Source organism: Oncorhynchus clarkii, chromosome 1 (assembly GCF_045791955.1).
Source record: "Oncorhynchus clarkii lewisi isolate Uvic-CL-2024 chromosome 1, UVic_Ocla_1.0, whole genome shotgun sequence".
In the NCBI taxonomy this organism is placed as follows: Eukaryota; Metazoa; Chordata; class Actinopteri; order Salmoniformes; family Salmonidae; genus Oncorhynchus; species Oncorhynchus clarkii.
Window position 1 is genome coordinate 35,128,904 of NC_092147.1, and position 288,358 is coordinate 35,417,261.

A 288,358-nucleotide genomic window follows, 5' to 3' on the forward strand; every position below is an offset into this window, starting at 1 on the left:
TCGAGGTGGATCCAGTTGAGAATGTGTGTTAACAGTTGCTAACGTTACTCACTACACCAGCCACTCATTCATGAAATATTTTCTGGCGAAGAACCATTTATTTTGTGTCGACAACAACTGTAAAGTTTTGTCATGGTGTGGTGCTCAGTCAGTGGCGACCTGTCATTCAGGGCAGAGCCCCACCTGTTTTGAAACCCACATTTTTTTGCATGTTATTTTGGCATTAATACGTGTCACATATCAATTTGCAATCAATGTAAAAAAAAATGTATCATTGAGTTAATAAAGCCGCATAGAGCAGTCTTGTTTTTTGCTTTCTTGAGTAAGGCAGCTCCAAAAGGCGGGTGTTTCAGCCTAGCTCAGTGCTTTCTGTGGTGGTGGGGCAAGCCAAGTTTAAGGGCAGACTTAGAAAATTCTAGCTCCTCTGGTGCTGGCATAGTTACATTAGAAGTGCCCATCCAAGAAGGCTCAAGGTCATTGGCCACAGATAAAATTACGTCAAATCACATATATACAGTAACTTTGATTGGACTGATCATGTCAACATCATACTTTCAAAATCTTAGCTAGCAGTCATCATCATGAACAAGTCGACAATCTACTGGCAAATCCTTTTTAATATTTTTCATATGAAGTGAAATGAAGAAGTGAAATTATAGATAAAACGTATGGATGCTCATTGGCCATTGGACATAAACAACACACAATGAGTTGGAAATCGCAAATTCACAATGAGTGGCTTGGAAGGAATCAGTGACAGTAGCTGTGTGGTCCCAAATCTGGGATTAAGGGGCTCATGTCCAAGTTTAAAATGATAAACATTCAACATTGGTCATGCTGTCAATGAAGCATGATTTGTGCTGCCCTGAAAACAATTGTTAACTCGAAACTGCGAAAACTTGACTTCAGTGAGTTTACAACTGGGAATTCCGAAAAAAACGAGCTCTGACTGGGGAATATGTTTTGAGATGTCATCCAACTCCGAATTGTAAATCGGGAAGTGAGGCATCTTTCTAGAGCTACGATCTGAAGAACAGAGAAATGTAATCATAAAATGTTGTAAGAGCTTTCATTGTCTGCTTATGTGCCCCCTTTATTTATCCTACGGTTCTGACTTGGTGTACAGGGAGAACTCTGTAAGAACAGACCACGTACTGAATTCTGTTGCTGTACATTTCAAAAGTGCTAAACAAATAGTTATTAACTGTGTCCGTCCTAGCTCGCTCGTTAATGTCTTCATCCAAATTACGGATTGCCTCTTATCCACTTGTCATCGCCTTCTACCATAGATTGTACATCTCAATTGTCATTAGAAACACATTTGTTTAAGCAAGTAAGCCATATCAGCTATGTTTTTTTAAGTCAGTAAATGAGGCTGAATGAACTGTTTCGCTGCCAGACAAGGCTCTGCTGATAGCCAGGTGTAGCAGTGTTAGGATGTTGGGACAGATTTATGTAGGCCCTAACAGTTTGGGGGCACAGTTTGTCACCGTTATAGTGCAATTAATGACTGTAGTGACTTTGCTGGCATGCATCCCACTTTTTTGTTTTGCCCCATCAAGATTTACATGCTAAAATCGCCACTGTGCTCAGTATCTGCATGTGCAAACTACAAGCAAGCACAGGCTGCTGGGGTGACAGTTCATCGGTTACCTTACTATAAAGTCGAGCAGAGATAACTAGCTGGCAAACTACATTTATTTATCTAAACCAAACTCTGTCTAGCTAGCTTTCATAATAAGCTGGCTAGACATTCCAACGCAAATCAATGTAATTAGCTAGCTGCTAAATGGCAGTGTGATTTGTAGCTTTGCAAGCTAAAGTTAGCTTCATTACAATAGCAACAGCCTACCAAATGTGATCAATATAATGCCAAATGTATTCACAAATGTAAATCACCTTTCCAAAAATGTAAATCACTTTCCACAAATGTAAATCAGCAATCCACAAATGTAAATCACTTTCCACAAATGTAAATCACTTTCCACTAATGTAAAACGCTATCCACAAATGCAATTCACTATCCACAAACAAACACCTTTTGATTTGTATTTGTAAATCAATATATTGCATTAGAATTTTGTTATAACTGCAGATATGCAGGGGGCCTTAAAATGACTCCTATAAAGACAAAGTTCTCCAGCGTAGAAAAAAAGTTCCCATAAACATTGATCCCATTGATGCTTTTGACCCGGATCAGGACGCAGTGAAAGCGGGTGAGTGCAACCGGTATGAAATGGCTAGCTAGTTAGCTGTGTGCGCTAATAGTGTTTCAATCGGTAGTTGTTTCCCTTGCTCTGCAAGGGCCATGGCTTTTGTGATTGTTGTGTGCAGAGGGTTCCTGGTTCAAGCCCAGGATGAGGCGAGGAGAAGGACGGAAGCAATACTGTTACAAAGTCCCTGTGGGGGAATTATTTCTTCCAAACAATCAAACTTTATTAGTTAATTAGTGCAGTAATGGAGCTGGTCGGTAATCACCCCTGGAGGTGATCACTGAGAACTCAACCAGCTGGTTTGAGCCACAGCATTTTATAGCAAAGTCCATCCTCCTTCATTCTACATGACACACAACAGATGTATGGAATGGGTCACAAGGTTAAGATTTGTACGAAAGATACTTATAATTCACAGCAGACAGTATCTGCTGTAAAAACGTGAGAACTCATTGTGTAAAGACCAGTGTCTGGCCCCGCAACTCCATACTGGAGCCATCTCTCCCTGGTACCTTATAGAACAGAAACATTAACTCATGCTCTGGAATGCGGAATCCCCAAAGACATCGTAAATCTTCCAGAAGCCCATCCTCAGTAGAACACACACAGATGAGCATTCTAACAACCCCTTATTCTGTTGCATAAAATAACAATTTGATGCAGTAACAGCATTATAAAATAATCTTGTAATTTCCACCATATCCCATATCCTACACCTCCCCTCTCTCTTTTGCATGCATCTCCTGGGAAAATGGTTAGAGGCCTCATGAATATTTATGTCTCGTCTGTGCATCATGAGGCAGCGGATGGATTATAATAATTTACAATGTATGACATATCCTTCAGATTGAGTGATGCTGTCACACTGGCCAGCTAATTCAACTATTTGGGTGATGAACGGGGTGTACACCACAATAGTGTTGCAAATATAGAGTAATCTAGGGCTAGGGTTTTGATGTACTTACGTTGGACATACTATGGTTACACACATGGTTAACATATTATGGTTACTATTCTATAATTTCTGCAGCCTTGAAAGGCAGGCATCAACAGGGCTGAACGAGAGGCTTCCAGCGATTTATAGAAATCCCTTTCTATGGGTACAAACCTTTTTTTCTATTAATATAAATCACTTTATACATTTTTTATACTTTTTTTCTACTCATGAGAACTTAATATTTTTTCTTGTCGTCAAATCCCTGCCAAAGTCAGGTGACCTAAGCGCAGGTTTGCCGTATGCCATGTGTGCAAATCTTTATGGCAGTCATTTTTCTTAAGGCCCTTGGAAATTACCTGCATATCTGCAGTTTTAAAACAATTCTAATTCAATATATATCGATTTACAAATCTAAATCAAAAGGTGTTTGTTTGTGTATAGTGAATTGCATTTGTAGATAGTGATTTACATTTGGGGAAAGCAATTGGTGATTTACATTTGTGAACACATTTTGCATGATATTGATCCCATACTACCGGTCTGTATTTAACCGTTAGCTAGTAAAGTCTAACATGACTGGCCTAAGTGTTCTATTGATAGAGTCCGATTCTATTAACATCTGCAGCGGCATCTACATCAAGCTCAGCACCAGGAACTAGTGTCAACTTTGTTAAATCTTCTGTTAAATCTTCCCATGACAAGTAAATAAACGTACTAGAGCTAGGCATAAACACGATCTGTGTCTTGAGGTCATAGTTGGTGTAAGTAGGTCACAACTTTTACTGCAGTTTCCTTTGTATTATGGAGGCTTGAAGTCTAAATTGGAGAAAAGCAGAGTTAGTAAGGAGGGGATGGTGTGGGTGACCGACTGCTGTCTATTGGGGGTAGGTACTGTGTGTATGAAGGTTATTATGCATGATCAATTTACACAAAAGGGAGGGGTGGATATAGTGCCTTGTTTGAGTGTGTATTGATCTGGACAAAGTAGTAATATGTTGGCTAATCCCTGACTAGTGTATGTCCTACAGACTAATTCTGCTGCTGCTGCTGATGATGATTCGTCACACCTTTAGTAGTACAGATCCTGTAGACTAATTGGAGGAAAACTTTCAGCCAGGAACAAGCTCAAGCACAACATCATCTGACTCGGAAGAGGAAAAGACTGCACAGGGCCGGCAAGAGCCAAAGTATAAAGTCTATTAGCCCAAGGTCATGGAGCTCATGAAGTTCTGACAGACCAGCTGACATTTTCCAACGCAAGATGAAGTTCACCAGCTGAAGAACATTCAGCATTCAGCCAACATATCATCCATATTTATACTGATGTTGTAATATAGAGTGCCTAGTATGCTCACAACTGCATTGTGGTATAAACACAACTGTGTTGGTGTGTGTGGACCATGATCATTCTTTAGTGATGTATGGATGGGGGCATGCTCGGCCCTCTGTTTCCTGTAGTCTACGATCATCTCCTTTGTCTTGCTGACGTTGTTGTCCTGGCACCACACTGCCAGGTCTCTGACACCATGGTGTCATCTGCAATCTTAATGATGATATTTGAAGTTGAGCGTGGCCACAAAGTCGTGGGTGAACAGGGAGTACAGGAGGGAACTAAGCACGCACCCCTGAGGGGAACTGTGTTGAGGGTCAGCGTGTTGGATGTGTTGTTGCCTACCCTAATCACCTGGGGACGGACTGTCCGGAAGTCCAGGATCCAGTTACAGAGGGAGGTTTTTAATCACAGGGTCATTAGCTTAGTGATGAGCTTGGTGGGCACTATTGGTGTTGAACGTAGAGCAGCGCTTTATTATAGACAGACTTATCCCCATCCTAGCTACTGTTGTATCAATATGTTTTGACCATGACAGTTTACGATCCAGGGTTACTCCAAGCAGTTTAGTCTCCTCAACTTGCTACATTTCCAGATTATTCATTACAAGATTTAGTTGAGGTTTAGTGAGTGATTTGACCCAAATACAATGCTTTAAGTTTTTTAAATATTTAGGACTAACTTATTCCTTGCCACCCATTCTGAAACTAAATTCAGCTCTTTGTTAAGTGTCATTTCAGTTGCCGTAAGTAGCAAACGTGTATAGTGTTGAGTCTTCTGCTTACATAGACACACTGCCGTTACTCAAAGCCAGTGGCATGTCGTTAGTAATGCTTGAAAAAGTAAGGGGCCTAGACAGCTGCCCTGGGGAATTCTTGATTCTACCTGGATTTTGTTGGAGAGACTTCCATTAAATAACAGCTTCTGTGTTCTATTAGACAGGTAACTCTTTATCCATAATATAGCAGGGGGTGTAAAGCCAAAACACATACATTTTTCCAGCAACAGACTACGATTGATACTGTCAAAAGACACAATGAAGTCTAACAAAACAGCCGCCACAATCTTTTTATCATCAATTACTCTCAGCCAATCATCAGTCATTTGTGTAAGTACTGTGCTTGTTGAATGTCCTTCCCTATAAGCGTGTTGAAAATCTGTTGTCAATTTGTTTACTGTAAAATAGCATTTTATCTGGTCAAACATAATTTTTTCTCAATGTTTGAAACAAGTTGATTGGTCAGCTATTTGAGCCAGTTGAGCGGGCTTTACTATTCTTAGATAGTGGAATGACTTTTGCTTCCCTCCAGGCCTGAGAGCACACAATTTCTAGTAGGTTTAATTGAAGATGTGGTAAATAGGAGTGGCAATATTGTCCACTATTATCCTCAGTAATTTTCCTTCCATGTTGTCAGACCCCGGTGGATTGTCATTGTTGATCGACAATAATAATTTTTTCACCTCTTCCACACATACTTTCTGGAATTCAAAATCACAATGCTTGTCTTTCATAATTTGGTCAGATATACTTGGATGTGTAATGTCAGCGTTTGTTGCTGGCATGTAATGCCTAAATTTGCTAATCTTGCCAATTAAAAAATTATTAAAGTAGTTGGCAATGTCAGTTGGTTTTGTGATGAATGAGCCATCTGATTCAATGAATGATGGAGCAGAGTTGTCTTATTTGCCCAAAATTTCATTTAATGTGATCCAAAGACAATAACATTTTTCAATTCCTCACGGACCAACAAATATTCTTCACATCAACAACATATGAATCACTACAAAACTTATTGTATGACCTCTTATACACTATATTAGGCCCAGCATTTGGAACTTTGGTTTTCCTAGATATGGCTACTATATTGTGATCACTACATCCGATAGATTTGGATACTGCTTTCAAACAAATTTCTGCAGAATTAATAATGATATGAACAATACTTGTTGATGATTTCATTCCTGTACTGTTTGTAACTACCCTGGTAGGTTGATTGATAACCTGAACCAGGTTGCAGGCACTGGCTACAGTTTTGAAGCTTTCTCTTGAGTGGGCAGCCTGATGAAATCCAGTCAATATTTAAATCACCCAGAAATAATCACTCTGTTGATATGATATACATTATCAAGCATGTTATCCAGATACTGACTGTTAGCACTTGGTGGTCTATAGCAGCTTCACACCAGAATGGGCTTTAGGTGAGGCAGGTGAACCTGTAGCCATATTACTTCAACAGTATTTAACATCAGATCCTCTCTAAGCTTTATAGGAATGTGGTTCTGAATATAGACCGCAACACCTCCACCACTGGCATTTCTGTCTTTTCTGTAAATGTTATAACCTTGTATCTACCACTGTATCATCAAAGGTTTTATCTAAGTGAGTTTGAGATAGTTAAAATATGAATGTCATCTGTTACTAGCAAATGATTGATTTCATGAACCTTGTTTCTTAAGCTAAATATGTTAATGTAGGCTATTTTTAAAACTTTTCTGGGATGCTTGATTATTTTTCTTGCTTTACTGATAAGCTAAGCAGAGGTAGACTTACTCAGGTTATTTTTATTTGTGCAGGGTGAGCTGCATAAAGTAGACTTCCTACTAGGGCACACCACCTCAGTGCTAACAGTATTACTCTGGTTCATAGTCATGTGATTACTGCATACAATAGCTGTAGGACCAGCAGAGGCATTCCGGGCAGTAAGAGGGACATAAAATTTGGTTATTTACATTGAAGACACTTGCCAGGTTGTCAGCGCATGCACTGAGTACACATCAAATCAAATTGTATTAGTCACATGCTCCGAATACAACAGTTACAGTGAAATGCTTACTTACAAGTTCCTAATCAACAATGCAGTTTAAAAAATACGAATAAGAATAAGAAACTCTCTACTCTCTGTAGTGCCTTGAGGTCGAGCAGTTTCCATACCAGGCAGTGATGCAACCAGTGAGACCATGCTCTCTATTTGTGCAGCTGTAGAACCTTTTGAGGATCTGAGGACCCATGCCAAATCTTTTCAGTCTCCTGAGGGGGAATATATTTTGTTGTGCCATCTTCACAACTGTCTTGGTGTGCTTGGACCATGTTAGTTTGTTGGTGATGTGAACACCAAGGAACTTGAAGCTCTCAACCTGCTCCACTACAGCTCTGTTGATGAGAATGGGGGCATGCTCGGTCCCCCTTTTCCTGTAGTCCATAATCATCTCCTTTGTCTTGATCACGTTGAGGAAGTGATTGTTGTCCTGGCACCACACTGCCAGGTCTCTGACCTCCTCTCTATAGGCTGCTTCATCGTTTTCTGTGATCAGGCTTATCCCTGTTGTGTCAACGGCAAACTTAATGATAGTGTTGGAGTCGTACCTGACCGTGCAGTCATAAGTGAACAGGGGACTGTGTTGTGGATCAGCGTGGTGGATGGGTTGTTACCTACCCTTACCACGTGGGGGACAGCCCATCAGGAAGTCCAGGATCCAGTTGCAGAGGGAGGTGTTTAGTCCCAGGGTCCATAGCTTAGTGATGAGCTTTCGGGGCGGAGTGTGGAGTGCAATAGAGATTGCATCATCTGTGGATATGTTAGGGTGGTATGCAAATTGGAGTGGGATAATGGTGTTGATATGAGCCAGGACCAGCATTTCAAAGCACTTAATGGCTACAGATGTGAGTGCTACGGGTCGGTAGTCATTTAGGCAGGTTACCTTAGTGTTCTTGGGCACAGGGACTATGGTGGTCTTCTTAAAACATGTTGTTATTACAGACTCGGACAGGGAGAGGTTGAAAATGTCAATGAAGACATTTGCCAGTTGGTCAGCGCATGCTCGCAGTACACATCCTGATAATCCGTCTGACCCTGCAGTCTTGTGAATGTTGACCTGTTAATTAAAGGTCTTACTCACATCGGCTGCAGAGAGTGTGATCACACAGTCATCCGGAACAGCTGGTGCTCTCATGCATGTTCAGTGTTATTTGCCTCGAAGCAAGCGTAGAAGTAGGTTAGCTCATCTGGTAGGCTCGTGTCACTGGGCAGCTCTCGGCTGTGCTTCCCTTTGTAGCCTAATGATTTGCAAGCCCTGCCACATTTTACGAGCGTCGGAGCCGGTGTTGTACGATTCAATCTTAGTCCTGTATTGACACTTTGCATGTTTAATGGTTCGAAGGGCATAGCTGGATTTCTTATATGCTTCCGGGTTAGAGTCCCACTCCTTGAAAGCAGCAGCTCTAGCCTTTAGCTCAGTGCGGATGTTGCCTGTAATGGCTTTCTGGTTGGGGTATGTACGTACAGTCACTGTGGGGACAACATCATCGATGCACTTATTGATGAAGCCAATGATTGATGTGGTGTACTCAATGTCATAGGAAGAATCCCGGAACATATTCAAGTTTGTGCTAGCAAAAGAGTCCTGTAGCTTAGCATCTGCTTCATCTGACCACTTTTTTATTGACCGAGTCACTGGTGCTACCATACCTGAAGGGAACATTTTGACATTTGCCATATGGTCGGTGAGAAAGTCCATATTGCAAATGTACGGTCCCTTACTAGACGTACGGTCCCTTACGTTTCTAAAATTCGCGTACGGCGGCGGGCCGTGCACGGGGGCCGGATCTTCCGGGAAGTCATCGAACAAAGTCTCTCGGACATTCGGTTTCTGTTTGATAAAATTAACAAATTTTGGTCATTTTTCCGCTGTCCCTGTAAATCCCACCAGAGGGCGAATGGAATCATATTCCAAATGTACAAAACATCACCAATCACGACGTGGCCTTTTCTCCTAAACGGAAAAGACTTTGAAGACAAAACTTGGTGAGCATAGGTTTGGCATAATGGGCAAATGGCCCCGAACAAGATGGTGTCGAGGCCTCAACGCTTTTTGAGTTATGGACATTTTTCTGGGATTAAAGGTCAAAAATGAAAATAGAGCACTAATTTGACCGCTTCACGTCAAAGTAAATTAACCTACGGCGTCAGGAAAAAAAGAACCAGCCATTTATCTATCGTAATTTAAGAGAAATCGTACAATGTACAATTGGTGATGTTCAAAAAAAGGTGTTTTTTCCCCAAAAAAGTTACAGATCCAGACAAATATTTTTTAAGTGGGTTTTGGAGCTCTGCGAGATTTATGTGATTTTCTGAAATAACACACACTCATTCAACCCTCCGTAAATAGTCAGTTCTTAACATAAAGATTTAAAAACTAAAAATTCTATAAGTGCCTACACCAAGGAGGATATGTGTTCACGTTCAGCTTCCTGTGTCAACCGGAAGTGCCTTAAAATGATGTCATAGGTGCCGTTTCGAAGGGTTAAAAAGGTCTGATCTCAAAACTTCAAAACTTCATATGTGTGATTAGGCAACCCTCGAACTGTAAATCAGTCATTTCTCCCAACAGATGTCAAAGAAAAGCTCTCTCTCACACACACACACACACACACACACACCCCCACACACACACACGCAAGGATGGAGTGACAAAGTGCGGTGCTTAAAGACACTCAGAGCCTGCAATGGCATTATCATATCATCATCATCTCTAGGCTGTTCCGAGTTCAACGAGATGCCCCGCTAGACCGTAGCTTGCTTGGTCTGAGCTCAGCGACCATGAAAAAAGTAGGCCCATAATGAAGCCTGCCCTAAATTGCAGGTGCTTTGGGTGACCTCGGGAGAACAGTTAGGCTTAGAAGCACAATTCGACCTCAGGAACATTCCTGAGGTCCCCCCGATCTGTGCAAGCCTAACCTTGACCATGTGGCATTAACCCTTTAACAGTTAAAAGAAGGTGTTTACACCCTAAAAGTGTTTTTCCATTCCCAACAAGCAGTTTATGATAAATAGTGCATTCAACCCTGTGTAAAATCGGTCAGTTCTTAACATAAAGACTTAAAACTCAGGATTTTGTAAAAGCATACCCCAATCAGGATATGTGTTTACTTATAGCTTCCTGTGCAAACCGGAAGTGCCTAAAAAGGGTGTCATAGGGGCTGTTTCGAAGGGTTAAAAACTTCATATGTGTGATTAGGCAACCCCCACAACTGTAAATCAGTCATGTCTCCCATAAAATTTCCAAGAAAAACTCACACACACACAGCTAGGACGGAGGGACACAGTGTGGTGCGTAGAGACAGACAGAGCATGCGATAGTTACCTTTGTTTGAACTAAAAAAGAACCGTCAGACCTAGAGTTCTGAAACTTTAGATGCCTGTTCTAGAGCTCAGGTCGATAGCGTGTGGTGAGTTATGTGGCTCTAGAAGGTTCTCGGACCGAGAAACAGCCTCGTACATTTGCAATAACTTCAATTCATTTTGACCATTATGAAAATGACGACATTTAGAAAAGTCCCAGAGTCGCAAGACTAGGTGCATTGAAACCGTCTCGGCCCATAGAGACGGACCCCAATGTTTCTGTCCGATAGCTCATTCAAGGACCCCATAGCAAGGCATGGAAAAAGTGGATTTTCAGCACCAATTAAGGTCATTGCTCGGGCACCAAATGACCTATCGAGCTGAAACTCGGGATTCGGGGTCGCCTCACATAGGTCGACACATAATGTCAGAACTGGACCCGCAGCTAGAACGTAACTATGTGTTTTATGTTTTTATTATGCTTTAAACTGAAGGCACTGTGAATTATGGGCCTGCTCTGAAATATGTGATAGTTGGCTTCTAAACGAGTTGAAAAAAGTGGGTTTGGTGTCAGATGGTATCAGTTTGGTGTCAGAATGACATCTAATTGACTGATGGACACTGACTTGCTAGTTGACTTTTGTACATTTGCAATATGTTTAAACAGTGAGGGACCATCACCAAAATGACATTCTGAAATCAACACTAAAAATGGCTTCACCATAGTCTCCAGACCGTGCCAAGTAGCTCGCTCTGAGTGCAGCAACCGCGAAAAAAAGCAGGCCCAAAATGAAGCCTGGCCATAAATTTCAGGTGCTTTTGGGGGACAGCGGCAGAACCGTTAGGTTCAGAAGGAAAATTCAACCACGGGAATGTTCCTAAGGTCCTCCCGATCTGTGCAAGCCTAACCTTGACCGTGTAGCATTAACCCTTAACAGTTAAAAGAAGGTGTTTACATCAACCAGGTTTCACTGACTTCTCTCCCCATATGAATACATTGCCTGCAACCCTAAATTCAACCTGAAGCCTATCTGGGTTATGAATGCCTTATGAACCTGTCTTTGATAACAATCCATCAGGGCACTATGAGGTCTACCTGTTTTGATTCTAAGCTTCCTAGAGCAACCGGAATTGTTTAAATTCACCCAAAAGGTGTTTTGATGTACATAACCTGCAATTGTGAAAATCACTGCATTCAACCCTGTGTAGATCAGTCAATTCTTAACATAAAAACTTAAAACTCAGGATTCTGTAAGAGCCTACCCCAAGGAGGATATGTGTTCACGTTCAGCTTCCTGTGCCAACCGGAAGTGCCTTAAAATGGTGTCATAGGTGCTGTTTCGGAGGGTTAAAAAGGTCATATCTTTTCAGAACTTCATACGTATGGTTAGGCAATCCTCATGAACTGTAAATCAGTCATTTATCCCAACAGACGTCAAAGAAAAGCTCTCACACACACATACATACACACAGCAAGGATGGAGTGACAAAGTGCAGTGCTTAAAGACACACAGAGCCTGCAATGGCATTACCATAATCTCTAGGCTGTGCCGAGTTCAACGAGATGCCCCGCTTGACCGTAGCTCGCTCGGTCTGAGTGCAGCGACCGTTAAAAAAAGAAGGCCCAAAATTAAGCCTGGACCTAAATTTCAAGTGCTTTTGGGAGACAGAGAGTGAACCGTTAAGGTTAGAAGCACAATTTGACCTCAGGAACATTCCTGAGGTCCTCCCGATCTGTGCAAGCCCAACCTTGACCGTGTGGCATTAACCTGTTGCGACGACCAAACCCGGATCCGGGATTCTATTTATAGACCTAAGCTCATTACCATAACGCAACGTTAACTATTCATGAAAATCGCAAATGAAATGAAATAAATATGCTATCTCTCAAGCTTAGCCTTTTGTTAACAACAATGTCATCTCAGATTTTCAAAATGTGCTTTTCAACCATAGGAAAACAATCATTTGTGTAACAGTAGCTAGCTAGCGTAGCATTTAGCGTTAGCATTAGCGTTAGCATTTAGCAGGCAACTATCACAAAAACAAGTAAAGCCTTCAAATAAAATAACTTACCTTTGAAGAACTTCTGATGTTTTCAATGAGGAGACTCTCAGTTAGATAGCAGATGCTCAGTTTTTCCAAAAAGATTATTTGTGTATTAGAAATAGCTCCGTTTTGTACATCACATTTGGCTACCAAAAAAAAAAAAAAAAAAAAAAAAAAAAACGAAAATTCAGCCCTCAAAACGCGAACTTTTTTCCAAATTAACTCCATAATATCGACTGAAACATGGCAAACGTGGTTTAGAATCAATCCTCAAGGTGTTTTTCCACATATCTCTTCAATGATATATCCTTCGTGGAAGCCTGGTTTCTCCTTGCTCTCAAATGGAAAAATAATTGCACCTGGCTTTACGCTCCAATTTCGACGCAGGGACACCAGGCGGACACTTGGAAAATGTAGTCTCTTATGGTCAATCTTCCAATGATATGCCTACAAATACGTCACAATGCTGCTAACGCCTTGGGGGAACGACAGAAAGTGTAGGCTCATTCCTTGCGCAATCACAGCCATATAAGGAGACAATGGAAAACAGAGCTTCAGAAATTCTGCTCATTTCCTGGTTGACGGATCATCTTGGTTTCGCCTGTAGAATGAATTCTGGGGCACTTACAGACAATATCTTTGCAGATTCTGAAACTTCAGAGTGTTTTCTTTCAAAAACTGTCAATATGCATAGTCGAGCATCTTTTCGTGACAAAATATCGCGCTTAAAACGGGAACGTTTTTTATCCAAAAATGAAATAGCGCCCCTAGAGATCAAAGAGGTTAAGGGGGTGATAAGTTTTTGAAAAAAATTTCAACATTTTACTCTTGGGTCTTGACTTGTGTTACATTTGCAATATGAAAAATTACGGTGGAGCGCACTCGCATTCTAGCGCACTCGCCATCTATTGGATTTTTGCAGTGTTACACTTGGCATTTGCCATATGGCATTTGCAATCAACTTTGAATGAAACGACATCCAATTGAGAGGTATTGTACATCGTGTATATGTTTCGTACGGTGCCAATATGTTCCCATTCATTGTTTTCCATTTCAGGGGGGTGTTCCCTTACTGCTTTAATATTTGCTTGTAAGCAGGAATCAGGAGGATAGAATTATGGTCAGATTTGCAAAATGGAGGGCGAGGGAGAGCTTTGTACGCATCTTTGTGTGTGGAGTAAAGGTGGTCCAGAGTTTCCCTGCATTTAAGTCCATGGCTTTAATGCAGGAGCGCCACGTCTGGATGAGCGTTTTCCTGTTTGCTTCTGGCAGAAGACAGCTCATTGAGTGCGGTCTTAGTGCCAACCACATTGGTTTGTGGTGGTAAATAGACAGCTACCAAAATTATAGATGAAAACTCTCTTGGTAAATGCTGTGGTCTACAGCTTATCATGAGGTATTCTAACTCAGGTGAGCAGAACCTTGAGACTTCCTTCATATTAGAGATCACACGCCAGCTGTTGAGCCACCCTGATTCCGCTGTTCTGTCCTGCTGATTGTATAGAAAACCAGCTTGATTTAAATTTACCATGTCTTTGTTCAGCAATGACTTGGAGAAACAGGATATTACAGTTCTTTAGATCACGTTGATCGGATAGTTTCGAACGGAACTCATACAGTTTATTCTCCAGTGATTGCACATTCACCAATAGAATGGAGGGTAGAGGCAATTTATCCACTCTGACATAGTCTCGCCAGACATCCTTCACGCTGTCTCCTCCTTCTTCGATTGTGAAGTGACTATGACCACAAATATCCTATTTAATTTGTAGTCAATTTTGATACTATAATAAATGTTTCCGACTGATATCAATACCACATTGGCCACTTTCTAGCATTTTAAGAGCAGTCACTCTTTAAAACCGTACTGGATTTAGTGTCAAATAGCGGCAACGTGACCAAACAGCCATCATAAACAAGGCCAAAGAGAACTCAGTCTAACTTGCATTTGATTTTCTTCTCTAAACTCAACCATGCATTACAAAACCCTCTCACACACACACACACACACACACACACACACACACACACACACACACACACACACACACACACACACACACACACACACACACACACACACACACACCATCCAACTCCTCTCCCAATGCAGGCTCCCTAGCAACCGGTTGCTATTAGATACTGCTGGGCCTGTAACCATGGCAGCAGATTCTCCCTCATTCTCTCTGCAGTGTTACAACACACACACCACACCATTTAGCTGTGTTGTGCTGTGGAGGGTGTGTCATAAGTCCTTGAGGACTTCCCCAGTCCAGCACACCTGTTGTGGACAGAATTCCAATGCAGAGAGAGAGCGAGAGGAACAGGGAGGTAAAGAGGGAGAAAGAGCCATAAGGATTCAAAAGTATCACATGGTATCATACTGTATTGTATCATATTCATTCACATGAGATGCACTTTCTTGAGGCTGCTGCTGATGTACAGTTTGCTTACACTGAAATTAATTACTAGAGAGGCAGAAGTGTTTGTCTGTCTGTGTGTGTTTGCTTTAGTGCTTTACTCTGATATATGAATCATTCCCTGGATCTGACACTGCAACATGCTTCACCTCAGCCCTAACTAAGGGTCATCGTAATGGAGCATATGATTTACAACCATGACTCAGTGCGAGTAGACCACACACACACAGGGAGAGGAAATGAGAAGAGAATAAAGGAAAGATGGAGGAGAGGAGAGGTGAATAGAGGAAAGACACAGGAGAAAAATTCAAGAGAGAACAGAGGAAGCAGTGCTTGTTTTCTCTCAAATAAAAGCAATGCTCTCTGATTGTTGCTATGACGACCTCTCCTCTTGATTCCTTTTCATGCTGCTCCCTCTCATCCCTCATCCCCACTGCTTTTCAGCCTGCAGGGTGAATATGTGTGTGTGTGTGTGTGTGTCTCGGTGACATACTTTTCTGAATCTCTGTCACTCAGCTCCCATAATCCCCTTCTCTCTGCACAACAGGAATCCTTCCATCCCTCCATTCTTCCATCCGTCATCCATCCATCCATCCATATATACTCTCTCGCTGATGTTCATATTCTGTGTTGTTATGTGATTAGGAAAGGTAAAAAAAGGTCAACACTAAACATGACATTCCATCCTGACTTCCATTACGGTTAGATGGGTTAGGTTAATAATTAAGATATATTTATATATCTTTATTTATAGATTTGCTGATCGATCACACAATAAACACACACACATTCAAGCCTGAGATTGAGCAGAAAAGCCTTGTGTTGAGCTGTGTAGGTTAGGTGACTTGTCAGTGTTTGTTGGGAGAGAACGGAAACTTTTGTGCAATCCTTTTGTTTCTTCCCCTCAATTGTCACTAATGGCACAGGAATGTCTGAGGGCATAAACACACAAACACAAAGATACAAACATAAAGACACAAAGATATAGTCATTCTCTTTTACACACAGAGAGAAGGAAGAGGAGGGGGGAGAGGTGCAACTGCTGGAGAGAGAGAAAGAGAAGATAGAATCTTCTGCTTTACTGCACACACACACGCGGGAAAACTCAGTGCACTGAAGCTCATATAGTTCATTCTCTATGTGGCCAGCAGCTACGCTCTAATACACCACTTTTTAAAAGCAAACCAGTGCGCTATTCCAAAAGCTAGGAGTACCTCTTAAAAGAATATCACCCCCCCCCCCCCCCCCCCCCCACACAACTGTATCTATTTATTTAGGCTGATAGCTACTTTATTGAGGAAAAATGTACTTACTTTGACATGTGGTTGTCCCGCTTAGCAATTTTAAGATTAACGCACTAACTGTAATTTGCTCTGGATAAGAGCATCTACTAAATTACTCAAATGTAAAGCTCACTGAGCCTGCAATTATGAGGCATTGGAGAGTAGAGAGGGACAGAATCTCCTGTTAATTCATATTTGTCTTGAGAGAGAGAGAGAGAGAGAGAGAGAGAGAGAGAGAGAGAGAGAGAGAGAGAGAGAGAGAGAGAGAGAGAGAGAGAAAGAGAAAAACCACATACACACTGTTAAAGATACAGAGGGGTTGGGGAGAGCAGAGGTAGTAGGCAGATTCATCCTGTAGAGATCTCTCCACAGCCTCAGAGAGAAAAGCAGGGATATTTTAAAAAGAGAGAAATACAGAGAAGGAGATACAGATGTTTTAAGGAGAGAGAGAGATCTAAAGAATGACTATTTATGGTAGAGCTTGCCCTGAACACATAGAAAAGAAGCTGACAGAACATTCCCAGATAAAAACAACACAGTAAAAAGATCGAGGAGAGGTAAAGAGGCACAGAAGGAGAGAGAGGAAAGATCGAGAGATGCATGCAGTCAATGATACTCCTCTGATGGTAAGGACTATTTCTCAGTGAGCTGCAAATGTTTGGACATAATTGCTTGAGTTTGTTTGCTAGGACATGTCTGGGTTAGACACAGACAGACACACAGAGCAGTAGAGTGAGAAGAGTGGCATCTGTGGTGTGTCACAGTGTTGTCAGCTCATACGTGTGCTGAGACTCTGGCGTGTGTGTGTGTGTTTGCTTGTGTGTTTTTATGTTTGTGGTGTGTGTGCGTGTGTTTGCTTGTGTGTTTTTATGTTTGTGTGTGTGTGTGCATGTGTGTGTGTGTGCGTGCATGCGTGTTTGCTTGGCAGCAGGGGGATACATCTCTATTTGTATTGATCAGCACCCTCGCTTTTCCTCACTGCCTTCCTTTCCCTCACTGCCTTCCTCTCCCTCACTGCCTTCCTTTCCCAGACTCCCTTCCTTTCCCTCACTGCCTTCCTTTCCCTCACTGCCTTCCTTTCCCTCACTGCCTTCCTTTCCCTCACTGCCTTCCTCTCCCTCACTGCCTTCCTCTCCCTCACTGCCTTCCTTTCCCAGACTCCCTTCCTTTCCCAGACTCCCTTCCTTTCCCTCACTGCCTTCCTTTCCCTCACTGCCTTCCTCTCCCTCACTGCCTTCCTTTTCCAGACTCCCTTCATTTCCCAGACTCCCTTCCTTTCCCTCACTGCCTTCCTTTCCCAGACTCCCTTCCTTTCCCAGACTCCCTTCCTTTCCCTCACTGCCTTCCTTTCCCAGACTCCCTTCCTTTCCCTCACTGCCTTCCTTTCCCTCTTCCTCTCCTCTATCCCCCGTCATTCCCTTTTCTTCGCTCTCACTCTCTTTTCTCTCCCATTCCTCCATGTCTCTCAATCTCTGTCAGTACGTATAGCTAGTTCAGCTACATCCCTCCTACTGCAGTCTCAGCTACAGCAAGACAACCTCCTCTCCTTTCTATTCCCTTTTCCCCTTCTGATATTCCCCCCTCCTTTCCTCTTCTCCCCTTTTCTCTCCAGTGTGTGCGTGTGTTATTTCAAACTTCCTCTGTTGTCATTACTGGTGACCACTGCCACTAGGTGATACTGGTGGTCATCAGTACACACACAAACACACACACACACACACACACACACACACACACACACACACACACACACACACACACACACACACACACACACACACACACACACACACACACACACACTTTAATTAATTGAATACACGATGAGAGTAAAGAAGAGGGAGATCAAAACTACATCAAATTAAATTGAATCCATTACTTAGCAGGGATGCAGATGAAAAGAGGAAGTAAATTGTTGACGGAGAGTTCAAAACACAGGAGGTATTCTCCTTTTAAATCCCTCCCTCTCACACTGGCTTTCTAAATGTGTTATAAACCTGACCTTGACCCATTATCTCCCCTGTCTCTCTCTCTCACAGGTAATATCCTGAGTGTGTACAGAGCCATGCCCAATACACATGTCGCCACAATGTGACAGCAACTGTCTGACCACAGAGACCGCCACCTAGACAATCCACAACACTATACATTCCTACAGCACTGTAACCTGACAACAGTAGATTCCTACAGCGCTGTAACAACACTGAGTCAATCACCATTGAATTGCCGCCGCTGAATCAACGTCTCTGAATCAACTCCTATAGATCGACTCCTCTGAATCAACTCCTCTCTGCTGTGAGGATGCTGAGGGTGTCAATGGTCCTACTGAAGAGGCAGCTGATCCTGTGGGTGTGGGTGTCCAGTGCTCTAGTAGTCTATTCCCTGCCATGGCGGGTCTCCTGTCCGACAGGGTGTGTGTGTCAGATGAAGCCCTGGTTCTCCCCCCAGTCAGTGTCCTGCGAGGCTTCTACTGTGGACTGTAACAACCTGTTCCTAACCCAACTCCCCTCTCCTCTGCCCCCAGACACACACACCCTCCGTCTGCAGAGTAACCTGCTGTCTGCCCTGGAGATACCACTCTTACACACACTCCCCAACCTCACCGAGTTGGACCTGTCTCAGAACCGCTTCAGCTGTGTTAGAACCCTAACCTTAACCCAGCCCCAGGCTGCCTCCCTGCCCTCCCTACTCTCCTTGCACCTGGAGGAGAACCAGCTCTGGTTCCTGCCCCCTGCCTCCTTTTCCTCCCTGCCCGCCCTACAGGAGCTTTTCCTCAGCCACAACCGGCTGTTCTACCTGGCTCCTGGAGCATTCTCCGGCCTGGGCTTACTGCTGCGCCTGCACCTCAACAACAACCACCTGACCTCAATTGAGCCCCGCTGGTTCACTGCCCTGCCCCGCCTCCAGGTGCTGATGCTGGGGGGAAACCCAGTGGAGGTCCTCCCTGACCGGGGCTTCCAGGACCTGGGGTCTCTACACAGCCTGGTGCTGGGGGGCATGGGGCTGAAGGGGCTGACTGAGAGGGCCCTGGAGGGGCTGGACAGTCTGGAGAGCCTGTCCTTCTATGACAACCTCCTCACCACCGTCCCCACACAGGCTCTGAGGAGGATCCCGGGCCTCAAGTTCCTGGACCTGAACAAGAACCATCTGAGTGTGGTTCAGACAGGGGACTTCAGGGACCTGGTCCACCTGACAGAGCTGGGTCTGAACAACATGGAGGAGCTGGTGGCCATCGAGAGGGCAGCCATGGAGAACCTGCCTGAGCTCACCAAGCTGGAGATCACCAACAACCCCCGGCTGTCCTACATCCACCCCCAGGCCTTCCTTCGGCTGGGCCGGCTAGAAAGTCTGATGCTCAACTCCAACGCTCTGAGCGCTCTGCACCAACACACTGTCCTGTCTCTGCCCAGCCTTAGGGAGGTCAGCCTGTACTCCAACCCCCTCCGCTGTGACTGCCTGTTCCGTTGGGTGGCTAAGGAGCAACCTCATACAGATACACAGATGCCGCAGGCTGTGAGGTTTATCCAGCCTCAGGCCACGTTGTGTTCTGAGCCTCCAGAGCTGAGGGCTCGTAGTGTGAGGGAGGTGTCAATCACCGAGATGTCAGCCTCCTGCCTACCCCTCATCCCCCCTGGTATCCTTCCTCACTACATGGGGGTGAGAGAGGGGGAGAGGCTGACTCTGCACTGTCGCGCACTGGCAGAGCCTCAGCCCACAATCTATTGGGTCACTCCTTCTGGAATGAGACTAGGACCATCCGACCACACCCACAGCACCAAGCTTGCATCCAGCCAGACATCCTCTTACCATTCCCCCTCACCCAGCCGAGCATCTGGAAATGCCTCAGTCCTCACCCCTTCCTCTCCCTCCTCCACTGCCTACCGCTTACTGCCAGAGGGGACATTGGAGATTGTCATGGTGACGGCCCGGGAGGCGGGTCTGTACACCTGTGTGGCTGAGAATACACTGGGGGCCGACACTCACAGTGTGACTGTTGGGGTGCAGGGGCAAGGGAAGGGGGGTTTGAGGCGCCGGATGTTGGAGGGGAGAGGATAGGAGTTGAAGGAGAGGGTTTTGAGGGAGGTCAGGGCAAGGGTTAAGACAGCAAGCATGATCAGAAGTACACACACAAATAAAGCCTAGCTATATAAATAATTGATGATATAACAACACACACACACTTACTTGCAGTCCAACGTTTCCAAAGATAACGGCTACCGCTCTTGGCGGCGGTACCATTGTAGGTGGTTGTGAAGCCCGATCCGGGAACCACATGTCCTGCCGCAGTTGGGACATGTTGGTTCTGAATCTGGAGCTGCTTGCGGGAATGGTTTGGGAGCAATGGGGCCTGTAAATAGAACATATGACAGGGCAGTGGTGTACAATCAGATATGTATTTATATTACAGTATATATGCATACACATTGACATTGTTTGTGTTTGTATAAAGAGGACAATCAAACTGCAGTACTGCTTTCTATCCCCAGAACCTATCCGCCTAACCCTAACCCAGCGATTGAACTTCAGGAGAGGACTCTCACCCTCTTTACTTACACTAGGGCGCAGGCATTTTCTAAACAGTGTCATTTTATGGTAGCCTATCCTTGCTTTCTTTTAGGTTTTGTAAATCAAAGTGCTTAATGTGAGTAGCCCTTTCTCACTCGGTCCTTTCCCTTGGCTTTCTATCACATTACTTTATTCTTCTATCCAACTGCCTGCACATACCTGCCTGTACATACCATGAACTAGTTTTCCTACCCAGTATACCACTTCTCTTTCAAAGATGATTTAGATGTATTAAATTCTATTTTGAGCTATTATTAAAACATTTTGGACTGATATGCTGATGGTTTGTTTTCCTGACTATTAGCCAATCCCCTTATCGCTGGAGGCATGTGCGGAGGCAGACGAGTGCAATACATGATTCACTCTCCAAAACGGTAAGTGCACTACATTGAATTGACAACAATCTTTCTATCCATCTTCCTACGACAACTTAAATTCATATTCAATTACATGTATAACCTATACATTTCTACTGGCCATGGTTTGTATTAGCAATATGTCCGGGGTAATTAAATACAATCTCAGATCATAACACCCTACATAATTAGTATGCTGTGCAGAAGAGCCATAGTGTATTTGCTGAAAAAGAGCACAAATACAACTGAAAGGCTCAGAAGTGTATTACTTCTCATTGAACACAGACACAACTTAACAGAGTCGATTGAAGGAAGTCAGGTGTTAGCATCTCAACTGGTCTTCATAGACGAGTCTCAGGAACAGCTTGCATTTATCTCTTTATTCCTCACAAACAGAGCGCCTTTTACAGAAACAAGGAACTTTGCTCTTACTCAAGGCATTGATTAATTATTTTCTGAACAGTCTCGGCCCTCTGGCGGAGTAGCGGTGAGCTTGCTGGGAAAAACTACAAAGTAAATGCTATGGCTGTGACGGCTAGTGGGTCAAGCCACACGCGGGTTGAAGTTCTGTCGGGAGATATCCTCGACGGCTCTGAGGTTCCATGGAACAGGTGTCTCTGCAGGACTGTGCCAGGGTCCACCTGCATGTGTTGCTTCTGCCAAGGGAACACACACAACACACTGTCAAAGATTTACTCACACACAGAAAATATGTGCATTTTGAATGTATTTGAAGTGCTCAATGTTAGTGGGGGAAAGTCTTAAGAGACCACCGAGATGGCATAGCAGTCAGACGTCTTTTGTCCTCGTCTTGTCGTGTCCCGTATATACAGTGCCTTGCGAAAGTATTCGGCCCCTTGAACTTTGCGACCTTTTGCCACATTTCAGGCTTCAAACATAAAGATATAAAACTGTATTTTTTTGTGAAGAATCAACAACAAGTGGGACACAATCATGAAGTGGAACGACATTTATTGGATATTTCAAACTTTTTTAACAAATCAAAAACTGAAAAATTGGGCGTGCAAAATTATTCAGCCCCCTTAAGTTAATACTTTGTAGCGCCACCTTTTGCTGCGATTACAGCTGTAAGTCGCTTGGGGTATGTCTCTATCAGTTTTGCACATCGAGAGACTGAAATTTTTTCCCATTCCTCCTTGCAAAACAGCTCGAGCTCAGTGAGGTTGGATGGAGAGCATTTGTGAACAGCAGTTTTCAGTTCTTTCCACAGATTCTCGATTGGATTCAGGTCTGGACTTTGACTTGGCCATTCTAACACCTGGATATGTTTATTTTTGAACCATTCCATTGTAGATTTTGCTTTATGTTTTGGATCATTGTCTTGTTGGAAGACAAATCTCCGTCCCAGTCTCAGGTCTTTTGCAGACTCCATCAGGTTTTCTTCCAGAATGGTCCTGTATTTGGCTCCATCCATCTTCCCATCAATTTTAACCATCTTCCCTGTCCCTGCTGAAGAAAAGCAGGCCCAAACCATGATGCTGCCACCACCATGTTTGACAGTGGGGATGGTGTGTTCAGGGTGATGAGCTGTGTTGCTTTTACGCCAAACATAACGTTTTGCATTGTTGCCAAAAAGTTCAATTTTGGTTTCATCTGACCAGAGCACCTTCTTCCACATGTTTGGTGTGTCTCCCAGGTGGCTTGTGGCAAACTTTAAACAACACTTTTTATGGATATCTTTAAGAAATGGCTTTCTTCTTGCCACTCTTCCATAAAGGCCAGATTTGTGCAATATACGACTGATTGTTGTCCTATGGACAGAGTCTCCCACCTCAGCTGTAGATCTCTGCAGTTCATCCAGAGTGATCATGGGCCTCTTGGCTGCATCTCTGATCAGTCTTCTCCTTGTATGAGCTGAACGTTTAGAGGGACGGCCAGGTCTTGGTAGATTTGCAGTGGTCTGATACTCCTTCCATTTCAATATTATCGCTTGCACAGTGCTCCTTGGGATGTTTAAAGCTTGGGAAATCTTTTTGTATCCAAATCCGGCTTTAAACTTCTTCACAACAGTATCTCGGACCTGCCTGGTGTGTTCCTTGTTCTTCATGATGCTCTCTGCGCTTTTAACGGACTTCTGAGACTATCACAGTGCAGGTGCATTTATACGGAGACTTGATTACACACAGGTGGATTGTATTTATCATCATTAGTCATTTAGGTCAACATTGGGTCATTCAGAGATCCTCACTGAACTTCTGGAGAGAGTTTGCTGCACTGAAAGTAAAGGGGCTGAATAATTTTGCACGCCCAATTTTTCAGTTTTTGATTTGTTAAAAAAGTTTGAAATATCCAATAAATGTCGTTCCACTTCATGATTGTGTCCCACTTGTTGTTGATTCTTCCCCCAAAAAATACAGTTTTATATCTTTATGTTTGAAGCCTGAAATGTGGCAAAAGGTCGCAAAGTTCAAGGGGGCCGAATACTTTCGCAAGGCACTGTATATTCTGCACATCTACCATTCCAGTGTTTAATTGCTATATTGTAATTACAGAGCCACCATGGCCTATTTATTGCCTTACCTCCCTTATCCTACCTCATTTGCACATACCGTATATAGACTTTTTCTACTGTATTGACTGTATGTTTGTTAATTCCAAGTGTAACTCTGTGTTGTTGTATGTGTCAAACTGCTTTGCTATATCTTGGCCAGGTCGCAGTTGCAAATGAGAACTTGTTCTCAACTAGCCTACCTGGTTAAATAAAGGTGATTTTTTTTTTGCAGCCTCACTCAGATTATCATGGCATTTGTAATTCTTTATGATAACCACATTAGCAGCAATTAGCATTTCATTTTTGGGAGGGTAAATACAGGCAAATATATTCATATAAGTCCCCTTGCCCTGGAGAGATTAACACGGTTATCAAAACATCACGCCAGACCAAGTCTAAACAAAACACCCCTTTTTTAAAAGTATTTCTAAAATCCCCTATGCAAATAATGTATGCTGGAAGAACGATTGGAAGCATTTCCCTGTTTGACTGTTAGGTTTTATGGGTATTAGGACTCATACTGTGGTACTCTATAACTCTGATAAAGAGGCCTAAATCATGGGCAAGAAACATATTGTTTTTAATGAAATCTATTCTAGTAGTAGACAGCTATCAAAGTTCACCACCGTCCTCCTCATCTTCGCACTCTCTTCTAAAAACGGAACATAGGCTATAGGCTAGTCCGGCGTAAGATAGGCATAGTAAAAAAAATGCAGTAATAAAAACGTTTTCTTTGAAGAAGCCTTTGACTCTCGCCTATACAGCACAGCTATTGTTTAGGCAGCACAAAATAATGTTTTTGATTGGCAAGAGCAGTGCAGGCCAGGGCGCAGGGTTGGAATATCCATTGCAGTGTGTAATGCAGCCTTTTATTTCCACCATCTCAGCAGCTATCTTAGAAATATAACTTTGCTCTGTGTTTCTCCGAGCATGCACTTAGTAGCCTATAGGTTATGGATAATTTGATTGAGACCACACTAAATAGCCTATAGGTTCACTTGATATTATGCGCCCAGTGGAGAATCAGAAATGAAGGGAGGCATTGGGCACACATCAATATATAGCCTTATAAGCAACTAATTATAAAACACTGAGAAATATTGACATTTCATCAATTACATTACCCTCCACTGGACTAGATTTAGAAAATACTAAACCCTCCAGATCACAACACTCTGCAGTGTCCATGTCAAGCTGCGAGGGGCCTTGGAGCGGGGCACGGTGGCAGGGACAGGGGTTGTGAGATTTGGGTAGGGGTGGTGAAGGGTGTGGGGTTGGGGATAAGCGTGGTGCTTAGAGGTGGGGTAACTGGGGTTACGAATATCTGTGGTGTCGTGGTGGGCTGTTCTAGACTCAGAAGCTGTGATAGAGCTTATGGTAGAGAGGTGTGGTGTGAGGGAGGTGGGTTCAGGACTCCAGGGAAGGTGTTTAGGCAGGGCAGCGGGTGTTGCAGTTTGCCTGGTGTGTTTAGGCCCAGCTGGATGGGGCAGCTTGGAGCGGAGGAGGGTTGAAGGAGCAGGAGGGTGTGGAGAGGTGCAGCAGATTCAAGCAGGGGCTTTAGAGGATCTTTGGGTTGAGAATCGTGCACTGGTGGAATGGGGCACTGGGTCCGGTGCTGGATCCTTGTGTATGAGGGCTGGGCACTGGGTTTGAACACTGGGCCTCAATCCAAAGCCTTTTCCTGGACAGATCACGACTGGTGGTTTTCTATCTGAGATCAACTTAATGAGAAACAGACAGTCAGTCAAGTCACTGGTCATGAAGAACCACTTTGCTTTGAGAGTTTGATGCAATTGCAAGTCTTGATTTCTGAAGTGATAATGAATAGCAATTGTATGCGCAACTGTGCTTGGCTGCTGATATGATTTAAGATTTTATTTTGAGGATGTCGTGGTTTCAGATCATTCACAAATAAATAACATTCAGAACTTTCAGATAGAATCTTGTATGCTTCTACAATATTTATGTCAAGTGAAATTTTTTCTATCAGCAAATAGCCTATTTCTATTCTAAATATTTAAACCTGCTGAATAAGCCCCTCTATCCACGTAATACTGCTTGTGGTTTAGTAGCCATAAACGCTAGCTCGGGATAGTTCTTACCTGGGAGACCAACAGTTGTCTTCAATTTGGTCCAAAAAAAAATAACAATTAGATTATGAAAAAAAATAATAATCCAGTCTCAGGCTGCCCATAATGCTGCACCTGCCAGCCTTAGTTTCCCGCCTTTTGCAGAAAGAAAAAGGAAATCGTAATGGCGGGGAAAATAGACAGCATGCGACGACAGATCGTGGAGGTCAATGAAAGTATGTTGAGCATGGCAGGAAAACAGAAAATTAAAAGATGGAAGAAGGCAACATATACCACTACACCTGAGGAGAGTGAGGATGGGTGGGAAGAAGACGACGACGAAGGAAGGGAATCCAGCATGGCAGGAAAACAGAAAAAGGTGGAAGAAGGCAATATCTACTATTACACCTGGTGGTAGGTGCGGTGAAGCCCCCCAAGATTGAGCCTCGTCCTGATGATGATAAAGATAATTCTGGCACATTGGGTGTGAGTTTTTTTTGGGAGAGAATGGTGGTTCCATATGTGGTGTTAGGTTGGGTGGAGAAGAGGTTGGGTACTGTTGAGTTGCTGAAAGTAACTTGAAGTTGACTCATGATGATTTTTAGTTTTTCTACCATCCAGAGGGAGCGGGCGCTTCATACTAAATGCCTAGGGACAAGTACTGTGACTTGCTTTGTTCTCTGGAGCAGGGTGCCATTGAAAATAGTGATAGTAAGTTGGGGAGGAGCAATTGAAATGGAAGATTCCCGGTGTCTGTGACGTCCGCCATTTGGTGTGACGCAGACCTGGTGGAGAGTGTGTTGAAACAGAGAAAACATTGTCTGTTCTGCTAAGTTTTGATGCGGAGTCTTTCCCTGAAAAAGTTAAGTTAGAATGTGTCAGTTACACCGTGAGAACTTTTGTCCTGAACCCATTACAGTGTTTTAGGTGCCAAGCTTATGGTCAAGTTGCATCAGTGTGTAGGAGGGAGATTCCTAGATGTGAGAAGTGTGCAGGAGGGCATGAGACAAATCATTGTGTAGTACTGGTGGAAGAGGTTGTGTGTGTTAAATGTAGGGGTACCCATGTTGCTGGAGATCAGAAGTGTCCGGTGAGAGAAAAGCAGGTTAAGGTTGCTACAGAAGGTATTGTATGCTGAGGCAGTGAAGACAGTAATAGTGGCAGATGGGTCCAGGGTGAGGGATCCTAAGAGGATCCCTGTGAGTAGGCCGAGGCCAATAGAGAGTGATAGGAATAACACGTAGTTCAGTAAGATTGAATTCTAAGTGTTCATAGCCATGGTTATGAACTGTGCTGCAGAAATGGTACTTAAATCACAGAAAATAGATGTTGTGGTGGCAGCAGAGAAGTACTTGGGTGTATGAGATTTAACTGCAGAAGAGTTACAAGCTTTGTTGAGCAGGAGTGTGCCATCCTCCCAGGCTGCCGGCCCGGTGTTGGAGCAGATAGGGCCAAGTAGTGGAATAGTGGTGAAGTTTTTTAATGGGTGTAGGGTTAGTTGGCAGGGCAAGTTTAATGCATGCACATTCCAGAACAGTAGGTAGAAACACAGAGCTAGATGAGAGGAATAGATTAATAGGGAGGCTGTGGATGGCCTCACACTCCGATACAGTAGGTGGCAGTGTAGGCACCACACGGTCGCAATCTGCAAATAAAAATGTAAGAAGAAGCTAGCGCCCTCCCAGAAGACAGACATGTGATGTTGATTGACAGATGTTGGGTGAAGGTTGTTGTGTAATAGGCTACTTCTTTAGCCTGCACTATATCACTCAAAGTTATGTAAACAAGAATTTCCCAGTCAGTAGCTAGAATTAGGTGGAATAATTAATACACTTGGATGCTCTGTTGCGGTTGTAGCCTACTACTCTTGCAACAAGTCAATTTGATGGAAACATCTCTGGTGGGAAAATGTGCATATTGGTTTTATGCAGATTTTTGAATATTCACATGAAAATCTGTCGACAATTGGATGGAAACCTAGCTAGTGAAAAGGAAGCAAGCCTGTACAAAATACACATATTCCAAAACATACATCCTGTTTGCAATCAACGCACTAAACTAATACTGCAAAAAATGTGGCAAAGCAATTCACTTTGCGTAATGAATAGAAAATGTTTTGATTGGGGAAAATCCAATACATCGCATTACTGTGTACCACTCTCCATATCTTCAAGCATAGTGGTGGCTGCATCATGTTTTGGGTATGCTTGTAATCGTTATGGACTGGAGAGCTTTTCAGGATGAAAAAGAAACAGAATGGAGCTAAGCACAGGCAAAATCCTAGAGGAAACCCTGGTTCAACCTGCTATCAACCAGACACTGGGAATTAACTTTTCAGCAGGACAATAACCTAAAACATAAGGCCAAATGGAGTTACACTGGAGTTGCTTGCCAAGAACACAGTGAATGTTCCTGAGTGGCCGAGTTACAGTTTTGACTTAAATCTACGGCAAGACTTGAAAATGGTTGTCTAGCAATGATAAACCACAAATTTGACAGAACTTGAAGAATTTTTAAAAGAATAATGGGCAAATTTTGCACAATCCAGGTGTGGAAAGCTCTTAGTGACTTACCCAGAAAGACTCATAGCTGTAATCGCTGCCAAAGGTGCTTCTACAAATAATTGACTTGGTGTGAATACTTATGTAAATTAGATATTTCTGTATTTCATTTTTCAATACATTTTCAAACATATCTAAAATCATGTTTTCACTTTGTCATTATGGGGTTTTGTGTGTAGATGGATAAGAATGTGTGTAGATGGAGAAAAATGACATTTCATCCATTTTGAATTCAGGCTGTAACAACAAAGTGGAATAAGTCAAGGGATATTAATATTTTCTTAAAGACACTGTATTTGAGATGGAGCACTGTTAACTTCAATTGCTTACCTTTCACTCAAAATTGGAGAACCAGTTATTTGCAAAACTGGAATATACTATAATAATGTTCAATAAAACATGGTGGCACATTTCACTTTTAGGTCAAGAGTTCAAGACTATCTTGTGGAATTATGTTTACTTTGTTGTCTTTTAATTTTGGTCAGCATGAACATTTAATAAAGTCTTTATTTGTAAAACTATGCTGAACAAAATAGAAATATACATTTTATTTGTGAGTCTTGGTAAAAAGGCCCTCTGTGTGTGAGGAAGAAAGAGAAAGTGAAACTGTTTATGAGCTTTGTCGATAAAGACCAGTTGAGATGCGAACAGCTCAGTTCCTGCCATCAACTCGTGTCTGTGCTCCTAATATAAGTAATAAACTTTGCCTGAGTTTACACAGGCAGCCCAATTTAAATCTTTTGCCAATTATTTGCATATCCGATACCCATCTGCTCTTTTACCTAATGGGTAAACAGAAAAAAACACATGGAACCTGATCTTTGACTTCCGATTTATAAACACCTCCATATGTGGATCTGAATCCGGTAGCAAACCTGATCCTCCATTTGACCTTAACGTGGATGCTCAGATCAGATATATTTGCTCTGAAGTGTTTTTTTTCCTTCTTTTTCACATGAGCATTACATATGTGTACTACTTTAAATCAAATCTTATTGGTCACATACACATGGTTAGCAGACGTAAATGTGAGTAGCGAAATGCGTGTGCTTCTAGTTCCGACAGTGCACTAACATTTAACAATTCCCCACAACTACTTAATACACATAGATCTAAAGGGGTGAATGAGAATATGCACATATAAATATATGGATGAGCGACAGCCGAGCGGCATAGGCAAGGTGAGATGGTATAAAATACAGTATATACAGTTGAAGTCGGAAGTTTACATACACCTTAGCCAAATAACTCAGTTTTTCACAATTCCTGACATTTAATCCAAGTACAAATTCCCTGTCTTAGGTCAGTTAGGATCACCACTTTATTTTAAGAATGTGAAATATCAGAATAATATTAGAGAGAATGATTTATTTCAGCTTTTATTTCTTTCATCACATTCTCAGTGGGTCAGAAGTTGACACACACTCAATTAGTATTTGATAGTATTGCCTTTAAATTGTTTAACTTGGGTAAAACGTTTCGGGTAGCTTTCCACAAGCTTCCCACAATAAGTTGGGTGAATTTTGGTCCATTCCTCCTGACAGAGCTGGTGTAACTGAGTCAGGTTTGTAGACCTCCTTGCTCGCACACGCTTTATATACCTTGCTCGCACACGCCCACATATCTTCTGTAGGATTGAGGTCAGGGCTTTGTGATGGCCACTCCAATACCTTGACTTTGTTGTCCTTAAGCCATTTTGCCACAACTTTGGAAGTATGCTTGGGGTCATTGTCCATTTGGAAGACCCATTTGCGACCAAGCTTTAACTTCCTGACTGATGTCTTGAGATGTTGCTTCAATATATCCACATAGTTGTTCTGCCTCATGATGCCATCTATTTTGTGAAATGCACCAGTCCCTCCTGTAGCAAAGCACTACCACAACATGATGCTGCCATCCCCGTACTTCACGGTTGGGATGGTGTTCTTCGGCTTGCAAGCGTCCCCCTTTTTCCTCCAAACCTAACAATGGTCATTATGGTAAACGGTTCTATTTTTGTTTCATCATTCCAGAGGACATTTCTCTAAAAAGTACAATCTTTGTCCCCATGTACAGTTGAAAACCGTAGTCTGGCTTCTTTATGGGGATTTGGAGCAGTGGCATCTTCCTTGCTGAGCGGCCTTTCAGGTTATGTCGATATAGGACTCATTTTACTGTGGATATAGATATGTTTGTACCCGTTTCCTCCAGCATCTTAACAAGGTCCTTTGCTGATGTTCTGGGATTGATTTGCACTTTTCACACCAAAGTACGTTCATCTCTAGGAGACAAAAATCGTCTCCTTCCTGAGCGGTATGACAGCTGCGTGGTCCCGTGGTGTTTATACTTGCGTACTATTGTTTGTACAGATGAACGTGGTACCTTCAGGCATTTGAAAATTGCTCCCAAGGATGAACCAGACTTGTGGAGGTAGTACAAATAGTACAATTTAAGTCTTGGCTGATTTCTTTTGATTTTCCCATGATGTCAAGTGAAGAGGCACTGAGTTTGAAGGTAGGCCATGAAAAACATCCACAGGTACACCTCCAATTGACTCAAATGATGTCAATTAGCCTATCAGAAGCTTCTAAAGCCATGACATCATTTTCTCACATTTTCCAAGCTGTTTAAAGGCACAGTCAACTTAGTGTATGTAAACTTCTGACCCACTGGAATTGTGATACAGTGAAGTATAATTTAAATAATATGTCTGTGAACAATTGCTGGAAACATTACACAAAGTAGATTCTTAACCGACTTGCCAAAACTATAGTTAACAAGAAATTTGTGGAGTGGTTGAAAAACTAGTTATAATGACTCCAACCGAAGTGTATGTAAACTTCCGACTTCAACTGTACATGTGATATAAGTAAGTGGCCAGGGATTTAGGTCTCAATGTAGGCAGCAGCCTCTCCGAGTTAGTGATTTCTGTTTAGCAGTCTGATGGACTTGAGATAGCTGGGACTGAGAGACTGAAAAACAGCTTTGATGTACCTGCACTGACCTCACCTTCTGGATGGTAGCGGTGTGAACAGGCAGTGGCTCAGATGGTTGTTGTCCTTGATGATCTTTCTGGCTTTCCTGTGACATCGGGTGCTGCAGGTGTCATGGAGGGCAGGTAGTTTGCCCCAGGTGATGCATTGTGCAGACAGTACCACCCTCTGGAGAGCCTTGCAGTTGAGGGCAGTTGGGAGCCTTGCAGTAGCCATACCAGGCTGTGATACAGTCCAACAGAATGCTCTCGATTATGCATCTGTAAAAGTTTCAGGGTTTTGGGTGACAAGCAACATTTCTACAGCCTCCTGAGGTTGAAGAGGGGCTGTTGCGCCTTCTTCACCACACCGTCTGTGGATGGACCATTTCAGTTTGTCTGTGATGTGTATGCCGAGGAACTTAAAACTTTCCACCTTCTCCACTGCTGTCCCTTTGATAGGGGGGTGCTCCCTCTGCTGTTTCCTGAAGTCCACAATCATCTCCTTCGTTTTGTTGACTTGAGTGAGAGGTTGTTTTCCTGACACCACACTCCGAGTGCACTCACCTCCTCTCTGTAGGCTGTCTTGTCATTGTTGGTTATCACGCACACTACTGAGCACACACCCTTGTTGGGCCCCCGTGTTGAGGGTCAACGAAGTGGAGATGTTGTTTCCTTCCTTACCCACCTGGGGGCAGCCCGTCAGAAAGTCCAGGACCCAATTGCACAGGGAAGGGTTGAGACCCAGGGCCTCCAGCTTGATGATGAGCTTGGAGGGTACTATGGTGTGGAATGCTGAGCTGTAGTCAATGAACAGCATTCTTACATAGGTAATCCTCTTGTCCAGATGGGATAGGGCAGTGTGCAGTGTGATGGTTATTGCATCGTCTGTGGACCTGTTGGGGCGGTATGCAAACTGAAGTGGCTCTAGGGTGGCCGGTAAGGTGGAGGTGATATGGTTCTTGACTAGTCTCTCAAAGCAATTCATGATGACAGAAGTGAGTGCTATGGGGCGATAGTCATTTAGTTCAGTTATCTTTGTCTTCTTGGGTACAGGAACAATGGCGGCCATCTTGAAGCATGTGAGGACAGCAGAATGAGATAGGGAGGGATTGAATATGTTCGTAAACACACCAGCCAGCTGGTATGCGCATTCTCTGAGGACGCAGAAGGCGTTTAAATGTTTTACTCACGTCGGCCATGGAGGAGGAGAGGGAGGGGCGCAGTTCTTGTTAGTGGGCCGTGACGGTGGCACTGTATTATCCTCAAAGCAGGCAAAGAAGGTGTTTAGTTTGTCTGGAAGTGTGACGTTGGTGTGCGTGACGTGCCTGGTTTTCTTTTTGTAGTCCGTGATTTCCTGTGGACCCTACCATATACGTCTCATGTCTAAGCCATTGAATTGACTTCACTTTGTCCCTGTACCGGGATTTCACTTGTTTGATTGCCTTGCGGAGGGAATAACTACACTGTTTATATTCAGCCACATTCCCAGACGTCTTTCCATGGTTAAATGCGGTAGTTCAAGCTTTTAGTTTTGTGTGACCGGAACATATCGGACCGGATCATATCCCAGTCCACGTGATCAAAAGCGTGGATTCTGATTGGTCAGACCAGCGTTGAATGGTTCTAGTCACTGGTACATCCTGTTTAAGTTTCTGCCTATAAGACGGTAGGAGCAAGATGGTGTCGTGGTTGGATTTGCCGAAGGGAGGTTGGGGGAAGGCTTTGTATGCATCGCGGAAGTTAGAGTTGCAGTGATTGAGTGTATTACCAACGCAAGTACTGCAATCAATAAGCTGATAGAATTTAGGTAGCCTTATTCTCATATTTGCTTTGTTAAAATTCAATAAATTCAATAAATTCAGCCTCAGGATATATGGTTTCCAGTTTACATAGAAATTTGTTGAGGGCCGTCGTGGTGTCTGCGTGAGGGGGAATGTACACAGCTGTAGCGATAACTGACGAGAATTCTCCTGGGAGGTAATAAGACAGGCATTTGTTTGTAAGGCATTCTAAGTCGGGTGAGCAGAAGGACTTGAGTTCCTGTATGCTGTTATGATTACACCTTGAGTCATTAATCACGAAGCATACACCCCACCCTTCCTCTTCCCAGAGAGGTGTTTATCTCTGTTGACGTGATGCATGGAGAAGCCTGATGGCTGAACCGATTCAGACAACATATCCCGAGAAAGCCATGTTTCCATGAAACAGAGAACATTACAATCTCTGATGTCTCTCTGAAAGGCAACCCTTTCTCGAATTTCGTCTACCTTGTTGTCAAGACTGGACATTGGCGAGTAGTATACTCGGGAGCGGTGGGAGATGTGCACGTCTACGGAGCCTGACCAGGAGGCCGCTCCGTCTGCCCCTTCTGCGGCGCCGTTGTTTTGGGTCGGCTTCTGGGATAAGATCCATTGTCCTGGGTGGTGGTCCAACAGAGGATCCACTTCTGGAAAGTCGTATTCCTGGTCGTAATGTTGGTAAGTTGACTTTGCTCTTATATCCAATAGCTCTTCCCGGCTGTAAGTAATGAGACAAGATTTCCTGGGGGTAACAATGTAAGAAATAATACATAAAATACTGCATAGTTTCCTAAGGACTCAGAGGCCGCATCAGTGTGGTCGTGTTCCCCTGCTCATCGACTGTGTCATCGACTGACAGATTTCTAGCACATATTTATTTATCCTTTATTTATTAGGCAAGTCAGTTAAGAACAAATTCTTATTTACAATGACGGCCTACCCCGGCCAAACCCTAACCCGGACAACGCTGGGCCAATTGTGCGCCGTCTTATGGGACTCCCAATCACAGCCGGTTGTGATACAGCCTGGTTTCAAACCAGGGTCTGTAGTGACACCTCTAGCACTGAGGTGCAGTGCATTAGACCGCTGTGCAACTCCGGAGCCCTATATAGTTAGCTAATACATAAAATGCCTATCCAGGCGTTGTAAGATCTGTCAGGAGTCAGCAATGCCTGGAACACGCCCTGTGACTGACTAAAATATACATTTAAATATGGGTCACATGAAAAATTGTGTGGACAACCAGAGGGGGGAAAAAATCTGATTTGGGTCCTTAGGGTAGCAGTGTAAACACAGCCTTGGTTATTATTTTAACTGAAAAACACAATTATGATCATCACATTCCATCTGAAAGAGCTTTTGTGCCCTCTTGTGGAGAAATAAAAACCACCATTTCACTCACTGGAAAGGGTGTAGGCTAGACTAGAATTTGGGTCACCGGGGATAAATTACATCACATTTATCCAGATTAAGAGAGATTTTTTGACAGTGTATTGCATTTGACTTATTCTTAACTCTGTAACCTGTGCTATCAATTCAGTTTGTTACTGTGATTTGCACACTTAAATCACGTGGATAAATAGTTCCTTGTTTTTGCACTAAAAACAAATGTGGTGTTCATAGTATTTACATGAATATTTTATCCTGGAGAGAGGGAAGGACTGAGGGGGAGATGAGAGATGGTAGCTAAAATAACTACGGTCAGTCAGGTGAATGAGTTTATCTTGACATCTTTATTCCTGCCCTGCTGTACATTTGCTATTTTATTAGAGTAAATACATCTTAAATAGTTCAAACAGTTGATATTTTCACAATCAAACTTCCAAACCCACGTCCTCTCTCGCTTGTTCAAACTACAGTTTTACAGGGAGAAGCAAGCCCTTTATGTGATTTCAGTACTTGGGCAAACCCCCCCAATGTCCATGTTTTTGTCCCCAAAACTCTCCCCTCCTTTCAGACATGATTACCAGTGGCCTGCTGGTCTTGTATTCCTCTTGACGACAACTGATGTCCAGTTTGTAAGAATTTACCTTTAGATGTGTGTCCATCACTGCCTGTCAGTCAGTGTACAATATAGTACAGACAGACAAGGGAAGGGAAATGGTAGAAAATAATTAACTGGCATATTACTGGCAACTATAGTTCAGACAACTGTACAGTACATGTCTTCTAACACCAGAGGTCCACCTCATACACAAGTTACATAGCATGTCTGATTTGTTTAACGTTACCCAGTAGATCACTATGTGGACAAAGATTTAAGATTGGTTATTTCTTTTTCAAAGTACAGAACATATTTACTTTATACGGTTATGGAGTGCCATATATTAATAGAACAATATTTTCTGTTAAAAATGCATCTTTTTTTCACAGTTTGATCAGTTTGACCCCCCCACCTCACACATTTTTGGGGGGGAGAATCAACCTATACAAGGTCAACATCGTCCCCGTCTTGGAATCCCTCAGAGCTCCAGAATATAATCTGTGGTCCACACAATGCAGTGGAGAGGTTATATCCAGACAGAGCCAGAATAAGTGTAGTGGCTGTCGTCTGAGGTTACGGTACCAAGCCTGTGCGCAGTGTCTTCATCCTTCGACCACAGCCCACCTCCATGACAGTTTGTCCATTCCCTGGATCCAAGGGGTCATATGAAGGGTAGCAAACCAGGAAAGGTGACAGGATCTGGGGGAGTCTTGCCTGACTGCAGGGCCCTTTCATGGTAGAGGGTGCAAGTTAAAAAGCCCTTATATGCCAACAGGTGTTATTGTGTTCAAGCAAGATAGGGGGTAACTCAGCAGAGTGTTTGTTGGAGGGGGGGAGCTCCTGGAAAACCACATACAAGAGCACTTACTGTACGTATACTAAGGAACACCACTCACATGTATGATAGCAGCAAAAAGTCAGAGTGAAATTAAGCATTTCTAGAAACAAAATAAAATGATTATTTTCCAACATTTAGGTCTGTCTTCTATACAAGAGGTCAAGGGGTGTTGACTTGGCTTTGACAGAAGTCTAATGAGGCATCACAATGTTCTACTGGGTCACTGTGGCTGAACTGTGGGGATAAGTACCTTCAAAAACAAGAGGAGGAAATCGAAATAAAGTGGCCCTTTTACAGTAAAAAACCCCCAGAACACTTAATGAATTAAGATTGGAGTCATTTAACATACTTAGTTTGGACTAAAACACAAACAATCTAACTATTCAGACAGGGCATGCAGTACAAAACCACATCTGGTTGGAGTGTTTCAGAGTTTGTTTGTGCTCCTTCTTTCCCTCCAGACATGAGGAAAACATTCTCTAATCGCCAGAAGTCATTCACAACAACAGTTATCCACAGAGGAAAGCAGACACAGACCACCACAGAAACACTCGCTTCTGACAAACTTACTGCTCTAACATGTACAAGGCATGAAGTACTAGCTAACAAATAAGGCAAGTTAAAGAGGACCAAGCAGTGTTCATTTGTATTGTCAGCCCTATGCTGATGTTAGTGTTGTAGAGAGCACAAAAGCTAGTAGTCCTACCTACGCCTTTCAATATTGAGAAATATTACGAGAACCCCTGAAATGAAGAATGTTTTCCGCTGACTTTTCTTTCAATAGAAGTTGGCTCAGACATGACTATCTTAAATCAAATGATCTTCTCGGGGAACCAAATATCTTTCTGAGGCGGTAATAGTGAGTAGAATGAGAGAGAAGGTTACTGTGGCCAAGCAACCAGTTTTATCCCGCATATTAGCAGTAATTTAAGGCAGGTCTTGTGCATTACAATCTGTGAAATTGAAATTCTGTCATTCTATCTTATGTTCCAGAATCAAAAGGTGAGTAATTCCTATTTCCTGAGCCTTAATAAAAACACAGGGAAGACTGATACCTGCTATCTACAACTGGCAAACTATACTAAACACCATGAAGTAATTTAAGCAAAGGAACTTGAAAGAAATTAATGCCACCGGTAATCAAGCTCAAAGCATATTTTGTTCAACTTCCTTGAAAAGCTGTGCAAGAATCTCCCACTGCATAACCATTCCATGATAAATAAATGGCACTGCATGGACCAAGCATTGACTTTAGTCTCCCCAGCCTCCAACCACAATTCAGCCCAACCTTGAAGGCAACAGAAAGTAAAACATCACTCATGTATCACTCACTTCTCCACCCAAGACGGGTCTTAAAATGGCAACCTCCCATCACACAAAATAAACATCCTGACTTACTTTACAGCGCTGAGCATGACCACCTTCAATCACAACAAAAATCACATAGCAAAAACAATGTGTTTAAGAAGAAAAGAAAGCTAGGTTCGACGGACTAACCGTAAAAAAAGGCACCATTCCTATGTGGTGTGTCTTGTATCATGCTCTGTCCCCTACTTGTATCCATAATAATAAGGTTTCTGCAGAGCCCCTCTAGAGTGGAACAGGGAGGCTGGGGGAGGTTAATTAGGCATGGGGATATAGGCAACTACTGTCCACTCTTTTCACGGGGTCAAATGTAAAATCTGTGTTTTGAGGTGTGAGGAGGTGGTGGGGGGACTCACCAGGGGTTGATGACCCCCCCCCCCCCCTTTAAGACCAGTGTTGAGACTGTTAAACAATAACTTTGCAGGAACTCATTGGAGATGCTCGGCATGATCACACTGGAGAAAAACAGTCATTAGTGGTGTTGCTCTGGCAGACATGGACTCAAAAAGAGGGGACAGAAAGCCTAGTCTAGACGAGACTAGCATGGCACAGTCTGGCAGGGGCAAGGTACTCCTCTCCCAAACGTCTATGGTACACAGATAGCTTGGTGATACATCTGCTTGCTCTGCCTTTCTTTGACCGTCCTCTTTAGTTTCAAAGTTTGTTGTTGTTGTTTCAGCTTCCACCGTCAGTCTTCAAGTCCATGCTGCCACTATGCGCCATAGGTCCACTCCTCACCGCGAATTGGTGAGCTGTGGGAGAGAAGGATAAATTATTAAGACATTGTGTAAGGACTCAGTGTCTCTGCTGTGAATAAATGAATAAAATGTATTTTAAGTCATTTTAACAAATTGGCAGTTGTCACAAAGTACCATAGAGATACCCAGCCTAAAACCCCAATGAGCAAGCAATGCAGAAGCATAGTGGTTGTGAAAAACCTAGAAAGGCAGGAACCTAGAAAGAAACCTAGAGCGGAACCAGGCTCCGAGGGGGGCCAGTCCTCTTCTGGCTGTGCCAGATAAACTATGTTGTTGATTATTCTTGAGATCAGATATGGGCAGTATTTAAATTACTTTTGAGTATTTTGTATTACACTGGGCTGAACTACACTACAATGATTTTGTAACCAGATGCATTCGAGAGCTATTTATATATATATATTTTATTATTACAGTGGTTCACAATTTTGTGTGCCCCCATTCACCCTTCATTTGTATAATAAGTCTGATTGCACTATGGTGTGATCAAAGTGTCTGCTAAATTAATTAAATATACATGTAAAAACAAACTGAAAAGCATGCTGAGTATTATTCTAATGAGCTCCGCCCCAAAACAAGGCAAAATAATAATACAGTGTGCTTTGCAGTTCATTTTGGTATGTTCATTTTCACATACACATTTAGGTTATTTACCAGAAATTCTTAACCACAGTGACTTAGTGAAGTGTGTTCAACTAAGGTAGATAAACAATAACAACTGACCTAGAATATGTGGACAGCTACAAATACCTAGGTGTCTGGTTAGACTGTAAACTCTCCTTCCAGACTCACATCTCCAATCCTAAATTAAATCTAGAATCGGCTTCCTATTTCGCAACTAAGCCTCCTTCACTCATGCCGCCAAACATACCCTCGTAAAACTGACTATCCTACCAATCCTTGACTTTGGAGATGTCATTTACAAAATAGACCCCAACACTCTACTCAGCAAATTGGATGCAGTCTATCATAGTGCCATCCGTTTTGTCACCAAAACCCCATATATACTATCCACCACTGCGACCTGTATGTTCTCATTGGCTGGCCCTCACTACATATCCATCGCCAAACCCACTGGCTCCAGGTCATCTATAAATCTTTGCTAGGTAAAGCTCAGCCACATCTCAGCTCACTGGTCACCATAGCAACATCCGCCCGTAGCACGCACTCCAGCAGGTACATTGCACTGGTCATCCCCAAAGCCAACACTTCCTTTGGCCGCCTTTCCTTCCAGTTCTCTAATGCTAATGACTGAAACAAATTGCAAAAATCTCTGAAGCTGGAGTCTTATATCTCCCTCTCTAACTTTAAGCATCAGCTGTCTGAGCAGCTTACAGATCACTGGGCTTGTACACAGCCAATCTGTAAATAGCAGACCCAACTACCTCATCGCCATATTATTACTTACCCTCTTGCTCCTTTGCACCCCAGTATCACTACTTGCACACCATCATCTACACATCTATCACTCTAGTATTAATGCTAAATTGTAATTATTTTTTTGCCTCTATGGCCTATTTATTGCCTTACCTCCCTACTCTTCTACATTTGCACACACAGTACATAGATCTTCTCTGTTATTGACTGTACGTTTGTTTATGTGTAACTCTGTTGTTTTTGTCGCACTGCTTTACTTTTATCTTGGCCAGGTCGCAGTTGTAAATGAGAACTTGTTCTCAACTGGCCTACCTGGTTAAATAAAGGTGAAATAAAAATAAATATCAGTCATAGCAAGTAAAACATTTCTGTAACCGTTACTGAGAATGGTGTTGCTGTACGGGCCGGCTACTTGCAAATGTATGCAAATGCATGCATTTTAAATCAGATACAAAATCAAATCATAATACTTGTATTTTGTCATTTGTGCCCATCCCTGCTTGCGATAAAGTTGGTAATGGGCTGAGTCTATGACCGACCTCCATCAAGACACCACACAGCGGCAGCTCATGCAGTCCTGCCCGCTCTCGTCAGGAGGGTTGAGCTTCCTCAGCTTGTGTTGCCTGATCTCTCTGACTAGTGTGTAGAAGGCATCCTCTACCCCCTGCAAACACACATACACCTTCAGAACTACAATCTGCAAAGTGGGCATTACACATTACCAATCTCGTAAACATGGCCATCTACAACATTACTTTTCTCTATATTTGTTTGAGCAGTTATTTAACACTGAAAACAAATGAATGAAAACAAATTAAATCTCAAAAACTTGAGCTTTTCAAAGTCGGATCGGTATCACCTTGGAAACAGCAATCACATCGGATGCAACCAATAGAACATTTGCAATGGTCGAAATGAGACAATGTGTGTGGAAGTGTACCTGTCGTGTCTTGGCCGAGGTCTCAATGTAGGGAATTCCATAGCTGCGGGCCAGTTCCTGGGCTTGCCGCGTGTCCACGGTACACGCCGGGAGGTCACATTTATTACCCACCAACACCATCGGTACGTCGTCAGAGTCCTTCACACGCTTGATCTGTTCCCTACAGGAGGACAGAAAGACACTGGTCAGTTCCTTACTAATTGGTTTCTCTTTTAACCTTCGTTTACAGGAATTAGGACAGTACTCCACATTACATAAACCATATACCAGAAGAACTACCAGTAGAATTACTGGTGTAATGTCAATCCCTTGTAGTAGAGTGGTATGCACTTGCAGCCATGGAGAACCTCGTCACGGTGACTGTAAACATTTTACGTACATGTTTTTTGTCATTTAGCAGACGCTCTTATACAGAGCGACTTATAGGAGGAATTAGGCTGCCTTTCTCAAGGGCACGTTGATAGATATTTCACCTAGGATTCGAACGAGCGACCAGTCGGTTACTAACTTAACGCTCAATCGCTAGGCTACCTGCCGCCCTCTAGGCAAACACTATGCGACTGGCAAAGTATTTCCACAACTAATGCATGATGTAAAGTTGCCATAATCAATTCCCAATGAAGGAGCTCAGTGTTCGTGGGCCATTTCACCCTTCTGTATAGGATCCTACCTCCCTCTCCTTCCCTCCATAAACATCACCAGTCAGACAAACAAGGGGCTCTATGACCCAGAGGAGCAGGCCTTGCTGTGCAGCACTGGAGGGAGGTGGACAGCAGGCAGGTGGGCAGCAAACAGCATGACCTCATCTCTCCAGCAGCCATCTAGCTAGCAGGCCAGGGGAGTGTGAGCGTGTGAGGGGAGTGGGTCTGATCTATCCACCTCTCTGTGTCCGTAACTCAGCACAGTCACAGGCAGGACAGCTAACACCAGGTGGCGGAGTTGTGGTGGCATTCCAGGCTGTCTTTATCCACGGTCGTGCTGTGAAAATAAAGACAACCTGGGATGCGCATGCACAATGTCTATGGAGATGGACGGGAAAGGCAGGGAACATGAGCTCACCACTAAAACAGCCAGTCAGATGATTGTGTGACCGTGTGAGGAGACCGAGGGTAATGGTTCAGATCTATATAATTACCCCCTTGATTTACCTTCATCACCTAGCAGTACACACAATAGCCAATGCAAACCTACCAACACCGATCTATGGTCAGTTTGTTGTGATTTGTAGATCAGTGACTGCATAGCGCTTTGGCCTTGTCGATTCCCAATATAGTGCAGGCCAAATGGTGGGCAACAGGCACGCTTTACCAATCCCATAGCTGGCAGCCTGGCATTAGAGCTGGAGTTAACACAGAGACACTGAACGAACTGCACCCTCCCTCTGTCTATCACATGAACAATACATTTTTAAATAACTTGACCAGTGTAACTCCGTAGTCATCCTCCATTCTGGCCCAGGATCTAGGATGGGGAGTATTATTACAGCATTGAGTGTCCGTCCATCTTTAGACAGTGATGTGGTGTTAACTGACAGCTTTGGCACCTGGCACACCAGGTTGTCAGGAGTAAAACAGGGGGGAGACAAATGTGCTGTTAGCAGCGGCGACCCGTCATTCAGGGCAGGTGGGGTTTTGGGTTGCCTGTTTTGCATGTTATTTTGGCGTTAATACATGTCACATATCAGATTACAAATAATGTGTGTAAAAAAAAAAGTTAATAAAGCCACATACACAAGAAAGCAAAAAATAAACCATGTTTGTACTGTTACGTCACTGCCAAATCTAAGGGTAGAGCTCAAATTCAAGCCCCATGTGTGCTGCCATAGAGTTACATTAGAAGTTCCCATCCAGGCCTCCCGGGTGGCGCAGTGGTTAAGGGCGCTGTACTGCAGCGCCAGCTGTGCCATCAGAGTCCCTGGGTTCGCGCCCAGGCTCTGTCGTAACCGGCTGCGACCGAGAGGTCCGTGGGGCGACGCACAATTGGCCTAGCGTCGTCCGGGATAGGGAGGGCTTGGTCGGTAGGGCCTTGTCTCATCGCGCACCAGCGACTCCTGCGGCGGGCCGGGCGCAGTGCGCGCTAACCAAGGTTGCCAGGTGCACGGTGTAGCCTCCGACACATTGGTGCGGCTGGCTTCCGGGTTGGACGCGCGCTGTGTTAAGAAGCAGTGCGGCTGGTTGGGCTGTGTATCGGAGGACGCATGACATTCAACCTTCGTCTCTCCCGAGCCCGTACGGGAGTTGTAGCGATGAGACAGGATAGTAGCTACTACAACAATTGGATACCACGAAATTGGGGAGAAAAAAAAAAAAAAAAAAAAAAAGTTCCCATCCAAGAAGGTTCGAGGTCACTGGCCGCAGATAAAATGACGTCAAATCATTTTATTTGAACAGTAGCTTTGATTGGATTTCAAAATCTTAGCTAGTGGTCATCGTCATGAATCAAGTCGACAATGAATTTTTTGGAAGTCATCAGTAGCTAACTGCAAGCATTGCAAAGCAATCACTAGCCTGCTATTCAGTGGAGTGGGTGTGTGGTCCCAATTCTGGGTTTGAGGGTCTCTTTTCCAAGCTTAAAATTATAAACAGTCAATCCAGCATGATTTCTCCCGCGCTCAAAACAACTGGAAAATTCGGAACTGAGAAATCTGACTGAAATGAGTTCAAGACAACTGAGAACTTGGGAAAAAACGAGCTCCGACTAGGAAACTAAGTTTTGAATGGTCATCCAACACTAAATTGTAAGTTGGGAACTGGGGTCTCTTTCTAGATCACCGACTTCAACATTATTCAACCGATGAATATCGAATGTACATACATGTATTGGTTTGAATTAATCTTAGATACCCTTTAAGTTTCCAGATTGTATATGAGGTATCAGTGTGTATTATTTAGTCATTAAGGGTGGATTGTTAACGAGATTTATATGTTCATATGAATGATTAGAATATTCCACCCTGAAACTCATATGGCAGGCGAACCCTGAGAACAATCCAACCAGGAAGTGGGAAATCTGAGGTTTGTAGTTTTTCAAAGCTTGGCCTACCGAATACAGTGTCTATGGGGTCAAGTTGCACATCCTAAGGCTTCCACTAGATGTCAACCGTCTTTAGAAACTTGTTTCAGGCTTCTGCTATAAAGGAGGGGGGAATGGGAGCTGAATGAGTCAGGTGTCTGGCAGAGTGTCTCGGGCCCGTGACGTGCGGTCCCGACAGAGTTAGCTCTTGCTCCAGTGCTTTTCTACAGACAATGGAATTCTCCGGTTGGAGCATTATTGAAGTTGTTAAAAACATCCTGAAGATTGATTCTATACATCGTGACATATTTCTACAACCTGTAACTGAACTTTGACTTTTGTCTGGACAAAGTGCTCGCGCCTCATGAAGATGGATTACTGGGCTGAACACGCTAACAACAAGTGGCTAATTGGACAAATGATGGACTTTATGGAACAAATCAGTCATTTATTGTTGAACTGGGATTCCTGGGAGTGCATTCTGATGAAGATCATCAAAGGTTAGTGATTAATTTTATCTATATTTCTGCTTTTTGTGACTCCTATCTTTGGCTGGAAAAATGGCTGTGTGTTTTTGTGACTTGGCTCTGACCTAACAATCATATGTTGTGCTTTCACTGTAAAGCCATTTTGAAATCGGACACGATGGGTAGATTAACAAGAATTCTATCTTTCATTTGCTGTATTGGACTTGTTAATGTGTGAAAGTTACATATTTAAAAAAAATATTTTTGAATGTCGACCTTGTGAAGATGCTGGAGGAAAGAGGTACAAACGTATCTATATCCACAGTAAAACGAGTCCTATATCGACATAACTTGAAAGGCCACTCAGCAAGAAGCCACTGTTCCAAAACCGCCATAAAAAAAGCCAGACTACGGTTTGCAACTGCACATGGGGACAAAGATCGTCATTTTTGGAGAAATGTCATCTGGTCTGATGAAACAAAAATAGAACCGTTTGGCCATAATGACCATTGTTATGTTTGGAGGGAAAAGGGGGAGGCTTGCAAGCCGAAGAACACAATCCCAACCGTGAATTACGGGGGTGGCAGCATCATGTTGTGGGGGTGCTTTGCTGCAGTAGGGACTGGCACTTCACAAAATAGATGGCAACATGAGGCAGGAAAATTATGTGGATATATTGAAGCAACATCTAAAGACATCAGTCAGGAAATTAAAGCTTGGTCGCAAATAGGTCTTCCAAATGGTCAATGACCCCAAGCATACTTCCAAAGTTGTGGCAAAATGGCTTAAGGACCAAAGAGTATTGGAGTGGCCATCACAAAGCCCTGACCTCAATCCTACAGAAGATATGTGGGCAGAACTGAAAAAGCATGTGTGAGCAAGGAGGCCTACAAACCTGAATACGTTTTACCAGCTCTGTCAGGAGGAATGGGCCAAAATTCACCCAACTTATTGTGGGAAGCTTGTGGAAGGCTACCCAAAACTTTTGACCCAAGTTAAATATTTCAAAGGCAATGCTACCAAATTCTAATTGAATGTATGTAAACTTCTGACCCACTGGGAATGTGATGAAAGAAATACAAGCTGAAATAAATCATTCTCTGTACTATTATTCTGACATTTCACATTCTTAAAATAAAGTGGTGATCCTAACTGACCTAAGACAGGGAATTTTTATTAGGATTAAAATGGCAGGATTTATGAAAAACTGAGTTTAAATGTATTTGGCTAAGGTGTATGTCAACTTCCGACTTCAACTGTATGTATAGATGGATAGATTGGATGTGTGTATATATCTATCTGTGTGAGTGTGTGCATGTGTGCTAAGGTGCAAAGAATCAGAACAGGTGGTCAGTCCAGTTCAATTGTTCAGCAGTCTGTTGGCTTGTAGATAGAAAATGTCTGAGCCTGTTGGTATCAGACCTCATGCTCCGATATCGTCTGCCCCACGGTAAGATAACAGCTCGTGGCTGGGGTATGTGGGGTCCTTGATGATGCTGCATGCCTTCCTCGGGCACCGTTTCAAGTAGATGTCCTGGATGGGTGGGAGCCCAGTCCCAGTGATGTACTGACCCGTCTTCATCACCTGCTGGATGGTCGTGGACGGAGCAATTCCCGTACCAGGCTATGATGCAACCAGTGGTTGGTGCAGTGATAGTATTAGGGGAGGACCTGGTATTACTGTACTCCTAATATAAAAAAAAATAGCATGAGTGATGAAAAAAAGCTACCGCAACTCGCATTTGCTGCAACACTTAAGATTGGAAAAAACCATGAAAAGGAGCTTCATGTGAAATCGAGTCTCAAGTGGAATTGTCACATTTGTCAATTAAAATTGTCATAGTTCGCATTTTTCAAGGGCATCTCATCTCGCTATCGTCATAGTTTTAGTCAGGAAAAAGGTTGTTGAGGAAATTAACACTGCTCTCTCTGGTCCAATTGAGTCAGGATCGATTTAATTGACAGCGTGCTGTAATCCCCTCAGTCACAGGCTAAGCTTTTTTTTATAGCTTTGTATAACCCTTTGTCCTGACACACAGACACACACCTGTACTGGTGGATGTCCTCAAAGGACTTGGTGTTGTTGATGGCGAAGACACAGAGGAAGCCCTCCCCTGTCCTCATGTACTGGTCCCTCATGGCGCTGTACTCCTCCTGACCTGCAGTGTCCAGGATGTCCAGCAGACACGTCTCCCCGTCAATCACCACCTGCTTCCTGTATGAGTCCTAAAACAAGGAGAGGGACATCCTCCAGTTACACTGCTACAGACAGGCTGCCTACGTATTCTTTAACCAAGTGTGCACAGGAGCAATTAGGGTTAAGTGCCTTGCTCAAGGGCACAGACAGATTTTTTATCTAGTTGGCTCGGTGATTTGAACCAGCGACCGTTCGGTTACTGGCCCAACGCTCTTATTAACTGCTAGGCTACCTGCCACCTTGTTAGGTTTCAGATGGCTGTAATCTGGAGAGCCGCACACTCTAGGAGCTCAGATGCAATAATTTAATAACCAACGTTGACACACAACCTGTTTTCATCATGGTACAAAGACTAACACTGCAGGTCACACGTTTATATAGTGTCACAGGACACACACACAGGTATCTGTAATCATGGCCGGTTGTGGACTGATATCATTGGTTAATTCTCAGATATAAAAATAACATAAAAAAACACATGAATGGATACCATACAATCATAGATACAATTTGGCTACATAGGAAACACAAACAATAGCAAAATTCCAATAATCACAACATGGGCTTCAGATCACACTTCAAGTCTACGTTGAGACCGAGAGGAGCAAGGGTCTTTAAATTAAAGATCCAGGCAGCCTCTCGTTTTAAAAATAAATTGTTGAGATCACACCCTCTCCTAGGGAGGGTGACATGTTCGATCCCGATATAACGTAGGGACAAAATCGAGTGGTTCACTTCTAAAAAAAAAAAAAGTGGGCCGCAACTTGGTAAGTCGAGTTCCTGCACCTAATTGATCTCTGAGCCCCGCGAGAATACCGATACTGTCATCAGATCTTAGAATGTTTGAACGATTCCTTTAATTTGTTCAAAGCACTTTGAATAGTGGGTAGTTAGAATGCAAGAATACTTATTTTTGCGAGACCGTCATTGAAAGAGATCATGTCTCATTTTGTTTTAAATTTTCTCAATTGCGGTGTTAATCTGACCATTTTTGTACCCCCTCTCCTTAGATTTTCTTTGCGTCTCAGCCATATTTCTGTCGAAATCTGATTGGGTTTTGCAAATTCTTTGCAAATAAATTCCATTGACTAAATTAACATACTAGAAAATATGCGTGTTCAATATAATAACTAACAATTTACACACGTATCTCGAATATGCCTGAAGCATGAGCCTGGAACCTAGTTTTTCTCACACACACAAGTGTACTGGTTGATATATACACTAAACCCCTATGCTGTGTGACTGGCCAGGGAAGAGGTAGTGGTATCAAAAGGGCAGAGTAGCAGGGCAGATGCTTAGCGTCCCAACAGACAGACACAAACATGTGGTGCAGGGCCTTTGTGTGCTAGTGCATAGGGGACAGGAATGCACACACACACAAAAAAGACATTGTCTGGCAGAGGCAGGCGTGGTGAGAACGAGAGAGAGAGAAAGGGGGAGAGAGAGAGGGTAGTGGAGAAATCAGACAGACTCTCTCTCTCTCCAAATCTCTCTCCCTCTCTTATAGTGAACAGAGGGGAATGACATTAGGAGTAGCGGTGTAGTGTAAAAAATATAAATAAATAAATTGAGAATTGAATTGATAGTGAGTGGCATATTTGTTCATGAGTTTTTTTTGTAGTGAACAGCAGGGACGGGACAATACCAGTAATGCAATACCCGTTAGTGTCATGGCAAGGAAACAAAACAAAGTGGTTTTAGGAAAACATCCCTAATGTTGGAAACAACATGTTGTCCAGAGTCACGTTTATTTATTTTCCAAGCTATCACACACTATTTTACATACAGCAGGTTTTAAAAATACCAAAGAGTAGTCTGCTTTGTGTTTTAAAAAAAAATATGTTTTTTTTAATACTGCGATACTGGTATCGTCGCAGCCATAGTGAACAGTGGTCTCTCCAACGAGCCAGTGGAGTCACACTAGGTTACTCTATCCGTTCACTGTAGACCAGGGGAGGGGAGGGGCCACATCCGCATGACATCACCCACAGTGATCAGCTGCAGATGTGGACAGAAGCTTTGGACACATACCTCTATGGTGGGGTCGTATTCATCCACAAAGTGGTTCTGGATAAGCTGGATGGTGAGTGCACTCTTCCCCACACCTCCTGCCCCCACCACCACCAACTTGTACTCCGTCATCCTCACTGCTCCCCACACACACACACTTCTGCGAGAGAGAGGGAGAGCGTGAGAGGAGAGAAAGAAATAGCAGAGCAGCAGAAAAACAGGGAGTGAAGAGAAAGGTTAATTCATTTTATGATGTGTTATTCTTCAAATGTACAGTATACATTTGGGGTACTGTATATTCATTGGCAGTATTCTGAGTCTGACATTCGCTTCACTGAACCCCTATCGTGCTACTGAGTTTACCACCAGGTGAGATGTGTGTGTGTGTGTGTGTGTGTGTGTGTGTGTGTGTGTGTGTAGGGGGGCTGAGACCCCCATAGGGGAATGTGAAAAATGTGCTGAAGGTACTCAATGTTTCCATCCACTCCCGCTCAACATGAGGGGGAGGGAGAGAGCGGAGGGGGTTTGACACTGGCAGAGTGCTCCTCATTGATGCCTAGTATTGCCTACCTCACAATCTGAAGCCTTTTGTTGTTGTTTTTTTATACAGCGTAAAGGTGCTGTTTCTCTGAAAGCCTGTGTGTAGCCCATGCAGCTGTTGAATATACAGTACATGGTGGCACTGCAGCATTGATGGGCAGTGGAAAGGAGAGGACAGGAAAGGGGAAGCCCTGCAGTCAGAAGGTTTTAGGACTACCATGTGGGTCCAGTTAACAGGCACAGCCATTACAAACGGCTGCCCTGCCCATAAATCATTGGCTCTCACTAAACAACTTGAGTTGTATTCCTTAGTGCAAAACGTTTTGCAAACGAAAGCAAGCGCTTCTTATTGGGCAGGAATGTCCTTTTTTTGTCCGGTCTGCTTCCATATGGCTAATCGTAAATACGACCAGGCCGTATTCTCTTCCAGAACACATCCTTTCCTATTGCCATCTCACTTTATCTCTAGCCTGACGACTCACACTAAATTCTTCCGCTGCTCTGTCGTTCACTAGATACTTTAGTGAAGTCGTGTGTGGTGAGGAGGGGCATTGTACAAAACGTCAGCGATTGAATCGTCTCTAACCAATCAGATTATCAAAGCTAATGACACATTTTGAAACCGGCACTTTACGCACGTGTTCTGGCTCTACCAATCGGTTTCTGGACCAATCAGACGGCCCGTGTTCACATTCGGTGAAAGATTGGGGAGGTACGTCCATGGGCGTGGCGTAGCGTTTGGCTGAAGCAAGGAGTCTGGGTAGCCAGGCAACTTCATCTCATCACTGATCTGACATGACTGGCGAGAGAGACTCAAAACAACAGGCGGTGGCAGGTAGGCGAGCGGTTAGGAGCGTTCGGCCGGTAGTCAACTTAACCCTAATGGCTCCTTCCTGTGTGTCGCTGTGGATAAAAGCGTCTGCAAAATGTAAAAATGTCTGTCTTTAGAAATGCATCCTTTTGACAGGTGAGAGCTATAAAAAAGGTGGAAATCGACCATATCCAATCCATTCACCCATCAGTGATCATGAAGGAGAGGCGGCAAGGAAAGGGAGCCATAAGAGTATTGTCCAATACACAGTGAACTGTCAGGTAGAAGGGTAAACTGTCTGTACATATCCAGTCTCTCACTGCAACAGATGGCGGAATGGAGTGTGTGAGAGGGATTCAGAGATTACCCACAGCATCAAAAGATATGAATGTAGCCTAGATGACACTGATGATGGTTTTGATCCATGTGTCACTACACACTGGCCCCACTAGCTCCAATCAGTGTGTCACATGTAACTATATAACACAATGTCAGACTAGTGGCTTACTTATAGGACATCAGTGCCGTAAAACAAAAACCGCTAACAGAAAGCTATCAACTTGTAATTGTCCCATAAGATCTCAGCACATGCATCCCATGCCAGCCGTAGTAGACCGAGCCAACCAGTAAAGCTCTGATCTGACAGGGTCAAACCCAATAGGCCAGTGAACTGGGTGGCAGTGTAGCGTGGCTAAAACAGCCACACTGTTAAATTGTTGCCCCCTCCCAAAAAAAAGAAACGTCCCTTTTTCAGGACCCTGTCTTTCAAAGAGAATTCGTAAAAATTCAAGTAACTTCACAGATCTTAATTGTGAAGGGGTTAAACAGTGTTTCCCATGCTTGTTCAATGAACCATAAACAATTAATGAACATGCACCTGTGGAACGGTCATTAAGACACTAACAGCTTACAGGCGGTAGGCAACTAAGGTCACAGTTATGAAAACTTAGGACACTGAAGAGGCCTTTCTTCTGACTCCAAAAAACACCAAAAGGAAGTTGCCCAGGGTCCCTGCGCTAACGTGCCTTAGGCATGCTGCAAGGAGGCATGAGGACTGCAGATGTGGCCAGGGCAATAAATTGCAATGTCCGTACTGTGAGACAGCACTACAGGGAGACAGGACGGATGATCATCCTCGCAGTGGCAGACCACGTGTAACAGCTGCACAGGATCGATACATCCGAATATCACACCTGCAGGACAGGTACAGGATGGCAACAACAACTGCCCGAGTTACACCAGGAACACACAAACCCTCCATCAGTGCTCAGTCTGTTCTCAATAGGCTGAGAGAGGCTGGACTGAGGGCTTGTAGGCCTGTTGTAAGGCAGGTCCTCACCAGACATCACCGGCAACGTCACCTACGGGTCTGGGGCGGTGTGTCACAACAACATCGGACTGAGCATGTTGTCTTTGCAGGCAATCTCAACGTTGTGCGTTACAGGGAAGACATCCTCCTCTCTCATGTGGTACTCTTCCTGCAGGCTCATCCTGACATGACCCTCCAGCATGACAATGCCACCAGCCATACTGCTCGTTCTGTGCGTGATTTCCTGCAAGACAGGAATGTCAGTGTTCTGACATGGCTAGCGAAGAGCCCGGATCTCAATCCCATTGAGCACCTCTGGGACCTGTTGGATCGGAGGGTGAGGGCTAGGGCCATCCCCACCCAGAAATGTCCGGGAACTTGCAGGTGCCTTGGTGGAAGAGTGGGGTAACATCTCACAGCAAGAACTGGCAAATCTGGTGCAGTCCATGAGGAGGAGACGCACTATAGTACTTAATGCAGCTGGTGACCACACCAGATACCGACTGTTACTTTTGATTTTGACCCCTTCTTTGTTCAGGGACACATTATTCAATTTCTGTTTGTCACATGTCTGGAACTTGTTCAGTTTATGTCTCAGTTGTTGAATCTTATGTTTATACAAATATTAACACGTTAAGTTTGCTGAAAATAAACGCAGTTGACAGTGAAAGGATGTTTATTTTTTTGTTTATATAATAATAATAATAATAATAATAATAATACAAAAAAAACATTGGGATGTAAAAAGTTCAGTGTAAACTTAAATGACTAAAATCAGATAAAGTGTTTAAGATAATGGGGCTATATATATATATTTAAAAAAAAAAAAAAATAAGATCATTGAGAACTAACAATCACCAAAATAAAAAACTAGACAGTTAGGGAGAATCGAAAATTCAAAACATGTCATGGCATAAGGCCCACATTGAATTTTTTACTCACTTGGCATAACATGGCATAAGCCATAGCAAAATGTGTAGAATCATGTTTTGCAACATTTTCTGGATGTAACCAGGACCTCAGCTAACCACAAGATAATTTCACTGATGCTTCTTGGCAACCGCAGAACCCCTCCCTTGGTTACACAAAATCAGAGTAATGTAAGAGAGGGCGTAGATCAGTGATATAGCATCATCAGAGCTGTTGTCAGATCTGTGAAGAGACTGGGGAAAACGTATAAACATTTCACTGCAAGTCAGGTGTGTGTGTGTGATATATACATATCTCTCAAAAGGGCAATGAGCACAGACAAGACCGAACACACTGGTGGAATCAGTTCCAGTACGACACCCAATCCTCTGGCCAGCCAGCCAACCATCTAGAGGCGAAAGAAACGTACACCTATTTAGGAGAGGTGCTGGCTAGCGGAATAGAATACTTATAAAAATAAAGGAGAGCTGCCCACTCTAGGAGCTCAGATGCAAAAATATTTATGTCCAACAGTTTCAACAGACAAGCTGTCTTCATCAGGGTATAATGAGCCAGCCAACCCCTCCTACCTCCCACCACTGCGACCTAGTGTATGGATCTGCCCCACCTTTATCTTCTACTGTACCCACACAGACCACGTACAAACAAACAAACCCTGGATCTTCTACCCCACATATGCATACTCCTGTAGTAAGTACACTACACTCACCACAACCTTCTTGACCAACCAGCCACTGTACATCCTCACTGCACTCAGAAATATCTTTATTACACAACAGCCCCATCCTACACTAACCTCCTGTCCTGACCTGTGTGTGCGTGGGCACGTGTGTGTGTGTGTGTGTGTCTGCCCCACCCTACCTCTACAGTTTGAGCTCCATGAAGCCCTGTTACTCCTAATGTGCTCATAAAACTGTACACACACACAGCAGCTGCAGTGTTCCTAGAGGAGAGGAGTAACGAGTGACATCAACCTGGACTCTGGACAGTTTGTTGAGAGCAGGATACACGACAAAATCCCCCAAAACAACCCATTTACAAGGTTAATGCAGTGGCGGGGAGTCAAAGGCAAAAGACACACACCAAGTAACTCCTATATTTGTCTCTGGGTGTATTAATAGATCATGTAACTCCGCTTCTCTGAGCCCCTATGTGTTTGTGTGTGTGTGTGTTGCTCTGCTCTGCTTCAAAACAGCTTCTCCTGCACGGCAGCGCCAGCAGGCTCTATATCAGACTGCCACAGGGTTTCATGGAAACAGGTAGCTCTCCAGATCGGCTAGACCATCACCAATGTCAACACTCACAGGCTTGTGAAAACAACTTGATGGCTATAATTCTCTCTCACACACACACACAGCTATAATTCGCTAACGCAACAGGAAGGGAATTACCACGACCTCAATCGTGTGGGCAAACATTTAACTTCCTTCTTTCCATACTGTAAATAAAGTCAGTAAAAAACACACGGAACATCCACGTAAGTGCATACATGCATGCACACACAACGCACTAACATAGCCAGATACTGGGCATTTAACTGGTTATTACAGCAGAGGTGGAGGACATGTTTTGAGGTGTCTCTTGGCTGAGCCTGGCCTGGGCGACCGTAGTGTTATCTCCTGAAGCAGGAGGCTGTAACAGAATACAAATCAGTGATTCATTCTATTGTGATAGAGGTCTGGTCCAGAGAGAGAAGCTGCTGCTTTCATCCATCCCTCTGAATCAATAGGGAAGATGGCTTCTTGCATACAGGCCATTGTTGCCTTTTCAACATGGAGATTTATAGCGGCAGATCTATCTTACTGGGCTGTCAATCCTGACAGGCAGGTGGACACAACTACAGGAATGACAGGATAGGATGACATCACAGGAGAGGAGAGGCACAACCAATCAACAGGATGGACTGGGCAGGTAGGTCAAATCAGGGAGACGGTGGAAAATGAGTGACAATTATTCTCCTCACCTTCCCTCACCCGACTCCTAACCATCCCACTCCCTTGGTGCTCCCCCCCTCACCTGTTCCCCTTCCGTTGTAATAAAATAAAAAAAATTATTGAAGTAAATGTGAATAAATTATGGTTAATAAGTGATAAGCAGTAATGGGCAGTCGCTACCATCATGGGAATTGTTTATTCTGTGTTACAGCATTCAACCCACATAATGCATTTCATGTCTAAAACAATTAATTGAAACAGAAATCGAAAAGTGATTATCTTTTACCGAAACAGACCTCAATAAGCACGAATTGCTCAGCACTAATAGTACCTTGTTTCTACACCGTATAAGGGATTGATCATGGATCGTTAAATTCTCATTATAATGGGAATAACAGTTTAACTCTGTAATGTGACATATGTAGTCATATCATGACATCACTTTGAGGCGTGCCCACATTGGGAAGAGCCAATAGCGGCAGTCTAGGCAGATTTGAATGGTATTGTGGATGTTGGTAAGAGGAGCTGTCTATTACACACTTCTATGGGTGAGGGGAGACAAAGCCGTGCCATTCAATGACAATCTAGGCCACAGGTGTCAGTCATTCCATGTAGGGCCGAGTGTCTGCGGGTTTTTCCTCCTCCCTTGTACTTAATTGATGAATTAAGGTCACTAATTAGTAAGGAACTCCACACCTGGTTGTCTAAGGCTTGAAAGGGGGGAAAAAAAATGAAAAACCTGCAGGCACTAGGCCCTCCATGGAATAATTGTGACATACCTGATCTAGGCCATGTCAGAGATTAATAATCCAAATATAAATAGGGAGATGATTTTTTATTTTTTTTGCAGCCCCGTCTGCAGACTCCAGTACCACGTGTTGTCTGTAGGGATCTGTGCTCTTCTGTGGTGTTTGTCTAGAAACTACTGAGGGAGGACACTACCACGAGGGAGGACACTACCACACGGGATGCCCCCCCCACCCCCACACACAGTTCCCTGTGCCAACACTACCCTCGCTCTCTCGCTCCTCTGACTATATGGTAATTAGTGCCACAACACATTGGGTCTCTCTACCAGTCTTAATTAGCCCCTAAAGTAGACACATACTCCCAACACTACAGTACCCCAATGCTACAGTTCACAGACCGCAAATATAGTCACACACACACACACACACAGTCCAACCCGATCACTACAGTAAACACATACAGTCTGGTATGGGCACAGTGCTGGTGATCTATATACAGTGTGGAGAACAAGTATTTGTTACACTGCCAATTTTGCAGGTTTTCCTACTTACAAAGCATGTAGAGGTCTGTAATTTTTTATCATAGGTACACTTCAACTGTGAGAGATGGAATCTAAAACAAAATTCATTGTATGATTTTTAAGTAATTCATTTGCATTTTATTGCATGACATAAGTATTTGATACATCAGAAAAGCAGAACTTAATATTTGGTACAGAAACCTTTGTTTGCAATTACAGAGATCATAAGTTTCCTGTAGTTCTTGACCAGGTTTGCACACACAGCAGCAGGGATTTTGGCCCACTCCTCCATACAGACCTTCTCCAGATCCTTCAGGTTTCGGGGCTGTTGCTGGGCAATACAGACTTTCAGCTCCCTCCAAAGATTTTCTATTGGGTTCAGGTCTGGAGACTGGCTAGGCCACTCCAGGACCTTGAGATGCTTCTTACGGAGCCACTCCTTAGTTGCCCTGGCTGTGTGTTTCGGGTCGTTGTCATGCTGGAAGACCCAGCCACGACCCACCTTCAATGCTCTTACTGAGGGAAGGAGGTTGTTGGCCAAGATCTTGCGATACATGGCCCCATCCATCCTCCCCTCAATATGGTGCAGTCGTCCTGTCCCCTTTGCAGAAAAGCATCCCCAAAGAATGATGTTTCCACCTCCATGCTTCACGGTTGGGATGGTGTTCTCGGGGCTGTACTAATCCTTCTTCCTACAAACAGGGCGAGTGGAGTTCAGACCAAAAAGCTCTATTTTCTGTCTCATCAGACCACATGACCGTCTCCCATTCCTCCTCTGGATCATCCAGATGGTCATTGGCAAACTTCAGATGGGCCTGGACATGCACTGGCACCATGACTGACCCACCGCCAAACCGATCATGCTGGAGGATGTTGCAGGCAGCAGAACATTCTCCACTGCGTCTACAGACTCTGTCACATGTGCTCAGTGTGAACCTGCTTTCATCTGTGAAGAGCACATGGCGCCAGTGGTGAATTTGCCAATCTTGGTGTTCTCTGGCAAATGCCAAACGTCCTGCACGGTGTTGGGCTGTAAGCACAACCCCCACCTGTGGACGTCGGGCCCTCAGAGTCTGTTTCTGACCGTTTTAGCAGACACATGCACATTTGTGGCCCGCTGGAGGTCATTTTGCAGGGCTCTGGCAGTGCTCCTCCTTGCACAAAGGCGGAGGTAGCGGTCCTGCTGCTGGTTTGTTGCCCTCCTACGGCCTCCTCCACGTCTCCTGATGTACTGGCCTGTCTCCTGGTAGCACCTCCATGCTCTGGACACTACGCTGACAGACACAGCAAACCTTCTTGCCACAGCTCGCATTGATGTACAATCCTGGATGAGCTGCACTACCTGAGCCACTTGTGTGGGTTGTAGACTCCGTCTCATGCTACCACTAGAGTGAACGCACCGCCAGCATTCAAATGTGACCAAAACATCAGCCAGGAAGCATAGGAACTGAGAAGTGGTCTGTGGTCACCACCTGCAGAACCACTCCTTTATTGGGGGTGTCTTGCTAATTGCCTATAATTTCCTCCTGTTGTCTATTCCATTTGCACAACAGCATGTGAAATTTATGATCAATCAGTGTTGCTTCCTAAGTGTACAGTTTGATTTCACAGAAGTGTGATTGACTTGGAGTTACATTGTGTTGTTTAAGTGTTCCCTTTATTTTTTTGAGCAGTGTATATAAAGATCACCAGCATATATATATATATATATATATTTAGAAGCTTCCAAAAGCATTTGCGTTGGACCTTGCATCAGCACCTACATTAAATTCCACACAGCTCCAGAGGTCAAAAATGGAGGAGCAAACATCATGTACGCACTTTCCAGTGGGGACAGATAATATAGTCTACATACTCTGTCTTCGGCCACATCCCTGTCTGATGGCCTACTCCACTAAATCTCTGCATGGCTGTGCCCTTTTGCTCAAGGAGAGGTACATGTGTAGGGTTATATATAGCCCACGGCCATCTTGAGCTGGGGGACATTAACAGTTTGTTTTGAAACCCTAGAGCTTTGCCTAGACCATGAGGGTAATCTTACATGACTGTTTATTGAGGGCGCAGGCTGAGAGCTGGGAGTCATCGACCTGAAACAGTCAGAGACATCCAACTTACCTTACTGATATGCACTGCACCCCACGTGTTGGGCCTACATGTTGGACCTAGGAGGTAGCACTGCCTTAGCAACACATTGGGTTTATATACAGTGAAATGCTGTATTTCATACTGAAATGATTGATACCGTCAATAAAGATTATTGCTAATTTCTGTATAAAACAAATAAAAATACTGAGCTATATTGTATGCTCCAAAAATTTTTGGGGGAAATTATTTTAAGGTAGGTCAAAATTGACACTTAAAGAATGTTATATAGTATTCAAAAACGTAGTATTTGTCTCAATGTTCCTTGCAAGTCATGTGACTCTGTAGAGTCACATCGAGCTCGTCTCTCTACAAACTTGTTGGATGCATTTGCAGTTTTGGTTGTGTTTCAGATTGTGTGCCCAATAGGAATGAATGGTAAATAAGAATAGAATACTGTAGGTTTCTAAACACTTCTACATTAATGTGGACGCTACCATAATTATGGATAATCCTGAATGAATTGAGAATAATGAAAGTTAGAGGGTCAAAGATCATATCCCCAAGAAATGCTAACCTCTCCTGTTATTGGTAATGGTGAGGTTAGGGAGGGCGTTTACTTGTTAAACAAAATCTCTTTCTCTGAGCAATTGTATTAGTATAAATTAAATAATGTAATTTCCCTTTTTAGCATACAATATAGCTCAGTATTTTAATTAGTTATTTTTATACAGTTATTATTGCTCATCTTCATCAAGGGTGTCGATAATTTCAGACCCCACCGCATAGTAGAGGTCGACCGATTAATCGGAATGGCCGATTAATTAGGGCCGATTTCAAGTTTTCATAGAAATCGGAAATCAGTATTTTTGGACACCGATTTGGCAGATTTTTTTTTTTTTTTTTTACACCTGTATTTAATCTTTATTTAACTAGGCAAGTCAGTTAAGAACACATTCTTATTTTCAATGACGGCCTAGGAACAGTGGATTAACTGCCTTGTTCAGGGGCAGAACAACAGATTTTTACCTTGTCAGCTCAGGGATTCAATCTTGCAACCTTACAGTTAACTAATCCAACGCTCTAACCACCTGCCTCATTGCACTCCACAAGGAGACTGCCTGTTACGTGAATGCAATAAGCCAAGGTAAGTTGCTAGCTAGCATTAAACTTATCTTATAAAAAACAAAAATCAATCAATCAATCATAATCACTAGTTAACTACACATGGTTGATGATATTACTAGTTTATCTAGCGTGTCCTGCATTGCATATAATCGATGCGGTACGTATCGTTGCTCCAATGTGTACCTAACCATAAACATCAATGCCTTTCTTAAAAACAATACACAGAAGTATATATTTTTAACCTGCATATTTAGCTAAAAGAAATCCAGGTTAGCAGGCAATATTAACCAGGTGAAATTATGTCACTTCTCTTGCATTCATTGCACGCAGAGTCAGTGTATATGCAACAGTTTGGGTCGCCTAATTTGCCAGAATTGTACATAATTATGACATAACATTGAAGGTTGTGCAAAGTAACAGCAATATTTAGACTTATGGATGCCACCCGTTAGATAAAATATGGAATGGTTCAGTATTTCACTGAAAGAATAAACGTCTTGTTTGCGAGATGATAGTTTCCGGATTCGACAATATTAATGACCTAAGGCTCCTATTTTTGTGTGTTATCATGTTATAACTAAGTCTATGATTTGATAGAGCAGTCTGACTGAGCGATGGTAGGCACCAATAAAGTGCCTATAAGAGCATCCAATAGTCAAAGGTATATGAAATACAAATGGTAAAGAGAGAAATAGTCCTATAATTCCTATAACTACAACCTAAAACTTCTTACCTGGGAATATTGAAAACGCATGTTAAAAGGAACCATGTTCTCATGTTCTGAGCAAGGAACTTAAACGCTAGCTTTTTTTACATGGCACATATTGCACTTTTACTTTCTTCTGCAACATTGTGTTTTTGCATTATTTAAATCAAATTGAACATGTTTCATTATTTATTTGAGGCTAAATTGATTTTATTGATGTATTATATTAAGTTAAAATAAGTGTTCATTCAGTATTGTTGTAATTGTCATTATTACAAATAAATCAAAATTAAAACTTTATTTTTTATTTTTAAACGGATGATTAATTGGTATCGGCTTTTTTTGGTCCTCCAATAATCCTTTGAAAAATCATAATCGGTCGACCTCTACTGCATAGACACAGTACGGGTGGGCAGAAAATAAATTGTATTCAGCATTGATTTGATACTAGAAGGCTACTCTTTGCCACTCAATCGAGTTTCTGATGAGAGGGAGACTACCTTTCATCCTGAAAACAAAGAATTGTCCTGCTGTCGGTCCCACCCATCCTATGTCGAGGATAAAGAACTTAAGAGCGGACTTCTGCGTCTACACATGCAGCCCCCTCTCTCAACTAAAGCACTTAAATTGGTTAAAGGATCCATATTGGCAGAGCCAAAAGCCCACTGCAGGGATAATAGATTTTTAATGGAGAGATGATGGTAAGGGGAACCTCTCTAGGGACGGATCACAATCGAACACAGCGACCACCATGGAGCCAACCCCCCCCCCACCACACACACACACACACACAAATGACTTCATCTCTGTAAATGGCATCTTTAGTGGGGCACTGGAGGAGACTTGGCTGCAATGCTACAACACAATGTAACCAAGCCTTGACACAATTTAGCTTAAGAAAATCCATCCATTTACAAAGGGAGATATAACTAGCCAGGCCTTTCAGGGTTCTACACTAACTTTTTCCACTGGTGATTGTCGCACAATTTAAAAACAAATACATAATGACCTGGCCTGTGTGCCATAAATGTGCATGCATTCCATATATAACCAGTGTCCTTACATTGATTTACTGTAACAGCAAAGTAAAGACTTTAAAATCTGCAATAAATAAATATTGCACTTTATTTTAAGTGCTTTGTGTTTTTTTTCTGCAAAATCGATACCACAGCAAAAAAAGAAAAAGTGGCAAGGTCTGATGTTTCAGGTTTTGACTCTCAAAATCACACTTATTATTATAGAAAAGTCCACAACAATGCTTAAACCACACCAGGGCACCATTTGAGGTCTAGGAAAAATGACATTAAGATTTTTTTTGTGTAGTTAACCTTTAATTCAGGTGTGCACCGGCCGGACAGCTGTGTTTGGCTAGTGGCGTGTCTTTAGCCACATGTGGAGTTTTCAAAGCAAATGGCCACTGGATTGATGCAAATAACCATGATTATGCAAGGTTAGCATAGGCTACTTTGTAGTTACCTTTTAATTGACTGCAAAAAAACAAAAATGGTTATGCTTTCACTAGCGATGCTAACGGCCACACAAGTGGTAGACATGGTGGTAAACATTGAGCAGGGCTTGATATTCCGGTAAATTTGCCAGTAGCACACCAGGCCAAAGCTACTGGCCCCATATTAAAAGAAAATTCCGTCCCAGGTCAAGATCTGACAGGAAAGCGAATGATGCGCACATAACTTAATCTGCTAAATCTGCTATCTTCCATTTGCAAACTGAGCAACTATTGGGTTCATACAGACATCGGCAAGTCAAATTCAAGGACTGTCAAGGACTTTTCCCAAGCACTTAAATTGTAATTTTCGAGGACTTACCATGATATATTTTATTGTTGTAGTAACGCCATTTTGTGGGGAAAATCTCATAATGATTGGCTGCACCCCTAGCCAGTGATGTGAAATCAATAGATTAAGGCCTAATACATTTCAATTGAGTGATTTATTGCTATAAACTAACTCAGTAAAAATATTTTACATTGTTGCATGTTATGTTTATATTTTTGTTCAGTACAGGCTCCCGACACAAACACAATAATGAAGCCTGTTCACATGTGGTATCTAGTCAGTCTCGCCATTTGGGATGTTAAAGAGTTATTGAGGGGTTACTGTGTCATGTTTTAAAATGAGAAAGCGACCAATTATAATTTTTTTAACACTATGGAAACCAAGTTCAAGCCAACATTCAATGATTTTACAGCAACATGCGCAGCAGACTAGCACAACGCCATTCAATTGAAATGGTGGTTAACAAACAAAAGCGCCTACCTCATAAAAACTGACCAGAAATTAAATCAAGAAATAATTCTATTGGAGTAGTAGAACTTCTAAATCGGCTACCATAACATCCATGAATTTTCAAGGACTAAAGAGCCTAGAGGAAATGTCTGATTTTCAAGTTAGGCTTCCATGATGGTTGAATATTTACAATGGGCAATTCAGTCAAGACTTTTATTTTTTAAACCTGGTTTGCATACCCATTCTTGCCATAGCATTTACTGGTAGATATAACTTGGATCATATTCCCTACCCCTACCACTGTCTGTCTTCACGCCACACAACAACCAGCTGTTTGAGAGCTGCACGCACTCTCTGCCCGACAGATTATCTATAGGCTGTGTGCAGTGTGATAAAAAAAATCATAATAATAAAAATCGACAAAAACGAACAGCGTCGGAAATCCATCCGTTTTTAAAAATAAATGAGTTATTTTGCCTAGATTACTGAGCCCTGACAAACAGGGAGGGGCATACCAGTGCAGTTGTTGCCTTTTCAGAATGTTGGTTAATTGTGAAACAAAAACTAACGTGACCAGGCACATTTTCACTGGCAGGGCTGGGAGATATGGCCTAAAAATGTTCTCAATTTTTAAAAACGTATTAGGTGATTCACAGTGCATTCCAAAAGGTATTCTGACCCCTTGACCTTTTCCACATTTTGTTATGTTACAGCCTTGTTCTAAAATGGATTAATACACACAATACCCTATAATGACAAAGCAAAAACAGGTTTTTAAACAAATGTACACAATGAAATGTGGGGAAAAAATAAAACTGAAATGTCACAATCACATAAGTATTAAGAACCTTTACTCAGTACATGGTTGAAGAAGCTTTTGCAGCGATTACACCCTCGAGTCTTGAGAATGAAGCTCTAAGCTTCGCACACCTGTATTTGCAGACTTTATCACATTATTCTCTGCAGATCCTCTCAAGCTCTGTCAGATTGAATGGGGAGCATATCTGCATAGCTCTTTTCTGGTCTCTCCAGAGATGTTCGATCGGGTTCAAGTCCGGGCCACTCAAGGACATTCAGAGACTTGTCAGAGACTTTGTGTCGTTGTCCTTTTGGAAGGTGAACCTTCACCCCAGTCTGAGGTCCTAAGAGCTCTGGACCCAGTTTTCATCAAGGATATCTGCACTTTGCTCTGTTCATCTTTCCCTCGATCCTGACTAGTCTCTCAGTCCCTGCCGCTGAAAAACATGCCTACAGCCTGATGCTGCCACCACCATGTTTCACCATAGGGATGGTGCCAGATTTCCTCCAGATGTGATACGTGGAATTCAGGCCAAGTAGTTAAATCTTGATTTCATCCTTTACGTGCCTTTTGGCAAACTACAAGTGGGCTGTCATGTGCCTTAAATAGAGGTTGACCGATTAATCGTAATGGCCGATTAATTAGGGTCGATTTCAAGTTTTCATAACAATCGGAAATCTGCATTTTTGGACACCGATTGTGGCAGATTTTTTTTATATATATATTTATTTAACTAGGCAAGTCAGTTTAAGAACAAATTTTTATTCTCAATGACTGCCTAGGAACGGTGGGTTAACTGCCTTGTTCAGGGGCAGAACGACAGATTTTTACCTTGTCAGCTCGGGTTTTCAATCTTGCAATCTTCCAGGTTACTAATCACCTGCCTTACATTGCAGTCCACGAGGAGCCTGCGTGGCGGGTACGTTGCTAGTTAGCATTAAACGTATCCTATAAAAAACAAGTTCCTCTAGCGTGTCCTGTGTTGCATATAATCGCTGCGGTGCGCAGTCACGAAAAAGCCCTTTGTTGCTCCAATGTGTACCTAACCATAAACATCTGTGCCTTTCTTTAAAATCAATACAAAAGTATATATTTTTAAACCTGCATATTTAGTTAATATTGCCTGCTAAAATGAATTTCTTTAAAATAGGGAAATTGTGTTACTTTTCTTGCGTTCCGTTCAAGCAGTCAGGGTATATGCAGCAGTTTGTGCCGCCTGGCTCGTTGCAAACTGTGTGAAGACCATTTCTTCCTAACAAAGACAGTATTTATTTGCCAGAACTGTACATAATTATGACATAACATTGAAGGTTGTACAATGTAACAGCAATATATAGACTTGGCGATGCCATCCGTTAGATAAGATACGGAACGGTTCCGTATTTCACTGAAGAATAAACGTTTTGTTTTCGAAATAACAGTTTCCGGATTTGACTATATTAATGACCTAAGGCTCGTATTTCTGTGTTATGTTATAATTAAGTCTATGATTTGATAGAGCAGTCTGACTGAGCGGCGGTAGGGAGCAGCAGGCTCGTAAGCATTCATTCAAACAGCACTTTCCTCCGTTTGCCAGCAGCACTTCGCAATGCTTCAAGCATTGCGCTGTTTATGACTTCAAGTCCATCAACTCCCGAGATTAGGCTGGTGTAACCGATGTGAAATGGCTCACTAGATAGCGGGGTGCGCGCTAATAGCGTTTCAATCGGTGACGTCCCTCGCTCTGAGACCTTGAAGTAGCTGTTCCCCTTGCTCTGCAAGAGCCGCGGCTTTTGTTTCGAGGAGAGGGACGGAAGCTATACGGTTACACTGGCATTACTAAAGTGCCTATAAGAACATCCAATAGTCAAAAGGTATATGAAATACAAATGGTATAGAGAGAAATAATCCTATAATTCCTATAATAACTACAACCCAAAACTTCTTACCTGGGAATATTGAAGACTCATGTTAAAAGGAACCACCAGCTTTCATATATTCTCATGTTCTGAGCAAGGAACTTAAACGTTAGCTTTTTTACATGGCACATATTGCACTTTTACTTTCTTCTGCAACACTGTGTTTTTGCACTATTTAACTAAATTGAACATGTTTCATTATTTATTTGAGGCTAGATTGATTTTATTGATGTATTATATTAAGTTAAAATAAGTGTTCATTCAGTATTATTGTAATCATTATTACAAATAAAACATTTTAAAAAATAAATAATTTAAATCGGCCGATTAAATCGGTATCGGCTTTTTTGGTCCTCCAATAATCGGTATCGGCGTTGAAAAATCATTATCGGTCAACCTCTAGCCTTAAACTGAATAGTGGCTTCCATCTGTCCACATAAAAGGCTTGATTGGTGGAGTGCTGCAGAGATGGTCGTCCTTCTGGAAGGTTCTCCCATCTCCACAGAGGAACTGGAGCACTGTCAGAGTGACCATCAGGTTCTTGGTCACCTCCCTGACCAAGGCCCTTCTCCCCCAATTGCTCAGTTTGGCCGGGCAGCCAGCTCTAGGAAGAGCCTTGTCGGTTCCAAACTTCTTCCTTTTAAGAATGATGGAAGCCACTGTTATTAGTGACCTTCAATGCTGCAGATTTTGCTCTGACATGCACTGTCAACTGTGGGACCTTACATAGACAGGTGTGTGCCAGCCAAATCGTGTCCAATGAATTGACCAATCAAGTGGTAGAAACATCAAGGCTGATCAATGGAAACAGGATGCACCTGAGCTCAATTTCAAGTCTCATAGCAAAGGGTCTGAATACTTATGTAAATAAGGTGGCTGTTTTTTTTATTTGTAATAAATTAGCAAACATTTCTAAAAACCTGTTTTTGTTTTGTCATTGTGGGGTATTGTGTGTAGATTTATTAAATAAAACATTTTCCTCATCAATTTTAGAGCACGGAACCCAAACCAGTTGCGCGCGTGCAACATCGTGCATAAATGTATTCTGTCCCCCCCACACCAAATGCGATCACAACACCCAGGTTAAAATATCAAAACAAACCCCGAACCAATTATATTAATTTGGAGACAGGTCGAAAAGCATTAAATATTTATGGCAATTTAGCTAGCTAGCTTGCACTTGCTAGCTAATTTGTCCTATTTAGCTAGCTTGCTGTTCCTAGCTAATTTGTCCTGGGATATAAACATTGAGTTGTTATTTCACCTGAAATGCACAAGGTCCTCTACTCAGACAATTAATCCACACATAAAACGGTCAACCGGATCGTTTATAGTCATCTCTTCTCCTTCCAGTCCTTTTCTTCTCTGGACTTTATATTGTGATTGGTAACTTTAATAAATTAGGTGCATTAACGCCACTGACCTCATTAGTCTTTCAGTCACCCACGTGGGTATAACCAATGAGGAGATACCCATGTGCTATCAGCTTCTATAAACCAATGAGGAGATGGTAGAGGCAGAACTTGCAGCGCGATCTGCATCGCAAGTAGAACTGACTTATATTTTAGCCCTTGGCAACGCAGATGCTCATTGGCGCGCACGAGCAGTGTGGGTGCAATAATTGAATAATATAGATTTCTACATTTATTTTGCAATGCTCATGCATGGTGTAGTCGGGGTATAAGGTTGTAACGTAACAAAATGTGGAAATAGTCAAGGGATCTGAATACTTTAAGAATGCACTGTATACCTTGATTTTTACAAATGTATTCCAAAATAAGAGTTGTACAATTGAAAAGGTCAAATACACCAGATGTTAAACAGTCAGCAACAATCTAATGAATTCAGGGCTTGTGAACGTATACCTAGGCTGAATATAAGCCTTCCACAAACTTAAGACCCACTAATAATTTATTTTGCAATTATCACTTATCTGGCTTTCAAGTCTATGAGAATATGATTTTAAAAAACTAACAAATCTAACTAGAACCACGCATAATGCACATTCACTAATAATGACAAACTTTTTGTAGCGAGTATTGGCTTACAGAAAATTAACACGTCTCATCAACAATCAAGCTTACTTGCTAGTGATTAGCCAGCTAATCTTTAGCCAACTTGGATCTTTTTGCTAGCTAACAGTATCGAACCCTATCTTTAGGGATGGATAATGGATCAGTCAGTCAACTAATCAAGATCCTTGGAGTCAAGAAAGCTCTGGGGGGGGGCGGTTAATGAGTGAGAGTGCAGTGCCCTCTCCCCAATAAAACGCTGTGTGTAGAAGAGAATAGAAGTGAGGGCCCTAGCCTCAAAATAGACAGCCTCTTAGCAAAATATGACCTTTTTCCTCACTGGGTCCTCCTTTCAGGTTGTTAACCAGGGATCATCTCACACACAAACACGAGACAGGACCATCAGTGGACAGAGTCGCTCTCTATTCAGCTCTATGACAATAGAAAGCAGCTGGAAGACCAACCATTCAATCCATTAGTCAACAATCCCTAACACAAAGCAACATGCCCAAGCATTAGAGGGGCCTTGTCCCTCAGGTAGCTTCGGCTACCCCTCATCAAGTGCAACAAACCACCTCAATGCCCGTTATGTGAATGGAACCTTTTCTAAATCTGACCGTGTCCATATCAATGGTTTATCTAGCTTGAGTGTAAATGAGCAGAGAACTTCCATTGGCATCATTGCTTTTTGTATTAACCTGTTACTCATGGGGTATTGACGTCATGCTTCTTGAATCATTCTTTATCAGACCACTGATTTGTCATCCACTCATTTTAGTGTACTGTACTACTAAGCACCGTATTACTAAGCACCGCTAGGCTAATGTATTACTAAGCACCGCTAGGCTACTGTATTACTAAGCACCTAGGCTACTGTATTACTAAGCACCGCTAGGCTACTGTATTACTAATAAGCATCGACATCATAAACAAAAATAGGAAGTTATCATCAAAACACCCGATGACTGACAATGTGTGAATCTGACCTGCAATGAATGGCATGTATGATTATACAGTGTGAAGATATATAATCCATAATGGTCTCTACAGACATCACTCCAGCGATCAATGTGCCTGCACGTGCATTTTGGAGCAGCGTGCACTTCTGCATTCCACCCAGAGAGGAAGTCTGCCTTGTGTAGTGTATATCTACTAGGGGGCTTGGGATGTCTGAGTAGCTCACCAAGCAAGAGGGTCCAAGGCACTCTGACAGTAGCTAGTGATGACATTTGAACTTCCGGATCCGGTGTTGTGCCTTTTGTTTACAAATACTAGCTAGTATGGTGTTCTATTTTGTGCTTTTTACCTATTCCCCCCCCCCCCCCCCCCCCATTTCATGATATCCAATTGGTAGTTACAGTCTTGTCCCATAGCTGCAACTCCTGTACGGACTCAGAGAGGTGAAGGTAGAGAGCCATGCATCCACCGAAACACGACCCGCCAAGCTGCACTAGTTCTTGACACACTTCTCGCAAAACCCAGGAGCCAGCCGCATCAATATGTCAGAGGAAAAACCATACAGCTGGCACCCTGAAGTCAGCGTGCATGCGCTTAGCGGCCACAAGGAGTCGTCGCTAGAGCGCGATGGGACAAGGACAAACTAGCCAAACCCTCCCCTAACCCGGACGACGCTGGGCCAATTGTGCGCTGCCTCATGGGTCTTCTGGTCGCGGCCGGCTGCGACACAGCTTAGGATCGAACCCGGATGCAGTGCCTTAGACCACTCCGCCAGTCAGGAGGCCCAGACACTTAAGGATTTAACAAGTTACAGAGGCAAACATGTCTCTCTACGAATTGGAAGACCTTGAACGGCTCTTAATACTCAGGAGGAGAAATAAAGAAAATGGCATGTTCGTCCAGTGAACACTACAAGAAGGGATGAGCTTGTCCATAGCTAAGTGCTGCAGAATGGCTGGCTCTGACCCTTCGGTTTTTAGCGAGTGGCAGCACACAAAGTATCGCAGCAAGTTATAAACTAAAATATCAACATTTTGTGACAATCACAGAAGTGTGCCTGGCTATCTGGTATATCCTGAAGGAGGATTTTGTTGCTCATCCCTCCATGGAAAAATGGGGCGAAATCGGCTGAGTTTTGGGATCGTTGGAATTATTAGTTGTGTGCAGGAGCTGTCGACGGAAAACTCAGGCAACGAGTACCACAACTACAAGGGCTTTATCTCAATGGTACCGATTGCAGTTTACGATGAAAGTACTGCTTCATCGTGATCGACATGGGTGTATATGGTTAGGAGGGAGACGTGGGAATCTTCACGCGAAGCAAGGTCGGCTCCCAACTCATTGCAGCTACCAAGGCCGGTGTGCATACCGGGGACCAAAACACAGAGTACATATGTCTAAGTGTGGGAAGAGGCATTCCCACAGAGTAAACCTGATGTGACCATATCCATGTAGGTATGCTAAATGCATATGACTAATTATATATGGTGTGAAAATGATACCAATATAGAACTTGTGCCTCATAAAAGTGATCTGGCATCCCAATAAGAGGATTGGGGCCTATGTCCAAAGCATAGGCCACACAGTTGTTACAGTACACAATAGTATTGAACGGGAACATGAAGGCTAACGGAAACGCTTATTTTATTCAAAAAGGTTCCGCTGGCCTTGATGTGCGCAATAACCTAAAGGACTACTTCCTCATACCAGCTGGTTGAGTGTATTTCCAAGATGCTGCCATCACATGTGGCACACTACAATAAATGTTCAAAATGTTGGTGTGGGACGGAAAAACATGGGAGCACATATGTTCTCTTCCTCTGGGTGATGTCTGTTTCTAGGTCATGTTGTGAGCGACACACTTAGCTTCGCCATTCGGATTTTGGCCTTTATCTTATTCACACATTACTAGTCACAATAAAGAGTACAATAATGAAAGTCACTTCATCCTTGTGTCATTTAAGTTTGTCATATTCTTTTAAGGCTCGACCCACAAGACATTTACATGGCCATGTACAACCTTGTGTTATGTGTAGTGACCTTTCAACATTTTAATGAGAACTTTCCTACTATGGTAAATAGGTGAGAATGACTGTCCAGGAGTATACAATAAGGACAGACCCACAAGACATTAACCTCATCTACTTCACATAGCTCATGTGCAAAGCAGTACAAGTTTACTGAGTGACTAATTAAGAAAACAGAATTGTTTTCTGTCACAAGTGCCAATAACCAGACAAAGAAAGACATTATAGAGCAAAAGGTCTGACATTTATTTTATTTTTTTCCCCAGGTGACGATCACAAGAGGACATAATGTCAGTGTCCTAAGGATCCTCCGCTGTCATCCACATCCAGCCACTGGAGTTGGATGGAGTTTGATGGAGTGCCAGGGAAGAGAGCAAGGGTGCACCTGGGCGGAGCATTAGGCGTTAGTGAGAGGGTCCGGGGACGTGATGAACTAGGCCGGGGAGATGATGAATCAATGGGCGATGAATCACCTGTAGATGGGCCCTAGTCCTGTCTACAATGCAATCCCTCTCACAACGCCTATAAGCAGCAATCTCCATTGGCCCATTTTGAGTTAAAATGCTCACACAACATAAGTGATTTCATAAACATCTCAATCTAACTAGCACAAACAGTGTCTGTTTTCAGATGTTTGAACTGGCCCTGCTAATCATTATGATAACAAAAACAGGCACAGGATATTTCCAACTTACACTTTCTCCCATCCAGAAACGAGATGATTTCACATGTTCTAACTAGGTCTGCTAAACATAAGATCAAAACATACACTGTTCAAAAGTACTCAGCTGCATGACAAGAGTACATACCATATCTGGCATATGTCTGACGATGTTTCACGCAAACACGAAGCCACACTCCTTGTCTCCTTCACCTTTTTCTAATTGCGTACATACCGGTCCCGAATCATACTCCATTTTTCTTTGATATCAGTATCCTTGTTCCAATTTGTGATATCTCCCTCCAGTGGTTATCTTTTACGTTCTTGTCCAAAAACAACTGCACTGAAGGATTGTAGAGGTTATCGTATCATCTCACCTCCTTGCAGATGCTCCTTAAAACTGGACAGGCATAATTGCATGTAGCAAATGTTGAAATAAAAGCACAAAAAAAGGATGCTTGCAAGTAGAACAATAAGTAGAATAGCAGTTGCAGCGAAGTAGCAGCACTTCCATCTCTTCTGTGTTTATATCTGATGGGATGTGATTTAGATACAGGGCGGGACTTCCATTGCAAACCTCACTCAATACTGCCCCTCAAGTCGTTGCAAGGAATGATATGGCGCTTCTCAATTTCCAGTTAGCAAAAAACTGTGTCAAATGCCGTAGCGTATTACAAGGAGCTGCCGCTTTTGTGACAAAAAACGACATTACAGGACTGCGCTACGCTCCGTAGCTTCCATCTCTGTAGTGTGGATTTACCTTAAATCTCTTGGTCAACCCAACATGGATGATGTCATACCCCACTGAGTGGCAGTGAGAGGGTCGTCATTAGTTACTACTGCCAAAGTCATAAACCCAGCCCACTTGGGTTGACTTAAAACATAACCTCAACCACACAGCTTACTTTATGCCTTACCTTAAATTAAGACCAAGCTGTTTTTAGGAATTTCTACTATACAGCCAATTAATGACTTTGTGGCTGTGCTATCTAGTGGAAACCCGGTGAGAGTTGCTACACTTTGGCAGGCATAAATAGGGAGTAGCAATGTTGTTGAATGAGTGTTATATTTAGCCTTGTGTGGGCTATATATAGACTACACACAATACCATGCTTCTCTTTTGTTTCAACGTCAGGCTACTCAAAAATATTGTTCCGCATGTACTCAATGCCTAAACTTTTAATATAAGCTAGGCAACATAGACGAACTTATGACATTTTTGTCTGGTAGGACTGATAGTAAAAAATAAAAAAGGGCCAATCATGATATCATTGATCTTCAGGTTAAAAAAATAAATAAATAAATAATCAGAGCTCTAGAAAGAAGCCAGAGTTCCTGATTTGGAATTCCGGGTTGGTTGCAGGCCCCCCAGTGTCCGGTCTGGTGTGTGGAGTCACAAGCGCTGCTGGTCGGCTACTGCATAGCAACCAATGCCAAAAGCCCTGGTCTGCCCAAGAAAGTCTTAGTAAATTATGATCACCAGAAAGCCCCCCAAAAATGTTGGATGTCTGTTTTCGGATCTAAAATTTGTTTGTGATGAAGTTCGATTCCCACAGTGAATTATTTTAAAGTTTGTTACAAATCAATATATTTAATTAAATAGTGATCCATTCTGACTACTACATTTGTCATCATACTGGACCACATGTTGACAGACAACCCACAGGCTGGCATGCTATGAGGAGACGCCATTTAACTCTCAGGAAGGATGAAAACGACTACATCGACCATGATCCTTTGCAAGTGACGGCCACTTTCACCATAACCCTTAGCAATTTTTGGGTGCCATTCAGCAATATGGCTCACTTCAAATTCAAATACTTCCGTATTCATGCCCGCCTGGAGATTTCCATAGGAATACGTGGATGATGTCAGCGTTATCCCTATCTACTGGTTTTACGGTGCTTTCAAGACAATTGGGAACTCTAAAAAAAACAAGGTTAAATCATGAGATCTGATATTTTCAAGCCGGAATGTCGGAGCTCTAGAAAGATGCCCTAGTTTCCGACTTGGAATTTCGAGATGGATGACTGCATAAAATGATTTTTCAGTCGTAGATCGTTATATATATATATATTTTTTTTTAAAGAGTTCCCAGTTGTCTTATATACTCACAGAAGTCTAAGATTTCCGAGTTCCCAGTTGTTTTGAACGCTGCAATAATGTCTATAGTTTTTCCCAGTCGGAGCTATTTTTTTTCCCGAGTTCCCAGTTGTCTTGAACGCGGCATAACCTACTGTCTCTAGCCTAGAAATCAGTTATTCCTGGACCATGACCAAGCACGTCGGAATGGAATCGCGTTCTTAATCAAACGCCTAGTAATGGAATGCAACTTCCGCAGTGCTCCAATTCGGTTTTCACTGTGACTGGGCGTCACCCGCGTCCGTGTGGTCTACAAACTACAGACGCAGGGCGGCTGTGGAGCCCTCATTGACTGGCCATAACATTTAAAAAAAATGTCAACAGTTTAACACTTTAATTTCTTGACAATGAAAATGTGCTTCCATGGTTTAGTTTACATATCGGCATTAAATGATCCTCCCCTGTCCGTGAAGTTTAGGCGGCGAGCCGGGATTTAGCCAACGAACTAAATATAGCCTATATTTGAGAAAATAGTAGTAAACAAATTATATAGCAATATGTTGAGTCAATGATCACGGAAACATCAGCTTGTTTGGTAAAACGTTAGGCTACACTTCCCAATGTTGTGCTTGCCAACGAGACAGCCTGATGCAGGCGTGAATGATGTCGTAAAAACACAAAATGTAAAGGTGCGCCGCAGTGTTTGGCGGTGTGAACGAGCTCGAACAGTTGTAGCACATTTTGGTCCCCTGTATGGGTTCCCCGGTCAATGCACAAACAACGTTGAGCGACACATTTCAAGAATCATACATTTGTGTAAGAGGTGAAAAATGTGCACGGAATACTTACAATAAGCAGAGCTCTACCCTAATTATCAAGAGGGCGAGGTGGTCTACTGGAAACAATGTATTATTACTCAGTAGCTTCTGAGCGTTCCAAGCGTTGAAGTCCAGATGGTGTTTCCTCAACGAATGTCTCAATAGTTTCGACAACAGAAATGTATGTTATTCCAGACACTGCAATTTTAATTGAAATTTATCAAAGCATTCGTTCAGTGTTGTATGCGAGGTTAGCTCACGGCGAACAATGTGCTTCGAATAGGGAGAGAAGACTGTTAGAGTCCACGCCCAGCCCCTGTATGAACCGCCCCGGCGAGAACAGTTCAGTTGCCTGTTTTGACCATCGTTAGTTAGCACATTGGGCGGTTTCCGTATAACTGCAAAATATAAAGGGGCAGTGTGGGCATACAGAATTACAACTACAAATTCCGTAGTAGCCAATCTTAACGTGATTTATGCATTTCACATTTTCGAACCATAGCCCAGTCAGATAAAGTAAACCTGGGAGCTTTAGTATTACATGTTTAATATTAATATGTGGCTGAACATGTAGACTAGAATGTGCGGTAGCTTATCATCGTAGTGTTGTTATCGATCATGCAATAAAAAAAATACACTTTAGACTACATATCCCAAGGGGCAAAGCCCCCTTTTATAACCGTATCCAGGAAGTAATTTGCCGTTGTCAAGCAAACTTGTGCGTGTATTTGCAAATGCTCTCTGAAGAATGTGCACTTCACACGTTTACGAATGTAGCTAGCTATCTAAGGTAAGATAAAATACGACATTGGGTATTGGTGGATAACCAAAATGAAAAGTTATTTGTGATTCCATTTAGACTTTTAAATTAATTTGTTATCTGCAGCCAATCAACACGTCAACACATTTGTATGATATCGAGATGTTAGCCAGCTTCTTTTCATACTCAAGCCAGCAGAGCCAACCCCTAAGTGTGAGGTATCAGCTAGCTGACTAACAAGGCTAACTAACCAAATAGCCAGATAAGCGACTTCTTCTGACAATATACCTCAGATAGAATGTCTTGTTTATGAATTTATGAAACAAGTATGTAGAAGTGGCGCTAGCTAGCAATGTCAACTTTTATATGCTTTGTTTTTAGTATCTTAGATATATTCTTAAATGGTTTCAAGTGCAGTTACAGTAGTCACATCACACTCATTTACACATACCAGCCATCTCACACACACATAAATATGTTGACGCTTACACTAACATATTATTATTATTATTCACCTTTATTTAATTGCTTCCAGGTGTCCGTGAGTGATGATTTGTTCCCAGGACTCTGTACCTTTGGCGCGGCCAGGCACAGAGAAGGTACTGGTGACTTAGCTGAGTGGGTCTGGTCAGATGAACCCAACCCCTGCTGCTTACAAGGACTCTGACATGCTGGTGGAGCTCTTACCTCTACAGAAAAGCTGGTGAGGCTCTTATTGGGAAGGGATGTGTGGCCCTTTATGGGATATGGAAGCATGCTTCTTGACTACATTTAGGGCATTAAAACAATTAATAATTGTAGTTTGCACAAAACCTATACATTCCTATATTCGTATGTTTTTAAAGGACAAGCATGTGACTCCACAAATTAGCTAATGTTCTTAAACCATCAACATGCTCCATGACCTTGATTGCTGAGTGGACATATGGGGGGGATATTCATAAAAGTGTCACAAGCATCAGAGGTTGATGAATGGCACACTGGACGCTCAGGATGTAGGCCTAAGCACAGCATTAGAGAACATAAATGACACACACCCTCTGTCTATGTACGTAGAAGTCTTCATATTTAATACCCTGATATCAACATTAAGGCTAACATCAATAAGATACTTTTTTTTTTGTAATCTCTCCTTGCAGTGTCTGTTTTTTTAAATGTTTTTTTTAATCAAAATTATAAAACAAACTCATTGCCCTTTCTGTCAGTGTCACTGTTGAAATTATTTGGTGGGCTAGTTTATAAATGAGGCTGTGGTGTGGTTGCCTGGTGCGAAACGCTATTAGCCTCTTCAGTGAAATTGGTCTCTGGAAAGGAGGAGACAGCTGGGTGCAACTAGTGAAATCTGGCCATTAAGCGTTTGGGGAGATTTGGATTTATCTCTGATGTCTGTGCTTCCTTGTGAGTATGCTAAGCCAAAAGGCATGTAGTGCAAACACTCCCATCTATAATCATCTGTGGTGTGCAGTCAAAAATGAGATTTTCTTTTATATGTATTTGGTCATTCCTTGGTCACATCACCATGCGGCAAATTAGTTAATAGAACAATAAGAAATAGTTCCAAACCTCTCTGCCTATACAAGCTAGTTTTCTGTTTTTCCCTCCCCACTCAGACACTCTTAGCAAAATTCTTGCTTGAGAAAATTTAAAACAATCACGGTAAGGTACTTAGTTATTATTTGATATTGAGATATAACCATCTGCATTGGACCTTTAACCTAGAACCTGACTGCCTCCTCCAGTAACAGACAGACAGACAATAGTCACAGTCACTTGGATCTCTTTATTACTTTTTCATGAGTCAAATTTTGAACGTTTTCATTGCCTGTTTGACGCCAAAAGCAAGAGTAATTACCGTAAAGTGCTTTTTTAATGAAGCAGCCAGTTGAGGACTTGTGAGGCATCTGTTTCTCAAACTAGACACTCCAATGTACTTGTCCTCTTGCTCAGTTGTGCACCAGGGCCTCCCACTCCTTTTTCTATTCTGGTTAGAGCCAGTTTGTGCTGTTCCGTGAAGGGAGTAGTGCACAGCGTTGTACGAGATCTTCAGTTTCTTGGAAATTTCTCGCATGGAATAGCCTTAATTTCTCAGAACAAAAATAGACTGAGGAGTTTCAGAAGAAAGTGCTTTGTTTCTAGCCATTTTGAACCTGTAATCGAACCCACAAATGCTGATGCTCCAGATACTCAACTAGTCTAAAGAAGGGCAGTTTTATTGATCCTTTAATCAGAACAACAGTTTTCAGCTGTGCTAACATAATTGCAAAAGGGTCTTCTAATGATCAATTAGCCTTTTAAAATGATAAACTTGGAATAGCTAACACAATGTGCCATTGGAACACAGGAGTGATGGTTGCTGATAATGGGCCTCTGTACGCCTATGTAGATATTCCCTTCAAAATCAGCCATTTCCAGTTACAATAGTCATTTACAACATTAACAATGTCTACACAGTATTTCTGATCAATTTGATGTTATTTTAATGGACAAAAAATGTGCTTTTCTTTAAAAAACAAGGACATTTCTAAGTGACCCAAAACTTTTGAATGGTAGTGTGTGTGTGTGTGTGTGTGTGTATACAGTGGGGAGAACAAGTATTTGATAACCTGCAAAATCGGCAGTGTGTCCTACTTACAAAGCATGTAGAGGTCTGTCATTTTTATCATAGGTACACTTCAACTGTGAGAGACGGAATCTAAAACAAAAATCCAGAAAATCACATTGTATGATTTTTAAGTAATTCATTTGCATTTTATTGCATGACATAAGTATTTGATCACCTACCAACCAGTAAGAATGCCGGCTCTCACAGACCTGTTAGTTTTTCTTTAAGAAGCCCTCCTGTTCTCCACTCATTACCTGTATTATCTGCACCTGCTTGAACTCGTTACCTGTATAAAAGACACCTGTCCACACACTCAATCAAACAGACTCCAACCTCTCCACAATGGCCAAGACCAGAGATTTGTGTAAGGACATCAGGGATACAATTGTAGACCTACACAAGGCTGGGATGGGCTTCAGGACAATAGGCAGGCAGCTTGGTGAGAAGGCAACAACTGTTGGCGCAATTATTAGAAAATGGAAGAAGTTCAAGATGACGGTCTGGGGCTCCATGCAAGATCTCACCTCGTGGGGCATCAATGATCATGAGGAAGGTGAGGGATCAGCCCAGAACTACATGGCAGGACCTGGTCAATGACCTGAAGAGGGCTGGGACCACAGTCTCAAAGAAAACCATTAGTAACACACTACGCCGTCATGGATTAAAATCCTGCAGCGCACGCAATGTCCCCCTGCTCAAGCCAGCGCATGTCCAGGCCCATCTGAAGTTTGCCAATGACCATCTGGATGATCCAGAGGAGGAATGAGAGAAGATCATGTGGTCTGATGAGACAAAAATAGAGCTTTTTGGTCTAAACTCCACTCGCCGTGTTTGGAGGAAGAAGAAGGATGAGTACAACCCCAAGAACACCATCCCAACCGTGAAGCATGGAGGTGGAAACATCATTCTTTGGGGATGCTTTTCTGCAAAGGGGACAGGACGACTGCACCGTATTGAGGGGAGGATGGATGGGGCCATGTATCGCGAGATCTTGGCCAACAACCTCCTTCCCTCAGTAAGAGCATTGAAGATGGGTCGTAGCTGGGTCTTCCAGCATGACAACGACCCGAAACACACAGCCAGGGCAACTAAGGAGTGGCTCCGTAAGAAGCATCTCAAGGTCCAGGAGTGGCCTAGCCAGTCTCCAGACCTGAACCCAATAGAAAATCTTTGGAGGGAGCTGAAAGTCCGTATTGCCCAGCAACAGCCCCGAAACCTGAAGGATCTGGAGAAGGTCTGTATGGAGGAGTGGGCCAAAATCCCTGCTGCTGTGTGTGCAAACCTGGTCAAGAACTACAGGAAACGTATGATCTCTGTAATTGCAAACAAAGGTTTCTGTACCAAATATTAAGTTCTGCTTTTCTGATGTATCAAATACTTATGTCATGCAATAAAATGCAAATGAATTACTTAAAAATCATACAATGTGATTTTCTGGATTTTTGTTTTAGATTCTGTCTCTCACAGTTGAAGTGTACCTATGATAAAAAATTACAGACCTCTACATGCTTTGTAAGTAGGAAAACCTGCAAAATTGGCAGTGTAACAAATACTTGTTCTCCCCACTGTGTGTGTGTGTGTGTGTGTGTGTGTATATATATATATATATATATATAACTATAAAAATAAACGTGCTCTCACTGTCAACTGCGTTTATTTTCAGCAAACTTAACATGTGTAAATATTTCTATGAACATAACAACTGAAACAAAAACTGAACAAGTTCCAGACATGTGACTAATATAAATGGAATAATGTGTCCCTGAACAAAGGAGGGGTCAAAATCAAAAGTAACAGTCAGTATCTGGTGTGGCCACCAGCTGCATTAAGTACTGCAGTGCATCTCCTCCTCATGGACTGCACCAGATTTTCCAGTTCTTGCTGTGAGATGTTATCCCACTCTTCCACCAAGGCACCTGCAAGTTCCCTGACATTTCTGGGGGGAATGGCTCTAGCCCTTACCCTCCGAGCCAACAGGTCCCAGAGGTGCTCATTGGGATTGAGATCCAGGCTCTTCGCTGGCGATGGCAGAACACTGACATTCCTGTCTTGCAGGAAATCACGCACAGAACGAGCAGTATGTCTGGTGGCATTGTCATGTGGAGGGTCATGTCAGGATGAGCCTGCAGGAAGGGTACCACATGAGGGAGGAGGATTTCTTCCCTGTAACTCACAACGTTGAGATTGCCTGCAATGACAAAAAACTCAGTCCGATGATGCTGTGACACAGCGCCCCAGACCATGACGGACCCTGCACCTCCAAACCGCTCCCGCTCCAGAGTACAGGCCTCGGTGTAACGCTCATTCCTTCGACGATAAACGCGAATCCAACCATCACCCCTGGTGGGACAAAACCGCTACTCGTCAGTGAAGAGCACTTTTTGCCAGTCCTGTATGGTCCAGCGATGGTGGGTTTGTGCCCATAGGCGACGTTGTTGCCGGTGAGGACCTGCCTTACAACAGGCCTACAAGCCCTCAGTCCAGCCTCTCTCAGCCTATTGCGGACAGTCTGAGCACTGATGGAGGGATTGTGCATTCTTGGTGTAACTCGGGCAGCTGTTGCCATCCTGTACCTGTCCCACAGGTGTGATGTTGGGATGTACCGATCCTGTGCAGCTGTTGTTACACGTGGTCTGCCACTGCGAAGACGATCAGCTGTCCTCCCTGTCCCCCTGTAGCGTTGCAATTCATTGCCATGGCCACATCTGCAGTCCTCGTGCCGCCTTGCAGCATGCCTAAGGCACGTTCACGGAGATGAGCATGGACCCTGGTCATCTTTCTTTTGGTGTTTTTCAGAGTCAGTAGAAAGGCCTGTATGACAGCTTTATAGGGATGATTAATCCTACGCAGCGGGCTTGTCTATCATGTACAGAAGTAGCCTCAGAGCCCAGGTATACAGTAGCTTATTGTTGCGTCTCCCTTATGACCTACACTAACTACAGCTGAATGAGAGGGAAACAGAAAGTACAACACTCTGACACACACACAGTACAGAGACGGAGGAGATTTAGGTATCAGCACTGGGGAGGACCAACACATCTGATTCAGCAGCCAAACCATATTCAGACCACTTCTATTCCTCCTATCGAGATACTTGACTGAACAAACCACTTCAGCATCTCTGACCGGACCTAATACACTCAGCAAAAAAAGAAAGTACGCATGGAATTGATATACAGTGTATTCACAACCCTTGAAGTTTTCCACATTTTGTTACGTTACAGCCTTATTCTAAAATTGATTCAATCGTTTTTTTTCTCTCATCAATCCCTTTATAATAAAGATCTGTGGCTATATATTTGGCTATATATAAAACCTGCTCCAGAGTGGTCAGGACCTCAGAATTTGGCGAATGTTCACATTCCAACCGGACAACAACCCTAAGCACACAGCCAAGACAATGCATGAGTGGCTTCGGGACAAGTCTCTGAATGTCTTTGAGTGGCCCAGCCATAGCCCGGACTTGAACCCGTTCGAACATCTCTGGAGAGACCTGAAAATAGCTTTGCAGTGACGCTCCCCATCCAACCTGACAGAGCTTGAGAGGATCTGCAGAGTAGAATGGGAGAAACTCCCCAAATACAGGTGTGCCAAGCATCATACCCAACAAGACTCAAGGCTGTAATCGCCGCGAAAGGTGCTTCAAGAAAGTCCTGACTAAAGGGTCTTAATAATTATGTAAATGTGATATTTCTGTTTTTTATTTTTATGGTACAATAACATATTTAAAATAATCCATCTACCTTGAGGATCTGTTTGGACAATTTGCACATTCGGGTCAAAATTATTGATATCAACAATGTAAAAAAGACCATTACATATTTATATCTGACTGAGGGATGCAAAGTACATTGAAAGGAGGTGATTCCACACAGGTGTGGTTCCAGAAGGTGAAGGAAGCATGGAGAGGTCAAGAGTTTAAAAAAAAAATATATATATATATATATATTATTTTTTAAATTTATATTATTATTATTTTTTAAGAGAGGTCAGAGTTAGCCTGACTTGTAAAATAGGCTAAGTAACAGAAGTTCGGTTTTGGAGAAACGTCATCAGTGCGTGCTCTGCAAGCAATGCAGTGGATGAAGGCGCGGCAAGAGCATGGTGAACGGATAGATGTGATAATGGACAGCGAGGAAGAAGGAGAAGAGCCAGGTGTAGTGGGAAGAAGCGTGTTGAGGAAGAATGGCGTCAGACATGATAAGGAGGAATCTGGGCCAATAGGAGTGACATTTTGGGAGAAAGTGAGCCCCTGCCAATTGGCAGATCCATTTGTGGTTTCAGGGTGGGTGAGAAAGGAGTTGTGGGCAGTTGAATCAGTGAAGTAACCTGTAGCGGACTTGTGATACTGTATGTTTTTGTGTTTTTTCTGATCAGAGGGAGCAGGCGCTACCACTTTGTTTCTGGTGCAATGGTCATGTTTCAGCAGTGTGTAGAAGGGAGATTCCAAGATGTGGGATGTGTGCAGTAGTGCATGGGACAGAGTATTGTGTAATTTCGGTGGATAAAGTTGTATGTGTCAACTGTAGGGGTGCCCTTGTTGCTGGGGATCTGAAGTGTCCTGGGCGACAGAGGCAGGTTGAAGTGTCAGAGTAGTGCAGAGGGTGTCGTATGCTGAGGCAGTGAAGGAAGTGGAGGGGGATGAGTCAAGGGTGAGGGATCCTGAGAGGATCCCAGTGAGTAGTAGATTTGTGCCAGCACGGAGGGATAGGGTAACAAGTGAGTTATGCTTCAGTAAGGTTGGCTTCTTAGTGTTCATACTGTAGCAAGGGTTATCAACTGTACCGCAGAAATGGAATGTAACTCACAGCAAATAGATGTTGTGGTGGCAGCTGCAGAGAAGGGTATACGAGATTTGACTTCAGAAGAGTTACAGGGTGTGTTGAGGGGTGGTGGCCCGTCCTCCCAGGCCATCAAAGTAGTGGAATAGTGTAGGTGGCATCTGCAGAGAGGTACCTGGGTGTATGAGTTAATGGGGTGCTGATTTTTATTTATATGAAATAGTGGTATATAGGTATAGGGTTAGTTGGTGGTGCAAGTGTTTCCTTTTAGGAACAGGAATAATGAAGATAATTTAATGTTGGTAGGTCGTGACTGGGTTTACATTTTAGTACAGTAGGGGGCGGTGTATGCACCTTTAAGTTGGATTCGATCCGCCAACCCAATCCCAAAGAAGAAGGTGTGGTTCCGGAGTTAATTAAGCAATTCATATCTATCATGCTAGGGTTATGTATGAAAATGCTGGGCAGGCCATTATGTTGGCTACCATGGCTTGACAATGCACCCAGGATGACAATGCACCCATCCACAGGGCTCAAGTGGTTTTTAATGGTTTGATGAGCATGAAAACGATGTAAACCATATGCCATGTCCTTTTCAGTCACCAGATTTCAACCCAATTGAACACTTATGGGAGTTTCTGCAGGGGTGCCTGAGACAGTGTTTTTCCGCCACCATCAACAAAACACCAAATTATGGAATTTCTCATGGAAGAATGGTGTCGCATCCCTCCAATAGAGTTCCAGACACCTGTAGAATCTATGCCAAGGTACATTGAAGCTCTTCTGGCTTGTAGTGGCCCAACACCCTGTTAAGACACTTTATGTTGCCATTTCCTTTATTTTGGCAGTTACTTGTAACATACAGTGAGCTCCAAAAGTATTGGGACAGTGACATATTTTGTTGGATGCATTTGCTGTTTGTTTTGGATGTGGTTCAGATTATTTTGTTCCCAATAGAAATTAATGGTAAAAAATGTATTGTGTCATTTTGGAGTCACTTTTATTGTAAATAAGAATATAATATGTTTCTAAACACTTCTATATTAATGTGGATGCAACCACGATTTCAGTGCTGGAGTACATAGCCAAAACAACAAAAACAATATTTTTGCAGTATTTGCAATTATAGGGGACTGTGTACTGTATATTCTACTGTATATGACGTGTATGTGAACAGTACTGTATGTGAATCCTTGTTTTAATCAAACATGAAGTGGGCATTATGCAATACCAACTGTATGTGTGAAATGTACAGTGTTGACAGACTCACAAATGATGTGTTCATATTATGTGTATTGACTCATAGTATAGATAAATTAAGACAATCACAATCTACACAGACATGGTTTACTGTTAGACAGATAAAGGCCAGACAAAAAAAACATACCGTGGCTGTGTGATGCATACAGCCAGGGGTTGGAACCGGTTCAGGGAACTGCACAGAAAATTTGAGGAAAAAATATGTTTTTAAAGGAACAGAATCAGAACTGGGAACGAAAGTGATCTATTCCGGAACAGAAACATTATTTTAAAATAATGGGAATCGGTTAATGGGAATCGGTTAATAACGATATTTTACGTTCCGAGAATTTTTTCCTATCCCACTAAAAATTGCAACATAAGCCCTATGCAAAGCCCTCACTGTCACTCAGAAACGTATTCCAGTGTCTGCCTGCCAGCTGAAAATCTTTGCGTGTGTGTGTAGGCTACCTTCCCGTCCCCTCCGAAACATAGGCTACTGTAGCCTATTGACGTTACAACCGTGATTCAGAAATTAGGGAGAGAGATTTAATTAGAGAAGAATGGATTAACTTTTTAAGGATACTGTAGTTATCACATTTGATATTGTATTTATTAACTACAAAAAGACGCTAAGACGTGTTTTTATTTTAATTCTGGTGCCGCTCTGCACACACAAGCTTGTTAGCTAGCTACAGTGCCTTGCGAAAGTATTTGGCCACCTTGAACTTTGCGACCTTTTGCCACATTTCAGGCTTCAAACATAAAGATATAAAACTGTATTTTTTTGTGAAGAATCAACAACAAGTGGGACACAATCATGAAGTGGAACGACATTTATTGGATATTTCACACTTTTTTAACAAATCAAAAACTTAAAAATTGGGCGTGCAAAATTATTCAGCCCCTTTACTTTCAATGCAACAAACTCTCTCCAGAAGTTCAGTGAGGATCTCTGAATGATCCAATGTTGACCTAAATGACTAATGATGATAAATACAATCCACCTGTGTGTAATCAAGTCTCCGTATAAATGCACCTGCACTGTGATAGTCTCAGAGGTCCGTTAAAAGCGCAGAGAGCATCATGAAGAACAAGGAACACACCAGGCAGGTCCGAGATACTGTTGTGAAGAAGTTTAAAGCCGGATTTGGATACAAAAAGATTTCCCAAGCTTTAAACATCCCAAGGAGCACTGTGCAAGCGATAATATTGAAATGGAAGGAGTATCAGACCACTGCAAATCTACCAAGACCTGGCCGTCCCTCTAAACTTTCAGCTCATACAAGGAGAAGACTGATCAGAGATGCAGCCAAGAGGCCCATGATCACTCTGGATGAACTGCAGAGATCTACAGCTGAGGTGGGAGACTCTGTCCATAGGACAACAATCAGTCGTATATTGCACAAATCTGGCCTTTATGGAAGAGTGGCAAGAAGAAAGCCATTTCTTAAAGATATCCATAAAAAGTGTTGTTTAAAGTTTGCCACAAGCCACCTGGGAGACACACCAAACATGTGGAAGAAGGTGCTCTGGTCAGATGAAACCAAAATTGAACTTTTTGGCAACAATGCAAAACGTTATGTTTGGCGTAAAAGCAACACAGCTGAACACACCATGCCCACTGTCAAACATGGTGGTGGCAGCATCATGGTTTGGGCCTGCTTTTCTTCAGCAGGGACAGGGAAGATGGTTAAAATTGATGGGAAGATGGATGGAGCCAAATACAGGACCATTCTGGAAGAAAACCTGATGGAGTCTGCAAAAGACCTGAGACTGGGACGGAGATTTGTCTTCCAACAAGACAATGATCCAAAACATAAAGCAAAATCTACAATGGAATGGTTAAAAAATAAACATATCCAGGTGTTAGAATGGCCAAGTCAAAGTCCAGACCTGAATCCAATCGAGAATCTGTGGAAAGAACTGAAAACTGCTGTTCACAAATGCTCTCCATCCAACCTCACTGAGCTCGAGCTGTTTTGCAAGGAGGAATGGGAAAACATTTCAGTCTCTCGATGTGCAAAACTGATAGAGACATACCCCAAGCTACTTACAGCTGTAATCGCAGCAAAAGGTGGCGCTACAAAGTATTAACTTAAGGGGGCCGAATACTTCCGCAAGGCACTGTATCTAGCTAGTTTCTTTGGTCTAACATTAAGCCAACTCACTGAAGTTCAAAGTCATTCAAAGTTCCTTCATAGAAGCTGCTCCTCCATAGGTATAATTCTGTGAGCCTAATTCAGATAATGCATAACAGCAAGAATTTCCAGCGCTTCAAGTCAAGCCTCCTCCTCCTCCTCCTCCTCCTACTCCACCTCCACCCTCGCTTTCCCGCTCCATAGCAAGCTGCTCTATCCGATTAGCTATGTAATTTAATGTCGAGCAAAAACAATGTTGATTTCAGAAGTTTATAAAGGAACCATTACTTTTTGGGGGGTTCGAACTGGTTCAGAACTTTATTTTGCTGGTCGGAACAGTAGAAACGAAAAAAGAATGGTTCTGTTCAGAATGAAACGATGGCAATAATTTAGGTTCCAACCCCATGCACAAAACAGAACATGCCAAATTCACACTTAGGTTTGTACTGTACCATACATAGCTCTCTCTGTGAGCACAACTCCCTCCTGCTCTTCTCACTGCTTTAACAGATAAGGACAGAAAGAACCACACCATCATGCTCACCTATGTCCTTAAGAAAAGCTCAATTGCTCAACTTGTGCGGGCATGACGGAAGTTTGTCTGCGCAGGGGTGAATCACTAGCAGCAGACTCTGTCTCTCTCTCTCCGCTAATGAATGGAGATTATAGGTCTGTTAAGGCGTGGCTGGGAGGGAGCCAGCCAGTTGTTTAAGACCCAATCGAATCAAGTCATCGGCCCTCTGTGACGTGTGAGGAACGTCTCTCTCTCTTTATCTTATCATCTTGCAGGTGCCTACTTGCCCAAGCTGGTGCAGCTGAAAATTAACAACAGTATGATAACGTCAGTAGGGTAAGCGGAAAGTCCCACTCTATAGTGCTCTGTCTCTGTCTCTCTGTCTATTGTAGTTATGTGTTGGAATTGTCTGTTAAATAAAATAAAGCATTTTCTGCTCTGAGTATTACAAACACTACCACTAGCAGCAGCTAACAGTATAAAGGCAGGTAGCCCTAGATGCTCCATTCCTATGATAGGGGACAAAGCAGGAGACCCACTGTGTGTGGGTTTCCCATCCTCCCACAAAGAGAGCTGTAATTGGAACCAGAGCTAGTGTTGTCCCATGGGGATCTCTGTGACGCTTCACCCTGGCCTGGCTGTCTGCATCAGGAAAGGCCCAGAAGCAGAAGGCTCTGGAGGCCCGCAATGTGGTTAAGAGCTAGGCTTTGAAGACCGAGACCACTGGGTCCTGCTGGTAGGCTATGGGATAGGAACATACACAGTACAGGTGCAGTGGCTTTATTTCCACTAAGGCAGGCCGTAGGGAGCTGTAACACTAGGGCGAGGGGGAACAGCAAATCTGACTGAGGGCCTTTGTCTGTGGAGAAAGAGGATGCACCCGGCCTGTAAATCGCACAGCAGACAGACAGACAGACTGTGGCCTGTTTGCCATATCAATTTTTGCTTTAGCCAGAACCTCTGTCATTCGCATGTATAACAGCACAAAGCACACAGATTTGGCAACCAGGCAAGGCTGACAAGGTGCTGCTGGAAAAAGCCTGTCGTTGGAGGATGAAGATGAAGCCATTGTGCATCTGTGTAAGTGTTATACAGGAAGCAGAGGATGCGAGAGGAGCAGAGGAGAGAAATATCTGTGTTACATGGCCTGGATGTTCTGTAGAGGGAGCGAGGGATAAGAGAGGAGAGGGAAGGTAGAGTGATACAGGATCAAGGTATATAAGAGAGGAAAGGAGCAGAGGGGAGATAGAGAACTGTGTGACCCACCCTGTGAGGAACAGCCAAGGGCCGGCCGGACGTGAACAGCCTCGATAGCATTTCCTGCTCTGGGCTGCAGAGGCTGATGAGGAGAGAGTGTTTGTAAGGGAGGGTGGTGGTCAGGGACAATTGAATACTGTGCCTGCTGTCAGGAGAGAAAGTAGGGAGTGTAGAGAAAGTAGGGAGTGTGCTGTTGGGGCTAAGGTTGAGCTTGGACCAGCTTTTAAAAATATACTAAAGTTGGGGACAGACCAGAAGTCATAGATAAACAAGGCTTCCAAAGGGTTTCCCATGGACCTGGGATTGGATGCGGGGGCTGGGTAAGTGTGCAGAGAGTAGGGATAGAAAGTCCAGCGGGGTTGTGGAGAATGCAGTATGCTGACTGTGTCCTGGAGGCCTGTCGGGAGACTGTAAGGAGTGTGCTAAGGTCCAGGGGTACTCATAACAGAGGCTGGTGAGAGAGGAGTGTGCAAGGGAGGGAGGCTGTGATGGGGCTACATTCACCGACAGGATTTCTTGCACCGCCTCGGCTGTGAAATCACGAAGTTCCCAAAAATGTTCAGCAGCATTCAAAATGATTCCAATTTTCGTATACTTTTTCTCCGCTTGTGCTGTACAGTTTATGACCATTACAATAAATAATACAAAGTCCACCTTTTTACCATGTAGCATTTCACTGTCCATTGGATAATGAGAAACCTTCACCGGTCTTGGTGGCTCTACTACAATTGCTTCTTCCCCGCTACTCGTTCCTTCTAATTTTCTCACCGCCTCCAGATAAGAGACATGCCGGACACTCCTTACCCTTGCCACCTCATTCTCCTCCACCCTAACAGGGCACTCCAAGAATTCAAGCGCATGTTCACCTCCACAGTTGTAGCATTCCCCTTCATATGGCATACAATACTCTTCCCTTCTGCACACACTTGACACATTACCAAATATTTTAGATTTATGACACTGAAGGGGCTTGTGCACAAAAGCTCTTACAGGGTATCTCATGAATCCTAACTTTATATGAGAAGGGAGAGACTATTCTTCAAAGAACAGTAGCATGGATGAAGTGAACTTCTTTTCTCCGTCCATCGTACAGGTCAATCAACGTGCACCAACCACTCCTTCGATGTCTTCAGTAATATCCTCTACCTTTATTTCTTGCGTCACCCCAGAAATAACCCCCTTGATAGGCTCCCTGCTACGAAAACCCACGCAGGAAACATTCCACTCCGATATCTTTTTTGAGTCTTAACACTCGTGTCTTCTGCTCCGCAGACACACAACAAATCTAAATAAGACCACTTCTTGTGTCTCTCACCGACTCCACACTTTCTTCCAACACATTCCAGATTTTCCTGGATATGTTAAACGGATTTCTCAAGTAGCATTGATCCAAAACCCTGACACTGACCAAAAACAAGTCTATTGGTTCCCTATTTTCCAACATAGCTTTACTTCTCGTTTCCCGTCTTCTTCGCCACTGTCACCCACTCATTCTCACTCCGTACTATTAGCTTCACTCGACTCTTTAGCAGTTTCAAACAAAACCTCAGTTTCTGCAATCATCCTTCCGTAATCCTAGCTACCTGAACTATTTCCCTGTTTGTCCGCTAGGTTTTATGGGTGTTATGACTCATGCAGTGGTACTCTATTCGTCCTCATGGCTGCGCTTTACTACCACAGGTAAAATCTTGAAGATTGCCCAATATTTCGTTGTAGTAAGGACCCGAATAAACAAAGTGAGTGGGAGAACCTATTAAAGTAAGTAAATGTTGAAAAAACTTTTTACATTTTTTTTTTACAGTCCTAGTAGTAGGCCACTTTGTAGGCTAACTCAACTGAGCTGCTAGCTAATGTTACACATTGTTTAGCTATGTGAATTAAATGCCATCAGCTAGCTAACTTTCTATTAGCTAGCGATCTTGATGTAATTATTGTAAATGAAAACAGTCTCCAAATGCTTTTGTAGAAAGCAGTCATGAAATGAAGAGGGTGAAATTGCAGCTCCAACTATCAGAAAAAGGAGAGTGTAGGCTACTGGATAGCGCAGGTAACTTTGTGGGAGAACATTATGAAAACATTCTCCAGTTCCAGACCCGAGAGAGAAAAACCTTGAGGACAGAGAGATAATAGCGACATAATATTCAGTGCGGTCTAATTTGAGTATAAATTAAGCCTGTTTCTTTGTGATGTTTTCTGTCCTCAGATAAAGAAAGCCTGTGTTTGCAAATGAAGAGAGGGGTCCCAATGAATGTTCAAAAAAACTAATGGTGCATTTCCATACATGATTTACACCAGTGTTTTACCCATAAGGCTCAGACTTTTCGGTTTCCATCTACGCAGGCCAGCACCCTTGTGCCACTGGGCCATGTCTCTGGTGGACCTGCTCTCACTTGGGGCCAAAGCCAAGCCACTGGTACTTTGCAGTTTAATTTACATAACAAAGGCTAATTGTGAACTAACACCTTCTCACAAACCAACTGTGTATACCAGCTGTATTTTTGTATACAAAATGTTGATAACATAGGTAGGCCTACCTATATGCCATGGGTTATATGTGTAGGCCTACTTATGTTAGCACAGGTTGTATACAAATATACAGTTAAACATCACACACAATGTATAAACCTATTACAATTGGGGCAGGCGAATCCCTCCCTGTCTGCTGGGTGTGCCAAGATTCTGTTTCAGCCCAGCAATAACACACCTGATTCAACTTATCAAACCCAAGGAGTTGACAATCAAGTGTGCTATTTCTGGGCTGTAACAGAAGTTTGGTCACCCAGTAGAACAGGGATCAGTGGAGCAAGGTTGTGCTATCGCTGGTATGGTGTTTTTTCTTTTGTCCACCTGAAATGATGCTTTAGTAATAATAGTCTACTCCTCAATGATCTATTGTTGTTTTCACTAAGATGTCTAATCTTAACATACGAGTTATCTTATGTATACATTTTATAGTGATGAAGGGTTGATTCTTTCAAGGGAAGTGTTTTAACTTGTTTTAATTGTTAAACTATTTTATTCAAATGAACTAGTGTCAATGTTGATTAATCGCATATCACAATCCTGCAATGAAGAGGGGAAGGGCTTCTGTCTCTGTGTCTGTTTCCGTGTTGTATTCTCAAATGAACATTTCCTTTTTGTCTAGTAGTTGAACAAATTATTTTCAGATGGTCATACCAAGAATCATTTAGCTATTTGATTTTGAATTGTAAGACCCCTTGAAGTATCAAAAAATGTATTTAAAAAATATTTGTTGAAAACAATGTTTGGACCTTACTGCTGTTAGCCCATACAAATGCATTGAATAACAGATTCACTACATGGAACAACAAAAGGAAGTTTGTTATGAAGTGTCTGTCCTATATCTGAGAGATATAAGAAATATCAGGAAATATATACATATATATTTTTTTACATGTATTTAGCCACTTATTTTTGGCACTAAACAGTCTAAGCCTCGTCGAAGCTGGGGAGGGGGTTCTACTAAGCTATTTAGAATAGCAAGATAATTTGATTTTGAATTTTAAGACCCCTTGAAGTATCAAAAATAATTATATACAGGACCAGTCAGAAGTTTGGACACACCTACTCATTCCAGGTTTTTTATTTTTTTATTTTTACTATTTTCTACATTGTAGAATAATAGTGAAGACATCAAAACTAAAAAATAACACATGGAATCATGTAGTAACCAAAAAAGTGTTAAACAAATCAAAATATATTTTATATTTGCGATTCTTCAAAGTAGCCACTCTTTGCCTTGATGACAGCTTTGCACACTCTTGGCAATTCTTGTAACATAACAAAATGTGTAGCAAGGGAAGGGGTCTGAATACTTTCCAAATGCACTGTAGGTAGATGCCGTGGATTGAGACGCATCCAATGCAAAAAACAACAACATATCTCTAGCTTAAACTGATACATTTTTATGGGGATATTTTTATTATGCTAATTATATTTCTGTGGGTGAGTGGACATCGACCTTAGGGGGTTTTAAGTGTCGACATATAACATTGGTTAGTGCAAATCCAACCTTTAAAATGTAGGTACAGTATGAAAATAATATTAGTCAATAATTTCCTTTTTTTATTAACATTTTGTTGGCTTTATAATCATGATAAATTGAACTATACTGAACAAAAATATGAACGCAATATGCAACAATTTCAAAGGTTTTACTGAGTTACAGTTCATATAAGGAAATCAGTAAATTCAAATAAATTCATTAGGCCCTAATTTATGGATTTCACATGAATGGGAATATAGATATGCATCTATTGGCCACAGATACCTTTAAAAAAAAGGTAGGCGCGTGGATCAGAAAACCAGTCAATATCTGGTGTGACCAACATTTGCCTCATGCAGCTTAACACATCTCCTTCGCATAGAGTTGATCAGGCTGTTGATTGTGGCCTGTGGAATGTTGTTCCACTCCTCTTCAATGGCTGTGTGAGGCTGTGTGAAGTTTCTGGATATTGGTGGGAACTGGAACATGCCGTCATACATGTCGATCCAGAGCATCCCAAACATGCTCAATGGGTGACATGTCTGGTGAGTATGCAGGCCATGGAACAACTGGGACATTTTCAGCCTCCATGAATTGTGTACAGATCCTTGTATTATCATGCTGAAACATGAGGTGCTGGCGGCGGATAAATGGCACGACAATGCGCCTCAGGATGTCGTCACGGTATTTCTGAGTTCAAATTGGCATCGATAAAATGCAATTGTGTTTGTTGTCCGTAGCTTATGCCTGCCCATACCATAACCCCACCACCACCATGGGGCACTCTGTTCACACCGTTGACATCAGCAAATCGCTCGCCCCAAAAGACACCATACACATGGTCTGCGGTTGTAAGGTCGGTTGGACGTACTGCCAAATTCCCTAAAACGATGTTGAAGATGGTTTATGGTAGAGAAATTAACATAAAATTCTCTGGCAACAGCTCTGGTGGACATTCCTGCAGTCAGCATGCCAATTACATGCTCCATCACAACTTGAGAAATCTGGCATTGTGTTGTGTGACAAAACTGCACATTTTAGAGTGGCCTTTTATTGTCCCCATTACAAAGGTGCACTTGTGTAATGATCACACTGTTTAGTCAGCTTCTTGATATGCCACACTTGTCAGGTGGATGGTTTTTCTTGGCAAATGAGAAATGCTTGGGATGTAAACAAATGTGTGCACACAGGTTCCTTGACTAACCACACATTTACTCGGTACCAGACCCCCTGTATTCTACTGTGTTACTTGTTATCTTTACTTTATTTCATTTTGGAAATATTTTCTTAACTCTATTTCTTGAACTGCGCTGTTGGTTAGGGGCTTGTAAGTAAGCATTTCAAGTATTTGGCACATGTGACAAATAACAATTGGTTTGATTTGAATTTGAGATAAATAAACTTTTTGTGCGTATGGAACATTTCTGGGATCTTTTATTTGAAACATGGGACCAACATTTTACATGTGGCATTTATATTTTTGTTCAGTGTAGCTAGTTATACCTAGGTAACTTACAACGTTAGCTGACTTTTCTCAAAACGTACTTCATTGTGGCTAGCTTCTTCTTGGCCTGCACAGCCAAATATCACTCCAGAAATAAAAAAAATTAAAAATATTGATATGGCCAGCGTTGTAGACCATTTCTCTCTTCTTGCCGCAGCTTTAACTAATCTCGAAATATCAGAAATGCAGCGAAAACCAGTGTGCTGCAAGCGTTCTAAAAATGTGCTTGTTGACTAAAAGTGCTTGTTTTTAGTCCCCCCAAAAACTCCTGTCACTAATCTGGTGAGGACCTTTGGCAAGGCATTTGATTGGTTTAACGTGTTACGAGTCGTCACTGATTAACACCCCTCTTTAGTAGATTTCCGCAGTGACTCTTCCCCAGGTTTCCCATTTTACAGATGGCAAAATTAAGGAGGCTTTTAAAAAAATGGCCTCCTATTGGTTCAGGCCAGGGACCAATCACAATGTGAACACCACAAAACATAATTTGATTGGTCAGATTGTGGCAACTTATTTACCAATGAGGGGATTCAATTATCTGGCTCGGGTTACCCTGGTGAGAGGAGTTTGCAGCGGTTGAAAAGTGATTGCATTAGTTTTGGAGGCGGTGTTATGATACTAATAGTTTGTCAAGCCTGGTGGTTAGTAGGGTTGTGGCTACCAGTACAGCTCCATCTAGTTGTCACGTTGGGGATAACAGTTGTGGACAACTAGCATTTTAGCTAAGCCTAACCCAAAACCTTTTCCTAACCTTAACTTCATTCTCCTAACCAGCTACGTAATGTCACTTCTGTTCGTAGCTGGGTTAGGCTTAGCTAAAATGCTACAGTTGTCAACAAACCATCAATCTCGACAAACCATCAGTATCATCACAGGGGCTCCAGGGGATGAGCTTCAAAACATGATTCATATAGGCTATCTAAATACCTTTAAATCAATCTATTACCCTGGTGCTCATTTTAAAAGTTGGGTACACCAGTGCTACTAGTACCAATGAACAAAGCCCTGCCGGTAGCCTTTTGCCCTCCTGATGTTCTGTTGTGACAATTCCACCCTTGCCTCTGGATCATGGCTGTGTAGGGACCTGGGAACCACGCTGTCTCACCTTCAGGTGCTGTGGATATCTCACTGCAGCCTGGCAGACCTGGATGGTGTCCCCTCCTCCTCTCTCAAGGTAGAGTTTGTAGTGGAAAACCTTTGCAGTGTACCATCATGAACTACAGTCTACAAGACCTGTTACTCCACCTGGCTTCTATCCAACTCATTCACCTGTGAAAACCTCACAGTTCAACAAAGGTTGATGTTTTATGTATTTGACTACGTAAATGTTGAGTTCCACTAAACCTGAGCCTGTGTTGGTATGTCCTCTCCCTACGCTAGGAGCTGTATGTGGCCTACAACAGAGTGTCGGACATGAGTCAGTTGAGCATGCTGGAGAATCTACAGCTGTTGGACCTGGAAGGGAATGATGTGAATGACCTGGTGCAGGTGCAGTACCTGGGCCGGCGCTCCCAACTCTGCACGCTCACCCTAGAGGGAAACCCTGTCTGTATGCACCCCCACCCTAATGCCACACAGGTATTTGCGCACACTCCAACACTCCTAACCCTCACCACAACCACAATCATGTGTATTATTGTATATATTACTGAATCTGGATTTTAGATACTCCAAGATGCGTGCATATGTGTGTGTGTGTGTGTGTGTGTGTGTGTGTGTGTGTGTGTGTGTGTGTGTGTGTGTGCGTCCAGGCATGGGGGTTGTGAGTGTTTGAGTCTGGTAATGAAATTATCCAGAATGACTGTGCTACCATGGCTCTGCATGCTGGGCTCAGGCTGTGAGTCATACTCTCCACAATGTCCCCCATATGGGCCCAGATGATAATGTCCGCATCAGGCAGAACAGGGTGGGACTGGAGAGCAGGGGACAGGGAATTGGTGTTCAGAGCAAAACAGGCTTTGCTTGTGTAAGTAGGGATGGTACAAGCTGTGGTGATAGTTAGTATAAACATTGCTCAACTAGGCAGGGTGGAAAATATACTCTCTTTAGCACAGGTGTTGATATGGGAATGAGCCCATATTAAAGTGGTATATTAAGGTTTCGCTATAACGACATAATGCAGTGTTGAAGTGGTATGAATGGATGAGTGAATATGTTTATTTTTGACCCACCCAACCAGCAGCAGGAATTAGGAAACTGGGGCAGTGAGGGAGGGAACGCTGTCCTGAATATGCATTAGGCTTGGTCCAAGCTCTGAGAGAGGGGTCCTTGGGTTTGCTTTTTTTTCTACTTTTCTAGACTCTATACCCTTGGTGGAGCACAGAAAGTGCAGCTCTCTCTCTTTCTTCTCTCTCCTCCCCCTCGGTCTCGCCTCTCTCTTGTCTCTTTCCCTCTCTCTCCCCTCTCTCTCTGTTGGTTGGTGAAGGGTGAGAGTACTCCGCTCTAATTTAATCTCTTAGCAGCAACATAGTGCTTTTACTGGTCTCTCTCCCTCCTCGCTCTCCGCAGTGCTGTCTCCCAGTGCTGATAAAGGACCAGAACACTGTACAAAGTGCAGATTATTGCCATTATTAGCACTCAGAACCATTTTCTTTGTCTCCTCCTTTGAACAGAAGTTACACTCATTGTGGCTTAAAGCTCTTCTAACAGGGCTATGTTCTTTTACAGTATGTTATTCTGGTGTTAAGTGGTGTGTTTGGCGTTGAAAGGATAACTTTGATAGGTTGGACATTCCTTGACCTTAATCGACCATTAAAATCACAACCAAAGCACAACATTGGACCCTTTATGAAGTCACCTATCATATTTGTATCACCTAACATACTGAATCGACTGTGTAGTTCAGAGGTAGGCAACTCTGCTTCTCCAGGGCTGCACTGGATGCATTTATTCAAGCCCTGTTTTAACACACCTAGCCTAATTCAACCTGCCATCTGCTTATATGGACCTCGATTAGTTGAATGAGGTATAAGTGCTGGGCTGGAATAAAAGCCTGCACATACTGCAGCCCTCAAGGACTAGATTTTCCCCACCCTCCATGTAGTACCCTTTGACTGAGCTGGTCTTCTGCAACTGAAAGTAGTTGGAGTGGATCTGTTAGCGTTTCTTTTTTTATGTGCGGGATCTCTTCCTTCAAGGTACCCTCTCGTGTTTCTTCATCCTGCCTTCTCCTTTCCCTAGTTCGAGGAGGAAAAGGGTTACTGCTACCGGTTGGCGGTAAGGGAGCTGGTCCCACAGCTGCATTACCTAGACTACATGTGTGCAGAGGAGAAGGCAGGGCCTGGCTGCACCAACTCCATGGGGGAAGACTGGGCCCTGCTCAGAGAGTCCATCAAAGACGGCAGCTGCGTAGCGATGGCACAGGGTGTGTGTGTGTGTGTGTGTGTGTGTGTCTTTTTGCTTCCATAAGGCCATTAATACTACTCTGTATTGTATTCTATATGTTCCCTCTTCCCTGTCTGGCCATAGAGGAGAGAGCAGCCAGTGTGAGTGCCTACTCCAGACCCAGCTCTGGCCAGCGCCTAGCTAACAGCCTCTTCAGTTCCCATCCCTCCAGTCGACCGGTCAGTGCCAGGCCCCTCTCAGCAGTTGACTCCAGACCCCTTTCTAGGTCGTGACCCTTATCAGGGGCTGGATCCAGAGCCTTCTCTCCTTCCGGGTCCAGATCCGGTTCTGCTGATGCAGGTCCAGCCTCTGTGGACCCAGACGCTAGCGTTCTGACGCACGGTGAGATACTGTATTGGTGTCCTTAGCACTGAAAGCCCTACCATCTCCACATACAAGGCCCCACTTTTAGTAACTGAATATGGCCCATATAGTGAACCAGGCTTATTGTTTTGTATCCTTCTTGTGTGTTATTCAACAGTTTCTAATGTATTTGACTTTATTTTCCAAACGTAGCATCCAAATGTATAATTAGTCAACTCTGCCACCATGAGGACATGTTGTAACAGTGTCTGAAGATTCATCATCATGTCGTTTTAAATCAGCGATCATTGATTTTCTGACCACAGAAATCAGGCATACTATGCCTTTATCCAGTTTCATAATTTCCCATGTTGTGACAATCCCATCCCTGATTAGCTATCCTCCACAGTAATTCATTGTTTTTTGTTTCTCTCCAGGTGCAGGGAAGATCTTGTTCTGTGGGAACCCTGTCCAGGCCCTCAGAGCCAGGCGACAGAAGATGAGGGTATGTTGACCCATCAGTGGGGAGAAACTGTAGATACTGAGTTCTTACTCATCTCTGGCACATTGACCACCACAGCAGAGATTTGACAGTTTCCCAGTGCCAATGGAAGGTGGCCCAGAGTGAAGGTGGAATAGTTATGTGTTGTGACAGACCATTATGGCTGGGTGACGTTGCCCCCCCCCCCCGTCTCTCTAATGTGATGTCAGGATGAACAGAAGGAGATAATTATCTGAGAGAGGAGGGGAGGGTGATGGAGCGATGCAGGTGTGGCCCAGGTGACATGACAGATGGAGCTCCCTGCCAACGTCCGACGATCTGTCATCTCTACACACTCTGTCACTTTCTCTCTCTGTTCTTCACTGTATTTCTTCCTCTGCCTCCATCCATATTCTATATATTCATCCCTCTCAACATTCCTGTCCCTCTATCCCTCCCTCTGATTCCCTCTCTCTATTCCCCTTACCCTCCTATCTCCAACCTCATCCATCTCTCTCTCTCTCCCTATGCAGGTGCCACCCCCACCTCTGTGTAAAGCTCTGCCTTTAACTTCATAATGTCTCCCTGCCTCTCTCTCTCCCTACCTTTGTATGCAGACTGTGTCCACTCCAAGCACCCCACCCCTCCATGTTTTGGAGCACACATATGACCTTTCGGAGCAGGACGGACACCAGCGCAGCGACGTGTTCTCTGAGCTCAGGGCCTGGAGGGAACAGCATAACATGTACTGACCACTTAGTCATGTGTCAATCAGCCAGCACTGGCTTGCCAGACTTACCTTTCCAGTCCCCCTCTTCAGGTGAGTCTCTCTCACCTCTGGTTTACAAGGCAATCAAACATGTCAAACCTATTCAGTATATAAAATATAAAACCAAGAAACCTAAATATAAATCCAAGGAATTGTAACACAGAATAACTTGAAATCACACTACCACAATGCAACATCAAATGTTCTCTAGTAAACTATGCTTCATTTACAGATGTGTTTCAGATAAAAGCCAAATCCCTTGAGGTGGCCTGTATCTCCCTGTCCTCTGAATCCACTTTGACGCCCTCTCCCCCTCAAAACGCCACATCAGACCCTGGTGGCCGGAGGGTGTCAGAGCTGCGAGCGCGCAGACTGAGGCTTAGTGGTGGGGTGGCTGAGGCCAGGACTGGGACTGCTGTAAAGCCTACTGACGACCACACAGAGCTTGGGCCAATTAGAGGAGACCCAGGCTTGAGGATCAAGGGCTCCAGGAGTCTGTGAGGCCCAAAGTCCCTCTGCTTCCCCAGGATACTCACCACCTGCCACACAGGCCAGCCTCCATCCCCCTAGTCCAAGGGCTCAGGTCACCGACAGGTCACCGACAGGACTTCTGTGCAGTCCAGCAACGGGCATCAACCAATCACCTCATGCAGACCACCAGAGAGGATGGCCATCACATGTTTAGGGAAGAGGACCTTGGGGGCTGGATTACATCCAACAATCACCTGAAGAGTGGAACATGGGATCCAAGTGTGAACTTCCTATCTCAATGTTTTGACTCCCTCTGCTGGACAGTTAGAGAATAATTTGCATCCCTCTTTTCTTTCCCAGCTCAGAATTGTACAGTACTGACACTGATCTCACAGTGCCTTTACTGAGGACAACAGCCCTTGTAGGGGGAGGCACAGTCCCAAAATTCCATTTTTGTTTTATCAAGGCAACGGTGTGCTTAAGGACCATGTGGACGCCTCCGAGCAGTCGGATAGGCTGTTTGGAGTGTTCATCCGACTGGATTAAAAAAAGTAATAATAATGTCCCCCCAACTTCTAAAACCAAAGTTGTGCCCCTGATCATAGCAAAAGTAATGAAGACATCACATGGAGGTTTCTAAATGAAATAGTGTATGTGCATATAATCAGACTGTGTCAGAGTGCTTTAGGCTAGTACTAACACTACTGGAGCTTTTTCAGAATATTTGGAAAAAGTTAGTTGGCCAGTGTTCCTGCTTAGAGAAATACCCCTGAGCTGCTGGATCAGGACCAGTGCTATTGTGAAGCTTACAATGGAAAGGTCAGGACCAGAGAGGATCCTAAATCAGTTTCTAAGGGTTCAATGTAATTTAATTGCTGTTGGTTTTGACTAGAGAAACTCTGTGACACCTTCCTCTTCATGTGGTGTCCCATGTCGACAACAGGTGAACAATTTTAACCAAGCTGACATATTTGAGCAAGCCCAATCCTGTTCCGGGAGACCGGGAATCCACACACATACACACTCACACCGCAAACTGAGGGCCTGATTCCAGTCCACATGTCTGTCAGTTCTGCTTCACTGCTGTCTCAGGCAACAAGACACAAATAAAGGAGCAATAGAATAACAAAACATTGTCTGTCATCACAACCACAGACTACTGTTAGATTACTTACTACCATTGAAGACTTGTGGGATTAATGGATACACAGAAACACAGAAAATACCATACGAAGGTGCATGTTTCAACCATGAGACTGTCCTTACATAACAAGAAGAAGCTGTTGGTTTGACTTGCCTGAATAACCTGATGCATTTTGCTGCCTCCTGTCTGAGCCCATCTGTGCAGCCGTTTCCCAACATGCACCGGTGCTTTCACCAGCCATGTCTCACATGATCTGTATAGCTGGCACCCTGTTGGGCCTTCTCAACTGCAATGCCTACTTACTGCTCATTTCATTTAATTCTCTGAGGTTAACACTCTTGGCAAAGGGCAATCATCCACACTGCCTGCTAGTGATGAGAGAGAAAGAGTGAGGGAGAGAGAGAGAAAGCGTGAGAGAGAGAGAGTGAGTGAGAGAGAAAGAGCGAGAGAGAGAGAGAGATCTATGCAGCAGACAGCTGGAGAGGGAGGCTCAGTCAGCGGTCCAGGTAGTAGGCTCATTTAACATATAATTTGACTGTGGAAAGACAGACTCCCAGCTGGTGGTGACTGACTGGAATCTGGACTGTAGAGAGCTTGGCCCTGCTCACCAGTCATTAGTCTGTAACCAACCAGGTGCACTGTAAATGTAGCCTGCAGGTTGTATATCTACTCTCCCACCATTACGCCACACACTGAAGTCTACCAGCGTTATCATTAAACGAGAAAATACCTTCACCACTATACAAGGCTGCTATTTGTAACCAGCTCACCACTACATGAAGATGACAGACCACATAGTAAAGGGCCTGGTAACATACTGTCAGGGTGTGGGTACATTGGTTGGACCCTTCTGCCCCTGGGTTGCTGTGAATGGAACACTATCAACCTTGTTGTTGGGAGATGATTGACACTTGGTATGACAGCAGGTGGAAGGAAGATGCTTTTTCTCTGATATCAAATTAAAAAGACAATTATACCACCACACCACTTCTCCCCAAATCTGCCTCTTGATTCCCAAGAGATATCTTTCAACAGAACATTGATGCTCTTTAGAGGGTGGAGGAAGAGTGTTTAGGCTCAAGTCAAATTTAAAAAAATAAACAGTACTAATTATAATGTCACCCCGTTTACCAGAAATCTGAAACGCAAACAAGATGCCAAGTGGATGGATGTTTATCGTATCATATTTTTTTTTTAGATTCTTTCTTAGAAGTAAACGATCTTATAGGAGTCTCTGAGAGGAGATGGGGACACCTCATTCCTAGCTTCAGTGGACATGTGACATGCAAATATAAACCGGCGTTCTTACACTGAAAACAACATACCTATAGTGACGGCCCACACATAGAATAACTGAACACAGAATTCTGAATAACAGAATATCTATGGGCCCATACAAGTTTGGTACTAGGGGGTAACTAGCCCCCCTTAAGAACAATGTCTAATTGCTGACACAAAAAAGCAACGTTTGGACAAAAAAATGTTATGTGGATGAAGGTCATGTTTAGGCAAATAAACTATAAAGGGAAATAAATGACTATAGTTTACACTTTTTTAGTTATTTTATGAAATGTTGTTCTTAGAAAAAAAATAAGTACCGGGGTAACTGCCCCCCCACCAACACACTCATCCAACATATTACATTTTTCTTTCTGAACAAGTGGATTATTTATCTTAAGGCTTTCCTACTTGTACTGTATATTTAAAAAATATATATAGTGGGGCAAAAAAGTATTTAGTCAGCTACCAATTGTGCAAGTTCTCCCGCTTAAAAGATGAGAGAGGCCTGTAATTTTCATCATAGGTACACTTCAACTATGACAGACAAAATTATTTTTTTAAAATCCAGAAAATCACATTGTAGGATTTTTAATGAATTTATTTGCAAATTATGGTGGAAAATAAGTATTTGGTCAATAACAAAAGTTTATCTCAATACTTTGTTGGCAATTACAGAGGTCAAACGTTTTCTGTAAGTCTTCACAAGGTTTTCAGACACTTTTGCTGGTATTTTGGCCCATTCCTCCATGCAGATCTCCTCTAGAGCAGTGATGTTTTGGGGCTGTTGCTGGGCAACACAGACTTTCAACTCGCTCCAAAGATTTTCTATGGGGATGAGATCTGGAGACTGGCTAGGCCACTCCAGGACCTTGAAATGATTCTTACGAAGCCACTCCTTCGTTGCCTGGACGGTGTGTTTGGGATCATTGTCATGCTGAAAGACCCAGCCACGTTTCATCTTCAATGCCCTTGCTGATGGAAGGAGGTTTTCACTAAAAATCTCACGATACATGGCCCCATTCATTCTTTCCTTTACACGGATCAGTCGTCCTGGTCCCTTTGCAGAAAAACAGCCCCAAAGCATGATGTTTCCACCCCCATGCTTCACAGTAGGTATGGTGTTCTTTGGATGCAACTCAGCATTCTTTGTCCTCCAAACACGAAGAGTTGAGTTTTTACCAAAAAGTTATATTTTGGTTTCATCTGACCATATGACATTCTCCCAATTTTCTTCTGGATCATCCAAATGCTCTCTAGCAAACTTCAGAAGGGCGTGGACATGTACTGGCTTAAGCAGGGGGACACGTCTGGCACTGCAGGATTTGAGTCCCTGGCGGCGTAGTGTGTTACTGATGGTAGGCTTTGTTACTTTGGTCCCAGCTCTCTGCAGGTCATTCACTAGGTCCCCCCGTGTGGTTCTGGGATTTTTGCTCGCCATTCTTGTGATCGAGGGAGATTATCAGTGGTCTTGTACATCTTCCATTTCCTAATAATTGCTACCACAGTTGATTTCTTCAAACCAAGCTGCTTACCTATTGCAGATTCAGTCTTCCCAGCCTGGTGCAGGTCTACAATTTTGTTTCTGGTGTCCTTTGACAGCTCTTTGGTCTTGGCCATAGTGGAGTTTGGAGTGGGACTGTTTGAGGTTGTGGATGGGTGTCTTTTATACTGATAACAAGTTCAAACAGGTGCCATTAATACAGGTAACGAGTGGAGGAGAGAGGAGCCTCTTAAAGAAGAAGTTACAGGTCTGTGAGAGCCAGAAATCTTGCTTGTTTGTGGGTGACCAAATACTTATTTTCCACCATAATTTGCAAATAAATTCATTAAAAATCCTACAATGTGATTTTCTGGATTTTTTTTCTCATTTTGTCTGTCATAGTTGAAGTGTACCTATGATGAAAATTACAGGCCTCTCTCATCTTTTTAAGTAGGAGAACTTGCACAATTGTTGGCTGACTAAATACTTTTTTGCCCCACTGTATATATCTAACTTTTTTGGAACATATCTACAACTTACCGGAAAATCACTTTGTCTCAAAGTTGTGATGACACAGACAGCATATTTTGTTGAGCAAGAGCAGTGGCAGCCAGGGAAAGTGTTGAGAAAATAATTTGGTGATATCTTGGTCTTAATGTGACTACACAGTTAACCCAGGGGGCTAGTTACACCCTAGTACCCTGCTTTGACTAATGTAAACAGTGTCAGCACAACATACATACTAGCTATAAAAATAAGGACTCAGAAATAATTGGGTTTGGATGTGATTTACGATCTTGTCAAGTAGGTTTCAGTTAAAATCACAATCCGACAACCTCAATCATAAGAGGCAGAAGAAGAAGTGATATAACTACAGTAGATGAGTTACAATATAAGTTAACAAGGCACAAAATCGCAGTCTGAGCCTGATGCCAAGCAAGAAACGTGTAATTATATAACAGACATGCATTCTCTGACAAAGGCACCTTGACAAGTGTGAGCAATTAATAAGAAACCTATTCGAGGAAACTGCCTGCCTTGTTCTGTTACTTTAGGTGGAGGCATGTCAGTTTTCCACTCTCGAAATGATAACACAGCTCAACTGGGTCCCAGTGTTGGAACAGCTTATGGGTTCAGACATGTATAGTATGGAACAGAATCCTGCCCACAGCAGTGTTCATTTTGGCACTATTTTTTTGTCATTTAAATAATGATTATGTCTAGTTATTGTCAAAATGACAAAAACAATGGGCCATTTTAGTCAACTAAATGCCCTTAGATTTTAGTCACATTACAAATGTTGTATTGCCTCATGAAACATCCTACTCTCTTCCCAACAGCAGACAAACATACATACATGTACAGTTGAAGTCGGAAGTTTACATACACTTAGGTTGGTGTCATTAAAACTAGTTTTTCAACCACTCCACAAATTTATTCTTAACAAACTATAGTTTTGGCAAGTCGGTTAGGACATCTACTTTGTGCATGACACAAGTCATTTTTACAACAATTGTTTACAGACAGATTATGTCACTTATTCACAATTCTAGTGAGTCAGAAATTGTGCATTTAAACAGCTTGGACAATTCCAGAAAATGTCATGGCTTTAGAAGCTTCTGAAAGGCTAATTGACATCATTTGAGTCAATTGGAGGTGTACCTGTGGATGTATTTCAAGGCCTACCTTCCAACTCAGTGCCTCTTTGCTTGACATATTGGGAAAATCAAAATAAATCAGCAAGGACCTCAGAAAAAAAAATTGTAGACCTCCACAAGTCTGGTTCACCCTTGGGAGAAATTTCCAAACACCTGAAGGTACCACGTTCATCTGTACAAACAATAGTACGCAAGTATAAACACCATGGGACCACGCAGCCGTCATACCGCTCAGGAAGTAGACGTGTTCTGTCTCCTAGAGATGAATGTACTTTGGTGCGAAAAGTGGAAATCAATCACAGAACAACAGCAAAGGACCTTGTGAAGATGCTGGAGGAAACAGGTACAAAAGTATCTGTATCCACAGTCCTATATCGACAAAACCTGAAATGCCACTCAGCAATGAAGATGCCACTGCTCCAAAACCGCAATAAAAAAGCCAGACTAAGGTTTGCAACTGCACATGGGGGCAAATATCATACTTTTTGGAGAAATGTCCTCTGGTCTGATGAAACAAAAATGGATCTGTTTGGCTATAATGACCATCATGTTTGGATGAAAAAGGGGTGGCAGCATCATGTTGTGGGGGTGCTTTGCTGCAGGTGGGACTGGTGCACTTTACGAAATATATGGCATCATGAGGCAGGAAAATGATGTGGATATATTGAAGCAACATCAAGACATCAGTTAGGAAGTGAAAGCTTGATCGCAAATGGGTCTTCCAAATGGACAATGAGCCCAAGCATACTTCCAATGTTGTGGCAAAATAGCTTAAGGACAACAAAGTCAAGATATTGGAGTGGCCATCACAAAGCCCTGACCTCAATCCTATAGAAAATGTGTGGGCAGAACTAAAAAGGCATGTGCGAGCAAGGAGGCCTACAAACCTGACTCAGTTACACCAGCTCTGTCAAGAGGAATGGGCCAAAATTCACCCAACTTATTGTGGGAAGTCTGTGGAAGGCTACCTGAAAAGTTTGACCCAAGTTAAACAATTTAAAGGCAATACTACCAAATACTAATGAAGTGTATGTAAACTTCTGACCCACTGGGAATGTGATGAAAGAAATAAAAGCTGAAATAAATCACTCTACTATTATTCTGACATTTCACATTCTTAAAATAAAGTGGTGATCCTAACTGACCTAAGACTGGGAATTCTTACTAGGATTAAATGTCAGGAATTGTGAAAAACTGAGTTTAAATGTCTTTGGCTAAGGTGTATGTAAACTTCCGACTTCAACTGTATATGAGAATATACACCATGTACTAAACATTAAGAAGATGTTCCTAATATTGCGTTGCACCCCCGCCCAAACTTTTGCCCTCAGAACAGCCTCTTTCCATCGGGGCATGGACTCCACAAGCTGTCAAAAGAGTTCCACAGGGATGCTGGCACATGTTGACTCCAATGCTTCCCACAGTGTGAAGTTGGCTGGATGTCCTTTGGGTGGTGCACCATTCTTGATACACATGGGAAACTGCTGAGGATGAAAAATACAGCAGGGTTGCAGTTCTTGACACACGAAAACTGGTGCGCCAAGCACCTACTACCATAACCTGTTAAAAGGCACTTAAATCCTTTGTCTTGCACATTCACCCTCTGAATGGCACATGCACAATCCATGTCTCAATTGTCTCAAGACTTAAAAATCCTAGTTTAACCAGTCTCCTCCCCTTCATCTACACTGATTGAAGTGGATTTAACAAGTGACATCAATAAGGGATCATAGCTTTCACCTGGTCAGTTTATGCCATGGAAAGAGCAAGTGTTTAGCAATGGCTTTTTTTCTGGCCACTTTACCGTAAAGCCCAGCTCTGTGGAGTGTACAGCTTAAAGTGATCAATGGACATAAACTCCAATCTCCCCTGTGGTGCTTTGCAGCTCCTTTAGGGTTATCTTTGGCCTCTTTGTTGCCTCTGGTCTGTGCGTTTTGGTGGGCTGCCCTTTCTTGGCAGGTTTGTTGTAGTGCCATATTCTTTCTATTTTTTAATTATGGATTGAAATGGTGTTCTGTGGGATGTTCAAAGTTTCAGATTTGTTTTTTATAACCCAACCCTGATCTGTACTTCTCCACAACTTTGTCCCTGCCCTGTTTGGAGAGCTCCTTGGTCTTCATGGTGCCACATGCTTAGTGGTGTTGTAAACTCTGGGGCCTTTCAAAACAGGTGCTGGGATCATGTGACACTTAGATTGCACACAGGTGGACTTTATTTAACTAATTATGTGACTTCTGAAGGTAATTAGTTGAACCATGATCTTATTTAGGGGCTTCATAGCAAATGCATATGCACGCACCACTTTTCCATTTTTTCGAATTTCTTTAAACAAGTAATTTTTTTTCATTTCACTTCACCAATTTGGACTATTTTGTGTATGTTCATTACATGAAGTCCAAATAAAATAAATTTAAATTACAGGTTGTAATGCAACAAAATAGGAAAACTCCAATGGGGATGAATAATTTTGCACGGCACTTTATAACAATTATCCGGCCATGTAAATTCCTAATTCAATCTACATAGATATTGCACATTACATAGATATTGCACATTACATACAAAACAAAAAGACACACACAAGCACAGAGCAAGAGAGAGCGAAAGTAGCATGCTCGACTCCTGGTCTAAATCTGTAAATCTATATCCCTGGGTCAGGATTAACCCAAAATAAAATTATTTACCCAGTCAGATATAGTGTAGTGGCAAGAGGGATCTGGTCAACTGTTGCCATCCATTTTCCTTTCTGTGCCACCAAATGCTTGCATATAGGCTACTGGTATTGCTACCAAAACGTTTTCGAACGTTGCAGATAGAAATTGCGTGAATAGAGCCGACGCTATTCCTTATTCAGCATGTCAGAGAGGCATGCTTGTTCTACATTGCATATTTCTATATTAACGTTCCAAAACGTTGCGTCCTCCTGAACGCGCCCCAGGTTGTTTGCTATAGCTAGCTAATAAGGTAACATGATTGAACAAAGTGTATGCTAAACAAATGGTTAACGGTCCGGTCCGCAAGTAGCGTAGTTTTAGGAAGGTCGTTTTAGAAAGGTATGCGTTATGCTTTCTGAATGTAAAATGCAGCCCACCAAAGCAGGATAGAAAGAAAAAAAAGTAGTGTCGGTGTCATGGGTCTTATTTTTTGAACAGTAATAGCTAGAATCAAGCTGTTTTTTTCTGAGGAAAAGTGGGAGACTTGGTTATTATGTTGGCTACAGAACCTGGCTATGAAATGCAGTGGGGAAAGTGCGAGGGTTGAGCGAGACTATAAATTCCAAAACGTTTCTATACTCAAGGGAGGTAAAAACTGCTATTATTTTTGTGAAGCAGCTTGTGTTTTTCTTCACCAGGCAAATGGTAGGCTAACTAACTAGACTGCTGGTTGTGACTGGTTAGCTACCGGGAAGCAAGAGAGGCACCTGCTTGATGTGTAAAATCGGAGGCAGAGCGGAGTCTGTCTGGCCACCCGCATGAATGCGCCCTCTCAGCTCACCAGCTGATGTAGGCTAGGCTGTGTACTGCTGAACAGGTCTGTTACTTTTCTAACTGAATATAAACATTTTAACAATGTAATTTAACCAATTGAAGTTCGGAAATATGGGGAAATGCAGACTGGTTTAAGCTTGGGAAGGACAATTATTTCACAGACGTAATCATGTAGCCCAATATTGGGACTACTGTTTATCTCTCACTTGCCAGCTACTCCTTGACATCCCGCTAAGGTGCAACCTTTGGTATGCTGATGGAAGGCTACTCAGAGTCAGAGTCTGCGCTACAGCAAAGCCTAATCTAAGCAGACATGCCTGTGCTCATGATGATTCTTACAGGCAAAGTGACTTTATAAAAGGAATTTGCTCATGGTGCACGCCGCTTAAATGACATGTAATTTGGACCAATACCGTCGGACATGAAACAACGATTCAAATGTAATGACAGCACATAGGATTTTGCACCCTTTGCAGGAGCCTTTTCAATTTCAACACCAGTGGTGCAACTAGTGCTTTTTAACAGCACTGAATCAAAACAGTGGAGAGCGGGAGTGAAGCAAGTGGTCCAAACCACTCCTTTTCCGAGGATGGGGCGAGGTGGTGCAACACTTAACTATTTTAATACAGACAAGCTCAAGACATAAAACATGTGAAAATTACAAATTAGCCAATAGATCCCGATAATTTTCTGGTAAAAAGTGGTGTTTCAAAAACATTACATCCATATTTTGTTATGCGGAGTGGAACCCAAGAGAGACTGGGATGAAGTAACCAAGGTATTTATTGACACGGGAGAGATGGAGTGCAGGTCAGGGGAAGCTTGGGCGGGTTCCTGGAAACCAGGTGCGGAGGCTGAGGCTGGAGCGAGAGGGGTTGAGACAGGGTAAGCAGGTCTAGAGGGGAATTCAAGGGAGTAGTAGAGTGGGGAATCCAGGACAGAGTAGCAGGATGACGAGATGTGGGACTGGAGACAGGGGCCAGAGTCAGAGCGGGCAAAACTGTAATGGAGAGGAAAACCGCATCAGGCAAGGAAAACAGGCACGACAGGATCTGAATAGCAAAAAACGTCTAGAAACGTAGACTGACTGAGCAGAGATTGTGGCAGAGCTGAGTATTTGTAGAGGTCTTGATTATGGAACAGGTTGCAGCTGGTGGGATCTGCTCTGTCTCCAGTACACCCGTCTCTGCCCACACAATCACACAGAGAGAGAGGGAGAGAATACTGGGGAAGTGGCGGCAGGTCAAGGAGACACAGGATGAGCAGTAGAGGGCGTTGTAGTAGCAGATGTGACATATTTTGAAAGTGTCGGTACAGCTGCTCCGTTTGAGCCATTGCTCAGGTGCCTATGCAAGCGAGGAAGGTGTTTTAAATTGCATTCTCTGAGCCACCATCACTGGTCCATGTAATCACTGGTCCATGTATCTCATCTGTTCCTCTGCCCTAATCTTTGCTGTAACAATCTAAGTGTTTGCTTTCCCTTATTAAAAACTGAGATCAAGAACATGTTCATTGATGTAGCCATCAAGCCAATGCACGTGTAGCTTAGCTTAGTGCTGCTAGAGCTGCTGGCTAGGGTTTAATATTTGCAAATGGAATTTGCAATAGATGCCTGCCAGATACCATTTAGCTTTGAACATTTATATGACAAAAAGTTTAGGCTATTACAAGTTGCTACAATTTGATTTTATAGAAGCATTATACAACTTTCAGTTTCTCATTGTGAAATAACTAAAGTAAGGTAACCTACATAGAACTGATTTGTTGTCACCAAATTGTGTCACGTTAGTTGTTGTTAGCACCATAGCCAATATTAAGTGATAATGCCTGAGTGTTTGGAATATATGTTGGCACTGTTGTTAGGCCCGATACGAAGTTGAGGTATCTATGTAGGTATCATACAGGTATCATATAGTATATATGGTTAGCTCAACCTCTGTAAGTGTGGGCCTACATGGAATCTGATTATGTTGGGGATGTGAAGTGTTTTTCCAAGGCCGTTGTTTACTGTTGCTATGAGCGATGAGACCATTGGTTTCTTGGCATAGACAGGAAAATAGAAATCAAAATGGACAGAAGAAGGAGTGAACCTGTTGCTCGGAGAAGTTAGTGGAATGCTGTTAAAGGAAGGGGAGCGGATATGAGAACTATCTGTTGTTTTTTAGTTCAATATAAATATGCCAACTTTATGATATTAAAATGCACTTAAAGTAAAAACTTCCAAATCTAGCATCTATTTCTTACTTTGAAGAAAAGGAAATAAACGGCATACGCCAGCCTGGACACGAGTCGTCATCATCATCAACAACTTTTTTCATTCTCCGGACACTACCCCTTTAAGATGTCAATCAGACTGTTGTTCACACACTGGCCTGGGGTGTCACCTCTTCCGCCGAAGTTGGTCCCTCTCCTTGTTCGGGCGGAGTTCGGCGATCGACGTGACCGGTCTTCTAGCCATCGCTGATCCACTTTTCAATTTCCATTTGTTTTGACTTACACACCTGGTTTCAATCCCCCAATTACTTGTTAATTTTTTAACCCTCTGTTCCCCCATGTTTGTTTGTTTGAGTGACTGTTTCTTGTATTGCGGTCCGTTATTGTGGCCTTGGACTTATTTGACGTGTATTGTGATTATTGTTGAGTAAAATTGCGTACATTACTCATATCTGCTGTCCTGCGCCTGACTCATCTACACCAGCTACACACAGACGCATTACATGGGGACTGATGTCCAGTAGAAAGTAGCTGACAGGGACCGTCGGGAGTTGATTCAACGGGACCATGCACTCCATGGCAAAACAACTTGTAAAAAATAACCCTGAAATAAGACATGAAGTAGTTTGACCCCCAAATTGCTATAATCCGCTAAGAGACAAAATTGGTAAAAAACCTGCACAAAAAAACACCTGTTAGCCAGCCACAGTAATGTTATCTAAGTAAGCCATGCTAGACAGCTTCATTTTGTGCACCATGCTAGACAGCTTAATTGTGTGTGTGTGTGTATTTGTTTTCAGTTTCTGATTGCCTCCTCCAATAACCATAATGTATCAATTTTTCTCCCATTGAAATATTTGCACAAGTATGTAAATATCAGGTTGATATTTTGATGTGTCAATGGGATCAATTCCTTCACTCTGGTTAAACAGTTGTACAAGATCTGACCAATAGTGTGCAACTGCAACCCGCCATTCAGGGAGTTCCTGCATGATCGCCCGCCTACTGTGTACCCAAGAAACCGTGCCGACAGGCGGTAGCGAAGGACACTGTCTAGTTGCAGGCCTGGGCAATTCCGGTCCTCGGGGGCCTGATTGGTGTCACACTTTTTCCCCATCCCTAGCAAACACAGCTGATTTTCACAAATTGCATTTTTAACTGAAGATCATGATTAGTTGATTATTGGAGTTAGGTGTGTTAGCTGGGGCAGGGGAAAAAGTGTGACACCAATCAGGCCCCCGAGGACTGGAGTTGCCCAGGCCTGTTTGTCCCCGCCTCCCACTGGCACAGCAGGCAGGAGGCTGGGGCGATACAGTGTGCAGAGCAAGGCTTCACTAGATTCCACGCCTACTTTACTTCTCTTATTTCCCTTTTTGTTAGCCACGGCAATCCATTCCTTCTCTCATCTCCACTTGACGAGCCATCAGTTTCAAACAAAACATCCGCCTCCGCCATCTTCTCCATCCTTCTGGCTGCTCCTAGCTGTACTGGTACCTGCCGCTCCTCCTCTCTGACGAGGTTAAAAGGTAAGGGTGATATATTTATGTCAGCCTGTGAGACCAGCTTTAAACTGTGAAGAATGTTACCTTCATTTAGTGCAATAAAATTATGATTTAGTGTGACATCCATTACATATACGGGTTTGTGCTTGTCTGAAAGATAGACTTAGATGAATGTAAACTATTTATCAGTGCATCATAGCTGTGGGAAGTAGGGGTGCTGAAGATGCTGCAGCTCCCCCTGAAAAATCTGAATTGCAAAAAAATATTAATAGCAAATTTTACACAGTACAAGTCAAAAGTTTAAACACAGCTACTCATTCCAAGGTTTTTCTTGATTTTTACTATTTTCTACATTGTGGAATAATAGTGAAGAGATCAACACTATGAAATAACACATGGAATCATGTAGTAACCAAAAAAACTGTTAAACAAATCAAAATATATTTGAGATTCTTCAAAGTAGCCACTCTTTGCCTTGATATCTTTGCACACGCTTGGCATTCTCTCAACCAGCTTCATGAGGTAGTCACCTGGAATGCATTTCAATTACCAGGTGTGCCTTGTTAAAAGTTAATTTTTTGAATTTCTTTCCTTAATGCGTTTGAGCCAATCAGCTGTGTTGTGACAAGTTAGGGTTGGTATACAGAAAATAGCCCTATTTGGTAAAAGACCATGTCTATATTATGGCAACAACAGTTCAAATAAGTGAAGAGAAACGACAGTCCATCATTACTTTAAGACATCAAGATCTGGAAAATGTCAAGAACTTGAAAGTTTCTTCAAGTGTTGTCGCAAAAAGCAACAAGCACTATGATGAAACTGGCTCTCATGAGGACCGCAACATGAAAGGAAGACCCAGAGTTACCTTTAGAGAATAAGTTAATTAGAGTTGCCAGCCTCAGAAATCGGTAATTAACTGCAGTGGCATCCCGTCATTCAGGGCAGGTGGGGCAGAGCCTGTTTTGAGCCCCACATTATTTCCCCCCAAAATAAACAAATAAAAATGTGTATATATATATATATATATATGATTTTATTTTGGGGGTGGCCTGTTTCGCATGTTATTGTGGCATTAATATGTGTCACATATCAGTTTGCAAACAATGTAAAATATATATATATTATTGCATTAATAAAGCCGCGTACAAACAGTCCACTCCAAAATGCAGGTGTTTCAGCCTAGCTCAGTGCTTTCTGTGGTGGTGGGGCGGGCCAGCAGAAAATAGGAGCATTGCACTGTGATTGGCTCAGCATTGCACCGTGATTGACTCCGTGTTCTGTCACTCATGGGGACACTGTCACTGCCTTTAGTAAGTTTAGGCGTCAACAATGTGAGGTTTTTGGGCGCTGCCATAGCGTTACATTGGAAGTGCTCTTCCAAGAAGGCTCTATGTCATTGGCCACAGAAATGACGTCAAATCACGTTATATGTACAGTAGCTTTGATTGGACTGATCATGTCAACATCATACTTTCACAATCTTAGCTAGCAGTCATCATCATGAATCAAGTCTACTGGCAGATCATTCTTAATCCTTGTCATATCAAGAGAAATAAAGAAGAAAAAGTATAGATAAAAATGTATCGGTGCTCATCGGCCGTTGGACATAAACATTACACAACAAGTTGGAAATCGCAAATTCAACAATGAGTTGTTTGGAAGGAATCGTTGACAGTGGCTAACTGCAAGCATTGCAACTGGGAAGTCGGGAATAATACGTCTTTGAACGGTCATTCAACTCGGAACTGTAAATCCAGAATCTTTCTCTTTGATGACAAAATTTGCCCATGGAGGACCGCCGCGCCACTTTCCTGTTCAAGCACATCACAACAAGTCCAGAAATGTCTTATGCTGCTTCATAAATGATATAGGATGCCAGAGAGATATTTATACTGTAGCTAAGAAAGTCATTCAAATCAAATCAAATCAAATTTTATTTGTCACATACACATGGTTAGCAGATGTTAATGCGAGTGTAGCGAAATGCTTGTGCTTCTAGTTCCGACAATGCAGTAATAACAAGTAATCTAACTAACAATTCCAAAACTACTGTCTTGTACACAGTGTAAGGGGATAAAGAATATGTACATAAGGATATATGAATGAGTGATGGTACAGAGCAGCATAGGCAAGATACAGTAGATGGTATCGGGTACAGTATGTACAAATGAGATGAGTATGTAAACAAAGTGGCATAGTATAGTATAAAGTGGCTAGTGATACATGTATTACATAAGGATACCGTCGATGATATAGAGTACAGTATATACGTATGCATATGAGATGAATAATGTAGGGTAAGTAACATTTATATAAGGTAGCATTGTTTAAAGTGGCTAGTGATATATTTACATCATTTCCCATCAATTCCCATTATTAAAGTGGCTGGAGTTGAGTCAGTGTCAGTGTGTTGGCAGCAGCCACTCAGTGTTAGTGGTGGCTGTTTAACAGTCTGATGGCCTTGAGATAGAAGCTGTTTTTCAGTCTCTCGGTCCCAGCTTTGATGCACCTGTACTGACCTCGCCTTCTGGATGATAGCGGGGTGAACAGGCAGTGGCTCGGGTGGTTGATGTCCTTGATGATCTTTATGGCCTTCCTGTGACATCGGGTGGTGTAGGTGTCCTGGAGGGCAGGTAGTTTGCCCCCGGTGATGCGTTGTGCAGACCTCACTACCCTCTGGAGAGCCTTACGGTTGAGGGCGGTGCAGTTGCCATACCAGGCGGTGATACAGCCCGCCAGGATGCTCTCGATTGTGCATCTGTAGAAGTTTGTGAGTGCTTTTGGTGACAAGCCGAATTTCTTCAGCCTCCTGAGGTTGAAGAGGCGCTGCTGCGCCTTCTTCACGATGCTGTCTGTGTGAGTGGACCAATTCAGTTTGTCTGTGATGTGTATGCCGAGGAACTTAAAACTTGCTACCCTCTCCACTACTGTTCCATCGATGTGGATAGGGGGGTGTTCCCTCTGCTGTTTCCTGAAGTCCACAATCATCTCCTTAGTTTTGTTGACGTTGAGTGTGAGGTTGTTTTCCTGACACCACACTCCGAGGGCCCTCACCTCCTCCCTGTAGGCCGTCTCATCGTTGTTGGTAATCAAGCCTACCACTGTTGTGTCGTCCGCAAACTTGATGATTGAGTTGGAGGCGTGCGTGGCCACGCAGTCGTGGGTGAACAGGGAGTACAGGAGAGGGCTCAGAACGCAACCTTGTGGGGCCCCAGTGTTGAGGATCAGCGGGGAGGAGATGTTGTTGCCTACCCTCACCACCTGGGGGCGGCCCGTCAGGAAGTCCAGTACCCAGTTGCACAGGGCGGGGTCGAGACCCAGGGTCTCGAGCTTGATGACGAGCTTGGAGGGTACTATGGTGTTGAATGCCGAGCTGTAGTCGATGAACAGCATTCTCACATAGGTATTCCTCTTGTCCAGATGGGTTAGGGCAGTGTGCAGTGTGGTTGAGATTGCATCGTCTGTGGACCTATTTTGGCGGTAAGCAAATTGGAGTGGGTCTAGGGTGTCAGGTAGGGTGGAGGTGATATGGTCCTTGACTAGTCTCTCAAAGCACTTCATGATGACGGATGTGAGTGCTACGGGGCGGTAGTCATTTAGCTCAGTTACCTTAGCTTTCTTGGGAACAGGAACAATGGTGGCCCTCTTGAAGCATGTGGGAACAGCAGACTGGTATAGGGATTGATTGAATATGTCCGTAAACACACCGGCCAGCTGGTCTGCGCATGCTCTGAGGGCGCGGCTGGGGATGCCATCTGGGCCTGCAGCCTTGCGAGGGTTAACACGTTTAAATGTCTTACTCACCTCGGCTGCAGTGAAGGAGAGACCGCATGTTTTCGTTGCAGGCCGTGTCAGTGGCACTGTATTGTCCTCAAAGCGGGCAAAAAAGTTATTTAGTCTGCCTGGGAGCAAGACATCCTGGTCCGTGACTGGGCTGGGTTTCTTCCTGTAGTCCGTGATTGACTGTAGACCCTGCCACATGCCTCTTGTGTCTGAGCCGTTGAATTGAGATTCTACTTTGTCTCTGTACTGGCGCTTAGCTTGTTTGATAGCCTTGCGGAGGGAATAGCTGCACTGTTTGTATTCGGTCATGTTACCAGACACCTTGCCCTGATTAAAAGCAGTGGTTCGCGCTTTCAGTTTCACACGAATGCTGCCATCAATCCACGGTTTCTGGTTAGGGAATGTTTTAATCGTTGCTATGGGAACGACATCTTCAACGCACGTTCTAATGAACTCGCACACCGAATCAGCGTATTCGTCAATGTTGTTATCTGACGCAATACGAAACATCTCCCAGTCCACGTGATGGAAGCAGTCTTGGAGTGTGGAGTCAGCTTGGTCGGACCAGCGTTGGACAGACCTCAGCGTGGGAGCCTCTTGTTTTAGTTTCTGTCTGTAGGCAGGGATCAACAAAATGGAGTCGTGGTCAGCTTTTCCGAAAGGGGGGCGGGGCAGGGCCTTATATGCGTCGCGGAAGTTAGAGTAACAATGGTCCAAGGTCTTTCCTCCCCTGGTTGCGCAATCGATATGCTGATAAAATTTGGGGAGTCTTGTTTTCAGATTAGCCTTGTTAAAATCCCCAGCTACAATGAATGCAGCCTCCGGATAAATTGTTTCCAGTTTGCAGAGAGTTAAATAAAGTTCGTTCAGAGCCATCGATGTGTCTGCTTGGGGGGGGATATATACGGCTGTGATTATAATCGAAGAGAATTCTCTTGGTAGATAATGCGGTCTACATTTGATTGTGAGGAATTCTAAATCAGGTGAACAGAAGGATTTGAGTTCCTGTATGTTTCTTTCATCGCACCATGTCACGTTAGTCATAAGGCATACGCCCCCGCCCCTCTTTTTACCAGAAAGATGTTTTTTCCTGTCTGCGCGATGCGTGGAGAAACCTGTTGGCTGCACCGCTTCGGATAGCGTCTCTCCAGTAAGCCACGTTTCCGTGAAGCAAAGAACGTTACAGTCTCTGATGTCCCTCTGGAATGCTACCCTTGCTCGGATTTCATCAACCTTGTTGTCAAGAGACTGGACATTGGCAAGAAGAATGCTAGGGAGTGGTGTGCGCTGTGCCCGTCTCCGGAGTCTGACCAGAAGACCGCCTCGTTTCCCTCTCTTTCGGAGTCGTTTTTTTGGGTCGCTGCATAGGGTCCACTCCGTTGTCCTGTTTGTAAGGCAGAACACAGGATCCGCGTCGCGAAAAACATATTCTTGGTCGTACTGATGGTGAGTTGATGCTGATCTTATATTCAGTAGTTCTTCTCGACTGTATGTAATGAAACCTAAGATGACCTGGGGTACTAATGTAAGAAATAACACGTAAAAAAACAAAAAACTGCATAGTTTCCTAGGAACGCGAAGCGAGGCGGCCATCTCTGTCGGCGCCGGAAGTAATCTAAGTGTATGTTGTGTAGTAGGCTTTTAGTAGCCCATGTGCCTCACCCTAATCATTTGGTCTATTTCATTTAATTTTGCTTAACATTATTGTTCTGACTCGGTGGTGCTGCAGCCTGTAACCTGTTTTTGAGAAATGTCATCATTTAATATTGTAAGAGGTTTCATTGTCTGCTTATATGCCCCCTTTATCCTATGGTAAAATACTGTAAGAGCATCCCATGTTGTGCATTCTGTCGCTGTACATTTCAAAAGTACTGAACAAATAGTTATATTAACTACGTCCATCTTACCGTAGCTCACTCATTAATCTCTTAATCGAAATTACAGAATGCCTCTTATCCGCTCATCGTTCCCTTATGCCATAGTTTGTACATTTCAATTGTCAGTAGAAACCACATTTGTTTAAGCAAGTCAGCCATATCAGCTATGGTTTTTAAAAAGAGAGTAAATGAGTCTGAATTAATTGTTTCGCTGCCAGACAAGGCTCCGCTGATAGCCAGGTGTAGCTGTAGTAAGATGTAGGCCCTAACAGTTTGTGGGCACCACTTGTCGCTGCTATAGTGCAATTAATGTATTGTTTAGTGTTGTGTAGTGTCTTTGCTGGCATGCATCTTACTTTTTTTTGTTGAGTTTGCCCCACTAAGATTTACATGCTAATATTGACACTAATTGACATTAATTGCACCTCAGATTGCAGCCCAAATAAATGCTTCACAGAGTTCAAGTAACAGACACATCTCAACATCAACTGTTCAGAGGAGACTGCGTGAATCAGGATTTCATGGTCGAATTTCTGCAAAGAAACCCCTACTAAAGGACACCAATAATAAGAAGAGACCTGCTTGGGCCAAGAAACACGAGCAATGGACATTAGACCGGTGGAAATCTGTCCGTCCCAAATTTGAGACTTTTGGTTCCAACCGCCGTGTCTTTGAGACGCAGAGTAGGTGAACGGATGTATTCTCCATGTGTGGTTCCCACCGTGAAGCATGGAGGTGGAGGTGTGTTGTTGTGGGGGTGCTTTGCTGTTGGTGATTTATTTAGAATTGTGTTAGCCATGCTTAACCAGGTTTGTGCTTAGTGGGATTTTCATTTGTTTTTCAAGAGGACAATGACCCAGCACACACCTCCAAGCTGTGTTAGGTGTTATTTGATCTAGAAGGAGAGTGATGGAGTGCTGCATCAGATGACCTGGCCTCCACAATCATCCGACCTCAACCCAATTGAGATGGTTTGGGATGAGTTGGACCGCAGAGTGAAGGAAAAGCATCCAACAAGTGCTCAGCATTTGTGGGAACTCCTTCAAGACGGTTGGAAAAGCAATCCAGGTGACTACCTCATGAAGCTGGTTGAGAGAATGCTAAGAGTGTGCAAAGCTGTCATCAAGGCAAAGTGTGGCTACTTTGAAGAATCTCAAATATAAAATATATTTGTATTTGTTTTACACTTTCTTGGTTACTACATGATTCCATATGTGTAATTTAATACTTTTGATGTCTTCACAATTATTCTACAATACAGAAAATGGGAAAAATAAGTAAAAACTGTTGAATGAGAAGGTGTGTCCAAACTTTTGACTGGTACTCTACATAATCACAAGAGGAGTGCACTTAGCCTTTACTAGTATTAGCGGGCCGATTATAGACATCTGTAGAGTCTGTAGAGGGGTAACATTTTTTGCAGCGTCTCTGCTTTGGAAAAAAAAAGGTTGTTGTATAATTAAGCAATAAGGCCCGAGGAGAGGTTGTATACGCAACGCGGAGTGCCTGGACAAAGCTCTAAGCCGTGGCGTGTTGACCATATATCACAAACCCCCGAAGTGCCTTGTTGCTATTATAAACTGGTTACCAACGTAATAAGAGCAGTACAAATAAATGTTTTGTAATACCCATGGTATATGGTCTGAAATACCATGGCTGTCAGCCAATCAGCATTCGTGGCTCGAACCACCCAGTTTATAATGAAGAACAGTATCTTGCAGGATTCAATAGATGGATTTGTAAGAGTTGTTGCCCTGTCCCTTTCTCTGATATTGCCATTCTAATGGATGTTGCAAAGTTATGGGCAAAGACACAAAAGATCATATCAAATTAACACATTTCTTGATCAAATAATATGGAAAACAACCACTTTTTGTGCAGTATTAATTTGCCATACTTACAAACCACTTAATGTAAATGTATATTAATGTATTGTACTTAGGCTAGTCATCTAGGTTTGTACCTGTAGACTTTCCATCACCATCAAGAAAAACAATGTACAATACAGCAATTGAGTACGTTGAGACATCAATTGGTTTGTGATGATGTGGTGATGTGGCTCAGTTTGTATCATGGCACTTGCAATGTTAGGGTTGTGGCTTCAATTCCCACGGGGGACCAATATGAAAAAGTATGAAAATGTGTGCACTCTCTACTGTAAGTTGCTCTGGATAAGAGTGTCTACTAAAATGGAAAAGGAATTAATAGACCATTTCAGCTTTCACATAGAAATAAGTTGCATTTGCAAAGTATTTCAAGAAAGAGGAAAAAATACAGTATGTCAAACAACTATTTCTATATTCCACAAGTATTATCAGATTAACTGTTTTGTACAGATAGTTATCAGACTCAAGTTACAAATTCTGGTAAACACATATACATTTAGTTATTTTTTTTCCACAAAACTAGTGCACTGGGCCTTTACGAATCCTGTATTAGCAGACTGATATAGACCCGCAGCTGTGTAGTGCTTGATGTTGCTGCTTTTTCCTATGAAATAAATAATCTGCCATAGCAGTGTGAGAGTGCCAGCTGTTATAGTGTTCTGTGGGAAAACAGCAGTCCTTATAGTTGTGTGTCTACGGCCACATACGGTCGACGGTGTGGTACGGCCAAGAGCAGTCAAATCAAATCATCAAAGTTGATTTGTCACGTGCGCTGAATACAACAGGTACACAACAACACCGTACAGTGAAATGCTTACTTACAGGCTCTTACCAATAGTACAATAAAGGTATTAGGTGAACAATAGGTAAGTAAAGAAATAAAACAACAGTAAAAAGACAGGCTATATACAGTAGCGAGGCTATAAAAGTGAGGCTACATACAGACACCGGTTAGTCAGGCTGATTGAGGTATTATGTACATGTAGATATGATTAAAGTGACTATGCATATAGGATGAACAGAGAGTAGTGTAAAAGAGGGGTTGGCGGGTGGTGGGTGACGGGACACAATGCAGACAGCCCGGTTAACCAATGTGCGGGAGCACTGGTTGGTTGGCCCAATTGAGGTAGTATGTACATGAATGTATAGTTAAAGTGACTATGCATATATGATAAACAGAGAGTAGCTGCAGCGTAAAAGTGGTGTGAAAATTATTTAATGTACTAATTAAGTCCTACTTGGTAAGTCCAACTTGGGCTCCCAAGTGGCGCGGTGGTCTAAGGCACTGCATCTCAGTGCAGGAGGCGTCACTGCAGTCCCTGGTTTGAATCCATGGTGCATCACATTAGGCCGTGATTGAGAGTCCCATAGGGCGTCCGGGTTTGGCCGGGGTATAAATAAGAACTCTTTTTTTTGGGGGGGTATCTGTACTTTATTTTACAATTTATATATTTTTAACTTACCTCACAGGAAGGCCAAAAATATCATCAAGGACATCAACCACCCCATTCACGACCTGTTCACCCCTCTATCATCCAGAAGGCGAGGTCAGTACAAGTGCATCAAATTTGTGTCTTTTTAGACATTTTCATGTAGATGTGATTGTGTGTTTTGGATCATTGTATTGCTGCATGACCCAACTGCGCTCCAGCTTCAGCTCACAGACGGATGGCCTGACATTCTCTTGTAGTATTCTCTGATACAGAGCAGAATTCATGGTTCCTTCTATTAAGGCAAGTCGTCCAGGTCCTGAGGCAGCGCTGTTAGTCAACTCTTTGGACTAATGATTCAACCCCAGATCAGCTAGATGCAGGCAAGAATGTGCAAGGTGGTATTGAATGTGTCACTGTCTGTCACCTTGATTACTCAAATTTGTCTATAGACCTGTGCACCTACATTATAAACTATCATTTGTAGGTTGTAGCAACCTGATGATGGGTATAGGGCAACTTCGAGTATCATGTAGTAGCCTAAACCTATCGATAGGTGAATGGAATATGAATGACAGTCATCCAATATGGTGTAATAGACATAAATAAGGCCACCAAAAACCGTCCTCCCTAATCTTAAACGGCAAAGACCGCCGTTGTTGCTGTGATGCCATTAAAGTATTTCAGCATGAACTTAGTTAGCGCTATGTTTGTATCTTAGTCTTTTTGTAAGTAAATATCCCATCCCTCTGTTTGTATCTTAGTCTTTTTGTTAGTAAATATCCCATCCCTCTATGTTTGTATCTTAGTCTTTTTGTTAGTAAATATCCCATCCCCCTATGTTTGTATCTTAGTGTTTTGTTAGTAAATATCCCATCCCCCTATGTTTATATCTTATTATTTTTGTTAGTAAATATCCCATCCCCTTGATCTGTAGACTAGTCCTTTCATTATGCTCCTCCTCATCTCCTAATGGTGGAAGTAACAGTTTACTTCTGCAATCTAAAAACTGCAGTGCAAAATAAGCCACATTTGCATCTTTCAATTTCTTTGGGAGCTGCACTTCAGTGAAACGCAAAAATATAATTTGGTATGTTCATGGTGTATTTTCCCATGATATGAATACATTCCCTCCCCCAGTGTCTATTGGGTCTTATCATATTGCTGTAATGAAACAAAAGACGTGTATCTAATTGTAGGTCTGCCCCCTCCTTGCCCTCCTCCCCCTCCTCCTCCCTGAAATCCCCCCACACTGAATCATCTGTCCAGCTGCTTTTCCATTGAAAAACAAAAAGGCTTGTGTACCAGCTGGAGATAGCACTTTACACACATCACCCACACACACACATCACTCATCCTTACACACTGTTAGCTGTGGGGTAGACAGAGTGCATTCCGTTCATGGGCATGACCCCAAGTAAACTACGTACTCCCACAGCAGTCCACTCTGTGGAAAGATCCATAGAGGTACTCCCTGTTCCCGTCACCCCAATTAGGCTACTCACTGGGTGAATCTCAATATACACTCTTCCTCTGTCCCAGTCAGAGCAGTTTGAAGTGTTAGTGTACTTAATCCTGCCTGTACTCCTGCAACAGCCTAATCAGAGCTGTGACTCACATGTTCTCCTCTGATTGAAAGGCCCATAAAAACGTAACTTAGGCTACTTCTGGTTCCTCCTGTCAGCTCCAGGTTATCTCTACAGTCAGTCAGTCATTATTATACTGGAACACAGTATTTACAGAACATGCTGCTCAAACACAATGTCTCATTGTTCAGTCTCTGATTATGGGGATCTATGATTTTGAAATGACTGTCATACTAGGATGTTATAAAGCTACTTTTATTAAGCTTATAATAGGCTATATCCATTCGAAGAGCATGCCAGATCCATAGCTATTAGGCTACCCTCTATTACTATTAGGCTACTGTGCAATAGGTCATTCATTGTTCATTTTGGGGATACATCTCATTTTCAAATATGCTAGATGATGTCTACCTGCTGCTGTATGTAGCCTAAATATCCGTGCTAAACTGAGATCTATGGTACAGCTGTTACTAAAAGCCTAATTCAGCAGCCATTACAGGGCTATCACAGATCAGTTCACTTCCAGTCAAAACTCTCCATTACCCACTTCAAATAAATCAATCCTAGCCATTTAGACCTGTCTGTTCTCCCTGTGGTGTGTACCCCTCTTTTGGAGAGAGCATTTTACTGCTGAAGTAGATCATTTAGTGAAACAGATCACGTGCTCAAATATTGCTGAAAATGTGAGGGACGTGTGAGTGCAAATATACAGCTATCTTTTCTGTTTAGCCTGTGTACATGTATTTCACTCTCCCTTGTCCCTACACGTTAGCTGTTGTTGGGAAATCAGGGCTATTCTGCACTGCTCTTTTACAGCACTTCAGAAGCCAGTCACATTCTTATCAAACCACACGGTACACCAGCCACCTGTGACAGTGTTATCATCAGCAGACCAGTTGACAACACCAGAATGGTGTCAACAACAGATAATAAAGTGGAATATCAGCTGTTTCCGAACGTAGGACCAACTGAAGCTGTAGCACTTCTCGTCAGGCTCACACAGTGGTGTTGAGTGGTGGAGAGCGCATTGATCCTCTCAGCCATGGGAAATACAGGGAGGATATGGGACTATCCTTAACCACTGATACAGGGTCAGATATTTTCCCATCCTCCTAATAGGTAGGCCTAAGGTTTGGATTGGGAGAATGGGGTATGCTGGCCTGTGGTTAATGGCAATTTCTGCCTCAAGCACAGTGAGGCTGTGGGGGTGTTAGCAGGTTAAAGGGCGTAATGGCGGGCAGGGAGTTAAAGTTTGAGCTGGACTAGAATCTGCCCCCCCCCCCCCTTGAGCAGGGAGGGGGAGGAAAATGGGGACAGGCCTTGGTCTGGTGGCCTCTTCAGTGTCTGGCCCCCTTTTGACTTCCATTCAATCCCCCTTTCTTTCTCTCTGTTTCTCTCTGTCTGTTTTTCGATTATTCTCTCTCTTTGTCTCTCTCTCTTCCTCTCTTTTTCATAAAATCTTCCCTGTCTCTTTTCTTATTTTCTCTCTCTCTCTCGCACTCTCTATCTCTGTGTTTTTTGTGTTAAGGGAACTGCAGTCATGTGACTTTTTTGTCTCAACACAATCACCAGTGTTTGTCATTGGTCGATTTCTTTGAAAGAGCATTGGTCTCCAGGGCGACAGAGAATGGCGGCACCACTTTACTTTTCTCTCCTGCTCCCACCCCTCCCCTCCACATCACGCTGAGTGTGTGTGGGGGGCTCTTATTCACTCCACTGGATCAGGTAGCAGTGTAACACTCTCTCACAGTGACAGGGCTGTTTCTCTCTCTTGCTCCTCTTTCACACCACCACAGAGACCCAGACAAACGGTTGGAGTCTACTAAACAAAGTGAGTAGTTGTTGGCTTTTTGTCCCCTGTTTTGCAAGTTTGCTCTGTGTCTTTTTCTGTTGGCTGTCTTTGTCAAACTGTTGCTTTCACGAGTGTTTTAATTCATGTGAAGTAATAGACGTTGATGTCGTTCTAAGGCAGATTGGAACAAAAAAACCAAATGATAAAATCAGTCTGCAATTGAACTTTTTGTTTGCTTATGTGGCATTCACATTGTCTTCTGGCAACTGATGAAAAATGCTCTTACCAGTAGCTTATCTATTAAAGACATTACCATGGTAACCGCAAGAGCAGAGCAATCACTTGAGTGTCTAAAGGTGAATGCAGGTCTAACATTGGCACAAATGTCTTGTCTTCATACCAGGTGAGGGTACATTTTTCAAAGCTCTCATGTAGGCTATTTACATTCTGAACATCTTTAAGGAGTCATAGAGTCATGTTGTTATTATTGCATGCTGACTAATAATCAATGAGTATGATTCATTTTCTGGCTAGATTGATGGTGGATTTCCTTTCCATGGGAAATTGACAGGTAATTTTGGTGTAAAGCTGCATTAGCCCTAAACATGGACCTTACAGTTAGTTGTCTTAATTTCAGTGAAAGTCTATGGATTTTTTATTTATTTAACCTGATGGCGTGACATCTGTGGTCTCAAGATTTGTGTTCTTAAAATCATTGGGTCGTATTGGTCGTGCAGTAGAGAAAGCTGCGATCTTGAGACTGCAGCTGCGAGCTGTCTGTGTTCCTTTGGCCTTGTCCCGACACAATCTTTGGGCTGTGTCTGTGAATTAGGCCACTTTCTCACATTTTTGCATGGCAACCGCCTTCAAGTGTTGTCCTCTTTTGGCTGTGTTTGGTATCCGTGACAACGCCAGAAGCAGAGCTCTCGGCCACTCCCACAGGTGCACTCTTGTCTTGTCTGTCTAATGGCCAGAGGATCTACTGTTACACACACACACACACTGCTCGATTGACCTGGCTGTCCTGTGATACTTGACCTGTGCAGATCAGTCAGTTATCAGTTCCTACACAATAGAGCGGACATACCAGGTTAATTTCAGCATCTTTTTAGTCAGGGGAGACCAGTCGGGGGAGAGGTTATACTCAGAGCTGGGTTGCTGATATTAGAGACTGTATTGCTTGTCTGTGTCTTGCATGGGAAGGCTAATGTACGGGAGGCAGACTGGCTGGATCTAGATAGGGAGGCTAATGTACAGGAAGCAGACTGGCTGGATCTAGACAGGGAGGCTAATGTACGGGAGGCAGACTGGCTGGATCTAGACAGGGAGGCTAATATACGGGAGGCAGACTGGCTGGATCTAGACAGGGAGGCTAATGTACCGGAGGCAGACTGGCTGGATCTAGTCAGGGAGGCTAATGTACGGGAGGCAGACTGGCTGGATCTAGACAGGGAGGCTAATGTACCGGAGGCAGACTGGCTGGATCTAGACAGGGAGGCTAATGTACCGGAGGCAGACTGGCTGGATCTAGACAGGGAGGCTAATGTACCGGAGGCAGACTGGCTGGATCTAGACAGGGAGGCTAATGTACCGGAGGCAGACTGGCTGGATCTAGACAGGGAGGCTAATGTACGGGATGCAGACTGGCTGGACAGTTTGGGAAACAGCTGTTCTGTGACGAGTGAATAATTGTTTATCTACTCAAGATTTTAAGTATGTTTGTGTGTGTGTGTGTGCGCCCCTATGAGTGTGAGTGTGTGTGGGCTCACAGGAAGCTGTGGTGGAGTGTTTCATGGCTTTATCTATCTGTAGACATTAATACTTGACTAAGAAGAAACGGGGACTTGGGCCGCGTTGTTGCTCCCTACTGCATGGTGCTTTGTATAATGTCACCCCTGGTGGTGTTAGGCAAAGCAGTGTTTCTGTAGATTCTTTAGGCTACTAGATTATGTTTATGCCAGGTTCTGATGAGCCCTTTTACACTACCACTCTCTAGAATATGAGACGTACGGCATATTGTGAGGATGATATCTATAAAATAAATGTGCAGTAGAACAATACAAGTCCATTATGTGAGTGGAGACAGTGTCATGTTCCCCAGGCTGGCGGTTGTGTGCAGGGGGAAGGGTAGGGTGAGGGTGGGACGTACACTGACTCAACCAGCCACCCCACTGCACACACAGCAAGATGAATCATTTGATCCACAGAAGAGAAAGGGAAGTGGAGTGAAAGCCATTGAGACTTATTGTTCTAACCAATAGATAGCCCTCCCCAAACATCAGAGAGAGAGAGAATGGCACAGACAGACAGACAGACAGATGGACGGACAGACAGGGAGACGGACGGACAGGGAGACGGACGGACAGGGAGACGGACGGACAGGGAGACGGACGGACGGACAGACGGACAGGGAGACAGACGGACGGGGAGACGGGGAGAGGGGGAGACAGACGGACAGGGGGAGAGGGGGAGACAGACGGACAGGGGGAGAGGGGGAGACAGACGGACAGGGGGAGAGGGGGAGACAGACGGACAGGGGGAGAGGGGGAGACAGACAGACGGGGGAGAGGGGGAGACAGACAGACAGGGGGAGAGGGAGACAGGGGGAGACAGGGAAAACAGGGGGAGACAGGGAGACAGGGGGAGAGGGAGAACCAGACAGAGACAGGGCGTCAGTGCCTGCATTAGGGGACCTCACACACTCTCTGTTAGGCTTACTCTGTGTTTTTGTTCACCCCTAACCTCTGACCTCTAATCACCTGACTGGTCCATTTGCCCTAACCGGGAGTTCATGCCCTTCCACTACCAAAGCACATGTACCCCCACATGAGGATCTGTCTTTTTCAGTCATCTATTTCCTGTGTTTGAGGGTTACAAAATCCACTTGTCACTTAAATCTGGCTGGATTGATTGCTTTCATTTTACTCCTGCGACCCTTTCATACTCTTGCTTGTGTTGTTTTTTCTGCTGAAATGTTTGTAATGACCTGTCAAACACACCCCGTTAGTGGCTGAAATGGGCTGAATGGAATACATTATCTTTCCGTTGCATCTATAAGAATGCTAAAGCTTGGTCAAGGATTTAATGCATTGTCTTGACACTTAGATGAAAAGAAAGGTTCCCTTTATTTTGAAAAAGTAATAATTCAATACAGTTGAAATGTTTACAAATTAGAAAAATGAAAACTTGGATTATAGTGATATTATGTCTGGTCTCGCAAACAATGTAAAGTATGTATATATAGGTGTAATCTAGAGCCAAGCCTGTTGATTTTTAATCTGAGGGCATCCTGCTATTGACACACGTTGAATTTTGCAACAACAACCGCAATTAATGAAGCAGTCTAGACAGCTAGGTCTAGACAGCTCAGGTGAGTGCAGTAGGTCTAGACAGAGCAGGTGAGTGCAGTAGGTCTAGACAGAGCAGGTGAGTGCAGTAGGTCTAGACAGCTCAGGTGAGTGCAGTAGGTCTAGACAGAGCAGGTGAGTGCAGTAGGTCTAGACAGAGCAGGTGAGTGCAGTAGGTCTAGACAGAGCAGGTGAGTGCAGTAGGTCTAGACAGAGCAGGTGAGTGCAGTAGGTCTAGACAGAGCAGGTGAGTGCAGTAGGTCTAGACAGAGCAGGTGAGTGCAGTAGGTCTAGACAGAGCAGGTGAGTGCAGTAGGTCTAGACCGAGCAGGTGTGTGCAGTAGGTCTAGACGGCGCAGGTGAGTGCAATTTACGTCTAGACGGAGCAGGTGAGTGCAATTTACGTCTAGACAGAGCAGGTGAGTGCAGTTACGTCTAGACAGAGCAGGTGAGTGCAGTAGGTCTAGACAGAGCAGGTGAGTGCAGTAGGTCTAGACAGAGCAGGTGAGTGCAGTAGGTCTAGACAGAGCAGGTGAGTGCAGTAGGTCTAGACAGAGCAGGTGAGTGCAGTAGGTCTAGACAGAGCAGGTGAGTGCAGTAGGTCTAGACAGAGCAGGTGAGTGCAGTAGGTCTAGACAGAGCAGGTGAGTGCAGTAGGTCTAGACAGAGCAGGTGAGTGCAGTAGGTCTAGACAGAGCAGGTGAGTGCAGTACGTCTAGACAGAGCAGGTGAGTGCAGTACGTCTAGACAGAGCAGGTGAGTGCAGTACGTCTAGACAGAGCAGGTGAGTGCAGTAGGTCTAGACAGAGCAGGTGAGTGCAGTAGGTACAGCCCTGTTCCACCCCTTTATATTAATTAAGGAATATATGCAAATATACCCAGTATATTTATGCAAATGAGGCATATATAATTTTCTTTATTTTAACACAAAATATAAAACAATTGTGTGTGTGTGTGTGTGTGTTTATTTGATCATCTGTCTGTCCATCTCTGTCTGTTTATCCATCTTTCTCTTTCTGTCTCTCCCTCACTTGCTTGTCACTTGCTTGTCCCTCACTTGCTTGTCTTTCTGTTTCTCCCTCTGTCTGGCCTGGCGGTTTGTTATCCCACTCACCCCCACCACCAGAACTCCCACAATGCAGAGGAGCTGAGGGTTGGGGCTTGGGGTCAGTGTGTGATTTGAGCGTACTGTTGACTTAAACCCTGACTGGCTTTTGTGTTCCACACTGAGGTGCTCCATGCATGACTGAGCGAGAGAGCCCTTCCCTGCACTGGCTGTGGGATGACACCAAACTGGTCTAGACTGGATGACAGCAGAGGAAGAGATACAGGCTACCAGGTTCGCTTCTCTCTTTCCTATTGTTAACCTGATATATGAACCGTTTTAATGCAAAGACAAGACAATGGCCTGTTGTAGTAGTACAGATGAAATGAGGTGGGATTATTATTAGGGATGCACGATATCGGTGAACATATCGGAATCGTACGATATTATCTAAAAATGCCAACATCGGTATCGACCCGATGTCTAGTTTAACGGCGACGTTAAAAACCGATGTCAAAGCTAACGTGCATACCTATATAACATAATAACGGCACGTAAAATTTTTCGCTACACGTGCAACACAGCATTCCTAACCTAGCCCACACAATGTCCGCTGTGTGGATTGAGCAGTCAACAAGTCGAGCAGTCATTTAAAGAGTAAGAACATTTCAGCGAGACAACTCAAAGGCGAGATCATGGAATTCATTGCCCTTGAAAATCAACCATTCTCTGTCGTGGGTGATGTTGGCTTTCGCCAACTAGTCGAGCACCAGTACACACTACCAAGTGCGCTGTTTTTCAGATGTTGCACTACCGGAGTTACACAGTAATAGCGTCACTGCTATTAGCTTCACGACATACTTACTATGGAACGCCGTATGGGTCATTGCATGTCAAAAAAGATACAGTAGCACTGTCTAAGCTGTACAAAAAAGTCTGCAAACAAGCAAACACCGGCCACAAACGATGTGTTTACAATACCGCGTTGGTAATAAAGCATTATTTGTTCGACCGCAACTTCTGGGGTAGCTGGCTTTAGCTTGGTACCTAGCTAGCACCAATACAACCAGCCTGAAAACAATGACCAGTAGAAACTGCAGTTATTTTCATTATACTTAGCAATGATTTAGGAATCCTTGTGAGTAAGTATTAGCTAGGTTGCCACTTGATGTTCGCCTATTGAAATTGAACTTCAGTTCATGAAAATAAATAACTAGCCAGCTACTTAACCCTGTTGCCCAAAGCGAACGTTATACGCAGCCAGCTAGCTATATCTGGCTAGTGAGACTCAACCGAATCGGGTTATGTGTTGTGAAGCTAGCCACAATAAGGATTAGGCACAATAGTGGAATTTGCGGTTTGCCTTCAAAGTAAAAGTACGTCATTGACAGTGATGCAAATGAATACAAATATTATAATTATTTTATTTTGAAGGCTAACCACAAGGTCCACTATTGTGGCTAATCCTTATTGTGGCTAGCTTCACAAAGATGGGTCCGACCACCATTAATCAAATAAGAACTGTCTTATAAATGAGGGTTATTTTAGATGATGACACCTAGCTATATAGTTAGCTAGCTAACTATAGCTACTGAAACAGATGGTCATGTTAATTGACCCAAATGGAGTTCCATAGAAATCCTGGTTGAGAATGAAATGACTGAACAAATGAACAACAAAACAGCACAGCAAGCATGTGAAATAAATATGTTTAGATGATGTTTTACTGGTAATGGGGACATACACTTGAAGTTGGTAGTTTACATACACTTAGGTTGGAGTCATTAAAACTAGTTTTTCAACCACACAAACTGTAGTTTTGGCAAGTCTGTTAGGACACCTACTTTTTAAATTACAATTTTTAAAATTTGAATTTTACCCCTTTTTCTCCCCAATGTCGTGGTATCCAATTGTTAGTAGCTACTATATTGTCTCATCGCTACAACTCCCGTACGGGCTCGGGAGAGACGAAGTTTGAAAGTCATGCGTCCTCCGATACACAACTCAACCAAGCCGCACTGCTTCTTAACACAGCGCGCATCCAACTCGGAAGCCAGCCGCACCAATGCGTCGGAGGAAACACCGTGCTCCTGGCAACCTTGGTTAGCGTGCACTGCGCCCGGCTCGCCACAGGAGTCGCTGCTGCGCGATGAGACAAGGATATCCCTACCGGCCAAACCCTCCCTAACCCGGACGACACTAGGCCAATTGTGCGTCGCCCCACGGACTAGGACACCTACTTTGTGCATGACACAAGTAATGTTTCCAACAATTATTTACAGACACATTATTTCACTTATAATTCACTGTATCACAATTCCAGTGGGTCAGAAGTTTACAAACACTAAGTGGACTGTGCCTTTAAACAGCTTGGAAAATTCTAGAAAATTATGTCATGGCTTTAGAAGCTTCTGATAGGCTAACTGACAGCATTTGAGTCAACTGGATGTGTACCTGTAAATGTATTTCAAGGCCTACCTTCAAACTCAGTGCCTCTTTGCTTGACATCATGGGAAAATCAAATGCCCCCAGAAAAAATTTGTAGACCTCCACAAGTCTGGTTCATCCTTGGGAGCAAAACGGCTGAAGGAACCACGTTCATCTGTACAAACAATAGTACGCAAGTATAAACACCATGGGACCACACAGCCGTCATACCGCTTAGGAAGGAGACGCGTTCTGTCTCCTAGAGATGAACGTACTTTGCTGCAAAAAGTGCAAATCAATCCCAGAACAACAGCAGAGGACCCTGTCAAGATGCTGGAGGAAACAGGTACAAAAGTATCTATATCCACAGTAAAACGAGTCCTATATTGACATAACCTGAAAGGCCGCTCAGCAAGGAAGAAGCTACTGCTCCAAAACCGCCATAATAAAGCCAGACTAAGGTTTGCAACTGGACATGGGGACAAAGATTGTACTTTTTGGAGAAATGTCCTCTGGTCTGTTGAAACAAAAATAGAGCAGTTTGGCCATAATGACCATCGTTATGTTTGGAGGAAAAAGTGGGAGGCTTGCAAGCCAAAGAACACCATCCCAACCGTGAAGCACTGGGGTGGCAGCATCATGTTGTGGGGGTGCTTTGCTGCAGGAGGGACTGGTGCACTTCACAAAATAGATGGCATCATGAGGCAGGAAAATTATGTGGATATATTGAAGCAACATCTCAAGACATCAGTCAGGAAGTTAAAGCTTGGTCGCAAATGGGTCTTCAAATGGACATTGACCCCAAGCATACTTCCAAAGTTTTGGCAAAATGGCTTAAGGACAACAAAGTCAAGGTATTGGAGTGGCCATCACAAAGCCCTGACCTCTGTCAGGAGGAATGGGCCAAAATTCACCCATTGTGGGAAGCTTGTGGGAAGCTGTGGGAAGCTTGTGGAAAGCTACCCTAAACGTTTGACCCAAGTTAAACAATTTAAAGGCAATGCTACCAAATACTAATTGAGTGTATGTGAACTTCTGACCCACTGGGAATGTGATGAAAGAAATAAAAACTGAAATAAATCATTCTCTCTACTATTATTCTGACATTTCACATTCTTAAAATAAAGTGGTGATCCTAACTGACCTAAGACTGGGAATTTTTACTAGGATTAAATGTCAGGAATTGTGAAGAACTGAGTTTAAATGTACTTGGCTAAGGTGCATATAAACTTCCGACTTCAACTGTACGTTTTGCCAACAAAATAACAGTTTGGTTAGTGTGGTGTGTGTGTGTAACCTTTTTTAACTAGGCAAGTCAGTTAAGAACAAATTCTTATTTACAATGATGGCCCGGACAACGCTGGGCCAATTGTGCGCCGCCCTAGAGGACTCCCAATCATGGCCATATGTGATACAGCCGGAATTCGAACCAACAACTGTTGTGACACCTTTTGCACTGAGATGCAGTGCCTTAGGCCACTGCGTCCATGTGTGTGTGTTAACTGTTTAACTGTACTAGAATGCTTTAAACAAAAATATATATATACAGTGCCTTGCGAAAGTATTCGGCCCCCTTGAACTTTTGCCACATTTCAGGCTTCAAACATAAATATATAAAACTGTATTTTTTTGTGAAGAATCAACAACAAGTGGGACACAATCATGAAGTGGAACGACATTTATTGGATATTTCAAACTTTTTTAACAAATCAAAAACTGAAGAATTGGGCGTGCAAAATTATTCAGCCCCTTTACTTTCAGTGCAGCAAACTCTCTCCAGAAGTTCAGTGAGGATCTCTGAATGATCCAATGTTGACCTAAATGACTAATGATGATAAATACAATCCACCTGTGTGTAATCAAGTCTCCGTATAAATGCACCTGCACTGTGATAGTCTCAGAGGTCCGTTAAAAGCGCAGAGAGCATCATGAAGAACAAGGAACACACCAGGCAGATCCGAGATACTGTTGTGAAGAAGTTTAAAGCCGGATTTGGATACAAAAATATTTCCCAAGCTTTAAACATCCCAAGGAGCACTGTGCAAGCGATAATATTGAAATGGAAGGAGTATCAGACCACTGCAAATCTACCAAGACCTGGCCGTCCCTCTAAACTTTCAGCTCATACGAGGAGAAGACTGATCAGAGATGCAGCCAAGAGGCCCATGATCACTCTGGATGAACTGCAGAGATCTACAGCTGAGGTGGGAGACTCTGTCCATAGGACAACAATCAGTCTTATATTGCACAAATCTGGCCTTTATGGAAGAGTGGCAAGAAGAAAGCCATTTCTTAAAGATATCCATAAAAAGTGTCGTTTAAAGTTTCCCACAAGCCACCTGGGAGACACACCAAACATGTGGAAGAAGGTGCTCTGGTCAGATGAAACCAAAATTGAACTTTTTGGCAACAATGCAAAACGTTATGTTTGGCGTAAAAGCAACACAGCTCATCACCCTGAACACACCATCCCCACTGTCAAACATGGTGGTGGCAGCATCATGGTTTGGGCCTGCTTTTCTTCAGCAGGGACAGGGAAGATGGTTAAAATTGATGGGAAGATGGATGGAGCCAAATACAGGACCATTCTGGAAGAAAACCTGATGGAGTCTGCAAAAGACCTGAGACTGGGACAGAGATTTGTCTTCCAACAAGACAATGATCCAAAACATAAAGCACAATCTACAATGGAATGGTTCAAAAATAAACATATCCAGGTGTTAGAATGGCCAAGTCAAAGTCCAGACCTGAATCCAATCGAGAATCTGTGGAAAGAATTGAAAACTGCTGTTCACAAATGCTCTCCATCCAACCTCACTGAGCTCGAGCTGTTTTGCAAGGAGGAATGGGAAAAAATTTCAGTCTCTCGATGTGCAAAACTGATAGACATACCCCAAGCGACTTACAGCTGTAATCGCAGCAAAAGGTGGCGCTACAAAGTATTAAATTAAGGGGGCTGAATAATTTTGCACGCCCAATTTTTCAGTTTTTGATTTGTTAAAAAAGTTTGAAATATCCAATAAATGTCGTTCCACTTCATGATTGTGTCCCACTTGTTGTTGATTTTTCACAAAAAAATACAGTTTTATATCTTTATGTTTGAAGCCTGAAATGTGGCAAAAGGTCGCAAAGTTCAAGGGGGCCGAATACTTTCGCAAGGCACTGTATTTAACCTTTATTTAACCAGGTAGGCAAGTTGAGAAGTTCTCATTTACAATTGCGACCTGGCCAAGATAAAGCAAAGCAGTTCGACACATACGACACAGAGTTACACATGGAGTAAAACAAACATACAGTCAATAATACAGTATAAACAAGTCTATATACGATGTGAGCAAATGAGGTGAGATAAGGGAGGTAAAAGCAAAAAAAAGGCCATGGTGGCAAAGTAAATACAATATAGCAAGTAAAACACTGGAATGGTAGATTTGCAATGGAAGAATGTGCAAAGTAGAAATAAAAATAATGGGGTGCAAAGGAGCAAAATAAATTAATTAAATACAGTAGGGAAAGAGGTCGTTGTTTGGGTTAAATTATAGGTGGGCTATGTACAGGTGCAGTAATCTGTGAGCTGCTCTGACAGTTGGTGCTTAAAGCTAGTGAGGGAGATAAGTGTTTCCAGTTTCAGAGATTTTTGTAGTTCGTTCCAGTCATTGGCAGCAGAGAACTGGAAGGAGAGGCGGCCAAAGAAAGAATTGGTTTGGGGGTGACTAGAGAGATATACCTGCTGGAGCGTGTGCTACAGGTGGGAGATGCTATGGTGACCAGCGAGCTGAGATAAGTGGGGACTTTAATGCTTAAAAGGCCACAAACATTTTTAATTTCTGTTATCAGTATCGGTATCGGTTTTTTTTACAAGGAAAATATTGGATATCGGTATCAACCAAAAATGTCATATCGATGCATCACTAATTATTACGATTTCCTAATGAGATCATAAAGATAGACTTACATTATTCCCTTATTGAGCCAGGTTTCAGGGCATTGAGCCAGGTTTCAGGACATTGAGCCAGGTTTCAAGGCATTGAGCCAGGTTTCAGGGCATTGAGCCAGGTTTCAGGGCATTGAGCCAGGTTTTCTGCCTATATTTAAGAGTAACCCATGCAAAGACTTAAGAGAAAGCCATCCAGCCCATCTTAATGATACACTGAGCAGAGCTACAATGTAGGAGCTATAGTTTGACCCTGACCATAATGATAGCTCTGCTAGGAAGGAAAAACAAAACATTACTATTACCTTGGTCTTACTTACCCTGAACATGTCTATGTAAACAAAAGTTCAAAACTCAGTGTGTCATTGCAATCCTGGGATGGCTTCAATTGGACAAACAATGAAGCAAACATTGGAAAAAAGGAAAAACAATATCAATGTTCTTATTGGGCTGTTGTCCCTTTTTAGGTAAACATTTTTTCTCATGTTTGCTCCTATTGAACACGACCCTGTCTGATTCTACTTCTTGTTTGTTTTAAAGACCTGTCCCACTGGGCACAGACGTCCAGTTTTGATTTACATTTGGTTGAGTTGTCAACTAACGTGAATTCACAGTGAAATCAACAAACATTGTCACCATGTTATTGGATTTTGGTTAAAAAGTGGGTGAAAAAAGACGACATGCCCTGACGTTGATGACTTTTTGCAAATCCAATTCATTTTCCACCGTTGATTATTGGGGGTTGGAATGACGTGGAAACAAGGATGATTTAACCAGTTTTTGCCCAGTGCAGTGTCTATCTGTCCTGTTCCCACTTGCTGAATGAGGTTTTCTGGGAAACGGGGGAACAAGAGAGGGATGTCTAATCTCTGAAGAGGGGGAGGGGAGACAGTTGAGCCTTAGACAATGCTATTCAAGACTGATGCAGAACAGCCAACAAAAAAACCTCAGCCCACTACCCTCCGCACAACCTAATTGAGAGAGTCGCAGGAAAGACCGGTCTATTTATCATTCTCAAATCAAACAAATGTTATTGGTTGCGTACACATATTTAGCAGATGTTATCGAGGGTATAGCTAAATGCTTGTGTTCCTAGCTCCAACAGTGCAGTAATACCTAACAATACAGAACAATGCACGCAATCCAGACGATACAAATAAAGGAATTAAGAAATATTAGAACGAGCAATGTACAATGTATGATTAGAAAATGTGTGCACAGCAGTACTTATATAGAATGAGCCGTGTCTAGAATACAGTATATACAATACATATGAAGTGGGTAAAACAGTATGTAAACATTAAAGTGTCCAGTGTTCAATGACTATGTACATAGGGCAGCATTGTCTAAGGTGCAGGGTCGAGTACCGAGTAGTTGCCGGCTAGTAACAGTGGCTAAAGTTTAGGGCAGGGTACTGGGCAGAGGCCGGCTAAAATACTTGAAAGTACTACTTAAGTCGTTTTTGGGGGTATCTGTACTTTACTTTTACTTTACTACATTCCTAAAGAAAATTATGTAATTTTTACTCCATACATTTTTCATGACTTGCAAAAGTACATTTTTAATGTTTGTCAGGTCAGTAAAATGGTCTAATTCACACACTTATCAAGAAAACATCCCTGGTCATCCCTACCGCCTCTGATCTGGTGGACTCACTAAACACATGCTTTGTTTGTAAATTATGTCTAAGTGTTGGACTGTGCCCCTTGTTATCCGTCAATAAAATATAAAAACGGTGCTGTCTGGTTTTAGAATTGTTTTACTATTTTACTTTTGATACTTAAGTATATTTTAGGAATTCCATTTACTTTTTATACTTAATTATATTTAAAACCAAATACTTTTCGACTTTTACTAAAGTAGGATTTTACTGGGTGACTCACTTTTATTCGAGTCATTTTCTATTACGGTATCTTCACTTTTACTCAAGTATGACAATTGGGTACTTTTTCTACCACTGGCTAGTGGTGACTATTTAAGAGTCTGATGGCCTGGAGATAGAAGCTGTTTTTCAGTCTCGGTCCCAGCTTTGATGCACCTGTACTGTCTCTGCCTTCTTGATGGTTGCTGGGTGAACAGGCAGTGGCTCGGGTGGCTGAAGTCCTTGATTTTCTTGGTGTTCCTGTGACACTGGGTACTGTATATGTCTTGGAGGGCAGGCAGTGTGGTCCTGGTGATGAGTTGTGCTGACCACACCATCCTCTGGACGGTGAAGTTGCCGTACCAGGCGGTGATACAGCCCGACAGGATGCTCTCAATGGTGCATCTGTAGAAGTTTGTGAGGGTTTTAGAGGCCAAGCCAAATTTCTTCAGACTCCTGACTTTGAAGAAGCACTGTTGTGCCTTCTTTACGACACTTTGTCTGTGTGGATAGACCATTTCAAGTTATCAGTGATGTGCAAGCCGAGGAACGTGAAGTTTTTCACCCTCTCCGCTGCAGCCCCGTCGATGTGGATGGGGCGTGCTCTCTCTGCTGTCTCCTGAAGTCCACAATCAGCTCCTTCACAGAACCCAGTTGCACAGGGCTGGGTTCAGACCCAGGGCCCCAAGCTTATTGATGAGCTTGGAGGGCAATAAGGTGTTGACGGCTGAGCTGTAGTCGATGAACAGCATTCTTACATAGGTTATCCTCTTGTCCAGATGGGATTGGGCAGTGTGCAGTGGGATGGCAACTCCGTCATCCTTGGATCTGTTGGGATGGTATAGAAATTGTAGTGGGTCTAGGATGTCGGGTAAGGTGGAGGTGATATGATCCTTAAAACTTCTTTCGGATCATTGGGACGCTAGTGACAACATCCGGTGAAATTGCAGAGCGTGAAATTTATATATTTTTAAAGTAGTAATATTAAACATTCATGAATATACAAGTGTTGTAAACCATTATTTAGCTTAGAATCTTGGTAATCGAACCGCTTTGTCCGATTTACAATGGGCTTTATGGCGAAAGCATAGCATTTGATCGTCTGAGGACAGTGCCTCTGCCACTTCCTGCATTAACATGAATTCATAACCTGCACAGGTGTCACAAAAATCAAAAATAGTGATAAAATAAATCACTTACCTCTGAAGATCTTCATCTTTTTGCAATCCAAAGGGTCCCAGTTACACAATGAATGGTTGTTTTGTTCGATAAAGTATTTTATATCCCCAAAAAGTCAGTTTAGTTGACGCGCTTCATTCAATAATCCGCTGGTTTCTCCTCATTCAAAATGCATACAAAATTAATCCCAAATGTTACAAATATACTTCGTCCAAACAAGTCAAACAACGTTCCTAATCAATCCTCAGGCATCCTAATATGCAAATAAACAATAAAATTGTAGACGTATGTCCATTCCCGGAGATAAATAACCAAGTGCGCGCCCTCACCGGAGCGCGCCACAAACATTTTCCAACCAAGCAGAGGCATAACGAAAGTCAGAAATAGCGATGAAATAAATCGCTTACCTTTTTGAAGATCTTCATCTTTTTGCAATCCAAAGGGTCCCAGTTATACAATGAATGGTAGTTTTGTTCAATAAAGTCCTTCTTTATATCCCAAAAATGTCAGTTTATTTGGCGCATTTGATTCAGAAATACACCTGTTCCAACTCGCCCAACATGCCTACAAAGGAATCTAAAAAGTTGTAGACTTCGTCCAAACAATTCAAACAACATTTCTAATCCAACCTCAGGTACCCTAATATGTAAATAATCTATACAATTTAAGACAGAATAAACTGTGTTCAATACCGGAGAAAAGGATAGAGGAGTGCGCACTCATTCACACGCTCCAATAGACTAGAGTCCTTCTGAGGGATACTTCGAAAGAATACGAATACTTCTTCATTTTTCAAAAAACAAGCATGAAACAATTTCTAAAGACTGTTGACATCTAGTGGAAGCCATGGGAACTGCAATCTGGGTCCTAATTATTAGCCCTTTCCATAGAAAAGCATTGAAAAGTCCTCCCCCTAGCCTTATAAAGTTAACTAGCCTCTCAATGCACTTCATGATGACAGAAGTAGTCATTTAGTTCAGTTACTTTTGCTTTTTTGGGTACAGGAGCAATGATGACATATTGAAGCAAGTGGGGACGACAGACTGGGATAGGGAGAGATTGAATAAGTCCGTAAACACCTCAGCCAGCTGGTCTGTACATGCTCTGAGGACGTGGCTAGGGATGCGTCTGGCGATCCGGGTTGTGGATTTAGGAATGCTCTTTAAGTCTTTTGTGTGCTGGGACTGAACAGTGAGAGGGAAATGTATCTGTATTGGGTTTGAATGTGAAGATTAAGCTTTTTTAGACATCTGTTCTTGCTTTCTTTTTGCTGGATGCAAACTGGAGGGATGGAGAAGGGGGGTGGGGTGTTGAATGTCATAGAAAAGTAGGGGTGTTTGAGGGGGAGGAATGGGGTGATGGAAAAGGGAGGTATAGAGGGAGAAGGCACCCTCAGGAATGCCTGGAAGGTGACAGTGAACTCTCCAAGCCTTCAGACGGTTCATTACATCACAGGGCCCACAACTAACCCAACTTGCCCTGTCCAGTTGGCTCTGTTTGACTTTTGGGATTTCCCAACTAAGTTTGCCCTAATCGTTAGGAAAAAGACTGACTTCTTGAAATTGTCCCTTTAAAAAGTTAATTCCCTCTGACACCTTCTGCTTTTCTCACCCTGGCCACTATCAGCTGAACCTCTAGGGTACTCTCCCTTTACTGTAGAAGTGACCTACTGTGTGTTTGTGTGAGAGAGAATTACAGGCAGGATCTGTTGTGCATCTCAGCTCTTAAATGTGTCAAAAGCTTGTGTCTCAGATGTGAGCAAACTCTGATAGTTCTGGCTGAAGTAAAAAGCTGGGCCTAGCCTCGTCTAAATGGTATTACGTTTGAGACACGGGCTATTGCAAGAAAAACATAGACCAATCCTTTTGCATTTTAGTGTCAATGTGTCTGTGTTTGTGAATGTGTTTAGCTAAAGATGGTTATGAATCATATCAGGTTAGTCTGTAAATTAATCTAATGCTCAGTCTGTCTGTTGATTTCAACACAACAAAATCTAATTGGTCTGGCATGGTTCCAAACCCAGCCTAAGTAGCTTAGCAGAACAAGACACGCACACACACACGGTCTCTAAGGTGCAGGGTTGAGTACTGGGTGGTAGCCGGCTAGTAACAGTGACTAAAGTTCAGGGCAGGGTACTGGCCGAAGACCAGCTACTGGTGACTATTTGACAGTCTAATGGCCTGGAGATAGAAGTTGTTTTTCAGTCTCCCGGTTTACCTCTATTTTTTTCTGCCTACGAGATGGTAGAGGGGTGAACAGGCCATGGCTCAGGTGTCTGAGGTCCTTGATGATCTTCTTGGCCTTCCTGTAACACCGGGTGCTGTACAATAGATGTCCTGGAGGGCAGGACGTATGTGTGTGTTCCCAACCCAAATGGTCAGGTTTGCCCTGCACTCCCTGGGAGAGGCTCCCTCACTGTTTAAACACACACACACACACACACACACACACACACACACACACACACACACCTGGACATGGGACTGTGACCTCATTCCAGGAAGAGAACATCACCTGAGAGACTCATTTACATAGTCAGCTGTTCATGTGACCAGAGGCCAGAGGGAGGAAGTCTACTTCCTCAGGTGGTATGTACACAAACACACACAAATAAATACACACACATACACTATGCAGTGTACGGTGTGAATATTAAGACAGTTCAATACAGCAAATTAAATTCTGAGTGTGTTATTAAGAGTGAAAGAGAAAGGCAGAGAGAGAGAGAGACTCCTCTACTAACCACTACCTGGAGAGGGAGAGGGGCCTGCCCTGTCAGCAGAGTGTCGGGAGAGAGAGAGCTAGAGAGAGAGAGAGAGAGAGAGAGCTAGAGAGAGCTAGAGAGAGAGCTAGAGAGAGCTAGAGAGAGAGAGAGAGAGCTAGAGAGCGAGAGAGAGAGCGAGAGAGAGAGAGCGAGAGAGAGAGAGCGAGAGAGAGAGAGCGAGAGAGAGAGAGCGAGAGAGGCTTAGCAGTCTCAGATCTTTGCTGTGGTGAGAACATCCAGGAGAGCTGCATTCCTGAAGCAGCCAGCGAACGAGTGAGGGAGACAGATAGATAGAAACTGGAAAGGGAGAGGAAAGATAGAAACAGAGGAGTACCGACAGACAGATCGGTTTAATCTCCAGCCACCTCATCTGGACTTTACCTCCCCTGAAACACTCACTCACTCACTCCCTCCCTCTTTTGTTGGGACTACACTTCCTGATCTCACTCTCCAGAGCTCGGAGGAGCGAGTGGAATCTACCTGAGAGAGAAAAAGCTAGAACGAGAGCGATAGTTGAGAAGGAAGACATTTCCTCACCTGGTGAGTGTGACACATTTTGTTCTGGGAAAGAGCGTGTGTGTTTCTCTGCGTGAGTGTGTGTGTTTGTATGAGGGAGTTTGTGTTTGAATGTTCCTCAGTAGTTTGTGAGGATGTTTGTTTTTAAATTCTAAGTGCATCATATTGTGTTTGAGTAAAAGCTTACCCAGAAGTGCAAGTTTGGGTAGAAAACCAAAAGATTTGACTCATGATGAAAATAATAGTGTGGTCATCCTCACAATTCAAGCCAGTCCTCCATGAAAGTAATTCAGTTTGTCTTTATTTTCACTTGATTTGTGTCCTGGAAACGGACCTTTGTGTGTGGTTTATTCCCTTAAAAACATGTCTAGAGTAGTTACTGCTAGAACAAGGAAAACATTAGGCTATTTCAATTCTAATGGTTTCAATGTTATGGTCTCTAGTGGTCTTCGATGGTAAAAGACCCAAACGCATAAGACTGCCATGCAATTACATTCTTTTATTTTATTTTAGTCTCTAGCCCATTTATCCAAAGTGACTCTTACAGTCATGCCAAAATAAATATTTCATATGGGTGGACCCGGTAATTGAATCCACAACCCTGGTGGCACAAACGCCATGCTCTACCAACAGAGCCACACTGGACCATACAGGACTTTTCAGAGAAAGTTTGGTTGAAGCATTAGGTTGCTAAAAGACGGACAAGCTGAATTACTTTCATGGAGGACTGGTATGAATTGTGAGGATGACCACACAATTTATTTTCATCATGAGCCAAATCTATTGTTTTTCTAACCAAAGTTGCAAAGGAAATGTTGTGTTCTCTGAACGGGGGAGAATCAGGAGCTGCATGTAGCCTAGTGGTTAGAGCGTTGGGCCAGTAACCGAAAGGTTGCTAGATTGAATCCCTGAGCTCACAATGTAAAAATCTCGTTCTGCCTCTGAACAAGTCAGTTAACCCACTGTTCCTAGGCCGTCATTGTAAATATGAATTTGTTCTTAACTGACTTGCCTAGTTAAATAAAGGTTGAAAAAAATCACCAGATTGACAAGGAATACATTGCATAGTAGGGAGAAGCAATACTCCAAGCTGCAGCTTCAAACTACTTGTCAAACATAGAGAACTGATACTGTATGTTGGATTGGCATAGGGTGTGGGGTGTCCATGTGTGGCATATCTTACTCATTGGTAGGAATAAGTTTCATCCAAATCAGATGCTGGGTACTATATTTACTATATATCATGAATCCTATAAATAAAAAGGGGAAATTTGGGTGCAATCAATTAGCTTAATTTCACAAAGATCAAATTATATTTCAACAAAATAATGTTTCAGGAATGCTAATCATATCTGTTAATTACTCCAGAAACGATTTGAGAACAATCTGAGATGGTGTGTGTCAAAATCCTCTTTCGTGTGTGTGTGTGTGTGTGTATGTATGTATGTGAGTGTGTGTGTGTTCAGTATCCCTGATCAGGCTACTGTGTCCTTAAATGTATCTCTTGGTGCTAAGCCCCCTCCTCTGTAACATGGCACAACCTGGAACTGTCTGTCCAACCCGTGTGTGTACTGGTGTGTGTGTGTGTGTGTGTGTCTGTATGTCTATACGTGTGTGTGTGAGAAGGCATGATAAAGCCATGGGTGTCTCTTCCACAGCCTGCACGTCACCAAGCTCTTTTTACCCTCACAGATTAAAGATCGATTTATGGAGGGCTACACATGCTAAAACATAACTCATTATCCTAGCCTATGTGTGTGTGTGTTTAGAGATAGCGTCTTATTATGTGTCTGTAGTTGTTGTCTTGTCCTGTGGATTGATGAGGGTGCCAGAGAGAAAATTTTATTATTTTGATTTTATTTCCTGGCTTACCCTGAGACAAGCATATCGCTACATCCGTAATAACATCTGCTAAATATGTGTATGCGACTAACAAAAGGGATTTGATTTGAGTAAACAGCCATACCTCAGGTGTTATCTGTGTGTGCATGTGTGTTTAAACTACCAACGGGACATTAAAAACTGTAATATCTTACAGGCTGACTACACCACTCGCATGGCGTGCGCGAGCAATGGAAAATAAATGTAGAAATCAATATTATTCAATTATTGCACCCACACTGCTTGCGCGCGCCAACAGAAGTCAGTTCTATTTGTGACGCAGATCGCGCTGCAAGTCCTGCCTCTTCCATCTCCTCATTGGTTTATAGAAGCAGGTACCCACGTGCCATCTCCTCATTGGTTATACCCACGTGGATGACTGAAAGACGAACGAGGTCAGTGGCAGTAATGCACCTAATTTATGAAAGTTGCCCATTGCAATAGAAGAAAAAGCCTGGAAAGAGGAGAGATGACTAGAAATTATTCAGTTGACCGTTTTATATGTGGATTAATTGGCGGAGTAGAAGACCTTGTGCATTTCAGGTAAAATAACAACTCAATGTTTATATCCCAGGACAAATTAGCTAGCAACAGCAAGCTAGCTAAATAGGACAAATTAGCTAGCAAGTGCAATATCAAGTGCAAGCTAGCTAAATTGCCATAAATGTTTGATGCTTTTCGACCTGTCCCCAAATTAATATAATTGGTTCAGAGTTTTTTAAAATATTTTAACCTGCGTGTCGTGATCGCGTTTGGTGTTGGGGGACAAAATAAATGTATAAACAATGGCTCACGCGCGCAGCCGGTTTGGGTTCTGTGTTATGTTTCACTGAGTCGTGGCTGAACGACGACATGAAGAATATACAGCTGGTGGGTTTTACACTGTATTGGCAGGATAGAACAGCAACCTCTGGTAAGACAAGGGGTGGCGATGTATATTTGTAAACAACAGCTGGTGCACGATATCTGTCTCAAGGTTTTGCTCGCCTAAGGTAGAGTATCTCATGATAAGCTGTAGACCACACTATCAACCAAGAGAATTGTCATCTGTATTTTTTGTAGCTGTCTACATACCACCACAGACTGATGTTGGCACTAAGACCGCACTTAATGAGCTGTATATCGCCATAAACAAACCGGAAAACTCTCATCCAGAAGCGGCGCTCGTAGTGGCCGAGGACTTTAATGCAGGGAAACTTAAATACATTTTACCAAATCTCTACCAGCATGTTAAATGTACAACTATCTCTGGATGGCATTGAGGAGTACACCACATCAGTCACTGGCTTCATTAATAAGTGCATTGATGACGTCGTCCCCACAGTGATCGTACGTACATACCCCAACCGGAAGCCATGGATTACAGGCAACATCCGCACTTAGCTAAAGGGTAGAGCTGCCGCTTTCAAGGAGCGGGACGAACCATCAAACAGGCAAAGCATCAATACAGGACTAAGATCGAATCGTACTACACCGGCTCCGATGCTCGTCGGATGTGGCAGGGCTTGCAAACTATTACAGACTACAAACGGAAGCACAGGCGAGAGCTGCCCAGTGACACGAGCCTACCAGATGAGCTAAATTACTTTTATGCTCACTTTGAGGCAAGTAACACTGAAACGTGCATGAGAGCATCAGCTGTTCCCGACGACTGTGTGATCACGCTCTCCGCAGCCGATGTGAGTAAGACCTTTAAACAGGTCAACATTCACAAGACCACAGGGCCAGACGGATTTACCAGGATGTGTACTGCGAGCATGCGCTGACCAACTGGCAGGTGTCTTCACTGATATTTTCAACCTCTCCCTGTCTGAGTCTGTAATAACAACATGTTTCAAGCAGACCCTGTGCCCAAGAACACTACGGGTAACCTGCCTAACTGACTACCGACCCGTAGCACTCACGTCTGTAGCCATGAAGTGCTTTGAATGGCTGGTCATGGCTCAGATCAACACCATTTTCCCAGAAACCCTAGACCCACCCCAATTGGTATACCTCCCTAACAGATCCCCAGATGATGCAATCTCTATTGCACTCCACAGTGCCCTTTCCCACCTGGACAAGGAACACTTATGTGAGAATGCTATTCATTGTTCAACAACACAGTACCCTCAAATCTCATCACTAAGCTAAGGACCCTGGGACTAAACACCTCCCTCTGAAACTGGATCCTGGACTTCCTGACGGGCCGTGCCCAGGTGGTAAGGGTAGGTAACAACATATCCGCCACGCTGATCCTCGACACGGGGGCCCCTCAGGGGTGCGTGCTCAGTCCCTTCCTGTGCTTCCTGTTCACTCATGACTGCATGGCCAGGCACGACTCCAACACCATCATTAAGTTTGTTGATGACACAACAGTGGCAGGCCTGATCACTGTCAACGGAGAGACAGCCTATAGGGAGTTGGTCAGAGACCTGGCCGTGTTGTGCCATGACAACAACCTCCCCCTCAATGTGCTCAACATGATCAAGACAAAGGAGATGATTGTGGACTACAGGAAAATGAGGACCGAGCACGCCCCCATTCTCATCGACGGGGCTGTAGTGGAGCAGGTTGAGAGCTTCAAGTTCTTAAGTGGGAGAACTTGCACAATTGGTGGCTGACTAAATACTTTTTTTGCCTCACTGTACCTTTTTTTTACTCAATTTTTATAAAAATTTCTTAAAGCATTGTTGGTTCATTAAGGGCTTGTAAATAAGCATTTCACTGTAAGGTGAAATGCTACACCTGTTTTATTCTGGGCATGTGACAAATAAAATTGTATTGGATTTGTTTGTGTATGTTGGTTTCTCAGTGTGTTTAGTGTGTGACTGTGCCAGTATGCGAGTCTGTCAGTGTGTGTGTCTGTTTGTCAGTGTGTGTGAGATGGTGTCAGTGGTAATAGATGGTTGTGGAGGGAGGGAGGGAAGTGATTGTGTTTAAACACAGGAGCCTCACATTTATTATCCTTTTAAAATTGGCTATGTGTGTGTCTGTGTGTGTTTGTGGTGTGTGTTTTCTAAAATGAAGCACATCATCCAGCTGTCTCCTCAGTCAGTGACATCACCTCTAAGTTCCCCTCTTATCTTAGCCTGTTTGTTTAGTTCTCGTCTGCGCACACACACACACACACACACACACACACACACACACACAGGATTAAACCTGCACTATGGTTAATTTCCCACAACATTGGGCTGGGTGTGTTTTGAATGGAGAGAATGGAGCATCCTCTGAGGGATGGCTGTGATGTTATTTTTAATGGCCTTTTATTACGTCAGTATACATCAATGGAGAAGCATGACCCCTTTTCTCTGCCTCTGTTATGAATTGTGTGTGTGTGTGTGTCTAGCTGTAATGTAATGCAATCTTGGTGAGTGCAGTCAGTTTCCTCTAACTCATGATGATGGTGTACATAGTGACTGTCCTCAAGCTTGTGAAGTGGTTTTGCCTGTCACGACGAGACCTAGGCTACCTACTGAAAGTGGACTCAACTCAAGGCAACAGTATAGGAATGTTTGCATGATGGAAAGTATTGCTTGTTTCTTATGTGTTTTAGCGAGTGAGTGAGTTGTGCTTGGCTCAGGAAGGAGAGCGCAATGCGGTGAGAAAAGATTGATCCAGTGTTGCTCTCCTCACGTGCACTCTTCTCTCTCACACACACACACACACACACACACACTATCTATTCTCTTCTTTCTCTTTCTCTTATGCTCAATGAACAATTTGACTTTGATATGTTACCTCATCAGTCCTTTCAATAAGCCATGTTTACATTGCTTTGTAAACGTGGCCCTAACTGCGTAGCAGGAACCAATAGCATTCAGTCTGTTTGTGTTTCTGGAGTGAAATGTTTGATACCAATTGCTGCAAGTTTGCATTCAGTCATCCAGTTAGAGAGAAGTTCTAATGGAAAGTTCCGGACAGTTAGGCTGTGGTCATTTAGTCCGGCAGTGAAAGAGCAAGAACTTGGTGCCCCAGTAGCAACAGACTCGCTCACTGTCAGACTACAACCTGATAACACACACAACGCAGGATTTGTTGCTACTGACAACAGTCTACCTGGGTGACGGTGGTGTGCTTTTCCACTGCACTCTCAGCTTCACCGCTGGCCCTGTCTGTTTCTTACTGCTTCACCTCTTTCACCCTGACCTGAAGGTGTAGGTGTGTGTGTGTGTGTGTGTGTGTGTGTGTGTGTGTGTGTGTGTGTGTGTGTGTGTGTGTGTGTGTGTGTGTGTGTGTGTGTGTGTGTGTGTGTGTGTGTGTGTGTGTGTGTGTGTGTGTGTGTGTGTGTGTGTGTGTGTGTGTGTGTGTGTGTGTGTGTGTGTGTGTGTGTGTGTTTTCTGTCTGTGTCCTTGGCAGCGTTGCCAAGCTTCCGGACACCTGTGGATGTAGAGACCACGGGCTGTGTGTGTGTGCACGCACTGCAAAACATGAAATCTAAGCAAGCCTAAATGTCTTATATTGAGTGATAATTCGCTTGGAAAGAAAACAAATACTAAGTGATCTAACATTATTGGCAGATCATTTTGCTTATTTTAACCTAAAAATGTCTTAAAGATATTTGTCCTTAATATTTTAAAATCAGATAAATTCAGATTTGCCAATGACGTTAGATAATTTATCTTGGTAAGAAAAAAATATTTTAAGTGAATTATCACTCAATATAAAATATTTAGGCTTGCTTAGATTTCCCTTTTTGCAGTGTGTGGTACGTCTCGTGAGATTTATCTTGACGCAGCTTTGTCTCCTCAGCACTGTCTTGCTACCGTGGCAACGCAAACATCCCACAATCCCCTGGGAGAGTCTTGTGATGCCAGGCGGAGACATGGCGATGGGGTGTTGTGTTTGAGGAGCACACACACACACACACACACACACACACACACACACACACACACACACACACACAGACAGAGGCCTGAGAGAGGGGTTTAGGTGCCAAGCATAAGGCAAGCTGTGAAGGTACTAAATCTATGATTTTAAAAGAGTATATAAAGAATACAAAATGATTTGTATTATTATTAACCCATCCACCCCCCCCCTGTTCGGAGGACACATCTTTTTTTATTATTATTTTTTATTTTACATATACATTTTACATACACATTTTATATACAGCAATCACATAACAATAATACATTACTGAACATAAGCTCCTTAGTCCCACCCCTCAGCCCTATCACCATCTATCACCGTAGACCATCCTCATTTGGTTTCCATGTGCCATATATTTTTAAATTGTGCTGTCATGTTTTACATACATTTTGAACCTTTCTAATAGAATAGTATCAACAGGTTTTGAGCCAAAGATGAAAACCTTTCCTACAAGTATTATTCTATAATTTATTGACTGACTGTGGCTTTCCAAATTGCCCAACACTGCTATTTGTAAGGTTAATTTTAAGTGAAACTTGCCTCTAAGTAGAGTTGAAGACGTTGCCTTATTTATTTTAGATTTCTTTTTAGCCTTTATGTAAACATGGAGTCACCATTAAGACAAAATGTAATTTATTGATGGTCCCAAACTAGCCCCAGACATAGGCCATCCAATGTCAAACCACCAGCCGGCTGAAGCTAATTGGCGAAAGCAATTAGCTAGCACTAGCTAGCCTAGGCAACTTCAAGACATAAGATCTGGTTAAATGTTTAGGTTATCTAGAAGGGTGAGTGAGTGTAACTGGGTCGTTCCACGAAAAGGGTGCCTTTGATATTTTCAGTCTCTTATATTAAATGAAACACCCTTTAATATAGACCACATGGAGAATTCAATTTTATGACTAAAGGCTTGCTAAAGTGCCAAAATTCAGCATTTTGACATGTCCCTCCATCAACCCTGTGTCACTTCAATGAAGAGTTCAACCCACTTAACAATTTCTCCAAGTTTTCACCATCATAGTAAAGTCCTAGTTATTTTTGTTGCTTTTTAAAATAATTTCTGAAGATTATTATTTATGTCATGCGACCTCATTTTAATATGGTGAAACTATTCCATTTTAAATAAAACAAATTCAGAATAAACATTGAACATCTAATAGATCATAGTGTAAAAGCAGGTGAGCTGGTCCTACTCTTTTTGGTGTAAAACTGAGCGGATCGAGTCTGTTACCCGTAGATAGAAATGCTAGAACTGTTTTAGCATTTTCATTGTGTTTGTGACGTTTGCATTCAATTGCCACTCCCTGTTGCACAGAACAAGCTTCCATTCCCCCTGTCACGAGGGAATTTAAGGCTGATTTAAGAAGAAATCATCAACCCTGTTACGGTCAACCCTGTTACGGTCAACCCTGTTATGGTCAACCCCGTTTCTTTATTTGGCATTACTATAGTAATATTTTGATTTAACCTCTTGAGATGGGAAAAGTAGTTTTTTATGAAGTTGAACATGTGCTCTTTATGTCAATGTTAAAATTAGGTGAAATCAAAGTTTTTTTGGATCAAGTTACACTTCTCAAAAGGCACCAAATTGGTGAAATGACCTAACTGTGTACTGTTTTGGTAAAGTGAATGTACAAATACTTACCACGTGCGAACACACACACAAGAGACGACCACATTAAAACACCCCCCACCCCACTCCCAAGACAACTCTCGTTTGGCTTCAGTCATGGCCGCTGCATTTCTGAATGACCAAGCTGAAAAAAAGAGGCCAAATCAGAAAGTTCAGCCCCCCTTTAAACCGGGATCTATTATCTGTGAACATCATAGAATTAGGTCAAAGTTTTCTCCATGAACAGGTAACACATCTAAAAATCCGCGGATGACGTTTCTCTTAAACAAACAAAAAATATAGTCAGTGTGACCTGCTACTGCTGACTATCAGGCAGTGGGGCAGGCTGTTGCTGAGTGAGTGGTGGGAGGGCTGGAGGTGTGTGTGTTGACAGAGCACTGCATCATACAGCTTAGTTCACTATAGGCTGAGTAACGTGAGTGAGAGGAGACAGATCAGCACACGTGCACATCATGACAACTTTTTACCAGTTGTAGGTAGGCTATTTAACACAAGTGGACATTTTAAATGGAAGTTATGGAACAGAAGTTATGGAATTCCATCGCGAGCTTCTGTTATGGGGAAAAGCCCTCAATTAAACTAACATTAAATGTGGAGAATTATACATTTGCATCTTTTGGCCATCAAGTAGACTATTCATTTATACAGTACCAGTCAAAAGTTTGGACACGCCTACTCATTCAAGGGTTTTTCTTCATTTTTACTATTTTCTACATTGTATACTAATAGTGAAGACATCAAAATTATGAAATAACACATTTGGAATCATGTAGTGACCTAAAAAGTGTTTAACAAATTGTTTACTAAGAATGTAAACAATACATTCTTCAAAGTAGCCACCCTTTGCCTGTCTTGATGACAGCTTTGCACTCTCTTGGCATTCTCTCAATCAACAGTCTTGAAGGAGTTCCCACATATGCTGAGCACTTGTTGGCTGCTTTTCCTTCGCTCTGCAGTCCATCTCATCCCAAACCATCTCAATAGGGTAGAGTTCGGGTGATTGTGGAGACCAGGTCATCTGATGCAGCACTCCATCACTCTCCTTCTTGGTCAAATAGTCCTTACACAGCCTGGAGGTGTGCTTTAGGTCATTGCCCTGTTGAAAAACAAATGATAGTCCCACTAAGCGCAAACCAGATGGGATGGCGCATCACTACAGAATGCTGTGGTAACCATGCTGGTTAACTGTGCCTTGAATTTTAAATAAATCACTGACAGTGTCACCAGCAAAGCACCCCCACACTATCACACCTCCTCCTTAATGCTTCACGGTGAGAACCACACATTAACTCATTTAATCATAGCAGTCAAATGAGTTAAATCGACAGTCATTGATGGAAAATGATCTGGCGAGTTTAATAACGGCAAATTATTTTCTCTCTTGTGACATATTAAAATGAGTTTATTATGTCATAGTTCGTATCCAAATTTTGCTTCTAATATCATTACAGATTACCTCGATATTCCTTCTTAATTGGCTCGATAACGTTATGGGAAAAGGTTTATTGTTTAAATGTGGCAACTCCTCTCTTGCTGTGGAAAACAAATGTTGAGCTAGTTTTCAGGCCTTTTGGGTGGGTTTTGAGTGGTCATTGGACTGGAAAGGTTAAATAGACCTGGAAACCCTGGACAGATGTAACGGTGAGAATCTGTCAAGGATCACATAGAATTATGTGATTACAAACAGCAGTAGTTCCTGGTTTGGGTTTTTTCGTTATTGATTATTTGGACATATCAGGATTTGGTGAAGGCAGTGCTTAAAATGGTGCAGTGATTTTCAATCCCGTCAAACCGGATGACGGGATTGAGGCTAACCACTAGGCTACCCTGGGGCGGCAGGTTAGAGAAGTTAGAGAAGTTCAAACCCCCGAGCTGACAAGTTACAAATCTGTCGTTCTGCCCTGAACAGGCAGTTAACCCACTGTTCCTAGGCCGTCATTGAAAATAAGAATTTGTTCTTAACTGATTTGCCTAGTTAAATAAAGGTAAAATAAATAAAAATAAGAGGTTTCCACTAGATTCCACAGACACAAAGTCAAAATTGGCTAGATCTCCATCCTGCTCTGTTAACTGTGGACTGGTTGTACCACCATAGACACTTTAGCTTTGAAATATTGAAAAGTGCCTGAGCTGTGTGTGTGGAAATTAACTTTGTAAATGTATCCCAGGCATACACAAAGAAAAGCTTAACCCCTCCCCCATGCCTCCCTCCTGGTTCGCAGGGGGTAGAGATATCTTCCCCAGAATAAATCAATCTCAAACAGCCTGGCCAGTGTCAACTATGGATCCCTGACTGTGTGTGTGTAAACCAAACTGCAGGTTTATCTCAGTGTGTGCACATGCGCATGTCTGTGTGTGTGTGTGTGTGTGTGTGTGTCTGTGTGTGTTAAGAGGGGTGAAAGTGAGGTTTCTGGGGCTGGGACAGAGTGAGGCAGATGTACAATCCTGTTCCATTAAAGTGTCTGGGATACGAAGAGTTCCACCATAAATCTACATCCTCCTCTCCATCCATTCACCCCGCCACTTGGAGAGCGATAATCGTTACTCGTCCCCCAGTTTAATGAGAGAGAGATTTGTGGCTGACACCTCCGCACCACTCTATAAATCTGTCCTAATGAGTGGCCTTAGCCCTTCTTAGCCCTACATCCACCTATAGATCCCCACGGCATGACCCACACTCATGTCAATAATACCTTCATAGCATCCATAAACATCCACGTACTCGGCTCCCCTCTCACTAAACCCCTTCTGCCCCTAAACCCATACCTTACTCCCCCCGCGACCTTACCTCTGTCCTTTCACAATCCTGTTTCAAGTACAGACCTCACCTGAAGGTCCACTCACTCACACCACACCACACACACACACACACATTCCTGTGTTGTTTGCTCCTATCCCACTCTCTCATAGCCATTTTTAGATGTGTGTGCTAGGTTTGCATATCCCTGTACTTAACCATGGGAGCCACATGTTAATCTATAACACCTGTTTATTACCTAATCTGTGTATTACTTTGATAAATGTTTCACTAGTGTTTAGGAGATTAAATGAAGGAGAAGAAATGGATCCGTAGGAAACTAAGACGTGTTTAGTGTCATGGGATTGAGCTTGCTGTTGGTTGACTACAGTATCCATTGCATGACCCCAGGTTAGGAACTTTGAAAAATATTTCCCTCGTGTTAGGGAGAAGAAATGGAACTAGGTCCTCATAGAAACTAAGCTGAGTTCAGTTGAATTGAAACCCGTGTTGAGTTGCTGTTGGGCAAACCGGACCAAATCTGTAACAATCATAGACGTCTCTGTTTCATAAGTTTGGACATCAGAGTAGAGCACAGTAGAGTTCAGTACAATACAGTAGTACAGTAAAGTATAGGTCAGTACAGTAGAGTAGAGTACAGTACAGTAAATTATACTCTACTCTAGTGTGCTTTACTATACTGTACTAAACCGTACTCTACTCTACAGTACAGTACTGTATTGTACTAAACTTTTCGTTATTTTATTTTCTTGTACTGTACTGTACTGTGGTGTCCAAACTTGGGAAACAGATGTCTGTGATTGGTTCAGATTTGGACTGACCTAATTTCAACTACTTTTCAACGTCCTTGGATGTCTAAAGTCGGTCGGTGCTCAGTGGATGGGAGGACTGGTTACAGTAAATGGAAAGTGAGGGGGTTCATGAGTAGGTGTCAGCAAGGTGACATTAACTGGAGAGAGAAGGGGGGGGGTCGTCCAGACTGGTTTCATACACTTGCTTTGACCACAACATGATAGAAAGAAAAATAAAACAGTTATGAGCTGACAGTGTGCCAGTGGAAGGGAGGACAGTAGCATGTGACCCAACTGTGGTTAGTGTCTGACTATTAAGAATTCCTATTGTAGCCAATTCAGTTCCGATTTGGTAACAGAACGGCACGTTTTAATCACTTAATAAATCATAAACCAAATTGCTATCAGCAAAAACACTATAACATAATTGGTAGGTCTACCTTGACTTATTACTTCTGTGAACTTTCATTATCCTCCCTCCTCATGAGAGAGAAATTAGAAAATATCTTAAAGAAAGACAAGACACTTGGTAATATTTCTTAAACTTACAGATGGTAAATAATTTCCGCAAAACTAAATATAAATGTTGATATTATTTGGCACGGTCTTTTGATGTATTTCTAGTATCTTTTAGGACTTTTTCTGGTAGATGTTGTCTAAGACCCCTTTTCTGTCTGTTCTACCAGAAATGAAAGCCTTTGCTTATTCTTAATATTTAGGATGGAAAATGGTTGAAAAATGTATATATTCCTTAATTTCACAAACATCTACTCTTATCTATCATTTGACACCAAATTGTCTATTCTCCTATGAACTTCCCATGCTAGCGCTCATGGGGCTTTTTACACGGAAATGCCCTATTGTTAACATTGCATGGCCCCAGCCAGGTTGGGTGACTTGGGAGGTAACCTAACTGGGTGGAATGCAGAACAGAGCTCATCTGTTATAACATTCATCTAGCTGACAACTCCATGTTTTGGAGTCATATATTATTACCGTCTGTCCATCCCTGTTAAAGTATACACACCTGCATTAGTCTGGACTGGATCTCAAAAGTCTCTCCATTTGTTGTTTGGTTTTAGGCTATAGACAACTTTCAACTTCGTGTTTTGGATTTAACATTGTAACACTTTAAATGGGTATCATTTGGAACATTTTGGAGCATACTGCTGGAACATTAAATCCCCAAAAGGAAAAGAAAAAATGGATTTAATCATTGATGTTAGCAAACATGGGAAGAGCCTTAAATTACTAATGAGACCAGCCCATTGGTGAGAGAGAGAGAGAGAGAGAGAGAGAGAGAGAGAGAGAGAGAGAGAGAGAGAGAGAGAGAGAGAGAGAGAGAGAGAGAGAGAGAGAGAGAGAGAGAGAGAGAGAGAGAGAGAGAGAGAGAGAGAGAGAGAGAGAGAGAGAGAGAGAGAGAGAGAGAGAGAGAGAGAGAGAGAGAGAGAGAGAGAGAGAGAGAGAGAGAGAGAGAGAGAGAGAGAGAGAGAGAGAGGCTTACGAATAGATCTGTCATTAGTGCAATTTAAGGATACAATTTTTATCCTTAAGTTAGGAATAAAGAACTCTCTGTTCTTGATTTAAGTCCTAGATTTTGGGCACAAACCTAGCATCAACATGATATGATCTAGGCCAGCGATCATCAAATAGATTCAGCAGCGAGACAATTGTTTTCTTGAATGGATGTCAGGGGACTGGAACATAATTACAAATCATTTGTAGACTGCAAATTGACATGTAAGCAGCCCAAACATATATAATATATATAATATCTAAAACATAATCATTTCAAACCTTGCTTACATTTGTATATGATCACATATATTATGCGTGGGAATCACTTGGACCTGATTTGCGGGTGTTTTTACAGTCTTTTATGTCAAGAATAGTTTTTGCTCAGAAAACTTTGGGGGCCAGTTGGGAAACTCTGATATAGACTAATTTCCTTCACTTCTCTGTCTGACATTATTTCTCTACTCTCTTATTCCTTTTTTCAGTTATTCAAATTCAGCCACTTCAGAATGTGTTTTATCGTGCGCGCGTGTGCGCGCGTGTGCGTGTGCGTGTGTGTGTGTGTGTGTGTGTGTGTGTGTGTGTGTGTGTGATCTCCCTTCCAGGCCTGCGGTTGTGCTGAGTCAGGTAGAGAGTTTATAATTACACATATAGGTGCCCATCAGCAGTCTATGGCTGTAGCTCTGCTAACAATAATGCCTCCTGTACTCTGTAGACCCCAATAGCCACACCAGTCACTCCTCACTTTCTCCGTTTCTCATATCAGTGGAGGGGCTGTATAGGGCTGAGGCACGATAAGTAGCATTCTATTTTTCATCTTCATTTATTCACAAAAACATTGCCTGCTGTATACTTTACAGTAGTGAATAAAGTGTTTATCCAGTTAGGTCAGTTGTGGATGAGGTAGGTCTGAGGAACTATGAGTAAGCCTCTATTGTTGTCTTTATTAGCCGCTAAAACTGGGCCTGCTACATAGTTCAGCTCTTCCCAAACTTGATTTCCTGCTGATGTCTGTCAAACTCCCACCTAAAACAGAGTTTTACCGCCCCACCAATTAAACAGAAGCAGATGGGTCGTTCCACCTCAAAAAGCACAAGAAAGAGGATTTCGACACTCACCATCTCAGATTGTTCTGAAATTGTTTTTTTTGTAGTTAGTAACAGATACGGTTAGCATTATAGAAATATAATTTGATCACTGAGAAATTAAGATACTTGATCTCACCCAAATTGGACATTTTAATTTATAGTATTCAGATAATATTCAATAAATATAGCACCAACATCTGGATTGGACCAAACTTCTTCCTGCCATTGAATAAGACATGAGGAATCCAAAAGAAATGGTCAAAAGACACAACGGACCCCCCCACACCCCATGCCAATCCCACCCCAACAACCACTATACAGTATCAGCTCTCTATGTTTTACAAGTATTATAAAGCTGTAGCTTGGAGTATTACTTCTCCATACTATGTCATGTATTCCCTGTGATGTTTTTTTCCGCTGTTCAGAGAAATGTATAATTGAAGTCACTTACATTATTTACCATAAAGTAGCATCACTATATGCTGCTGTTCATGCTATACTGCCACACTGTTTTATCAATTTTTCTGGTCTCTTGTGTTTATTAAATAGATCACACCATTCCCTTTGCAACTTTGTGCAGAACACCAATAGATTTGGCTCATTATGAAAATAAATTGTGTCGTCATCGTCACATTTCAAGCTAGTCCTCCATGAAACAAATTCAGTTTGTCCTATTAGCAACCTAATGCTTAAACCCAACTAGCATTGAATAGTCCAATAAGTGGCCGATCTATGAGAAGGCTATCCCTATGCAATTCTCATATGAACACTTTTCCTAAAAGCCCCAGACTTTGATGGAGAAATGAGCTAAGGACTAAAAAGTAGTTACAATCCGAATAAAATTATTAATTGCATGGCAGTCTTATGTTTTTCAATAAAATAATTTTGTAAAAGCTCCTTGTATTGTGATTAGTGATATTTACCATTAAACACAACACAACCCAATACCGTTACAATAGCAAAACACTATACAGTGTGTGTTTGGGGGGTTTACCATTAAACACAACACAACCCAATACCGTTACAATAGCAAAACACTATACAGTGTGTGTTTGGGGGGTTTACCATTAAACACAACACAACCCAATACCGTTACAATAGCAAAACACTATACAGTGTGTGTTTGGGGGTTTTACCATTAAACACAACACAACCCAATACCGTTACAATAGCAAAACACTATACAGTGTGTGTTTGGGGGTTTTACCATTAAACACAACACAACCCAATACCGTTACAATAGCAAAACACTATACAGTGTGTGTTTGGGGGGTTTACCATTAAACACAACCCAATACCGTTACAATAGCAAAAAACTATACAGTGTGTGTTTGGGGGGTTTACCATTAAACACAACACAACCCAATACCGTTACAATAGCAAAACACTATACAGTGTGTGTTTGGGGGTTTGACCATTAAACACAACACAACCCAATACCGTTACAATAGCAAAACACTATACAGTGTGTGTTTGGGGGGTTTACCATTAAACACAACACAACCTAATACCGTTACAATAGCAAAACACTATACAGTGTGTGTTTGGGGGGTTTACCATTAAACACAACACAACCCAATACCGTTACAATAGCGAAACACTATACAGTGTGTGTTTGGGGGGTTTTACCATTCAACACAACCCAATACCGTTACAATAGCGAAACACTATACAGTGTGTGTTTGGGGTTTGACCATTTGAAGACGGTTAAAGACCATAACATGGAAAACATTAGAACTGCTGTAGCCTAATTGTTTGGTTGTTCACCAGGAATAGTCTAGCAGTGACTAACCCAGGCCTTTTTTGAAGGGAATAAACCGCACACAAAGGATCCGTTTCCTGGACACAAATCAAATTGTATTAGTCACATGTGCCGAATACAACAGGTGTGAACAACAGTGAAATATTTACTTACGAGCCTCTAACCAACAATGCAGTTTAAAATAATAATAATACGGATAAGAATAAGAATAAGAAATAAAAGTAACAAGTAATTAAAGAGCAGCAGTAAAATAACAAGTGAGTGAGACTATATACAGGGGGGGGGGCACTGGTTATCTGAGGTAATATGTACATGTAGGTAGAGTTATTAAATTAACTATGCATAGATGATAATAACAGAGAGTAGCAGCGGTGTAAAGGGGGGTGGGTAGTGTGGGTAGTGATTTGATTAGATGTTATGGCTTGGGGGTAGAAGCTGTTTAGCAGCCTCTTGGACCGAGACTTGGCTCTCCGGTGCCACTTGCCATAGGGCAGCAGAGGGAAAAGTCTATGACTAGGGTGGCTGGAGTCTTTGACAATTTTTAGGGCCTTCTTCTGATACTGCCTGGTATAGAGGTCCTGGATGGCAGGAAGCTTGGCCCCAGTGATGTACTAGGCCATTCGCACTGTAGTGCCTTGCGGTTGGAGGCCGAGCTGTTGCCATACCAGGCAGTGATGCAACCAATGCTCTCGATGGATCTTTTGAGGATCAAATCAAATCGAATGTATTTATATAGCCCTTCTTACACCAGCTGATATCTCAAAGTGCTGTACAGAAACCCAGCCTAAAACCCCAAACAGCAAGCAATGCAGGTGTAGAAGCACTGTGGCTAGGAAAAACTCCCTAGAAAGGCCAAAACCTAGGAAGAAACCTAGTAAGGAACCAGGCTATGAGGGGTGGCCAGTCCTCTTCTGGCTGTGCTGGGTGGAGAGTATAACAGAACATGGTCAAGATGTTCAAATGTTCATAAATGACCAGCATGGTAAAATAATAATAATCACAGGGGGTGCAACAGGTCAGCACATCAGGAGTAAATGTCAGTTGGCTTTTCATAGCTTTTCAGTCTCCTGAGGGGGAATAGGTTTAGTCATGCCCTCTTCACGACTGTCATGGTGTGCTTGGTCCATGTTAGTTTGTTGGTGATGTGGACAGCAAGGAACTTGAAGCTCTCATCCTGCTCCACTGCAGCCCCGTTGATGAGAATGAGGGCGTGCTCGGCCCTCTTTTTCCTGTAGTCCACAATCATCTCCTTTGTCTTAATCACGTTGAGGGAGAGGTTGTTGTCCTTGCACAACACGGCCAGGTCTCTGACCTCCTCCCTATAGGCGGTCTCATCATCATCGGTGATCAGACCTACCACTGTTGTGTCATCAGCAAACTTAATGATGGTGTTGGAGTCATGCCTGGCTGTGCAGTCATGAGTGATTAGGGAGTACAGGAGGGGACTGAGCACACACCACTGAGGGGCCCCTGGGTTGAGGATCAGCGTGGCGGATATGTTGTTACCTACCCTTACCACTTGGAGTGGCCAGTCAGGAAGTCCAAGATCCAATTTCAGAGGGAGGTACTTAGTCCCAGGGTCCTTAGCTTATTGATGAGCTTTGAGGGCACTATGGTGTTGAACGCTGAGCTGTAGTAAATTAATAGTATTCTCACATAGGTGTTCCTTTTGTCCGGGTGGGAAAGGGCAGTGTGGAGTGCAATAGCGATTGCATCATCTGTGAATCTGTTGGGGTGGTATGCAAATTGAAGTGGGATAATGGTGTTGATATGAGCCAGGACCAGCATTTCAAAGCACTTCATGGCTGCAGACGTAAGTGCTATGGGTCGGTAGACATTTAGACAGGCTTAAAACATGTTGGTATTACAGACTCAGACAGGGAGAGGTTGAAAATGTCAGTGAAGACACTTGCCAGTTGGTCAGCGCATGCTCGCAGTACACGTCCTGGTAATCCGTCTGGCCCTGTGGCCTTGTGAATGTTGACCTGTTTAAAGGTCTCACATCGACTGCGGAGAGCGTGATCACACGGTCGTAAGGAACTCCTGGTGCCCTCATGCATGTTTCAGTGTTATTTGCCCCGAAGCGAGCATAGAAGTAGTTTAGCTCATCTGGTAGGCTCGTGTCACTGGGCAGCGCTCGCCTGTGCTTCCCTTTGTAGTCTGTAATGGTTTGCAAGCCCTGCCACATCCGACGAGTGTCAGAGCCGGTGTAGTACAATTCGATCTTAGTCCTGTATTGACGCTTTGCCTGTTTGATGGTTTGTCGGAGGGCATAGCGGGATTTCTTATAAGCTTCCGGGTTACAGTCCCGCTCCTTGAAAGCAGCAGCTCTAGCCTTTCGCTCAGTGCGGATGTTGCCTGTAATCCATGGCTTCTGGTTGGGGTATGTACGTACGGTCACCGTGGGGACGACATCATCGATGCACTTATTGATGAAGCCCATGACTGATGTGGTGTACTCCTCAATGCCATTGGGGGAATCCTGGAACATATTCCAGTCTGTGCTAACAAAACAGTCCTGTAGCTTAGCATCTGCTTCATCTGACCACTTTTTTATTGATCTAGTCACTGGTGCTTCCTACTTAAATGTTTGCTTTTAAGCAGGAGTCAGGAGGATAGAATTATGGTCAGATTTGCCAAATGGAGGGCGAAGAGAGCATTGTATGCATCTCTGTATGTGGGGTAAAGGTGGTCCAGAGTTTTTTTTTTTCCCCCCTCTGGTTGCACATTTAACATGCTGGTGGGAATCGAGGTAAAACAGATTTAAGTTTCCCTGCATTAAAGTCACCGGCCAGTAGAAGCGACGCCTCTGGATGACAGTTTTCCTGTTTGTTTATGGCTGTATACAGCTCATTGCGTGCAGTCTTAGTGCCAACATCGGTTTGTGGTGGCAAATAGACAGCTACGAAGAATATAGATGGAAACTCTCTAGGTAGATAGTGTGGTCTTCCTTTTATCATGAGATACTCTACCTCAGATGAGCAAAACATTGAGACTTCCTTAGATATCGTGCACCAGCTGTTGTTTACAAAAATACATAGTCCGCCTCCCCTTGTCTTACCAGACGCCGCTGTTCTATCCTGCCGATACATTGTATAACCAGCCAGCTGTTTGTTGATAGTTTTGCCGTTCAGCCACAACCCTTTGAAGCATAACATATTATAATTTTGAATGTCCCGTTGGTAGTTTAATCTTCCGTCTACGTCAATGATTTATTCTCAAAAGATTGCACGTTTGCTAGCAGAATGGAAGGAAGTGGGGGTTTATTTGATCGCCTACGAATTCTCAGAAGGCAGCCCACCCTCTGGCCCCTTTTGCTCTGCCTCCTCTTCACGCAAATCACGGGGATCTGGGCCTGTTCCCGAGAAAGCAATATATTGTTCGCGTCGGGCTCATCAGACTCGTTAAAGGAAAACAATTATTCTTCCAGTCCGTGGTGAGTAATCGCAGTCCTGAGGTCATAAGAGACGGTAGCGGCAACATTATGTACAAAGTAAGTAAAAAAATACGTTACAAACAATGTAAGGATATGAACAAAAACACAATCGGTTGGGGACACATAAAACGGAATCTAGTGGCCACCTGCTACTTTATCAGTACTGTTTGGTAAATAATGCAAGTGACAGAGAAATTTCTCTGAACAGGGGAATAAAACATTACTAGATTCACAGGAAATACATAGAAATACATATTACATAGTATGGAGAAGTGATATGTAACGACTGAAAAGGAATCAGCTGTGACCCACCAGTTGTCCCTGACCCACCATTTGGAAAACACTGGTCTAGTGAACATAGGGGGGTAAACTGTTGAGTTAGTTAAATCAGACGAAAACAGTGAATTTAGTCAGGCCAGTGAGTGGATGAGGTAGGGGTGAGTCATTAGTGTGAGCAAAACCTATATTATTCTCTTGGTATGATTAAACCACACCATAACCTCTGATTGGGCATGACTATATAAACCGTTTTGCCCAGATGTGTGCTTTTTCTGTGGTTTAGAGTAGGAACCTGTCATCAAGTCACTGTCCCACTGACTGACACTGACTGGTGATGACGAGAAGTCAACTCCTTTGTCAGTATTGCCATGCTTGGTAGCTAGTTGATGATCTTTGGGATTTCACCCAGACTGTGGTTTTCACATTGTGCTGTTCGGCTGCAGGACTGACACGCTGAATGTCTTGTGTGTCTGTCTCTGTCGGTCTGTCCGTTAGCCTTATTGTTGTTGGTGTTTATACTGTATGTTGCTACTGTTGGTTTATATGTATCCAACTGGGTGGTTACTCTGCATCTTTTAAACTGAGTGAGATGTTGCTCAACAATGCCTGGCTGGCATATGCCTTGTCATTTCACAGAGCCGTAGAGACACAGGTGTCCACATTATTAACTTACCACTAAAACGCTGTTGACAGGCTTTGAGAACACAGATTTATTATAAAAAATGTTTTAATTCTTGCAGCAAATAAACCCACAAACCTGGAGGACATAAGGCAAGCCAATCAGTATAATGAGTTGATATTGATGTCTGTAGCAGTGAAGTGTTCTTCTATATGAGTGGCTGAAACCACTTATTACCACAGTTTATGATGCCTCCTGCTAAGTCATTAGCATCTGAATAGTGCTACCACAGACAGACAGAGGGGATATTTTCAAAGAGGTTCTGCCGATCAGTCACATGTGCTTGGGATTTGTTCAGAGAAATATTTGCCAAATTAATGTGCTGTGAAATGCATTATTCATGAGTTGTTTCTGCGCTCCATTCGCTGGAAAACCAGGCAACTGCTCAGTCTAATTAGCAAGCTGTGTCCAACCTGGACTCAGGGGTAGATGTAACATATTAAATGTAAATCCGGGACATGCCAATTAGTATGATATGTTACATTTGGTATGGTGTGTATTCATTTTGGATGTCTGTCATCCATTTGGTATGATATGTTACGTATTACAATTTATATGATATGTCACGAATTGCGATTCGTACAATATGTTACAAATGTGCAAAACATATATGTTACCAATTCCAAGTTGTTGTGAATAACGTTAGCTAGGTGGCTAACGCCAATGTTAGCTAGGTGGGTAACATTAGCTAGACTAGGGGTTAGGATTAGGGTTAGGGTTAAAGTTAAGTTTAGGAGTTGGTTACAGGGTTAAGGTTAAGGTGAGGGGAATGGTTAGCTAACATGCTAAGTAGTTGCAAAGTAGCTAAAAAGTAGTAAGTAGTTGCAAAATTGCTAATTACCAAAAATTATAAAGTTGTCCGTGATGAGATTTGAATATGTAACCTTTGGGTTGCTAGACGTTTGCGTTATACCTCCACCCATCAACCTGACCGACTAAGCAACTTACTTTAGTTATTTACTCAAGTAACCTTCTGTCTTGTGTAACCATACCAAACGTAACATACAGTATCATGCTAAATTGAGTGTCCCGAATGTACTTTTACTATGTTACGTCTAGTCTATGAGACCAGGCTGTCTAGAGAGGCCAGAGCAGCCTGGCCACCTCTGTGTAAGAGAAAAAACGTGATACACACAGCTATACAGACTGTGAATCAGGAGAAAAATCCTGCCTCTACCTCCACACACAGGGACCTTTCATGCTTTTTTTGCTTTGCTAAGACCTCCTAATAAACTAAACCTTTCGTTGAGGTTTTGTTGTTGTTCAAACCTCTTTATTACATTGTCACAGACCGTAAAGGTTCATCCGCTCGAGTCTGAGGTGTGGTCCTGTTTGAAAAGTTCTCCAGGAATTAAAGTCCTTTTTAGGCCAGCATGTGGAGGCTTGAGTTCACAGATCTTATTTCCTCCAGGGCCTGTGACCACTCCCTGTTCTCTACTGCAGGCAGTCAGTCAGTCAGTCAGTGAGTGAGTGCAGCTCTGTAGGAGGACAAAGCTACTGCTAATCACTTCTGCATGTGAACACATATGCTTAGATAGGGCCTACTGCAGCAGGCAGTTTTGTGTGCTTTTTATGTCTGTGTTTAGAGTGTCAGAATGTGACAGCATCTTGTCTTTCTCCTCCTCAGACATCCAAGGAAGTTAGAAACTGCTAGGCTGCTTGCTCTGGACTGTTGCAACAAAAAAAAGGTACAAGAAGACTGCACACTCAGATCTACGGTACGCTCCCATGTGATTCATTGAAACAACATTTTGTAATGTTTCTCAACTCTTTAATCTTTTATTTTTTTTGCTGAGCCTGTGCCTTGACCTCTAGCACCTGCTCCAAACCACTGGACATGTGTGTCACCTTTTCTTCTATACATGCTCGGCAGTGGAGACATCCGGTTATGTTGTCAGAACCCTGCTGGATGCAGATGGCGATGATTTGACCTAATTGGCTGTTTTATTAGTCTTATCTGTCTCACTTGTGGAGCTGCTCTGAACGATGGAGGGACAGAAGAAGAATAGAGGGAATGGATGTTGGAGGACAAAAAAGTTTAATCGTTTTATTATAGCGTTATCGCTGTCCCACCTGGGGCAGAATGGTCATAAAACAGACGGCCTGACAAGACGGACAGAACCAACAAAGCCGGGAATGAGTGTCAAGCCGAACAAACAAAGCGAGCGTGAGGACGACATAAATATGTGGAGCCCATTGTGACAGACTATGTTGTTGTACATTACCGATAGGAGCAGCAATCAGTGTCTCTGGGGTGCAAAGCAAGAGGAACCCAGAGGAATATATTGTGACCATTGTAACAATGAGTCTCTCCAAAGTGCAGATGGGACCAGGGTGGTTGGTGCCAGCTGTTTACTGTCTCTGGCTCTGCCCAGAGGTGAGAGTGGCACAGCAGGCAGAGCCGTGCCCGTCGCTAGGGCACTGCCCACCGTCCAGACAGCCAGAATGACACTCATTATCACACTTCAGGGTGCTGGGGTTGATACTTACACTGGTACTGGCTGTTGATGTGTCAAGGACTGTGTGTGTATGCCTGTGAGTGAGGATATTAGGGAGAACAGAAATTCGGGTTTTAATGTTTGTGTTTCATAGAGAAAGAGAACGCATTTGAAACTCTGTGTGTGTGTGCGTGCGTCATCTTTGAGGGTGTGTGTGCTGTACACTGGCCTTTGTTCCTCATTGTTCTCCTCTCTTCCATGTGACTACTCAGTGACAAGGGATACTCTCTCTCTCTCTCTCTCTCTCTCTCTCTCTCTCTCTCTCTCTCTCTCTCTCTCTCAGTGATTGTACAATAATAGTTTTGGGCCTTGGTGTCAACAGTGCTTTCTCTCTGAGGGGCGGGGATAGATTTGAATTAGCATGTAGCACAGTTAGTGTGGGCACACATCCACCCATACCGCTCCTTGCTTTTCACTGCCTAAGGGGAAGGCGTTGGATCGGATTCATATCCTAAAGCACATGCAGAAAGTTTTCCCATATCCTTTATTATAAGGTGTGTCTGACGTACAGCAAGTAGGTGTGTCTTTGTGAATGTGTGTGTGCGTGTTCCCCTCTATGAACAGCTGTGGAGTACCTATGGAGGCCTCTTCATGCTCTGCTTGTCTTGGGTCCTGTGCTGTATACAGCCGACACTGTAACTCATACAGATACAAACAGTCTTTTACACACAGATGGAAAGATATATGCTGCCTGTGTGTCGGTGTGGGCTTTGATGCTGGTCACTTGAGGAAAACCTGTACTGAGTCTTTTGTGCTCTGTCGAATGTAGATGTGTGTTCCTGTCCCCCTGAGAGCTGACCCTAGTAGCTTGGCTGACATTAAACTAGGCAAATGTCACCAATGAATGACCATCACCTCTACTGTACGGTGGAAACCTAGAATTGGTTTGCATGGACCACTGTGTGCGAATCTGTGTGCGTTTGCGTCAGCAGTCACGCTACCAGCAAAAAGATTGTAATCAGATTATAGATACTTTTGAAACACTGCGTACTTGTGTGAATCTGTGTGCGTTTGCGTGAGCGTGCATGTGTGTGTGAATCTTTGTGAATGTGTGTGTGTGTGTGTGTGTGTGTGTTTAGAGTGATCTATCAAGCGAGTTAGTAGCCACAGGAATGTGTCTATGGTAACCATGGTTAGAGGTTATCAGGACAAGGAGCTCTCTCTTCTGAGGAGCAGCACCTCATTATTCAGCCTATTCAATGCTAGAACAAGCTGTGGCAAGAGTCTTAGCCTTCAGAGCACCAGACTGTGTGTCAGTGTTTGTTTTTTCCACTGGAATAATGATGAGTGTGTAGCAAGCAGCCATGTTGGAGGCTTCATGATGATGATGAGAGGCATGAAAAGAGAAGGGAAGTGAGAGAAGGGAAGGGCACATGTCTGTAATCACTGTTCTGTCTCTCTGGGTGGATCTGGACTGAACTAGGAGATAATGAGCATGAGTAGAGCAGCATTGAGCAACTCAGGGTGGGTTGAGGGGGTCGGGGCGGGGGATATTTCTGGGCTGCTTTTTTGTCTGTTCTCTGAGACTTTTGGGTGTGGAGGGCCTGGGTGGATATTTGTGTTTTTGAAAACCTGGAAAGTGGTGGTGGATGTGTTTCTGAACATGTGTCAGTGGTCTGTGTGGATCCTCCACAACCACATAGATGAGTGTTAGTCAGGCCTTGAAATGCCGCTGTAAGGATGTGGTGAAGTCGACCTGAAGACAGTTGGGGTTGGAGAAGCTGTCAGAGGCTGCTGGACGTCTCGTTGACATACTTACATTATCCCAGGATAGATGTGCACCATTTATTTATTTTTCTCCAGAAAGGTAGGGGTCATGAATAATGACGAGTGAGCAAGTTACAGAGGGTCATATCCCCTGTTTTTTTGGTAATTTCGAGAGAGTAGCATTTCTTGGGGGTATGAACTTTCTCACTCATCATTATTCACAATTCATTCAGGATTATCCATAATCATGGTAGCATCCACATTAATGTAGTAGTGTTAAGAAACATATTCTATTCTAATATACAATAAAAGTGACTCCAAAATGAGCGTAACGTAACAGACCGGGAGTCAGAAAGCAGGTGCAGAAGGTGAAGTGAATAATGGACTGATGACATGAGAAGAGTACTGAATGTGGGAGAAAACAATAACACCTAAGGACTGATGACATGTGAAGAGTACTGAATGTGGGAGAAAACAATAACACCTAAGGACTGATGACATGAGAAGAGTACTGAATGTGTGAGAAAACAATAACACCTAAGGACTGATGACATGAGAAGAGTACTGAATGTGTGAGAAAACAATAACACCTAAGGACTGATGACATGAGAAGAGTACTGAATGTGGGAGAAAACAATAACACCTAAGGACTGATGACATGAGAAGAGTACTGAATGTGGGAGAAAACAATAACACCTAAGGACTGATGACATGTGAAGAGTACTGAATGTGGGAGAAAACAATAACACCTAAGGACTGATGACAACTGAGGGCTAAATAAAAGGTGAGTAATCAGGGTAGTGATGAAGTTCAGGTGTACCTAATGATGGGACACAACATTGGGAGTCCAGGAGGGATCTGACGGCATAGGCAGGGCTTCCCTCAACATCCAAGGGAGGTGGAGGAGTGTCGTGGGGGACAGCATCAGCCAGGAGACCAGGAACCATCGGCCTGAGGAGGGAAACATGAAAATAAGGTCAGATCCGGTAGTTAGTGAGGAGCTGTAATCGGTATATTAACTCAATGACCCTCCGGAGGACATTGAAATGCCCCACAAACTCAGCTTCCGACAGGGCAAGCGGAGCGGGAGGTTCCTGGTGGAGAGTCAGACGCGATCACCAGGATGGAACACGGGAGCCTCACTACGGTGGCGGTCCGCCTGGTCCTTCTGTCGGTTGACGGCACATTGGAGCCTCTCGTGGGAGGCGTTCCAAACCTCCTCTGCACGCCGGAACCACTCATCCACCGCATAGGCTTCAATCTGGCTCGGTGTCCACGGGGCCAGGGCCGGCTGGTACCCCAGGACGCACTGGTAGGGAGACAGCTCGGTGGAGGAGTGACAAAGTGAGTTCTGAGGCCCACTCCCCCTGCCGGTCCAGGCAGTGACTCCTAAGTAACCTCCCCAGGTCCTGGTTGGTCCTCTCCACCTGCCCATGGGACAGAGGCCAGTATCCGAATGTGAGACTGACCATGACCCTCAGCTTCTCCGTGAAGGCTCTCCCACAGTGAGAGTGAGTGGTGCTGTGATGTGCCGGATCCCAATGGTCGCATATCCGTGGCTTGGGACAGGAAAAGGAGAGGAGAGCGGGTATGAGGTTAAGTTCAGGGAGGAGGCGAGGGCCTGGTCGATGATGTTCCCAGCGGCACTGGAGTCCACTAGAGCTGTAGAGAGAACACTTGAGGCACAGGTGTGCGTATATGATGGGTTGCCAGGACTGGTGGTTAGTAAACCTAGAGACGTCGAGCGCTGGAGAGGTGGAGCAGGAGTAGACGTGACAATGACACAATACATTATTAACAATTCATTTATATTGAGCACAAAATGATCTGAAACACAACCAGAAAGAAGTGCATCCAACAAGTTTGTAGATTCACAAGCTTGATGTTATCATAGCATGCTAGAAATATGGGACCAAATACTGAACTTTTGACTACTTTATTTATCAGGGGTGTCAATAATTTAGGACTCCACTATACATGTTTCAACCATTTTCCATATGAGAAATGAGGAATAAGCAAAGGCTCCTCCCTTCCACTGGTTACCTGCTACTGTCCTCCCTTCCACTGGTTACCTGCTACTGTCCTCCCTTCCACTGGTTACCTGCTACTGTCCTCCCTTCCACTGGTTACCTGCGACTGTCCTCCCTTCCACTGGTTACCTGCTACTGTCCTCCCTTCCACTGGTTACCTGCTACTGTCCTCCCTTCCACTGGTTACCTGCTACTGTCCTCCCTTCCACTGGTTACCTGCTACTGTCCTCCCTTCCACTGGTTACCTGCGACTGTCCTCCCTTCCACTGGTTACCTGCTACTGTCCTCCCTTCCACTGGTTACCTGCTACTGTCCTCCCTTCCACTGGTTACCTGCTACTGTCCTCCCTTCCACTGGTTACCTGCTACTGTCCTCCCTTCCACTGGTTACCTGCTACTGTCCTCCCTTCCACTGGTTACCTGCTACTGTCCTCCCTTCCACTGGTCACCTGCTACTGTCCTCCCTTCCACTGGTCACCTGCTACTGTCCTCCCTTCCACTGGTCTCCTGCTACTGTCCTCCCTTCCACTGGTTACCTGCTACTGTCCTCCCTTCCACTGGTTACCTGCTACTGTCCTCCCTTCCACTGGTCTCCTGCTACTGTCCTCCCTTCCACTGGTTACCTGCTACTGTCCTCCCTTCCACTGGTTACCTGCTACTGTCCTCCCTTCCACTGGTTACCTGCTACTGTCCTCCCTTCCACTGGTCTCCTGCTACTGTCCTCCCTTCCACTGGTCACCTGCTACTGTCCTCCCTTCCACTGGTCTCCTGCTACTGTCCTCCCTTCCACTGGTCTCCTGCTACTGTCCTCCCTTCCACTGGTTACCTGCTACTGTCCTCCCTTCCACTGGTCACCTGCTACTGTCCTCCCTTCCACTGGTTACCTGCTACTGTCATCCCTTCCACTGGTCACCTGCTACTGTCCTCCCTTCCACTGGTCACCTGCTACTGTCCTCCCTTCCACTGGTTACCTGCTACTGTCCTCCCTTCCACTGGTTACCTGCTACTGTCCTCCCTTCCACTGGTCTCCTGCTACTGTCCTCCCTTCCACTGGTTACCTGCTACTGTCTTCCCTTCCACTGGTTACCTGCTACTGTCCTCCCTTCCACTGGTCTCCTGCTACTGTCCTCCCTTCCACTGGTCACCTGTTACTGTCCTCCCTTCCACTGGTCTCCTGCTACTGTCCTCCCTTCCACTGGTCACCTGCTACTGTCCTCCCTTCCACTGGTTACCTGCTACTGTCCTCCCTTCCACTGGTTACCTGCTACAGTCCTCCCTTCCACTGGTTACCTGCTACTGTCCTCCCTTCCACTGGTCACCTGCTACTGTCCTCCCTTCCACTGGTTACCTGCTACTGTCCTCCCTTCCACTGGTCACCTGCTACTGTCCTCCCTTCCACTGGTCACCTGCTACTGTCCTCCCTTCCACTGGTTACCTGCTACTGTCCTCCCTTCCACTGGTCACCTGCTACTGTCCTCCCTTCCACTGGTCTCCTGCTACTGTCCTCCCTTCCACTGGTTACCTGCTACTGTCCTCCCTTCCACTGGTCACCTGCTACTGTCCTCCCTTCCACTGGTCACCTGCTACTGTCCTCCCTTCCACTGGTCTCCTGCTACTGTCCTCCCTTCCACTGGTTACCTGCTACTGTCCTCCCTTCCACTGGTCACCTGCTACTGTCCTCCCTTCCACTGGTCACCTGCTACTGTCCTCCCTTCCACTGGTCACCTGCTACTGTCCTCCCTTCCACTGGTCTCCTGCTACTGTCCTCCCTTCCACTGGTCTCCTGCTACTGTCCTCCCTTCCACTGGTCACCTGCTACTGTCCTCCCTTCCACTGGTCTCCTGCTACTGTCCTCCCTTCCACTGGTCTCCTGCTACTGTCCTCCCTTCCACTGGTTACCTGCTACTGTCCTCCCTTCCACTGGTCACCTGCTACTGTCCTCCCTTCCACTGGTCACCTGCTACTGTCCTCCCTTCCACTGGTCTCCTGCTACTGTCCTCCCTTCCACTGGTTACCTGCTACTGTCCTCCCTTCCACTGGTCACCTGCTACTGTCCTCCCTTCCACTGGTCTCCTGCTACTGTCCTCCCTTCCACTGGTTACCTGCTACTGTCCTCCCTTCCACTGGTCACCTGCTACTGTTCTCCCTTCCACTGGTCACCTGCTACTGTCCTCCCTTCCACTGGTCTCCTGCTACTGTCCTCCCTTCCACTGGTCTCCTGCTACTGTCCTCCCTTCCACTGGTCTCCTGCTACTGTCCTCCCTTCCACTGGTCACCTGCTACTGTCCTCCCTTCCACTGGTCTCCTGCTACTGTCCTCCCTTCCACTGGTCTCCTGCTACTGTCCTCCCTTCCACTGGTCACCTGCTACTGTCCTCCCTTCCACTGGTCTCCTGCTACTGTCCTCCTTTCCACTGGTCACCTGCTACTGTCCTCCCTTCCACTGGTGTCCTGCTACTGTCCTCCCTTCCACTGGTTACCTGCTACTGTCCTCCCTTCCACTGGTCACCTGCTACTGTCCTCCCTTCCACTGGTCTCCTGCTACTGTCCTCCCTTCCACTGGTCTCCTGCTACTGTCCTCCCTTCCACTGGTTACCTGCTACTGTCCTCCCTTCCACTGGTCTCCTGCTACTGTCCTCCCTTCCACTGGTCACCTGCTACTGTCCTCCCTTCCACTGGTCACCTGCTACTGTCCTCCCTTCCACTGGTCACCTGCTACTGTCCTCCCTTCCACTGGTCATCTGCTACTGTCCTCCCTTCCACTGGTCTCCTGCTACTGTCCTCCCTTCCACTGGTCACCTGCTACTGTCCTCCCTTCCACTGGTCACCTGCTACTGTCCTCCCTTCCACTGGTTACCTGCTACTGTCCTCCCTTCCACTGGTCATCTGCTACTGTCCTCCCTTCCACTGGTCTCCTGCTACTGTCCTCCCTTCCACTGGTCTCCTGCAACTGTCCTCACTTCCACTGGTCACCTGCTACTGTCTTCCCTTCCACTGGTCACCTGCTACTGTCTTCCCTTCCACTGGTCACCTGCTACTGTCCTCCCTTCCACTGGTCTCCTGCTACTGTCATCCCTTCCACTGGTCACCTGCTACTGTCATCCCTTCCACTGGTCTCCTGCTACTGTCATCCCTTCCACTGGTCACCTGCTACTGTCATCCCTTCCACTGGTCACCTGCTACTGTCCTCCCTTCCACTGGTCACCTGCTACTGTCATCCCTTCCACTGGTCTCCTGCTACTGTCATCCCTTCCACTGGTCACTTGCTACTGTCCTCCCTTCCACTGGTCACCTGCTACTGTCCTCCCTTCCACTGGTCACCTGCTACTGTCCTCCCTTCCACTGGTCTCCTGCTACTGTCATCCCTTCCACTGGTCTCCTATTACTGTCCTCCCTTCCACTGGTCACCTGCTACTGTCCTCCCTTCCACTGACATGTTGTTATGTTGAGCCCATAATGTTTTTTTTCTTTCTCTTTCTGTTGTCTAGTGGTCAAGGCAAGACTGTGACAACAGTCTTGACAGCCCCTCCCTCTCCCTCTTTCTCTCTCTCCTCTCTCAATATTATGTCACTTCTCCCAGCTCTTACTGACACCTCCCATGACACCTACTCTTGTTTTCTATTCAATGTATCAAGCACCGACTGACAGTGGACGTCCTTGGATGTTGAAAGTAATTGACATTTGGTCAGTCCGCCCTGGCCAGACAAAATCTGAACCAATTACAGACGTCTGTGTTTCACAAGTTTGGACAGCACATCACATTAGAGTACAGTGGAGAAAAAAAATGTAGCTAATTCCTGGAAAATGGTTCAAAAACACATATGCCTTATTTCTCTTAGCTTCCATTTGACACCAAATTGTATGTTCTCCTATAAACTTCACATGATAGTGCTCATGGGGCTTTTTACATGGTAATGCCCCATAGATACCACTGTTGTTCCTGTGACAAACAGTGAGAATAGCCAGGCAGTAACGTGGTTGGTTTATTTCCTGTTGCTGTGCTTGATCACATTTCACTGTCTAGGAGGTGTGTTTTTGTTGGAGGACAGCTTGTCATGGCACACTCTACTCCTAAGCTGTCACAGGGTGTCATAGGCAGCGTGGGAACCTGTCACACCCCCAACACACAGGGCTCATTTGGATAATAAGACTTGGTCAGGTGAGGTGCTATATGAGATTGAGCTAATGTATAGGGGTCAGGGGACAGATACCTCTGTTAATCCAAAGCGTTACCCTCTTCTTATCTAATATGTCCTCACCTTATCTCACCACCTGATGTTACAACCATCTGAAAACACTAGATAAATTAAAGGAAATCTTTGGAGGCCTATATCAACTTTTACACTTGCTTCCATCTATCGTCCAGTTCGGCAGATTCAATACAAGTGACAAGGAAAGGAAGCCATTTTGTAGAATTCAGGTGTCGTGTTTGTTCCAGTTTCCTACCTGAGTGTGTTGAGCGGTGTCTCTCTCAGGCCATTGTGATGGGTTGGTGTTGGATGCCATGTTTGATTTACTGGTTTACTGAGTATATTTTTAGAGTCCTAGTCTTCTCACAGACAAAGGAGAGTTTGTTCCAGCGTCTCTCTCTCCCTCTCTCTCACACAGGCCTGTAAGGTAGCATTCCACTGCTCTCGGCCTGACCGATACCAGAGGAAGGAAAGAGGGCTGTTATTGAAGGAGATAAGCAATGCGATAGAGATTGATGACTCATTTTATCTCATCTCGATTAGAGTGAACACACTTTGGTCTGTGTGTGAGTTTTTTATGTGCACATAGTTATTGCAGTACAGTGAAAAAATATTTTGGTCAGTCGTGACAATTCCACCATAGTGCTAGAATGCTCTTTTGGTGAGGTTGATACGCAGATGAACCCTTCCTCCCTCCCTGACTTGCATTCTAAATGAAAACAGCCTGTGTGAGTAACCGGAAGATAGATAAAAATGTGGCAATGTTGAGTTTTGACTCCTTTGTGTGGTGGTGTTGCGAATAGTTCTGTGTCCTGTTGCCAAATGAGCTCCCCTGATGATACCCAGCTCGTCCAGTGTTTGGCCTATAAATACCACATCATGAGTAATGTTGGGGGTAGTTTGGTCACAGGGAGGGGAGCTAGTAATGGTATATAAACCGTAATAATGACGTTTGTTAAGAAAGCTGGAATTCTTGTGCTCGTCAGATGAAGTCAGTGCATTCCTGCTGGGCAGCTCCCGTATAGGTGGCGCCTGGACCACAGTCAACATTCAAAATGGGGAGGAGATAATAGACGATTTGGGTTAAAACACCTCAGCGAGAGGAGGGGGAGGAGCTAGGCTAGGGGGAGGAGCTCGAACACTAGCTGTGCTGTGTGCCAGTTACACAGCAAGTGGGTCATATGATCTATTACTCATGTTGACAGAACCTTTCTAAGGATCACGCTGCCATATTGGTGTCTTTGGCCTTACTGAGTTATCATGTGCCAAATGAGACACTTTTATAGGCCTAGCCTACTACTACTGTCATATAAATAAAAAATAAGGTCTCTGTGTGTGCTTTATTGACTTTGAGTCAGGCTACGCATGTTATTGCCTTGTTATTAGTGGAGAGCAGATCAAGCATAGTCATAAATCGGCACACAGGGAAGTGGTAAGTGCTGTTCCTGTTCGTCACTGTGAAATACACTCAGGCTTAAGGTAAATCTCATCCTGTGTTAGGCTGCGCTGCTCTTCCCAGAGACAGTCTCTGAAGTTCCAGGTCTGCCAGGTCTGCCAGGTCAGCTCCTGGTGGGAGGCATCAAAGTGGAACACACACACACACACAGTGGCTACAGTGCATTCTGCCTGTCCACTCCCTTTGGCAATAAGCTGTCTTAACGTCTTTGAAGGAGGGAAGTGGGAAATTTAATTGGGTTACAGATCTGTGTTGACGCTCTCGGGTCCGTGAGGTACCATCGGAGCTCTAACTAACCAACAGGAAACTTCAGGAACGCAATACTCGGCTCTGCTCAGCTCCCCAGGAGCAGTGGGCTGGAAATATAAACCTCATTCACTGCTGGTAGACTCAGTCACACATACGCAGGGCCTGACGTCAAAACGGCTCTGTTACGTATAAAGCCTGCAGGAGAGATGCTAAACCCATAGCCTCAATAATCAACAGATGGAGAAGGAAATGGGCCACTTGTATGTGACACAGATGCCTACAGGGTGTGTTAAAGTTAGCAACAATATTATGCTGCTGTGTCTTGAGGGATGACTTTTTTTCACCCCCTTTGGCTAGATAACGTTGTGGAAGTTCGACATGTTCTGTGTAACATGTATAATATTTTGGTTCGGTTGGTTGGTTGGTTGGTTCGGTTGGTTGGTTGGTTCGGTTGGTTGGTTGGTTGGTTCGGTTGGTTGGTTGGTTGGTTGGTTGGTTGGTTGGTTGGTTGGTTCGGTTGGTTGGTTGGTTCGGTTGGTTTGGTTGGTTCGGTTGGTTGGTTGGTTCGGTTGGTTGGTTGGTTGGTTGGGTTGGTTGGTTGGTTCGGTTGGTTGGTTGGTTGGTTGGTTGGTTGGTTGGTTGGTTGGTCGGTTGGTTGGTTGGTTGGTTGTGAGGGTGTTGTTAATTAATCTTATCCATGTTTCTCTTCCTTGCAGAGAGGAGTCAGTAGTACCATGCAATGCTGAACTGAGCCAATCCGAGCCAAGCCAAGCGGATCTGAACGGAAGTCCTTGTCACATCTCATAGCGTGGTGTCTCAGATGGAGCTGAAGGTGTGGGTGGATGGAGTGGTGCGCGTGGTCTGTGGCCTATCAGAGGAGACTTCCTGCCAGGATGTGGTCATCGCACTGGCTCAGGCCATTGGTCAGTATCTCAGTCTCTCTTCCTCTCTTTCCAAACCAACCCTGACTGGCCCCTACCCCATAGTCACTTAACTAGATCTGAAAAGATTGGATAGGATTCAGCAATATGGTGAAAATCCCACTGATCATAGTGCAAGGTGGAACTCCTGTATTACCATATGTCTTCCACCTATCCCATCCTTTCTGACCTCAAAGAAGTGCCAAGGGGGAAAGGGGCTAGGGGTTGACTTGGTATGGAGCAAGCTTCTGTCACCACACCCTCAGGCTGTACTGAAGCCGCATACTGCAGTGCCAAAAACTAAACTCCATATTTAGCAGTTTCCTTTCCTCTGTGCGTGAGCGGCTGCCAGGTCATTAGGGAGAGCTTGTCCTCATTTCAGAGTCCTCATGGAGATTTCAGTTTGTTTGAACATGTTTATATGTTGTATAAGACTTATACAACAGTCTTCTACTCATATTTTTCATTGCTAAGAGAAGTGAGTGAGAGAGAGAGAGAGAGTTGAGTGAAGGACTGCAGACCTAGAGTTTAGAGTCTTGTATAGCCATTAGCCATAGCCCAGAGCTAGAGAGAGGGAAACTAGCAGTTAACTGTATATATTATGGAACTTTGGGTGTCAACATGATGCCCACTTACTGTGTATTTGTGTGGTGATGTCTGGTATGTGTGGTGATTTGTGGCTCTCTGTCTCTCCCTCTCTCTCCCGATCTCTTTCCCGCTCTCTTCCTGCCACAGGTCAGACAGGTCGCTATGTGCTAATCCAGAGACTGAGGGACTCAGAGAGGCAACTGTTAGCCAATGAGAAGCCCCTGGAGTCCCTGGCCAAGCTGGGCCAGCACAGCAACGATGTCCAGTTCTTCCTGCGCCGCACCGGCCCCAGTAGCAGTGATGGACCAGGGTCTGGTTCTGGTACCAGCCAGGACCGGGTTACCCCTCTTCCCCTGCCCAAACACCCCGACCCAGAGCCCCTCAAACACAACCAGCCCAAGAAGTCCCTCACCTTCAACCTGGGGCCCTCCACCTCCCCCAGAACCAAAGCCAAGCAGCTCATCAGAAAGTCTCCCCGCGACTCCCCCGAACAGAGGACCTCACCCAGCCCCATCCCTCCCCACCATGCTCCCTCCTCACACTCCCCTTCTCCCTCCCCCCACTCTCCCTCTCCCTCCCCTCCAGTGGGCCCGTCCAAAGAGGAGGTTTTCCGGCAGGTTCTACAGCAGCAGGAGAGGCTGAGGGCCATTGAGGCCCAGCTGGAAATCATGGAGAGAGACTCTCGGTCCTGGAACAGGGCCTCCTCGGCCCCCTCCCCTGTCCCAGAGGCTCGTCTCCCGGAGGAGATGGAAGCTCTGGAGCAGGCAGCCAGGAGGAACCAGGCCGAGTTGGCCCACGAGACGTTCTGGGAGGAAGAGCTGCAGGCGGAGGTGGAGAGAGAGAGGGGGATGAGGAGGAGGCTAGGGGAGCTCCATTCCAAGATGGACGACTGCGGCAGGCGACTCCACGACTTCTCGTCTCGCTCCGCCCAGCTTGAGCAGCAGATCCAACAGGAGAGCCTAGGGGGCGTCGCCCAGCCTGGGAGGACCAATCAGGCAGGGGGTGAGGAGTCCCTAGGGGCGATGAGGGCGGAGCTACAGAGCCAGGGGAGGCACAGCGAGGAGCTGGAGGGGGCGTTATCAGAGACGGACAAGGCTCTGGGGAAGGCCGAAACACTGCTGCAGGTAAGGAGAGAGGGCAGGGCCCTGGAGAGAGGGCAGGGCCCTGGAGAGAGGGCAGGGCCCTGGAGAGAGGGTAGGGCCCTAGAGAGAGGTGTGTAGCTTGCTCTCTCCTTCACCCACACACCTACCCAGTACCCACAAGAAGCTCAATGGGTGTAGCTCAGTGGTACCCAAATGGGGGGTCAATGGTGTGGGACAAACTGATTCAAGCCTGGGAAACCAAGTGAGCCAATCAATGACATCAATCAATTAATGGTGGGCTGCAGTGATCTTTTACGTTGTGATCTGGTAGATCACAAGAACATTTGAAAAACTTTATCAAAAATGTTTGGGAACCACTGGTGTAGGAACCCTCGCTCCCCCCCTCTTGCCAGCACACTGCAGCAAACACACACGTATACACTTATCAGTGCAATGACACTCAACAACAAGTAAATATGATCTCTGACTCCAATGGTGATGGGGAAATCTACAGTATATTTATTGGGAAAAAAACTTTCTCAAAATTAAACAATGTTTTGTACTTAAATCCAACTTGTATCTAATTGGAAGAATGTTTGCTATGAATTGTAATGTGACCCCTGTTGGGTGTCTGACTGAACTTGCTTGTCTGGTATGATTGGCTGTGACAGCCTAGTTCTCATCTGGACCGATTGGATATACTCTCTCATATACGAATCTGTACTCTCATTCGTATGACATTGACAGTGCCTCTAATTCCTTATATCCTTGTATCTTAAACGGAGAAAATGATCAAAACAGAATAAAGATCATTATTCAATTATAGTGGTGTAAAGCACTTAAGTAAAAATAGTTTAAAGTAGTTTTTGGGGGTATCTGTACTTTACTTGACTATTTATATTTTTGAAAACTTTTACTTTTACTTCACTACATCCCTAAAGAAAATAATGTACTTTTTACTCCATACATTTTCTCATTACATTTTGAATGCTTAGCAGGACAGAACATGGTCCAATTCACACACTTATCCAGAGAACATCCCTGGTCGTCCCTACTGCCTCTGATCTTGCAGACTCATCAAACACAAATGCTTCATTTGTAAATTAGGTCTGAGTGTTGGAGTGTGCTATCTGTAAATTTGGCTATCCGTCAATTTTAAAAACAAGAAAATTGTGCTGTCTGGGTTGCTTAATATAAGGAATTTTCAATTCATACTTTTAAATTGACTTTTGATACTTAAGTATATTTAAAACCAAATGCTTTTAGACTTTTACTCAAGTAGTATCTTACTGGGGAACTTTCACTTTTACTTGAGTCATTCTCTATTAAGGTATCTTTACTTTTACTCAAGTATGACAATTGGGTACATTCCCCACCGTTGTTCATTTGCACAAGTGCATTTTCTTAGCTTGACTTGGACACAAGCAGGTCTGGTTGCTTACAGTTGGAGGCGGTAATGTTGTTCAGAGCCGGACTGGTATATCGGTTCACTGATATTGTCGGCCGGTATCGGCCTTTTAATGTTATATCGGTATCGGCTGATAACTCCACAATAACTGAGATTCAAATATAGGATGAAAAAAAAGGGAATTTCATTCTTATCTGAACACTTGTGGACATTCTTATGTGTCATAATTGTCACAAAGTCTGTAGCATAGTTAGTGGACAATTGCTCTTTTTTATTTTAATTTCCCAGCTGTAAAACAGTGTACCGGCAGATATATCAGTATCGGAAGGTTTTGCCCCCCAAAAAATCAGAAACGGTATCGGACCCCAAAAAACAGATTGGTGAGGCTCTAATGTTGTTGTTGTGGTGAGGCTGTGCCTGGTGAATAATGGCCTTACCCAGTTGGAGGGAAACACAAGCCTCATCATAATTCACATGAAACCTGATACTCGAACAGAGCCACTTTGTGGATCAGGGCTACTGTTCAGGTCAGATACACCCAGAATTATACATTCTGTTTCAGTAATAAGAACAGCTTTTGACAAGGTAGAAGAATGGTTTTGGAAGGTTTATCCAAGAAAACAAACAGAAGGCTACACTGATTGTGCAAATAACCCCCCCCCCCCCTCTTATTTTATTATGTAGCTAATGATATTCTAATGTATTTCATGTGGGTTGAGTGCATTTGCTACATCCCACATTAAGAAAGATAGGCGCTCTTAGACTATTACAACCCATCTGGGGATCCATAAGTAACGGCTGTGCTACATTAGAAGGCCAGTCGATCATCTAAGTGGGAGTGTGACTTGGTCTACATCGTCATGATGACTGACTCATTTAGTCAGTCACAACATTTCTTATCCAGAGCAACTGGGATTAAGTGCCTTGCTTAAGGGCACATCAACAGATTTTTCACCTAGTTGGCTTGGGGATTCGAGCCAAGACATTTTCGGTTACTGGCCCAACGCTCTTAACCACTCCGCTACCTAGCCCTATATAAATGGTCCTCCAAGGAGGAAGGACCCACTTGCTGCCTGGTACACTGCAAACACACCTGCAACCCCAGTACATGTGACTATAAACACTCTGAATCTGAATGGAGATGAGCCGGCAGGTGTCAATTGTTTCCCACAACTAATCCATTCCGGCAGGGTGTAGAGCACATCTCTCTCTATCTCCCCCCCTTTCCCTCTCTCCACTGTTCCGAGAGCGACTTTATAGTTGACGTTGGCAAGACAAGTGGCTTCTCACCCAGCTTTTTCACCCAGTTCAATTCAAAGTTCAATTCAAATTGATGGGCATCTATACACTTAAACATACTTTGCTGATTGCAACAAGCTTATGAACTGTATGTTCATGAATGTTACACCTTTGCAGGCAGCAGTGGCGAGCTGGAGTTTTATGCAGCTAGTGGCTGTTTGTTAATGATGACAAGCCACCCTGGGGCGGCAGCGTAGCCTAGTGGTTAGAGCGTTGAACTAGTAACCGAAAGGTTGCAAGTTCAAATCCCTTAGCTGACAAGGAACAAATCTGTCATTCTGCCCCTGAACAGGCTGTTAACCCACCGTTCCTAGGCTCTCATTGAAAATAAGAATTTGTTTGTAACTGACTTGCCTAGTTAAATAAATCTGACATCTGAGATGAATGCTGTGGCTGTTGCTGCCCTCTGGTGGTGAGAAAAGGAATTACAGCCTTTGAAAGAACCCAGCGCCAGTTAGTCTGCCTTTGTTCCTATGATTGCAAATTACATTTCATGTCTCTGCCAGTTGTGATTGATTTATATTCCAACTAAGCTTTTCAGAAATACATTATCTGAAATACCTCACCGCTTCTTTAATTATCTGTATCTAAATACAAACATGACTGAAACTGCCCTATGTACATTTCAGAGGACAGTTTCAGCGTGGCGCCGTGGGGCCAGTAAATTAAATGTTGCTGGTTTGAATCCTTGAGCCGGCAAGTTGGAAAAATATGTCGTTCTGCCCTTGTGCAAGGCAGTTAACCCCCAACAGCTGCTCCCTGGGTGCTGTTGATTTAAGGCTGCCCCCTGCACATCTCTGATTCAGAGGGGTTGGGTTAAATGTGGAAGACGCATTTTGTTTGAGTGCATTCAATTGTGTCTAGGTATCCTCTTTCCCTTGAGAGAAATGAGGAGAGAGATTTGCTCATTAAAGCCCATTCTCAACTTTTTACCTATACAACACCTATGCCTATAGGATCATTAAGTGTGTCCGTGTAGGGGTTAGGGGTCTATTTGGGATTAGGTGTGACTGTTCTGGCCCCCTCTCTGTGTCCCTCCTTAGGAGAAGCAGGAGGAGTTGGAGGAGCTGAACAAGGAGTTGAGGCAGTGTAACCTGCAGCAGTTCATCCAGCAGGCGGGCGTCCTGCCGACACACACACACTCACGCACAGACCTCAGCGACCAGCTGGAACTAGCTCACCTGCTACAGGAAGGATATAGGAATGGAGGTACGGTTACACACACACACATACAAACACAAACATACACACTCACTCAGATGATTGCTCACCTTAAACCTCTATCTTTCTCTCCACCAGGCCTGAGCTTGCTCCCCTCAGAGTCGCCTCCCCGCCCCACAGCCAAGCAGTTCCTGGGACACCCCCGCAACCTGCAGAACCCGCTGGTGTCCAGCCTCAACCCTGAGGGTGTGTATGTGTGACACTCTACCTGCCACTACCCCGCCCTGTCTCACTCCGCTCTGCCCCCCTGCCTCGGCTTGATTTTTTGGGCCATGCCTGGCGGCCACACCCCTCTTTTCTGTTACAAAGGGTGGAGGTCCCTGCATGGAGCCCCCAACCCACTCCCTGCCCCTGAAGGTTTCCCTTAACGACCTTCTTCTGTCCTCTGACTGCCCCTTTACGCCTCTAATGCTATCTGATTCCCTGATCATTCTGGTTATCTGTTAAAATGGTCCGTCTACAATCATGGTATTCAACTCTGCTTTGCTAACATCTTACTCAGTTGCACATCTCCCCTCCCTCATCTCTTTCTGTTTCGTCCCAACCACTCTCTCTTTCCCTTACTTCTGTCTCTCTCTCTCTCTCTCGATCACCATTCTCTCTAGTTGTTTCTGTCTGTCTGTCTGTCTGTCTGTCTGTCTGTCTGTCTCTCTGTCTGTCTGTCTGTCTCTCTGTGTGTTGTGCATGTTGTGGACTACCAGTAGCTCTGCCTCCTGCTGCTCCCTCCACTCCAGCTGTGCTGTAACATCCAGACCGGTGGTGCAGCTGTGAGTGCTTCATGATTCCCCACAGTATGTCGCTGTGTCCCCTGCCCCAGTCAGTCCAGCGATGCAGGGTGTCTCTCCACCCTCAGAACAACAGGCTTATTCTCTACGGACAGCTGTGTTTCAACACAACCACACTGTTACACTGTCACCACTCTATTTCTGTATAAAAGAGTGAGCCTCATTTAAAAACATACAAATACACATTTTTGCTGCTTTACAATTGATAAAAGAGGCTCAACGACTGACCAATCGGGCTGTAGTGTAAAATATATATTTTTGATTATTGTGTCAGAGAGGCTTTTATGTTTCTGTTTGGGAGATTACTTCCACATTGTCTTGTATGTTGGTGACCTTTGACTTCCAAAGAGAGAGAGAGAGAGAGAGCCTGACCTCAGAACTCTGTAAGGTGTATTGCACAGTCCATTCTCTCCCGTGTGAGGTCATGGGCCCTGTATGAATACTTTAAACATGCATCCTTCCTTCCTCCCTTCCGTGACGTAATCTCTGATCCAACTTGATTGGATAGTGTAAAGTAAGAGTCTCCATGATATTTCAGATGAGTGATTACTTCTAAGGACAGAGAATGGAACAATGCATTTCAGAAGTACTGAAACAGGGCCATGGCCCTGTATGTGGGATGTTGGGTTTCCTCCTAACTGGTTGGAATGGGTTTCCACGGTGTGTGTGTGTGTGTGTGTGCGCTCTCCCTCCTCCCTCCAGGTTGCTGAGGTATTTGGACTGTTTCTCTGGCTTTATTGGGGAAATAGAAGTAGCATGCTTGAGGTAGAAGTTGCCCCTCATCACAGATCTAGGATCAGTTGTCCCTATGACCCAATCCATTAGGTGGTTAAATAACTCAGAATCAGACTCTGAATCAATGGTTAGGGCCAACTTCTACCCACTACCAGGGCATGCTTTACTGTCTCTATCTAGCAAGCTCTCCTTCCGCCTTAAAAAGAAAATTGGTTTCGAGAAAAGTGTTTTCCTAACCAAACCAAATGAATGGAGACATCATCCCCACTTATTTTTGTGTGTCTTGCAGTCGTGACATCCAGAGAATCGTCATGGAGATAAAACAAGGGACAGCAGGGCCAAGGAGTTGTTCACTGTTCAGTTAAAGGGATAGTTCACCCAAATGATAAAATTACAGGAAACAGTGCCAGGAACACTAATCCAAAGCATGGATTGTTGTCATGCATTGTCTATACTGCTTACAGGGTATGGAAACCAATATGTAATTTTGTGATTTGGGTGAACTATCCCTTTAATGTCACCACCACATATTCTATTTAACCCCTGTTTGTCTTTATAACTACTGTCTGTCATTATTATTATCCAGATTACCACATATGCTACAGTGGATGCTGCTGAGGGGAGGACGGCTCCTAATAATGGCTGTAATGGAGTCAATGGAATGGTATCAAACACATGTGGTTGATACCATTCCATTTACTCCGTTCCAGACATTATTATGAGCCGTCCTCCCCTCAGCAGCCTCCACTGACATACTATATACATACTGTATATACTACATAAATATATTTACAGCATTTGGCTACTGTATACCATATGAAGTACGATACATAGTACCTATGTATGAAATGTAAAATAATTTAGGAAACCTTTTACCTAGAGAATTATTACTTTTTCTGTGTATTTAAATATAATAAAAGATGAGGCATTATGTTTTAGATGATCTGGCTGTTGTTGGTGTGTTTTGAATGAATGAAAACGTTCAATCCTCTGAAAGACATCTTTGAAGAATTGAAGAAACCACATCATATTTGCAGATGTACTTGCATATACAGGCCTGGTTTAGTGACACAATAGGATATAGCAAGGATGGGCCGTTGTTGGGAATGTCCAACTCTAAATATTTCACATGCTAGTGCATAAAGCTGACTCAAAACTCAAGTCGCTCTTTCTACGAGGCACATTTGTTTAATGCATTCTACATTTACTGTAGGTATTCCTAGATTAATAATGGCTGCTATAAGGAGCTGTTTTGAATGGTTACTGCAAGTCTTCCAATGCACTGTGAGTGACAGATAGCACAATATATTCATTACACACAGGTGGCTCACACAGTCTGTTACAAAAATGTCTCTCTTGGTGTGGGAGGGAAGTAGTGCACACATCCTGGCACCTGCAGCTATGGGGAGGGGGGGGGGGGGGGTGATTATAATACAGTAGGCATAGAGTATGTGTGACCTAGCAATGATTGCTATGGACATGACTATGCTATGTTGACATGTCCACTCACAAAATGGCTGAACATACACATTTAATGAACGCTCATTATCTATTCAAGTGCTTCCTCATACCATATACTCGCCATTTCCCAGGCTCCAGTCTAGACCTCTCATCTCAACCACAGTGACTTGCTTCGGTAATTGAACATGGAAAATAAAAAGGAACTTATTCACAAAGCAAACATGACACAAGTGCATAACTAGGAACAAGTACAATCTACTTTTAACAGACTATGCAAATGATCAAAAATGCAAATGAAATCTATCCAACCCTTTATGATGAGCAGCCCTGGTCCTGAAAGTGTATTTAGCAGACTAGATAGCATTGAAAGTAAAATGTCTATTCAGTTTTCTGCTCTGTAATGTAGCTTGTTAGAGATTTCACCACTACAGTAAGTGATATCATAAACAGTGATCAAACCCACTTCTCTCCGGACCCACGTCAGATGACTTAGTCCCACTGTTCTCCCTCTCTCTGTGTTTACCTGTGTAAACACGGTGGATGTCTGATGGAATGATTGACATGAACCACCACTGTCCTGAAACAAACTCTGCTTAGCTGCTCCACAGCTCTGTAAATATTTGTCCTTGCTACCACTTGTTAGGAATCCCAAGAAAAGCACATAAAAAGATTCCTCATCTCTTTACATACTGTATGTGCACCCATATATTTAGACCTTTTTTCCACCCTTCAGTAGTTGTCTCATGACTTTGTCAATGTCAGGCATTTCTCTACATGCCTGTTGTAACCCTTACCTCTGTGGGTTGGGGGAGTAGCTGAGGCACACACAGTACCAGTCAAAAGTCTGGACACAAACTCTTTCCAGGATTTTTCTTTATTTGTGCTATTTTCTTCATTGTAGAATAATAGTGAAGACATCAAAACTGAAATAACACATGGAATCATGTAGTAACCAAAAAAGTGTTAAACAAATCAAAATATGTTATATTTGAGATTCTTCAAAGTAGCCATACTTTGCCTTGATGACAGCTTTGTACACTCTTGGCATTATCTCAACCAGCTTCATGAGGTAGTCACATGGAATGCATTTAAATTACCAGGTGTGCCTTGTTAAAAGTTAACTTGTGGAATGTCTTTCCTTCTTAATACATTTGAGCCAATCAGTTGTGTTGTGACAAGGTGGGGTTGGTATACAGAAGATAACCCTATTTGGTAAAAGACCAAGTCCATATTATGGCAAGAACAGCTGAAATAAGCAAAGAGAAACGACAGTCCATCATTACTTTAAGACATGAAGGTCAGTCAATCAGGAAAATTTCAAGAACTTTGAAAGTTTCTTCAAGTGCAGTTGCAAAAAGCATGATGTAACTGTCTCTCATGAGGACCACCACAGGAAAGGAAGACCCAAAGAAACCTCTGCTGCAGAGGATATGTTCATTAGAGTTACCAGCTTCAGAAATTGCAGCCCAAATAAATGCTTCACAGAGTTCAATTAACAGGCACATCTCAGCATCAATTGTTCAGAGGAGACTGCATGAATTAGGCCTTCATGGTCAAATTGCTGCAAAGAAACCACTACTAAATAACACCAATAATAAGAAGAGACTTGCTTGGGCCAAGAAACACAAGCAATGGACATTAGACCGGTGGAAATCTGTCCTTTGGTCTGACGAGTCCAAATTTGAGATTTTTGAACGGATGATCTCCACATGTGTGGTTCCCACCGTGAAGCATGGAGGAGGAGGTGTGATGTTGTGGGGGTGCTTTGCTGGTGACACTGTCTGTAAAAAATAAATAAATTCAAGGCACACTTAACCAGTAAGTGTGCCACTATTTGACCAAGAAGGAGAGTGATGGAGTGCTGCATCAGATGACCTGGCCTCCACAATCACCTGACCTCAACCCAATTGAGATGGTTTGGGATGAGTTGGACCGCAGAGTGAAGGAAAAGCAGCCAACAAGTGCTCAGCATATGTAGGAACTTCTTCAAGACTGTTGGAAAGTTATTCCAGGTGGAGCTGGTTGAGAGAATGCAAAGAGTGTGCAAAGCTGTCATCAAGGCAAAGGGTGGCTACTTTGAAGAAACTAAAATATATTATTATTGGTTCAACACTTTTTTGGTTACCACATGATTCCATATATGTTATTTCATAGTTTTGATGTCTTCACTATTATTCTACAATGTAGAAAATAGTACAAATAAAGAAAAACCCTTGATGAGTAGGTGTGTCCAAACTTTTGACTGGTAGTGTATGTTTGTCAGAGCTACTTGAAAGGGCAAAACAGTTTTGATATTAAGATGAATTATGTGGAATTGGATTATGGTGATAAGATCAGGACATGTCTGGCTTGGCTGGGGATAGATAAGCCCCAAATCCCTACAATTCTCATAGTCTAGAGAGACAGGGAGACAGAGAGGGGGGTGGGGGGGCGAGAGAAGTGGGAAAAGAAAGGAGAGAGAGAGGGACAGTTCTCTGATCTGGTATGACTTCACTAAACCGCACCTGGGAAAGGGAGGCTCACACACACACAGACACACACTGAGCTGTTGCAGGGTCACATTGACATGAGTATGCACTGGAAGTGAAACACTAAACGCTAATGTTGTGTGATAGTCTCATGGGAAGATAAGAGAGAGATGTGGGAAAAAAACAAATACCAAAACACAGACTGAGTAAAATGGATGTTTTCCTATTAGGGATTATCACACAGGAAGGCCTTCCAGTTCAGGAGCAGTTTAAACACATCCAGTTAGTCTCTAATCTTTGGAAACATCCCCTTTGTGGCCTGTACAGACAGAACAGTCACAAGGGCACTACCACTCTCACACACAACCTCACCCACTCAAAATCTAACCCTGAGGAAAGCAATCTGAAACAGTAGAACATTAACAGATTATGATGGGTTGGCAGGGTGCTAACCTAATGAGGGCATTATGTTTGCTCACAGATACAGTACCACTCATCATGGATCCTCTCTCACCTAATCTGTTTAGGATGTTTCAGCAAGAGGCCGGTGAAACTTTTGCCTTTTAAATATAGAAATGTTATAAAGAATGACCTTAACCAGACAGATCAATATGTAGGACGTGGGTTGGAAATCATGGCATGGCATTGAATGTTGTTATCACTAGAAAGAAAGGGCCCTGCCAAAAACAGACTTACTTGTGTAGATCTGAAAGGGTTGGATAGGTATAAGCCCTATGATGGTAGTTCCACTTTTGCCATACTGCTTATACCTATCCAATCATTTCAAATGTACAGTACACGTGTGCCTGGGTCTAAGAGGTAGGGGGCTAGAGGCTGTTTGTAGCCGGTCCTGAATGTTCTACATATAGCCCTGCTGCCTGCATGACTGCCTGTTGATGGGGTGGTGCTGTGAGCGTTTGCACGTTCACATCATGCTGAGTAAGCCACTGTTAATGAGTCTGACTTACATCACTTACATATCTACAGTATCTACTGGGAGTCATCCAGGAGGCAATAAACTCAATACTGAAACAACACACAGGCTTTTAATTGTACAGTAAGAAGGAAATAAATATACTTGAGGCCACATGATTTCAATAGAAAGTTTACTTTTTTCCCCCATGGGGACACATTGTCAAGCTAATTGTTTTGGAACTGACTATACATAGTTATATACATTGATACAAGTATCTATGCTAATTAACGAAATACACATAAAAGTCAACTAAGGCAATGCCAAAGAAAAGCTCACCACCAGTAGAGTCCCAGTAGATGGCATGAAAGGTCTACAGGAAGGCAGGTCCATAGTAAGCTAATGATAAAGGCCTCTGACTGAGAGTCTGTCCAGAGATTGTGTCCTGGGATATAATACAGTACTCAGAAAGGCCACAAGGAGGGCAGTAAAAGCTAATAGGTGTCAGATAGCACTAGATGTACAGCTTGCGGATGGATATACGTTACATTTAGAGAAAGTCTGTCTGGACAGGGCAGTTCCCACGACGGCAGGAGGGGCAGGGAAGTCTCCCTAAAACCAGGTTAGCCGCTGTCACACGCACAGTGGAATTGGGATAGGCGCAATGTACGTTAGTCAGTGGCTTACCTGATTTCAGATTTGTAAGATATCCTACTAAATGCTGACATAAGTGGCTGGGGAGGGGGGTAATAACACAATAATAGCATAGTAGTAATAATAATAGCCTTATCATACATCTTATTTGACATCAACATGGCATGCAGATGTAAACTTAATTGTGGCCTTAGGAATTTGGCAAAGCAGTTGCCAACATAGTGTGAATCCAAATGCTGAAAATAACTTTTGGATTTAAAACTATATGGCAATCTCAGTTAGTTTGGCAGGCTATTCTTTGGCATTTTCATCTGAATTCTCGATACATTTCAGTTGTAAAATATTTAGCATGGTTCTCTTTTAATCGTATCAGTCAAAATTACAAATATGGTCAACACTAGTGATTAATTCTACAGCACAGGCCTATAACACATCATACACCCTGTGAAACATTGTATCTAGCTATTTCAAAAACAGTTGGAAAATATTCTCATTTTGAACAGAATACAAACATTTCACCAGATAAAAATATACAATATAGCCTACTCACCAATCTCCCAAGTTATATTTTTGAACAGGTCATTTGTAACAGAAAATAACTCCAATAGCTCTGATGAGTGCGACACTTTAATGCATGCAAACACTGTAACTGATTTCTGAAAAAGAAGGTACAATATTTCATTAAAGTTAAGTGCATTTAAAGAATAGCAGTGTGGCCTAGACAAACGCAGAAGTTCAGTCCACTTGCGCTACCCCAACCATGCCATCTCCCCTGCATCTGCAACCTGAACTGCATATGCAAATCATACAGATACTGGCGTCTCGTAAAGCCAGTGGGCAGTCATAGGACGTCCAATAGACAACCATCGAATTACAGCTCCAAGGGGTGTGCTTAACACCACCAATGGGTTTGGTGGATTTCCTGAGTTATAGTTGGGTTGCGGCGCGTTCATTTCTGCACGTCTTACATTAGGAATGAACCATTTCCACGACATACATGTCCTGCAATCGGCAACATTAATCAGAAAGGATTTCACGACTAGATTCCCCCAGTGAAAAAATCGGGCGAACTGTGATGCAACATTGGTCACTTGAGTCAAGGGAGGTGTATTTAACCAGTTTTGAGAAAGAGCGCTCTACCCGTTCTACTACTGAAAGTGGTTGAACTCTGTTCGCTTGTGATCGGTGTTGCCATGAGGAGAGTGTGGTTGTGCACGTACCAAGGATGCTGCTGCATTACAGTAGTGGAAGCCAGAACGAGAGAGCGCGAATGGCACAGACTGTATGATCTATTCTAGACTAATGTGGTAATGCAATCATGAAGTATTCAAGGCGCGTTACGGAGCATCTTAAATTATTTAGATGCCCTGCAAGACGCAAAGTGCCATGTCAGATACAATTGCCCGACACTCAATACCATTATTTAATACACGTTTTAAACAGATTGATACTCACATTTTTCTGATATATTATGTTACCGTTTTATTAGTACTTCCCTCCCCTGTTGACAATTCTCTTCATAATCATAATAATTTTACACATATTTGTAGCTTGAATATTTCCACATTTCCTCTAACTACTGTACTGTCTGGTCCGACCAGATCACAGTGGTCTGGTCAGTGGGGTAGTGAGAGGCAACTCAGGCGGGTTCATCTGAATACATTTAATTCACACAATGTTCTCTCAATCGTGACACTATTTGCATTATTCATTCAACCATATAATTGTCCCCATCAAATATAAAAAACCTGCTGTGGCAGGTAGCCTAGTTTGCCTTGAACGACTGTGGGCTATGAGTAAAACTGTTCAAAATTTGAACTTTTGACCGCGACGGATTGGCTGGTGTCAAACAATAATTTTTTTCCCGCCTCGGTGTATATAAAAACATATTTAAATAGTGCTCTGTGTGTCTGAAGCTTTATTGATACTGGCGCGCGGGTTCAATAACATTACCAAGTGACCTGTTTGAAGTCGAAGCCAAAGCTATCAACATCAAAGGAACATAATATTGTCTGGTCGAAAATGCCAGACCATACCATTTACTTGATTGGATACAATCGGATACAGAGACAAATTATTACACGATACAAAGCAACAATTAAGCAGGAATGTCTTACGCTTTAGCCTATTATGTAACAGGCCCGTCCAGGTAATACGTCATTTTTACTTCAACCAGCAGAGAGCGGCAGAGCCACATAGTATGTAGGCAACCGGAATGCCCATTATTAGTCTTATGATCAGTCCGGCTACACACAGCCTACAGTACAGTTGTACGATTGGATGACTTTGCATGGGTAACCGAAAACTAGATAGCCTAATAGGCAGCATAATGGTTAGCATAGGTAGTGGCATAGCGCAGTTTCTCAGGGCCCCGGAAGGTACGAGCAAGACGCCCCCCCCCCCCCAACTAAACATTTTTTATAAAGCATTTTTTCTATGCGGCAGAGAGAGAAAAAACATTGCAGTTTTATAGCCATGAGGTTGTGAGAAAAAAAATCAGTTTAAAGCTAATTTCCTGTCATTAAAAAAAAAATGGTTTATGACATTCCCTTGCGGTGGCTGCAGGGGTGTGTGCTATGTCAGTGAGCTTAGTCACTGCAGTTTGAAATTGTCAAAAGACTGGGGAAAAACCTAGGGGTGAATCCTAAATCTAATTGGCCTGATCTACTTCCTAATCTTCTTCATCTAGGCTTGGAAGAAAGGGACATTTGTATAAAATAGTTTCAACCAAACCTGCGTTATCTGACGAAGATGCTTTCACCTATCCAACCTAGATTGGTCTGCCACTCTACATCGCCCCCTATAGCCAAAATAACACACTACATGAGAGTATACTTCGTAAATATGTGTATCAAATGGCATACATTGTATCACATAGTTATTGAATGGATACATTTTCAGGTACACTGTATCTTTAAGAGTGTTACAGCGATTTGAGTGCATTTGGCTGGGTGTGGAGGGTAATGAGAAGGACGATGTGGTGGCTAAGAGTTCTGTGAGGAGAGAGGGGGTAGATATTCAGGTCCACCTGGTACGCAGGGAACTCAAGTCCTTGAGCTGGGCAAAAGGGCTCGATCTTTGGCAAAGGGAGTGGGATGCAAGTAGTCAAAGGAGGCAATTGCATTGCATGCACCGGTCAATAAAGGAAGAAGTGGGGAGAATGTGATGTAACAGTGAGGACGTTGTGTGGAATAGACTAGGGTTTGGCCACACAGGTTTGAATGCCACGTTCTGGATGGTAGGGAGACATGAAACAAGTCTGTGTGATGAGTGTTTATCAGAGGAAAAGGTGGAGCATGTGTTGACATTTTGTGAACTGTGTGATAGGGAGAGATGATGTGAAAGGGTTAGGGGTTTGGGTGGTGTAGTGAGGGGAGGAAAGGGGAGGGAAGTGTTGTCTAGGGCTCTATTTCACTTCCTTAGAGGAACATAAATAATGAAGAGAATTTAATGTAGGTAGGCTGTGATTGGCCTCACACTCCAGTACAGTAGGTGGTGGTGTATGCGATCCACCAGCCCAATCCCAAAGAAGAAGAAGAGTGCGTTCGGCCATTTCCGTCACTCCAGCCAGCGATGTCACTCAAGAAAAATCGTGGACTGAGAAATTACGCCAAACATGTCACTCACAACTGTTTAGGGTAGGTGTAAACACACTTTGCATGTTCAAAGGATTTTTTAATTTTTTTATTTAACTAGGCAAGTCAGTTAAGAACTAAATCTTATTTACAATGACGGCCTAGGAACAGTGGGTTAATTGACTTGTTCAGCTATAGAACAACACATTTTTATCTTGTCAGTTAGGGGATTCGATCAAAGCAACCTTCATGTTACTGGCCCACGCTCTAACCACTAGGCTACCTGCCGCCCCAGTATGCCTAAATAATGAGAAATTGTTAATGTACCAACATTATAGTATAAGAATGTCACATGCACCGAAGATAACGAGCTTGCAAGTTATATTTAGACTCAAGCTAATAATGGTAACGTTAGCTAGCTAGCAGGCTAACGTTAGCAGGTTATTCTCCAAAACAATGCAGATATCTAGCTAACATGCTTTGCTAGCTAGTGTTGCATAGCTAGCTAAGAATATTCCATAAATTGCACGTTTTATTTGCAATAAGGTAAGTAGTTAGGTAACGAAGCGTATTTAAGTTTACCTAGTAACAACAGGCAACTCTTTTAGCCAGCATGTATGCACAGCAGCGCACCACCACAGTCGCGCAGCGTGTTTGTTGTTGAGGAAACTGAAGCAGCAACAATTGTTAGCTAGTTAAGCTAAACAGTTACTATAATCTTGAAAACGAGAACTTGGTATACATTTTTTACCTAGTTTGTCAGTCTGCTTGTTATTTATGGCTGGCAGACTTTAACCTTTGTGTTAAATCTCTCATCAATGGACTAACTAGCTGTCCACTTCAAGTAGCACTTGACTTGTGACATGCTAGCTGATTTTCATATACCTCCTTCACATACCGCTATTTAATGAAGTGCTAACCTGATATTTCTACAAGCGTCCTTGTTTGTAGCAGGTGTCAATACTGAGTACACAGGAAAGCTTTGCTTGCGGGTGGACCAGGTGAAGAGCTGTGGCACTCATTTAAATGTCATGTATTTTCCAGCTACTGACAATTCATAAGTCTCACATAAGCAGAGCCTTTGGGATTTAGCAAGATATTGGTGCTGGAGGCTCTCTGATGTTCAGCCATGGACGAAGAGGACAGCCAGGATGAGCTGATCAACCGGAATGCTACCCACGGAAAAGGGAAAAGGCCAGCATTGTGGGCAATCTCAGGTATGGGCTCGTTTCCCCACATTTTATGAATAGCCTAATGAGTGAATCTTAGTACTATTGGAAAGAATATGAGAGCTAACTTTGTAAGGCTGTACATCCACTTTTCTTTATCAACATCCAGATGAAGACTCAGATGATGGTGGGGAGGAATCTGAGGAGGTAGCTTCTGACAGTGGTGAGGAAGAACACCTTGATGGAGAAGAAGATGAGGAGGATGATAGTGATGGTGAGAGGTTATGGAGATGTAGGCCACTGTATTCATAGGAAAGAATCGGTAATGGTTCATGATACACTTTTAGTATATTTTTATAAACCTACCACTTGAGTTTCATAACCTCTGATCATACAACATACTTGTTTCTCAGATGATGAAGAGGAGGATGCTGTGAAGGAGGTGGAGGGTGCAGTGGGGGGAGTGTCTGCTGACTTGGCAGGCCTGAGCTCAGACGAGGACACAGAGAAATGTCCCATCTGCCTCAATTCTTTCCACAGCCAGCCTGTGGCCACACCAGAGAGCTGCAAACACTACTTCTGCCTCGACTGCATCCTTGAGTGGTCCAAGGTAGGTGGGTGACATCAGAGGGGGCAAGAAGACGGGTCAAGGGGTCGAAGCCTTTTACCAACTTCAGTCTTCGTACAGACTCAAAATTATGATATTGTTGTAAGAACTAGAAGACATTAACCTGTCAAATTGATGATCATCACTGAAACTATGGACAAGTCACCACATCTCAGCTTTCACTTTCAAACCTATAAACTGAGGTTTTGTTAAGTCAGACAATCATGATATGTTAAAGTGTGTCCAAATGTTGTGCTTCCAAGCAAGTTTTTGTTCTTCCCTCAGAATGCAAACTCCTGTCCTGTGGATAGAATAGTCTTCAATAACATCTACCTGAGAAAATGTTATGGTGGGAAAGTGCAGAAAATGGTGAGTTAAAAAGTTCAGACTTTCTGTAGTTGAATATAAGTCTTATATTTGCCTTTGATCATGATTTCATGTTGTGAATGTGTTGGGGTGGGGATGTCTTTGAGCTACTACAGATGGCATGTGCATTTCTCATGAAGGGTATTTGATTTATTTTGTGGCAAAGAACATTATGGTCCAAACATTGTGTATCCAAATATGGATCATGCATGGGAGCTGCAGACTCACTTTCCTCTCATTTCTCTATGTGCGTGTGGTGATGGTTGAGTGCAGATCACAGTGCAGAAGCCAGTGAAGGAGGGCCAGGAGGAGGTGATAGACCTGGAGCTGGAACAGACCAGCTGTGAGGTGTGTGGGGGGAGCGACCGTGAAGACCGACTGCTGCTCTGTGACGGCTGTGATGCAGGGTGAGACACAAGCTACACACACCACCTGATCTTTCTTGGATTTTTCATGATGAATTCCTGATTCTATGACATCGGCAAATCAGAATACATCCATCTGGTCATTAAAATTAACCCTTTTGCCTTTTTCCCCTGTTTTTTTAGGATGATCTGATCATGTCCATGTTAACCCCTAATCTCTAACCCATCATGTCTGTGCTCCATGGAAGGTACCACATGGAGTGCCTGACCCCCCCGCTAGACGCTGTCCCTGTGGAGGAATGGTTCTGCCCAGAGTGTCAAGCCAACAACCGCCATTCAAGTAATCAGTACTATTGAGTCATTACGTCTTCCTCTGAGGAAAACAAGTTGACAATACTCTTTGTATAAAGCCTGAGAACAGGTATTGTGCAGTACAGGTCAGTCCTTTTACCAAGATCCCAGAGCTCATCAATGTTCCTGCTCCTCAGGGGGTTCAGAGGAGCAGAGCGACGTGGAGAGTCTGAGCAGCGCCCGTCCCACAACCAGTCGCTCCCGCCCCCGCACAACGGGCCCCACCCGGGCCATCGCCCGCACCCAGCAAAGCGAGAGGGTCCGCGCCAGTGTCAACCGCCACCGCATCACCCAGGCACGCACTGCACAGGTTTGGCATGAGGCGTGTTGCTTCCTACTGGCTTCTTTGTTCTCCCTCACTCCGCTACTCACCACTAGTGTCAGCATCCCGTACTCTGTAGTACTGATATGCAGTATTGATATGAACGCTGTAAGCAAAGATTGTTTATTGAGCAGCATGATAATGTACATACAGAATGAAAAATGATGTTTTCCCTCATGGTTTGAAACGTGTATGGTGGGTATTTCTATGTAGTATTGTATTACATAACATTTGATGAATGACGACTGTTATTTTGTCTCGTTTGAATGCGCTACTTGCACCAAGTAACATTTGACATGCAGGAATAGAATAGAGAGTCAGAGAGAGAGGTGGCTCTTCATAGTGACGCTGCAGGCTGCCTCTCATCAGACTGCTGTGAAGTTCATGTCAAGTAAAGCCTGTCTATAGACAAAATAGACAACCGAGAATCAGTAGAGTGATGCAGTGTACCTCTGGTCTCAGATTGCCCCCAGTTTTCTGATGCCACAGTCCACCTGGCTGGATGACACTATCAACGCAGTAGTGGCAGGACTCAACACAGCCGTGTACATACGGGACCTCACACCCCGTGCTCCATCCAGCCGACGACGCAGGACAGGTGAACACACGCACTCTCTCTCTCACACACACACACACACACACACACACACACACACACACACACACACACACACACACACACACACACACACACACACACACACAGCCTATCTGGGTTGCTAAAATAGATGCATTTGCTCTGTGCCCACAGTGAAGCGCAGGAAAGGCAGTAGTAAGAGGTCATCGGGTGAGAAGGGCAAAGCTGCAGGCACTGGGGGGAAGAGGAGGAAACGGAGAGTGAGGAGGTCCAAGTCCAGAAGGAAAATGGTGAGACTTTACATTTTTAACACGTATAGCAGGAAAAGTATAGTACCTAAAACAGATTGATAGGAGTGCTCATGTTCAGTCTGGCTGTGTGTATTTGCGTGTGTGTTTCTAGGTGGTAAAGAAGGAGCCTACGTCTCGTGGTCGTATAGCCCATAACCTGGGGATAGGGAAGCCCAAATGGGGCTCATCCCTTCCCTCTGTGTACCGGCCTACAGAAACCACTCTGGGCAGTATGAGAGCTGACATAGGAGCTGCTTCGCTCTCTGTCTATGGAGACCCCTTTGACTTGGACCCCTTCACTGACAGGTCTGTCTCAGGCACAACTCACAACCATAAGATAACATAGTACTTTATTCAACCAGGAAGTGGAAATCCCCAGCTAATGTCAGAACAACACTGAACATATATACAACAATAATTTTTAACAAAACCATGAATTAAAAAAGAAAAAGAAACTCGGAAAATAACAAGCAATTGTGGAATGCACTCCAACCCTGTTCTGAATGTTGATTGGTTGTTGATCCCACCCCAGGAATGAAGAGGAGGAAGAGCATGCCCCGGCCATGACATCACTGCTGGAGGCTAAGAGGCATGGCTTATCTCGCTCTGCCCTCCGCTCGCACCAGCCTGTGGCCCGACCAATCACTGCTGGCCTCTCCAGGTACCCCTTCTCATCTCCTCCCACGTTATGTTTTCACATGTTGTTACGTCCTTCAATATGGTACATGTGTGACCTGTGGTTGCCATGGTGTTGTAGGCGGGGCCCAAGCCTGCCCCAGGTGGCGGCGTTGGCCCCAGTGCCTGACCTTCTGGGCAGCATCTTATCAGGACAGAGCATGCTGCTGATGGACAGCTCAGACGTGGTCATCAACAGAGACGGATCCCTCAAGGCTACCAAACCAGGTGGGCTGCTAGGGTTTCTTCCTTTCTTCAGTTCAATCCCTTGTCCTTTCTCTTTTTTTCTGCTATTTTTTTGGTTTCCGTATCTAATACCTGGCTATTCAAGAACTAGTGAACATCTTATTTTGGGCTGACCTCATTTAGTTGACTGGTCGATTTTTTGGTTGATAGGCTGTTGGTCGACCAAGATTTCTTTAGCCGAGCAGTCGCACTCTCATTCGTACCTGTCTCAATGGACTAATCCATTGCGGAGGCCACGTGGATGGTATAGTCAGTCCGTCACTCTAAGACATGACACTGAAATTCAATATGGTTATATTATGTAAAAAGAATGGTGCAACACTAATAAATGTAATATTATTTTATGGATATGGTCGCTGTCCACAGTACTGAAACATCATCTTCAGCGTGCCGTAGAACTGGCGCCTTTCCCTATGTTGCTCTGTGCATAACAGCAAAATGAACCAGCATATTGGGATTGAGAACAAGGCGGGGGAGGCAGCAGCAGCAGAGACGAGGAAACAGCCCTTGTCTTAAACCCTATTCAGACAGGATTAGTTTTACTGGGGCTGGTCGGGTAATGTAATTATGTGCACAAGCACAACACCACATCTGTCATTTTAGTCCTGTCTGAATCTGCCATGTCAGTAATTTGTATATGGCAGGAGAGTAACAATTCCAGCCAGAATAATCTACATCTAGTTTGACAGGTGTTGCTCACGGTTTGAGCAAGAAAACAATAACTGATTCGATAAATTGAACGAAGTGCTGCGCATAGCATGTGTGTGTATATGTGTGTGTGTGTATTATATATTAATATAAATATATATATGAAGGGCCTACATGCATCAACCTTCACAGTGATTGATTTTGTTCATATGTTTTGTGCATATGAATAGCATATTGCCAAATGCACCAGTAAAAAATATTACACCTATTCAATGTAACCCTTGCTGTTAGATCTTAAAGCAGCATACAACTGACCTAAACATGACCTAAAAGTTCACTTTCGCATCCATAGCCTTAAAATGCATCTCAAGTGCAAGTGCACTGTTTAGCTCACGTCTGAAGGCTGTGGGGCATTTAGGACGTCTACTGCAGATCGCTAAAATATCCTACGATCACACTTCCTCAATTAAAATATTATGGCAACACTATACCAAAGATGGTTTAGGAACTTAGGAGCCAAGCTGGAGTTATCAGTGTAACCTGTTATCGTCTCGACTTGTTGAAATATCTTCACGTCTAGAAAAACACCTCCAGGCTTCCGTCATAACTGTCATTTTATTGGAAAAAGTAATTACATGGGGCAGTTTAGAAAGAACAAATCCCATCCGAATCGTCCTCTGGAATAATGGATATTCTGGGGTAATAATTACATAACCAACGTTCTCTATTAATACTAGTCCCATTGCGAATAGGGCTTAGCCTGATTGTCTAAGCAAATTGAGGAGAGGGTAAACCAACTTAATTAGGTCTATAATCAATAATCTAACAGTTAAATGTGCCTGCCTGGCTTTATAAATCATCCATATATACACTACATGACCAAAGGTATGTTGACACCTGCTCATTCCAAAATCATGGGCATTAATATGGAGTTGGTCCCCCTTTGCTGCTATAACAGCATCCACTCTTCTGGGAGGGCTTTCCACTAGATGTTGGAACATTGCTGCAGGGACTTGCTTCCATTCAGCCACGAGCATTAGTGAGGTCGGGCACTGATGTTCGGCAATTAGGCCTGGCTAGCAGTAGGTATTCCAATTCATCCCAAAGGTGTTCGATGGGGTTTAGGTCAGGGCTCTGTGCAGGCCACTCAAGTTCTTCCACACCGATCTCACAAACCCTTTCTGTATGAGCCTTACTTTGTGCACGGTAACAATGTCATGCTGAAACAGAAAAAGGGCCTTCCCCAAAAGTTCCAACAAAGTTGGAAGTATAGAATTGTTGAGTATGTCATTGTAGCGTAGCGTAGCGTTAAGATTTCCCTTCACTGGAACTAAGGGGCCTAACCCAAACCATGAAAAACAGCCCCAGACCACTATTCCTCCTCTACCAAACTTTACAGTTATGACTATGCATTGGGGCAGGTAGCGTTCTCTTAGCATCCGCCAAACCCAGATTCGTCCGTTGGACTGCCAGATGGTGAAGCATTCGTCACTCCAAAGAACGCGTTTCCACTGCTCCAGATCTTAGGCTGGTGTGCGGCTGCTCGGCCATGGAAACCCATTTCATGACGAACAGTTATTGTGATGACGTTGCTTCCAGAGGCATTTTGGAACTCTGTAGTGAGTGTTGCAACCGAGGACAGACGATTTTTAGGTGCTTCAGCACTCGTGGTCCCGTTCTGCGAGATTGTGTGGCCTACCACTTCGTTGCTGAGGTTTTTTAAATTTATTTTTTTAGTGGGTGGATCAACTTTAATATTGCGGATAGATTGTTGCTTCCATCAATGTAATTGTCTGCATCATTTCCAATCCCCCATATTTTTTTGTATGTATACAGTTGAAGACGGAAGTTTACATACACCTTAGCCAAATACATTTAAACTCAGTTTCACAATTCCTGACATTTAATCCATTAAGAATTCCCTGTCTTAGGTCAGTTAGGATCACCACTTTATTTAAAAAATGTGAAATGTCAGAATAATAGAAGATAATTATTTATTTCAGCTTTTATTTCTTTCATCACATTCCCAGTGGGTCAGAAGTTTACATACACTCAATTAGTATTTGGTTTTTTGGCATTGCCTTTAAATTGTTTAACTTGGGTCAAATGTTTCGGGTAGCCTTCCACAAGCCTCCCACAATAAGTTTTGGCCCATTCCTCCTGACAGAGCTGGTGTAACTGAGTCAGGCTTGTAGGCCTCCTTGCTCACACACGCTTTTTCAGTTCTGCCCACAAGTTTTCTATAGGATGAGGTCAAGGCTTTGATGGCCACTCCAATACCTTGACTTTGTTGTCCTTAAACCATTTTGCCACAACTTTGGAAGTATGCTTGAGGTCATTGTCCATTTAGAAGACCCGTTTGCGACCAAGCTTTAACTTCCTGACTGATGTCATGAGATGTTGCTTCAATATATCCACATAATTTTTCTGCCTCATGATGCCATCTATTTTGTGAAGTGCACCAGTCTCTCCTGCAGCAAAGCACCCCCACAACATGATGCTGCCACCCCCATGCTTCACGGTTGGGATGGTGTTCTTTGGCTTGCAAGCCTCACCTTTTTTCCTCCAAACATAAGAATGGTCATTATGGCCAAACAGTTCTATGTTTGTTTCATCAGACCATAGGACATTTCTCCAAAAAGTACTATCTTTGTCCCCATGTGCAGTTGCAAACCGTAGTCTGTTTTTTTTATGGTGGATTTGGAGCAGTGGCTTCTGCCTTGCTGAGCGGCCTTTCAGGTTATGTCGATATATATGACTCGTTTTACTGTGGATATAGATACTTTTGTACCTGTTTCCTCCAGCGTCTTCACAACGTCCTGCTGTTCTGGGATTGATTTGCACTTTTCGCACCAAAATACGTTCATCTCTAGGAAACAGAACGCGTCTCCTTCCTGAGCAGTATGATGGCTGCGTGGTCCTGTGGTGTTTAAACTTGCGTACTATTGTTTGTACAGATGAACGTGGTACCTTCAGGCATTTGGAAATTGCTCCCAAGGATGAACCAGACTTGTGTTCTACAAAAAAAATTCTGATGTCTTGGCTGATTTCTTTTGATTTTCACATGATGTCAAGCAAAGAGGCACTGAGTTTGAAGGTAGGCCTTGAAATACATCCACAGGTACACCTTCAATTGATTCAAATGTTGTCAATTAGCCTATCAGAAGCTTCTAAAGCCATGACATCATTTTCTGGAATTTTCCAAGCTGTTTAAAGGCACAGTCAACTTAGTGTATGTGAACTTCTGACCCACTGGAATTGTGATTAAGTGAAATAATCTGTCCGTAAACAATTGTTGGAAAAATTACTTGTCATGCACAAAGTAGATGTCCTAACCGACTTGCCAAAACTATAGTTTGTTAACAAGAAATTTGTGGAGTGATTAAAACTCATTTTTCAACGACTCCGACCTAAGAGTATGTAAACTTCCGACTTCAACTGTAGGTAACAGAACTTTTCAGTTAGAAACTAAAATGCTGTGGTGCTTTTTCGCTGCAGTAGGGAGGAGATGGAGACAACGTGCGCCAGTCACACAGGCACACTGTCACTTTTTTTTTTAACCACGTGACCATTGGGCTCTTTCTTGAGTAATTTGTGTGTCTTAATTATTTAATCAAACAGTGTGCTTAAAGCATCAGACAAGCTCAGTGCATATATAGTTGGTTTTATTCAAACACATGGGGGGGGGGGGTCTGTCTATATATGGAAAAATAAGTTTAAACATTGACAGGAACAGGACAACACTCGTCGACCAATATTTTTTTTATAGTTGGGGACAGCCCTAGTTTTATTGCTTGTCTATCATTCATTATTGCTTGTCTATCATTGTCTATCATTCATGTTGGATTCTGTGTTAAACAGCAGAATAAGGGTTAGTAAATGGATGTCTTGTGTTTGTATTGTAGTGGGTGTGTCATCTTCGTCCAGGCTGGGCAGCAGTAGGAGCAGCAGCTCTGGTGAATCAGTAGCCCAGAACCACTCAGGGATGTCCCCTAACCCAGAAGCAGTCAGCTCCCTCTCTCTCCCCACTAACGGAGACCTGGTGGTGGGACCCTCCTGTAGCCCCCTGAACAGGCCCTCCCTCAGCTCCCCAGGGCCCTGCTCGTCCCCTCTCACCCCCTCATCCCCTTGCCCGGCCAGCCACAGCCAGACTTCCCCGCCTCCCAGACCCAGCCCAAGTCTTGGACAGAGCCACTGGGGGGCCACTGGTGTACAACTTCTCCATAGGACCCAGAGGGAAGCCACCTCTACCTCCACTCCTACCCCAGACTCTCGGTCTAGAGGGAGGGAGACCGTGCCACCACAGCCCCAGGCTAAGAAGGCTGCCCCTAAACCAGTATGGGAAGCGCCAGTATCGGTGCTTCCCAGGATACCAAAGATAAAACGGGAGAGTGGTGGGCTAACGAATGGCAGTGTCAGTAGGGGGGGTAGTAGTAGCCATGCTAATGGTAATGGCTTCCCTGAGGCCTGTGTGAACAGCCTGGGTGGGAACAGGGGTAGGCAGCCAAGGGTGGATCAGCAGCAGCAGGGCAGGACAGAGGGCCAGACACAGAGACAGAGACCAGAGCGAGCAGGCTCTTCGTCTGCCTTCTCCAGCTCCTTTTCCTCTTCCTCTGATTCCCCAGCCAACCCGGCATTGGCATCCACGGTGTGCTTCCGGATCAATGCCAGTGGGAATGCGTGGCACGCCCGACAGCTTAACAACGCCTCAGCAATGTTTGCCACTGGCAACAGTCAAGAACCACTGTCCACGGAAGAAGAGGCGGTGAAGAGGAGAAGAGAGGAGCGCAGCAGCAAACAGAGGCCCCTGGCCACCTCACACACACAGGTCAAAGAGGAGGAGGGGGATATATACGACCCCTTCCACCCAACAGGCTCAGACTCCAACGCCTCAGAAAGTGAAGGAGAGAGCCATGCTGGGGGGAAACCATCCATGGCGCACAAGGAATGTACCATCTACCAGGTGAAAGTTGAGGCACTGGAAAATAGGGTGTCACTGGAGAGGGATGAGGGCTCAGGAGAAGTTCTGGATGTGAAGAGCGAGGCAGACACGGCAAAGCCTGGTCACGGCCCACACAACGCACCCAGGTCTGGGATGACTGGCACCAGCACACCCCTGTCCCAGAGCCATGTCCCTGGGAAGAAGGAGAGGAAAGAACAAGGGGGCAAGAATCGAGAGCCCCAGAGCCAGAAGACTGATCATTTCTCATCCAGCTCAGCTTCCAGCCACCACAGCAACAAGATGGTGAAGACCGAGATCAAGTCAGAGCCCCAGGACAGCCCCCCCAAGTCCCTGTCCAGGTCTAAATCAAACTCCAGGCCCTCAGGCCATGGGAGGAAAACATCCAAAGGTGGGGAGTCTTCCACGGAAAGGGGGTCCACCTCAAACAGCCCGGAGGCAGGCAGGAGAAGAGGAGACAAGGCCCCGGAGCAGCAAGTGAGGAAGAGGGAAGACAAGGAGGGTAAGAGAGGAGAAGAGGGGGGTGAGAGAAGGTCCAGGCGCTCAGAATCGAGGGAGAGGAGACTGCTTTGTTCTCCATCAGACAGCTCCACTTCTGAGACCTCTGAGAGTTCTCGCAAGAAGAAGAGACGGTCATGCTCGCTCTCCAAAGACAGGAGGCGCTCCAGGTACTAATGTAATTCTGTGATAATGTAAATTCTGTGTGCAGTGATTTTGTGGGCTTTTAATAATAATATAATAAATTATGAAATGTATTCTAGTATATACTGTTATTATAATAACTCATATTATTATTTTGATTTAGGTCGAGGTCAGGGTCCGGCTCCAGCAGCGGAGAGCGGTCCCAGAGTAGGAAGCAGAAGATGGGGAGCAGGGAGAGGAACGACAGCAGAGGAAGTGAGAGAGAGAAGGGTCGGCCATCAAATGCCAAGAAGCGAGGTCACTCGCAGTCTCGCTCGCGGTCCAGGTCCAGGGAGAGGAGGAAAGACCACTCACGATCACAACCATCATCCTCTGGGTCAAAAAACAGGTTTGAGGTGCGGTCAAAAGACAAGAAGAGGCCGAGGTCCAGGTCGCGGTCCAGAGAGAGGAGAAAAGAAGAGGGGTCGTCACAGGGCACACACAGACCAGGGACTTTCTCAACCACCTCCTCCAAAGAGCTTGAAGAACAGAAAGAGAAGATAAAAGAGAAAGTGCTTACTCTGAAAGAGGAGAGGGAGGCTGAAGAAGACAGAAAAGAGCGAGAGATCAAACAAGAGATGCCTTCTTCTTCTTCAGGACTCAAACCTCACTCTGTCCTCTCTGTCTGCCAGGTGAAAAAGGAGAGTGACGGCAATGAATTTAGAACAGAGAAGCACGCCTCTCTCTCAGCAAAACTGCTCAAGGAGTCGAAGCTGCTCAAAGAAATCAAAAAAGAGATACTGCCTGCCTTTGATATGTTTGAAGAATCACTGGATAGTAAACCAATCAAGGAAGAAAAACCTCTGTCAATGTTCAGCGAGTTCAAGGACTTGCAAGAGCACAAGGAGATCAAAAAGGAAACCCCCCCCCCCCTCATAAATGAGGCGTGCGCCCTCCCCACCTCAGACATAACCGAACAAAAAGACCAGGTATTAAAGGAAACCAAGACTGAGCCCATCTGGCCTGAGCTGCCTCAACAACTGACCTCCACCATCACTGTTCCCCCCACAGGCCAACCCAGCCCCAGCTTCTCAACACTCCGCACCAACCCTGTCCCTGCTCCTTCTCAGGCTGCAGTGACTACAGCCGGCCAACAGGTGGCCCCATCCCTGCCTCTAGTACCAAAGGCCCTCACAGAGACCCCTCCATCTGTCCAAACCATCCCAGTGAAGGAAGAGGTAGAGGAGCATTCCGACTATGAACTTGATGACATGGACGTGGACATGATGCTGGACAGTCTGGACTATGTGAAGAGTGAGAAAGCAGAGCCAGGAGGAGAGAAAGGGGAGGCTGAGTATAAAGAGGCAAAGGAGGGCGAAGAGGTGAAGACAGTCACGCCAGGTGTTAAAGCCAAACCCTCGGTGAAGAGAGTCACCTGGAACCTACAGGAACCAGATGGACCACAGCCAGAGAAGACTGGCAGTAGTGAGTATTATTGTATTATCAAATATTCTACCTTTTCTATTATTGTTGTTGCATTGTTGAGAGGTGAACCTCCATGTAAGCATGTCATTGTACTGTGTACACCAAGTGTTCCTGTGCATATGACAAAGAAACATAATTAATTTTGTATACAATTTTAGCCTACCACAATCTGGATTGACCCAATCAGAGCCCTATAATGTTTTTCTAGTCAGCTGTTTGACACCGGTTCAGAAACTACCTCTAATTCACATAACACAGAGAGGGTCATAGGGTGTGTGTTTTCTCTGTCTCAGAGCTGGCCCTCTACAAACTGAAGCTCAAACAGGAGGGAGCTCGCAGACCTGCCTCCTCTGCCCAGGCTTCCAATCAGGTATGGCTCATCACATACACACCTCTTCCTTACTTCTCAGAAACATAGATGCATTCGTGCCTACTCACCTAGATAACTATTTTGTGCTTCAGGCCTCTACTGCTGTATGCTGCCTTTCTTTCCTGCTAATATGTGCACTGAACAAAAATATAAACGCATCATGTAAAGTGTTGGTTTCATGAGCTGAACTAAAAATCCCAGAAATGTCATACTCACAAAAAGCTTATTCCTCTCAAATGTTGTGCACAAATTTGTTTACATCCCTGTTAGTGAGCATTTATCTTTTGCCAAGATAATCCATCCAAGGTGTGGCATATCAAGAAGCTGATTAAACCGCATGATCATTACACAGGTGTACCTTGTGCTGGGGGCAATAAAAGGCCACTTTAAATGTGCTATTTTGTCACACAGTTTTGCCACAGATGTCTCGAATTCTGATTGGCTGGGCCTGGCTCCCCAGTGTGTGGGCCTGGCTGCCAAGTGGGTGGGCCCATGGCTGCACCCCAGCTCAGTCATGTGAAATGTATTTATTTGAATTGACTGATTTCCTTATTTGAACTGTAACTCAGTAAACTCTTTGAAATTGTTGCACGTTGCATTTATATTTTTGTTCAGTGTAGATATGATCAATGTTTTCCCTCATTTTTTGACACTGAGCAAATTTCAGGTCTACTGAGTTCAAATTCTGTGCAACTTCCAGCGCGCGTTTACTGTGAACACTGAGGCTGTGCCCGCTTTAAGTTTGTTTTTATACTGGTCAAGTAGGCTACTGTGGCTATTTGATGATAATGTATGTCTACCAGAGTGGCCTACCATCAAAAACAATGGACAAGATGCATCCCATTTTAACATGGAAATAGCTGTTCTATCATTCAGCCTACAGTAGCAGCCAATGTGTGGTGTTCAATGTAGGCCTACATTCCATGAGACTTTTCAAAAAAACATGCATGGCTGGACACTAACCTGTTTATCCACTTGTCCTTCAGACAAGGATGTAACTGAAAATGTTGTTGTTTGATGCAAGAAACCACTTTACAAAATAAAATGTATTATTATTTCCATACCATTATTACAGAGAATCAGACACATTATACTACCCTCTGCCTATTGGCTACTTGGCTGTCTCAAAATACAACGCCCCTTTAAGACCAAAAAAAAGCTCTTTACTTAACTCGCTTTTCAAAGAAGTCTAGAAATGTACACGTTTTGTGTTCTTGTAGTCAGCAATATATAACTGGGCTAATAACTCACTAACTGACAAAGGATATTAACAAAATGTGCATACGTGGCTACATGCAGCTCTTACTTTGATCTCAAAACGAACGCACCTACTCAAGACTACAGCTGTAAAAACAGTCCAGTACAATGTAAATGGCACAGCTCAATATGTGGCAATGGCCTAGTTGCATATAGGCCTACTGCAGCTCTGCTTGGTAATGCCGCCGCACTGGTCTGTGTAGACTGTAGAGAATAGGCTGCGCAATATAAACCTACTCCGAAGCGTTCTGCGAACAGCAACATCTCTTGCATAGATCGTTTTGTTTCGATAATATGTTGCATGAAAAGTGGCTAATATTACGTTGAGTTGATCACAATTTCAACAGTAAAGGGAAACTATAAAGTTGAGTGAAGTTCAGTATCGTGCTTCTCTCCGTTTCTAGGGTCTAGTTTAGAGGGAACTTTGGTTATGATCAATCAGTATGGAATTCACTATGAAATGGCACCTAGTCACAGCATCATACTGCCGGCTGGTCATATCAATAATATAAAGTAGACGTACTGTTGATCTTTACAGATATCTGTGATTTAGTGCTCCAAAACATTCAGCACAAAATGTTTCTGTAATTAACATGCATCTCTCCTGACAGGCCACAGGGTGGCAGTCTGTCTTTTCTTTTACTCTGAGAGCAGTTGTTGTGGCTGTCAGCGTAAAGCCATTGCCGATCACATGGGTCTTTTGAGAGCTCATGTGACTGAAACTGATAAAGCAGCGTTTCACAGTGAAATGAAAGTAGAAGCCTTACTTGGGAAATAGAAACTTTAGAACGGAGGAATGTTACACGTCAGAGGCTTTTATGTGCTGGGAATAACAGCACAATAACATTTTTCCTGCTAGGTCTCGATGAGACAATAGATGTTTGAGATTTATGCCAATGTTTATTTTATTATCAAATCCATTTTTTTGGTCACATACACATGGTTAGCAGATGTTAATGTGAGTGTAGTGAAATGCTTGTAGTTTAGTTAGGTAATATTGCTGTTGTGACTTAAGAACATAAAATACAATAGTTAAAATAAACATGTTAATATTGTACTGTAATTTACCAACACCTAAAATCTTTGTAATTCTTATGTGAACATTTAACTTGCACACACATCTCAAATTGGGATTCACCCATAGTCAGTTAACCTTCCCACCCATAGGAGGCCGCCTTGGGTGCTACATCACTCACTGACCCCAAGGTTCAGAGCACCAAGAGGGCCAGTGTGTCTCTAGTGCTCCCCAGTGCACTTTCCAGCTCCAACAGCCTACCACAAGTTGGGCTCTCCAAACCTGTGCAGGGGGAACCCAATGAAGCCCTAGGAGAGGATGATGCTTCCAGAAACGATAATGTGAGTCTGAGAGAAAGACCATGATGGTCTTCAAATGTATCAATGCACACTTGGGTGATATCTATGTGTATACAGTGGATTCAGAAAGTATTCACACCCATTTACCTTTTCCACATTTTGTTATGTTACAGCCTTATTCTAAAATTGATTGAAATGTCCATTGTTTTTTGCTTTGTCATTATGGGGTATTGTGTGTAGATTGATGAAGAATTTTTTTTTTAAATCAATTTTAGAATAAGACTGTAACGTAACAAAATGTGGAAAAAGTCAAGGGGTCTGAATACTTTCTGAATGCACTATATATATATATGTCCTTATATGCTTCTTGACAACAAATGACCAGTCCCCTTCATAGTGTAGTAGTGTATGTTGCCTAATCACCCCTGTCTATCCTCAGTACATAAAGAAGCTTCACATGCAGGAGAGAGCCATAAAGGAGGTGAAACTGGCAATCAAACCCTTCTACCAGAAGAAAGACATCACGAAGGACGAGTACAAGGAAATCGTACGCAAGGCTGTCCAGAAGGTAGACCTGATAATTGGATCAAATTGTGTCATGTGGTATGCAATTCCGAATTAAAATGAATTTTTACGGGAACTGGACAACATGCACATAATAATGAAACCAAAGATGTTTATCATGGGAGTAAATCTTTAGATTCGGTGTCTTTCATTGGTTGATGTAGGGGCTTGTCTCAACCTGTGCAATATGAGAGTTTAGATTTACAAGAATCAACTGAGTCTTCCACTAATTCTTGCAGTACATGACGAAAGACAGCCTGTGGCTGTGTTTCAAACTCATAAAAGACACACCGTCATCCACTTACCCTCGCCTTATGCGATGATTGTACATCTGCTAAGTCAGCCAAAACTTAAAACCTCAATGTGAATATGGAGAAGTCAACATACAAGTGTAAGTAAAAACGGATGTAAAAAGGTTAGAAATTGTGCTACTAATGCACATGACGGCACAAACACGTCTAGTAAAAATAATTATGTTTTTGTTTTGGAAATTGTAGAAATAAATCATTTTTCTTCAGCAGTTCCAGCTAGGCAGGCTAACATTAGTTAGCTAATTCATTTGCTAGCTATCATACAGTAGGCGTATATTAATAATTCTATAGTTAATATAAGTAGACATGCAATCATAATTGACTGTAGTGCATATAAAGCACCCACAAGCTACCGGTGGCTGAAAACACAATCATCAAGGGATGAACAAGTGACGAATTTCCGGGCAAGGGTGGTCCTTTTAAAAATCATTCCTTCCTCCCTTGTCCTGCAAGTGTAAACACGTCAGATGTCATGATACGTCATCAGAAGTGTCCACTTAATTTGAGGGCTGAGAGGATAGGGTGTGTCTTTTAAGTGTTTGGAATGCAGCCCTTGTTTCACAGTGGATTAAAAATAAAATAATTTGACTGTTTGTAAATTGCTTCTCTAACTTGTATATAATTTGTTTTCCCATTGTGATTCCAGGTCTGCCACAGTAAGAGTGGAGAGATCAACCCAGTGAAAGTGGCCAACCTGGTCAAAGCTTATGTGGACAAATACAAACATGACAGGAAACACAGGAAAGGAGAGGAGGAGGCAGAAACTGATAGAACAAACGATCCAGAGACCCCATGAAATCATCCACAAGCACTCAGCCATATTCAGCCATTTTCACTAATTTAATCATTTCTGTTATCTTATGTCACAGGATTTTAGGGGACTCAAGCAAGGACTTAAAGAAAGAGTGGCTCCAAATTTGATTTGTCTTTCATAGTTTTTAGGTGCGATAAAGTTATGTTCTGTCCATGGTAATTCACAGTTTCACAAAATCATGGTAGAGGCGTTTCGTTGAAAGAAGATGTGCAAGTAACTTTTACTGCACCCAATGTTGTCTGGCACTTTGATTACCACTGACTGCCAAACATCTGTTTTGAATTGAATTTGTTTCCAGGTTCACCCGGGGCCAGACCATGTAGATCTACTTTGTTGGTCTACTCTGTATGAGGCTAACACAGATTCTGTCTTAAAGAGACAGCTCTCAGTCAGATCGCCTTTCAGTCAAGAGAGGCTAAGGGATAATGTGAAGCAGCTATTTCTACTGGCAAAATGTCTGAATAGAAGCAGTGGTGGCTTTTATTTTGTATCTTTTGGGCAGTAGAGGGGTATTTTTAAAAGAACGCCACAATGCAGAAAAATTCCAGTAGGCAATTTTTTTTGAAAAGGAGAAACAATTATTTTAGATTTGGTGTAAATATTGATTTTGAATGATCATTATGTACGCCCTTCCAGTTGTTAGCTGCCTACCGGGAATTCACAAATGTATAATGTTCATGGTTCTGGATGAAGTTTGTTGTTTTCGTGAATTTCTCTGTGCTATGGAACTGTGGATCCGATGGAGTGCTGGTTGACCATACAGTATGTGGCTCTGCACATAGTGGCTGTCCTCTTCAGTGGTGCTCAGATTGTCAACGCTCCTCTGGTCTCTATTGGCAGAATACTAACTTGAGATGAGGGCACACAACTCAGACTTCCTCAAAAAATCTCCCATTGATAATCAATGCATGTTTGTTGAGAAAGTTTGAGTTGTGAATTTTCTTAAGTTTGGACTCGGCCCAAAGTGTCTACTGGTTTTAATCCTACCTTTTCATCAGGTTTTGATTAAGACAGGAAACCAGGTGAGGTGACTGCAATCATCAGCTTTAATTGATCAATTGACCAGTCATTTGCCAATGATTAGTGAAAACCAGCAGACACTGGAGTTTATATAAGTTTTGTGAATACTGCACCTTCACCTGTTTTCTCTTAGTTTAACGTTTCGTCTAGAATCAATTGGCTAGTTCTGTTGTATATTTGTAGCAGGCTAACAAGTCATAAGACAAAGCATATCATGCCTGTCTTGCAACCTAATCAATGTTTTTCCCATTTCTTCACACATTCACACTTGGTTATGAACTCAACTAGTTGCTCACATTTCTTCTGAAAGACTAATTCCAAAAGCTTATTTTCCAGTTTGAATAATGTGCAATAACCCTTATTCTTGACACTGGTCGGCCAGAGTTTGTTCTTTGTCACAAACAAACTAGATTTGTTTTAGTCCTTGCAAATATTGCCATACTTGTAGTTGCGAACTTGGAAATTGTTAATCAAGTAATAGTCCATAATCCTAGTCAAGGCCAGGATGTTTTTGATAACGACATGACCTGACAAACACTCTTAACAAGGGGCCAAAGGATTTCCTAGTCAGGTGTCATAGGTGGGAGAAACCCCTGGCCCTAGTCATACGGTATTCAATTCATGCCATCCGTAATCACTGTTTCTCATTGGTTGGAAGTGGTTCACTTCCTTCCTGCTAATGAATACTTACAACTGTACCTGAAAACGGTTGGCCTTCTCTACTTATTTTCAAAGACTCCTCTAGATCTCTTCTAAAAGTTTATTTGTAGAAAAGTGCGTTAAAGAATATCCCCTTATCTTTTCAATTTTGGCGTTGGCACGTTCCCATTCTGTGTGTGTAGTAGAATGGATGTGTGTGGACCTGCCTTGGACTGGGCACCTGTCTTGTCCTACACCTATATTCACATTTCAAATCGATCCCTAGATTATATCTGCTTGGCACTTATGTAGACCTAAAAGGATTGGATTGGTGTATCAGAGGGCCAGATGGAGTTGCTACCAAATTGTGTATACTGTACCTGCAGTATCTGATCCTTTCAGATCTACTTGAAGTGTCTAGGGGTTGATTGGAATTGAGTTTACGTACTTTGTTTTTGAGAGGAGTGGGGAAAGGAGGTGCTTGAGTTAAATGTATTTGTTTTTTTCTCCTTCATTACTTGATCTCCTAGGGCAAGTGCTTCAGAGGGAACACAAAATGATAAGTAAAATAAAATACATTTTTGTCCCAATTTACTTTTTTTGTGGTCATGTTTTACTAACATGCAAAATTTAAGGGTGGGCTGAAGATCTATTTTGTGACTGAATGGGCAACATTTTGGAAAAGGAACCCACTAACATAATACCATAATATTTAACAGGATATTACTAATCTTTACAGAAGTAGTTAATCTCAAACTGTGATGAAATGATTATATAAGGCTGGTGGTTATATTAAGTTAAAGTCCCGTCAAATGTTAAAGCTAGAATCCTCAGTTGCTACATTCATTTTTGGACTTAAATTTATATATACCCATTGATTCTTGAATATAACTTAAATGCCTCATGAGCTTAGTTCAACTGTTGTACCCCATCAGAACCCAATATAAGCAAACACTGTATAGCCTCATGGTTAAAACTATAATTTTGATATGGTCAGTCCAAGCAGCCAACTGTACATTCTAGCTTTAAAGCAGCCATTACACTTCTCCATAGGAATTAATTTTAAAACCTGAATTGACTGGAATTTTCACCTACTCTGCTGTAGGTTTCTCTGAGTAATGGTTTGCTCTGAGCCAGTGGAGAGGGTTCTCTCCCCCTCTGGCTGCTCTGTGCTATACTTACTGCCTTGACTGTCGTACTGGGTCTGGAGGTCCCACTCGACTGTACAATCTGTAATAAAATCATTTTATTGGTATTCATTTTATTTCTCACCATTGAAATCCCAGGGTATTATGCATCTCAAAGCATTTATTTAAAAACGCTCTCAGTTTATTCAAGGCTAAAGTCAACCCGAAGCATGACAACTTTATAAAACTGACGAGTACGAAAATCATTCCTAGATGAAAGCAATTGGTTCGTTTTCTGCATGTTTTTTTTTTTTAGCCAAAAGGAACCCACTTGACTTGCATCATGTTTGCAACAGCACTGGTGAACATGATACCGTTTGTGTTAGACAAAGTAACCACTCGGAGCCTCAGGACTACCTGGCTTTTCCCAAGCCACCCTGTCATATACAGTTCTGCCTGCTACTATGGAACTGGTGTCACTGGACATGTTACTTTGTCCGGGACTTACTGTTGACCTGTTCTCGACCTCAACACTTGAATGGATTTCTATTTAATACAAATACTTACTCCTGAGGTGTTAAACAGCTGCACCCTATATAACCGCTGGTTATTATTTGACCCAGTTGGTCTTTGAACATTTTAAGAAGTCTTGATGATCTAGCCTTATGGCCATGTAGCCTTAAAATCTCCTGATGGCAGAGGCAGAAGAGGTTTGGCCACCACTCGGAGCCTAGTTCCTCTAAGTTTCTGCCTTTCTAGGAGTTTTTCCTAGCCACCGTGCTTCTGCATTGCTTGCCCTTTGGGGTTTTAGGCTGGGTAGCACTTTGACAACTGCTAAAGTAAAAATTACTTAAATATATATTTGATTGATAGCTAGGAGGGATGACATACAGTACTAAAGTAAACATTTCATAATTCACTGGGTAAAATCATGTAAACCAAAGTAAGGAAACAAGGCACAGTTTATTGATCTTGTTTTGCAATACTATACAAAGTGCTATTCAATGCCAGGGTGAAGTTTGCTCACTTTCAGTACAATAAAACAGATTTTTCAATACAAAAGAGAACAGACTGAAGGGTTGAGCGACCTAGACAGGTTTAAAGTGTGGCCCATAGGGACACAAGAGAAAATACCACTAAATGATACATGAACACATTATGAACACACAGCGATTTGATGTATATTTAAAAATATATATACACACACATCGTCAAGAGAAGGACAGCCTATACTACTGCATGACACAAATGATAGATCAGAATAATCTAACACAGGGCTCTCCAACCCTGTTCCTGGAGAGCTACCATCCTGTAGGTTTTCGCTCCAACCCCAGTTGTAACTAACCTGAGTCGGCTTATCAACCAGCTAATTATTCAAGTCTGGTGCGCTAGATTAGGGTTGAGTGAAAACCTAAGGACTGTAGCTCTCCAGGAACAATGTTGGAGAGCCCTGATCTAACACCAACATTTGTTTGACTTTCAAAGATCTACAAGTTTGAGTCGTACACAATTGCATTACATAGTGAGGTACCAGTTCTAGATAAGGGCTGGTGATGTGGTACAATTGGTGGTCTAGAAGTACTGCCCCATGGCGTGCTGTGGGCCGTCGGGCCAGGTGGCATTGATGAGCTCCATCAGGCTGTTGTGGTGGGAGATCTGCAGGCTGATGTCATTCTGGAGGGATGACGCCCCCTCCTCCTGGGCCACCTCGTGGAAGTAACGACAGATCAGGGGAACCACCTGGAAGAGAAGGGGAATAGGGGAGAGAGAATGAGAAACAAGAGAAGCCATTTCAGAAATAGGATATGCAGCACACTATATAGGTTTGTTCTAGGGCAGGGCTCTCCAACCCGGTTCCTGGAGAGCGACCCTTCTGGGGTTGGTGTGAACCTACAGTTGTAACTAAGCGGATTCAGCTTTTCAACCAGCTAATTATTCAAATCAGGTGGGCAAGATTAGGGTTGGAGCAAAAACCTACAGGATGGTAGCTCTCCAGGAACAGAGTTGGAGAGCCATGTCTGGTTATGTTAGTATTCTGCCTGTTGTCTTACTGATTTAAAGCTCATGAAAAGGGTTACCTTGACAACGATGAGTTTCTTCTCCAGGGGTTTTCCGTCAGGGAACTTCTCACCAAAGCACATGTGGATGGTATAGTCAGGAGAGCCTCGTCTGTTCTCCTTAAATGCTATCAGCTCTGAAAAATGTTGATGGTTGTCAAAGCGCTGACAGACAGTCTTAGAGAAATGTGTATATAAACTGCAAAAAGTCCCTTTTCAGGACCCGGTCTTTCAAAGAATTCGTAAAAATCCAAATAACTTCAGATCTTCATTGTAAAGGGTTTAAACACCATTTCCCATGCTTGTTCAATGAACCATAAACAATGAACCATAAACAATGAACATGCACCTGTGTAACGGTCGTTAAGACACTAACAGCTTACAGATAGTAGCCAATTAAGTCAGTTATGAAAATTTAGGACACTGAAGAGGCCTTCCTACAGACTGAAAAACACTGGCCATGAGATTCGGGCTCTTCGCTGGCCATGGCAGAACACTGCCATTCCTGTCTTGCAGGAAATCACACAGAACGATCAATATGGCTGGTGGCATTGTCATATCATTTCAGGAAGGGTACCACACGAAGGAAGAGGATGTCTTCCCTGTAACACACAGCGTTGAGATTGCCTGCAATGACAAGCTCAGTCTGATGCTGTGACGCCACCCCAGACCCTGACGGACCCTCAGGCCTCGGTGTTATGCTCATTCCTTTGACGATAAACGTGAATCCGACCATCACCCCTGGTGAGACAAAACCGTGACTCATCATTGAAGAGCACTTTTTGCCAGTCCTGTCTGGTCCAGCGACAGTGGGTTTGTGCCCGTAGGGGACGTTGCCGGAGGACCTGCCTTACAACAGGCCTACAAGCCCTCAGTCCAGTCTCTCTCAGCCTATTACGGACAGTCTGAGCACTGATGGAGGGATTGTGCGTTCCTGGTGTAACTCAGGCAGTTGTTGACATCCTGTACTTGTCCCGCAGGTGTGATGTTCCGATGTACCGATCCTGTGCAGGTCTTGTTACACGTAGTCTGCCACTGAGAACGATCAGCTGTCCGTCCTGTCTCTCTGTAGCGCTGTCTTATGCATCTCACAGTACGGACATTGCAATTTATTGCCCTGGCCACATCTGCAGTCCTCATTCCTCTTTGCAGCATGCCTCAGGCATGTTCACACAGATGAGCAGGGACCCTGGGCATCTTTCTTTTGGTGTATTTCAGTCAGTAGAAAGGCACCTTCAGTGTCCTAAGTTTCCATAACTGTGACCTTAATTGCCTACCGTCTGTAAGCCGTTAGTGTCTTAACGACCGTTCCACAGGTACATGTTCATTAATTGTTTATGGTTCATTGAACAAGCATGGGAAACAGTTTTTTAAACCCTTTACAAATGAAGATCTGTGAATTTATTTGGATTTTTTAAAATTATCTTTGAAAGACAGGGTCCTGAAAAAGGGACACTTCTTTTTTTGCTGAGTTTGTGTTTATATATATAAAAAAAATGTGTCGGACAGTGAACCATATTTACCATTTTCGTACTGTTGGAAGCTCAACAGTTGTACCATTTCATTTTGAGGCATCTTCCTGGGTTCAGGGTGTGCCTCTCTGGGGTCGCTAGTACTGGAGAACACGTGGCACTTGTCTTGCCGGTAACCATAGATACCAGTGTTTTGTACCTCGAGGAGAAGACCCCTTTGGACACTTCCTAGGATGCAGTTGGTGTATTCAATCTGGTATAATTGAGGCACAAAGAAGTTAGTCTTGGAATAAAATAAAGTTTCGCTCGTCTCCAGTGCGTCTTGTTGCTATGTATATATATTGCTAGGGAATGAACCAGTCAGTTTCATATAAAGACTAGTGATGCACCGATTACATTTTTGGCCGATAGCGATATTTTCCCTTGCCAAAAAACATGATAGCAATATTAAACATTTTAGCAGCCTTTTAAGCATTCGGAACAACTTCCGGTAACTGGAGTGCAGGTAATTCAAATAAATCACAAATTATGGATATTAAACATTTAGGTACATAAGTGACTTATATCAGCTGAAAGCTTAAATTCTTGTTAATCTAACTACTCTGTCCGATTTACAGTAGCTATCACAGTGAAAACATGGCATGCGATTGTTTGAGGATGGCGCCCCACATCAAAATGTGGGGCGCCACACTAAAGTCCATGGAGAATAAGAGTACCTCCTCCCAGCTGCCCACTGCACTGAGACTAGGAAACACTCACCACTGAAATCCATGATAATTTCAATAAGCATGTCTCTACGGCTTTCCACCTGGCTACTCCAACCCCGGCCAACAGCTCTGCACACCCCACAGCAACTTGCCCAAGTCCCCCCCCCCCCCCACCACTTCTCCTTCACCCAAATCCAGACAGCTGATGTTCTGAAATAGCTGCAAAATCTGGATCCATACAAATCAGCTTGGCTAGACAATCTGGACCCTCTTCCTAAAATTATCTGCCGCCATTGTTGCAACCCCTATTACTAGTCTGTTCAACCTCTGAGATTCCTAAAGATTGGAAAGCGGCCGTGGTCATCCCCCTCTTCAAACGGGGAAGACACTCGACCCAAACTGTTACAGACCAATAGCCATCCTGCCGTGCCTTTCTAAAATCTTCGAAAGACAAATTATCAAACAGCTCACCGACCATTTCAAATCCCACAGTACCTTTTCCGCTATGCAATCTGGTTTTCAAGCCGTCTTCATCGACCTGGCCAAGGCTTGACTGTCAATCACCGCATTAATCAGCAGACTCAACAGCCTTGGTTTCTCTAATGACTGTCTCACCTGGTTCACCATCTACTTCTGACAGAGTTCAGTGTGTCAAATCGGAGAACATGTTGTCCGGACCTCTAGCAGTCTGAGGGTGCCACAGGTCTCTCAAAACGAAATGCACGCGCTTCAACCGATCGCATCACTACTCTGGACGGTTCTGACTTGTTGACGGTTCTGAATATGTTGACAACTATAAATACCTAGGTGTCTGGCGAGACTATAAACTCTCCTTAGACTCATTAAGCATCTCCAATCCAAAATTAAATCTAGAGTCAGCTTATTATTTCACAACAAAGCCTCCTTCACTCATTCTGCCTAACATACCCTTGTAAAACTGACTATCCTATTGATCCTTGACTTCGGCGACGTCATTTAGAAAATAGCAGTCTATCACAGTGCCATCCGTTGTCACCAAAGCCCCATATACATATACCACTGCGACCTGTATGCTCTCGTTGGCTGGCCCTCACTACATATTTGTTGCCAAACCCACTGGCTACAGGTCATCTAAAAGTCTTTGCTCGGTAAAGCTCCACCTTCTCACTGGTCACCATAGCAACACCCACCCGTAGCATACACTCCGGCAGGTATATTTCACTGGTCATCCCCAAAGCAAACACCTCCTTTCCTTCCAGTTCTCTGCTGCCAATGACTGGAAAGAATAGCAAAGGTCACTGAAGTTTAAGCGTCAACTGTCAGAGCAGCTTACCAATCGCTGCAGCTGTACACAGCCCAGCGAACCACCTACCTCATTTGTTTTTCTGCACACCAGTATTTCTACTTACACATCCTTATCTGCACATATCACTCCAGTTTATATTGCGCAATTGTAATTACTTCACCACTATTGGCCTATTTATTGCCTTACCTCATTTGCACACACTGTATACAGATTTTTCTATTGTGTTCGACTGTACATTTGTAACTGTTGTTTTTGTCACACTGTATTGCTTGATCTTGGCCTTGTCGCAGTTGTAAATGTAAACTTGTTCTCAACTGGCCTACCTGGTTAAATAAAAAAAGTGGACTTTTCCATTACATTTATTTTGAAGGCTAGGTCATTGACAGAGATGCAAATGAATACAAATTGTAGAATTATGCCATAATTAAATAGATCATGCTAAACGAAGTTGGTATGTTGTTAATTTGACAAATCTGTTGAAATCACACTGGATGCATTATACTTTAGAATTGCATTGGGGGCATACTTTTTTCACTGTACAGCCTTACCTATGGATTGTGGATCAATGACATGGGGTATGAGTCTACTCAGTGATACCCAGAGAACATTAGCATCGTAGCTCTTATTGCGGGACTCTGAAACTGAATTGAGACACATTTGTCAACCTGTGTGTATTGAACAATATTCCAGAGGAAAAACAATACTGAATCAAATCAAAGTTTGTCACGTGCGCCAAATACAACGGGTGTAGTTAGTGAAATGCTTACTTACAGGCTCTAACCAAAAGTGCGAAAAAGGTATGCGTGTGTGGGTAAGTAAAGAAATAAAACAGTAAAAAGACATTTGAAAATAAGAGTAGCAAGGCTATATACAGACACCGGTTAGTCAGGCAGTATGTACATGTAGTTATGGTTAAGTGACTATGCATATATGATGAACAAATAGTAGTAGTAGCGTAAAGAGATGGGTTGGCGGGTGGTGGGACAATGCAGATGGTTAGCCAATGTGCGGGAGCACTGGTTGGTCGGGCCAATTGAGGTAGTATGTACTGCGCAGATGTTTTGGTGTCTGATTACTCAATTCCCAACGTCGTCCTCAGAGTTGACTGTTACCCCATTTCATTGATCCCCAATCCTTAGGTAAAGCTGTACAGTGGAATATGAATGTCAATGCACACCATAGGCTGACTGGGGAGGTGATTTCACAGTCACGCGATAAGAGCTACAATGCTAATATTTGCATTAACGCTTCAAAGTTGTGTTCTGTGGGTGCCACAGAGTAGACTGATGCCCCATTTTATTGCTTCACATGCCAACCTTGTTAAATGTAACATTATCTAGTCAAAATATGGCATGATTCTACCAATTGTAACCTTCTGCATCACTTTCAACTAGGTACTTTTATTTTGAAGGCATACTGCAAATTCCACTATTGTGCCTAATCCCTATTGTGGCTCGCTTCACAACACGGTCAGGTCGAGCGTCACTAGCCAGATGAAGCTAGCTGGCTGCTTATAACGTTAGCTTTGTGCAAAGGGGTTAAGTAGCTGGCTAGCCATTTATTTTCATGAACTGAAGTTCAATAGGTAAATAGTTACTCAAGGATTCCTAAATCATTTCTAAGAATAGAAACTGCAGTCATTTTCACTACTGGTCATATTGGTGTTAGCTAGGTACCAAGCTAAAGCTAGCTAGCCCAGAAGTTGCAGTCAAACAAATAATGCGGTATTGTAAATACAGTTAGTGGCCGGTGTTTGCAGACTTTTGTACAGCTTTGACAGGGCTACTGATACTTGGCTTACACGTGCAAATTCAACACACACAACATTCTATAATAGAATAATGTTATTTGACGTGTCAAATGAAAAGCTTATTCAACGCGTCAAATAGTGTTATTTGACGTGCATCTTTTTGTACACAAAGACTCAAACTGTGTTCCATAGCATGTTGTGAAGCTATTACTGTGGAACTCCGGTAGGGCAACATCTGAACATTAGCACACTTGGTAACATTAGTGTGTACCGGTTCTCAGCCAGTCGCGAAAGCCAACATCATCCACGACAGAGCGGGTGATTGTCAAGGGCAATGAAGCCATTATGTTGGCTTTAATGGATTTTGCCTTTGAGTTGTCTCACTGAAATGTTCTTACTCTTTTAAATGACTGCCTGACTTGTTAACTACTCGAACCACACAGCAGACATTGTGGGCTAGGTTAGGAATGCGGTGTTGCATGTTTAGCGCAAAATTGTACGTGGCGTCATAGGTATGCGCGTCAGCTTTGACGTCGGTTTTTCACGTCGCCGTTAAACTAGACATCGGGTCCATACCGATGTTGCCATTTTTAGCTAATAGCATCCGATTCCGATATGTTCACCGATATAGCGTACAGCCCTAATAAAGACATATTGGAAAACCACAGGCATGTACACAGAACCACAGATAGTAGTGCAGGTGAATGGTAGCAGCACCAGGTGGGCTTCTGTACTGCACCTGTTTGTGGTCTGGCAACCCGTCAGTGCTGGGGAAGCAGAGGGGCTGGGTGTTTGGCTCGAGAGCATTACACTGGTAGTGGAGCTGAACCCTGGGGCCTGACACCTGGGTCTTTCGCATCTCGCTCCCCCTATAGGAGATGGTGATCTCCAAATCCCAGAGGGATGAGTGGGCGGCAGGCAGGTTGAGCAGGGCATCCGGATTTACTGTTGGGAGATCGGAAAGGTCATCAAATAAGTTACATTGTACTGCATGAGTGAAATGCACTTTATTTTCTAGTACAGAAAATACATGGTAAAATGATATTTACACAACAAGTTGGATGTATGGATTTCCTTGACTTGTGGCTGTATGGCCCTGGCATACCTTGGTAGTATGGCTGCTGTACTAGGACTGGTGGCACTGGGTGGTGTGTGTGTACCGGTATAGAATTCTCTTGAGAAGAAAGGAAGAGTTATGTCTTATGTCATTAGAAAGCTTTTTCCAGAATTTTGTATTTAAAATATTTGTCATTAACAACCCATTGGAAGGAGTTACTTTCTACAGGTGGGGAGGTGCTGTACCTGTGTGTTGGTTCAGGTCTAGGGGGTTCAAGGTTAGGTTGCTAAAGTTCAGTATATCATGCTGTTGTGGAGGGGGATAAAAATACATTCACAGATTTAACATAAGTTTGTCTTAAAAAAAAAAGAAGACTAGAATCATGGTTTCTATTGGGGCTGGGTTAAATATCCAGCTCCTGGTTCAATATAGATGTACTGTTACTATACCTCCATGCCTGGGGGTGTGTTTTCTGTAGGGATGAGAGCACAGTCAAGGCCATAGTTCTCCAGAGTGATTTCTTCTATGTGCGGGCTCTCATAGTTATCTGTTTAAAAATATATATATATATATATATATAAAGCCATTAAAACAATTGGGGCAAGAGGAGACTCAAGTTGTCTACCTGAGCTAATGTATAGGCTTTAGTTCAGCAGGCTAACAGTCTTGTGGCATTTAAGTTACACAAGCCATAGTGATCTTACACTCATTGATGACCAGGTAGACTTTATGGGGGTCGTTTGAGTCCTTGGAGTGGTCTTCCACCATCTTGAAACGCCTGCACAGGCTGTTCAGTGCAGAGCGGAAGTTGGTCTTCCACTTTGCCTTGTCAGTGGGATGCTCATTGATTTTCCCACTGACCACGGCCCATGCCTGTAACCAGATAATTGAACTGTCATCATAACAAGTTACTTTTTAGATTATTATACAGACAACATGTAATGATTCATGCGCTGCAGTTCACAATCAAACCACAGCCTCTATTGCCTTGACTTTCTGCATAGCTCTGGCCACCTTCCACAATATTTTCCTTACCCTGAATATTTTACGGTCGTCCTCGGAGCAATCCTTCCTAGAATTGTGTTTCCACGGGACTCTGAACTTATTGTTGTCAATAAAGAACAAACCAGTGTATTGCTCGGTCCGCACCTGTTCTATCAGCCAGTCAGCGAACTGAGGTTTGCAGCTGAAACATGCAGGGAAAAAGCAAATTGCCTACATACTTATAAAAAAAGCGGGGTAGTATATCGGCAACATTGGTGAGTGAGCACGTCTTTATTCCAGAGAGAGACTACCATTGCACTACCTCGCAACAATCAATGCAATATGTTTTTTTTTTTTTTTACAGTAGTCTAAAAGCACAGTACATTCACTAAGCATAGCCGAGCTCTTGGAAATATCAATCGAACTCTATTCTACATTTATCAATTTAACTACTATAGTCCGCAGATTACAAGAAAATGATCTCTGTTTACCTGACGTACAGATATGAAAAATGTTACTTACCTTTGCATCTTTAATGCTTAGACGCGTCGGCTGTTTGACTGTGGACGTGTACTACTGTGGACGTGTTCTACTGTGAACGTGTACTACTGTGTAAGTGTTCTAGTTGTTTTCAGTTCAATGCCGGGCAGAAACGTTTTATAGGCGTCGTGATGTCATATAGTTGGACTTCCCCATTGAACAGAGATGACGAGATTAATGTATTATGTATTCTCACAGTTGGTTGTGTACCTTAACCCATTGCACCTATGGGTATCCAACTCATTGATTAAGTGTAACAAATTGTGTTGAGCATTTAGAAACGTCGGTCTGAAAGTGAAAATTATGCTGCGACGATAGATCGCACATTCTTGATTGCATCATCTTCTTGTTCAGTCAACAAATTGTAACGAAACAAGCAAAATTGGTAATTTTTCTGCAATCAAACTGTGTCAGGGTCATTAATATACAACACATAATGGTCTGTATCATAACCAGTGGCGACCCGTCATTCAGGGCAGATGGGGCTCTGAGACCCACATTTTTTGCACAAAAAAATAAATAAATATTATTTTTTTGTGGGGCTTGCATGTTATTTTGGCATTAATACGTGTCTCATATCAGTTTGCAAACAATGTAATATATATATAATTGAGTTAATAAAGCTGCATACAACCAGGGTCTCATTTTTGTTTTCTTGGGTAAGGCAGCTCCAAAATGTAGGTGTTTCAGCCTAGCTCAGTGCTTTCTGTGGTGGTGGGGCGGGCCAGCAGAAAATAGGAGCATTGCACCGTGATTGGCTCAGAAATCTGTCACTCATGGGGACCTTGCGCAATCGCCTAGCTTCAGTCCTTAAGTAATGGTTGACATCCAAAGTTTCAGCCCTTTGGGTCCTACCATAGAGTTATATTACAAGTGCCCTTTCAAGAAGGCTCAAGGTCATTGTTCACAGAAATTACGTCAAATCACATTATATGTACAGTAGTTTGATTGGACTGATCATGTCAACATCTTACTTTCACAATCTTAGCTAGCAGTCATCATCGTGAATTAAGTCTAATGGCAATTTTTTTTAAATCCTTGTCATATGAAGAGAAGAGAAAATATAGATAAAACGTATCGGCGCTCATCTGCCTTTGGACATAAACATTACACAACAAGTTGGAAATCGCAAATTCAACAATGAGTTGTTTGGAAGGAATCGTTGACAGTGGCTAACCGCAAGCTTTGCAACTGGGATGTCAGACTAGGAAAATACGTTTTGAACTATCACCCAACTCGGAATTGTAAATATATTTCCGCCGCGCACAACAAGGTGAGTCCAAAAATGTCTTATATGCTGCTACATAAATGATGTAATATGCCATGGAGATAGCCATATCAGCTATGCTTTTTAAAAAGGCAGTAAATGAGGCTGAATTAATTGTTTCGCTGCCAGACAAGGCTCCGCTGATAGCCAGGTGTAGTAGTGGTAAGGATTCACTCCATTGTGCTGGAAAGAAGCTCTGCTGTTAGGACAGCTATATGTAGGCCCTAAATGTTTGTGGCACCGCTTGTCATCGTTATAGTGCAATTAATGTACTGTTTAGTGTTGTGTTGTGTAGTGGCTTCGCTGGCATGCATCAAAACACATTTGAGGGGGGAGTTTGCCCCACCAAGATTTTATTGCTAAAATCACCACTGATCATAACAAACATTTAGGATGTCAATCTGACTCTTATACAGAGAGATCAGCATTTATTTATATTTTGACAGCAGGTTGATAGCATGTAGAGCACTGCGCGGAAGTTAAAATGTCATACAGCACCTTGTTCTGGAGTTTTTGTTTTAGGTATTAGATAGATATTAATTTATTTGGGATTGGGTCTTGGAAAGCAGGTAATGGTAATGCATCATAATCATCAGTAAGACTGGATTAACGCGGGACTGAATGACCCATCATGCATTTTACTCTCATCCTTCTGTATCAATCAAAAGTATTTATAAGGCCCTTTTTACATCAGCAGATGTCACAAAGTGCTGTACAGAAACCCAGCCTAAAACCCCAAACAGCAAGCAATGCAGATGTAGAAACATGGTGGCTTCGAAAAACTCCCTAGAAAGGCCAGAACCTAGGAAGAAACCTAGAGAGGAACCAGGCTCTGAGGGGTGGCCAGTCCTCTTCTGGCTGTGCCAGGTGGAAATTGTAAGAGTACATGGCCATTTAATGCCAGATTGTTCTTCAAGATGTTCAAACATTCATAGATGACCAGTTGGGTCAAATAATAATCAGTGGTTGTAGAGGTTGCAACAGATCAGTACCTCAGGAGCAAATGTCAGTTGGCTTTTCATAGCTGAGAATCAAGAGGTCAGAATCAAGAGGTCAAGAGGTCAAGAGAGAGAGAGTCAAAACAGCATGTTCGGGACAAAGTAGTACATTCGGTGAACAGGTCAGGGTTCCCTAGCCGCAGGCAGAACGGTAGAAACTGGAGCAGCAGCATGGCCAGGTAGACTGGAGACACCCAGGAGTCATCAGGCCAGGTAGTCCTGAGGCATGATCCTAGGGCTCAGGTCCTCTGGGAGGGGAGGTAGACCTGTATGTGACAACTGTAACATTCCATTTGACTGGTTCTAAAGGGATTTTATGCAAATGGGAATTCAATGACATGCTAGTTTTGTTTCGACACCCCTATCCCGCTAGTGGATGGATGCTAGGCTATTAGGGAGCGAGAATGCACTGAAAGCACGTGTCACTGCTTAAAGAATTCTAATTGCAGGAAGTGTGTCTCATGTTATCGCCAGCAGTGGAAATTTTCCAACACAAACAAAAAAACATTTTATCCCTATGCCAACTGTGGTCCATGTGGTAAATTCTGAAGGTCCTTTCATTGCATTCACATTGAACAATACCTCCAGGGATATCATCGGGATTTCAAGCATACAGAGGAAGACAAAGGCCCCTAGAACCCTGCAACTAGAAAAGTTTTAATCAGAAACGGAGTGCTTGCATCAGCAATCCACATATGTTGTAGGCCTAATGACTTTAAATCATATAATCGTTCTAATTTTATATCAAAGTTGATACAATGCAGATATATTTAGTTATAAGTAAACATACATTTCACTACAGCCCTTTGAGTTCGATTCAAACATGACCTAATACATTCATTCATTCTACAAGGCACCCTTCTACTTCAGCCATGTTGCCACTTGCCTGGACAGTAGTAGTGGATTGGGTTGCAGTCCAGGGTTTGTGGGCTAACTATAACCCACAACATCTGCTATGAGTGATGTGCTCTTGGTCGAAAGAGGATCCAGGGTGGCTCACCACAGATTGTTACTTATGAAACTTCACTGTAAATACAAGATTACGCATTGTTCCTATTTATAACCCCACATTTGTGACAGTGAGCTGAGTGAGAGGGGGTGGATACGCCCTCTTGACGGGAGAACCTCTAATATTGTCTATCAGCTGGGCCTAGAATAACAGTTCCTTTTTCCAACCATTCTCTTTTAATACAACCACACTGACATATAATAGGGGGAACACCAGGATGTATAATAATCACATTTCCTCCTTATCCTAGATCAGTGTCCTCCCACCCACACATCATGAGTAGGAAGCAATGGTAGGCTGCCACACAGTGATGAAAAAGCATATCAGTCATATCACTGTCTATTACTATTTCAGTCTCTATCACTACAACCACTGTGGCAGTCTAGTACTCTTTCTATTTGTCTCAAGCAAGCCTCTATTTAGCATAGTCTGACCTATCTTCACTGCCTCACACTCTGGTTTACCTGTGGTAAATGGACTAAATGTAGTCTTATTATACCTATACAATACATGCTCCACCATGTCTGTCTCAAGAATGAGGAAGCGAAATTCACTCTACCTGAACACTTCCCTTTTGCCTCTCATTGAAATGGTTGTTGTGCCCTAATCGGTGGTTTGTCTTTTTGTAGGAGCAGGCCCCTGTGGCCAGGTGTAGGCCCCTGGACCGGCACCAGGGAAGGATGTAGCTCCCTCATTCAGACGCTGAAGTGCAGTTTTCACATCCCTATTCACACACACATGCACGCATGCGGCCACACACACACACTGTTGGTGTGTTGCACAGGCCTTTGGCGGAGACTGGAGAAGTGTGGGTAGAGATTTACTCAAGTGTGTGTCGAGGTCTAAGGATTAATTCAGAAATGTTTAGGAAAATCTCTTGAAAAAAATCTAGTTGAAATCCTCTTCTTACTTTAATTTGTGATTAGCACTTGTCATACTAGGAAGTGCATGAAAATGCGTCATACCATTAAGACAGTTTAGACACTGAATTGTGGCAAACTTTCTTACCAGTTTCTTACCAGTATACCTAAATTATTCAGCATTTTGCAGCACAGAGAGGAGAGCATGTATTGTTGAGCAGACAATTAAGAGAGAGTTCTGTATCAAAGATCCCCGAGAAACCTGTATTTTAGGGAGTTTTGAGGGGGAAATCCAAACTGCTTCTCTTTGGAGATTGAGACCATCAGAAACAACCATTTCTCTCTATTTTTCTCTCCCTCCACACAATTCTGTCTATCTGTATACCTTCCTCTCTCTATATCAGTCTGTCTCTGATTTTCTGTCTGTCTGTCTCTCCCTGTCTCCATCCTCTCTCAATTGTCTGCAATTATCAACACTATCTAAATAGACTGGTATGTTTAATATCTACTGTAACTCTGTACCCCAGAGTATAGTCAGGTCTGATACTGTATACTGTACGTATAGGCTGGTTTCTTCACTATGAGTGCTTGTAAAAGGATCATAAAGAGATGTACTGTACACACCCACGTGTCCCTGTATTGGCATAATACTGATTTTTTGGGACTTCCTGTGGGTGTGTCACGCGGGACTAGGTGTGTGTGCAGGAATCAGACGCAGAGAGAGAGTAATGGAGTAAAGTACTTTACTATTGCACACCAAACTGATAAGCCCAATTAAATACAGGGCGCAGGACACTATACCAGACAACCCAAAACCACAGGGTGTCCAGTATAGAAAACAAAATACACCACGACCTAATATGTACACACGTAACAAAAGACAATCCCGCACAAAACAAGGGCGGGTCAACCTACTACATATAGGGAAGCTAATTAAACCAAAATACACACAGGTGAAACTAATAAGACAAAACCAACAGACAAACGAAAAAGGGATCGGTAGCGGCTAGTAGGACGGTGACGACGACCGCCGAGCACCACCCGAACAGGCAGGGGAGCCAACTTCGGCGGAAGTCATGACAGGGTGTTTATTTTCTAATCTGTGTGAAGGTGGGTATTGCATCACCAGTTGAAACTAGTTTTATCCCCAGTTCCAGGTTTGACCAGCTCCTGACCTGCCAATGATAATAGACCAACACAACTAACTGTCAGGTATATTTGATATTGTTTATATACAGTACCAGTCAAAAGTTTGGACACACCTACTCATTCAAGTTTTTTTTTTATTTGTACTATTTTCTACATTGTAGAAAATAGTGAAGACATCTAAACTATGAATTAACACATATGGAATCATGTAGTAACCCCAAAAATATTTTATATTTGAGATGCTTCAAAGCAGCCACCCTTTGCCTTGATGACAGCTTTGCACATTCTCTCAACCAGCTTCATGAGGCAGTCACCTGGAATGCATTTAAATTAACAGGTGTGCCTTTATGGAATTTCTTTCCTTCTTAATGCGTTTGAGCCAATCATTTGTGTTGTGACAAGTTAGGGTTGTTATACAGAAGATAGGCCTATTTGGTAAAAGACCAAGTCCATATTATGACAAGAACAGCTCAAATAAGCCAATAGAAATGACAGTCCATAATTACTTTAAGACATGAAGGTCAGTCAATGCAAAACATTTAAAGCACTTTGAAAGTTTCTTAAAGTGCAGTCGCAAAAACCATCAAGAGCTATGATGAAAACAGGCTCTCACCACAGGAAAGGAAGACCCAAAGTTACCTCTGCTGCAGAGGATAAGTTCATTACAGTTAACTGCACCTCAGATTGCAGCCCAAATAAATGCTTCTTAGAGTTCAAGTATCAGACACATCTCAACATCAACTGTTCAGAGGAGACTGCGTGAATCAGGCCTTCGTGGTTTAATTTTTGCAAAGAAACCACTACTAAAGGACATCAATAAGAAGAAGGGACTTGCTTGGGCCAAGAAACACGAGCAATGGAAATTAGACCGTGGAAATCTGTCCTTTGGTCTGATGAGTCCAAGTTTTAGATTTTTGGTTCCAACCGCCATGTCTTTGTGAGACGCAGAGTAGGTGAATGGATTATCTCTGCATTTGTGGTTCCCACCGTGACGCATGGAGGAGGAGGTGTGATAGTGTGGGGGTGCTTTGCTGGTGACACTAACTGTAATTTATTTAGAATTCAAGGCACACTTAACCAGTATGGCTACCACAGAATTCTGCAGTAATGAGCCATCCCATCTGGTTTGCGCTAAGTAGGACTATCATTTGTTTTTCAATAGGACAATGACCTAAAACACACCTCCAGGCTGTGTAAGGGCTATTTGACCAAGAAGGAGAGTGGTGGAGTGCTGCATCAGATAACCTGGACTCCACAATCACCTGACCTCAACCCAATTGAGATGGTTTGGGATGAGTTGGACCGCAGAGTGAAGGAAAAGCAGTCAAGTCATTCTAGACTGTTGGAAAATTATTCCTCATGAAGCTGGTTGAGAGAATGCCAAGAGTGTGCAAAGATGTCATCAAGGCAAAGGGTGCCTACTTTGAATAACCTTTTTTGGTTACTACTTGCTTCCATAAGTGTTATTTCATAGTTTTGATGTCTTCACTATTATTCTACAATGTAGAACATAGTACAGATAAAGAAAATCCCTGGAATGAGTAGGTGTTCCAAACTTTTGATTGGTGCTGTATACACTGCGTTTACAAAACATTAAGAACATTTGTTCTTTCCATGACAGACTGACTAGGTGAATCAAGGTGAAATCTATGATCCCTTATTGATGTCACTTGTTAAATCCTCTTCAATCCATGTAGATGAAGTGGAGGAGACAGGTTAAATAATATGCCTTGAAACAATTGAGACATGGATTGTGTGTGTGCCATACAGAGTGTAAATGAGCAAGACAAAATATTTAAGTGCCTTTGAATGGGGTATGGTATTAGGTGCCAGGCGCACCTGTTTGTATCAAGATCTGCAACACTGCTGAGTTTTTCATGCTCAACAGTTTCCCGTATGTAATCAAGAATGGCCCACCACGCAAAGGACATCCTGCCAACTTGACACAACTGTGAATTTAGGCTGTTCTCAATATTAGGAAGGTGTTCTAAATGTTTTGTAAACTCAGTATAACCAGTGAAGGCTGCTGAGGGGAGAATGGCTCATAATAATGTCCTGAACGGAGCAAATGGAATGGCATCAAACACCTGGAAACCATTCCACTAATTCCGCTCCAGTCATTACCACGATGCCCATCTTCCCCAGTTAAGTTTCTACCAACCTTCTGTGGTGTAGACCTACTGCACATTAAGAAACAAATAGGCCTACTTCATGAAGCACAGCTGATGAAAACACCTCATCACTATTCCCTATTGCCACATTTAAATCAACCCTTTAGTAGTCTATTGTGTTCTTGTTGGTGCATAATTTTAACTCGGAGACAAAATAATAATCAATAGCATAATAGTAATGTGGCCTATTGAAATACGGTTCCTTTGAAAAGCCATAGCACCAATCTTGAAGCTTATGCACTGCTGCTCTCTACTGGCCGATAGCGATATGGAAAGATACGGTTGTACGGATGGATGTCTTATTTTCATCGCCAGAGGTCACTACGTGTTTATTTTTAACGCGACTTGACAAGATATTCGAGATGTCTCGTTGAATGTAATATTAGTTTACAATACATGACGAGAGCCGGAGAAGAGCATTGATTTCAATTTGAGACCATTTGTTGAAAATCGCTCAGTTCACTAAGGTTTTTGTAAGAGCGGAAAGAATGTTACGAGTTATCATACAAAATGTTGAAATTCTATAAACAATGGAATGAGGAATAATCAAAAAGCCTATTGTCCTTTTTACACATTATGTGGAGGATTAGGTTTGTGCAGCCATTTGACCATAAATAACGTAAGGACTGTTGTTGCAACGTGCTGTCCAGTCGAATGTGGTGCTGAAAACGACAATCCAACATTGACCAAGGGGAAAATCGCCTCAAACGAAAACAAAGTTCAGGGTGGTACCTAAAGTTGTATATTTATTAATACGTCCAATGTGCGTAATAACTGCCTCGTAGAATAGGCCTAGTTATAACATATTTGTAGCCTAAATAGCCAAATCCATATGGGCGAATATACGTTTTACGAATGACAATTGAGGCTTGCATTTGAGTGTTGGAATGGCACAGAATCCAACCGATCGTCAGCTGCCAATATTGCCAGGCAGTAGATGCTTGAATCTCTATGCAGACAATGTGCACCTGTAGCGCACTCGTTGTGCGGTCATTGGGCACGGCAGACATACCCACAACTCATATTACCTTAAATGAATCGTGTTTCTATGCAAGGTCTATAATTCTACACAGAGACACGCTTGCCTTTTTATTTTCCTCTTAATGGCTGTAGCCTGGATACCGGAGAGAGCGTCCTTGGTATTTGGGATTTTAAAGAGCGAGAGGAGAAGGATGGAAGGGGAGAGACTGATAATTTGAAGACGTGCCAGGGGTACATTGTCAAATTCAAAAGGCATTTAAAGCACCAAACCATTCACTTTTTTCATTCTCTCCTATTTTTTTTCTTTCTCTCTGTCTTGCTTTCCTTTTGCCCGGTTGCAGGCCGTTTGAATCCACCACTGGGCTTTCAAGTTGGAGACATTGGAATGTAAATGAGCCCAGCGCGTGCTCCTGGCGCAGTGAAAGCTCGGGATTGTTTATTGAGCTCCTGGAGCCACGCGCCTGGCTCGCGGAGTAGGCTAGCAGAAGAATCACACAGCGGGGCGGGGCCTCGCGGGGAAGCGTGCATCTCCCAAGGGGTGGGGTGTGGGGCGCGTGTTGAAAAGAGGAGTGCTGCCAAAGTTTGGGTCAGATCGGCTCGTGGAGTAAGCAAGCGCGGTCAAGAAAGACTTGGACACCAAAAAGCCACAGCGCTTCAGCTATAGCCACACGGTCCCCACGCGAAGGACACGAGAGCAGTGCACTGTCCACCTCTGTCTACATTTTCTTCTTCTCTGTCAGTGAGGGTGCGCTGTTGCAAATCCCATCTGTCAGTAGGTCTGTCTCACCACCGACCAAGATGGAGACTACCACCATCACCACCACGCAACTGGCGCAGAACGCATGCCCATTTGTACTGACGGAGAGACGCACCACCATCACCCTGCACGCTCCAGCCCAGGAGTGCGCACTCCCCAATGACACCACTGCAACCGGCTACCAAAGCAAGACCACCGTGCTGAAAAGACAGCGCTCCAGCTCCCCGGAGCTCCTGCGCTGCAAGCGGCGGCTCAGCTTTAACGGACTCGGGTACTCCATCCCTCAGCAACTCCCTGTTGCCGTGGCTCGGCGAAACGAGCGCGAGAGGAACCGAGTCAAGCAGGTCAACATGGGCTTTCAGACGCTGCGTCAGCACGTGCCCAACGGGGCAGCCAACAAGAAGATGAGCAAAGTGGAGACGCTGCGGTCCGCCGTGGAGTATATTCGAGCTCTGCAGCAGCTACTAGACGAGCATGATGCTGTGTCAGCCGCCTTCCAGTGCGGGGTGCCTTCCCCTACCATCTCCAACAGCTACTCCGCCGAGCCAGAGTCACCCCACTCCACCTGTTCCTCCGACGAGGGGAGCTATGAGCCCCTGAGCTCTGAGGAGCAGGAGCTGCTGGACTTTACCACCTGGTTCGACAGATACTGAGACACCGGTAGCCTAATTGTCGTTACCATCCCACAGCACCTGTGTATAGGCAGGGCACCTGTGTATAGGCAGGGGTTTCTTCTAACAGAAGTGACTCGAAGTTGAAAATAATGTCAAGTTATTCGATTCACTCTGCAAGGCGAGGCACCCGTGAACACTCTCTTGGCACCAACTTGCTCTCTCTCTCCCCTCACCAGGCAGCGTTTGCAGGTGGAAAGCAATAAGAAAGAGGAAAGTAAAGCAGAGTTACCGTTGCTATGCTACAAGAGAGGAGGGAGTACAACGAACGGCCCTTTGGTTCCCCTCGGAACAACAGGGGGAGATACTGTGTGCGCTCACGCATGGACAAAGCGTCGAATGACTGCAGGGTGACGCTTGGAATTATTTATTTATTGATGACTTTGAATAAGTGCATTAATAAATGAAACAGCAGCGGTGCAGTCCGCACAGTAGCCAAGAAGAGGTACACGGTTGTGGCTCAATGACTTTGCTGTTGACACCAGTTTCAGATAAGGGCAAGACTCCTTCAACTGACTGCATCTGATGGGGAGATTGTATCGAAGATGACCCGCGACCTGAAATGAACTTTGTGGGTGTACATTGTCTGAAATTGAAATTCTTATTTTTAAATATAAAGACGTATTTTTTGTTAATTGAGATAAATGCAAATGTTCTGCAACCACGAACACTGCCACTTTGCTGACAGTGAGAGCTCACGAGATGTGATAAGTATGACTGGACAACTGGACAATTGAATTGGCACATATGTCTGTGTCATGCGATTGGTCACAATATATTAGACATCCTCCCGTGAAAGATTGAAGGGTTTTACGTGGGATGGAGACCTTTATCAATGTATGCACTTGCTCTCCGTTTTTCCTAGCCTCCTAAAGTGTACATATGCGATTTTAAACAGATATATTTTGTGTAAACAGTTTTTTTTCTATGAATAAAGATATCTCTATTTATATTAAATTAAATGATGTTGTTGCATTATTATATGGACACAGTTTTGCATTTATTTTCTCAGCCTTGTCAAATAGTAGGTAGAGGCCTGACAGGCATACTCACAAATAATAGGCTATATGATTTGATTCTTATGTAGACACTTGAATCATATTTACAGATATATCTGATGGTCTGCACTGAGCAAACATAGACTTCTTCTAAGGTTCTATCCAAAGGCCAAGTCTGACCATTTACCAAGCTGTTTTGGCACACAAGGGAGAACTGCGCAGCTGTGTGAACACTCAATAACCATTTAAAGACGTGCACCATGCCTTGCGCGTGGTCTGTATAAAGAACGGGGAGATTAATATTAGGTGTCATGCACTGCATTGTTTCTTTTTCATTCGCTTTCTCTCCTCAATAACACGGAGGGCCTGGAGCAGAGGATGGGAGGGAAGGCGATATAGTATATATATACTATATCGCCTCAGTATATATATAGATATAGATGGAGGGAGAGGTATATACTATTCACTTTCTTCAAAGGGGTAGTCACTTTCTTCAGAGGAAGGTAGGGTAGGCGGGCGGGCGATAGAGAGAGAGAGATGGAGGGAGGGAGAGGTGTATATACTATTCACTTTCTTCAAAGGGCTAGGCCCTATAGTAAACTTTGAAATATGGCTCAGCGAAAGTCAGGAAGACAATGCAGCGGGTCAAAAATTCTTATTGGCCGATTGAGAACAGTCTAAATAAAACCTTGGTTTGTAGACTACTTTTATCCCCGACTGTGTTTTTCAGGGCGCACACAACCCAATCAAAAAGCCCATCTCCTGCGAAATGGAGAGCACAACACCCCATTGTGCGCACTATTGTGTCTGCCTTTGCGACTCATTATGCGTAATATGAGGGAGCCTCCATTGTAAATAAACATCGATGCCAGAATCTACGAGGCAGAAAGAGAAATAACTCGTTTAATTTCACCGGGTGTAGGCTACTTTATCTCTCTTTGGAATCATAATAAAACCCAACTGTAAGAGCTGGGATCGAGGCTGATATAATATGCAAGGCCAATATGTTTTGCGTCATTTGGGTTGAATTCTAAAACATGCTGACTCAGGATTTACAAAACGGATACCAACATTTTGATAAGCAATGGAATGAGTCTACACTCTTAGAATAACAACATCTGGATGCTTCATACATGGCACCCCTTCAGGCTCTATATGGAACTGAAATGCAACAATCTTAAAGGTTTTACTGAGTTACAGTTCAGTCAAATGTTTCGGGTAGCCTTCCACAAGCTTCCCACAATAAGTTGGGTGAATTTTGGCCCATTCCTCCTGACAGAGCTGGTGTAACTGAATCAGATTTGTAGGCCTCCTTGCTCACACACACTTTTTCAGTTCTGCCCACAAAATGTCTATGGGATTGAGGTCATGGCTTTGTGATGGCCACTCCAATACTTTGACTTTGTTGTCCTTAAGCCATATTGCCAAAACTTTGGAAGTATGCTTGGGATCATTGTCCATATGGAAGACTCATTTGACTCATTAACTTCCTGACTGATGTCTTGAGATGTTGCTTCACTATATCCACATCATTTTCCTACCTCATGATGCCATCTATTTTGTGAAGTGCACCAGTCCCTCCTGCAGCAAAGCACCCCCACAACATGATGCTGTCACCCCCTATTTTTGTTTCATCAGACCAGAGGACATTTCTCCAAAAAGTACAATCTTTATCCCCATGTGCAGTTGCAAACCATAGTCTGGCTTTTTTATGGCGGTTTTGGAGCAGTGGCTTCTTCCTTGCTGAGTGGCCTTTCAGGTTATGTTGATATAGGACTCGTTTCGGCTTGTCACCAAAAAGACTCAAACTTTTACAGATGCACAATCGAGAGCATCCTGTCTGGCTGTATCACCGCCTGGTACGGAAACTGCTCCACCCATAACCGTAAGGCTCTCCAGAGGGTAATGAGGTCTGCACAACGTATCACCGGGGGCAAACTACATGCCCTCCAGGACACCTACACCACCCGATGTCACAAGAAGGCCAAAAAGATCATCAAGGACAACAACCACCCGAGCCAATGGCTGTTCACCCCGCTATCATCCAGAAGGCGAGGTCAGTACAGGTGCATCAAAGCGGGGACAGAGAGACTGAAAAACAGCTTCTATCTCAAGGCCATCAGACTGTTAAACAGTCATCACTAACATTGAGTGGCTGCTGCCAACATACTGACTCAACTCTAGCCACTTTAATAATGGAAAAATTGGTGTAATAAAAGTATCACTAGCCACTATAAACAATGCCACTTTATATAATGTTTACTTACATACCTTACATTACTCATCTCATATGTACAGTGCCTTGCGAATGTATTCGGCCCACTTGAACTTTGCGACCTTTTGCCACATTTCAGGCTTCAAACATAAAGATATAAAACTGTATTTTTTTGTGAAGAATCAACAACAAGTGGGACACAATCATGAAGTGGAATGACATTTATTGGATATTTCAAACTTTTTTAACAAATCAAAAACTGAAAAATTGGGCGTGCAAAATTATTCAGCCCCTTTACTTTCAGTGCAGCAAACTCTTTCCAGAAGTTCAGTGAGGATCTCTGAATGATCCAATGTTGACCTAAATGACTAATGATGATAAATACAATCCACCTGTGTGTAATCAAGTCTCCGTATAAATGCACCTGCACTGTGATAGTCTCAGAGGTCCGTTAAAAGCGCAGAGAGCATCATGAAGAACAAGGAACACACCAGGCAGGTCCGAGATACTGTTGTGAAGAAGTTTAAAGCCGGATTTGGATACAAAAAGATTTCCCAAGCTTTAAACATCTCAAGGAGCACTGTGCAAGCGATAATATTGAAATGGAAGGAGTATCAGACCACTGCAAATCTACCAAGACCTGGCCGTCCCTCTAAACTTTCAGCTCATACAAGGAGAAGACTGATCAGAGATGCAGCCAAGAGCCCATGATCACTCTGGATGAACTGCAGAGATCTACAGCTGAGGTGGGAGACTCTGTCCATAGGACAACAATCAGTCGTATATTGCCTTTATGGAAGAGTGGCAAGAAGAAAGCCATTTCTTAAAGATATCCATAAAAAGTGTTGTTTAAAGTTTGCCACAAGCCACCTGGGAGACACACCAAACATGTGGAAGAAGGTGCTCTGGTCAGATGAAACCAAAATTGAACTTTTTGGCAACAATGCAAAACGTTATGTTTGGCGTAAAAGCAACACACCATCCCCACTGTCAAACATGGTGGTGGCAGCATCATGGTTTGGGCCTGCTTTTCTTCAGCAGGGACAGGGAAGATGGTTAAAATTGATGGGAAGATGGATGGAGCCAAATACAGGACCATTCTGGAAGAAAACCTGGGACGGAGACTGGGACGGAGATTTGTCTTCCAACAAGACAATGATCCAAAACATAAAGCAAAATCTACAATGGAATGGTTCAAAAATAAACATATCCAGGTGTTAGAATGGCCAAGTCAAAGTCCAGACCTGAATCCAATCGAGAATCTGTGGAAAGAACTGAAAACTGCTGTTCACAAATGCTCTCCATCCAACCTCACTGCGCTCGAGCTGTTTTGCAAGGAGGAATGGGAAAAAATTTCAGTCTCTCGATGTGCAAAACTGATAGAGACATACCCCAAGCGACTTACAGCTGTAATCGCAGGAAAAGGTTGCGCTACAAAGTATTAACTTAAGGGGGCTGAATAATTTTGCACGACCAATTTTTCAGTTTTTGATTTGTTAAAAAAGTTTGAAATATCCAATAAATGTCGTTCCACTTCATGATTGTGTCCCACTTGTTGTTGATTCTTCACAAAAAAATACAGTTTTATATCTTTATGTTTGAAGCCTGAAATGTGGCAAAGGGTCGCAAAGTTCAAGGGGGCCGAATACTTTCGCAAGGCACTGTATATACAGTATTCTATACCATCTACTGCATCTTGACATCTTGATGTAATAAATGTATCACTAGCCACTTTAAACAATGCCACTTTATATAATGTTTACATACCCTACATTACTCATCTCAAATGTATATACTGTACTCTATACCATCTACTGCATCTTGCCTATGCCGTTCGGTCATCTTGCCTATGCCGTTCGGTAGTTGTTGTGAAATTGTTAGGTTAGATGACTTGTTAGATATTACTGCATGGTCTGAACTAGAAGCACAAGCATTTCGCTACACTCGCATTAACATCTGCTAACCATGTGTATGTGACAAATAAAATTTGATTTGATTTGTTTTACTGTGAAAATATATACTTTTGTACCTGTTTCCTCCAGCATCTTCACAAGGTCCTTTGCTGTTGTTCTGGGATTGATTTGCACTACAATTTTCTTCTGAGGTCTTGGCTGATTTTTTCTGATTTTCCCATGATGTCAAGCAAAGAGGCACCGAGTTTGAAGGTGGGCCTTGAAATACATTCACAGGTACACCTCCAATTGACTCAAGTGATGTCAATTAGCCTATCAGAAGATTCTAAAGCAGTGACATCATTTTCTGTAATTTTCCAAGCTGTTTAAAGGCACAGTCAACTTAGTGTATGTAAACTTCTGACCCACTGGAATTGTGATACAGTGAATTATAAGTGAAATAATCTGTCTGCAAATAATTGTTGGAAAAAGTACTTGTGTCATGCACAAAGTAGATGTCCTAACCGACTTGGCAAAACTATAGTTTGTTAACAAGAAATGTGTGGAGTGGTTAAAAATGAGTTTTAATGACTCCAACCTAAGTGTATGTAAACTTCTGACTTCAACTGTATATCTCACATACTCCAGTATCCTTGCACATTGTACATTTTACCCTGTATACTCCTCTCCTTTTTCTTTTTTCTTATTTCTTGTGTTTTCTTTATTATACAGTATACAGTGTATTCGTAAAGAATTCAGACCCCTTGACTTTCCCCACATTTTGTTACATTACAGCCTTATTCTAAATTGGATTAACTAAATCAATTTCCTCATCAATCTACACGCAAAACCCCATAGTGACAAAGCGCAAAAACAGATTATTTTGAAATATTTGCAAATGTAAAAAAAAAATCAACATAAAAATGATTATTATTTACATAGGTATTCAGACCCTTTGCTATGAGACTTAAAATTGAGTTCAGATGCATCCTGTTTCCATTGATCATCCTTCAGATGTTTCTACAACATGATTGGATTCCACCTGTGGTAAATTAAATTGATTGGACATGATTTGGAAAGGCACACACCTGTCTCTATAAGGTCCAACAGTTGACAGTGCATGTCAGAGCAAAAACCAAGCCATGAGGTCGAAGGAACTGTTCGTAGAGGTTCGAGGCAGTATTGTGTCGAGGAACAGATCTAGGGAGGAGACCAAGAACCTGATGGTCACTCTGACAGAGGTCCATTTCCTCTGTGGAGACGGGAGAACATTCCAGAAGGACAATCATCTCTGCAGCACTCCACCAATCAGGCCGTTATGGTAGAGTGGCCAGACGGAAGCCACTCCTCAGTGAATCGCACATGACAGCCTGCTTGGAATTTGCCAAAGGGCACCTAAAGGACTTTCAGACTATGAGAAACAAGATTCTCTGGTCTGATGATACCATTGAACTCTTTGTCATGAATGCCAAGCGTCATGTCTGGAGGAAACCTGGCACCATCCCCACGGGGATGGCAACATCATACTGTGAGGATGTTTTTCAGCGGCAGGGACTGGCAAACTAGTCAGGATCGAGGGAAAGATGAACGGAGCAAAGTACAGAGAGATACTTGATGAATACCTGCTCCAGAGTGCTCAGGAATTTCAGACTGGGCGAAGGTTCACCTTCCAACAGGACATCGACCCTAAGCACACAGCCAAGACAACGCAGGAGTGGATTCGGGACAAGTCTCTGAATGTCTTTGAGTGGCCCAGCCAGGGTCTGGACTTGAACCCAATTGAACATCTCTGGAGAGACCTGAAAATAGCTGTCCGGCTACACCCCCCCATCCAATCTGACAGAGCTTGAGAGTTTCTACAGAGAAGAATGGGAGAAACTCTCATAAATACTGTCACGAATCCCGTTTCCTGAATCTGTTTTTTGCCTATGTTCTGTCCTGGAGTGTTTTTTCCGGCGTCCTGGAACGCACCCTGTCTGGTTGCCGGGCAATGTAGCCAGTTGGGGTTTCTGATTACCCGCACCTGTATCCCATCAGCTATCTGCACACCTGGTCCTGATCATCATCTCTCCTCTTCATAAGCCCGGACCTGACATCCATTCCCTGCCGGATCATTAGCCATGAACAGTATGTTGTGCCATAGTATCAGCCTCAAGTTGGATAGAATTTGTTTTGTTGTTTTTTACGTATTGCTTGCCTTAAACTTACCTCCGTTTGTTCTGTCTTCAGTTACTTACCCGGATCATTTACCCCATTCCCGCCTGGTCGTCAGAGGATTCCGCTTCCCCATTGGATCCACCTCTTTACTCCCATCAACTCACCACCGCTGCCCGCTACGCCACCTGGATATATCTACCCATTCACATTCACTTGTAAATAAATACTCACCTTCTTCCTACGCTCCTTGTCCTGGTCTGCTTCTTGGTTCGATTTTGAAGAAACGTGACAGAACGATCCGGCCAAGGATGAACCCAGCGGACCTGGACTCCGTTTGCCATGCCATTACCCAGCAGGGGAGGACATTGGGACAACACAATAAGGCGCTACAGGAGATAGCGGGTTCAATCCAGAACTTATCTACTAGCTTGACACAGATCCAGGATCAGCTCAGTTTGCCGGCGATTCATTCACCACCTGTGTTACCCATCTCACCTGCCGTGTCTGGTGCGGTTTCCTTCCGTGAACCCAAGGTACCGACGCCTGATAAATATGAAGGGGATTTGGGAAGATGCCGTTCTTTTCTTATGCAGTGTGGGTTAGTGTTTGATCTGCAGCCCCATTCTTACGCCACTGACAAGGCTAGGATAGCCTTTGTTATTGAACTGCTGCGTGGAAGAGCTCTGGAATGGGCTTCAGCCGTTTGGGAACGACAGGAGACCTGCATGGCTTTATACCAGGAGTTCACGGGAGAGATGAGAAAGCTTTTTGACCATCCAGTCCGAGGTAAGGACACAGCTAAACGTTTGTTCACTCTTCGCCAAGGAGCTCGCAGTGTGGCAGACTTTATGATCGAGTTCAGGACATTGTCTGTGGAGAGTGGTTGGAATGAGGAGTCACTACAAGCGGCTTTTTACCAGGGGTTGTCGGAGCAACTCAAGGACGAGCTGATATCCTATCCAGAGCCTAGTGATCTAGACAGCTTGGTCACCTTAGCTATTCGGGTAGATAATAGAGTCCGAGAGAGAAGAAGGGAGAAGCAGTGGGGTCCATCTAATCAATCTGAGACTCGGTTACCATTCGGGTCAGGAAGTGGACCAGAACGGGTTGATGATTTTCCTTCACACGGGATTAGTGGAGGAGTCCTGCCGCAAGATCCTGAACCTATGCAAGTGGGGCGGCACGGGTTAACAAAGGACGAGCGCCAACGTAGATGTGAGACCAACAGCTGCCTCTACTGTGGTAGCTCGGGACATTACATCTCCGTTTGTCCTCAGCGCCCGTTTAACTGCTCGGCTCATTAAGTTTGGGAGGTTTGTTAGCGAGCCAGTTTCAACCTCTCAAGAGCCCTGTCAGACCTTGTTTTCCTGCTACCCTCATAAATAAGAATCAGAGTTTAGCGATTAACGCTTTCATCGATTCAGGTGCCGATGACAGCTTCATTGATGCCGACTTAGTGGAACAGCTGGGGCTTTCCAAGGAGCAATTACCGGAAGCCATTGAAGCAACCACTCTGAACGGCAGTATTCTGGCACGGATCACTATGAGGACTGAACCGGTTAAGATGTTGTTGTCGGGGAATCATTCAGAGGTTATTTCTTTTTTTCATTTTGCCTTCCCCCCATGTTTCTCTGGTTCTTGGATACCCCTGGCTAAGAGAACACAATCCTTTGTTCGATTGGGTGACTGGTAAGGAAACTAGTTGGAGCATTGAGTGCCATGCTAACTGCCTCAGGACTGCCTGTTCTCATGCTGTCCCCAGTCGGGTCAGTGAGTCTGCTCCTCCTGATTTGTCCTTGGTTCCTGAAACATATCACGAGTTGGGTGAGGTGTTCAGTAAGCAGAAAGCTCAGTCACTTCCTCCCCACCGACCTTATGATTGTACAATTAAGCTGTTCCCTGGAGCTGCCTTTCCCAAGGGACGGTTATACAGTATTTCTCGGCCTGAGAGGGAAGCCCTGGAGACCTACATTAAGGAGTCTCTTGCTGCAGGTCTCATTCGTCCCTCGTCATCACCCCTGGGAGCTGGATTTTTTTTTGTGAGTAAGAAGGATGGCTCTCTTCGATCGTGTATTGATTATCGGGGGTTGAATGATATTACGGTCAAGAACAAGTACCCCTTGCCCTTGATGAGCTCCGCTTTCGATTCTTTACAGGGTGCTACTGTGTTTACGAAGCTTGATCTACGCAATGCGTATCATCTGGTTCGGATCAAAGAGGGGGACGAGTGGTTGACTGGATTCAATACACCTATGGGACATTTTGAGTACCAGGTGATGCCGTTTGGACTTTCCAACGCTCCAGCAGTGTTCCAAGGTTTGGTGAATGACGTGCTGAGGGATATGATCGGTCTGTTTGTGTTTGTTTACCTGGATGACATCCTGATTTTCTCCAAGGAGCTTTCCAGCCACATCCAGCATGTTAAGCAGGTCCTGCAGCGGTTATTGGAGAACCGTCTGTTTGTGAAGGCAGAGAAGTGTGATTTTAACGCCCACACTACATCCTTCCTCGGGTACATCATCTCCAGGGGTGAGATCAAGATGGACCAAGAGAAGGTTCAGGCGGTTCGAGATTGGGCCCGGCCCGGTACGAGATTGCAGCTCCAGAGATTCCTGGGATTTTGGAACTTCTATCGGAGGTTTATCCGTGATTACAGCCGGGTGGCCGCCCCTTTAACTGTGCTGACGTCTTGCACCAGAATTTTCTGTTGGACTCCAGAGGCAGACCGAGCATTTCTGAACTTGAAGAGCCGATTCACCAACGCGCCGATTCTCTCTCAACCTGACACTTCCCGTCAGTTTGTTGTTGAGGTGGACGCGTCTGATGTGGGGGTGGGCGCCATCCTGTCCCAGCGTAGCTCCACTGACGGTAAACTCCATCCCTGCGCCTTCTACTCTTGTCGTCTTTCACCAGCTGAGAGAAACTACGATGTGGGTAACCGGGAGCTTCTCGCTGTGAAGCTTGCCTTGGAGGAGTGGCGTCACTGGTTGGAGGGAGCGGAGCAACCGTTTGTGGTCTGGACTGACCACAAGAATCTGGCTTACGTGCAATCGGCTAAACATCTCAACTCCCGTCAGGCCAGGTGGGCTTTCTTTTTCGGACGCTTCAATTTTTCCCTGACGTTCCGACCTGGGTCGAAGAACGGCAAAGCGGACGCCTTGTCCCGGATGTTCTCCAAGACGGATGAGAGTGGGGCCAAGACTGAGACGATTCTTCCCCAGACCCTTGTCGTGGGAGCCGTTACATGGAGGCTTGAGGAGGATGTGATGGCGGCCCTTCGGACGCAGCCCGGCCCCGGTAACGGTCCACCCGGTCGGTTGTTCGTGCCTGAGTCGGTCCGTTCTGCTGTTCTTCAGTGGTCCCACGCCAGCAAGATAGCTTGTCACCCTGGCGTTGCTCGGACTATGGCGCTACTGCGCAGACGATTTTGGTGGCCTGCCATGGGAGAGGATACCCGGAGGTTTGTTGCCGCATGTCCTGTTTGTGCTCAGAACAAAAGTACCAATCGGCCCAGCTCTGGGCTTCTTCACCCCCTACCTATTCCTCGGCGACCTTGGTCGCATCTGGCCCTGGATTTTGTCACGGGATTGCCCCCTTCTGTTGGGAACACGGTCATTCTGACCATTGTGGACAGATTCAGCAAGTTTGCTCATTTTGTCCCTCTCTCCAAGCTTCCATCTGCCACGGAGACGTCCGAGATCCTGGTTAGGGAGATTTTCAGGGTCCACGGATTGCCCAGTGACATTGTTTCTGACCGTGGTCCTCAGTTTACCTCTGCTGTCTGGGGATCCTTCTGTTTGGCCATTGGAGCTACAGTCAGTCTCACTTCTGGATTTCACCCACAATCTAATGGTCAGGCGGAGAGAGCCAACCAGAAGATGGAGTCCACGCTGCGTTGTCTTGTCGCCTCTGATCCCACCTCTTGGTCATCTCAATTACCCTGGGTTGAGTATGCCCATAATACCCTTCCTTCATCTGCCACTGGGATGTCCCCCTTCCAATGCCTGTACGGATACCAACCTCCCTTGTTTCCTTCTCAGGAGAGGGATCTTTCGGTCCCTTCTGTCCAGGCCCACAATCGCCGTTGCCACCGGACCTGGCATCGGGCCAGGAAGGTCCTCCTTAGAGTTTCTGACCGGTATCAGATCCAGGCGAATCGTCGCCGTATTCCTGCTCCCGCTTATACCATCGGAGATAAGGTTTGGTTGGCTACACGGGATCTTCCTCTACGGACTGAGTCGAGGAAACTGTCACCAAAGTTCATTGGTCCGTTCGTGGTGGAGAGAATCATTAACCCTGTTGTGGTCCGACTCAAATTGCCGGCAACGCTTCGAGCTGCCTCAAGCCGGTTCACCTCAGTCCTCTGTTGCCCCCTCCTCGTCCTCCTCCTCCTCGGATGATTGGAGGTGGTCCTGTCTACACGGTGCGCCGCATCATGGACTCCAGACGGCGGGGTAGAGGGTTCCAGTATTTAGTGGATTGGGAAGGATATGGTCCTGAGGAGAGGAGTTGGATTCCTTGGCGTCAGATCCTTGACGATGACCTGCTTCGTGACTTTTACCGCCTCCACCCTGGCGCTCCGGGTAGTCCGCCCGGTGGCGTTCGTCGGAGGGGGGGTACTGTCACGAATCCCGTTTCCTGAGTCTGTTTTTTGCCTATGTTCTGTCCTGGAGTGTTTTTTCCGGCGTCCTGGAACGCACCCTGTCTGGTTGCCGGGCAATGTAGCCAGTTGGGGTTTCTGATTACCCGCACCTGTATCCCATCAGCTATCTGCACACCTGGTCCTGATCATCATCTCTCCTCTTCATAAGCCCGGACCTGACATCCATTCCCTGCCGGATCGTTAGCCATAGTATGTTGTGCCATAGTATCAGCCTCAAGTTGGATAGAATTTGTTTTGTTGTTTTTTACGTATTGCTTGCCTTAAACTTACCTCCGTTTGTTCTGTCTTCAGTTACTTACCCGGATCATTTACCCCATTCCCGCCTGGTCGTCGGAGGATTCCGCTTCCCCATTGGATCCACCTCTTTACTCCCATCAACTCACCACCGCTGCCCGCTACGCCACCTGGATATATCTACCCATTCACATTCACTTGTAAATAAATACTCACCTTCTTCCTACTCTCCTTGTCCTGGTCTGCTTCTGGGTTCGATTTTGAAGAAACGTGACAAATACAGGTGTGCCAAGCTTGTAACGTCATACCCATGAAGACTTGAGGCTGTAATCACTGGCAAAGGTGCTTCAACAAAGTACTGAGTAAAGGGTCTGAATACTTATTTAAATGTGATATTTCAGTTTTAATACATTTGCAAACATTTCTTAAAACCTGTTTTTGCTTTGTCATTATGTGGTATTGTTTTTTTTAAATCCATTTTTGAATAAGGCTGTAATGTAACAAAATGTGGAGAAAGTCAAGGGGTCTGAATATGCACTGTATATGCTTAACTTGTAAGCTGCAATAATACATATCAAAATAGTATAAATAATAAAAAATAATACATAATTTGTTTTTAGTTATACTATTTTGATAGTGATTACTGCAGTTGTGTAGCATTTGCAAATTAAGCATTTCCCTGTGCCTGTACATGTGATAATAAAACTTGAACACACACACACACACACACACACACACACACACACACACACACACACACACTTGATATGCTATGTTTAATGTATATTCTTGTCATACGACACGCAATAACAAATATAATTTCCTTGAGTAGGTCTGATTTCCTTATAAGACAGCCATGATATTTACTCGAAGGCCATGAAAAGGGAGAGAAAAATATATAGATTTATTCATGTTATTTGAACGGTGGGGTGATTTTCACCCTCACAGTAACCACATTTCCATCCACAGATTTTATGTTATTATAGTCATGTAACATTTTATTTTACAACAGCTTTGATGGAAACAGGAAGTTGCGGTACAATTTTATAAGTGCTGACAAATAAGCAAGAAGCAGGGAGCAAGATGGCGGACTGAACACAGCAGTGTAGATCACCTCAAGATAAAAATGCAATATTCAATATCGGTAAGTTAGACTAATTATTAGCACTTCACAAATTGATGGGTAATAACCTTCAATCTGGATAACAACACAAAACAAATCATAAGGCTAGAAAAATATATCGACTAAAAGTACAAAAACAAGCAACTCCCAAACATAATGGAGAGTAAAAATGGAGAACCAATCCCGAAAAGAAACGTGACTCTTCAATGGACACAGACGATTTAAGCTTTTCACCACCGGGAATGGTAAGGGTGGACACCGAGCTGTTAAAATCAATAAATGACAAACTGGGCGTACTCAAATTAGTCAGTAAGGATATAAAGGAGTTGAAGGCAAGCCTCGAGATGAGCTGCGACATTGGAAAAATAAACAAACAAGCTAAAAGATATAGTCAATAAGATTGAAACCGAAGTTAATGAACTTAAAAAGGAAAACATCTTTCTGAGAGAAGCCTTACTTGACATACAGACTAGATCCATGAGAGAGAATCTGGTACTTACAGGTATCCAAGAGAAAGAAGGAGAAGTTCCTGAATCTGTAGTTAGAGAGTTCTTCCTTAAGCCGCTTCAGATCCCACGCGACGCTGTCGAACAAAATCCAACTAGAACTTGTACACCGTTTCGGGCAGAGAGGACGGAGATATGAGAACCCAATCGTTGCCAAATTTGCTTTCTTTAAAGATAAAACAATGATTAAAACCCTGGGTAAAATACTTGTTGACACGAACGTAGGCATGAATGATCAGTTCCTGAAGGAAATTGCAGAATCTTCAAGGAGAATAGATTAAAGGGAAGTGTGTTGCTCTCGTAGTCGATAAAGGGAATATTGATAACCAAATGTTCCGAGACACAAAGACTACTCCATGGCCATTCTAAATATTACAAAGTTCCCATACAGTAGTTGAATAATGGAACACCCAATGCTAGCCATGGTAGGGATTGTAATAAAAAAATATATATAGAAAAGCAATAAAATACAACAATTGTTAAAGAAATATACTACTACTACACTATACCATTCTAGACAGGGAATGTTGGAAACTCATTTGTATTAGATGATCCATTTATAGTATTTCATAATCTGATAAAACAGCATTTAGAAGAAAGGATAATTAGCGAAATAATACATCTTCAAATATAACAAACTGGAACACAGAAGTACTCAATCAATGTGGTTGAGATACAACACAGCAAACAGAGGACATAGAAGACACAGTATGTGGTTGTGTGCAGATGTATTGTGATGGAAAGTGGGGTGTGTGTTTTTGTGTTCGGAAAAGTGTGTAGTTAAGTGAGTGAAAAAGCTTAGGGGTTGCAAATCCCAGAGCCCGTGTGTTTGTGAGCAGGGGTTGTGAGAGAGAGCTCCAATTTTGTGCAGATATGGGATATACATTTTAAAATTAATTATGAATGTAGTTTATTTATTTACTGTCCTATCATGATGGAACGGTCCCCAATCCTATACCTTAGACACCTACCTGAGTTTCCCATACACTAAGGTGAAGTCCTTATCTGTTTTATGGGCCTACTGTTAGTAGCCTGTACGCAGCCAAATCAGAAAGATGAATGTGGTCAGAGACCTACTAGAGCAGCACAGCCCCCTCAAGATTCTGAACCTGCCTGGCAGGGTTGGTCCTACAAAGCCAAAGCCCCCTGATGGGAAAGCATAATATACAAGGAAATTCTCAAAGCTGCTAATGAGAACCTTGACAACCTTTTACCTAGCCGGTGGGGATTCCGGTGGGGTGTCCCCACCCAGGCAGTAGCAGTGCTGGCAAAACTAGCTGCAGTAACCCATGGAGAGGGGGTCACACTCAGACATTCAGAGAGGGGGCATATTATTGTGACCCTGGTGGCACAAAATCATCAATGGCTGACTGCACAGACATGCTTGGGAATATGGTCACAACGGGGGACCAGCGTGTGTGTGTTTCAGGGGAAGGGTGGTGTTTCTGATCTCCATCACCTAGGACTTGACATTGGTTCATCAAATCTCCCCATTTTTGTCAATAGTTGCTCAATATTGCATGCCTTCTCATACAGCTGCAACTGTATATGCATTTGTAAATTAAGTCCTTTTTTGAGTTGGGCTCTGGAATGGAACAACTGTTGAGCATCTGTGTAAATGGTTGTTTGTGGGAGAAAGGGGTTGAGTGTGTATGAATGTTTATGTGTGTGTGTATGTATCCCACAAGTGTTGCTAGGGAGTGAAGATAGTTAGGGACAATATAGGATGAATCACAATTGCTTGCTAAAATAATAATTGCTTGCCAAAATGTCACTTTTGTAATGGCAATCCTGGTAAGAGGTAACAATCCTTTCCATGACTTTCCTATATTATTACAAATATGAATAGTTAATTATGGATATTAAGAAAAACAGAAATTGTTATTTATATATACATAATGCAAATCGAGGTGAGAGTGAGTTCTGTGGGTGGCACTGTGAGCTCTTTTCGAAGGGTGGGTCCCGATCTCTCGGGGGTCCTGGAATCTGGGGGGACAGTGATGGTCTGCCGGTCACTGGGATGACAAGCCAACTTGGGTTGGGGAGGGGTTTTAGCGGGTGGAATAGTTGGGATCAATTGGAGGTTTACTTAGGAGCAATGCAAATATCATGGTATAGCCACAGTTGGAGTCGGAAGTTTACATACACTTAGGTTGTAGTCGTTAAAACAAATTTTTTCAACCACTCCACAAATTTCTTGTTAACAAACTATAGTTTTGGCAAGTTGGTTAGGACATCTACTTTGTGCATGACACAAGTTATTTTTCCAACAATTGCTTACAGACAGATTATTTCGCTTATAATTCATTGTATGACAATTCCAGTGGGTCAGAAGTTTACATACACTAAGATGATTGTGCCTTTAAACAGCTTGGAAATTCCAGAAAATTATGTCATGGCTTTAGAAGCTTCTGATAGGCTAATTGACATATTTTAAGTCAATTGAAGTTGTACCTGTGGATATGTTGTTTCAAAGCCGACCTTCAAACTCTCTCTGCTTGACATCATGGGAAAATCAAAAGAAATCATCCAAGGCCTCAGACAAAAAATTGTAGACCTCCACAAGTCTGGTTCATCCTTGGGAGCAATTTCCAAATGCCTGAAGGTACCACATTCATCTGAGCAAACAATAGTACGCAACTATAAACACCATGGGACCACGCTGCCGTCATACCGCTCAGGAAGGAGACGCGTTCTGTCTCCTAGAGATGAACATACTGTGGTGTGAAAAGTGAAAATCAATCCCAGAACAACAGCAAAGGACCTTGTGAAGATGCTGGAGGAAACAGGTACAAACCTTTCTATATCCACAGTAAAAACGAGTCCTATATCGACAACCTGAAAGGCCACTCAGCAAGGAAGAAGTCACTGCTCCAAAACCGCCATAAAAAAATACAGACTATGGTTTGCAACTGCACATGGGAACAAAGATCATACTTTTTGGAGAAATGTCCTCTGGTCTGATGAAACAAAAATAGATCTGTTTGGCCATAATGGCCATCGTTATGTTAGGAAAAAGCGTGAGGCTTGCAAGCCGAAGAACACCATCCCAACCGTGAAGCACAGGGGTGGCAGCATCCTGTTGTGGGGGTGCTTTGCTGAAGGAGGGACTGGTGCACTTCACAAAATAGATGGCATCATGATGCGGGAAAATGATGTGGATATATTGAAGCAACATCTCAAGACATCAGTCAGGAAGTTAAAACTTGGTCGCAAATGGGTCTTCCAAATGGACAATGACCTCAAGTATTCTTCCAATGTCGAAAAATGGCCAAAGGACAACAAAGTCAAGGTATTGGAGTTGTCACGATCGTCGTAATGAGCGGACCAAGGCGAAGCGTGATTGAAGTTCCACATCTTTATTACGGTGAAACTTTAAACAAAAACAAATAAACCAATAACGAAACGTGAAACTAGTGGTGCACATGCACAAACACAAAACAATATCCCACAAACACAGGTGGGACAAATGGCTTCCTAAATATGATCTCCAATTTGAGGCAACGATTACCAGCTGCCTCTAATTGGGAAGCATACAAAACACCAACATAGAAATATTTAGCTAGAACACCCCCCTAGTCACACCCTGACCTGCGTGACAGTACCCCCCCCCCCCCCCCCCCCCAAAGGTGCGGACTCCGGCCGCAAAACCTGAAACCAAATGGGGGGGTAGGGTGGGTGACTAGTGTCAGTGGCAGCTCCGGTGCGGGTCATAGCCCTCCCACAGACCCTGGAACTGACCATGGTGCCGGGCTGAACGCTGTGCCTGGACTGGGCACCGGCACAGAGGAAGGCTCCGGCCATGGCGACGGGCTGAACACCGTGCCTGGACTGGGCACCGGCGCAGAGGAAGGCTCCGGCCATGGCGACGGGCTGAACACCGTGCCTGGACTGGGCATCGGCGCAGAGGAAGGCTCCAGTTTTGGAGCGGGACTGGACGCCTTGCCTGGACTGGGCACCGGCGCAGAGGAAGACTCCTGCCCTGGAGCGGGACTGGACACCGTACCTGGACTGGGCTCCGGCGCAGAGGAAGGCTCCGGCCTTGGAGCTGGACTGGACACCGTGCCTGGACTGGGCACTGGCGCAGAGGAAGGCTCCGGCTTTGGAAGTACCGGGCTGGGGAGACGCACTACAGGGAGAGGTCTGGTGCATGGAGCCGGCACAGGTGGCACCGGACTGGTGACACGCACTTCAGGGCGAGTGCGGGGAGCTGGCACAGGACGTACCGGCCTGGGGAGATGCACTGGAGGCCTGGTGTGTGGAGCCGGCACAGGTGGCACAGGACTGGTGACACACACTTCAGGAAGGGTGCGGAGAGCTGGCACAGGACCCCCCCCCCCCCCCCCACAAAAAAAAATCTTGGGGTTTCTGTGGCCGCGGTCCCCGGCGCCGTCGCTGTCCTTCCACCTTCCTTGGTGCCTCCTTCCAAGGAAGGGTCTCACAACCTCCCATAATTTCTTCCCAGGTCCAAAACTCCTTTACCTCCGGCACACGCTGCTTGGTCCTTGCTTGGTGGGATATTCTGTCACGATTGTCGTAATGAGCGGACCAAGGCGCAGCGTGATTAAAGTTCCACATCTTTATTACGGTGAAACTTTAAACAAAAACAATAACGAAACGTGAAAGTAGTGGTGCACATGCACAAACACAAAACAATATGCCACGAACACAAGTGCAACAATTACCAGCTACCTCTAATTGGGAACCATACAAAACACCAACATAGAAATATTGAACACCCCCTAGTCACACCCTGACCTACTACACTATAGAGAACCAAGGGCTCTCTATGGTCAGGGCGTGACAGGAGTGGCCATCACAAAGCCCTGACCTCACACCTATAGAAAATATGTGGGCAGAACTGATAAAGCTTGTGCGAGCAAGGAGGCCTACAAACCTGACTCAGTTACACCAGCTCTGTCAGGAGGAATGGGCCAAAATCCACCCAACTTATTGTGGGAAGCTTGTGGAAGGCTACCCAAAACATTTGACCCAAGTTAAACAATTTAAAGGCAATGCTACCAAATACTAATTGAGTGTATGTAAACTTCTGACCCACTGGGAATGTGATGAAAAAAATAAAAGCTGAAATAAATAATTTTGTATCCTATTATTCTGATATTTCACATTCTTAAAATAAAGTGGTCATCCTAACTGACCTAAGACAGGGAATTTTTACTAGGATTAAATGTCAGAAAATGTGAAAAACTGAGTTTAAATGTATTTGGCTAAGGTGTATGTAAACTTCCGACTTCAACTGTATATGGACACTCAATCACCATGGTACTTTTTAATGGTGAGTTTACAAACATATATTATGATAAATGGATTTGGAACTTGCATTTCATTATGGTAAATGGTGAAATAAGTATAGCCAGTTATAATTTTAATAGCTTAGAAAATAATAAGGAAAGACGATCAGTATTTACCTGGCTAAAAGATAAGGAATATAATACTGTATCTATTGTTTACAAGAAATTAATTCTAAGAATTTTAGATGAAGTTGTGTGGAAAAAGGACTGGGGAGGCTAAATATATTTATCATGTGGCCAAAGAAATTCAAAAGGGGTGATGATATTAATTAACAGAAATTTTGATACGAATTTGCAAATTGTTCAATCTTGTTTTCATCAGACCAGATAATCTTGTTTCTCATGGTCAACTGTGGGACCTTATCTAGAAAGGTGTGTGACTTTCCAAATCATGTCCAATCAGTTGAATTTACCACAGGTGGACTCCAATCAAGTTGTTGAAACATCTCAAGGATGATCAATGGAAACAGGATGCACCTGAGCTCAATTTCGAGTCTCGTAACAAAGGGTCTGAATACTTGTAACGGCCGTAGGTGGAAGAAGAGGAGGACCAAAGTGCAGTGTGGTAAATGGATTATTTTGAATATGTTATTGGACAATAAACAGATATGGCTTATTAACCTATACGGTCTGAATAATGATGATCCAAGCTTCTTTGAAAATATATATAATAATCTATCAACTCTACAAACAACACTAGACTCTATTACTATGGTGGGAGATTTTAATACGGTCTTAAATACCTCTATGGACCGGAAAGGAAATCACATTACAAACTATCTCCCGCAGGCACTTAAGGAAATCATGAATGTCATGGATATATTGAAATTAGTGGATATATGGAGACTTAAATACCCTGAACTAGTGAGATGCACATGGCGGAAGTTTAATCAAGCTAGTCGTCTTGACTACTTTCTTATGCCATTCTCTCTGGCACCAAAAGTTTTAAAAGTGTTGATAGGGGACAGAATGTGGTCGGATCATCACATAATTGGCATATATATATATTACTCTTACAGAATTTCCACTTGGGCGAGGATATTGGAAACGTTAAAGTCTATTGGATGATAACTTGTTTTTAACGAGGGCAGAATAATTTATAACTGACTTTTTCCGACATTACATAGGTACAGCATATCCCCTAATTGTATGGGACACTTTTAAATGTGCCTTTAGAGGCCATGCAATTCAGTGCTCATCTCTAAAACAAAAGCAATTTAGATCAAAAGAGTCCATATTAACAAAGGAAATTGAAGGACTAACAATACGTTTAGACATCAATAAAAACGGTACCATAGAGGCTCAGAATAAATTAGAGGAAAAACTAAAAGAAATGGAAGAACTTATTCAAGAAAGATCCAGTGTAATATATTATAAAAATAGAGTTAGCTGGATGGAATATGGGGAGAAATGCACAACATTTTATTTTAATCTTCAACATAGAAATGCCACCAAAAATGATTTACTGAAACTTGTTACAAATGATGGAGTCACCCATGATTCACCAAACGATATTTTGAAAGAGGACCTTTAAGAATATGTTTTTGTTTCAGTCTCCAACATCTCCACTAACTGAAGTTAATTGCATTATTTTTTTACCTATTAATAATGTAAAATTAACAGCTGTATAGAACGACTTATGTGGAAGCCAAATTACAGAGGAGGAACTTCTTGATGCAATTTAAACCTTTAAGTATGGGAAAACTCCAGGTCTAGATGGCATACCAGTTGAGGTATACCAAACCTTTTTTGAGTTTGAGTTAATTTTTATTTTTACAGGGACAGTGCACATTAATCAATGTTTCAGTAAAAGTGTCGGTTTTAGCCAGCCGGCTAATTTTCAAACGCAGTCCCTAGGCAGGTTTTTAAAAACAATTACAATACAGACAATCAATGAGCAGTGAGCACACCCAGAGCAACATAGGACAAGCAAGACATAGCATGCAGACAGAGCAACATAGGACAAGCAAGACACAGCATGCAGACAGAGCAACATAGCACAAAAAGCAACAAGACAAACCCGTAAAAGCAACAAAGTGTTTCCACACCTAACAAGCTACAGACAACAGACAACATGGAAAGCAGCAATACACAGCTAGGGATTATGTTCACAAATTGATTGACCTTTAGCCATGTCTTCATGCATTTTGTGAAAGTGTGATATGTGGTGCAGTTATGTGTGTCTGATGGCAGTGTATTCCAGACATGGGAAGCTCTCACAGAGAAAGCAGATTGACTAAAGGTGCTTTTCCTTAAGGGAACTATACAGTCACCTCTCATGGCAGACCTTGTGGATCTGCTGCCATATGTTTGGGCTTTCTGTTTAACAAACGTACTGAGTGGAGGGGGAGCCAGGCCATTTAGGATCTTGAATACAAGACATGCGTCAGTGTATTGCTCAAGATTTACCCAACTCAGGAGCTCATGCTTTCTGAGGATGTAACAGTGATGATGGCTATTGGGCTTCCTATCAAGCACTTTGAGAGCTTGTTTGTAGAGAGACTGAACAGGTTTTAATGTTGAACAGCAAGCTTGGGCCCAACTAGTCAAGCAGTATGTTAAGTGGGGGAGTATCATACATTTGAAGTACAGTTTTTCTACCTGTGTAGTCAAACAATTTTGTGTAAATTGGAAATTAGCTAGGTTGAATTTGGTTATTTGAATGAGCTTTTTCCACCTGCTTTTTAAAAGAGAGGTTGGAATCAAGTATGATGCCAAGGCACTTAAAATCAGATACCACTTGGAGCTTCTCCCCTGACACATAGACATCTGTCTCAGTAGCACCTGTTGCCCTCTCTGTGAAGAACACGCAGACAGTTTTTTTCACATTGAGATGCAAACACGACTCACTGAGACACTTTGTAACCTGGGCCATTACAGTAGTGAGTTCTTATGCAGCTTGTTGTTTGCTCTTTGCATACACATATATCACTGCATCATCTGCATACATTTGATCTTCAGACCCAGTACAGACACAAGGCAGATCATTAATGTACAGGCTGAACAGGAGGGGCCCCAGTATTGACCCTTGGGGCATGCCCACATCATAGCTAAAAGTAGGCGACAGCTCATTGCTCACTCTGACACACTGAGTTCTGCCTTCGAGGTATAATTTCATCCATCTCAAGGCATCGGGGGAAAAGTTTCAATATACTCAGAGGACCATTATTAGCATGTTTTACCCACTCCTATATAAATGGTAGATTATCGGACACTCAACAAGAAGGTCTGATTTCATTATTAGTAAAACAGGATCCAAGTGGTAAATATAAAGATCCAGTCCATTTAAACACTTCAGTGTTGTGATGCAAAAATTCTAGCAAAATGCTTAGCGCATAGAACTAAAAAGGTATTTTTGGATATTATTCATCCTAATCAGACAGGTTTTTACAAGGATGATACATTGGAGATAATATAAGACAAGTACTGGAAACAATAGAACGCTATGAAAGATCTGGGAAATCAGGCCTGGTTTTCATAGCTGACTTTGAAAAGGCCTTTGATAAAGTACGACTGGAGTTTATATATTTCAATTTTGGAGAATGTGTAGTACCATAGGTGTAAAACAGTAAATAATGGCTACATCTCAGAAAGTTTTAAACTGTCAAGAGGAGTAAAACAAGGTTGTCCACTATCGGCATGTTTATTTATTATTGTCATTGAAATGTTGAAATCAGACCAACATTAAATATTAAGGGATGAGAAATCCAGGGTTTAAAAACAAAGGTGTCATTGTACACTGATGATTCATGTTTTCTTTTAAATACACAATTAGAATCCCTCCACAGCCTCATAGAGGATCTAGATATTTTTTCTAACCTCTCTGGATTAAAACCAAGTTATGATAAGTGTTATTACGTATTGGTTCACTAAAAAAATACAGCTTTTAAATTACCGTGTAGTTTACCAATAAAATGGTCTGGCGGGGATGTGGACTTATTGGGTATACACATCCCGAAAGAAAGAAATAATCTCACTCCAATACATTTTAATATAATAGAATATTAAGAAAATAGATCTTGCTGCCATGGACAGGAAAATACCTGTCTATATGTGGAAAAGTCACCCTCTTTAGTCATATCACAGTTTACCTATGTGCTTATGGTTTTGCCTACACCTAGCGACATGTTTTTAAATTACAGCTGAAGTCGGAAGTTTACATACACCTTAGCCAAATACATTTAAACTCAGTTTTTCACAATTCCTGACATTTAATCCTAGTAAAAATTCCCTGTCTTAGGTCAGTTAGGATCACCACTTTATTTTAAGAATGTAAAATGTCAGAATAATAGTAGAGAGAATGATTTATTTCAGCTTTTATTTCTTTCATCACATTCCCAGTGGGTGTGCAATTAGCATTTTGCAGCATTGCCTTTGAATTGTCTAACTTGGGTCAAACATTTCGGGTAGCCTTCCACAAGCTTCCCACAATAAGTTGGGTGAATTTTCTGCCCATTCCTCCTGACAGAGCTGGTGTAACTGAGTCAGGTTTGTAGGCCTCCTTGCTCGCACACGCTTTTTCAGTTCTGCCCACATATTTTCTATGGGATTGAGGTCAGGGCGTTGTGATGGTCACTCCAATACCTTGACTTTGTTGTCCTTAAGCCATTTTGCCACAACTTTGGAAGTATGCTTGACGTCATTGTCCATTTGGAAGACCCGTTTGCGACCAAGCTTTAACTTCCTGACTGATGTCTTGAGATGTTGCTTCAATATATCCACATCATTTTCCTGCCTCATGATACCATCTATTTTGTGAATTGCATCATTCCCTCCTGCAGCAAATCACCCCCACAACATGATGCTGCCTCCCCCGTTCTTCACGGTTGGGATGGTGTTCTTCGGCTTGCAAGCTTCTCCTTTTTTCCCTCCAAACAATTCTATTTTTGTTTCATCAGACCAGAGGACATTTCTCCAAAAAGTACGATCTTTGTGCAGTTGCAGTTGCAAACCGTAGTCTGGCTTTTTTATAGCGGTTTTGGAGTAGTGGTTTCTTCCTTGCTGAGTGGCCTTTCAGGTTATGTTGATATAGGACTCGTTTTACTGTGTAAATAGATTATTTTGTACCTGTTTCCTCCAGCATCTTCACAAGGTCCTTTGCTGTTGTTCTGGGATTGATTTGCACTTTTCACACAACAGTACATTAATCTCTAGGAGACAGAACGCGTCTCCTTCCTGAGAGGTATGACGGCTGCGTGGTCCCATGGTGTTTATAGTTGCGATCTATTGTTTGTACAGATGAACGTGGTACCTTCGGGCTTTTGGAAATTGCTCCTAAGGATGAACCAGACTTGTGGAGGTCTACAATTGTTTTTCTGAGGTCTTAGATGATTTATTTTGGTTTTCCCATGATGTCAAGCAAAGAGGCACTGAGTTTGAAGGTAGGCCTTGAAATACATCCACAGGTACACCTCCAATTAACTCAAATGATGTCAATTAGCCTATCAGAAGCTTCTAAAGCCATGACATCATTTTATGGAATTTTCCAAACTGTTTAAAGGCACAGTCAACTTGGTGTATGTGAACTTCTGACTCACTGGAATTGTAATACAGTGAATTATAAGTGAAATAATCTGTCTGTAAACAATTGTTGGATACATTGCTTGTGTCATGCACAAAGTAGATGCACTAACCGACTTGCCAAAACTATAGTTTGTTAAAACCTCTTGAGTGTAGGGGGCAGTATTTTGATGTTTGGATGACACACGTACCCAAATGAAACTGCCTATTTCTCAGTCCCAGAATCTAGAATATGCATATAATTGTCAGACTAGGATAGAAAACACTTGAAAGTTTCCAAAACTGTCAAAATATTGTCTGTGAGTATAACAGAACTGAGATTGCAGGCGAAAACCTGAGGAAAATCCAGCCAGGAAGTGCCTAAGAGAAACAAATCTCCCTGTTCCATTGCATGCCTATCCTCCATTTAAAGGGATATCAACCAGATTCCTTTACCTATGGCTTCCACATGGTGTGAACAGTCTTTAGACATAGTTTCAGGCTTTTATTTTGAAAATGAGCGAGAAAGATCACATCGCGTCATTGTATGGCTGGGTGCCAGCAGCGTTTTGCATGCGCCAACAGAGTGGAGCAGACATTTTCTCTCTCTCTCCTTTTGATGAAGCTACAGTCCAGTTGAAATATTATCGATTATATATTGTAAAAACAACCTAAGGATTGATTATAAAAAACGTTTGACATGTTTCTACGAACTTTACGGATACTATTTGGAATTTTCGTCTGCCCCGTCGTGACCGCTCTCGTGACCGCTCTTTCTGAACATAATGCGCCAACCAAATGGAAGTATTTTGGATATTAAAATTATCTTCATGGAACTAAAGGAACATTTATCGTGTAACTGGGAGTCTTGTGAGTGCAAACATCTGAAGATCATCAAAGGTAAGCAATTCATTTTATTGCTTTTCTGACTTTCGTGACCAATCTACTTTGCTGCTAGCTGTTTGTAATGTTTTGTCTGCTGAGAGAGATGTCCTTACATAAACGCTTAGTATGCTTTCGTCGAAAAGCTTTTTTGAAATCTGACACGCCAGGTGGATTAACAACAAGCTAAGCTGTGCTTTGCTATATTGTACTTGTGATTTCATGAAAATTAAATATTTTTAGTAATTTAATTTGAATTTGGCGCTCTGCAATTCAGCGGATGTTGACAAAAATGATCCCCTAACCGGATGGGTGCATCAAGAAGTTTAACAAGAAATTTGTGGAGTGGTTGAAAAATGAGTTTTAATAACTCCAACCTAAGTTTATGTAAACTTCCGACTTCAACTGTATATATTTAAATATATGTATTTACACAAAAAAATACTTGTGGGATTGGAAATGATACAGACAATTACATTGATGGAAGCTACAATCTCTCCACAATGTTAAATCTGGCATAATTTGTGCGTTCGACATGGTGGGATCTTTTTTGTCAGTAAAATGAATAATGCAAGAAATGGCTGTGGAAACGCCTTTATGCACAAATATTGATTTAATAGCCAATATATCGAAGTAAACTTGGAGTCACTCTCAATGATATGGAGTGTGGTCCTCGCACTACAACTCAGGAAACCATGCAGTTAGGCTATAAGTATAAGTTCAACTTCACAGGGTGGCGACAGTGCACAGTGATGAGTTTGATGCTCCTTCCAATAAATATTGAGGGTCTAATTTTTGTTAAATGATCGACACTTGACTGCCATTGGACAAATAAAAAAAATCTTGCTCAAATCCATAATATTCCCATCATGTAGCCGAGACTAGATTACCCACACAGCCTACCCACACTGTATTTAAGCACTACTGCGGTGTAGTTAGCTTTATATGAAATATTCTGACTTTGCTCGTCAATACCTCTTCAAGGGAAAGTGCAATAATTTAGTCAATTATATATTCTGAATCATTTGATGATAGTGAAGAAGTTACACGCTTTGTTATTGCAATTATGTGTGTATTTTTGCTTTTAGGCAAAATAATTACTTAAAACTTTAATAGCTTCCACCCCCATATCACTTGAATGAATACAACCAAGTGTTATTGGTTCAGGTACTTTGTCTGTCCAGTTTATGGCAACTACATTTGTATTTTTGACTTGGGCTATTTTAAACACCTTTTATTTCACTATATGTAAAAAAAATATATACTTGGATAAAACTTCATTAGCTTCAACCCCATATGACTTTCATGAAAACAATCAACTGCTATTGGTATTTAGGGACCTTGACTTTACAATCTATCGCAATTAATTTGGTGTTTTTTTGAGTTTGGCGATTTTCTACTAATTTCATTTCATTATATGTCAAAAATACTTGATAAATATTTCAATAGCACCCACCCGATATGACTTCCATGAATACAACCAACTGTTGGTTCAGGAACCGCTTCCCTTCAATCCAGGATCCTAACTCAAGCCCAGTTTGTCTGGTCTGCATCAGCCCATGTAGCCACATCCCTTAACATGTGAAACCCAGTTCCAGAACCACCATTGACTAGCTGTCCTCTAGAACCTTCCCTCATGGCCAGTGCCTACAGATGCTATCCGACCTCTGTCAGAACCTTTAGCTGCCAGTGGGCCAGAACCATCTGAGGCTAGCAGACCTCAGCCAAGACCCTTTTCCAGTGGCCAGAGAGCCCGTTTCCCCCTTCTTTTTGGTGACTATTCAACCATGCAGCCCTCCTCCAGAACCACCATCAGATGCATTCCAGTGTTTGTGGAAGTTTTTGTTATTTGCAACTTTTCCTTTTGTTTTCCCTTTGATGGGTTATACTGGAAGTAAGTTGTGTTCCTTTTACATTGCACCTTTCATTTAAGTGCGCTATGATTGTGTCACGACTCCTACCGAAGGTGGCCCCTCTTCCTGTTCGGGTGGCGCTCTGCGGTCGTCGTCACCGGCCTACTAGCTGCCATCGATCCCTTTTCCCTTTTCTGTTGTGTTTGTCTGATTAGTACACCTGTTTTTTGTTTTGTTTAGTTGGGCTATTTAAGCCGGTAGGTCCGCCTGCTCTTTGTGCGGGCTTATTTTCGTTTCCCACTGTGTATTTTGTGTAGTAGTGCTGATTGTTTTAGATTTTCCCTCCGGACTGGTGTGGTCCTGGTTTTGGGCGATTATTTATGTGCGCCCAGTGTCTTGGAGAGTACATTTTTCCTGGTGCGTATTAAAGCGCTACTCTGTATCTTCTTCCTCCTGCATCTGACTCCTCACCCACAACGCCCAGTGTCTTGGAGAGTACATTTTCCCAGTGCGTATTAAAGCGCTACTCTGTATCTTCTGCCTCCTGCATCTGACTCCTCACCCACTACGCCCAGTGTCTTGGAGAGTACTTTTTCCCCGGTGCGTATTAAAGCGCTACTCTGTATCTTCTGCCTCCTGCATCTGACCCACTACGCCCAGTGCGTTACAGATTGTTGGAATGTTTCTTGGATTGTTTGTTCAATTGTTTGTTGGATTGTTTTATATAAATTGTTTGCCCGAGTTAATTGATATTACCATGTGCTCTCCACCTTAATCCATTACCTAAGCATGTTTGTATACATACGGTTTCCTTTATTTAGATTCCTTTGACCCATAATCGTTTTCATATATTAACATGTTATACTGACCTTTTAGTTTCAGTCATTGATTCAATTTGGATGTATATGCCTTTGAATATTTTAGGGGATTGTTCCTTTGCTCTATTGTATATTGAACAAAACTATAAACGCAACATACAACAATTTCAAATATTTTGCTGAGTTACAGTTCATACAAGGAATTCAGTCAATTAAAATAAATGCATTAGGCCCTAATCTATGTATATCACATGAATGGGAACACATATATGCATCTCTTGGTTATAGATACCTTAAAAACATAGTTAGGGGCATGGATCAGAAAACCAGTCAGAATCTGGTGTCACCACCATTTGCTTCATGCAGCGCAACACATCTTCCTCACACGGAGTTGATCAGGCTGTTGATTGCAGCCTGTGGAATGTTGTTCCACTCCTCCTTAATGGCTGTGCGAAGTTACTGGATATGGGCGACAACTGGAACACGCTGTCGTAGACGTCGATCCAGAGCATCCCAAACAAGCTCAATGGGCAGTGGTGTAAAGTACTTAAGTAAAAATACTTTAAAGAACTACTTCAGGAGTTTTTTTGGGTATCTGTACTATACTTGATTATTTCTATTTTTGACAACTTTTACCTTTACTCCACTACATTCCTAAAGAAAATAATGTACTTTTTACACCATACATTTTCACTGACACCCAAAGTACTAGCTACATTTTAAATGCTTAGCAGGACATGAAAATGGTCTAATTCACACCCTTATCAACAGAACATCCCTGGTCATCTCTACTGCCTCTGATCTGGCAGACTCAAATCAAATGCTTTGTTTGTAAATGATGAATGAAGAATTGAAGTATTGAAGTGGGCCCCTGGCTATCTGTAAATGAAAAAGCAAGACAATTGTGCTGTCTGTCTGGTTTGCTTAATATAAAGAATTTGAAATAATTTATACTTTTACTATTGATACTTAAGTATATTTTAGCGATTACATTTACTTTTGATACTTAAGTACATTTAAAACCAAATACTTGTAGACTTTTACGCAAGTATTATTTTACTGGGTGACTCACTTTTACTTGAGTCATTTTCTTTTAAAGTATCTTTTATTTTACTCAAGTACGACAATTCGGTACTTTTTCCATCACTGTCAACAGGGGACATGTCTGGTGAGTACGCAGGCCATGGAATAACTGGGACACTTTCAGCTTCCTGGAATTATGTACAGATCATTGCGACATGGGACCGTGCATGTTCATGCTGAAACATGAGGGGATGGCGGCAGATGAATGGCACAACAATGGGCCTCAGGACCTCTTCATGGTATCTCTGTGCATTCAAATTGCCATTGATAAAATGCTATTGTGTTCATTGTTTGTAGCTTATACCTGCCCATACCATAACCCCACCGCCACCATGGGGCACTATGTTCACAGCGTTGACATCAGCAAACCGCTCGCCCACACAATGCCATACACGCTGTCTGCCGTCTGCCCGGTTGAAACCAGGATTCATCTGTGAAGAGCACACTTCTCCAGCATGCCAGTGGCCATCAAAGGTGAGCATTTGCCCAGTGAAGTCAGTTACGATGCCAAATTGCAGTCAGGTCAAGACCCTGGTGAGGACGACGAGCAGGCAGATGAGCTTCCCTGAGACAGTTTCTGACAGTGTGTGCAGAAATTCTTCGGTTGTGCAAACCACAATTTCATCATATGTCCGGGGGCTGATCTCAGATGATCCTGCAGGTGAAGAAGCCGGATGTGGCGGTCCTGGGCTGGAATGGTTACATTTGGTCTCTGGTTGTGAGGCCGGTTGGACGTACTGTCAAATTTTCGAAAACAATGTTTTAGGCGGCTTATGGTAGAGAAATGAACATTAAATTCTCTGGTATTAGCACTGTTGGATATTCCTGCTGTCAGAACGCCAATTGCATTCTCTCTCAAAACTGGAGACATCAGTGGCACTGTGCTGTGTGACAAAACTGCACATTTTAGACTGTCCTTTTATTGTCCCCAGCACAATATGCATCTGTGTAATGATCATGTTGTTAAATCGGCTTCTCGATATGCCACACCTATCAGGTGGATGGACTATCTTGACAAAGGATAAATGCTCACTAACAGGAATGCACAAAATGTTTGAGAAATAAGCCTTTTGAGCCTATGGAACATTTCTGGGATCTTTTATTTCAGCTCATGAATCATGGGACTTTACATATTGCATTTATATTTTTGTCCAGTGTTTTTTACTGCAGGTAACAACGCTCTAAAATCTCTATAAAGAAACTGAATCTAAGGGAAAATGGACAAAGGCATCTTAGGATTCCTACTGTCAGACTGACAGTAAGAATCCTATCCTCCATTTAAGGCAGCATCTGTAAATGGAAAACACTGTTCAACTGACGACCGAAGTCAGCCTGGCCTGCCACAAAGAGTCACTAGAGCACAATGAGCCAAGTAAAGCCCCCCCTGACAAACCCTCCCCCAACCCGGGCAACGCTGGGCCAATTGTGCAGCGCCCTATGGGACTCCTGGTCAAGGTCGGTTGTGACACAGCCTGGGATGGAACCCAGGTCTGTAGTTTTGCATCAAGCAGTGGCATAGACCGCTGCGCCACTCGGGAGGCCCTAAAACTATAATATTTTTCTGTGGAGTATTTGCTTTTCAGTACTTTCAGTTAACCCCTATGAGTGTGTCATTTTTCTATAACATGTACAACCCAACAATTGGAAAATCTTACTTAAGATAGTAATAACATGACAGTGATTTCATAATGTCATTACACATCTACGCAACCAGGTGTTGCAGCAGTTAATGAGTACCTTGGGTATCATTGAGTATTAGGACCAGGCGCACCCCAAATACACTGTTCAACTGCAATTGACTGTTCCTACTATGGTCGGCATTTTACAATAAAGCAACGTGTATGAATAGAGCTCCCTTGCTTCCTCACATACATAATATCCTACTTTTCTGTGGGTTATCACAATGGACCAAATAGCTATTTGATTTGAGATTTTAGTACACCTGGGGGTATCTGAAATAAATGTTTATTAGGCTATTTAATGAAACGGTTGAGTTTGGCCTTACTGCCTTTATCTCAATAAACACACTGAATAACACACAAATACATGGCAAATGAGGTTACCCAAATTTGAACCTGAATGACTTGAAGTGTATGAAATATATTGTGTATATATTATCACTATTGTGTAGTGTATGAAATATATCTCAAAGGTATTGGGAACTCATTGACGTCAGGGGAGATCCTAAGGCCACACAGTACTATTCTGCTCATTTGGGCCCAGTACGACCTTTCCTTCTGATGAGTCCTGTGCGGTCTGTGGGAGTCGTAGAGTTAAACAGGTGAAACAAGCGTGTTCATGGGAGTCTGAACTTTTCATAACAACTGGCACACTAACTATTAAGTGAATTGAGAGAATCCAATGCAAGTACCCAAATGTTTTTTACCTCGGTGGTTCCTAACTTGTGGTCGGGACACCATGTGGGGTCCCCTGAAATAATGTATCTTTTCAAAACCAATCATGAACTTGGTTCTATCAAAATTCTACTGTAATTATTAAGACATTTATTGATCATATGAATTTCCTGGTGAAATAAGCAAATACAATATACTTTCCTTTCCATTATTTTTTTGGGGCTCTTCATTGATGACCTCACTCACAAAATTAATTGGCTATAATTTAGTTGGAAGGAAACTATTTTTTGCCAACTAATCCTGCAATATTACAATCAAAAGTGTCAATCCAGACTGTGGCTTTTGAAGATGTAAAGTCCCCTGTTTAGGTGACCTGTGTGGTTTTGGTTTGGCTTATAAATCGATCTGTGGACACCATAGGGAGGGTTTGGCCGGTAGGGAAATCCTTGTCTCATCTCACACCAGTGACTCCTGTGGGGGGCCGGGCGCAGTGCGCACTAACCAAGGTTGCACGGTGTTTCCTTACGACACATTGGTGCGGTTGGATGGTGCTGTGTTAAGAAGCAGTGTGGCTTGGTTGGGTTGTGTATCGGAGGATGCATGACCTTCAACCTTTGTCTCTCCCGAGCCCGTACGGGAGTTGTAGCGATGAGACAAGATAGTAGCTACTAAACAATTGGATACCACGAAAAAGGGGTAAACATTTATTTTTTTAAATAAAATAAAACAAGTATTCTTCGTTTAATAAAGAGCGTATTCTCATCACGCTGCGCCATGGTCTCCTCATTACGACGAACGTGACACTACACCTCAGCAACGTATAACTTATTTGACCAGAAAGGTGAGATTCTAACCTTTCTTGGAATATGCAGCATTACTAATTATTGTTTATGGCCCTCTCATGATACATTATGTCACGACTTCCGCCGAAGTCGGTCCCTCTCTTTGTTCGGGCAGCGGTCGATGTCACCGGCCTTCTAGCCGTCGCCGATCCATTTTTCATTTTCCATTTGTTTTGTCTTTGTTTTACACACCTGGTTTCAATTCCCCAATTACATGTTCATTATTTAACCCTCTGTTTTCCCCATGTTTTTTTTGTTTTTGTTTATTGTAAGTTCGGTCTGATGTTTGTGGGCTTGGTGTTACTACTTGTATTTTGAGTAAAGTTCATTGTGTTACTCATCTCTGCTGTCCTGCACCTGACTCCTCTGCACCAGCTACACCCAGGTCCTTACACATTATTACTTTACGGAATTACGTAGATTACATTACATATGGAAATGTGTATTTCAGTTAAGTATTGCCATATAATTATAATACAAACTAATATAATTTAATTCCACCATTAATGGAGAAAATTAAAGTACACCACAATAAGAAAGTTCTTTGTCATTTGAAATTAGCAATAACAATAGTTATTCTAATATGTTTGTGACATTTGTATTATACAAGAAACAATCGTAATAGACCTACAACCATCCAATGTTACTTGTTAGAAAAATATGGCGAAATTATACAAAAAGTAGTAACACTGTAGGCTATTTTTCAGTCATTTTCTTTCAATTATGCATTTGAACATAACAAGCTTTAAATGCTTTTTATGTAGCTGGGATAATTCTGTTTCACAGATCAAAGGTTGCGTTTACACAAGATCAAGAGTTGGACTTGCATAATCTAAGCAGCGACACAACCAAGAAGTAGAACACCATAGACAGAGGCAATTCAGGAGTTAATTAATTTTACCTAACCACAATGAAGAACACTGACCCATTGCGACTTCCAGCCCTGTGTGTGTATCATTGTGGGTACCAGAAGTCCTCACAAGTATAGTAAAACAAGGGAAATTCAGACATTTTGCCGGTCCCCACAAGGAAAAGTGTGTGTGTATACACTATACGAACAAACGTATGTGGACACCTGCTCGTCGAACATCTCATTCCAAAATCATGGGCTTTAATATGGGCTCTGTGCAGACCAGTCAAGTTCTTCCAAACTGTTGCCACAAAGTTGGAAGTACAAAATCATCTAGAATGTCATTGTATGATGTAGCGTTAAGATTTCCCTTCATTGAAACTAAGGGGCCTAGCCCAAACCATGAAAAACAGCCCCAGACCATTATCCTCCTCCACCAAACTTTAGTTAGCACTATACATTGGGGCAGGTAGCGTTCTCCTGGCATCCGCCAAACCCAGATTTGTCCGTTGGACTGCCAGATGGTGAAGCGTGATTCATCACTCCAGAGAACGCGATTCCACTGTTCCAGAGTCCAATGGCGGCGAGCATTACACCCCTCCAGCCGATGCTTGGCATTGCACGTGGTGAACTTAGGCTTGTGTGCATCTGCTCGGCCAAGGAAACCCATTTCATGAAGCTCCCAACTAACAATTTTTGTGCTGATTTGGCTTCCAGAGGCAGTTTGTAACTTAGTAGTGAGTGTTGAAACCAAGGATAGACAATTTTTATGGGCTATGCGCTTCAACACTTGGCAGTCCCATTCTGTGAGCTTGTGTGGCCTTCCACTTTGCTGCTGAGCCGTTGTTGCTCCTAGACGTTCCACTTCACAATAACGAACTTACAGTTGACCTGGGCAGCTCTAACGGGCAGAAATTTGACAAACTGACTTGTTGGGAAGGTGGCATCCTATGATGGTGTCACTTTGAAAGTCACTGAGCTCTTCAGTAAGGCCATTCTACTGCCAAAATGTATCTATGGAGATTGCATGGCTGTGTGCTCGATTTTATACACCTGTCAGCAATGGGTGTGGCTGAAATAGCCAAATTCACTAATTTGAAGGGGTGTCCACATACTTTTGCATATAGAGTGTATATATTGAGTGTATATATATAATCATTGTAGTTTTTTATAGAAAGCAGTTAAACACAGCAAATGTATATTATTGTGTACAATAATGTACAATTTATTTTCAACGGGTCAAAGGAAAAAACTAAAGGTCTCAGAAACCAAAAATTACTCAGAAAGTACTCAGAAATACAAAGTAAAATATAGAAATTCACATAAATACTCAGTAGGTTAGACTAGCTTGTTGGTGTGGTGGGGCTTTACATATTAGTGCGTTGGTAAGAACACATGGACATTTAGAATAGTTTAAAGGGCTATTACACAGTTTAATGGAGGTGAGGTAGTACAGCCTAGGAGAGATTCAATCAAAACAAAGGAGGATGGCGTATAGAGTCAAGCAATGGAAAATAAATCAATGTCAAATATAAACAGGTAATAAGTGAATGGCTTACTAGTGAATAAGACCAATAACAAAGCATATGGGATACAAATGTAAATAAGGAATGTTGACAATAAACAAAGCACTGATGGTGACATACAGCAAGGAACAAAGCATACTTTTTTAAACACAAACAAGGTAGAGGGAACACACACCAAACTGCCATTGTTCGGGTTTACCAACTAAGGACAAACAAGTATGAAGAAGTAATTACCGTAGATTGTACAGACCAGGTCCCTGAACCAATAACAGATGGTTGAATTCATAGAAGTCATATGGGGTGGATGCTTATTTTACTTAATTTATGTTTTATTTAACCTTTATTTAACCAGGCAAGTCAGTTAAGAACAAATTCTTATTTACAATGACGGCCTACCAAAAGGCAAAAGGCCTCCTGTGGGGACGGGGCCTGGGTACTAAAATAAAATAAAAATAAATATAGGACAAAAAACACTTCACGACAAGAGAGACAACACCACACTACATAAAGAGAGACAACCCCACACTACATAAAGATAGACAACCCCATACTACATAAAGAGAGACAACCCCACACTACATAAAGAGAGACAACCCCACACTACATAAAGAGAGACAACACCACACTACATAAAGAGAGACAACACCACACTACATAAAGAGAGACAACCCCACACTACATAAAGAGAGACAACACCACACTACATAAAGAGAGACAACACCACACTACATAAAGAGAGACAACACCACACTACATAAAGAGAGACAACCCCACACTACATAAAGAGAGACAACACCACACTACATAAAGAGAGACAACACCACACTACATAAAGAGAGACAACACCACACTACATAAAGAGAGACAACACCACACTACATAAAGAGAGACAACACCACACTACATAAAGAGAGACAACACCACACTACATAAAGAGAGACAACCCCACACTACATAAAGAGAGACAACCCCACACTACATAAAGAGAGACAACACCACACTACATAAAGAGAGACAACACCACACTACATAGAGAGAGACAACACCACACTACATAAAGAGAGACAACACCACACTACATAAAGAGAGACAACACCACACTACATAAAGAGAGACAACACCACACTACATAAAGAGAGACCTAAAGACAACAACATAGCAAGGCAGCAACACATGACAGCACAGCGTGGTAGCAACACAATGTGACAACAACATGGTAGCAACACAACATGGTACAAACATTATTGGGCACAGACAACAGCACAAAGGGCAAGAAGGTAGAGACAACAATACATCACGTGAAGCAGCCATAACTGTCAGTAAGAGTGTCCATGATTGAGTCTTTGAATGAAGAGATTGAGATAAAACGTATGAAGCTTTAAAGTCAAGTATTTTTAAAGTAATGTCGTTTTAAATTATTTCAAAACAGTAAAAGCTAAAAAATATAAAAGTAATTGCTGTAGATTGTAAAGACGAGATCCCTGAAGCAATATAAGTTGGTTGTATTCATGAAAGCTATTAAAGTTTTAAGAAAGTATTATGAAATCACATTAATTTAAAATAGCCGAAGTCATAAAATACAATTCACAGTCATACATTGTACAGACGAGGTCCATGAACCAATAACAGTTGGTTGAATCCAGGCAAGTGTTATGGGGTGAAAGCTATTGATGTTATAAGTATTTTTTGACAGTACCAGTCAAAAGTTTGGACACACCTACTCATTCCAGGGTTTTTCTTTATTTTGACTATTTTCTACATTGTAGAATAATAGCGAAGACATCAAAACTATGAAATGACACATGGAATCATGTAGAAACCAAACAAAGGTTTAAACAAATCTAAATATATTTTATATTTGAGATTCTTCAAAGTAGCCACACTTTGGCTTGATGACAGCTTTGCAAACTCTTGGCATTCTCTCAACCAGCTTCATGCGGCAGTCACCTGGAATGCATTTCAATTAACAGGTGTCTCTTGTTATTAAAAGTTCATTGGTGGAATTTATTTCATTTATGAGCCAATTAGTTGTGTTGTGACAAGGTGGGGTTGGTATACAGAAGTTAGCCCTATTTGGTAAAAGACTAAGTCTATATTATGGCAAGAACAGCTGAAATAAGCAAAGAGACACGACAGTCCATCATTACTTTAAGACATGAAGGTCAGTCAATCTGGAAAATTTCAAGAACTTTGAAAGTTTCTTCAAGTACAGTCGCAAAAACCATCAAGCGATAAGATGAAACTGGCTCTCATGAGGACCGCCACAGGAAAGGAAGACCCAGAGTTACCTCTGCTGCATAGGATAAGTTCAATACAGTTACCAGCCTCAGAAATTGCAGCCCAAATAAATGCTTAACAGAGTTCAAGTAACAGACATCTCAACATCAACTGTTCAGAGGAAACTGCATGAATCAGGCCTTCATGGTCAAAATGCTGCAAAATAAACCTTACTTAAGGACACCAATAATAAGAAAATAACTTGCTTGGACCAAGAAACATGAGCAATTGACATTAAACCAGTGGAAATCTGTCCTTTGGTCTGATGAGTCCAAATTTGAGATTTCTGGTTCCAACCGCCAAGTCCTTGTGAGACACAGAGTAGGTGAATGGATGATCTCTGCATGTGTGGTTCCCACCGTGAAACATTGAGGAGGAGGTGTGATGGTGTGGGGGTGCTTTTCTTGTGAGACTGTCAGTGATTTATTTAGAATTCATGGCACACTTAACCAGCATGACTACCACAGCATTCTGCAGCGATACGCCATCCCATCTGATTTGCACTTAGTGGGACTATCATTTATTTTTCGACAGGACAATGACCCAACACACCCCAGGCTGTGTAAGGGCTATTTGACCAAGAAGGAGAGTGACAGAGGGCTGCATCAGATGGAGGGCTGCATCAATAACAGTTGTTTGTATTCGTGAAAATCATGTGGGGTGGACGATTTGGAAGTTTTAATTAAGCAACTATTGTTTGACATATAATGAAGTAAAATTAATTTAAAATAGCCAAAGTCGGAAAATAGAAAAGAAATTGCTGTTAATTGTACAGACGAGGTCTATGACCAGTTGGTTGTATACATAAAAGTAATTTTGGGGGATGCTATTGAAGTTATAAGGAAGTCTTTTTAATTTAAAGGTCATTTCATTCATTGGAAACAGCCAAATGTAAAAAACTAAATAAAATAAAAACTTGTCTGCAGTCTAAACTGTTGGGTAGAGTGTGTCAGATTAGGGACACTTGCCAGACTAGGCATGCACCAGAGTTTCTGTGTCCAAACTATCGGTAAGTGTTGAAAATGAGAATGAAACACTTTTTTTTTCTTTTTCGGTAAGCCTACATGAAAACTTCAGCTAAAAAAGTTAATTTTGTGTGCACTCGGTCATCACGCACTGATTTTTATCTGCAAGTCAGTTTGGTGGAAACACACCACTGGTGGGAAAATGCTTATGCGGATTTTACAATATTTGCATGAAAATCTGTCGCCAATTGGATGGAAACCTAGCCAGGGAAGAGAATATTCCTTTTGGAGTAATCGAATACTGACTAATCAATCACGAAGAACCCATTCACGCAGGAGCATTCCATGGGCAAACCTTTGAAGTATTCCTCAAACATTTCCATTCCCGGCGGCACATTTACCATAAACATAATATCAGGCTAAATTGGCCCATACAACAACCCTGAGACACCGGTGGTGGAGGTTAATCTGCTGCCCTCAATAAGAAGAGATCAGCCCGCCCTCTCCTCTGCTCTCTTCTCCTCTCATCTCCTTACAAACACTGCTTGGCTAGCCTAAATGGGAACACTAATCACCAAAAGAGGCGGTAGAGAAAGTAGGGTGTATTGTTCAACTTGTCCAACAGTCTTGTTGTTCTTTAAACTTTTTTTTGTTTTGGCCCTGCCGCCGCAGGCAATAACGGTATATTCATAGCTGTAGCTTATCGTGTTGCAAACACATTTGTATTTCACAATATATAAAAAAAAAAACTGAAAGAGCTTTGCCTGTAGCCTACCTTTTATGAGCGAGATGGCTAAAACATTTTTAAAAGTTAAAAGTTCAGCTTAAATTTAGTTTTGCAGTCATTGTAGCCTATCAGTCAAATAGTTTGTCTTTATGGCACATTTATTTTTTTCACAGATAACTCCGCTAGCAATTGCATTTGTTCAGAATTTCAGAACCCCACCCTCTATGTGTGGAAAATCCTGCAATATCTATACAGTGGGGCAAAAAAGTATTTAGTCAGCCACCAATTGTGCAAGTTCTCCCATTTAAAAAGATGAGAGAGGCCTGTAATTTTCATCATAGGTACACTTCAACTATGACAGACAAAATGAGAAAAAAAATCCAGAAAATTACATTGTAGAATTTTTAATGAATTTATTTGCAAATTATGGTGGAAAATAAGTATTTGGTCAATAACAAAAGTTTATCTCAATACTTTGTTATATACCCTTTGTTGGCAATGACAGAGGTCTAACGTTTTCTGTAAGTCTTCACAAGGTTTTCACACACTGTTGCTGGTATTTTGGCCCATTCCAACATGCAGATCTCCTCTAGAGCAGTGATGTTTTGGGGCTGTTGCTGGGCAACATGGACTTTCAACTCCCTCCAAAGATTTTCTATGGGGTTGAGATCTGGAGACTGGCTAGGCCACTCCAGGACCTTAAAATTCTTCTTACGAAGCCACTCCTTCGTTGCCCGGGCGGTGTGTTTGGGACATTGTCATGCTGAAAGACCCAGCCACGTTTCATCTTCAATGCCCTTGCTGATGGAAGGAGGTTTTCACTCAAAATCTCACGATACATGGCCCCATTCATTCTTTTCTTTACACAGATCAGTTGTCCTGGTCCCTTTGCAGAAAAACAGCCCCAAAGCATGATGTTTCCACCCCCATGTTTCACAGTAGGTATGGTGTTCTTTGGATGCAACTCAGCATTCTTTGTCCTCCAAACACGACGAGTTGAGTTTTTACCAAAAAGTTCTATTTTGGTTTCATCTGACCATATGACATTTTCCCAATCTTCTTCTGGATCATCCAAATGCTCTCTAGCAAACTTCAGACGGGCCTGGACATGTGCTGGCTTAAGCAGGGGGACACGTCTGGCACTGCAGGATTTGAGTCCCTGGCGGCGTAGTGTGTTACTGATGGTAGGCTTTGTTACTTTGGTCCCAGCTCTCTGCAGGTCATTCACTAGGTCCCCCCCGTGTGGTTCTGGGATTTTTGCTCACCGTTCTTGTGATCATTTTGACCCCACGGGGTGAGATCTTGCGTGGAGCCCCAGATCGAGGGAGATTATCAGTTGTCTTGTATGTCTTCCATTTCTTAATAATTGCTCCCACAGTTGATTTCTTCAAATCAAGCTGCTTACCTATTGCAGATGCAGTCTTCCCAGCCTGGTGCAGGTCTACAATTTTGTTTCTGTTGTCCTTTGACAGATCTTTGGTCTTGGCCATAGTGGAGTTTGGAGTGTGACTGTTTGAGGTTGTGGACAGGTGTCTTTTATACTGATAGCAAGTTCAAACAGGTGCCATTAATACAGGTAACGAGTGGAGGACAGAGGAGCCTCTTAAAGAAGAAGTTGCAGGTCTGTGAGAGCCAGAAATCTTGGTTGTTTGTAGGTGACCAAATATTTATTTTCCACCATAATTTGCAAATAAATTTATTAAAAATCCTACAATGTGATTTTCTGTTTTTTTTTCTCATTTTGTCTGTCATAGTTGAAGTGTGCATGTGATGAAAATTACAGGCCTCACTCATCTTTTTAAGTGGGAGAACTTGCACAATTGGTGGCTGACTAAATACTTTTTTGCCCCACTGTATATTAAGAGGTGGTCCCTGCACAGGGACAGCTCAGCGGAAATTTCAGAGCGCCACCTATAGTACTCGAGTATAGTACTCAATAAATCTCAAACTTTCATAAAAATACACGTGCAAGGTACTGAATTAAAGCTACACTCGTTGTGAATCTAGCCACCAAGTCAGATTTGTAAAATGCTTTTCGGCGAAAGCATGAGAAGCTATTATCTGATAGCATGCACCCCCCCAAAATACCAGCACGACACGTAAACAACAGATTTTGCGGTAGCCGGCGCTACCCAAAACGCAGAAATAAAATATAAAACATTCATTACCTTGGACGAGCTTCTTTGTTGGCACTCCTATATGTCCCATAAACATCACAATTGGGTCTTTTTCCCGATTAAATCCGTCATTGTATACCCAAAATGTCATTTGCTGAAGGCCAGTCTGATGCTGCAAAAAGCCCATTTACAAGACGCAACGTCACTTTTTAAAATTACAAAAGTCGCCTATGAACTTTTACAAATCACTTCAAACGACTTTTCTAAACCAACTTTAGGTATTAATAAACGTTAATGATGTATCAAATTGATCACGGGGCGATCTGTATTCGATAGCAGCAAGTCTGGAAATCATCGTCCATTTTTTCAGTTTCACAACATACTGTGGTGCGCCTCAAGAAAGGAGGGGTCTATTCGTGTTGTAACCAAGGACAAATGAGTCAGAAATTGACAGCAATGGCGACATCGTGTGGAAGCTGTAGGCGTTTCGCATATATTTTCTGTCGCCTTAAACAAAACATTGAATGGTGGACGAATATATTTTTTGTGTTTTTGGTAAACAGTTTTACCAGGGATTTTTACTCCTAAACACGTTCTGTTATAGCCACAGACCCGATTTAACCAGTTTTAGAGACTTCAGAGTGTTTTCTATACACACATACTTATCATATGCATATACTATATTCCTGGCATGAGTAGCAGGACTTTGAAATGTTGCGTGATTTTTTACAAAAAGCTGCGAAAATTCGCATCATCCATAACAGGTTATTAAATTGAAACATGTCACTTATGAGTTGTGTAAATTATTTACAAGTATTTTCCTTGTAGTGAAATTAATGTATTTCACTATCACCCAATACTCATAGCCCTTTCCTCCAGTCAAATGACCAAATTGCCCTCTAGTGGGTGGATTGTTAGTTATATTTCTCATAATTTCATAATTATTAAACTTTTTATTTTTAACTGCTGTTTCTATGTCAAATGGTTTTGTTATATTTCAGTCTTCTGTGATGTATATAAAGTGTAATATTGGGATGCAAACTCAAAATGGAATACATTTCAACTCTATATCTGACATGGTATGTCTTCTTTTTCTAAAGCCCATAACTGTCACATCTGCTCCTGCCACACCCTCTAGTGCTCATCCTGTGTCTCCTTGACATGCTACTCTCCCAGAGCTCTCTCCCTCTCCCTCTCTGTGTGTGTGTGTGTGAGATTGTGTGCTGGAGTCAGATCAGATCCCCACCAGCTGCAATCTGTTCCATAATCAAGACCTCTACAAATTCTCAGTCCTGCCACTTCCACACTGCCAGATTGTAATCTCTGCTCATTCTGCCCACTCTGACTCTGGTCCACGTCTCCAGTCTGTCTTCTTATCAGTCCTGCTACTCTGTCTTGGATTCCCCAATCTACTCTCACTTGGACTCCCCCCTAGACCTGATTACCCTGTCCCACCACATCTCGCTCCAGCCTCAGCCTCTGCACTTGGTTTCCGGCAACCCACCTGAGCTTTCCTGTGGCCTGCACTCAATCTTCCCAGTGTTTCAAAAAATACCTTTGGTTACCTCATTCCTGTATCCTCGTCTGAGTCTGCTTTTGGGTTCATCTGTTCGGCTCCTCGTGAAAATAACCATGTGTGCGCGGTATATACTTTTGTTTCAAAGTAGATTTGTTTAAGACTCCCAAGAAACACTATGTGTGACCCTGATTTAGCCCAGCAGTACATTTGTTCTAAAATAAAATTTTATTTGGCACATGCGCCACCTTAAAGTGAAATGCTTACTTACAAGCCCTTAACAAACAATGCAGTTTTAAGAAAAATACGTGTTAAGTCAAAAAAAGATGAATAAAAAATCATTAAAGAGCAGCAGTAAAATAACAGTAGACGATGGCAGAAAAATGAAGTACAAAATAAGTACAAATAAAGCAAAGAAACACAATAACACAATTGGTTAGGAGACCGTAAAACAGCAACAATCTCTTCCGGGGCCGTAGTACTTTAAATGGCACCTGTGAAATGAAGCCTATGATAAGTGGAGTGAGTATCTGAATAGCATCAGGTCTAGCTGTAAGAGGTCAATGCAGGGATCGGATAAGTGTCAGAGAGCAAGAGCCTCCATCCAATCACGTCCCAGCTTTCCACCTGTGTGCAGTTGAGAGGCGTGTTGAGGTCTACAGGTAAGCCCTTAGTAGTAATAAGTCAGCCACTGTGCTTGTAAAATGGTGAAAGTGGACTTTGTCTTGGCAAAATGGACTTTCCTCAGACAGCAGACTAACCTGACTGTGTTTGGTCTTTTAAGCAACATTTGATTGCCGATACTCTAAAAACGTGCACAATGAGACAAGTGGCGGTGGAAGTAGCTTCTTTGACCTCTAGATTAGATGGTGAGGACTAGGGTCATTACTGCCTGACACTACTTATAATTATATCATTTTGGATCTTGTTAACCATGTAACATGTGCCTATTCTTTGTCTGTTCTCTCCTTTTCAAAATAATGTTTACAAAAATTGTGTTTTCAAAAAAGTTAGTTAATAAGAAAGTTAGACCATAAGAATAATGTGCACACCTCTCTGATGGCCCCCAAAGTACCATCCCACCATTGTAGCGATTTTAGCCAACAGCAACATGCAACGCCCCTTGCAAGTCTCAAACCCTGGTCTCCAAGCCCGAAGGGAAACCTGCTAACCACTGCTCCAGTAGGTGGTAACAGGCGTACTTAGACAATGTCATTAAAGTATTCTGCATTAAAGATGAATTTGAAGAGAGAAATAGAGATAGTGTGAGACACATACAGAACTAAATAAAGAGACAGAGTGGTGAGATAGAGAAAGATACTGTAGATGGAGAGATGGTGCACAACCTTGGGCAGTGCTTACAGTGGTGTTAATTTTTAAGCAGGCATAGAGACATACACCACATAAAAGGAAAACAGGCGTTGGATGAATTTGCAGTTGGGTCATCTGTAACGTGTGGATGGCATTGCAACACATGCTCCGTGTCTAGCCTGCTCTGTACAAACAGGGCTGGAAGAGAAGGCAGAGAGAGAGGGACATGGCTAGACAAGTGAGCAGGTGCCGATGGAAGAGTAATGAGTGTAAAGAGGCTGTTGTGAAGGTCAAAACCATCAGGAGAATTTCCTCACTTGACTAGGACAAACTTGGTGACCCGACTGGGCCAAACAATAAATTATATAACTACATTTGAATCGAATTCATTAATTGAATTTAAATTGCTTATAAAAGTGGGTGGGGCCAAACTGGATAGACAATTAATGGATGGATAATTAATAAAACAATATTTGTTGGTTTATTATTTAATAGTTCATTTTTAAAAGGTCAAACTTGAGGAAAGTGTGGACACTTCCTTCCCTGCTAGCCTGGATTTGGAACGATTATGGCCACAGTGTGATGAAGGTACATTGGATTCAGTGGTCCACTCACCCAATGCACTGAGCCACATTGTTCCTGTGTTTCTTAGGAATGGCTACCTGGCTCTTCCACACAAAACACACAATGGCTTTCTCCATGCCAAATGGAGCCCATCAGATTTCATTTTCTCTTTTCTCCCTCATGCAAGTTCATGTCAGAAGGCCATTCCGCCGTGTTAGAAACCCTCGTTCCCCCCGCAGCAAAAGTCTTCAATAGGCATCCTCCCATTGCACCACCCCGCCAAGTCGCCTCATTCCCCGACAATAAAGTCAGTCATTGGACTCATTGTTTTTCTTCTATCTTTTTTTTATTTATAAAAAAGGAATCTTTCTCTTTTCGAATAAGATGGAGGAAAGGAAAGGGGAAAAAACAAGTTTGAATGCTCGCAGCCCAACACTCTTAACTGACACTTCAGTGTGTGGCTGAATAGGGCCTAAACTTCAGACGACCCAGAGGAGGAGGAGGCACCCAACCACAGCCCTGAGGGGATGGGGGGGGGGGGGGGGGGGGTGTGTGCTGTTGGGGGGATGTTTGAGGTGGGGGGGGACGGGGGGGGGGGGGGGGGCATCATTTGCATGGCCCATTGTGCTGCACAAGTTTGGGGGCTTTTTTTCAGCGAGGGCCCTTTTGGACATTTACTTCTACTCTGGATGGCTGTGGCGGGCTGTGAATAGTCTCTGCTCCCGGCCGACACAAAGGCGCTTTTGTGCTACGGCCGCACCATATTCATCATGTAATGCCTGTAAGACAAATCTGATTGGACGTCTCTGTCACTTTGATGTGGGTCCAGAGTGCGAGTGGGACTGAGATTGCTAACTTCACTCTCTATTGCCTATTCTCCAGCATTGATACGGGAGTGGGGGGTGAGGAGGGGTGGGGGTTTGCAGTAGGGAGGGAGAGAGAGGGAGGGAGAGCGGGAGGGGGGGATGGTCTTCATTATTTGCAGGAGCAAATTCATAATAAATTCCCCCATCCCACAAAACCGGGTCGAGATGATTGACACCACTTTGCGCCAGGCCAAACAAAAGCCCTGATTTAAGCAGAATACTAAATGAATGGGGTGAGCGTGGACTCAATTCAAAAATTGTAATCTCTCCCTTTCCTTCCTCCCCACAACCATTTCTCCTCTCCCCCTCTCAACCTTTCTCCCCCTTTCTCCCACTCACTCACGTATCCTCTTTTTTTCAACGCTCTGCTCTTCTGTGCTTTTGTCTGAGGCATTCTCAGTTTACAGGGTAATTCTACTCCAGCCAAACTGATAATTGTGCGTCTGGGTTCAACTGGCTACTGCTGGACTCCTGGGATACACAGCTGATGTCTGCCCGCTACCTAATGACTGGAAGGATCCTCAGAAGCCCTGCTCACTTTAGTAGAGGGAAGAGATATGGGGCTGGGGCAGAGGCTGGGGCAGAGGATGAGGCAGCGGTAAGGGCTATGTATAGGGGGCTGCAGAAACACCTGCCCCTGCCTCTGTCTCTGCTCCAGCCCCACATTCATTCCCAGACCACCCTCTTTACTGTTACACATTCTTTCCCTCTCCCCTGGTTAACAGGAGCTGGGAGTTACTGTTGGTCTTCTCTTGACAGCTTTAACGTTGTCCTTGACCCATATAGACCTGTCTGCCAGCCCATCAGGAATTGATACATCAACCACGCGCCCCTGGCCTGACCTCCCCTAACATGAGTGTACTCTCATTAACTGTCTCTCCTAGTTTACTGTTTTCTGGGGCATGTGTGGGCTCGCTCAATGTATGGAGTGGTGCGTGTAGTGGTGTGTGTGTGTATGGGAATACCATCCTACCTCCACCCTCTACTGTTCTTATCCATGTGTTTGTAAGGCTGTGTTTATGTCTGTTTGATTATACAATATCTCATGATGGTGTTGTTGTGTTTCTGTGTGCTTCCCCAATCCTGCTCCCCCACAACCTGTTGCCAGCTAAGGAGGTGGTACAAACACACGCATGCACACACACACACACACACACACACACACACACACACACACACACACACACACACACACACACACACACACACACACACACACACACACACACACACACACACACACACACACACACACACACACACACACACACAGGAATACCATCCCACCTCAACCCTCTATTGTTCTTATCCACGTGTTTGTGCGGCTGTGTTTCTGTCTGTTTGACTACACAATATATTGTGATGGTGTTGTTGTGTTTCTCCCCCACATCCTGTTTTCTCTTTCAACCTGTATCTCTGTTGAACATGTCAATGCAGTCACCATCAGGACTCTCTCTCTCTCTCCTCTCCCCCTCTCCTCTCTTCATCTCAATTCAATTTCACTTCAATTTAAGGGCTTTATTGGCATGGGAAACATATCGTAACAATGAGAGACAGGAAGCAAGTTCAGGGAGTGAATACATTTAAATTAACAAAACAAGAAACACAAACAGCATACTGGCATGAAAAAGCAACAATGGCGACTGGGGAAGAAACCAAAGGGAGTGACATATAAAGGGCAGGTAATCAAGGAGGTGATGGAGTCCAGAAGAGTGTCATTATGCGTGTAATGCTGGTGACAGGTATGTGCCCTAACAAGCATCTTGGTGACCTAGAGGCCGGAGAGGGAGCACACGTGACACATACACTACCGTTAAAAAGTTTGCGATCACTTAGAAATTTCCTTGTTTTTTACAATGTAGACATTTTTTATTTTACCTTTATTTAACTAGGCAAGTCAGTTAAGAACAAATTCTTATTTTCAATGACGGCTTAGGAACAGTGGGTTAACTGCCTGTTCAGGGGCAGAACAGGATTTGAACAGAATTTGTACCTTGTCAGCTCGGGGATTTGAACTTGCAAACTTGTTAATGTTGTAAATTATTATTGTAGCTGGAAACGGTGGATTTTTTATGCAATATCTACATAGGCGTACAGAGGCCCATTATCAGCAACCATCACTCCTGTGTTCCAATGGTAGGCTGTGTTAGGTATCATTTTAATTGATCTTTAGAAAACCCTTTAGTAATTATGTTAGCACAGCTGAAAACTGTTGTTCTGATTAAAGAAGCAATAAAACTGGCCTAGTTGAGTATCTGGAGCATCAGCATTTGTGGGTTCGATTACAGGCTCAAAATGGCCAGAAACAAAGACTTTTCTTCTGAAAGTCATCTGTCTATTCTTGTTCTGAGAAATTAAGGATATTTCATGCGAGAAATTGCCAAGAAACTGAAGATCTGGTACAAAGTTGTGTACTAGTCCCTTCACAAAACAGCGCAAACTGTCTCTAACCAGAATAGAAAGAGGAGTGGGAGGCCCCGGTGCACAACTGAACAAGAGGGCAAGTACATTAGAGTGTCTAGTTTGAGAAATAGATGCCTCACAAGTCCTCAACTGGAAGGCCAGCATCCCGGTGTAGCCTCTTCACTGTTGACATTGAGACTGGTGTTTTGCGGGTACTATTTAATGAAGCTGCTAGGCTATGAGGGAGTCAAGGTTCATGGGCTGCTCCCGGGCTGCAAGCTTATCTTTGACCACCTCCGATAATCCGTGAAGGAACATGTCGAACAATGCTTCGGGGTTCCAGGCACTCTCAGCCACCAACGTGAGAAAATCCACTGCATAGTCTGCCACACTACGGGAGTCTTGACGTAGCTGGAGCAGCTTACGAGCAGCCTCTCTCACGGACAACCAAACACCTTCCGAACTTCCGCCATGAACTCCTCTAGACTGAGGCAGACGGTGGACTGTTGCTCCCACACCGCAGTAGCCCAGGCGAGTGCCCTACCGGAATCAGGGTTATGATGTACACTATCCTCAAGCGGTCCGAGGGGAACGAAGAAGGCTGTAGCTCAAAAATGAGGGAGCACTGGGAGAGAGAAGCCAGGCAGGTTCCGGAATCTTCAGCGTAGCGCTCCAGCGGAGGTAAGCAGGGTTCTCGGGACACTGAGGTAGGCTGGAAGATTACAGGTGTGACCCACTGCTCAGTGGGGAGTCCGCGGAATTGCTCCAGCAAAGTCTTGAACGCCTGGTCATGGCGTTCTACCAGGGTATCGAGTCTCTCCATAAGACATTGCAGTAACTCCTCATGTCGTCCAATGGTGGAGCCTTGCAGGGAAACAGCATTGTGGAGCTTGTCTGTGTCTGCTGGGTCGGTCATGGCCAGTTCGTACTATCACGTTTCAGGGAAGACCCAGATGCAGACAGTGTCAACGGAACAAAAGTTTATTACTAGAACAGGGGGCAGGCAAAACGTCAAGTCAAGGGCAGGCAGAGGTCAGTAATCCAGGTCAGAGTCCAAAAGGTACAGAAAGGCAGGCAGTCTGAGGGTCAGGGCAGGCAGCGGTCAATAATCCAGGGTAGTGTGACAAGGCACAGAACGGCAGGCAGGCTCAGAGTCAGGGCAGGCAGAATGGTCAAAGCTGGGAAAACTAGAAAACAGGAACATTAGAGAATTCAGGAGCAAGGGGGAAAAAGTTTGTAGGCTTGACAAACAAAATGAACTGGAAACAGTTCAGTTTCCACCTCATTTTGTGGGCAGCCTTGTCTTAATGTGCCAAGTAATTATCTTTTTGTTTTCTCATGATTTGATTGGGTCTAATTGTGTTGCTGTCCTGGGGCTCTGTGGGGTCTGTTTGTGTTTGTGAACAGAGCCCCAGGACCAGCTTGCTTAGGGTACTCTTCTCCAGGTTCAACTCTCTGTAGGTGATGGTTTTGCTTTGTTATAGAAGGTTTCCTTTTAGCTCTTTTCTGGATTTTGATAACGCATGAGTTATTTGGTGTTTTACGTTGTACACAGAGGATATTTTTGCAGAATCCTGTATGCGGTGTCCCAACTCTCTCTCTCTCTCTCTCTCTCTCTCTCTCTCTCTCTCTCTCTCTCTCTCTTCGTCCCTCTCTCTCTCTTCATCTCTCTCTCCCTCTCTCTCTATTCGTCTCTCTCTCTCTCTCTCTCTCTTCGCCTCTCTCAATTTTCTACTCTCTCTTCGCCTCTCTCTCTCTCTTTGCCTCTCTCAATTTTCTACTCTTCTACTCTTCTACTCTTCTACTCTCAGACAGACAGACAGACAGACAGACAGACAGACACACCACCCCCTTCACATACAATACATCCCCCTACAACCGCCACCTATTATCAGTAAAGATGGCCAATAGAGGCCTGGGCCCTCCTTCCTAAAACAAGGTAAAGGATTAGTGAGAGCCATTTAGAGGCCCCTTTTCATTTCATTAGCTTGTGACCCCTCTAGTAGATTATTTTGATCTGGCCAAAGGCTGGGTCTACTTTTAATGATCCAGACTGACCAAAGAGACGCATAATACTTAACACACCCATTGAAGGCCCCAAAGAAGAGAACGGATGAAAAGAGAAGGAGAGGGAGAAAGAGAAAGATTAAAAGTGGCATTTACCAGTCACCGGTGGTGGAGTCTGTATGGAGGGGGAACTGGTGATGGAGGAGTGGCGTTACGCCCTCAGACTTTTGTCAGAATATGGTATTGTTCTTCATTGATGGAGTGGGGGCCCCCTTCTTTTGGAGGGCAAAATTGTAGCATTGCTTTAAGCTGATTTCAGGGAGAAAAGAGAGAGAATAAAATATAAAACAATCCACGCACCTCCTCTTCAGATATAATAGGCATGTAATAAAAGAAAAACTTCAGGCCTTAGAAAGTTTTGTCTGAATTTGCAAAGCCTCATGGGACGTGGGTATTGTTCATGTTTGTGTGCTCTGCTCAGAGGTTAAAGTAGATACAGTGGGCCTTTGATATGTGACAGATCCATCATAGAGGACTGGACTGATGAGGAGAATGTAAACAGAACAGACAAAGCAGCCTCTCCTCTCCTCTCCTCTCCTCTCCTCTCCTCCCCTCTCCTCTCCTCTCCTTTCCTCTCCTCTCCTCTCCTCTCCTCTCCTCTCCTCTCCTCTCCTCTCCTCTCCTCTCCTCTCCTCTCTTCTCTTCTCCTCTCCTCTCAACCCACCTGTCTCTCTTCTGCTCTGTTGAACTAATTGCATGTATTTGTTCACTCTGTGGGTGTTTGCGAAGGGATCTCTTCCGTTTACCTATGGCCAATTAGTCCATATTGAACGCAAACACAATAAAATCTAAGCAGCTTGTGCTATTTAATGCCTCACAAGCATGCCACCCAATACATTTATCATATTAACTAAACAAACTGTTAAAATGCAGCAAGGGTGGTAGGGATGGCATTAGTTGTTGCGTTGGTTGGCTTGCCCTTAGTTTTCTCTTTTCACTTTTTTTTTGGCCTCGTATTTGCTGGCAGCTAGGTCAGCCAGTTTGCTCTGTCTGGCTGGCTATGCATGTAAAGAGTGTCCCCTCTTTGTTCCAGCCTTCGGCCCAGAGCCAAGCTCCCCCTTCAAAACTTCAGCCCTCACACACACCAGATTCCCTCCTCCCTCTCAAACAACCCCATTCCCCTCTACCTACCCCAAATTGCAAATAACAAAAAAGAGAGGACAGAACTGCAAAGACAAGCATTGCTTTAAAAGCAGGTGTCCAGAACGTTTCAGTGTTCGTCGATTTCAAATGTGGACCCTTTAACCCTGGTGCTTTTCTAGCTGGTGGCTGAGGTAGCCAGTCAGAAGCCTAATCAGTCTCCCTTGATAATGCTGGGAGGTTGAGGACTGTCAGTCCGCCTTTCAGACAGGGAGCAGGAAGAAGCCGTGGCAGGGGAGCCCCTGATTGATTAGTGCCTCTTTATTGAAGGGTGTGTGTGTGTATGTCAAGGCAGGGGAGTATGGGCGGGGGCGGGAGGCTTTATTTGAGTCTAGGCGACAGAGAGAGCACTATAATTATGACTTTTTCTTTCTGACAGTGGAAGCTGACAGAGAGGGTTCTTATGGCTCACTTCACTCTCTCAGCCCCCTAAAGAGAGATTATTGCTGCCCTAGGAGCCCGGGACAGGCTTGCTCATCAACAGGCCTTTAGAGAAGCCTGAGTGGAAAAAGAGGGGCCACAATACAAGGATTCTAGCGATAGATGGATGACAATTACAGAGATGGAGACTATTTGTGCATCCCAAATCGCACCCTGTTCCTTGCATAGTGTGCTACTTTTGATCAGAGCCCCATGGGACTTGGTGAAAAGCAGTGCACTACATAGGGAATAGTCTGCCATTTGGGACACAGCCTATGTCTTCTACAGCTACCTCTACTGGAACCAAGGCAGAGAGTGTTAGAACTACTAATACTACACACACTTAGTTACACACATTGTTGTCCTGCGTGGCCTGTGCTCCCTGGTAGGAGGTCTTCACTTTCTCTTTCTCAGTCTGTCTTTATCAGTCTGTATCTGGGTCCCCTCTGCTTTCTGTCCCCTGTCCTCTCCATCTACAGAGCCGTGTTAAACACACAGGTTGATATCCACTGGGGTGAAAGTGTGTGTGGGTGCATTGCTGTTAGGTGACAGCTCCTATCTGCCAGGTATCAGAGGAGTCTGTTTGAGGAGCTGAGCTGAGCTGAGAGAGAGAGAGAGAGAGAGACCATGTAGGTGGGCCACATGATTTATAAGCTCTTCTTTACTTTCCTCCTCCTATTCTGTTCCTACTGTATTACTCACTGATAACCAAGTGAATGTCTGATCACAGTCAACGCACAGGTAGGTCACGCGTGGGTGAGTAGTTGTCTTGCTTCTATTAAGAATACAATAACGTCATTTTGAATTGAAAATAGTAGTTTATCCAATGGCTTATCAGTCATTACTGTGACTGCGGTGGTAAAATTGTGACTTATTTCAGGTACAATATATCTTTGTTTGTGAGACTAACGTCTATCTGATCCCCCTGTCCCTACAGAGGCACAGTTATGCCGTTGGAAATACTAACACAATATGAACTCAACCATAATGTGAACCCTAACACAACATGAACAGGCGCAACACAATTCTCCTAGCACAATGTGAAGGAGACCTGTGTCTCTCAGTGTGTCAGGTGAGCCCTCCAGACCTGTCGTCCTGTTTGTTCTACCCCTGCTGCCGTGTTCCTCCAGTACCTAGCCTGTCCCCTGACACGACCCATCACAATTACTGTCACTCCCAACATCTGACCTCTTTAGAGAAAACATACAGTATGTTTGAGGCTTGTTTGAAACCTGGATTGAAAGCAGCTCTAGGCCTTAGTTCTGTTTAGCTCATTGTGACAAATGTGTTAGTAAAAAGGTTCTAGTGTGTAATTGTAATTCATTTACGAACTCCTCCGAACCCATTTCCTTTTAATCCCTCTGGTGGCTCTGAACAGTCTCAGGTGAAATCAGGTACAGAATCATTTGGTCAAGTTACCAGAATACGTTTTTTTGTTGTTGTGTGTTTTGTGTTATGTTTGTTTCCTGCGGTTGTATTTGTTCTCAAGCAGCAGAGGGTTGTTTTTTGTGTGTTTTCAGTCAGTTGTTTCCGGCGGTTACATGTTGTTGGCCAATCGTGGGCGGTGAATGACAGAACAGGATGGGCGGCTCTGCAGCTCCGTCTCAGAAGAAGAAGCGCAATGGATTGTGTCACCTGACTCTCAGGATTAGTAAAATCAAGGGTTGGAATTTCAATACTTTGAAGTGTCTGCAGTTCCTAGATCTTATAGGTAAGGCCAGGAGTTGTTCTTGACCACCTGACCAGAAAATAACTCCTGGCCCCCCCTCACATGGTCCCGTCACTGAACCCTATTGGTTTTCCAACCTCTCTGCCTATATCATACCATTTGTATTTGTCCTTCTATAACCCCTCTCCTTGTCCGTAATGTTCTAAAGAGACTTGACTTCCATTTTGGTTTCAACTGTTCAGATCAGTTGATGGAATCTAAAATGTCTCACTGGACAATGGCAACAAACATCATTTACATTTGTCTTGACGAACTGACAGTGCTTGAGCCTCACATTATGTTATCACGATTGTAAGACATGACTGAAAAAAGGAAAGCAGGCACAAGAGGAAATAAATCGAGAAAGAAAATAAGATGTAAGAAAGAAAAGGATAGAAGAAAAAAAGAATACATTTAAAAATAACTCCTTCAACGCACCCTTGTCCCATCAATGTCCTGTACAACAGTAGGAGTGTAAACAGAGAGTTTGTGTGTGTGTAGGGGTGTCAGGTTGCCTATGTGGCGTGTTGCAGCAGGTTAGTAGGCCAGGTCTGCTGTATGTATCTGGTATTAATCACCCAGTTAGATAACAGCCTGTTATAGCTGGGCTTCTTTAGCTGTGGCACGAGCCCTCCTCTCCCCACTCAGTCACACAGAAGCGCGCACACACACACACACACACACACACACACACACACACACACACACTGTTTGCCCATCATGTCAACCCCCCCAGACACACACACACACACACCTTCACCCTGGATAACCACCTGTGTGTTTAGTATGGCTGTGTACTTGGAGGAAGAATTCCAGCATTAGCCCATTTGTCAGAGGGTGGGGTTGGAGTGATTAGATATTCACGAGAGCTGGGATTTAAAGTCAACAATACGGCAGGTGTTGAGCGCTTTTTACTGCAGACGAGTGTCTCCACTCCTGGCTCTTTATGGGTTATAAAGGATGAAGCCCTCCTTTTTCCACCATTTCTGCCCCTGTGGCTTAGGCAGAGACCAGACGGCTTGATCTGTGGGGCAGCTGAGATGAGAAGTTGGACAGGGAACACAACACCCTCAGGCCACATGAAATACTGTGAAGACAGCCTTAGTAGTCCTTGTTCCTCTATGATAAGTAAACCCCTGAAGAAGTGCCTAAATCAAAGGAAACCTTCAATCCTAATTTGCTATTCTACTGTACCCGCTACAGTGTATCCACCCAGCCCTAATTTTTCTATACTCAGTCCCATGAATTATTGTTCAGGAACAATCTTTCTTTTGTATCAGGTCATATCAGATCAGGTCAAGTAGCCTAACACACATTCGCATCAGTGACTCCCACTTTGACATGGCCTACATTGTCTGACAAGTGTTCATTTCTGGATATGACCACGTTGAGCGTTGTTAAACTGTTTCTACCTAACCTATTTCTCACCCCTCAGCCGGTTTAGCTCATAAAACGTGTGGAGGCATTGACTGAGCCGAGTGTTCAGCACGTCCAAATCACTCAGCAGCATTTACATCTCTGGGTCTACCTGGAACAGGTCCCAGCTCCGGGGCTATAGATCACTATGCTAGCATGGTGTGGCGTCTCGCTATGCCTCAACCCCTTTAATACAATGTGCAAGTGGCAAGTACCTTACGTGTTCATGTCCCTGGTCTTTTGAATGGGCTTGACAATTATATTATCAAATTCATGAAAATTTTGTCATATAAGATGTATAGACTGAACAAAAATATAAACGCAACATGCAAAGTGTTGGGTCCCATGATTCATGAGCTGAAATAAAAGATCCCAGAAATGTTCCATACTCACAAAAAGCTTATTTCTCTCAAATGTTGTGCACAAATTTGTTTACATCCCTGTTAGTGAGCATATCCCCTTTGCCAAGATAATCCATTGTCTTGACAGGTGTGGCATATCAAGAAGCTGATTAAACAGAATGATAATTACACAGGTGCACCTTGTGCTTGGGGCAATAAAAGGCAACTCTAAAATGTGCAGTTTTGCCACACAACACAATATCACAGATGTCTCAAGTTTTGATGGAGCGTGCAATTGACACGCTGACAGCAGGAATGTCCACCAGAGCTGTTACCAGAGAATGTAATGTTCATTTCTTTACCATAAGATGTAGTTTTAGAGAATTTGGCAGTACGTCTAACCGGCCTCACAACCGCAGACCATGTGTATGGCTGTGTGTGGGCGAGCGGTTTGCTGATGTCAACGTTGTAAACAGAGTGCCCCATGGTAGCGGTGGGGTTGTGGTATGAGCAAGCATAAGCTACGGACAACGAACACAACTGCATTTCATCGATGTCAATTTTAATGCACAGAAATACTGTGATGAAATCCTGAGGCCCATTGTGAGGCCCATTTTGTTTAAGGTGAATGTGACCAACAGATGCATATCTGTATTCCCAATCATGTGAAATCTATAGATTAGGGCCTAATACATTTGTTTCAATTGACTGATTTCCTCATGTGAACTGAAATTGTTGCATGTTGCATTTCTATTTTGGTTTCTATTTGGTATAATGGGGTGTAGATATAGGTGTGTGTGTGTGTGTGTGTGTCTGTGTGTGTGTGTGTGCGCGCAAGTGAGTGTGGGGCAACCCTGTCATCCTTACAGAGTCACAGCAGTGATATCTAATCTTGTTGTAGACAGAGGAATGTGTGAAATGCTGTCTTCTCTACTGGGGGGTCTCCTCTTCATTCAAACACCACTGACACACACATCCATAGATCTACACATCTACAGACACAGTACAGATAGGCCTCACCATTACGAGAACCACCACCACCACAACTACTACTGCTACTATTACCATTCACTCAATCAGAGGTTAACTGGGGCAGAGCAATGGGCCTCAGGAACCAATTTAGTTAGCCTTTCAGATGGAAGTCTGTCCAGTGAATGGGGGCAGGGAGAATATGTGACAGACATGTTCCCAGATCAATCACTTTCAATCCCAACTGGTTTTTAGGTTGGATCATAGAATGAGAATTAGTTCTAATTACAAAGGTTGGGTGGGAATCATTATCTCATTGATCCATTCTAGTAATAGTTCCATCACAATGGTGGGCAGAGGATTACCAATCTGTTTTCCTCCACGGTTCTTTTACCATATTGGACAAACACAGATGGATGGATGGAGGAGGCCAGGGACCATTGTTCTGTGGTGGAATAGTTCTCTACTGATGAATACTTTACATCTGGTGCCCACTGGGAACAGTTAGGAGGGATGCCAGAAATTCCCCCTTTTGTCAATACTGTATATGGGAGTAACAGGCACTGATCAAGAACATGGCTGATTCCACAGTAGACTTCACAGACAACCGTCCTCAATGACCCCAGTACCTTTAGGGTGAAATATCGTTCTGAATATGAGAATGCCGGCTATTGTTACCTACACCTTGTTTTATCCAGACATCATTTGACTATAAGCCCACCCACACACCCTGTGTTCTGACGTTAGTAAATAAGACGGATGCATCTTTAATAGAGACCTGGGTGATCAACCTGGATAGCAGAAAGTAGGGTAAATAGAAATATGATAAAGTAAAGGGGAACCTGTGGCTGGTGGGTCTGTGTGCTGCATGCCACAGTTTGTTCACTGTTAAACCAACAAGATATGGCTGGTGTGATGGTGGTTGGGTTGGGCCCAGGAACAGATAGGGGCTGTGATTGGGTGTACCATGGAGTGTGACCCCAGCATTCATATCAGTGGCTCAGATTTTCAGTTAGATTGTGGTGTGTGTGTGTGTGTCTGGAGGGATGATGTTTGCTGTTTGCCTTAAGATGTGTCAGGCATAGGCAGGTGTGTGTTACAGCATGGAAAGTGTTGGCGTTTGAACTGCTCCAGTTCAAAAGTGTGTGTGTGTGTGTGTGTGTGTGTGTGTGTGTGGGTGTGTGTGTGTGTGTGTGTGTGTGTGTGTGTGTGTGTGTGTGTGTGTGTGTGTGTGTGTGTGTGTGTGTGTATTTGATTAGGGACATCCGGAGGTTGGCCTTTCCGCCTTTTTCTCGGCAGGTGAACAGCAGTCAGGGGGGTTCTAGGAGGACAGAGAGAGTCTGCGTAGAAAGTAGGGAGGGTTTGGGGTTTTGTGAACACTCAGTCCCTCTGTCCTTTTCCACCTGTCAACACAGACCTGCAGTCTGACCTGGAAGGTACACTCTTCAGTCTTGGTAGCACTATTTAATGTTTGATTGAACCTTTATTTAACTACGCAAGTCAATTAAGAACACATTCTTATTTTACAATGACAGCCTACTCCGGCCAAACCCTCCCCTAACCCGGACGACGCTGGGCCAAACCCTCCCCTAACCCGGACGACGCTGGGCCAAACCCTCCCCTAACCCGGACGACGCTGGGCCAAACCCTCCCCTAACCCGGACGACGCTGGGCCAAACCCTCCCCTAACCCGGACGACGTTGGGCCAAACCCTCTCCTAACCCGGACGACGCTGGGCCAAACCCTCCCCTAACCCGGACGACGCTGGGCCAAACCCTCCCCTAACCCGGACGACGCTGGGCCAAACCCTCCCCTAACCCGGACGACGCTGGGCCAAACCCTCCCCTAACCCGGACGACGCTGGTCCAAACCCTCCCCTAACCCGGACGACGCTGGGCCAAACCCTCCCCTAACCCGGACGACGCTGGGCCAAACCCTCCCCTAACCCGGACGACGCTGGTCCAAACCCTCCCCTAACCCGGACGACGCTGGGCCAAACCCTCCCCTAACCCGGACGACGCTGGGCCAAACCCTCCCCTAACCCGGACGACGCTGGGCCAAACCCTCCCCTAACCCGGACGACGCTGGGCCAAACCCTCCCCTAACCCGGACGACGCTGGTCCAAACCCTCCCCTAACCCGGACGACGCTGGGCCAAACCCTCCCCTAACCCGGACGACGCTGGGCCAAACCCTCCCCTAACCCGGACGACGCTGGTCCAAACCCTCCCCTAACCCGGACGACGCTGGGCCAAACCCTCCCCTAACCCGGACGACGCTGGGCCAAACCCTCCCCTAACCCGGACGACGCTGGGCCAAACCCTCCCCTAACCCGGACGACGCTGGAATAATTGAGCACCGCCCTATGGGACTCCCGATCACGTCTGGTTGTGATACTGCCCGGGGTCTAACCAGGTTCTGTAGTGACGCCTCTAGCACTGACATGCAGTGCCTTAGACCGCTGCGCCACTCGGGAGAAATTTCCTCACCAGCGTTGGGGTCGTTCCTCAAATAAATTAATACATTACCTATTACACATTACTTCGTTCAACGGCAGCATATTTCTCTATATTTATATCTATCGAAATATATCTTGCTTATGAATAGGAGAGTATAGTCGGGTATTTGATTAGTAGCTAATTGAGTGATTTGTGTAGGGAGGGGGCTTTTTTACACAGCTAGCTTAGTTAGTTGGCGAGTAGGAGCGTTGGCCCAGTGTTTGGGCCAGTAACAAAAGGTTACTGGATTGAATCCCAGAGCAAAAATCTGTTGTTCTGCACCTGAGCAAGGCAGTTAACCCAGTGTTCCCCGGGTGCCGTTGATGTCGATCAGGGCAGTCATCTGCACCTCTCTGATTCAGAGGGGTTGGGTTAAATGTGGAAGACACATTTCAGTTGATTGCATTCAGTTGTACAACTGACTAGATATCCCTAAATAACTTTACTTATTACTCTCTCAGAAAAGTAATTAGTTACACCACTCATTATATTACTTTTGCGTTGCACCCCAAAACGTTTCACATCCTCACTCAATGTAAACAATGTCAACGTTACGTTACGTCAGAGATGACACCACAGGAGTGGTGTAGTGAAAAAAACGATTCTGGGGCAGTAATTTGATCTGGTAACCAAACCAGGTAAAACTCTGAACCTTATACGGTATGAGATGACTAATCTGTTGGAAAAAGGTTTTATATGGGCTATGATGGGACCAGAGTTTTTCTAATCAGGTCACATGGTTTAATAAACTCCTGGAAAAACTCATGGCCTCGGGGAGGATGAAAACCCTGTCAAACAGCAGCAACCTTGTACTTGTTCATATTAGTTATATTTTAAAGAAGGACTGGTGAGGTTTCCTATACACAAACACAGAGAAAGCAACATGATTGGACAATAAAACTCATAGGCTGAGAGGCACTTTGGCCCTCTTTTTAGGGATTTGCATCAATATATTTTATTAAGCTAAATCAAAGTGACGTGGCCCTGCCACATCTGATTGATAAGTGCTGTAACAAATGCCTCCTCACCACCCCTTTTCGAGCATCCCTGCATTACCTAGGGCTATACACCAACATCAGTAGCCTAATTACTGGTATTTTGTCTGAAAAGAGAGGGATTCCACTGTGGATAAAGGCAGCATTTCCTCTACTACATACCCAGCTACAAGCTTGTTCAGCTCTCCCTGGGTGACAGCCTGTCCTCCTGAACCATTACAATCAAGCCTTGGTTGTTTGGATGAGGTATGAGTTTTGTCTTGGGTTGTTGCTTTTGCAGGTGCTTCAAGAGATTGGAAGTTGTGTTTCTAGCAGTGGAGAGGTGTTTCTCTCCTGGGTACAGTTTACATTTGACAATTACTGTATATTCTTGCCATTGTGTCCTCCTACCAAATCAAACTAATGGGATTACTTCCACTTCTGACATTTTTTATCTCCCTCACTCTTCAAATTAGTGGTGACTCGAGGTACCCTGTAGATCCTCAAGTAACCATTGCTAGTCAACGGTTCATATTTACACCTTCAGTTAGTTGAGGGGTTCTTGGAGGGACCTTTAATGGTTCAATATAGCAATGGGTTCCCGGAGGAACCATGGAGTGGAGCGTGGCTTAGTAGGGGAATGGCTTTAAGATATATATATTTTTTGGGCTACCCGTTAGAGTAAATGTCATTCCTGTTCATCTGCTCTGTTATATTGTCATCACGTTAAGATTGAACACTAACAGTTTTGTAGCTTCAATGAGGCTAACAGAGTTCCTCAAGAGCCTATGCAAATCCCAAAGTTGGAATAGTTACT

General features: G+C 43.4%; 7 protein-coding genes across 15 annotated transcripts; 5 read left to right on the forward strand and 2 right to left on the reverse strand.

The window, feature by feature from the left end:
* Positions 1 to 18,649: 18,649 nt before the first annotated feature.
* Positions 18,650 to 20,404, forward strand: LOC139416120 (leucine rich repeat neuronal 2). Its single transcript, XM_071164426.1, has one exon. It carries the CDS (start codon positions 18,650 to 18,652, stop codon positions 20,402 to 20,404), a length of 1,755 nt encoding a protein of 584 aa, XP_071020527.1.
* Positions 20,405 to 34,877: 14,473 nt separating this feature from the next.
* LOC139406562 (GTPase HRas-like) lies at positions 34,878 to 72,725 on the reverse strand. 2 transcript variants are annotated; one of them, XM_071149279.1, is made up of 6 exons: positions 72,357 to 72,725; positions 48,137 to 48,275; positions 45,953 to 46,131; positions 40,427 to 40,586; positions 40,026 to 40,150; positions 34,878 to 38,103 (listed from the first exon to the last, which is right to left on the reverse strand). In XM_071149279.1, exons 2-5 carry the CDS (start codon positions 48,245 to 48,247, stop codon positions 40,031 to 40,033), a joined length of 570 nt encoding a protein of 189 aa, XP_071005380.1. In that variant the 5' UTR covers positions 48,248 to 48,275; positions 72,357 to 72,725; the 3' UTR covers positions 34,878 to 38,103; positions 40,026 to 40,030. The 2 variants fall into 2 exon arrangements, 1 of the variants encoding a protein (XP_071005380.1); XR_011634004.1 differs by having other exon boundaries at positions 34,884 to 38,103; positions 39,957 to 40,150; positions 72,357 to 72,618.
* A 3,304-nt stretch (positions 72,726 to 76,029) lies between these two features.
* On the forward strand, positions 76,030 to 96,964 carry LOC139384191 (leucine-rich repeat-containing protein 56-like). Its single transcript, XM_071129248.1, is given in 9 exon segments — positions 76,030 to 76,126; positions 84,638 to 84,698; positions 92,210 to 92,303; positions 92,510 to 92,707; positions 94,310 to 94,493; positions 94,598 to 94,855; positions 95,254 to 95,321; positions 95,915 to 96,117; positions 96,299 to 96,964. Coding segments are annotated over 8 exon segments (1,095 nt in total). The 3' UTR covers positions 96,050 to 96,117; positions 96,299 to 96,964.
* Positions 96,965 to 121,594: 24,630 nt separating this feature from the next.
* LOC139406569 (ras association domain-containing protein 7-like) lies at positions 121,595 to 180,514 on the forward strand. 7 transcript variants are annotated; one of them, XM_071149307.1, is made up of 8 exons: positions 121,595 to 121,697; positions 126,237 to 126,344; positions 161,035 to 161,125; positions 172,252 to 172,458; positions 173,191 to 174,167; positions 177,876 to 178,041; positions 178,132 to 178,239; positions 179,863 to 180,514. In XM_071149307.1, exons 4-8 carry the CDS (start codon positions 172,356 to 172,358, stop codon positions 179,892 to 179,894), a joined length of 1,386 nt encoding a protein of 461 aa, XP_071005408.1. In that variant the 5' UTR covers positions 121,595 to 121,697; positions 126,237 to 126,344; positions 161,035 to 161,125; positions 172,252 to 172,355; the 3' UTR covers positions 179,895 to 180,514. The 7 variants fall into 7 exon arrangements, with proteins under 7 accessions (XP_071005408.1, XP_071005435.1, XP_071005446.1 ...); XM_071149334.1 differs by lacking the exon at positions 161,035 to 161,125; XM_071149298.1 differs by lacking the exons at positions 121,595 to 121,697; positions 126,237 to 126,344 and adding an exon at positions 138,582 to 138,752.
* A 7,896-nt stretch (positions 180,515 to 188,410) lies between these two features.
* On the forward strand, positions 188,411 to 208,205 carry LOC139406599 (PHD and ring finger domains 1). 2 transcript variants are annotated; one of them, XM_071149365.1, is made up of 19 exons: positions 188,411 to 188,707; positions 189,689 to 189,861; positions 189,983 to 190,087; positions 190,227 to 190,423; positions 190,706 to 190,789; positions 191,060 to 191,193; positions 191,400 to 191,491; positions 191,640 to 191,812; positions 192,287 to 192,422; positions 192,576 to 192,691; positions 192,804 to 192,997; positions 193,224 to 193,352; positions 193,449 to 193,594; positions 198,166 to 199,888; positions 200,026 to 201,326; positions 201,620 to 201,696; positions 204,121 to 204,309; positions 204,707 to 204,835; positions 205,789 to 208,205. In XM_071149365.1, the coding sequence occupies exons 2-19, from the start codon at positions 189,774 to 189,776 to the stop codon at positions 205,936 to 205,938; spliced, it is 5,163 nt and encodes a 1,720-aa protein (XP_071005466.1). In that variant the 5' UTR covers positions 188,411 to 188,707; positions 189,689 to 189,773; the 3' UTR covers positions 205,939 to 208,205. The 2 variants fall into 2 exon arrangements, with proteins under 2 accessions (XP_071005466.1, XP_071005474.1); XM_071149373.1 differs by having other exon boundaries at positions 188,511 to 188,707; positions 191,640 to 191,797.
* A 1,481-nt stretch (positions 208,206 to 209,686) lies between these two features.
* Positions 209,687 to 218,707, reverse strand: LOC139406610 (interferon regulatory factor 7-like). Its single transcript, XM_071149386.1, has 10 exons — positions 218,577 to 218,707; positions 218,106 to 218,256; positions 217,775 to 217,943; positions 217,520 to 217,617; positions 217,316 to 217,376; positions 217,119 to 217,187; positions 216,753 to 216,958; positions 212,323 to 212,524; positions 210,821 to 210,936; positions 209,687 to 210,482 (listed from the first exon to the last, which is right to left on the reverse strand). The coding sequence occupies exons 1-10, from the start codon at positions 218,582 to 218,584 to the stop codon at positions 210,315 to 210,317; spliced, it is 1,248 nt and encodes a 415-aa protein (XP_071005487.1). The 5' UTR covers positions 218,585 to 218,707; the 3' UTR covers positions 209,687 to 210,314.
* An 8,930-nt stretch (positions 218,708 to 227,637) lies between these two features.
* On the forward strand, positions 227,638 to 229,338 carry LOC139416123 (achaete-scute homolog 1b-like). The gene has a single exon (XM_071164441.1). It carries the CDS (start codon positions 227,828 to 227,830, stop codon positions 228,437 to 228,439), a length of 612 nt encoding a protein of 203 aa, XP_071020542.1. The 5' UTR covers positions 227,638 to 227,827; the 3' UTR covers positions 228,440 to 229,338.
* The last annotated feature ends 59,020 nt before the right edge of the window (positions 229,339 to 288,358 follow it).

Excerpts from the sequence above, each read along its gene's own strand:
- LOC139406599 (XM_071149365.1), top strand. The coding sequence starts at position 189,774 with ATGGACGAAGAGGACAGCCAGGATGAGCTGATCAACCGGAATGCTACC. Across the intron at positions 190,424-190,705 it reads GCATCCTTGAGTGGTCCAAG|AATGCAAACTCCTGTCCTGT; the intron begins GTAGGTGGGTGA and ends TTCTTCCCTCAG. Across the intron at positions 191,194-191,399 it reads TGTGACGGCTGTGATGCAGG|GTACCACATGGAGTGCCTGA; the intron begins GTGAGACACAAG and ends GCTCCATGGAAG.
- LOC139406610 (XM_071149386.1), bottom strand. Across the intron at positions 217,618-217,774 it reads CTACCTGGTCATCAATGAGT|ATAACTATGAGAGCCCGCAC; the intron begins GTAAGATCACTA and ends ATTTTTAAACAG. Across the intron at positions 217,377-217,519 it reads ACACACCCCCAGGCATGGAG|CATGATATACTGAACTTTAG; the intron begins GTATAGTAACAG and ends CCTCCACAACAG.
- LOC139416120 (XM_071164426.1), top strand. The coding sequence starts at position 18,650 with ATGCTGAGGGTGTCAATGGTCCTACTGAAGAGGCAGCTGATCCTGTGG.
- LOC139406569 (XM_071149307.1), top strand. The coding sequence starts at position 172,356 with ATGGAGCTGAAGGTGTGGGTGGATGGAGTGGTGCGCGTGGTCTGTGGC. Across the intron at positions 174,168-177,875 it reads AGGCCGAAACACTGCTGCAG|GAGAAGCAGGAGGAGTTGGA; the intron begins GTAAGGAGAGAG and ends GTCCCTCCTTAG. Across the intron at positions 178,240-179,862 it reads GTCCAGCCTCAACCCTGAGG|TCGTGACATCCAGAGAATCG; the intron begins GTGTGTATGTGT and ends TGTGTCTTGCAG.
- LOC139416123 (XM_071164441.1), top strand. The coding sequence starts at position 227,828 with ATGGAGACTACCACCATCACCACCACGCAACTGGCGCAGAACGCATGC.
- LOC139406562 (XM_071149279.1), bottom strand. The coding sequence starts at position 48,247 with ATGACGGAGTACAAGTTGGTGGTGGTGGGGGCAGGAGGTGTGGGGAAG. Across the intron at positions 46,132-48,136 it reads AATACGACCCCACCATAGAG|GACTCATACAGGAAGCAGGT; the intron begins GTATGTGTCCAA and ends TCCTTGTTTTAG. Across the intron at positions 40,151-40,426 it reads CCTCGGCCAAGACACGACAG|GGGGTAGAGGATGCCTTCTA; the intron begins GTACACTTCCAC and ends GTGTGTTTGCAG.